The sequence below is a fragment of the Lygodium microphyllum genome, chromosome 4 (assembly GCF_053477565.2).
Source record: "Lygodium microphyllum isolate KBCC chromosome 4, Lygodium_microphyllum_v1.1.10, whole genome shotgun sequence".
NCBI lineage: Eukaryota > Viridiplantae > Streptophyta > Polypodiopsida > Schizaeales > Lygodiaceae > Lygodium > Lygodium microphyllum.
The window spans coordinates 106,142,398-106,430,755 of record NC_141138.1 but is presented as its reverse complement, the minus strand read 5'-3'; the positions used below and the strand labels follow the sequence as shown (position 1 = coordinate 106,430,755).

At 43.2% G+C, this 288,358-nt stretch overlaps 2 protein-coding genes across 4 annotated transcripts; both read left to right on the top strand.

Annotated features, from left to right (window-relative positions):
- The first annotated feature begins 54,461 nt into the window (after positions 1–54,461).
- LOC148037440 (urea-proton symporter DUR3-like) lies at positions 54,462–259,346 on the top strand. 3 transcript variants are annotated; one of them, XM_087676377.1, is made up of 15 exons: positions 54,462–54,719; positions 98,514–98,692; positions 144,970–145,032; positions 145,141–145,270; positions 145,634–145,721; positions 146,256–146,398; positions 146,492–146,579; positions 146,672–146,784; positions 210,247–210,439; positions 252,094–252,197; positions 252,279–252,386; positions 258,025–258,195; positions 258,277–258,422; positions 258,573–258,735; positions 258,839–259,346. In XM_087676377.1, the coding sequence occupies exons 1-15, from the start codon at positions 54,714–54,716 to the stop codon at positions 259,016–259,018; spliced, it is 1,875 nt and encodes a 624-aa protein (XP_087532503.1). In that variant the 5' UTR covers positions 54,462–54,713; the 3' UTR covers positions 259,019–259,346. The 3 variants fall into 3 exon arrangements, with proteins under 3 accessions (XP_087532503.1, XP_087532502.1, XP_087532504.1); XM_087676376.1 differs by having other exon boundaries at positions 54,462–54,800; XM_087676378.1 differs by lacking the exon at positions 98,514–98,692 and having other exon boundaries at positions 54,462–54,800.
- Positions 259,347–260,105: 759 nt separating this feature from the next.
- Positions 260,106–264,359, top strand: LOC148037439 (uncharacterized). The gene is made up of 2 exons (XM_087677300.1): positions 260,106–261,543; positions 261,619–264,359. The coding sequence occupies exons 1-2, from the start codon at positions 261,290–261,292 to the stop codon at positions 261,722–261,724; spliced, it is 360 nt and encodes a 119-aa protein (XP_087533426.1). The 5' UTR covers positions 260,106–261,289; the 3' UTR covers positions 261,725–264,359.
- Positions 264,360–288,358: the final 23,999 nt, after the last annotated feature.

The window sequence follows — 288,358 nt, the reverse complement described above, 5'->3', positions numbered from 1 at the left end:
AGCCCATACCCGAACTGCGAGAAACAGAGACCCTAGAACCTCAACGGGCCAATCTAGCCATCCAGAGCAAAAAGGCCACACCACAAGAACACATGTACATTGTGTTCAAACTGCGTCTAGTCGAAGTAGAATGCAACATCATCAAGCTATCAATGCGAGGATGACTAGACATGACACTCTTAATGAGAGATGTGCCTTAAGCAACACTGCACAGATGACCCAAGACATTGGTGGAGAATCCACGTCTGGTCATGCATGTGGAGACTCAAGGGCATCTGTCAGAAGGCTTAAATTTACAAGTCAAGACCCGGAAGATGAAGACATAGTACCACCTGCTTATCTTAGGGTCAAACTCACCGTGAAAAGAGAGCATACTATCGATGCTCTAATTGATGAAGGAGCAGATTTTAATATCTTGACCTATGAATCATGGACCCTACTAGGCCAACCACACCGACTAGTGCAACTCTTAGCCCTTATGGGGGACACCCACAAACACTCATAGGGAAGTGCAAGATCCTTGCGACAATTGAAATGGAAAGCTTGCCTATCCTATTTCACGTTCCTCCAATTAGTGCTAGCTGCGGGAAAGAAACCCTCCTAGGAAGACCCTTCAAAAGGGCGACCAAGTGTGAGCCAACTATGTAGCACAGAGGATACACCTGACACTATCGGGTGTGAGGATAGTCACAACCTTTAGCAAGGGTGACCTCATCGAACCTCTAGGGAAAGGCAAGGAAGGCGCTGACATAATAGCCCTGCCTAGTAATAAGAGCAAGGAATTGTGGGAGGAGTTGATGCAAGCGCAGGTTGAATGAAGAGAACCAGTGAGTGAGGCCATACTTGAAACAAAAAGGTCAGGAGACTATTCCAAGGACGGGCTTTGGACTTACAAATATCGTAGAAGACCCCAAAAGAAGACCAAGCCTTATAGACGCAGACATCGATGGAGAGCTAGCACAACGCCACGATGGATATCCAAGGCATTGCTTCGTGCTCAAGGGTATTATGCAGGCAACCAATGGATTTGGGTACCAAAACCCCCTGCTAAACCACCTCTGTCAAACGCCCAAATTATGTCAAAAGCAAAGAGGCGTAGGAGGAAACCTAAATGAAAATCCAAGTCTCGAATCAAAAATATGGGAGTGATTGAGCCCCACATGATTGAAGTCAAGAAACCAAACATGACCTATCAAAAAGTAGATCCTCAGTCTAGCGTGCTTAGCAAGCAGATATCAGAGGTAACTATCAAGCGTACACTAGGTCCACTAGTGCCCAAGGAGCCTTTAACTTTCCAAGAGGATAATAAGCACCACATGCACAACATTGCGCATGATAAGGCGGATTGCTCAACAAAGCTAATGATAGAATCGTCTAACAATCACGAGCAAATTCTCCAGTTAGTGCCAAGCCCACGTGGGAGTCCCAAATCTCCCACATCCTCTTCACTTAAATGGATAGGGGAAGCACGGCAGTAGCAGCCTCGTGCTGCTGCTCAATCTGCACAAGTGAATGCGCAAAGGGCAACAAAAGACATGACCACTTCCGATCGCCCTAGGGACTTGACACCGCAGTCTATCAATGGTAGCCCGTCCACTGTGCTGGCCACCACTACTTCCAATCAAGGACCCCAACACTCACAGCCTTTGGCTGTAACAATGCCCCTTGTGGAATGTGTCCTTAGTAGCTTACCAGTGAAGAAGGTGTCGCGACCTACCTCTGTAACAACTCCAGCACTTCCAAAGTGCCTACAACCTGGGCTGGAGGAGTTGAGCACAGGGGAACGGGCGGAAGAGCTAGACTCCCCCAAAAGGGAGACAGTTGTACCCATGCAACTTGGCAAGGCTACTCCGCAGGCCACGACTAGGTCCCATGAGGACCCTCTAGAGAAGGGAAATACTAAGGCCCAACCAAGCACATCAGCGGCGGTCGACCTAGCCCAAGGTCCTGAGCCATTAGATGCACCTGCACTGACCAAGAAAAAGAGGAGAAAACAGCGAAAACAACAACAGTTGCAGGTGATTGTGGACCCCAAGAACATTGGGATGAAGAGTACTGGAAAGCTGATGAATAAAGCATCAAGCCCATCCACCAATGAGCCCACTGATGCCTCTCCTAATAGCAGTGAAACCTCAGACACATCCGTGTGCTCTGAAAAATCAAAGCAGTCGTTATCATCAATGGTTGCTTGCAACACTCTATCCACTGACAATAAACTCACATTGACAAATCAAGAGTGGATACAACACTGTCACGACAAGTGACGAATTCACACCAATCACACCCAAGGAGAACCATGACGCAATAATGAAGCCTCAAGAGAAACATGGAAACCCCAAGAGCATGAGCAATCCTAGCATTAACCAATCTTGCTCATATAGGCCTGAACCCCTAGTTATGCTAAAGCCTAGACAAACTCCTAGAACCTTGCACGAGATGGCAATCGAGCAAGCCCTCGTTGAACATAGAAGTATCGTAGAATGCTTAGCTGAGTTGGATGCTAAGCTCAAGGTGCTCGCACGAGTTTACGTCATTGCAGACGTGGGCACAATCCCCAAGGAGCAGCTTGGAGATTACTTGCCCTTTCCTCTATCCTGGGAAGAGCAAGAACATCTTAACGAGCACTATAACAGGCTCGTGTATCTCTGACGAGGAAGCCGACGAAATGCGCTTAACTGTCATGTTCAATGATGTGCTCTACCAACCAAATCTCTTAGAGATAGAGCAACTAAAGCGACTGACAGAGGGCCGAAGTCAATTTGAACAGCGTTGGTGTGAGAACCGCATTGCAATGGCCGAACTAGGAGCTCAGATCATGACAATATCTGAGGAGCGATTAGCTAAATGGCTATCTCAAAGAGACCCAACCTATGTGGCACCAACTTCCCTACGAGTGTTGACTGCCATTCAGGGTACGGACTTGGCTGAACCTAGCCAAGAAAACTCTCTGTTTGATAAGGTTCTCACTGAAGAGGAGTTACATGTTGCCAGTAGACTCAGACAAGGTTCCATGCTACTCGATGTGGCAAAATTTCTATTGGTACTGAGTAAGCTACCACGAGTGTTGAATGTGTGTGCCACACTCCAGTACAATCCTGAGTTCTACAATTGGTTTTTATCCTCGTAAAGTGACATGGACTCATGGATATGTATATAAATAAACAATGACTTTTGTGACCTTGTATAAACATCATCAACACACGTAAGCAATAAAAACCCAAGCACAGACAGAAGAATCAGGGCCAACAGGCTACGCTAAGTTGGTCCCCCTTTCACCAGATCATGTCCACCTCCGAACAAAGGGCATGCACCCGCATTACCACCATGGAAAGCCCTAGCCAATGTCCCTCATGATGTAAGCAGGGCGCAGTCCCTCTCTACACACTTTCCCTTCCCGGCCTATCCTTCCGAGGATGAGCCCTCCAAATGTAGGACCACCAACCGATGTGACTTGGTGTGAGTCAAGATCTGCTTGTAGTTAGAGGCCATAGGGACACCATTACAACGAGTACAACATGTTTCGCGCCTTCTCTTCTAGTCATATGCATTTGACAACCCACACAGAAATCCCTCCTATGCGAATAATCTTATTCCATATCAAGGCCTAACCCTTGGATTGCATCTTGCAGGCTTCCAGACGGAACACATGGAGAACCACAGACATCTGGTATGCAAAGATGCTCTTCACAGACGACGGGAGCATGCGGCATGTGCCCCTCCACCGGAACGCTATGTACCCACTCTCAAGAAATATGCAAAGAAGTGAGGGCCTAAGCGACACCGACCCGGACGAGGGCCGAAGAATCCCCAGGCCAAGAGAGTCGAGACTCAAAGAAACGTGCAACAGGTGGCAACGCCAGTTGCACAGACCCCCAACATACGCTCAGGCACCAGTGCCCACGAAGAAAAAAGGCAGCCTAGGATAGGAAAGAATTTAATGAACTGTTTAAAGACATTTTGGAAACGATCGTGACCCGGGACTATACCATTTATGTCCCAGCCGACATGTTTCTTACCCAACCTCACAGGAGCCCCACACCAGCATCGGCCAGTCGCCTAGCCAACCGGACTCATCCCGCCTAGTACCTATCGACTAAGCCCCTATGATGTACAAGTAGCTTGACAAGTCATCATGCCACAACTTTTTGTTTTTGATAAGTAAAGGGGCAAGATCCCCACTTGTACACACTTCCTTCACCTACCGTTAATGTATGCGACCTTAACAAGTAAGGGGATGGACATCATAGCATTCTAAAAAATTATGTTTTAACATGATTGCATTGGTTCGGTGTACTTAACGCAAGCGAGCATATACTCTCACGAAGTGACAAATGGATGCAGAACGACACAGGTCAATGTCTAGAAGCGTTTAATATCCAAGTCACCACAAAACCACCAACCCCACAAAGAACCATTATGGAGGAAGTGACAGGAATACCAAGAAACAAAAGCCATGACGGAAACGCAACTGGATGAGAACCCAAGGACACCTCTGCAGAAAAAGCACATATTGCAACTGAGCATGGCCAAAGTGTAATCATCGATTACCTCCTCCTTCTTGGCCAAACTCTATGTTTGGGCAGGAGCCACACTCTCAACAAGGGCGAACGTATCTTCATCATCCAGAATTCCATTCGCAAGATGCTCTGCCCTTGTCCATGCACATCTCACTCCAAGTGCTACCTCAATTGTTCGATGTCTCACATGTTACAAAGAGGTTTGCAAAATCTCAGGTGTATCTCTTCATCTCAACAACAGTTCCTCTAGCATCAAGGCTGGTGACACAATCATCTCTGTAATATCAATTCTTCATAGCCTTTGAATCCCAACATTTTCTCAATCCAAATGAAAGGCTAACAGCCTCAATGTATGGCATTGATTGTATTCACTTTTTCCACCCAAAAAAAAAGAAATAAATAAATAAATAAAAGAAATAAAGAAAGAAAGAAAAAGAAAAAGAACCAGAAAAAAAAACGCACACGATCATAGCACCACACCTAGGGGTCCTCAAATTAGGTACGTCCAGTGACCTTGGTCGGCTAGCTCTGTCCCTAATTTCCTAGCCCTTTGTACATCCCCCACAATTGTTCAGGGCACATCAAGGGCAGGACATACCTAGGGAGCTCACCTCGCCTATGGTTAAACCTGTCACCCTAAACCACTTGCCATTTCTTTTGCACTCCATCTCAATGCCATTACAATCACCAGTGGTAAGCAAGGCATGAAAGACACTGGAAAAGTACACTATACTTTTCAAGCACTACAAGTAGTCACTAGCTACCAAGAGCTAGACATCAAGGAGCTCAATTATGCTACATGGCCTTGACAAGACCATAATGATGTCTCAAGCAATCTTCAAGTGTACTCCCCGTCTTCATCGACAAAATTTTCCATCAACTTAGCCCCTTGCTTCACTGACCCATTGCTATACAAGGAACCATGCCGACAGTCTTCTAACTAAGTAATATCTAAGTATGCACAAGCACTCACATAATACCTGCACCGAAGTATATACACAGTTTGGGTCCTCAAGTGCAAGACAATACTCTCAGCTTGCTTAGAGGACCTGTCTCCCAAACTAATTGCACTATGTCTTGTACACAATAGAGAAGACTGGCACTACCCTTAGGGAGAGACCACATGAGAGGTTTTCAATTGCAGGTGTTGAAGACTCCAACGAAAGTGTTATTTGCTCTTCATCAACACCCAACTCTGAATGCTTATCCCTTACCATCCGACAAGCCCGCAAAGAATTGTCATTTGCAGAATCCCCAACAAACCAACACTTGTGCTGGCCATCAATGCAATCCCCAACACAGAATAGCCCTACCGCCAACTCCAACAACCTTCCACCAGCCACCTTGGCCACCAACAGGTCCCCCAGGACCTTCTTCCACACCACCACCAACACTCCTCCACGGAAACCACAGGCGTCCTTGTCACCCACGTCTTCGGTGCATGCTACAGCCTGCTACCTACTACGGTGAGTGCTATGGGACTGGCACTCATCTAGGAGGGGAGTAATGTTAACCCTCAAACGAACGAAGGTGGAAAATCTGGAAAAGCTAAAGCAGAAGACAAAGACAAAGGCCAAGGCAAAGAGAAACGGAAGACAAAGACGCACAAGGAGAAGAGTCCTAAATAAGGGAGAAAGGCGCACAAGGAAAAGCACAAGTCAAAACTTTTGTAAAAGAGCGCAAGCGCATCATGGTTTAATTCAAGGAGCGCCGGGCTCTCATCCGTGCAATTTGTAAATGTAGACGGGCGGTGGAAAGGAAGCTAGGAAGATAGAAGGACAATGGGAAAAAGGGCCTAGGCTACGGCCGGCCATGTAAAAAAGGGGAAAAGGGGATGACCGCCCAAAAGGGATTTAGGGTTTTGTATATAAAGTTGAAAAGTGAATTAGAAGCTCATTCTTGTGTGTGGCCAAAAGTAGCTCTCCTCTTCTTCTTCTTCTTTTTCTTCTTCTTCTTCTTGCTTGAAGCTTGTGCTTGAGAGAGGAAGTGTGAGAGTGTGAGGGAGTGAGTGTGTGAGGGTGAGGGACCGAGGAGGAGAAGCTCTCTATCTTCTCCTCTCTTCTTCTCTTCTCTTCTCTTCTCTTGTCTTGCTCGTGGCAATGGAACTTGGAGCATGGAGCTTGAGGATGGAGCTTGCTTGAAGCTTGCACTTGGATCGTGGAGCTACCGGAGTGCGCGGGAGAGGAGGTAACTCAAACGGCACGGAGGTAAGCTCACTACACCCGTAGATATGGATGACGTGTCGGTTATGTGTGAGGTAGCCATTAGTGCTCTGCTTGGAACGCTTGAAACAATAAGCGGTCTGTGGGTCTTGGTGGTTGAGTGAAAGCTCCCACAAAGAGATTCAATGAGAGATTGTATTACCTACACTGTTCAAAGATTGTTTATAGCTTTTATAAGTGCTCTTCCCAATTGGTGTGGATGCACAAGTCGTTGACTAATACCTCCAACCATTTTTTGAGCATGTCCTCCTTGAAAATGGCACATATGAGGTGTTAGAAGGTAGTAGGTATATTGGTTAGCCCAAATGGCATGGTTATATAGACAAACACCCCCATTCAATGATGAATGTCATCTTGTGCCTGTCATCCGGATGGAGTTGGACTTGGTTATAGCCTAAGAAGCCATCCAAGAAATTGTAGGCTTCCTTTCCTACCACTCTCTCTAGTATGTGCTCAATGTATGGTAATTGGTAGTTATCTCTCTTTGGAGTTGTGTTGATCTTTTATAGTTCATGTGCACTTGAATCTTTTCATTCTTTTTCATGGCTATTACGATGGAGGATACCCAGTCTGTGTTCTCTATCTTGCAAATGAATCTTGCATTAAGTAGCTTATCAATATTTTCCTTCCCTCCTTGTGCATACTAAGGATTCATTGCATATGCTCATTGCTTAACTAGTATTGCATCGCGGGTCATGGGAATATTATGATTCACAATACTCAAATCTATTCCTTTCAACTCATCTAAAGACCTTGCAAACACATCAGATAATTTCCTTAAGAGATTTATGAGATTAGTATCTTCCTCCTTAGCTAGGTCATCCGCTATGTACATGGGTCAAGGCTTGTTCCCTTCCCTTTCCAAGTTGACTTCCTTAACTTTGGTTGGTCCTTCAATGGGTTCACTCACCTGCACTTTTCGCTTGGCTACTACTAACACCGCTATTCAATTACCTTCTTAAACTTCATGAAGCACTTGGGAAAATCTTAGGGTTTTTTCTATTGGTTAGCTTCTGAAAACTTCAAATGTTTTCTTCTCTCTTCCTTTAACCTCTTGCATCATAGGTGGACTGAGAGGTCCCCCTTGTTGCATTTGGTCTTAGTTGATTGAGGAATTTCAAGGTCGTTATGAGATCTTACCTCTAACTCGAAGTTGTATTCACAATCCTCACTGGAATAGGCTATCTCCCATAGTGGTCATAGCTCTAAAGCTAACTCCACTCTAAATAATGATCTTACCTCTAACTCAAAGTTGTATTCACAATCCTCACTGGAATAGGCTATCTCCCATAGTGGTCACAGCTCTGAAGCTAACTCCACTCTAAATAATGATGTGGTGTCATGTTGGACTAATCTTGTTGGCCCATAATCTACTACCTCTAAGTATTCTAGCCAAGTTTGGTCATGGCAATCTATCTTGACAATTGCTTCGTTCACTCTAAAAGCATTGATCTCTCAAGGTTTATGATTTTCTCAATCACTCTTCCATCCGTGTCATATTCTATAGTCTCCACTTTCTCTTCACTTTCCTCACTAATGGAACAACAATCTTCGTACTCATTATCGAAATCCTCATACTTAGTCTATGCATTATTTTCAGGGTTCCTATCTTCAAGTTTTTCTCACTTATAATGAGAGCCTGGTTGTATAATAGTTTTAAGTCATGCACCTTAGTCCATCACCACTCCTTACTCTCCATGAGATCCTTGATGGCCTTCAGGTTTGCAATTGGGTTGCCAACTAGCTCACTTGATAGGTACTCAATGATTCTATGTAGTTTCAATTTCTTAGTTGGGACATGATAGGTAATTGGTACCAGTTAGCTGATGGAGCTCTTGCCCATTATGCATAGGGCATTGTGGGTAGGTTAGAAGTTGTGGCTTTGTTGGGTTTGCTAGCTGAGTCTACAACTGCCTATATTCATCCTCATCATCCGAGGATGGTAGATCAATGGTTTCCAACACATGCATCCAGATGTACTCATCCTCAAAACAAGGAATGTACTTAGTTGGAGGTCCATAATTGCTTCTGGTCTTTAAGTCACCCTTTCAGCATGGCAAAGATGGCATCTACGTCCGCTATTGAGATTTTTTAAGTGTCCATCTCTACTAGGACTGCTTCTTATCTATTTTCTAAGAATATCAACCCATTACTTCAATCCTCTATCATTCGAGCATTCCTCCTACCTAGCAAGATATCATAATCCACTCCATTCATGACTATGATCACAAAGAATTGAATTCCCACTATCTTTAAAGGCCAATCCTTCAGGACTCTGAAGGGTCTAACCTTCATCCTATTCACTAGAGTGATATTGAACCATGCAATTTCTACCCATGGTTTCCCCAATCTTGTAGGATTGCATGGCTAAGTACATTAACTTCTACTCATGTGTCTACTATCCCCTTACTCATTGTATCTCCTAGGGCAATGACAAGTAAGACTGTGTGCATCTCATTGCCTTCCTAAAAGACGTTCACTTCTGAGGACTTGAACATTGGGTGCAAGGTTTTTAGCTACTCTAATCAGTGACTACACTATTTTTGGAGGCAAGGTAGCCCGTTGCATCTTTCTTTCTGAAGACACCTTAAAATCAAATACTGCTCTCTAGCCTACTTGTGGTTCCTGGTATACTAGCTCCTCCAAGTCTTCTTACTACTCCTCATATCCTATGTAGTTAAGAGGATGGTTAATGAATTTTTAATTAGGGGGCCTTCAATGCATTGTAAGATGCAAGTCAACACTCCTACACTTCCATCGGCAGCTTCATTACTAGCGATGGTCTTTATGGTACATCCTCTCAACCTTTCCTTGGCTAATCAAGTTCTTGAGGACCTATGAAATCTATTAGGGTGGACATAATCTATGGTGGATGCAATGGAAATGATAATTTTGATCCTAAGGTGTTTGAATTGCCTAGCCCTATAGCTTTCAATTCCCAATATTCATATACAACACCTTTTAGATGATGTCAAAGTGCTTCTTTAGTTGGGGTTGGAGTTGAAGGATCTTGTACTTGGACAAAGTCCATATTGCCTTAAAGTCACATTGGCCAATGGAACCAAGGTTCGATATTTTGGGATACTAAAGGATTACCCAACCCAAATTGCAAGTATCCAATCCTCAATGAAATTTATTTTCATGAAGGGAGTGGATTATGATATCCTATGAGGCAAACTGTGGATGAGGGGCGCACATGCAAGTGAAGACTGGGGTAATGGTCTAATGTTCTTTGGGAATCACACAAAAAATAGTTAAAATCAAGATGGATGCATGGAAAACCTCACATGTTGTCATAGATGCCATCTTGGTGATGCTAAAAGATGAGTCTAAGACCTTGCCAACCTACGAGCCACTCACAAAGTACATACCCTATCAGATGATAAAAGTGAGATTGGATGCACATACTTGCAACTATCCCCTTGATGTTCTTGGATGATGAACACAACTACAAACAAGCATTTTATAGGGTAAGAAATTTAAGAAAGCAAGAAAGGGTGACAAATTTCTCCAATAAAGCTCTACCAATAGTCTCAATCTATACGATGGCATGGAGTGTAGACATAACACAAGCTTCTTCTACAACCTATTAGCTACTAGGCAACAAGCTAGAGCTAATGAAAATCCTAGATCTTTTGAAAAGAGAATTGCAAGATGATCCTAGTGCAACTTGAAACATCTCAAAGAGTCCTTGGATGCTCAAAATGGAACTAAGGTGCATGACCCAATTTTGATTTACAATTGGGCCCTTCTAAAGAAGAGTGATGCTTTGGATGATAATGTACTATCCAATGATAGATCTTCGATAAAGCATAAACAAAAAGTGACTCCACCAATTGTGAATCTAAGGGAGAATCCTCTTGTAATAACTAACTCTGAAACAAATGCTTATGACACTTATGAGCATATGATAGAGCATATAATTATTAACTCTAAATCTAAAGAAATAACTATATTACTCATTGAGGGAGTAGTCAAGATGGACTATGACCAAACTTGGCTCGATTACCTTGAAGTGCTAGAGTAGGACTCAACCAGTAGAACTATTTACATTGTATCAAGTTGTGGGGTTGAATCAAAGCTTCAACCACCACTAGGTGAAGCACATTCATCTAGTGAAGAATCCAACTACAACTCTAAGTCAAAAAATAGCTCTAATAGTGATTTGGAAATCCCATCTAATAGTGATTTGGAAAAGCCTGAAGATCTTTCCAAGAATCTTGCAAAATTCAAGAAAGGTGATCAAATCATGGTGTTGCTATGAGTGAAGCATCAAGGAAAGGCCAGCAAACCAAAAGAAAGACCATCCAAAGTAAAGGAAGTCAATTTGACCAACAAGATGGAAAAACCTCGGCTTGTATTCATAGTCGTCAATCTAATTGAGAATGAGAAGACCAATCTGATAAACATATTAAAAGAGTTCAAGGATGTACTCACCTAGTCTATGGAAGAACTTAAAGGGATCAACCCTAGCATTGTCACTCATAACATCCCCATGGTGTCAAATGTAGTAGCACTAAAACAATAATCATATACGAAAAATTAGAAACATGTACATACTATCAAAGAAGAGGTAGATAAGCTCCTAAATGTGAGATTCATCTATGAGCTTAAGAACATGAACTAGGCCTCACTGATTGTCATTATATTGAAGAACAATGGAAAGATCAAAATGTGCATTAACTACAAAAAGGTCAATGTAGCAACAAAGAGAGATAAGTACCCATTACCATTCATAGAGCACATGCTAGAAAGAGTCACAAGAAAGGAGGCTTATAGCTTCCTCAATAGATTATTAGGCTATAATCAAGTATGCAAGTTCATCCGAATGATAAATTGATTCCGTTCATATGATAGGTTATATAATTCATTCTTCTCTTTGGTTCATAAATAATCAAGATTATGTGGTGTTCTATTAAAGATAAATCCATGGGGATCATATATATGATACTATGTGTAGATATTGTTGTTGTTCCTATTGTTTTTTTTATATGATGCAAACAAGAGATAAATATTATGCTTGTTGATGCTACAAGATAGATTTTCCTACATTTATTTCCCCATATTCTTAGTGCTCTCTAGAGAGCTCCATGTTTTGGTACATATTGGGAAAAACTACCATCAACAACAAACACCCAAAAGAGGCTAAAAATGAAAGGAACTACTGTTAAACCAAAACAAAAAAAGTAATGGAAGATTGTAATATTCCAAGAGCTCCAAAGGAATTGCAAGAATTCATAGCTCAAGCCACTTTCTTTAAAATATTATTCCCCAATAGCGGAAGCATAATGCTATTTTCATATAGGTATTATGTGATGAATTGTTTCCTCTATCTACGGAAGTAACAGAGATTTGCATCTTGGTGTTAAACCATTTGGGAGAAAAATGAAGAATCAGAAGTGTAGAGAATGGTAAAAGATAGTAAATTTAGCTTTTATTGAGGAGTTTCTCACAATATTAAGTGGAAAATATTAAAGAAGCTTTGGGAGTCTTGGTCAGTGGAAGTCCAACATAATAAGAAGAAGAAAAGCTTGAATATGTTCATAAACACTCATCAACAAATATGTAGAATACTTGGTGCATTGATATTCTTCTGTGTGTTCAATTAGCAGCCCACTAGAAGTTGTTGGATCATGTCCTCTTTACCATATACACTATCGAAACCCTCCAAATCTAGTACTATCAAAATGATGGCACTATGGATATCCTCAAAAGGATGAATTCAAAGACTATTAGAAAGAAAAAGTGAAAGAAAGGCTAGCAAGAGAGTCTTCTAGATACTAAAGCAAGCAAGAGACCCTTTATTCCCTTCTATGAAGCACCAGAAACTTGGGTGGAGCCAATTATTTGATTAATGGGTTAATAAAGAGACAAGCATTGGAGCATCTCCAAAGGTGCATAAGAAGGAAAAAAGCAAAGACTAGAGTGGAGAATGATAAAGAAGAAACTTTTAATACCGTTGTGACACTCTTTTTAGACATCTCAATGACACAACTGATTCAAGGTCACCTTCCTAGTCATATATGTCTTAGAAATATTGATGTGATAAATGAGCAAATAAAATCCCATTGCCTATCTTTAAAGGAGAATACAATGAAGACCCTGATCTTCATGTAGCACAGTTATGGTAGCATGTGTAGCCAACAATGTTAGGATCCCATAGCATTGGCTAGCTATATTCCTTGACCACTATTGGTGCACTTACGAGCACACTACCAAGACCCACATACTTCTTATTGCTTTAAGCGTTTCATTCTAAGAGCTATGGCTACCTCTCCCATAGCCATATGCACTCTCTCATACACAAGTGTAGTGAGCTTACTTTTGAATCCGATCGAGTTACCTCCTCCCACGAATCTGCTGATAGCTCCATGATCCAAGATGTGCTTTCAAGCAAGCTCCATCTCCAAGCTCAAAGCTTCAAGCTCCATAGCCATGCATGTGAGAAAAGAGAAGAGAAGAAGGAGAAGATAAAGAGGGGAGAAGAATAGCTTCTCCATGGTCCATCACTCTCCCCTACACTCTCTCTCCTTCTCTCACACTCCCTCTCTCATACACAAGAATGAAGCAAGAAGTAAGAAACAAGGAGGGAGCAAGTTTCGCCACACACCAAGAATGCACTTCTTCATTCACTTTTTTAACTTTTATACATACCCTACCTCCTCCTTGGGCAACCATCCCCTTTTTTACTTTTATACATACCCTACCTCCTCCTTAGGCAACCATCCCCTTTTTGGTTTTGGCCTTTGTCCATTCCTCTACTCCTTTTCCTCCTCATCTCCTATTAGTGTAGCCTTAACCTATGCATCTTATTCTTTATAACTTTCACGGGAGAGAGTATGGCACTCATTTTCAAAATAGATCACAATGCACCTGGCTCTCTTTTTGCAAAAATATTAAGGTTCCCTTATTCTTATGCACCTCTCTCTTACATTTAGAATTTTTTCATGTGCTTTGTGTTTTCAATTTTTCCTTACTTTGTCCTCCATCTTCCTCTTGCCTTGGGACTGCCTTCCACTTCTGATTTTCTATCTTGGTCTCCAAGGGGGCTAACATTACTCCCCTTCTAGCTAAGTGTCAGTCCCATGGCACTTGATGGTACAGACTGAAGATGTTGAGGGCTGGTATGGAATGGTTCTCAGAGCCTTTGGAAAGGTTGGTTATGTTGAAGATTCTCTATGAAGCAAGTTTTAAGGTTGTTGACATCGAAGATAGATTGGTGGTTGAAGAAGGCCTCTACAGTTGTTGGCTTGTCACAGTGCTACACAATGTACCTAAAAAGATGAACGAGTGCATTTCCTAAGGGAGTGTATCTATCTTACCGTGCAATACACTGTGCAAGTGATGGTGGAATTGGGAGATGGGTCAAACCACAGGTATAAGCCTAAGATGTTTTCCCACACTTAAGGACCCAATTTGTGTAAAGGGAGGTGATGTGTGTGACTTAGGGAGACAAGTCTATCAAAATGTCTTACCCTTGATGTGACCTAAGTTATGAAGTGGAGGAGGGGCTAGGGTGGTCACTAAGTGCAATGGTTGTGACATTCATAGAGTATAAATGGAGGGATTTCGTTTTCTTTTCTTTTCTTTTTCACTTCTTTTCCCTTTTATTATTTTCTTTTCTCTTTTCTCTTTTTTCAAAAACTTACAAGAGATCACGTTAAGTGGCATCCTGTTCATGGGCAAGGGCCAACAAGCTATGAGGAGACTTGAGGGATTTTCTTAGGAAATTTTAGCTTTGCATATAGCCCTTCAAGTTAGCTCTTACATTGAAGGTGTGGTGGACAAAAACTCGGCGGTTGCACCCAATAAACCTACTATCTCTCATATCTTCTCATAAGTTCATACAAAACGTTGGCAAGAGGGTATCTCTAATCATGAGACGAGCCATTGTGCAGCTATCTATCCCTACATTAATATCGAAGAAGAGGGATAGTAACCACTCTTCCATTACAGTAGTCTTTTGTTTTAGTAAGATTCTCAAGAGGCGAAGATAATTACAAGTGGTGATGAATCTTTCTTTTCCTTGCCGGCTCTTCTTTCCTATATAGAGCTACATCTAGTTTGCTAGGCCCATGTAATGAAATACCGGCTTGCTTCATTTGGGCTCATATCATGATATTTATAGGGAGGGATGTGGCATTATTGTCAGGTGACTCGACACAAAAGAGTTTGAGCAACACACATGGCACGATTATCAAACTAGTGGAGGTTTTTGCCTAGGCAATTGGCAAATAGGTGTGTGACTCCACATTCAAGACACCTCAAGTCAGCCTTCTCTCTATTTACTTGCTCCTTTTCAAGGCAACAGGATGAGATATGCCCTGGATGGCCACACATCCAACATGTTATGGGCTCATGGTTCTGACCTCCTCCTAGGCCTCTACCTCTTCCTCTCCCTAAAGCCATGATGAGCACATGCCTAAAGTCCATTATTATGGGATTACCTCCTCATCATAAGAGACATAAGTGTTCACATACGAGTCTTCTCCAGTGGTTCCTCTACAAAGTGCACTAGAGCATCGCTTGTAGTAGACGGGTCACTATAGGTCCTAGTGGTCTAGGGATTCCTATTGGGTTAATATTACATTGTTAAGTGTTGAAATGACTTGTTTTTTGGCTGATTTTTGTTGTTTTTGAGAGCTGAATGGTTGATTTTATGGGATGATTGGTTGATTTGGAAGTGGTTTGAGAGTGTTTTGGATTATATTGATTGTGTTTTGGAAGTTCATGATGATTGTTGGTGGTTTTGTGATGTTCTGATAGGTTCTGATTGGTTCTGTATACCTTCTGTTTTGTTCTGTTTTGGTCTGTTTTGTTCTGATTGTCTTCTGTAAGGAGGGATAGAGTATTGATTGATGAAGATTGAGATCTTGAGAAAGCTTATTGAATGGTTTGTGAGAATTTGGAATGGTTTGAGAGTGAGTTATGAGGTTTTGATAACCTTCTGTAGGTCTTCTGTAGACTGTTCTGCTTCTGTTCTGTTCTGTACTGTAGCTGTTCTGGTACTGTTCTGTAGACTATTCTGTATGCTTTTGTAAGTGTTCTGTGGAATGTATGTGTGACTTTGGGGAAAGTTTTCTAGCCTTGGAAAGAGGTGAATACAAGTGCAAAAGAGCTTAAGGAAGTGGAAGAAGTAGCTGCTAAAGACTCAAGAGAAGACTAGAGTGAAGTGACAGTAGTGAGCTGTGAAGAGACACTGTAGTGCCTCTGGTGACCCTTCATATCAGACATACCTCTTGGGAGGGGTATCCACGACCTAAGAGAGATTATTGAGAGTGATTTTGAGAGGTTGTAGTGAGGATATGATGTATTATTGATGGAGTGTGTGAGAGAGAGTCAGAGATAGCCAATTCTACTGAAACAGAGTGATTGTATATGAGAGATTGAGAGAGAAGACTATGAAGATATTGAAGATGAATACTATGTGATGTATTTCCATTCAAAGATGGTGTATTTCTTTGCTTTCTTTGTTCTATTGATGGATTTTATGAAGATATTGAAGAATATGGTTGATTCTATTAAAAACCGTGGGAGATCTACATGATGCTGTATGAAGATTTGTTGTGCCTGGTGTTCTTTTCTTCATTGTGATAATATGAAACATGATAAACAAGCTTGTTGATGTTACAAGATAGATTTTCTTGCAAGAGAATTCCCTTTTCCTTGGTGTTCCTCTCGGGGCTCCATGTTTTTGGTGCGCAGCCGGGGAAACTTGCCATCAACAAGCACCAAAAGAGGCTGAAAATGAAGGAATTGGCATTGCCAAGAAGAGAAGAATTCAATGGATGATTGTAAAGTTCCTTCTTCCACTGAAGAGTTGGAATTCCTCATAATCAAAGCCACTTTCCACAAGAAGTTCATTCCACAATGGCGGAAACACATCACCATCATGATGCATGCTCTATGTGGTGGACAGTTTCCTCTTCCTATTGAAGCAGCAGAAACTTGCATCTTGGTGGCAAACTGTTTGGGAACAAACTGAAGAGCAGAAACATAGAGAATGAACATCCATGGAAGATTTGGCATTCATTGAGAAGTTTCCAGACAACATCAAGTGGGAGATTGTGAAGAAGCTTCAGGAGTCTTGGTCTGTAGAGGTTCACAGGGACAAGAAGGAAAAGAGTTGGAATTTGTTCGTGGATGCTCAACAGCAAGATACATGGGATGCTTGGTGTACTGATAATCTTCTGTTTGTTCAATTAGCAACCCACTGGAAGTTGGTAGACAGAGTGTTTTTCACAACATACACTGTTGAAACCATCAGAAGCTGGCATTACTATGATGATGGCACTACCACAATGCTCAGACGTATGCATTTTGACACCTTCAGAACCGAATACCTTCCTCTGTGCAATGGCATGAAAGCAGAATTTAGGGACGTTGAGAGGAAAGAAGTAGAAGAAATGTTGGCAAGAGAGTCCTCCAGAGACTGAAGCCTTCTGTTAATCCTCTGTGGAGCACTAACAACATAGTGGAGTCAACCCCCTGATGAATGACGCAATAAAAAGGCAAGCGTTGGAACGAGTCCAGAGGTACGTGAGAAGAGAGAAAGCAAGAATCAGAGCCGAGAGCGAGCTCGCAGCAGAAGCCGCCTTTGACGCCCTTGCGGAACTCTTTACAGAAGTCCCAATGGCACATCAAGCCCTTCCTCCTCCTGCTGGAGGTCCACTTCCAAGCCAGATCCGTCCTGGAAATATTGATGACAGACCAGCGAATGTAGTCCCATTGCCAGTTTTTAAGGGAGAGTACAATGAAGACCCCGATCTTCATGTAGCAGAGTTTATGGTAGCGTGTGTGGCTAACAATGCCAGAACCCCTGAGCATTGGTTAGCAATATTCCCCGCCACTTTCAAGGGCGCGGCGTTTCAGTGGTATGAGAGACAAGCAGCAGGAACTTTTGGCACATGGGACGACCTGAAGTTGGCCTTCCTCACTAAATTCAGGCGTGAAGGTTTTGAAGAGCGGATGAGAGAGGAATTTATGAACCTAAGTCTGTCCTCTGGAGAAAGAGTAGAAGCCTATGTCTCACGAATGGAATCCATCCTGAAGAGATGGACTAACCATAATCTAGATGATGGCATTCAGAAGGGAGTGTTTCTCAGAGGATTTCAACCAGAAGTCCGTAAGTTTGTGGAGCTACAAAGACCAGCCACACTGCAAGCTGCAACAGAAGGTGCAAGACTGTATGATGAAGTGGAAGCTCGATTAGCGATGAATTCAGGAAGAGGAGTCCTACCTCCTTTGATGCCAGGAATGATGTATCCACCAAATGCAGTCCCAGGGACTGTTCCCTATCCCTACCAACAGATGCCCCCGGTATCACAGTACAGTGCACCAAATCCACAGTGGCCACAATCCATGCCTCAAATGATGGTTCAACCACAACAACCATGGTCTCAACCAATTTCCTCAATGACAAGTCAGCAGCAACAGTGGAATCCTACCAACTGGAGCCAACAGCCAACAGTTCAAACAGGAGCTCTGAATCAGAACCAGAACAGAGACCCCTCTGTACCAGCCCAACCCGTTTATGCAGTAATTACAGAGACTCCTCAAAACCCTCCTGCTAGTACGTCAAGAGGAGAAAGCTTGAAGGATTATTTATCCAATTCAGTTGCAAACATAAAAAAGGAGTTGATGGATGTGATTACAGAACAACTACAGACGTTGAAAATGAATACCGCTAGCATATCCAACGTTGCAGGAGCAGGAAGAGATGTGATGCGGTCAAATACTTGGTGTGGTAAGTGTCATCAAGCAGGCCATTTAGCCACTGAATGTACACGAAAACCAACCATCCCTGAAGCCTTCTATTCCTACTGTTTGCGGAAGAACCATACAGAGGACATTTGCTCTCTGAAGGAGATGCATGATAGGAGAAGAAAGGAAGAAGACGCAAGATTTAACTTGCTGGAATCCAAAATGACAACACAAGATATTGGACCCAAGCCTAGAGAGTTTGGTCCTAATTTTGGACCCAGAAGATTTCCCTCTCAAAGTTACAGAGGAAGACAGTCTGGCGGTGGTCAGAGATCAAAAGTGGAGTGTTACAGATGCGGAGAAAAGGGACACATCTCACCAAATTGTCCAAATCCTCGAAGGTCAGTGGATTACAAGCCCTTATGCAGTCGATGCAAAGGAGAAGGCCACACTGCAAAAGACTGTCCAAGCCCAGCCCCAGTGAAAAACAGTGCTACTGATAGTCCGTCCAAGGCCCAAGAGCCTACCTCCAATTTGGTAGAATTGGAAGTTGCTGCCATCACGCGTGCAAAGCAGAAGGAACCACCTACCCAGAAAGAAAATAACCCTCCTGCCAGAACAGTGAAGTTCAATCTTCCACCAGAAGAACAGAACAGAACAGAGCCTAACAGTGCCGTACAGAGCCCTACAGTGCCACAGAGAGTTACAGAGACAGTTACAGAGACAAGACCAAAGGTCCAGGAGACAGAAGAGGAGGAAGTGCCACAAGTAGCAGAAGACGTTCCCATGATGCCTCTGTTGGAAGAAAGAGGGAAAATGAAAATGGGTGTTGCCCCATTCCCTAACCGATTAGAGAAGCCAGTGGATCCTATTAAGGAATACGATCTGGTCAGAGATCTAGATACCTTTAAACCAAACCTCACATTCCGACAATTATTGATGTTGTCTCCCAGTTGCCGGAAAAGGTTCAAAAGTATACTGACAAAAAGACGTGGTTTAAGGATTGCTCCCCCAATAGTAACAAAGTCCAACAAGGCTCCAGAGCCTGTAAAAGAAGTGGATGTGGCTAATGCTTTCCTAGACCCGGGTACTCCAGAGACTGGCGTGTGGATAGAAGGCTGCTTCATTGCAAATGCACTGATTGATGGTGGTTCATCAGTGAACATTATGACGGATGTGACGATGAAGGATCTAGGCCTACAAGGTGTGCAACCCACCCAATGGCTCATCAGACTGGCGGATCAGAGTAGAATCAAGCCTTTGGGCATTCTTCCATATGTGAAGACTACTGTGGCTGGAAAAGATTATTGGCTAACCTATTTGGTGGTGAAGCCAAACTCTTATGGTACATCCTATCCCCTGTTACTAGGCAGACCATGGCTTTTTGAAGCCAGAGCAAGGACGGATTGGTTTAAAGGAACTTTGACCTTGGGCAGAGGACCCAATAAAGTGGTGCTGAAACTGTATGGTTCTCAAAAAGGACATGGATCCACCTCCTTGGAATTATCTTCTGATTCCCCTAACGAGGCTACAGATGGAACATCAGCAGACGAAGATGCTGTCAAACAGATCCTTCCCAAGAAAACAGTGGCACATTCTTTAACAGTGGATACTGTAAGCCGACTTCCAAAAGATGCAAAGCCATTATCAATGGGTGAATACTTCCTGCCTGAATCAGAAATGACTTCAGAAATCACTTCTGACAGTGAGATAGAAGCATGGATGTACTGCTCTCCCTATTACATGGTCACAGCTGAAGCAGACGCAGAAGCAGACGCAGAGACAAAGACAGAGGCAGGAGAGGAAACAGAGAATCTGTTCTTCTGTTACAGAGCTCCTACAGAAGTAGAAGCAGACGCAGAAGCAGAGACAGAGACAGAGACAGAAGAGGATGGATATGATATGGACGAAGAAGATTATGAAAGTGAGCGAGAAGAATCTATCCCACCTGAAGAGGATACATTTGAGGAAGAAGTTCCAGAAGCATCAGAAGCCGACGAGCTCATGCTATGGGACAGAATGGCGATGGTACCATTTGGTCTGGTAAATGGATCTTCTCATATGCAAAACCTTTATAAGACATGGATTAAGAAGAACAAGCCATCTTTCAAGTGTGGCTCCTGCCGTCTTAACCTATCCTTGCCAAAGAAAGATGATGATGATGCACCGTGCCAACAAGTACCAGTCCCACAAACCCAACAAGCATCAGAGGGTCCCTGTTATGTGACGTTTCTGGATGTATCATCAGAAGATGAGTCTTCAAGCCAGGACGTAATTAATCTTGAAGCCAAACCCGAAACGGCGCTTATCCCATTCCAACGTCTTAAGGAGCAACCTAAGTCTCCACCAAAAGAAGAAGTTGGTTCTAGTGGGATATCAGAAGAGGACATCACTCCCTTGAAGGAGTCGTATCTGTATCCAGAAGCAGTCCGTGGAACCTTCATCCGTGAAGTAGAAGGTGAAAGGCAGTTAACCTTTGTGGATACAGAAGGCACTGAACGCCACTTGAAGGTGGGTAGCAGTCTCCCAGAAGAGGAGTTGTCAACCTTGTACAACTTGTTGAAAGAAAATTTGGACATGTTTGCGTGGTCTTACAAAGACCTAAAGGGGATTGATCCCACAATATGTCAACATCATATTGACTTGGAGCCTGATGCCATGCCAGTACGGCAACGACAGAGGCGAATGAATCCGAATTATTCCACATTGGTGAAAGCGGAGCTGCTGAAGCTTGTGGAAGCCGAGTTCATTTATCCAGTGGCAAATAGTGAATGGGTTTCACCCATCGTGGTTGTACCCAAGAAGAATGGCAAATTGCGAATATGTGTGGATTTTCGAAAGCTTAATTCCAAAACAAAGAAGGATCACTTTCCTATCCCTTTCACAGACCAACTGTTGGACACAGTGGCAGGACATGAACTTTATTCTCTTCTGGATGGATTCAGCGGATACAACCAAGTGCAGATCGCAAAAGAAGACCAGTCCAAAACAACCTTCACCACAGAATGGGGGACCTACGCTTACCGAGTGATGCCATTTGGGCTCTGCAATGCCCCTGCTACTTTCCAACGAGTCATGATGGCTGCATTTCAAAATCATCTGCACGACTTCATTGAGGTATATTTGGATGACTTCTGTGTCTATAATTTGATCCGTGAACATTGGGAGCACCTGGAGCAATGCTTTGACCGATGCCGGGAGTATGGGATTTCCCTCAACCCCGACAAATGCATCTTTGGGGTTTCTTCTGGAGTTCTATTGGGCCACATTGTCTCAGCACAAGGGATATCAACAGACCCTGCAAAGATCGAAAAGATCGCAGCTCTGACAGCACCCACCAACCTCAAACAGTTGAGGGGATTCCTAGGCCATGTGGGTTATTACAGAAGGTTCATAGCCCATTTTGCGACAAAGGCAACTTCCTTGCACAGGCTTCTGAGGAAAGATGCAGAGTTTACTTGGATGGAAGAATGTGACAAAGCCTTCCACACTCTGAAGCAGTGTCTGATAGAGGCACCCATTCTGCAACCTCCTGATTGGACGAAAGAGTTCCATCTACACACCGATGCATCAATTGAAGGCTTAGGTGCTGTCCTCTGCCAAAAGGGTTCCTCGAAGTTGGATCAACCGATCTATTATGCAAGCCGAAAAGTCACTGATAGGGAACGAAACTATACAGTGACAGAGCTGGAGTGCTTGGCAATGGTGTTTGCCCTGGAGAAGTTTCGCCATTACCTCCTATCTACCCACTTTAAATTTTATGTGGATCATGAGGCCCTATCCTTCCTAATGAACAAAGCAGATGTGAAAGGACGATTGATGAGATGGCTCCTTTTATTCCAGGAGTTCGACTTTGAGGTGATTACTAAGCCTGGTCGTTCCCATGTTCTGGCTGATCATCTGTCGCGTATCCCACAAACTGCAGACGAGGAGCAAGATGATCCAGACCTCCCTGATGCTTCCTTATTCTTGGTAGAAACTGTCACTCCCTGGTATGCGGACATTGCCAATCTGCTGGCAACCCAACAGTACCCTCCTGGTATTTCTAGTCGGGAAAGGAAGAAGCTTATGCTAGAATCAGCCCCCTACACCCTGCTAGGCGGTGCACTGTACAAGAAAGGCAAAGATGAAGTGCTCCGAAGATGTGTTGCCGGGGATGAGATTGGGATTGTTCTGAAGGCTTGCCACGACGAGCCATGTGGAGGTCACTTTGCAGGAGAAGCTACAGCCAGGAAGGCTCTGCTAGCAGGATATTGGTGGCCTACCATTCACAAAGATTCCTATGATTACTGTAAAAGATGTGATGCTTGTCAAAGAATGGGGAAACCCACCAAGGCAAGTGCCATGCCATTGCAACCTATCCTTCCGTTGAAGTCGTTTGAGAAGTGGGGCATTGACTTCGTAGGTCCAATCGATCCTCCTACCAGAAGGAAACAGAACCGATACATCCTTGTATGTACGGATTATGTCACAAAGTGGTGTGAAGCTAAAGCCCTAAAGCGGGATGATGGTAACAGCGTGGCCCTATTCATGTACGAGAATATCATCACCCGTTTTGGCAGTCCCTTAGAGCTGGTAAGTAACAGAGGCACTCATTTCCTCAACAAAGTCATGGAAGAGTTGACAGAGTTGTATAAGATCCGCCATCGCAAGTCCACTCCTTATTACCCCAGAGCCAACGGCCAAGTCGAAGTCACCAATCGCATCCTCTGCTCGATTCTGACAAGAACAATTGCCGCACATCGTCGTGATTGGGACGATCGACTTACAGAGGCCCTCTGGGCGTACAGAACCTCCCATAAAGCAGCAACAGGACAAACACCCTTCCAGTTGGTGTATGGTACAGAAGCAGTTTTTCCTGTTGAACTGGAACTACCCTCTTTGAGAGTGGCGATCAAAGAGCGTTTGGGGGATGACGATTCACTGCAACGCCGTCTCCTGCACTTGGAATGTTTGGATGAAATTCGTAGGATGGCTCTACAGTGCATGGAAGCCACGCAAGCTCGACGCAAGGCTTACCATGACAGCTTCATCAAGCACAAGGAGTTTAAAGAAGGTGATTTGGTCCTAGCCTATGATTCACGCTTTGGCAAGTTTCCTGGCAAGCTCCAACAGCGGTGGATGGGCCCCTATAAGGTACTTGCCGTCAACCCTAATGGTTCTGTCCAAGTGCAGACCGTTGATGCCTCTGATGATCCCTTTCTGATCAATGGATATCGCCTGAAGAAGTACTTCCCTCCTTGGGGATCTTGACAATTACGGTCACTTGATCTTTTCCCTCATTGGCGCGGCACTGTACTTGTTATGATGCTACTTCTGATAGCCGTTCTTCAATCACTCCTGATGAAGTGGACGCAACCCTCTGTCCCCTCAAAACCCCCTTCTAGCCTTGTTCTCTTATCCTCTATTTTCCACCAACGACAGTGGCGAGGTGGGTTCTGACACATGGTCTTTCTACCATTCCCTTGTTCAATTTGAAGAAAAGAGAAAAAGAGAAAAAAAGAAAAAAAGAAAAAAAACAAAACATATCGGTCATGGGAGAAAAGGACTTAGGTCCATGTCATGCCGACCTATTCTTCGAGAAAAGGTGGAAACACCCTCGGGAATAGGGAAAAAAAGAAAAGAAGAAAAAGAAAAAAAAACCAAAGAAAAAAAAACAAATAAACAAATCTGTTATGAGAGAAAAGGAAGCAATTCCCTGTCATAGCGGGCCTCGTTCCAAGAAAAGGTGGTAAACACCCTTGGGCGAGAAGCTGGCTGTGGAAAAGGTGGTAACACCCAGCAGTCCAGAAAGTGGATTCATTAATTGATATCCCTAGGATCCAATTCCGACGCTGCCTCCCTTGGTACGCTGTGTCCTGGGTCCCTCTACAAAGTGACCACTTGTCCTTTTACAGACGACATGTTCCTGTCCAATACAACGTTCGATTTGATGGCTACCTCCCTGGGTACGCCTCTTCAACAACTGATGACGCGATCTTCATCGACAACCCCTTGAGTGATGTGAGCTTTCATCCTAACCGGATGGGGAAGTGAGTATGGCTGCCCTTCTGTATTTATCAACAGAGCGTGAGACAGAGGGTGGGTTGAGTTTGACTGGAGTTTCTTCAATCAATTACCGAGAGGTGAGATTGAGGGACGTTACGACACTTGGAGTCAGGTATGTTCCCGTTTCCCTATGCACCCACGGGATGGGTCTTTGCTATCATCACAAGACACATCACCCTGTTCTGTACATTGCACCATAAGGCTCCCTTGCCTTCCTCCTTGCACCTATGCCAGACGGGTTGGACGCACTACTGCACCATCAACTGTGCACCCTGGCATACTCCTTCTGCACCATTCCCCCCTTGTCAATTCCTCAACCGGGTATGAGATATGGGTTTTAATCATGCTTCCTCGAGTGATATTAGTCATGGGGCGAGTGACTATTCTTTCATTTCAATTGAGTGACTGTGAGTTGAGTGTAATATCCCTCATCATCGACAACGAATCTCCTGCGATTCCTTCTATCAGTTACCTCCCTGGGTGCTGCGGCATGGTCCTTGCCATGACGAACGTGTGCCGAGAAGATGCCTTGGTCCCTCCAGCGCCGACAACCACACTGGACGTGCGGTCGGCACTCAACCTTGATTCTTGACGAAACGGGCCAAGTTTTTCTAACCCTACACTTTGGTTTCTTCGTGCCGGTCATGCTTTAAGTGTGGGGAAGTTAGTGGATGGTCTATGGCGTGGTCCTAAGTCCCTGTTGTTCGGTTAACCCTATCCGTTAAGGTCTTAAGTGTGGGGACGCGTCCCTGCGCGTCTACATTGCATACCCATCTGCATATGCCTTATCTTGCTCATGCATGAATGCCTTGCCTTGCTTTTACCCTAATGGGATCCTTCCCACCCACCCGGTTATGTTCCACCCACCCTTGGGGCTGTTCCCTTGCAGTTTTCCTTCATTTCCTGATTTTGAGGTCCTGCCATGTGAATGCACCCTACGTTCACCACAGTCCCCATCCAACCTTATAGCCCTGTTCCCCCCATTGAACTGATCAATTTTCCTTTTTACCTACCCCTGTTCCGGTGCACGGTTTTTGAGTTATTAATTTTTGAAGCATTTTATGCAATTTAGCCGGTTTTCCATGTGAACGCACTTTTCTTGTTTCGGAACCGTGATCTGACGTCATAGCCCTGACAACCGCTTTTCCCTTAACATTTTTCCTTTTTATTTCGCATCATTTCGATACATGGTTTGTTCGTTATTAATTTTCCGGTTTTTTAAGACTTTTTCGTGTGTATTTTTGATATCTTTCCATGTGAACCTGCCCTATTTGCATCGGAATTCCAATTTGATTTGACAACCGTGTCCCCTGTGCCTTCCCCTACCTTTTTCCTTTTTCCTCCACCCTTTTTTGACTTCTGGATTTTTACTTATTAATTTTTAAATGACTTTTCGGGAGTATTTTTGGAGTTTTTTTTGCATGTGAACCCCTCCTACTTCCGCCAGAACTGCGGTTTAACGATAACCCTGTGCCACTCCTTTCTGCGGACATTTTTCCTTCTTACTGCACATCATTCCGGTGAACGGTTTGTCAGATATTAATTTCCGATCCCATTTTCGGGTTTGTTTTTTGGGTTTTTCCCATGTGAACGTGTCTTATCTCAGTCGGAATTATATTTTGACGTGATAGGATTGTCGGGCACATCTTTTTGCACAGTTTTCCTTTTTTCTACATTTCATTCCGATGCACGGATCTTTCGATATTAATTTTTAACTTGCGTTTTTTATTCGTTTTTTGTGTTTTTTGCACGTGACCGCCCTTTATCCCTCCCGGAACCCTCGTCCCATATTTTTCTTGTTTCCCCCCTGTCGTCCTGCCCACTTTTCGTTTTTACGATATTTCGTTTTGACATCCAGATTGGGAGTTATTAATTTTTCTTTATTTTTTTATTTTTTCTCGCGCCCGTTTTGCGCGTGAACACGCCCTTTTTCGATTTTACGAATCTCCACGCGCCTCGGTCGTGTCCGCGAAACCCGTACCGTCTTCTAGGTGCCATTTCAATCCCGTCACGGCAAATTTTTTTACCCCGCCCCGCGCATGTGCGCGGGACGGGGGTACCTACCCTTGCCCCCACCCTGCCCACCCCCTGTCCCTACCCTTCCCCCCACCTGCCCACCCCATGGCCCCCCCATGGGCCCCCCACCCCTCCCCCCCCAACTGCCCACCCTTCCCCCCCAACTGCCCATCCCTTCCCCCCAACTACCCATCCCCCACTCGTTCTCTCTCCCTTTCTTTCCCTCCTTCTACCTCCACTCCGTCTCCTTCCCCTCCTCCCAGCGCCCTCCTCCCCACGCCTTCTTCTCCTCCTCCCACTCCTCCTACCTCCACCGTCTCCTTCTCCTCTTTCCCTCCACTCCTTCTCCTCCCCCTCTACTCCCTCCTCCGCGGCCTCTACCTCCTCCGCCACCCGCGGCCTCTACCTCCTCCACCGCCTCCTCTCCCTCTGCCACCTCCTCCCACCCTTTCACCTGCCCCAGGTTAGACTCTAACCTTAGGTTAGTTAAACACTAACCTAAGTTAGATTAAACACTAACCTAAGTTAGATTAAACATTAACCTAAGTCAACCTTTAACCTACCTTAGGTTAATCAATCACTTAACTAGACTTAGGTTAAAAACTAACTTAACTAGGGTTAGGTTAACTCTAACCTAACTATAGTTAGTCCACTAACCTACCTCAGGTTAGTCTTTCTCCCCACTAACTAACCCTAGGTTAGTTAGTCTCACCTAGGTTAGTTAGAACTTACCTAGACTAACTTAACTAACCTAGACTGATCCCAGACTAACCTAATTGACTTAGTCCACCCTAGACTTAGGTAGACTAACCTAATCAACATTGACTACCTTACCTAGACTTAGGTAGACTAACCTGACTTATCCTACTAACCAGACTTAATTGACTTATATTTAATTGACTTATGTGATTAATGTGATTTAGGTGACTTAATTAATCACTACATTAATTTTTCCATAAAAATTTTCAGAAAAATTTCTAAAAATTCATTTTGCCTTTTGTCAAATTTTGGAAATTTTTTTGCTGGAAATTGCCTACCCTATAATTTCTGAAAATTCCATATTTCCTAAATTTACCCTTAAATTGCCAAAAAATGTAGAAAATTCATTTAAAACATTGCAACAAATTCTAAAAAATTCTAAAAACATTCTAAAAAATTTTCCTCACCTCCCTTGCTCATTTTCCATTTATTCAAACATAAATAATCACAACTAAAAATAAAAAAAATAAAAAAAAATAAAAAACAACACAAACCAACTTAACACATCTGCTAAGGTGTTGTCATTGTTGTTTCCTCAGTGCTCTTTACTTTTCCTTTACTGGAACTCTTCCGTGCGCATTCCTACATTACATACACACCCCTTCCAGGTATTTATTTTATGTGCTTTATTTATTTTTATTTTCCCCCTTAATCACAATTAATTGTTAAAATGAATCCTTTAATTCACCCACAGTTTCCACGCGCATTCGCGCTAAACACACATTTTTTTTAAATTAAATTAAAATAAACCAGCCGTTCACTTAGCACGCGCTACGTGCGCTACAGAGGCACTTTAAATTTTTAAATTAAAATCAACCCGCCGTCACATGAGCACGCGTTGGCAAAAAAGCGCTCCACATCACCTTAAATTATAATCAATGAATTGCATTTAGAGACCCAGTCGGGAATCGAAGTCCGGGAATCGAATAACTGCACCGTTTAACCTAATAATTGGTAATTAAATTTATAATAAGGAACCGTTGTTTTCTTGTTAAGGTTTATCACCTAATAAAAATTCACCCATTTTTAAAAAAAATTATTAAAATCAACCCTTCATTAAATTAATTCCCCCTCACTGCACTTAATTCCCTTTTTAATGAACCGTTTCGTGGGATGGGTATACGCAGTCATTAGTGTTCTTTTCCATGGTCCAGTCTTGGTTTATCATAGATGTCGTATTGATATGTGTCGGATATGGTATGGTTTTGGTTTCCTGTCTTAGTTACGGTTACGGGTACGGTATGCAGTTTTTTTCTTTTATTGCCTGATACGGGGTTCAGGGTGTTTGTCTGATGCATCGCATGAAGCTTTCGGTCGCATTTGTCTCAAGGTCATGTCAAATTTTTTCTAGGATGTGGTTTGCTTGGGGTTAGTAGGTCGAGTAACGTTTTGATTGGTAATTCTCTTATCCTTGGTTTTTGTCTGTTGCTTTGCAGGCATTCTCCTTGATTGTCTGTGTTTGTGGTGTGTGTGTAACCATCTAAATGGCGCCTTCTCATGCTCCTCCCCCTATCCAGTTCGTCCCATTAGTTAGTAGGGATTACTCGTCCCTACTTACTTTTGAGCCCCTCACGAAGGCAGGACTTGCTGCTTTTGTGGCCACTCCTTTTCCATTACTTCCAGAGGATCCGTCCTTATGTAATGAGTTCCTGGCCTCTTACAGCAAGAAGACAGGCGTCGTCCAAGGAATGTCTATGACATTGACGTCTCGAGGCTTAGGGAAGGCTCTGTCTTTACCCTTCAAAGGAGAACCTTTTGTGACCACTCGTCATCTCTTCTCTAATGAAGAGATTCTCAAGCTGTTGCAGAAGCAGACAAGGGAAGTCCTTGATGTTAAGAAAGTGATAAACTCTTCAGGAGTTTCGTTTTCTATGATTACTGATCCCGTATGGAAGACGATGTGTCAGTTCCTTCAGGACAGGTTCATGCCTGCCAAAACGCCATCCCACTATTTGTCCAAAGAGCTTTTCACAGCTTCCAGGATGGTGCTGAAAGGAGTTGCTATTGATTGGAGCACATACCTCCTTACTAAAATGGATCAGCATTTTGTTAAAGTCACGAGGGGTAATGTTACCAATGTTACCTATGGATCATATTTGTCTGCCTTCTTGACCTATTCAGGTTTACAGAAGACGGTGCCTCCACCTCCTCCATCAGATCCAGTACCTCCTCCTCCACCTTCAGAAGAGTCAGCACCTATTGACATTGAGGATGATGATTCTCCGCCTCCCCTGGTCATACAGCGTAAACGCTTGAAGAGGGTAGCGGATAAAGCTCCTACTGTACTTCCCTCAGTGCCTATCCCTGCTACTTCTGGCAGTGAACTCCCTGGGTATCTCACTTGCAATAACCTATTCCGAGCACATAGAGAAGGATCCTTGGAGATCTCAGTTCCCTCCCTGAACAGTCTCGTTTCAGGAGATGCCATTCCTTTCCTCTGCAAGGATATTCAAAGTTCCATTGAGTTGTCAGTGACAGCCTGTGTTCAACAGCTGTACGCATCTTTCTATGAGGAGCTCATGCAGTCCAAAGACCAGTTGCGTAAGGCAACATCTGAGTTAGCTTCTGCTAAGGATACCCTAGCAGATCTATTTAAGCAAATGGAACAGCAAACCCAACTGGTTGCCACCCAAAGCGATGAGATTTCTTCATTACAGACCCAGTTATTCGAGGCTCAGTCACAGGTTACTAGCCTTTCAGCAGAGAAGGAGAGGATGTCCAGCGAAGCGAAAGAATTCCAAGCTCTCTTAGATGACAAGCTTTCAGCTTTACAGATGGCTAATGACACAGTGGCCAACCAAGCCTCCCAAATCCAGCAGTTGCAAGATCAGCTTGCAAAGTCCCGCTCTGTTCCTCCAAGCCCTCCTATTCCATTAATTCCTTCTCTTTCACAGCAGGATTTGGCTGCCCTACAGAGACAGGCTACTTTGTGCCCTCTATTCCAAGACAAAGTGGAAAGATTGCAGTCCAGAATGGACTTGTTATGGTCTACCTTTGAACAATTTCAGGACTTTGTCCTACCAGACCATTCTTTCTTTGTCCACTACCACTTGCAGAAGTTGGTCTTCTATATGAAGCTTTCCACGATGGATTTACCTTTTCCAGAGGATGGCTGGAGTGGGGCTTGGTCTACTGAGTTGTTGACAGAGGTAGTCAGAATGCTCTTTGAAGATTCTGTCACGCCAGACACCATGTTGATGTCATACATGTATCTCCGAGGAGATTTGTTAATTCCAGATGAGGTAGATATGGCATGGTATGTGGGGGATGTGGTCTTACAGGCTGTTCTATATGTCAATCATTTGGAGTTGCGCCTAGCTGATATGTTTCAAAGTTATTCCTCCAAAGTGGCTGATTGTCAGGATAATTCGTGGCATCCCATGATTGATTCGGTGATTCTCAATCAAAGACAAAACACAGCTCCTACCTTTAACCAGAGTACTAACCAACTGAGGATGGATCTCTTAACCTATCTTTCAAAACATAATCCATTTGATGCTATCTTCTTTGATGCCTATCATAGACGATCTCTCTTAGGACCTTCTGTTCCTACCCTCCTCTATTACCAACAATTGGCTCACCGCTATGCTATATATATTTCCCTTTGTCAAACTAATTCCACAGTAATTTTACCACTTCTTTTCCAACCTTCATCTTTCCCTCAAATTCCCATTTTCACTTACTGTTCCTTTATTGAGGATAGGGTATTTTCCCCTTCTCCACCCTGTCTTTCACCCCTCATTAATGTACCCTCTACATTTCCTATTTATCAGTTAACACTGTTCCTTAGTGATTCCTTACAAATTTCTGCCACTCCTTCTTTAACCTTTTCTTCCTTTTATGATTTTTCCTATCCTTCTCTACATCCACTTTCCATTATCCATTACCCTCTCCTAACACTTTCATATCTCAACCACCTCAGTTGGTTAGTGACTGTGACGGTTTTGATACTCAGATTTCCAGAAGAAGGGGATGGAGTTCGGATGATTGCCTTACAGGACCGCAGATTAATTGGCCAGTAATTCCAGGGGAATGGACAGCTTCCAGTCAAGCTTATCAAAACTATGTTCATTTTGCCCAACAATATTCACGGTCTGCAGATCCCTCAGTGAGATTAACTGCTCACTTTGCTTGGTACCTGGCGTATATGCATAGGCACTCTCATACTGATTCAAAGCCTATTCCAAAACTATGCATGAATGTCAATGTTAGCATTGATTCCCAACAGTTGGAGATACTGTATTTTCATGCCCTCTGTTTGCCTAGCAGATACTTGGTCCTGTCGGAAAGGATGTGCTGTCTCCAATTTTTCCAAAATCCTCCTAAAAACTTTGTAGATGAATCCTTATCTATGGATCGATTCCGACAACATCAATCTTTTAAGAGGGCTCATCTTCATTGATGCCTTTCCCATGTATACTGAAAGCTTTTTATGAACACCTCTCTTTTTGAGGAAGTCATTCAGATGGTTGTGTTGTGTATTAGTGTTTGTGTTGTGAGTTCATTTATGTCAAACGAACGTGGTGGTTTCCTATTGGATTTCGTGTACGAGCTATGTTTTGGAGATTTGTCGAGATGGGGTCGTGGTTGGAGAGTTGAAGCTGATGCAGATGACGAAGAAGCAAACTCTTATATCCTTTACAAATTTGTGCTGATTTTTAGTTTGATAAGAGGTGTTAATTTCAAAAGAGTTTTCCTTTCTTTGTATTTTTATATCAGAAACAGGTTATAAGTCGGGGTCGTAGTGGATGGATTCTTTTTGAAAAGATATTGCAGATCAAAGTTGAGCTTTTCTATGAACTTGTATTCCCTTTTTCCTGGGTCGCGAGGACGCTTCCTTATTAAGTGTGGGGATATGTTGAGTGTTGAAATGACTTGTTTTTTGGCTGATTTTTGTTGTTTTTGAGAGCTGAATGGTTGATTTTATGGGATGATTGGTTGATTTGGAAGTGGTTTGAGAGTGTTTTGGATGATATTGATTGTGTTTTGGAAGTTCATGATGATTGTTGGTGGTTTTGTGATGTTCTGATAGGTTCTGATTGGTTCTGTATACCTTCTGTTTTGTTCTGTTTTGGTCTGTTTTGTTCTGATTGTCTTCTGTAAGGAGGGATAGAGTATTGATTGATGAAGATTGAGATCTTGAGAAAGCTTATTGAATGGTTTGTGAGAATTTGGAATGGTTTGAGAGTGAGTTATGAGGTTTTGATAACCTTCTGTAACCTTCTGTAGATCTTCTGTAGACTGTTCTGCTTCTGTTCTGTTCTGTACTGTAGCTGTTCTGGTACTGTTCTGTAGACTATTCTGTATGCTTCTGTAAGTGTTCTGTGAAATGTATGTGTGACTTTGGGGAAAGTTTTCTAGCCTTGGAAAGAGGTGAATACAAGTGCAAAAGAGCTTAAGGAAGTGGAAGAAGTAGCTGCTAAAGACTCAAGAGAAGACTAGAGTGAAGTGACAGTAGTGAGCTGTGAAGAGACACTGTAGTGCCTCTGGTGACCCTTCATATCAGACATACCTCTTGGGAGGGGTATCCACGACCTAAGAGAGATTATTGAGAGTGATTTTGAGAGGTTGTAGTGAGGATATGATGTATTATTGATGGAGTGTGTGTGAGAGAGTCAGAGATAGCCAATTCTACTGAAACAGAGTGATTGTATATGAGAGATTGAGAGAGAAGACTATGAAGATATCGAAGATGAATACTATGTGATGTATTTCCATTCAAAGATGGTGTATTTCTTTGCTTTCTTTGTTCTATTGATGGATTTTATGAAGATATTGAAGAATATGGTTGATTCTATTAAAAACCGTGGGAGATCTACATGATGCTGTATGAAGATTTGTTGTGCCTGGTGTTCTTTTCTTCATTGTGATAATATAAAACATGATAAACAAGCTTGTTGATGTTACAAGATAGATTTTCTTGCAAGAGAATTCCCTTTTCCTTGGTGTTCCTCTCGGGGCTCCATACATGTGGCTTTGAATCATTAGATGCAGACCACCTCTTCCAAAGTTAGGCTACCTAACTCTTGGATAGTATGGCTAAGCATTGGATTATTAGTATGGCAACTGTCTTGGCAATCGACGGTGCATAGTGTCATGCTTGAATCTTTCACAGTTAGCACAAGGCTAGAACCTAAGATTAGGACACTCAGATGGCACGTGGTTTCCTTCACAATGCATGCACTGCACGTGAGATCGCATTAGCCTTCACAATGACTCTTGTAGTCTGGTCAACTCTGACTTTAGATCAACTATCACTTGGGTCTAGTTTACATTTTTTCCTTCATCTCATTTGCTAGGGACTAATCGTTCACTATGTGCTACAATTCTTTTTCAGTATTTTTAAATGTGTTGTTCTCTTGTTGTGTAGCTCTACAGCCTTTCTCTATGAGCAAATCATCCACTCGTATAGCCTCCTCAAAGACTCTTACGAGCACATCCCTTTGTAGGTTTGAGTTTCTCGCTAAGGCCTTACAGAGTTCTTCATTGTGATCTTGTTGATGAATACGGTGGAGACCGCTCTCTCATTGGGTCACTCAACTATGGGTATCCTCTTATAGAGACTCCTCATGTGAGTGATGTAGTCTCATATTCTTTGTCATTTTGACTGGCATTCATCAACTTAACGATGAGGTTGTTGGAGTATCTTGCCTCCGAAAATCTCTTGAAAAAGAGATCCTTTAGATCATTGAAATTATTGCATTCGGCATTATGTAGACTAGTAAACCAAGTCCATCCCTTGTCTCCTAAGCAAAGATCGAATGCTTGTATCTATTGAGCAAGGTCCATGAGGCTGTTAGCCTCACATACCTACTCAAACTACTTGAGGAAGCTATAGGGATCATTGTGTGCTTGATATTTTTCAAGTTGCTTGGCAACTATGGGTATCTTTCTTTAGCTCTTGGTATTTGGGGTGACTCCTAGATAGCGATAATGCTACCCAAGCTACTCCACTTTGCTCAGTGCTAGTGTCATCTAGCAATTGCTTCATGAGCAGCTCACTCACTGTAAGATCTGCTTCTAAGGCTCTCTCCCTATCGGCGTTTCCTCTTGCTCTGTTTCTACCTGAGATGACTTTAATGGACTGTGAAGCATGCAAAATATACATTAAAAATAGATTAGGCAAATAAAGATTTCCTTCATCAATGGCTCTTTTCATCCTAATTTACCGTTCTTGAGGAATGATGATGATGATGCACTGTGCCAAAAAGCACCAATTATGCACCCCAAAAAAAAAGAAACTCAAATGGTCCATGTTATGTGACATTTCTAGATATATTCTCAAAAGATGAATCCTCAAGTCAAGAAGTAATTCTCCCTAAAACTCAATTAAAAGCAAAACTTCTACCATTTCAACATCCGACAATATCATAGCCATCACATCCGAACATAGAAGAAGCTAGTTCCAATGGAGTATCAACAGAAGAGACAACTTCCTTGAAGGAGTTTGACATGTACCAAGAATGTGTTGGACCCTCATTAGATTAGTGAGAGGTGAAAGGAAATTGGATTTTCTTGATGCAGATGGCATTGAACATCATCTCAAAGTGGACAATAGTCTTTCTAAGGAGCAATTGTTGGTCCTCCATGACTTATTGAAAAAGAACTTGGATGTGTTTACTTGGTCCTAAACCTATATGAAAGGAACTGATCCCACCTTATGCCAGCATCAGATCAATCTAGAGCCTGATGGCAAGCCTGTATGGCAATGTCGAAGGTGTATGAATCCTAACTATTCTGCCTTGGTCAAAAGAGAGTTGCAAAAACTATTAAAAGCTGAGTTTATTTAGCCAACTACCAATAGTGAATGGGTTTCACTTATTATGATTGTACCCAAAAATAATGAAAAAACTTCTCATTTGTGTGGACTTCCACAATAAACTTCAAGACAAATAAAAATCATTTCTCTATTCCCTTTGAAAAATCAACTACTCGATATAGTCACATGACACGAGCTGTATTCCAAGCTAGGATATTTTTTCTAGGATTTCTTTAACCAAATCTTGAACCATGAGGTGTTTCAAGTAAAGTACAATGAGACTTGTGGATTTAGTAGTTTCCAATTTTGATATAATGTTGCTTTGGTTACTTTTAGGCTATCATAGGATCAAAATGATCAAAAATCCAAGCTGACAGTTGGAAATTGTGAGATGAAAATTACTTGATTGATGCTGAAAAAGCTAAGCATATCAAGAATGATATAATGAGAACTCAGATCCTTGAAGAACTTAGTTTGCTCAAAGTCTTTTGATTCTTCAAAAATAAAAGACTCACAAGCTCTTGTTTGTCCAAATAATTAGTTGATCAACAAAAATCAATATGCTTATTCATAACTCACAAAAGTTATGAATCCTAAATGCATTGGAATGTGGCCCCACAACTCTTTTGTACCAAATATAAAGATATCAAGTCACCTTCACTATCCCCTATTGTCATTGGTGTAAAGCCAATTCCCCATTGTAGTAGATATATTATTGACCCTAGCAAAACCATTGCCAATACATAGCCAAAATAAAAATTTAGGCCAATCAATACTTTGTAAGCAAAGAAGATTCCATGTTTAAATTAAAAAATATGAAGCTCAATGTATTGACCAATGACCTTATAAAAATATTAAGGTGATAATCATTGGAAAAAAAGTCGTAAATCTTCTAAGAACTTTTTTATTGTCTACAATAACTAAAAATAACTTAATATTTAATATAATATGTAAACTTGTAGTGATTGGTGAGAACATTCTCTTACACCTTTTGATATCTTGTGTAGGAAGAATTTCATGATGTTCCCCGTGGTTTACTAGGGAGAATTACAAAGCAACCTACCCTTGTGGGAGTACCTTTCTTGGTTAATGGATGGATCTTTGTTCTACCTTGTTATTGTTTCTTCAATGCCCACCAATGGATGCAATACATGGGTTGGTATAGGATTTTTGCTAACTATTGTATGTACATGGACCATATCAATAGCTTGGAGTATCAACTGTGGAGGATCTGTTGGGTTGAGAAGCTAACATTGTTTAGCCCTTTACCTTTTACCCTGGTTCCCTTGGTCCTATTGAGTAACATGAGGGTGAGGCCATGACTTGAGTCCAATGGATTTATAGGAGGATGGCCTTAGTCTCCTTATAGGAAGTTGGTTGGGAGCATATGTGTGATAGTCCTTACAGAGGTGGTGTTGGCAAGTGCAATTCTACAGTTGAGGAGGGGTGTTAAGGAAGTAAGACCTTACATTGAGATGCATTAGTATGAAGACATGGTAGAATAGCATCATGGAAAGTCTCCTTAGATATTTACCTAGCTAATTTATCTCATTTAGTCATGTGAGTCATTCATATCTCAATTCATGGAGTGAAGAATCAACTTTTTTATATTCATGGAAAAAGGTTACAAATCAAAAATCTTTTCTACAACCAGATTTGGATAGTTGTTTTCCCCCAATTTATCATGAATTTGGGTAGGTGTAAAAATCAAAATTGTAGTTTATTATATGATCTATTGGGCTACCAAATCCCATCACATGCAGCTAATCTCAACTCCAAAAGTTATGCTCACTAAACATGCCGTGCAGTGTTGGAATATAGTGGTTCTACATAACCATCACCTACATTTAAAAGCCGACATAAAGAGATATCCAAGACTTGTTCATCAAAGCCTATTATAGAGTTGTAAAGTTCATTTTGATGCCTTAGTGTGATACTTTAGGCTCAAGGATAAATCTCATTCTCCTACGTAGCCTCCTATCTTAGTGTACTTCATTGTTACCATTAGATATTAATCATATTTATGTTCTTTGCTCATTATGTATGTGATTATATATTAAGCCCTCAATTAGTACCTTTTTATTATTTTGATTCATTTTACTATCATTTTTATTGTTAATATAGGACCAATTTTGAGCACTCTATGTCGTGCTTTAAACCATTCTATGGAGCAATTTAAACCACTCCATGCAATACTAAAGAGTACTCTACAATGCTGAAAAAGTATACTACAGTGTTGAAAAAGTATTGTGCTCTGTATAAGCACCAATTTCAACCATCCTTCCCATTCATGGAGAGGTACAATCTTTTGTGAAGCAGCCAAGTACACCCAGTATTCTCCTTGCTACTACATTGAATTGAGACAATAGGGTAAGTTTTTTCTTCTTTAATCATGTTGAGTTGGACCCAAACCAGCATGTGTCTTCCTTCAACCCTACTAGTTGTGGCCCATCTTTCTCTCAACCCCAATGTCCCCTACTACCCATTATGGCCTTGGCTAGGCTATATGGCCTCTTGCATGTTGGGAAATCTATGGTCCCTTGGCATATTTGTGGTTTTCGTGGGCCAAGTCAACTTGACCACTATGATGCAAGGAAACTTGACCTAGAAATAGACCTACTTGACTTGGTTATGCATGGTCCGTGCAACTGTGAGAGGGGTCAATTCAACTCAACATTAATAGAGAACATGGTCAACATAGCCATCAACTACTAATGCTTTGATTATGTCATATCATTCTTGCCATGTCACCTAGATTTTTTGGCCACCCCTAGGACCGGCACTTGGACATGCCCATTCCATCACTTGGACATGATTGTTGCTCGAGATTAACCTCATTAGGCCCAACATCGCATGCTCAATGTAGTGCCAACTCAATCCCTTGGCCCTTACTCTTGGCCACCACCATCCTACTAGCTTGTCTACCACCTCACACCTCTTCTCAACTGACAAGCACTCAAATAAGCATGAGCCACTACATCCGTTGTCACCCCCTCTACTAGCCCTCGACCCTCTTGCCATTAGCTTTTGGCCACAACCACTAACTACTAGCCATTGCCCAAATAATTCCACCCATTCATATTGAACCCTTGGCTACCCCACATGATTGGCTCGACCTTGCCATGATTGGCTACCAATTAACTCCTTCTATATAACACACCACCTTAGTCCAATTATAATAATGACAAAATAAATAAGGCAAAATAAAACTAATAGTAATAATAATTAATTTTTAAAAATCACATTGAAGCCACCATGTAGGGCCCTTGGCTAGGCGTGCTCTTGTGATACATTTGCCACCTCAAACTTGTAAATTTTCTTATCAATTCTCTTAGGCCTCTCAACCACCCCCATAAATTCTTGACCTAAACTTGTCTCAAAAGCCTCCCTATGATTATTATGATCTTGAATTGACAAGTAGTCAAGAAGGAGTAGGACTCTTAGCTAATAAATCTTTTGCTTGAGACTTATGCTTCCAAGTTTGTAATGGTCATACTACCCAACTCACACGAGTTTACTATGGCCCAAATGCTCCAAAGGATGTCAACAAACATTGTTTGATTATGACATAATGCTCTTACTTGTGTGGTCTCATTATCCCCAATTTCAATCCCCCAACAACTCAAACCCTAAATCACAAAGGCTAGGGTGAATATTTCATGCCTTTTTCTTTTAGCTCAAGTACACATTTCTTAGATTTGTCTTTGAAACCTTTTCATGACTTCTAATGTCCCTCTTATTTAGGTCAATCCCCGTGAGCATCCTTTAGTCTTTAATGCTATGTCACTTAATGACAATCGTACACCTCCTTAAGTTGGATGACAAGTAGTTACCCCAAGCCTTGCCTACTCTACTTGAGCTAGTGATATCTTACCATCTAAGGGGAGATCCAACTAGTGACCCATAGAACCATCCTCTCCCCGGCTTGCACATCCATCTTGAGGTGAGTACGCAAGTTTCTAGTTGAAAATACTACCTTAAGTTAACATCTTGGGAGCATTATCAAGCTATCATGGACCCTTCAAACCACATGCCTAAGACTAGCCCACTTGAGTGCATCACTAAGCATACACACAATTGGATGCACACCATAGCCCACACACCACTAAAGAGTGATAGCTTATATCCCAACTAGTAATGGCACTTCATACCTTGAGTCACACTAAGAAAGTATATCAAAATCATCTCATGGGTTGAGAAGGCACACAAATGGAGCTAGTAAGGGTTAGGGAAACTTCATTTAAAGAACCACTTCTTCAAAGAATGCTTTGTGTTAAATCACCCAAATCCTTGCAAACCCATCATGGCTTGAGAAAAAAATATAGCCTTCTACTTAAAAGCTCTTGAAAGATGAAGGCCGTGCAAGGAAATAACATAATCTCCCCTTGACTAGAGAGAGAAATGATCATCTTAGTAGACTGGGCAAGAGATCTCTCCTAGGCATAGAGGACCTTAAACAAAAGGCATAGGACTTGGACTCAATCTAGACCCTTAGGCACATGAACTATATTGGGTAGTGAATCTAGACCACTTGATCAACCCATCCATAAGATCCAGCACTCTCACTACATAGGGATCCTAGCAAATTTTTCTTTTGTTATGAGCTAATGTTTGAAGCACATTGTCATCTTGTGCTATAATGAAGATATATCAAACCTCGACACCAACCTCCATTATCACTTCTTTAACTATCCCAATGCTACCATCACTTGCACAATGCTACCAACCATGATGCAGAGTGCCATGAGACTCACACACCAAGAGAGGGGCTATGTTAATCGATGTCCAAGTTTGAAGCTTCAAGAATCCCAAAAGGTGGAAAAGGTGGTTACAAGTGCAACAATAAATTTTTGGAGTGTAATAGAACACAAATTTGAGCACTTACAAAATTTTATAATTATTTCAATATATATGCAAAATATGAGCTCACTCTCATACAATTTGTAAAATTATTTTTGGGTCAAAGTGGCAAGCCACAACATACATGAGGTTTTGGGCATGGTGGATCTATTTGCTCAAAGTCTAGAATAGTCCAATTAATCTAATTTGGATACATAAATTGAAAAGGGCTAGTTTTGGACCGAAAAGAGATGGGGTGCTCAATTTTTGGAGGGATTCCTAACTTGAAAACCCTATATATAAAACCCAAAATTAAACAAAGGAGCTCATTCTTGTGTATGCAAACTTGGAAAGAGCCTCTTGCTTCTTGCTATCTTGCTTGTATGGTGGGAGAGAGAAAAGGAGAAAGAGGAGCAATGTGTGTGAGGGAGAGTGAAGGACCTTAGGGAGAAGCTCTTCTCCCTCCTCTTCCCATTCTTCTTCTTCTTCTTCTTCTTCTTCTTCTTCTTTTCTCTATCATGGAGCTTGCCAAATCACCATAGAGGCGATGGAGTGAAGGTGCATTTAAAGGAGCCACATTTGGATCATGGAGCTATCGGCAAGCTTTTGAATCGTGACTATAATGTGGAGGTAATTTGGTAAGCTCATGACACCCATTTCATCTATTGAACTTTCTTACTTTTGGTTTGGGAGAGAAGAGAATCAATCGATGAGGAAAAGAGTATGAGGGTTATGTGAGAGGTAGCCATATTTGATTTGGTTGAAGCACTTGAACAAAATAAGAGTCATATTCGACATCTCTCCATTGTGATCGAAAGATGCAATACTTGGAAATAAGGAAAATAGACCTAGGTAGAGTACCTTGGGAATTATTGACAAATACTTGTTAAAGAACTAGTATCTCTTAAAATAAAGTGTAGGAGTTGCCCCCCATCCTCAATAGGAAGGATAATAAGAACATCAACAATAGATAAACTAAAATGTTTTTTTTCGTATATAGCATTGAGAGTGGATGGATGCATTTTAGATCGTGCATTTTAGAATAGCAACATAGATAAATTGAAATGGTTGTTTTGTGAATAGCATTGAGATTGGGATGGATGCATTTGAGACCATATAGTAGTATCATTAGGATAGGAGGATATAATGATTTCTCAAAATTGTATATTGTTCTTGATTAAGCATATTCATATCTCATATAGGGATCATGTGATAAATAGCAACAAGAATAGTAGAGACAAGTAGAGATACAAAGATGTTTTGTGTCTTAAATTATACATTGTATTGTAAATAAGTGTCGATTTTAAAAATAGGGACCATGGAATGGTTATGTGCACGTGGGTGGTGGGTTTTCATAAAGATAAGGATCATACAACAATATCAAGAGGATAATTGAAAGATGTGATGTTTTTCCTTGAAATATTCAATGTATGAAGTGTTGTTGAAAATAGGGATTCTACAATGGTGCCATTAGAGAAGTCATCATGATAGAAAGATGTGATACTAAATTGAATTGCATCTTGTACATGTAGAAGCATTGCTAGTAAAGATAAAGAGCATGCAAATGGCATCGTCTAGTAGATGAGGCAAAAAGTATAAAATGAGTTCTTATTAGTCACTTTTCAAGAATACAGACAAAAGGTGAGCAAGAATTACACAATTCCAGAAGTCAAGAAAAGTAAAAGGGAAAGCATAAGGAAGCAATGACATATTAATTTTTTAGTCGTGCCAACATTTTTTTTCAATCAAGATTTTTATTTTTGGGCACTTGTAACTTTTTGAGTGACTTTATATTGTAATTGTATTTTTAAAGAGAGCTGAAATCATGCAACATTTCTTATAATATCTACCAATGAGTTTGCTTGTATCCTTTCATATTTTACATCTTCCTATTAGTGTGCCATTTGTAGGTAGGTACTATGGTTAAGGAATTTGTTGACAAAAGAGACACATTACACATGACCATGTTAGAAGTATTCGTGGACTTTATTCTTTTATTTTCTTGGCTTCTCAAAATATCTCAACAACTTGCGAGTTTGAGCACCTTCCTTCCACAAGATTTCTATCTCAAAGCTCTCAATTCACATCTTCTTCCACCAAGACCTTAAAAATGGCCATGGTGATCTCAATCACTTCCTCTCAAGAGTGGACTTATCCCTTTAAGGACAAAGTCATGTAGGAGGGATAAGTAAGGGTGGCTTCACGTTTATCCAAAAAAGAGTCATTCATGATGCGAATCATCCACTCAATTTCTTTCACATTCATGCAGCCAAGATTTACGCTAGGAGCCATTGTCTCAAACAACTATTTGCTACTTCTTTGAAAAATGAAGAAATTGGGTAAAAGAAAGCAACATAGGTGAAGGGTTGTGGCAAGCCAAGGTTTTCCTCTTGTGGACAAGTTTACATTTTGTTTACTCCAACCAAATGGAGACAATTAAGTGCTATATCCCTATATGTTTAAAGCAATTGGATTGTATGAGACCTCTCTAAGCAGTCCACACCCAAGAATTTTCATAGAACATGGCTCTTGGTGGCAAGGGAGTGTGTGCAACACACTTGGTTCATTTTGGAATTCATAGTTGATGATGCCCGTACATCCTTGAGGTTATCCTCCTCAGAAATAGTGGAAAGAGACATAGCTAAGAAAATGCTAACATGGAGTGGCTAAAAACATGATATTGGATTGGCATTTGAAATCCTTTGTCCAATTCAAAATCTTCTATTAAATTCAAGACATTACATTGAATTAGACGTCTTTACTTCAAACCTCTCAATTCACATCTTCCTCCACAACTTCCCCAACTTCTTTGAGTACTTTGTCATTTATAGAAGGATGCACATGAAATCACACTAACAAAGCTCTACCAAGCCTCTATGCTTATATTTAGTTTGAGAACATAAGAAGAAGCCAAGATTTTGAGATGTCTTTATCTCTACACATCCCTTTGGACACTTTGTGTAAGCCATGAACTTCTAAAAATTGGTGGGTATAGCTTTGCAATGTGGTTCAATTAGCTTGACCCACATATGTGGACATTCATTGTTTGGAAGATGTGTAAAGAGTTTATAAATCACCCTTAATGGAATAATGATGGAGGCCCAAGACATTACTCACCTAACTAGCACTATAAGTTGCACTTGCACACAACCAAATATCATCTACACAATCCATCAATCTAAAGTCCAATTTTTGGAGTTCATTATGCACACAAGAGACATTACATGCATGTATGTGAAACAATTCATAATTTCAATGCGGCCTTTGAAAAAATATTATGAATTTAAAGATTTGTATATTTTGACTATAGAAGGAAGATTGCATATTTCTCACATAGAAGAAACGTGGAAGCATGCAATGTGCACGTTGAGGAAAGAAAACAAATCATTATAAACCTTCACAACAATTTAATAAAGATGTTAGATATGTAAAACAAATGACACTATGTGGCTTCATTACTGTATATTTTAATATAAGAAGATAGACACTCGCTACATTTTCTCAAAAGAGAGTCATAATCATATCTTTTATCCAATAGTAGTTTATGTCACAAATCAAGGCCACAATAGTTTGTAGAAACCATACTTATTCAAGTGTGGCATCGAGGTTTCTAGGATACCAATATCATGTAAGCCTCAAACAAATTTATGGAGCTAAAAGACTCTCTCTCTCTCTCTCTCTCTCTCTCTCTCTCTCTCTCTCTCTCTCTCTCTCTCTCTCTCTCTCTCTCTCTCTCTCTCTCTCTCTCTCTCTCTCTCTCTCTCTCTCTCTCTCTCTCTCTCTCTCTCTCTCTCTCTCTCTCTCTCTCTCCATTTATGACATGTTAACTAGAATGTTAAAGTTGTAGGTGCAAAAAATACCAATTTGATAAATATCAAATCAAAATAATCCATGAGCCCAAAATTAAAGCCCATGCATGAAATATGAGGTGTTAAGATTCTATTGCAATGTAGACATTAAGGACATACATATAGAACCCTTGTGTAGTCATACAAGTGCCGTTTAAAAAAAAGGCTTTAAAAATGTGTTATTATTTCCATTAATAGACTTGCATTTCAAATATTTTCAACATCTCAATAAATTAACTCATTAAAAAATTCATAAGGTTTTTATCTGTATTTCAATATAGACAATTCCCAAGCTCTCTAAGGAGAAATTCCAAGCTCTCTTTCTTCATAGCACAAAGAACTCTCTTAAATGTGTACCACCTTATCAATTGTTTTTCCAATAATTGTACCATCTTAGCTGTTGTCTTTCCATAAATGACTCTCTTAATTATGTACCACTTTGTCAATTGTCTTTCCAATAATTGATCTTTAAACTTACACTATAAATACGTTTAGTATGTCAAGGGACTACTTGACTTACAAAATACTCTTAAGGTCTCTATCTAAACATTAAAGCTCTCTATAAAGACAAATCCCAAGCTCTCTTTCTTAATGCCATGAAACCTCTTCTAAATGCATACCACCTTATCCTCCATTATCTTTCTAATAATTGCTATTTGAAAACCATTTCTATTAAAAATATGTTTGTGTGCCTTTGTGCATGTGTACTTAAATATGTTTTCATTGGGAAATTTCATATTTTATCATACATTGGATGCTCTTTGGGCCAAAAATATGCAAACCACAAAAATAATTTTTTTAGCAACACTTATGATACAAGGTAATTTGCAGACATAGGCCAACCTGGGTGTGAGAGGAGAGTGGTCGAGAGAAGGTTCAAGAGAAGACAGACATGGCAAAGGAAGACTCAGGGTGTCTGGCATGGCCTAACATGTATTCATTCGCATTAAATGCAACACATGACAAGCTTGAGCACATGCAACTAAGCCAAGGGAAAAGGCATCGCACAAAAGAGATTCATGAAGATGATGGTGATCAACCTCGCGAGTAGAAGGTGGCACTACAATAGCATGCACAAGATATGGCAAAGGTGGTCGAAAAAGCCTTGAGGAAAGATCAAGAAAAGCACAACAATGCATGTAGAGCCTAAGGCGGAAAAAGGAGCCAAAGTCCACAAGGCAGTTGTTGCACTCTCGCATGATAGAGTGCAAGACATGTATACTATCCTGCTTACCACTAGCATTGTCTACCTCTACTTCATGGGCAAGCTACTGATGGAGGATGAGTTTGTCAAATGGTTTGACCTCACATATCAAGGCAAAGCTCATCTTAGCCAATACAAGTTTATTGGTAGGGGCTTTTATCTAGCCATGTTGGGCTCGAGAGCTAAGAGAGATTGGCTCCTTACATCAGTAATGGGTTTACTAGGGCAAGCTAGTCTATGCCCTCCCTTGGTCCTCGTCCTAAATGCCTGGTATGGACTGAGTTTTCTAATATCCCTCCTTGGATGGTGGATGAAACACCCACCATTGTAGCAACACTAGGAAAAGTCTTCTTAGCACTAGCATCAACTACCCCATGGGATCTTATTAAATCTGCAAGTCATGCGTGCATCCTATGGGATAGGCAAAATGAGCCGCCTGATTTTTTGTAGTTGCAGAATCCATCAAGTATGGAAGTTTTACTATCACCTAAATTCTCTACCTTTCTTGACGCGTGTTACCATTGCACATGTAATGGTCATTTTGCCAGGAATTGCCTAGTCAATAATTCCAAGGCTACAACCAAGTAGGCACAAGATATTGGAAAAGAAAAGGAGAAGGAACCTCTAGTAGTATAATAGGGAAGAAAGTCACTGGTGGATGTATCCAATAACGCCATGCCTACCTTGATACAAGCACAAACCATAGGAATTAAAAACAAGAAAAGCAAGGAAGGTATGGCATGCAAACCTTCTTCATCGGCAACATAGGCCAAAGAGCGGTAGACTAATGGAGCAAATAATGGGAACCTTCCTCCTAAAGTGCAAGAAATGAAGCATAGCGCTAAGAAAAATGGAGGCAAGCCTTCACCTAAGCACTGCCTAAGAGATCGGCCCTCTACGGGAAGATTAAAATTTTCTCTTGGAATATCTAGGGATATTCTCGAACATCCGAAAGAAAATTTTCTTTGGGATTGTGAGAAGACTTAAGCCAAGCTTCATAGCCTTGCAAGAAATCAAGCTCGATGAGGAGGCTTGCATGTCATCCAATATCCTTGGGTTTCTAACCTTTTTTGATACATAATGCCAAAATCTGTAATAAGCAATGAAGAATTTCTTATGTGCTTGGTTTATGCTCACAACTACTCTAATGTAAGAGCAAAGCAATGGGCCTTCCTTAAGCAACAACTCTAAGGCAAGAATGTACTCCTAGGGAGTGACTAGAATATGATTGAACATTAAACTGTTAGGACTCATGGTGGAGGGCTGATGATTGTTGATGTAAAAGACTCATGGCAAGCCTTTGCAATCACGTGTGAGCTTGAGGATTTGGTTTTATTTGCTAATGGGGAGGAAATGCATAAGATAACTTGGCACAATAGACATTCTGGACCGACTTGGAGGGGGTGTAGACTTTACAGGTTCTAGGCATCAAAGGGAGCATGGTGGATAAATGGCAGAATTAGATACATGGTGATGGATGACTATGTAGCATTAGATCGTATGCCAATTCTAGTAACGCTTAGACTCATTCTCTTGAGAAACAGCAATGAACGACCACCACCCTTTTAGCTTAACACTTCCTTCTCTCAGAAGAGAAATCATTTGTGGCTAAAATACAAAAGGGAATGGGTAAGGGCTAGAGATCCCAATGTCATGCTCAATTGCAAATGGAAAAAATGCTAGCACAAGCAGTCATAAACATAACAAAACTGGATGGCATGAGGAAAGAAACTCTTAGAAGGGAGAACCTAGAAAGGGCCGCGTACTCAAGGGGAGTTCTCCTAATGGCAATGAGGACCACCCTTGAAGATGTAGTTATACAAAGGCTTGTCAGGGATGTGGAAGACTACTTAAAATTAATGAAAGATGAGACAGTTTAGGCTGCCAAGGTGCAAATGAAAGGGCAGTGGGAGCTTCTTGGGGATAGTCCCAATGCATTCTACTTGGCTAATTCAAGGCCAAGAAACAAAAATAGACCATCACTGGAGTAATCAATCAGCAAGGAGTTCTAGTTCAAGGTTAAGAATAAATAGCCAGAGCTTTCAAGAACATCTAGCATCCATAGTGGGTACACCTCCAATGAGAATCCCTAACTATGAGTAGCAAGTGGATATATTTTTGAGAGACTGTGAATTTAGTACGTGTGGAACAAGCACTTTTTCTTGACAAACCTTGTACCTTGGAGGGAGTCAAACATGTGGTCTTCTCAATGAAAACAGGTAAAGCCCTAGGTGTAGATGGGTTGCCAGCAATGGCAGAAGTCAAAAAATCTAACCAATGTGTGGTGCAAATTTAGTGGATTTGATTAACTTCATCAGAGCATCTAGAATCATGCCATCATATGTTGGTCAAGGCGTGATCAAACTTGTCCCCAAATCATAGGACATGACACAACTCTAGGCTAATACATTCTAAGCAATATGAATTTGTAAGTGGATGAAGATCCACGATGTGGTGTTGAGCTTGATAATGTCAATCGATCCTGTTACAAGTCTACATAAAGACTTTGTCCTAATCAATATGGATTGGGACAAAGTGTATGACAGGGTGAGATGCGAGTTTTAACTTGGTAGTGCTAGTTGCCATGAGGTTTGGTCAAGTGTTTATTAATATGGTAACCACTTTGTCCAGGGAAGCAACTATAGCTATCTGCATAAATGGTATGGTTGCATCATCCTTTGATCTTCATAGGTCCATAAAATAGGGGTGCCCTCTAGTCCCCCCCTCTTGTTTGCTCTCATAATAGATCCTCTGCTTAGGAGGGTGATTAAGGCATTCCAGGAAGGCTCCATTAGAGGACTACCACTCCCTTATGGATCACAAATAACAGTTCAATTCTTTGTAGATGACAATGCCTCTATGGTTGAAGCAAATAGGCAATCTGTGACTAGGCTTATGGAAATCTACAATGAGTTCTCAAAGTTCATAGAATCTAAAGTTAATGGGAAGAAAATGGAGCTCTTTCTCCTTTCGTGGAAGGAACCAAAGCCTTGGATCTTGCAACTAGGGTTCAATATTATGAAGCCTCGCCAACTTGTTAAATACTTGGGAGTGTCAATAGGCATAGATGCTACCCTAAACCAAATGTTCAAGTGGTTCACTAACAAATTCCAAGTGGAAGTACAAAGTAGATTGGAAGCCCCTTTCTCATTTGCAGGTAAATTTAGCATCATCAAGAGCATCCTTTTGTCGGCCAGGAGTAGGCTTGGACCCATTGGGCTGCTTCAAGGCTCAAAGTCTTACATCGGCACTACTTAGAAGGCTAGATGGATCTTAGCCTTGGATGGCGTTAATTAGGCATTGGATTGCAAATGCTAAGATCATTGGGAAGAGGTGGGAGGATATACATTGGCAAGATGTCTTGGCTTGCTCGTATCTGCCTATTAAAATACTTGCTTCTAAGATAGCTCAACGTTTGGCTAGGCAGTGGTGGCAAAAGATAATGGTCAATACTGACTAGAAGACGAGGGGTGCTACAAAGGGAGACTCTTCAATGAATAGGAATATCTGGTTGTTTCCATTGGCCTATGAGCCGCCATTTGCGCCAATCACAAGAACTCCAAACTGTCTAGAGCATTGCACTACAAAGGTCTAAGGACTTGGGAGGATGCATGGGATTCACAAAGAAACGGTCTATTATTACAGCCTCATGAACTTTCTAGGAAATTTAGCCTAAATGGGAAAGGGATTGACTAGCTACAAAATGCTCTACAACCATGCAGAGATGACTAGCCAATCTCTATTATTAAGAGGATTGATTCGATGCTATATGATCTAGGAAGCCCATCTAGAAAAGACTTTGCACACTATACACAAATGAGGGATATTAAGACTCCTTTGTGTGCCATTTAGTTGACCCTGCAACATAGATGGAGGAAGGAATGTCCCTTGGAAAAGATATCAACTTGGAAGAGGAGAGTCTACAATGTTTGGAAAGCAACTCCCTCTTTTAGAGTCAACATGATGAGATGGAGAATTCTGATAAAGAAGCTACCTCTATACACTAGACTCACAAAGAGGATTAGGGTCTCTCCATTGTGCCCATTCTATGGCTGAGTAGAGGAGACAAAAAAGTACGTATTCTGGGATTGTATGCATGTGAGACCGGTATGGCGATTCTCAAGAAACGATTAAAAGGGCCAATTTGAGAAGTGAATTTGGGATGTCAAATGTCTTCTTTGTAGACCATTTAGACTTTGATGACAAGATTTGGAGCCTAATTAGCCTCATCTCAAGAGTGGCCTTGAAGTTTCTATGGCTCAAGAGAAACAACATGGTGTTTAGAAGGAATGAGAAAGAACTGCTTGATAGGAATTTGGAAGAGCTCAAAGCAGAAGTTTTATCCATCCTTGGAGTATGTAAGAAGTCTTGGATATTTAAACTCTTTTGGAAGAAATTGAGTATTATGGCATAATGCCAATTGCATCACCAATGATGATGTAGTTACTTTATCTTTTTTGAAATATAAAAAAGAGAGAAATTAAAAAAACACTTATGATATAAGAAAATCCAAACTTTAAAATGGCATGATGAGCACAACTCATGGGAATCGAGTTTATCTCAAACCCAAAGTGTCATCTTGTCATTCATTATGCATTACCGTTTACTGCTAATTGTGCCTTAAATATACAACTATTAAGGTCGCGAAAGGAAAACATGCATATTTGATGTTTGAACATATTTAAATACAATTGTTATTAAGGTTTCTGGCATGGATTAAAACAAGTCATATCTATTTCCATTTTGGAGCTCCAAGTAAAGAGATTGAATAGATTCATTGATGGCATTACACCTATCTTAAGCTTCTCGAGGAATGTATTGCATCCACTATGATTCTATTTCAAATAGCTATTGTGAGTAGTTGTGTCATGACCATTGGAGGAAACTCAAAATGCAAATTGTATTGTCTAAGTATCATCCCATAATATGAGTAGTTAAGGGACTATATAGAGTTTTACAAAGGCAAGTGTTATTTGAGTTCTCTTCAAAACCATCAATGATCAAACTTAGGTTTGTAGAAAACTAACTACTTTTGATATAGATTGCATCCTCTTTTATACCTACAAGAAATACCAAGATAGGGAAGAGTTTTCCATTATTACATGTGAGAGTTAAGAGGTAGCATTTCAAGAATGACAGGAAAGTGGTTCAATGCAATAGTAAATACAAACTATCTCACTCAAAGACAATATCACTATCGTTATCTTCAACAAAGATAGAGTATTACATGTTGTTCTTCTCTTTTTTGGCAAGAGGACCATGGCATGATGAAAATGTAATATCACTATTGTTATCTTCAACAAAGTTGGAGTATTACATGTTGTTCTTCTCTTCGGCAGGAGGACCATGGCATAATGAAAATAGCTTGCACTTATCAGGAAAAAGAGACACGATGATTAAAAAAAGGAAATTAAATCTACATGAAAAAAGCTAGAACACTAGTTGCTAGTGACTCTTCCATTTTTCCTTCCTCCCATATAATGCAAGCACCCCTTATAAAGTTACTAGCACTAGAAAGAGATGAACTGGAAATAGATAAGCAAAAATAAATGAACTATAAATAGACAAGACCTCTTGCTTATATAGTAAAAGGGCCATATAAGTAACAAATAAGAACTTGTGCATCACATTACAGACCAAAGGATTCAAAATTTATTTCAAGTGATGAGAGGGCGTGTAATATGGAAGTGATGTTCCAAGACAAACTTTGGAAGGTATGACATAGACTTGATGAAGATTGAGCATAATGTAAACATGTTAAAAAGCAAGACACCAAAAAAATCACAATCATCCACTTACTAAGTTTGAATATCATACAAGGTTCAAACCCTGGAAAATCTAATTATGAAGCCCCACATCATGTCTCCCATTCTGCTTCAATGAGCTAAGTTTGAGTATTGGCACCAATTCATTTACAATGGTGAAACCCTAGTAAATCCATTTCACTGCTTAGCTTGTGACATTATTCATTCTTTCATACTATGTTATGAGGGCTTGCTCAATTTCCAAAATTGTGACCATTTTAAGGGTTGATAGTGTTTAGGAAGATTTGAGGTTTGATGTGTAAATTGAATTGCCAAAATTCCAAAAAAAGACTTTAAGTTTTAAGAAGAAGGTTTAGAACCTTTGACTTTACAAATATTCAACCATAAAAATGAGAGACATGTAAATTGATTCAAAATTTCCTCCAAAATTTTAAGTCAAATGTCTTTGTATCCACTATCCAAAAAAATAAATAAATCGCAAGCATTGATCAATGTGCAATCAACCTCTTGATCCTTAAGACATAGTTTAAAAAATCATGTCTTAGATAACATGCTTTAGCTACGTAGAAGCTAATCTTTAATGGACAAATGAAGGCTTTCAAGAGAGTTATATTTGAGATTGTGTACTCATGTTGTGTTTGCATGAGCTACAATTTGTTACAAAAGTTTCCATATATTGTTGTACATGCCTTTGACACATCCTCCTACCTACATGCAGGGCGAAAGAACAAGTGAATTTTAGACTCAAAACAATGGCGATGATCCTAAGTTGTAGAGATCATCTATTAGAGACATGGATTTAGGTTCCATCTAGCATTACAAAAGTTTCCATCTGTTGTTGTACATCTTTGACACATCATCCTCCTACCTACACACAAAGCGAAAGAATGGGTGAATTTTAGACTCAAAACAATACTAATGATCCTAAGTTGTAGAGATTATCTATTAGAGACGTGGATTTGGATTCCTATGCCAAACATGCAAAGAAGGGTATCTTAAACTCACATGCAATTTTCTAAGATGATCACAAACCTTCAAAGGCTATTATTTTCCTTTTTTTATAAGATAGTTTCCTTCTAATGAAGAGTTTTCTAGATGGTTTTTCTGTGCATATCAAACATATTGCAACCTATGATACTGCGAGTCCATTGACAAGGGTTTTGATGAAGCTTTAGTTGGGTCTTCAATAGAAAAAGAGTGGATTCTTTATTACTCTATTGGCTATAAAGGAAATTTAGTTTGTGTCCTTTTCTAGATTAGAGGCTTCCTTCGAAAGGAGGTGCCATAATGTGAGTGCCCTATGCAGGTCATCTTTTCCGATCTACATCCTATACTCAAAGTAGTTGAAGCTCTTGGCAATGTATTTTCTGTTGTCCATTTGACCTCTAACCTTAGAGGTGACAAAAGGTCTCGTGTATTGTAGATAGAAGGATCAAGCCCTATAGGTTTTGAAATTTCGAACAAGGGTGGTTGAAAATTTATTTGTGAGGTTAAATTCTCTCCTTTACTAAACACATGTTATGTCTCTTTGGAGACATGCTATTTATCTAGGCAATGCTCTAAGAAAAAGAGTAGTGTCAATTGAAAAACAAGAGGAAGTTGAGAAGAACTATTGTGCTAATGAGATGGTCAAAGATCTAGACAACTATAAGGAGCAGCCAAAAACAATAGCGAAAAACAAAAGGACAACAAGAGTGACTTTTGGTGCCCAAAGACATTAACACCTTAATTTGTGGCAAAATATTGAAAGTTACATTAAAGATTGGGAAAATCATAGAGCTTCAATTGATCGTGTTTTGTTGAGAACAAAGTAAGATCTCTATGGTGAAATGCCAAATAAATAGCTATTCATCATGTTGAAGGCTAAGCAAAAGAAGTCATCTTTGGTTATAATTGAAGACTCTCACAGGAGGCTCATCATCATGCTAAAGGTATTGCAAATCTTTTTCACTTACACTTATCTTCTATTGTTTGCAGAGATTTTACAATGAATCCAAATTACCAACTATGTATATTGCATTCCCTTAATGGTTATGTAACCATATTTGACATTGCTTATGCTCACAAATTTAGAGGAATTGCTTGCATGTCTAGATATGTTAACTAAGGACACATCAAACTCATTCATAAAAGCCAAGACATGATTAGGCATGACAATGGAAACCCCTTACTACGTTGAATGCACTTGACAATTTCATGGCCAAAATGCACAATTTCCAAATTAAGTTAGTTTAGTAATGGATTGTTCTTAAGTAGTAGTATGGATTCCTCATGGATTTGTCCCTCATAGGAGAAGTCAAGATGCTATTCAAAATATTCTCCTAGGTGTTGATTCTTATTTGGCGAGTAGAAAAGAGTATATTCTTGTGAACATAGACCTAGATAAGGCCTATGGAAGAATAGACTAGTGGTTTATAACCAAGGTGCTCCAATTCTCTAGTTTTGGACATCTATGTTGTAGATATCAATGCCTTGTTCTCAGATACTTTTGCTAATATTTCTATTAATGGTTATTCCACAAAGTCCTTTGACCTAAGGAAATCTTTAATGCAAGTGTGTCTTCTAGCTTCTTTGCTATTTTCCTTTATCACACAACCTTTTTTGGGATAAATCCAATACAAGGTTCAAAAAGGTCTCATTAAAGTCCTTCTTCTTCCTATGGGAAGTCCTTTTGTGCCTAGATTTTTGTAGATGATAACTCCAATATCATCTCAATTGATTGTGATTTTCTCAAACATCTACTTACTATTTATGAAGAGTTTGCTTATTGGTTGAGTTCCTTAGTTAGTTCCCATAAGATTGAAGTTGTTTATCTTAGTTGGGAAGACCCCCATCAAAGTTTCAAATTTAGGCTATAAGGTGATTGCTAAGAACATGTTGTTCAAGTATCTTGACTGCCCTACTAGAACCAGACTGTTCATGGGGCAATAATTTCAATGGTAGTATGATAAACTAGATGATAACATAAACATTAGAGAACAAAGCATCGAATAACATAGATATCCAAAACCAAAGAATTGGAGCACCTTGGTTATAAAGTGCTAGCCTATTCTGTCATAGGCCTTATCTAGATCCATGTTCACAGGAATATACTATTTTCTACTTTGCAAATGAAAAATCAATGCCTAGGAGAATATTCTGTATAGCATCTTGAATTCTTTGATCATGGAAGATCCATGAGGAATCCATACTACTTCTTATGAACAATCCACTACAGAATGAACTTAGATTGGAGAGTGACACATTGTCAAGTGCATTCAACATAGTAAGGGGTTTACATTGCCATGCTTAATCATCTCTTTGGCTTTTACGAATGACCTTGATGATCCCTTGCTTAACATATCTAGACATGTAGGTAGTTTCTCAAAACTTATGAGCATAAGACATAGGTCTTTACTATAGAAGCTCCATAATTTTATATGGAATTTAGGTGGAAAACCATCAGTGTTAGAAATCCTTTTTTCATGCTTCTTTATGTAGATTCAAATCCTCCAAATTAAATGGCCTCTCTAGAAGAAATGTTGAGAGAGAGAGAGAGAGAGAGAGAGAGAGAGAGAATGTTGCCCACGTGCAGATGCTTCTGTCCCCAATGCCTTGATGGCTGTTGCTTAAGAACTCCCCACCATTGCCACATCCATGCCTTATCACAGCATTGCAAAAACCACAAAAGTAGAAGAGGTGTTGTCCACACAAGTGCGGGATTCTCTCTTTACAATTTGTTAATAGATATTGAACTTTATAGAAAGGAAGAGAAATTAGGTGGGACTCAGGAGATGTTTTTCCACGCACGTTCTGGATTCATGCTCGAGAGTCTAAGTTCTAACAAAGGTCTTGTTGCCTCGCGAGTCAAAACGGGCGAATAGGTTTCCAACGTTCTTGGATCCGAAAAAGACTGCTCGCCACTTCTTCTTTTTTGACTTCTCCTTGAAGAGCGCGCCTGTGAAAACGATGCAATTGCAGCATTCCATCACCAAATTTAGGCTCAGGGAAACACACAGCATTGGACGGCCTCTCTTCCCTCTCCAGCAGCACCATGCCGGTAGGTCAGCCGAACCTATTCGGCCTCCATCAGTATGACAACCGGACAAGCTTCTTCAATGGCGATACCATCCTTTCCCAGGTCGTGTCGCTGAGAGAGAGAGAGAGAGAGAGAGAGAGAGAGCGCGCAGCTATCTTCACTGTTTTCAGAGGCCATCCTGAGAGCTTCTCTTCCTTTTCAACCTTGCAAGCAGTGGTTCTATACGACGGAATCATTCCGTAAAATAGAAATTCTTCCAATCAGTTTTACCTTTGCTTGAATTTTTCTTGGAAAAAGTGTGGCAAAATATACTTCTCAGAAGAAATTTTACAACAAGAAGTACATGTGCTCAATTGTCTAGCTGGAGCTGTCTGTAAATCAGAAATGACTCATATATACAAGCCTCTGAAGGTGGTCTGGGGGTGGGGATTACCTTTGCTCGATTGCATGGTTGAGCTAGACTTTAAGAAGTTTATGTCACATGTCTTGAAGGTATTTTTAGCTTACTGAATGCCATAGCAAAATTAGCTTCTTTGGAGAGAGAGAAGGTAAGCAGAAGAGGCATAGCAGGCTGAATATTCTTAATATTTGTTTTACATGTAAGAGCACTCTGCTGTTGATCCATTTTGATTGGCTTTTAAGTAAATTTTGCAGTTTACTTTTGATAATGGCATTTTTAAACCATAAAATGCAGCAGTGTCCCATTGTAACAAGAGTAATTCGTAATCTGCTAGAGGTGCTCTTTTATTGAGTTGAAGGGCCGTGATGGTGGTGATACCTGCTTTGAGCATACTGTATGCTAGCATAATGTGTTATCTCACATTTGGTTCTTGTCCAATGAAGAAAGGCTTGTTTCGTCTCTTTGGAGGGTGTTAGAGTTGTGAGGACAAGGTGAATACCAAGAAGTGATGAAATTGAGTCTATGTCCCTCTCCGCCAGGCATTGGATGTTTAGAATGTTTTTGGGCATGCTTATGGCCTCCATATTAATGCCTCAAAATTGTCTCTAATCAGCTGCAGTGAATTGAACTTGCAAGCATTGGGATGGTAGGGCATAGTAATACCCGTAGTGATGTCATCATGCATCTAGGGTATCCTTTGGGTGTTGATATTCAGCTGAAGCACTTGCTGGAATGGCTTTTGCACAAATTGAAGGCTAAGTTTGTTTATTAGAAATCTCAGGCCTGGCCATTCCATGTTCGTCTCAAAGTTGCGTAGACTATCATGTTACCTATGCTCACTTATCTTTTGTCACTTCCGCCTCGGACTGCCACCACTTTGAATGATCTTACTAGGCACATTCGTTTTATGCTATGGAAAAAGGACCTGTTGCATGCAGGTATATTTCTTGGATCTTTTGGAGCCATGTTTGTACTCCAAAAAGTATGGGAGGAGGAGCTATTCTACGTGGGGAGACTCATGTGGGTGGCTCTTTGTTAGTCACTTTTATGAGCTATGTGCACTGATCATCACCCTTGGGTCTTCATTATCTGTTTCGTTTTGGAAGATTGAGGACTTGTGCATGGTAATACCACCATTTGGGGCTTGTGGTGGCACATCCTTAACAATGTTGCTCAGCTCTCCACATCTTTGTCTTTCATGGTGAATCATTTGGCATGTTTATGGAAGCTAGTTCTACAAAAGGTGCAATGGCACACATTAGAGGATTGTTTGGCTACTACCTCCTTCCATATGGAATTGTTGGTCGTGTCAAGGTTGCTTTCTTGGGATGGGAAACATGAGGAATGATCCAAATTTAATTGCATGGCATGTTTGGGTTTAAGTTCTATTTCTGACACTACCTTGGCAAGCCACAGTGTGCTGATGTCTTTCTGCACAGCTGGGAGGCTTTTTTGGATCCCTCGGGGATATTATGGCTTATGGGGCAAGATTTTGATAGTATTTCAGCACAGGCAACTCTTTCCCTCCCTTGATTTGGATCGTCCTTGGGAGGACTAGGATCTTGAGGGATGGCTGAATCTTGAAAAGGCTTTGGCTAATCAGGTGCATCATTTCATTATAAAAGATCACCATTGGCTAGTGACCAAAGCCAATGCTATTTGGGGCCTACACACATCCAAGGCTTGGTTGAAAATGATTGTTATGGAAGGTTGGCTAAACAAGACTTCATTCAAATGTAAATTCTTTCTTTGGATAGTGATGATTGGTGGACTTTCCCTTGCCTTGGCTCTTTCCAAGTGCTGAATCTCGATCCGCAATTGTTCCTTTTGCACTGCTAGTGTGGAATCCTCTTGTCATAGATTTGTTTCTTGCATGGTGGTGAGAAAAATCTGCTCCTTTTTGTTTGATACTTGGAGAGTAATAGTTGGGCTATCTCTATACCCCTCCAACTAGGTCTTTGCTAAACGATGCGATTTCCCACTCCTACATAGCCACATATGAAGATATTGTTTCATTTTCTTAGATTTTGGGGCTGTTGGCATAACTTGGTCACCTAGAATGCATTCGTTTTTGATTCACCATTTGATGTCCAGGGACATATATCTCGGCTCAAGGGTCTTGTAGATTGGGAGTTAGATCTCATTCAACATGCTGACATTCTCCCTAGGGAGGACTTGGTTCCTTGCTATATGATTATTTCTTCTATTTCTTTGCCATGAATTTTGTATTCCCCATGTGATTTGACATAATATAACTACCCATTATAGAAAAAAAAATCAGTCTATGTTGTGGCAAATATCCACTTTATCCCCATGAAAACTACTTTTTAGTATCCCATGTGTATAGAGCAATTCATGGGCGGGGTTTTCCATCTAATGGACCTCCACCCAGATAGTGATAGGAACACTAAGTTTAAGGGCACCTTTTGGAGGACTCTCTTTTAGGCAATAGGCATATAAGTTGCTTTGAGTACATACACAATTCTCAGACAAATGGACACATAAAGAGGGTTAACAAGTGGTCAGTGTGAGGATGACACTCTAGGGTTTATAGAGAGAACACAAAATGTTTACGAACATAACTAACAAATGAACTCAAAGAGAAACCCGAAAAACACAAGGGCTAGTGCAATGAATTGGACGATACAATGTATGTCTAAAGAGTGGAGAAAAGCTCAAACCATTGTTTCTCAAGGAGCAGGTCAAATGGAGGGAGTCAATGAAGATGGCCTTTAGAAGATCTCCAAGCAACACACTACTAAAGCTCAGATGTTGGAGAATGCGATGTAGCTGAAGATGAAGAAAGCACAACTGTAGCAGTCCTGGCGGAGTAATCGGCAGAGCTAACACAGCCTCTAGAGAAGAAACATAGCTGTAGAAGAACTCCACGAAGTGGGGCAGCATAGCAGATCTCATGGAACATACAACCGCAGACTGTCCAGGATGATGATGTCAGCTAGGGCAGCCTGCTCAACAGCAAACATAGCCATGTCATGTGCTGGAAATGTTGGACAAACAGTTGGAAACTAGTCACAAGCTGATAGATGATGACATGGCAGCTGAGTGGCAGTAGGGTGGCCATGGTGTACTTTTGATAATGGCATTTTATAACCATAAAATGCAGCAATGTTGCATTGTGACAAGATTAATTCATGATCTGCTAGAGGTGCTCCTCTATGGGTAAGCTTGTATTGTTTTGTCATGTGTTGGGTGTACCATCCCTACTCCCGTATTTTGGGTCACTTTTACTTAATTAGCCGCCACCCCGCCACCCATAAAATGAACTTTCAAAAAAAAAAAAAAAAAAAAAACGCCAATTCAATGTGGTTTCATCTGCTTTTGTAGGGCTTGGTAGGCCATTGGGCAATTGACGAGCATCCTTGTTCGATGCCTTGTCCTCTCTAGGGTGACTACTTGGACTCCCTTGGTAAGATAACCGTTGCTTTTGTAGTCTTGGTGGGCCATTGGGTAACCGATGTGCACCCGATGCCTTGGCTGCTTTGGGATGGGATGCCTTGGGGTAAACATTGTAGACCTTCTCTTTAAGGCTTAGTTTTAGGCTTGAGAGGGGTGTTGAGCAAAAACATGTTTGATGGCTGATTAGCATATTTAAACAGTACCAAAACACACTTAATTAATGAAAAATGCAAAAGTGGTATGTAGCTCGAGAAAGTTTCATTGGTCCCCCAAAACCCTTATTTTTTAGGGCACCCTTCAACATCTATAAATAGACAGGTTGCCCACTATTCAATCTCATCCATTCGGTGCATGTTTTTACTTCTTTGCTGCGTTTGGTCCATTTGCCATCGCCAACCCATAGCTTGCCTCCTCTTGCTTGCGTTTGACACTCCATCAGCCAGGTGACAAGTGCCAGACCACCCTCTGTATTAGGCGTCAGTCTTGTAGCCTGTGTTTGGCCTTCCTAGGTGGTAGTAGTTGGCAACCATCTCTACCTTGTTGGTGGCCCTCCTATAGTTGCATTTGTAGCTTTTTGTTGCCGACTAGTGATCACAGCACTTGGGATCCATCTTCAGTGGACTTCACTCTCTGACACTCCATTGCTTTGCCCTTGGGCATTCTATACACTTGAATTAGCAGAGAGGTTAAAGGATCTCGGTTGTACTTTATCAATTTTCAATAAAAATTAAAGAAATACTGCAAAGGGCGCCAGTTTTGGGGCCAATAAGTTATCCAATGTTTAACATTTATGGTAAAGTTTGTATTTTCAGCTTATGTGAATTTTATGCGTGCTATAATTACTATGAAATCAGGTTAGTACCACACTTTTTGAGGAGGAAGGCTGGTTTCAACATTTCTGCTATTCCAAGAGCGAACTATCTCATATGAGAATCAACAGGGGTGAGGCTGGGTTTCGTGCCTTTGAACAAGTTTCCACAAGCCTTGGAAATCCAAGTCATACCATATCAAATTTGACCAAGTGGTAAAGTTAGACTTGTTAAAACGAGTCTTATTTGTAAACGTATGCTTGGTTGATGCAGATAGATGGAGGGATTAAGGAGGATAGATGGGTGGCATATGATAAAAAATGACGGTAACTAGGTACTATGTGAGGCATTGAAGCTCTTGGCATGGTGACTCTAGATGGGTGTCCCAAAGGAGGTGATTGACTTGTGGATAGTTGACATACTGAAAAGGTATAGCATGGTTCATTGGATATTGTCATATTGGCAAACTAAGTGGTTATCTAAGAGATAGGAGAACAAGGTAGGGTTGGAGACACATGGGTGGTATACCCAATGTATAGGTCCCTATGGATGGTTGGGTTGGGGGATAAACCCTACCATCGTTGTACCTCCACTACCTTTGGCTGTACAAAGCAAAGGACCTAAAGGGATAGGATATGCATATGTTTGGGGACCCCCCTAGTGTGATGTGTGGTTGGACTGGTGGAATGGTGAATGGTGATGTGGAAAATGGTGTAAATGTAGATGTGAGTGTAGTGGAAGAGAAGGGTGGGGTTGAAAATTGTAGTGAAGATTTGAAGGGAGGGAATGCATTCATTTAATTTTAGAATTGAATGATGATGATGATGCATTTACTTCATCCCGACTTTGAGAAACAAAACTGACGGAAATGCGGGAGAATGAAAACTTATTGGAGGGTTCACTGATTTTGCCTTATATGTATCTCTTCTAGTGTTTATGTATAGAAATCGGTCCTTTTTGGAACTTATTCCATACTCAAGAAACTAAAATCTATCTTCCTCATAACCTGTTTTAGGATTTTGCATAGATATAGAAGCAAAAGAAGAAGGGTTAGAAGTAGAAACTTGAGTACCTTGCACTGGAGTAGATGTATTAGATTGGAAGAATGGAATATATTATAAACATGCGAAAGAATGTGAGAATGACAATTCTTTGAACTAATCAACTTGATCAATTTTTACTATGAAAATTAGAGAGAGAGAGAGAGAGAGAGAGAGAGAGAGAGAGAGAGAGAGAGAGAGAGAGAGAGTTGATGGCACGTTGAGAGGGAAACTAGCCCCTCCCCCTTTACAAGAATTTATTGAAACAAACCATGGGTATTGAGTCCGTGAACCATATACAAAAGGGCTAATCTGCTGTAATTCTGAAATTAAAGTTTTTAAAACCCTAATTTTTGCAAATTCTAGGTAGCAAGCTGATTTTCTTCTTTATTATATGAGGTTGTCGGCTCATGGAAGGCTAGGAATGCCTTGGCTAATGTCGAGCTGATGTAGGGCTTATTGCCTGAGTTTTATTCTCAGCTTCAGCATTTTGACTTAGTGTCAGATCGATGGGCACACTTGATTAACCATTATGCGGCTCAAGATAGGGCCCGTTGAATAAATCTTGACCATGAGCTTTAGAATTTCAAAATCTTTGACCGGGATGACTTTAAAGTCAAGTTGGCTGAGTGTTGCGTCTCCTTCCCGAATTCTCCACTACAGGGACTCCTAGGTCCTTTGATGGTCAGGTCACATTATTTTTTAATAAGTTGTCGCGTAAATACTTCAATTTTGTGCAGTAAGTGGTTTCTTTGTCTAATTTACCTACATTCTATGAATTTAAGTGTCAGCTATTGTGTTATGTACAGTTGTTCGATTAGTTTCATATGAATAATCCCTCATAGGAGGCTTTTGTTGCTCATTCTTAGAAGGGGTAGCAAGGGAAGGGTAAACAAAATCAAACTTCAAATCAAAATCAAAATCAAAATCAAAATCAAGTAGGGGAATCACAAGGAAACTCCTAGTCTCAACCCAAACCCGGGTGGCAAAATGTACCTAAGAAGAATAGGTATTGTTAACATTGTCAAAAGGTTGGTGATTTTGACGACGAGCCTCAATCAAAGGCAAGAGGCACATCACCCAAACCCAAGTCATAGACCCCTGCCCCTCAATTGGGCAACCCCCATCAAGGGAGGTAGGGTGATGGCAAGGGGCAGTGGAAAAGTCAAACCCACAACTGCTACTGATCAACCATCTCAGTCGACAACGTTCTCAACTCTAGAGGGCTTGTCTGACTGGTTCGTAGAGGTCCACATTGTTTTCGTAGAGACTTCCAATGTGAGTCTCGTCCACATCTATGACTTGCCTCCTGATGAGGTTACGACAGAGGCCCACTTGTCACAGCCGAGCATATCTATATCTGTTTGGATTGTGGATAGTGTAGCTACACATCACATGACTCCTATAGAGGACATCTTCCATACTCAAGCTTCTACAGAGCCGGGTGGGTCCGCGTAGGAAATAACTTCTCGATCAAGATCTAGGCTTAAGGTTGCGCGAGTTTTCCCATTGACAAGGGTTCGGATATGGCTTCGTTGGACAATGTATACCATGTCCTCTGCTTGGGGTGAACTTGTTATCTATTCAACAGCTTTGCTAGTTGGGGGAAGCAATTTTCTTTACAGCGACCATGGTCGAGGTCCTTGACTCTTTGACTGGTTTAGTAATTGCTCACGGTGAGGCACAGCCTAATGGCCTATACCACATGACCCATTTTCTTTCTAAGCTGACAACCGAGGGCTTCGTGTTCCACAACTTCCAGACATTAGCCACATCTTGAGAGCCTATGAACAATGAGCGTCTTTTGGCTCTCTTTAAGAGTTGCTCATCGTGAGATGGTTGAGGGCCTTCTTCGCTTGAAGCTAGCTCAAGATGTCTGTAAAGCATATTAGCTCGAGAAGCAGCATCGTATCCCAATTGTTTTGGCCTTCTAACACACCATAACAGTCACGAAACATCATTCTGCCTGAATACACAACAGTACTGAAAAGAAACTCCAAGAATAGATTTGTAGCCTTCATCTCCACATAATATTCAGGAAATACATTCAAATGCAGAGCAAACATCATGCTCAGCAACATAAAATTACTGATCGTTGAACACAACACTGTTTTCGTTCACCATCATCATCATTGATTGAATAACATGAAAGAGAATAACATTAACATTCAAGACACGATAAGAAAATGATAGGATCAAACATCAGCAGCCATTCCTGAGCGCTGCCCACAGCCATATTCCATTCATGATCAGAAACTAACTACTCGAATACAACTGCCTGACGTTTTGGACCTGCGCCCTGACTTTCAAGGGACACATCATATGGAGTACAAAGACTGCTTTACATATGCTGACCCAAAAGACTACATGCATACTACTACTAATGTATGAAATAGTACTAAATAAATGGTAGAATCCGGGCCCTAACACCTGGCACAGCCCGGTGGATGACTGGGCATCGAACCCACAAGCATGTAGATAGCTAACTGAACATATGAAGACTAGATATGATGAAGAACTTACTCAAAGAAGACAATTATGCCTTGCCAGAGGCCTTGCACCCCTTGACGAGCGGCACTGAGCTATCATGAGTAGATCCCCTCTAAGATACTAATAATCCTCTTATGCAGTTGCATAATTGATTCTAAGAGTCAGTGAGATGATCAAAATGTATCATGAACAAAATAAAACTACATCCAAAGTAACAATTAGTAAGATCTAGGAGTATAGGGAATGATGTCCGTGCATGAAAACTTCTGACATGACACAGCACCAACATCATGATGCTGAATTGGCTCATGATCTATAGCAGAAAAATCCTGATGAAGTGTATGAACCACCTCCTGAATCAGAGAATCATGATCATCAGACCGAAAGTCTCTATGCTGCAACAAAGTAGCTACATGCTCTTCACTTGCTCTTTTTGCATCCACAGCCTTCTCCAATTTTGCAGTGACATCCATGCACTTTGCCTCCAATTCCTGCACTTTCAATTTCAAAGTGTCTTTGTCATGCATAACATCCTCATAATCTGCAGACACAAAGGCATTTTGAAGCATACGATAAGGTCGAGAAATCATGCCTTCAAACCTATCGGCAACCATTTGCCATGCAAGTTTAACATCATTCACCAATGCATTTCGAATATCCTCAAAATCAGATTTCAATATCACTGAAGCATGCACTTCAACCTCAACATTACTCAAGATCTGCTTCTCAACTTCTTTCAATGGCTGATATCTTTCCAACAACATTTGATAATCAACCTGGAGTTGAACATGTTTCCCCATAAAAGACTGCATTTCCTCCAAGCATTGATCCTTAAGTTCACTAGTCCATTTTTCAAAAAGTGTAGTAGACATTTTATTTTTATCTAACAGCTGCTGCAGATGCATAATTTTACCATTAAGATCCAATTCCAATGCATCATACTCGGATTCCTTGTGCTGTACCTGCTGAGTCAAGTCCTCAATTGCCTTCTGCCTGGCAGCCAACTGAACCTGCATATCAGTAATCCGAACAGCAGTCTGGGCATTGCGCTTATCAAAATCTTGGAAATATACCATGAGTTTCTGCATAACTCCAGTAGCATCAGAAAGACTACCAAAGTGATCATCATGCATCCCAGAACCAGTTGAAACCGAAGGTATGTCGGCTGAACCTTGAGCCACTTGCTGAATACCAAAGTCATCACAAAGAGGATTCCGAGCATCAAAATTAGCATCTTGCTTCTTCTCCATTGATGTAGACCGACTCCTCAACCATATCTTCCCAATTTTCCGCTTTTTCTTTGCATAAAGACTGCCATCTACTTTAAAAGCATCATTCCCATCATTTTGTTTACCAACATGAAGTACATCTTTAACACCTGCATCCTTATGATCCCCCTTAACAAATTCAGAAGCAATGTGCTTAGTATATGCCTCATCATATCCAACCTGCTACAAGTCACTATAAATAGCCTGTTTTGTAGCATCACCATCAAACATATCATGAGCATCACTGACATTTTTAATCTCCTGAGAAACATCAACTTTATAATCAACTTCCACTGCATCTTCAGCCAAAGAAGCAACATCCATTTTCAGCAAATACTCAGCTGTAAGCTCGGGATACAAGACCCGTGCATGCTCATACAAACCTGCAAGAAAACAACCCATCCGAGATTTCTGAAAAATCTTCTTAGTTTTGGAGATCTTGATTTCAGCCTTGAGCCTATCAAACATAAGGCCTGCCCAATTCGGCATCCCCAAATGCTCTGCATAATAAAGAATGCCATGAGTATCACGAGCAATACTATCGGTCTTGATAAACATCATAAAACGCTCCATAAACCACCGCAACTGCAATTTCTTGACACCACCAATGCGCTTCAGGACATAAACATTCCGAGGTCCAGCTGGTTCACCAAAAACATATTGCATCTGATCTTCGGTACACTGATATGCAATCAGATTATCATTCATAGGAAGAGCAAACACTTCACTGACAATGGCAGGAGTTAACTCAAGACGACGTGCAATTTTACAATTCGAGTGCCGCAAAATATCCATCTGGATTGAAGCATGCACATTCGATGCCCAGCGATCCCAAGGCAAACGGGCATAATCATACAACCCGATTTTTTTTAACCATAATCGGTGAACCTTAGCCTCAACATTCAAATACAAGTTGGAGTCCACGAAGGGAGTACCAACAGCACTAGGGTTGGAAAGAGCTGAAGGATTCGATGGCATTACCTCTTCATCTCCCTGCTGCACCGGTTTGTCATCATCGCTGGCCACATAAAGCTCATCATCGTCATCCTCCTGGCGGCCGCGCTTGGTCAGAGACAGCTTCCGGGCTGGAGCGACGGGTATGCGTCATGGCGGTGAGAGTTGCAAGCCGAAAATGAGTCGGGAGTGGAGAAGGGAAGAAACCCTCAAAAGAAAACATGCCCTTTTCCATTTGCATGCCAAGTCCAAGTCCTCTCTCACTCCACCCTGTTTTGTGCTAAGTGTCACTTCAACATCATGAGATTTAAACCATTCACACATGTAACTACCAATAACTGATTCTTTTGTCCCATTTTGAATGATAACATGAACATTTGAATAATAAGGTTGTACCAATCTCTTAAGCCTAAATCCATTCACTGCAGGTTGTAAAACCTTCCCTTGCAAGTCCTGCAACAAAAAGGTACCCTGACCCATGTCTCTGAAAATGACAAAGGGACCTGCATACCTGAGCCTGACCCATGTCTCTGAAAATGACAAAGGGACCTGCATACTTGAGCTTTAACTTACCAGGAATCTTGCCAAGGCGAGAGTTATACACTACAACCCAATCTCCCTCTTGAAAATTTTTCTTCTTGACATGTCTATTAACCCATGCCTGTCTCCTCTGTTGTGTAACTCCAGTAATATAAGCTGCTAATATCCGATCCTCTTCCAGTTTCAGAAGTTGCTCTAATCGATGCTGCACTGATTCTTCAGGATCCATCTTGCTCAAAACAGCAACTCTCAGACTTGGAACTACAAATTCCATAGAAACAACTGCTTTCAGGCCATAAACCAGCCTGAAAGGTGTAAGTCCGGTTGCAACTTTATATGCTGTCCTGAAAGCCCACAATGCTGAATCAAGCTTAATATCCCAATCTTCGCGATTGTCTTCAACAATTTTCTTCAAAATACAAAGCAAAATCTTGTTGGAACTTTCAGCTTGACCATTAGCCTGAGGATGATAAAGAGTAGACTTTTTGTGGAGAATGATATGCCTGATAGTCAGTTCTCTGATCACTTGATTCAGGAAATGCTGCCCCCGATCACTGATCAACTCAATAGGACAGCCAAATCTGGTCATAACATTAGAGTACAAAAACTTTGCCACACTTGCTGCCTTATTATCCTTTAATGCCTGAGCTTCAACCCACTTAGTAGCATAATCAGTACGAACTAAAATGTATCTGTTACCTGTCCTTTTTGCAGCTTGTTTAATGGGACAAACAAAGTCAATCCCCCACTTCCAGACATTAGCCACATCTTGAGAGCCTATGAACAATGAGTGTCTTTTGGCTCTCTTTATGAGTTGGTCGTCGTGAGATGGTTGAGGGCCTTCGTCGTTTGAAGCTAGCTCAAGATGTCTGTAAAGCATATCAGCTCGAGAAGCAGCATCGTATCCCAATTGTTTTGGCCTTCTAACACACCATAACAGTCACGAAACATCATTCTGCCTGAATACACAACAGTACTGAAAAGAAACTCCAAGAATAGATTTGTAGCCTTCATCTCCACATAATATTCAGGACATACATTCAAATGCAGAGCAAACATCATGCTCAGCAACATAAAATTACTGATCGTTGAACACAACACTGTTTTCGTTCACCATAATCATCATTGATTGAATAACATGAAAGAGAATAACATTAACATTCAAGACACAATAAGAAAATGATAGGATCAAACATCAGCAGCCATTCCTGAGCGCTGCCCACGACCATATTCCATTCATGATCAGAATACAACTGCCTGACGTTTTGGACCTGCGCCCTGACTTTCAAGGGATACATCATATGAAGTATAAAGACTGCTTTACATATGCTGACCCAAAAGACTACATGCATACTACTACTAATGTATGAAATAGTACTAAATAAATGGTAGAATCCGGGCCCTAACACCTGGCACAGCCCGGTGGATGACTGGGCATCGAACCCACAAGCATGTAGATAGCTAACTGAACATATGAAGACTAGATATGATGAAGAACTTACTCAAAGAAGACAATTATGCCTTGCCAGAGGCCTTGCACCCCTTGACGAGCGGCACTGAGCTATCATGAGTAGATCCCCTCTAAGATACTCATAATCCTCTTATGCAGTTGCATAATTGATTCTAAGAGTCAGTGAGATGATCAAAATGTATCATGAACAAAATAAAACTACATCCAAAGTAACAATTAGTAAGATCTAGGAGTATAGGGAATGATATCCGTGCATGAAAACTTCTGACATGACACAGCACCAACATCATGATGCTGAATTGGCTCATGGTCAGTGAGATGATCAAAATGTATCATGAACAAAATAAAACTACATCCAAAGTAACAATTAGTAAGATCTAGGAGTATAGGGAATGATATCCGTGCATGAAAACTTCTGACATGACACAGCACCAACATCATGATGCTGAATTGGCTCATGATCTATAGCAGAAAAATCCTGATGAAGTGTATGAACCACCTCCTGAATCAGAGAATCATGATCATCAGACCGAAAGTCTCTATGCTGCAACAAAGTAGCTACATGCTCTTCACTTGCTCTTTTTGCATCCACAACCTTCTCCAATTTTGCAGTGACATCCATGCACTTTGCCTCCAATTCCTGCACTTTCAATTTCAAAGTGTCTCTGTCATGCATAACATCCTCATAATCTGCAGACACAAAGGCATTTTGAAGCATATGATAAGGTCGAGAAATCATGCCTTCAAACCTATCGGCAACCATTTGCCATGCAAGTTTAACATCATTCACCAATGCATTTCGAATATCCTCAAAATCAGATTTCAATATCACTGAAGCATGCACTTCAACCTCAACATTACTCAAGATCTGCTTCTCAACTTCTTTCAATGGCTGATATCTTTCCAACAACATTTGATAATCAACCTGGAGTTGAACATGTTTCCCCATAAAAGACTGCATTTCCTCCAAGCATTGATCCTTAAGTTCACTAGTCCATTTTTCAAAAAGTGTAGTAGACATTTTATTTTTATCTAACAGTTGCTGCAGATGCATAATTTTACCATTAAGATCCAATTCCAATGCATCATACTCGGATTCCTTGTGCTGCACCTGCTGAGTCAAGTCCTCAATTGTCTTCTGCCTGGCAGCCAACTGAACCTGCATATCAGTAATCCGAACAGCAGTCTGGGCATTGCGCTTATCAAAATCTTGGAAATATACCATGAGTTTCTGCATAACTCCAGCAGTATCAGAAAGACTACCAAAGTGATCATCATGCATCCCAGAACCAGTTGAAACCGAAGGTATGTCGGCTGAACCTTCAGCCACTTGCTGAATACCAAAGTCATCACAAAGAGGATTCCGAGCATCAAAATTAGCATCTTGCTTCTTCTCCATTGATGTAGACCGACTCCTCAACCATATCTTCCCAATTTTCCGCTTTTTCTTTGCATAAAGACTGCCATCTACTTTAAAAGCATCATTCCCATCATTTTGTTTACCAACATGAAGTACATCTTTAACACCTGCATCCTTATGATCCCCCTTAACAAATTCAGAAGCAATGTGCTTAGTATATGCCTCATCATATCCAACCTGCTACAAGTCACTATAAATAGCCTGTTTTGTAGCATCACCATCAAACATATCATGAGCATCACTGACATTTTTAATCTCCTGAGAAACATCAACTTTATAATCAACTTCCACTGCATCTTCAGCCAAAGAAGCAACATCCATTTTCAGCAAATACTCAGCTGTAAGCTCGGGATACAAGACCCGTGCATGCTCATACAAACCTGCAAGAAAACAACCCATCCGAGATTTCTGAAAAATCTTCTTAGTTTTGGAGATCTTGATTTCAGCCTTGAGCCTATCAAACATAAGGCTTGCCCAATTCAGCATCCCCAAATGCTCTGCATAATAAAGAATGCCATGAGTATCACGAGCAATACTATCGGTCTTGATAAACATCATAAAACGCTCCATAAACCACCGCAACTGCAATTTCTTGACACCACCAATGCGCTTCAGGACATAAACATTCCAAGGTCCAGCTGGTTCACCAAAAACATATTGCATCTGATCTTCGGTACACTGATATGCAATCAGATTATCATTCATAGGTGTAAGTCCGGTTGCAACTTTATATGCTGTCCTGAAAGCCCACAATGCTGAATCAAGCTTAATATCCCAATCTTTGCGATTGTCTTCAACAATTTTCTTTAAAATACGAAGCAAAATCTTGTTGGAACTTTTAGCTTGACCATTACCCTGAGGATAATAAGGAGTAGACTTTTTGTGGAGAATCATATGCCTGATAGTGAGTTCTCTGATCACTTGATTCAGGAAATGCTTTCCCCGATCACTGATCAACTCAATAGGACAGCCAAATCTGGTCATAACATTAGAGTACAAAAACTTTGCCACACTTGCTGCCTTATTATCCTATAATGCTTGAGCTTCAACCCACTTAGTAGCATAATTAGTACAAACTAAAATGTATCTGTTACCTGTCCTTTTTGTAGCTGGTTTAATGGGACCAACAAAGTCAATCAAATTGGCGCAACCTTAAGCCTAGATCTTGATCGGGGAGTTATTTCCTACGCAGACCCACCCGGCTCTGTAGAAGCTCGAGTATGGAAGATGTCCTCTATAGGAGTCATGTGATGTGTAGCTACACTGTCCACAATCCAAACAGATATAGATATGCTCGGCTGTGACAAGTGGGCCTCTGTCGTAACCTCATCAGGAGGCAAGTCATAGATGTGGACGAGACTCACATAGGAAGTCTCTACGATAACAATGTGTGCCTCTACAAACCAGCCAGACAAGCCCTCTAGAGATGAAGGCTTCTGGTAAGAATAGGATTGAATAGAATAATATTATGTGGAGATGAAGGCTAGAAATCTAATCAAGGAGTTTCTTTTCAGTACTGTTGTGTATTCAGGCAAAATGATGTTTCGTGACTGTTATGGTGTGTTAGAAGGCCAAAACACTTTGGCGATCCTTGCCAGGTTCAGGAACGCCACTTCTCTAGTGTCATTTCAAACTTCTCTAGTGTCACCAACTGACACTTATGGCCAAATGAATGACCTAGGTCAACAACTGGCACCATATACCACCAAGTATCTGTGCGGCATAACTTATAGCAACTTTTGCCTTTGACACCCCGTGATTTCCTGGAGTCCTGGGCTCGTAAATTTACTCTAACCCTTGTTGCACCTCACATGTGCAACATTTACTTAATCATGTGATTAAAAATTAATCCACATGTTAAGTGAGGTTTCAAAAATACACGTCCTCATGATAGCTGAGGCGCCTCTTAGATTGATTCACGTTGATCTTTGTGGGCCAATATCCACTGCTACCTTGAATGGCACAATGTACATATTTTTGATAGTGGATGATCATTCGAGATACATGTGGGTGTACTTCCTCTAGCATAAGTCCGATGCTTTCACATATTTCTCTGCTTGGGTGCTGCTGGTTCATAACCAGATGGGCGTAGTGTTGGTTGCATGAGGAATGATAGCAGAGGTGAGTTAATCTCCCATGAGTTTTTCGAGTTTCTATAGCAATATGGCATCTCTTGCTAGCTCACCCCTACCAATTCCCCCTCTTAGAATGGAGTTGCAGAGCGTAGGAACGAGACAATCTTGGAAATGGCATGTGGGAAACTTTTTTGGTTAATTCATACTAGGCCATTCTCAGTCAGTATTTCACAGCACCTAGGATGTTGCATTGGATTGCATGTCTTTGTGTGTTGCATTATTTACGGTGTACTTGTTCTTATGGCCTCACCTATCATCTTTGTTTATGTTTGCAAGGATACACTTATTCTAATTGGGCAAGAGATCCTAACACTCGTGTTCCCATGACAGCTACTGTGAAGAAAACTGCTAGGGTTTTCATTGAGGACACATAGTGTATGACCACGACAGAAACACAAAGAGACAGACACAGACACAGACACAGAGGGCAAAACTCAAACCCTATACGCAAAACTAAAAAACTCAAACCCTAAATGCAAAACTCAAAACTCAAACACAAACACAAACAGAAGAAGGGCGAGAGAGAACACAACTCTGAAGTGAATGAATGCTCTAAATGAATGCAAGAGTGTACAGTGTGCTCAAGGGCAGAACAATGTTGGAGTGTGACGTCCACTGGAGACGGATCCCAAGTTTGTGACCACCAGTCGGAGTGTAGGAGTGCTGAATAGTGAATGGCAACAGGCCGGTCACCAAAACGCAGCAGTTTGGAGGCTGGAAACTAGTAAATGTAGCAGTGTACCGCCGATCGAAGGCTGGAAACTGTGCACAATTTGTTGTAAAAAGCAGGCTGAAACAGTGGCTGATGTGGCTGGCGATGATTGGATGACCAGATCTCGATGTCGCCAGCAGCAGGAGCAAACATGGATGGAGTGGCAGCAGTCTCGAGTGCTGGACAGCCACGTGGGAGCAGGCTGATGGTTGAAATCTGCACGTGGAGTGAGAAACCTGCACAGACGGAATGAGGCTGAATGGGGGCAGCCTGTCTATTTATAGATGTGGAAGGGTGCCCCAAAAATTAGGGTTTCCACTCAACTCTCTCGAGCCGCTCCCCGTTTAAGGGTTTCCACTGAACTCTCTTGAACCGCTCCCCGTTTTAGGGTTTTTACTCTGAAAGAGAATTTTTAAGTGTGTTTTGGGGCTGTTTAAGAGGCTAATCAACAACCAATGTAGCTCAACACCCCCTCTTAGGCCCAAAAGTGAGCCGAAAGGTCAGGCCAACCACTGTGATGTTTATTTACCCCAAGGCGTCCCACCCCAAAGTAGCTAGGGTATCAGACAAATGGTGCACGTTGGTTGCCCAGGGGCCTACCAAGTCTATAGAGGCGATGGGTATCTTACCAAGGGAATCTAAGTAGTCACCCCAGAGAGGACAGGGCATCAGGGCATCGGACAAAGGGTGCACGGTGGTTGCCCAGTGGCCTACCAGGCCCTATAAAGGCGGATGGAACCACATGGAACTTTTTATTTGTTTGTAAGTGAGGGAAATATTATGGGATGCGGCCGATTGAGTAATAGTGACCTAGAAGACCGGAGTAGTGAGAGTACACCCAACACATTACAAAACAGAATAAGCTAACCCATCCACTCAGGGTGTTGATGACGAGGAAAAATAGGTGATGAGGTATCCATGTGATGGAGAAGGATGGTGGTGTGGTGACATTTGCCGCCGGTGGAAACAGCTTAGGATTTGCTCAAGTGGTGCTTTGCACAATGAAATGCAAAGTATGCAACATGCTGAAGAATGCTCATGTAGCAGGTACCACTTGGACAATGTCCCTCATGGGAAAATTATTTACTTGCCCAAGCGCCCTAGTACAAAGATGATGAAATCATGCAATGCAAAGGGTAAGGTACAACAAGGGGGAAAATCGGATGTTGAAGACAAAGTGCTGAAGCCTGTAGAATACCAAGAAGGGTAGGAACCCTCTCTCAACCTGGATGTAGATGCCGAAGAAGAAAGAGGAGCTTGATGTCGGTCTTTGGATGCGGTCTTTGGATGGTGTCGAGAACGAGAAGGAATGAAAGAAGAGGAAGTGGATGAAGCATCCCGCTAGAAGAGCAAGGTAGAAGTCACCGCCATGATAGCATCGAGAGAGATGCTACAGGACCTGTCTCGGGAAGGGAAACCGCCATGCTGGAAGAAGAGTAAGCACTCCGAGGATGATGAAACCATGAAAGGATCGGTGCGCATCCCCACATCTCTAGCTCAGGTAGAACCAAAGCAATCTGCAATTTAGCTCTACTCTGAAAGACAAAACCCTGCAAAAGAGATGAGAATCTGCAAACACAGAGGTTAGTGGTGAGATGCTCCAAAGGAAAATATAATAGAACAAAAATCTAACTCAAAATAAATGCAATGAATGTGTATATGTGTGAGTAAATGCAGTGGAAACAATGAATCCTATGGGCTCGACTCTAAGAGTGCGAAAAATGAATGCTAGTCTGACCTAGGGTATCCGAAAGGACCTAGAGACATACTCCTTTAAGAAGGTGGCTGCCATCGCGTATGTCCAATAGCAGGGCTCTGCCAAGGGAACACTTAACGAGGTGGGGAGGAAGGTGAGATAGATATATGAAGTGTAAAGGGATCAGAACGTGCAAACCAATCAGCGAGTCCCATAGGGATAGTGAAAGAGATGGGCTGCTAAGGTTGTACTTGAGCCACATGTCCAGTAGCAACGACGGATGCTAAAGGAGCAGATAAAGCAAGAGCAGAAGGCATAGCCCCACTGGACTGTGCAGTCGCAGTGGCCTGCAGAGGCTTTTTAGGTGGAAGACCTTGGGCCTTGGAGCGACACTCCTCGTCCACATGGCCTGCTCTTTGGCAGTGTGTGCAAAACCGTTTTTCTTAAGGAGTTGCTACCAAATAGGTCTAGGTTCTTTGGTTCCATTTGAGGAAGAGGAGTCACCCTTTGATTGGCTTGCCTTCGCATCTAGCGAGTTCTTGCCACTGGTGGTTTTCCATCCTGAAGAAGGGGCAACCAACCCCCTCTGCTCTGAATAAGACTGTAATGAGGATTTCTTGTGGACTTGATCATGCAACCTCACGTAACACAAGAATTGACACTCAAACTCGTAGAAGGCTGGCAATCTAGGTTGGGAGATGATATATTGAATGAAATTGAAGTATTGTTTGGGCAACTTATTCAAGAAGAATGTAACCTGATTGTCATCTGACTTTGGAGAGCCAGTAGTGGCGAACTCGGCAAGTAACCGCCTATATTCAGCCAGCTTGACTTTCAGATCATCCCCTTCCTTAATAGAGAACTCTCAAAGCTCAAAGTTGAGATTGGTGCGCTGAGTACAATCACGAGCCGCATAGCATTCGAGAAGGTGACTCCAATGCTTTGACGCGAGCGGGAAGTGCTGCAACTAAGAGTGAAACTTAGGAAGAAACCCCTGTATCAGCTCAACATTGGCTGTGGCATTGCGAGCTCTCCATTGACGGATGTAATCAGGGTGAGCTAGTCGAGGGTCTGGCATAGGCTCTAGACCAATGACGAGGTCCCTAAGACCCTAAGACTCAAGAACTTGTTGCATGAAATTAGACCAAGTAGTGAAATTCGATCCGTTAAAACGTGTCTTATTCGTGAAGGCATTCTTGGCCGTTGCAACAGGAGTGGTAGTGCTCAGAGATGGATAGTTTGAAAAAGTGTAGTGTGGTAGGATGGGAGAGTGGAGTACACTTGGAAAGGGGCCCTAGAGTGCCCACCAAGCATGTAGGTAGTGTGCAAGGTGGATCCATAGGTAGGGATGGGCTGACTAGGCATGGGCATGGTAGCCACATGAGGAACCCAAGGAGGTGGGATGGGGACACGGGAAGCAGAAGATGGGAATCCTTGCGGAGGTGTAACCCAAGGAGAGTGTGAAGGCGCACCATAAGCTGAGGATGGAAACCCCTGTGTTTGAGTGGTCATGTGGGATGTGAAGCTGGGGATAGTGAGGGGGATACCCATCACAATCGACCCAGGAGTTATGGGTGTGCTCATTTGTTGAAAGGTAGAGAGGCACTAATGTTAAAGGGTGGTATTCCCCCTAACAAAGTACCATGGTGTAAAGCGGTAGAGAATGGGGTGGACAAGGAAAAGGTGCTAGGAGCGGAGATGGTAGATCCAACCCCTAGGGTGTGTGATGCAGATGTGGAGTGTAATCCAAGGTTTTGGAAAGATCATGAGAGGTGATCAAGGTGTGATATCGAAGAGGGTGGGATGGGAGGGAAGTGAGAAGTGTGTGTGATATGCTCAAATGAAAGAGAAGCTGTAGATGTACCTGAATTCCGTTTGCTTCGTGAGCCCCCTCTATTGTAGTTCACATACGTAAAGCCATTCGGATTGTGTACCTCAAAAGAAGAAATAGGCGAGGGTTTTGATTCATGCAACACAAAAGAATTGTACAAACCTGACATTGGACCTGGCTGAGATGATGAAGATGGATCGCCAGATGTTCTGAATGCCGCATGTCCTCCATGATCGGAGAGGTGGCCAGCCTCAGCAACCGGTCCGAATGTGGTAGAAAAACTGGTAGGAGAGGTGTAAACATCACCGTACTTGTTGCGATAGTACTCCTTAAAGTCCTCCATTGTCATGTTAGTGAAATCTAGTGAAGGTGGAGTGTCGTCCTCCTTACCGAGTCCATAATGCTGTCTCAGGGGCTCCAATGATGGAGAAGCCTGATAAGACATCATAGGAACTGGGGAAGAAGGTGTTTGGGACATTGTGATTCGGTTACGAGTCATATTGTGTGCCTCACACAAAGACTAGCTCTCCACAATATCCGTAGGATACTCTTTACAAGAGCACCGGCTTTGATACCTTGTGAAGAAAATTGATAGGGTTTGCATTGAGGACACACAGAGTGTACAACCATGACAGAAACACGAAGAGACAGACACAGACATAGACACAGAGGGCAAAACTCAAACCCAAAACGCAAAACTCAAAAATCACACCCTAAACGCAAAACTCAAAACTCAAACACAGAAACTCAAACACAAATAGAAGAAGGGAGAGAGAGAACACAACTTTGAAGTGAATGAATGCTGTAAATGGATGTAAGAGTGTACATTGTGCTCAAGGGCAGAGCAATGTTGGAGTGTGACGTCCATCGGAGACGGATCCCAAGTCTGTGACCACCGTCGAAGTGTAGGAGTGCTGAATAGTGAATGGCAGCAGGCTGGTCACCAAAACGCAGCAGTCTGGAGGCTGGAAATTGGTAAATGCAGCAGTGTACCTCCGATCGGAGGCCGGAAATTGTGCACAGTCTGCTATAAACAGCAGGAGTGTAGGAGTGCTGAATAGTGAATGGCAGCAGGCTGGTCACCAAAACGCAGCAGTCTGGAGGCTGGAAATTGGTAAATGTAGTAGTGTACCTCCGATCGGAGGCAGGAAATTGTGCACAGTCCGCTGTAAACAGTAGGCTGAAACAGTGGCTGATGTGGCTAGCGATGACTGGATGATCAAATCGCAGCCGAGGTCACCAACAGCAAGAGCAAACATGGATGGAGTGGCAGCAGCTCGAGTGCTGGACAGCCACGTGGGAGCAGACTGATGGCTAAAATTGCATGTGGAGTGAGAAACCTGCACAGACGGAATGAGGTTGAATGAGGACAGCCTATCTATATCTTGAGTACACCCTCCCCTCCTTCAGATTGACGAGGAGAGGGTGCTTCCCTCTTGCTTTCCCTTCTAGTTTGAGAGGGAGTGGCCATTTCTCTTGATAGTGACAGTGATAATGCTTACAATTTTTAGATATTCATTCATTTATTTATTCTTTTGTATTGTATTTGTGGACATTTGTAACTTCATCCGCACTGTTAGGATGATATGATTGTAAAAGGGCACTTGGACCAGTGAAGAATTTTCTTGTGAGGACACTATGTCCAAGTGGCACCATTGCATTGCATTTTTTGTGAGCTTGACAACTTGTATCTTCCTTTGCATTACCCCATGCATTAGCATTCTGTTTATGTAAACATGCATCTGTGCGCATTTATCCCTTTTTGATCTTTTGGAGTAGTCGACACTGGACCTACCATATTCATGGCATTGCATATGGTAGTCTCCAAGGCAATTTCCTCTAGCTTGCTTGCTAGCGTTGCTTATCTTGCTTCACATCTTTGCTATATTTGTGTCACCCACACCTTAGCCGTTTTCCTTCTTCACTGATACCCAGTAATGGTAGGGATAGTATGCTTGTTTTGTGAAGGTCTTGGGTCTGACCATTCCTTATCACTCTCCTGTTTGAAGCACGGATACTCAATAGGACGAAAACCGATTTGAAACCCTCACTTAATGTTAAATCTAATCTACTAAACTACAAAGCCCTTAAAAAAATAGAGTCCATAGCTAATTCCATCCACCTTTGCAGGACTTGGCAGGCCACTGGGTAGTTGCTGTGTACCCTTTGTCTGATGCCCTGGCCTCTCGGGGGGATCACTTGGGCTTTCTCGGTAAATAACCATTGCCTCTGCAGTCTTAGCAAGCCATTGGGTAGTCGATACTCACCCTTTGTTCGGTGCTCTGGCTGGTTTGGGGTGGGATGCCTTAGGGTTAAAAAAAAAGGAGGGGGGTGGGGCTTGGCTGACCTCCTTCTCGTGGCACTGTCGTTGGGCTTGAGAGGGGGTGTTCAGCTAAAAATGCATTAGCTTCACTTAAACAATTCCAAAAAATGCTTAATTAAGGAAGAAACCTTGTTTATTTAAAAAGAAATGCGTTCCTAAAGAGTGTCTGTATCCCATAAGTACAAACCCACTTGGGAGGTCCCAAACCTTCTATAAATAGGTATGCTGCTCTCCATTTAGCCCTAATCTCATTTTTGTAGGTTTCAAGTGTTTTTAATTTGTTGCCCACACCCCATTCGTGGAGGATATCATAGTCCAAGCTGTCCATTGCAGTCTTCACTTATTTGGCGCTTGTTTTCAGCTCTCCGTCATCAAATTGTTTCTATTTTCAGCCAGGTGACCACTATTGTCAGCTATCCAATTGTCGAATAGCCTTCAACATCAGCATATTGCTGTGTTTGCAGGCCCCAGCTGCCTTGGAGATTTTCTCTCCTCCAACTGTTGCCATCATCTCCTTAGCTTGTCGTTGCTGTTTTCTGTCTCTTGCAGCTTGTTTTTGCTGTTTTCTCTCTCCTCCCACCTTGCATTTGTTGTTTTCTCTCTCCTCCCAGTTGCATTCACTGTTTTCTCTCTCCTCACTTGCGTTTTTAGTATTTCTCTCTCCTCACCTTCGTTTTTAGTCTTTCTCTCTCTTGCATTGCTGTCTACATTAAATCTAGTCTTCCTTGGTTACGTTTGTTGGTGTTTGATGTCTGGAAGTTGCCTTGTTGCGATTCCGGAACTGTTTGGAGTACAACACACTCTCTAGCTTATTATCCTGGTCCTAATCCTTGAGATACAGGAGTTTGAGATACAATATTTATTCACTGCATAGTGTGTTTGCTACATGAGCATTGTGTATTCAATAGTCATATCATTTCATTCATTCTTTCTGTTCATTATCTTTGAGTTACCCTAACCCTAATTGTGTTCTTCTATCAATTTGTGCTTTGTGGTATGGTGTTATTTGTGTTTCTATATTAGGGTATATTCTTCATAGTAGGATAGTAGATAAGGCTGATATCACCTGCATGTAGCCTCTCTCTGACAAAGTGATAGTGGATATCTATGTTTTGTGCGTGCATGAAACACTGGGTTTTGTGCCATTGCAATGGCACTTTGACTATCAGTATACAAAGGCTTCGTGATAGATACATCAAGATCATCCAACAAATGTCTTAGCCATACACATTCAATTGTAGTAGTGAAAGTTGCTTTGTATTCAGCTTTACAAGATAATGTGGCAACAATGGATTGTTTCTTGCCAAGCCAAGAAATGGAAGATGAGCCAAGAAAGAAATAGTTTCCACTTGTAGAGACGTGAATCAAAATCACTAGCCATACACAGTTAACTGTAGTAGTGAAAGCTCCCTTGTATTCAGCTTTACAAGATGATGTGGCAACAATGGATTGTTTTTGCTAAGCCAAGAAATGCAAGATGAGCCAAGAAAGAAACAATTTTCACTTGTAGAGTGATGTGAATAAAAATCACTAGCCCAATCGGAATCATGGTAAGCATGTAATTGCAATGGCCCCCCCTTGGCATAAAGCAATCAAAGAGTTTTGGTACCCTGTAAGTAATGAAAAATACACTTCACAGCTTGCCAATGTGACATGCGTGGGCTGTGCATATATTTGCTCAGGGCAGAAACTACTAACTGAATATCTGGCCTTGTGTTGCATAAATAAATAAGATATCCCACTGCTAGAGCATATGTATGAATGTCAAACAGATCACTGTCATCATGCAAAGATAGCTTGAGTCCAGTCTCCATCGGTGTGCTAATTGGCTTGCAATCCTAGAAGCCAAATCTCTCAAGGAGTTTACCAATATATCTGGATTGTGACAATCCAATGCCTCTAGCATTGTGAATAAATTGAATGCCCAAATAGTAATGCAAAGGTCCCAAATCCAACATTTCAAAAGTTTGCTGTAAATTTTTCTTGAATGCTGAAATTTGATCAGCATGTCTTCCTATGACTAGAAGATCATCCATATAAAGACAAATGACTAGTAAGGATCTCCCCTCTTTGCATACGCAAATAGTAAACTTTGATGGGCTGTTAATAAACCCTTGGCTGAGTAAAAAGGCATCAATTTTTGCATACCAAGCTCGTGGAGCTTGCTTCAAACCATACAAAGCCTTTTTCAGTTTGCATACCAAGCGTTCGGATCCTTCAACTGTAAAATCCATGGGCTGCTGAAACATACACTTTTTCTTGAAGTTCCCCATGTAAAAATGCAGTTTCAATATCAAGATGGTGCACAATCCAACCATAGTGGGCAGCCAAAGCAATCATACACCTAATGGTGGTCATATGGGATGTAGGAGTGAATGCCTCCTCATAATCAATGCCCTTCTTTTGCGCATAGCCTTTTGCCACAAGCCTGGTTTTGTACTTATCAATGGATCCATCCGATTTTCTTTTCAGCTTATAGACCCATTTAGTACCAATGGCTTTTTTTCCAATGGGCAATGTACCGAAATCCCATGTTTGATTCTCCATGATAAAATCAAATTTAGGTTGTATTGTTGCCATCAATGTGTCAAAAGATGACATACCAGCGAGATAGTAGGGTTTGCGGGGAGGAACACAGAGTGAACTCGGCAAACATGGAGAAGAGAAGAGAAGAGAGAAGAAACTCTGATGAATGGAATGATGAAATTCTGAATCATGGAGTGAATGTGATATAAGGGAGCAAGGGTGCCGTAGCATAAGGAAGATAATGAAGACAGCCATGAACCACGAACCGCAATGTCCTCCTGAAGGGGCGTGAGGGTAGTGGAGAGGCTGGAGAGAAGAGGTGACGGATTGAATGAATCAGCCGTGTAGAATGAGTGAGAGAGTGGTCTATAAATAGGCACAGTTAGTCTAGGATGATGCCCCTTTTTGGGGCTGCAAACCCTAAACGCAAAACGCAAAAACACAAAAGCGCAAACTACGGGTGAAGGGTTTCTCAACACCCCCTCTCAGGCCCAAAAAGGGAAACAAGAGAAGAGTGAGGTGGAGATGCAATGCTACATGTTAAAGAATGCAGCAGGTGCCACTTGGACAGTGTCCCTTGTGGGAAAATTGTTCACTCCAAGCGCCCTAGTACAAAGATGATGAAAACATGCAATGCATAGGAGGGATGTTGGACTTTGTGTGGTGGCGAGAACCATAAGGATATGCCCGTACTCGATCTCGGGAGGTGACTCCATGCTAACCAAGTAGTCAAGGCAAGAAGATGTAGAGGACCCCTAAGATCCAAGATTCCCACCAGAGAGGGAACCTGTAGTAAAGACCAGTAGATAGAGTGAACAAGAAAACCCGAAACACAACCTCGGGAGAGAAGCCACTAGCTCCGTGCATCCATGGTGGAAGGAATACGAAGGCCTCGTCACCAAGTCGCGGTTGAACCTCTGAGGTTACGATCTAGGTGGTACCTGAAGATCCTGGGTATTAGTAGAAGAGATGACTGGTCGAAGATAGCCACCCCAAGAAATAGAGAATGGGTGAAGAGCTTCATGTGGAGTAGGTTCCCCCTTTGAGATGGGAGGTGGAGGGGCCCCCGTTGAAGTCAAAGAAGAAGTAGATGCCCCCTCTTGAGGGTAAAGAAATAACATTCCCCTTTGAAACCCCCTCTAAAGTAGATAGGGAATCCAAAAACTCATGGATCACGGACTTTGAAATGTCTGATGACGAAGGAAGTACCGCTGGTCGTGCCGAAGAAGGTATCTGGGGTGCCGAAGAGCTCCCAGATGTAGCCTCTCGAACCTGAGTAGTCAAGGGTGGGGAAGGGTGGGACTCAGAATGAGCAAGAGGTAGGCAATAGTTGCTGTCTCTCAGTGGAGCGAACTGGGTAGCCGAAGAAGAGGAAGGAGGCGAGCAACCATTGTCTCTTGAAGGAGCGGACTGACGAGGAGATGGTATCAAACAATCATTGTCTCTTGATGGAGCGCAATAGTCGTTGTCTCTTAGTGGAGCGGATTGGGTAGCCGAAGAAGAGGAAGGAGGCGAGCAACCACTGTCTCTTGAAGGAGCGGACTGACGAGGAGACGATATCAAACAATCATTGTCTCTTGATGGAGCGGATTGCAAAACTGCAGGCCGTAGTAGCCACTGTACCCGAAAATAGGTGGGAGAAGACTGCCGCTGGCATTGTGACGATCTCCAAGAGGTCGTAGCACCAATCGATCCTCCATGTGCTCGAAAGGACTTTGTGCGCATCGGATACGTCTTATTGCCTTGAGCATAGTACTCTGATAGCCGATGCAAATCGATCTCTATGGCCCAGAAAGGAGAGGTGTCACAAGGAGTGCCTGGTGGAAGACGCATATACTCTGGGGGGGTGGGGAGTAAAGGTCGAAGTCGGCAATATTCGGTGGGATGACTGTTTGTGCCACAGTAGGAACACCCAGTAGAAGGGCAATCTATCGGGGGAGACGCCATGGTACCGGTGTGGCAAATTGGAGAAGGAAGGGGTCAGCCACAAACCACAAGCCACAATGTCCGCTGCTCAAGGGGTGGGAGGGTAGGAGAAGGGTTGGAAATGAGCTGCTAGTGGGAGGAGGATGCGACCGCTAGTAAGAGGTTGCAACTAGTAGAAAAACACAGGTGAGGAGAGAGGCTAAAAACGCAGGCAACACAGCTTGCAGGAGAGAGAAAGACTAAAAACGCAGGCAGTAGGACTGTGATGACATGACAGACTGTACGGCAGCAGATCTGCATAGGAACAGTAGTCGCTTGGCTGAAATCAGCTCCAAACTGCGCGAAGAGGGCTGAAAATCAGGCGCCAACTGATGGAGACAGCAATGGACAGCTTCGGCTGAGATCTCCGCGAACGGGGTGTGGGCAGCAAGCTGAAACACCTGAAATCTGCAAAAACTAGATTTTGATGTAGCAAAAGAAGAAGATAAGTGGATGCCGAACCCGCCATTGGTCTTTGCCTTCACTGGAGTGGAGGATCTTTGTCACTGTTTGAGCAGATCCAACTCTAATACCATGTCAAAAGATGACATACTAGCAAGACAATAGGGTTTGCGGGGAGGAACACGGAGTGAACTCGGCAAACATGGAGAAGAAAAGAGAAGAGAGAAGAAACTTTGATGAATGGAATGATGAAGTTCCGAATCATGGAGTGAATGTGATACAAGGGACCAAGGGTGCCGTAGCACAAGGAAGATGATGAAGACAGCCACGAACCACGGACCGCAATGTCCTCCTGAAGGGGTGTGAGGGTAGTGGAGAGGCTGGAGAGAAGAGGTGACGGACTGAATGAATCAGCCGTGTAGAATGAGTGAGAGAGTGGCCTATAAATAGGCACAGTTAGTCTAGGATGGCGCCCCTTTTTGGGGCTGCAAACCCTAAACGCAAAACGCAGAAATGCAAAAACGTAAACTGCAGGTGAAGGGTTTCTCAACACAATGCACACTTTGTTGGGCATCCTCAAAAGAATCAAGCTCCTCATCATCAAGTATGTTTGTTGCCATAGCAAACTTGTCAGCATGGTCATGTAGACATGCTTGTCTTCTAGTACAACTAGCAAGAGGTATATATTTCATAGCTTGATATGTGTCAAAACTAGCAAGAGATAATTCCGATTTTTCATAAAAAATCACATCCCTATTGACAAAGTCTTTCTTGGAAATAGGATCATACAATCTGTACCCTTTCCTCTCACTAGTGTACCCCACAAATATGCATTTGACAGCCTTATTGTCCAACTTTTTTCTCAATACTTTGGAAATATGAGCATATGCAAGACATCCAAAAGTACGAAAGTGACCAATTGAAGGTTTACGGCTATTCCAAGCCTCAAAAGGTGCGACATTTTTCAATGCCTTGGTAGGGCACTTGTTCAAATGTGACAAGCACACATAATTGTTTCCATCCAAAAACCATGTGGCAAATTTTTAGCTTTCAGTATACATCTAGCCATCTCCATGAGTGATTGATTCTTTCTTTTTGCAACCCCATTCTGCTATGGAGTGTATGCAGCAATATACTGATGTGCAATGCCTTTATGCTTCAAAAAATTATTCAGCAAAGAAGACATGTATTCCGCCCCTTCGTCCAAACAGAGAGTCTTAATCCAATTATTAGATTGATTTTCCACAAGTGCAATAAAATCCAAAAATGCATTCATATACCTTAGACTTTCTTACCAATGAATAGACCCAACAAAAGCGAGTAAAGTCATCTATGAAGGTGACAAAATGATAACATCCACCCAATGACTTTGTCTGCATGGGACCATATATATCTGAATGCACAATTTGCAATCTAGCCGTTGCCTTAAAAGCAACACCATGAGAAAAAGAGAACCAATGCATTTTTCCCAAAATGTATACCTCACAAATATGCTCAGGAGGTCTCTCTAAGAGAGGTAAACCATTTAACATCTGAGTATGCTGCATAAGCATCAAACTACCATAGTTAACATTACCTATGCAAGCATGCCATAACTCTGCCTGTGACATAGTAGAAGTAATAGTAGATACCGAATAGATTGATTGATCAATTGAATGAGCATCTAATTCATAGACTCTATGACATAATGTGCCAGTAAGTACCAAAGTCAAGAATTCTTTATCTCTGACCATGCATTTGTCATCATCAAATGTGGTGTGCATTCCACATTTTGCTAAAGAAGAAATGGACAACAAATTCTTCTTTATCCCTCGCACATATAATACATGCTGCAAACAAAGAGTAGAGCCATCAATGGCTTTTACAATCTCTCCAACACCTCTAACAGGATAAGATTCATTGTTGGCACATCGTACAAATTTGCTAACAAGAGCTGCAACAACAGAGACTAACAAATCCCTGTTGGATGTAATGTGCTTAGAAGCACCACTGTGAAAGAACCAAGTGCTAGCATCCTTTGTAGAGCTGAATGCTCTATTTGCTCAAGAAGAATCATAATTGCAAGTGTAAAAATAGTAGTTGTGGTCAACAACAAACGACGCGTACTCTATAGCAGTAGCAATAGAAGGTGCTTCAGAAACAGACATCCCAGACTCCTCCTCCTTCTCCTCCGCCTTGGCAATGTGTTTCTTGCATTCTATGATGTAGTGACCTAGCTTTTTACAATAATGACACTTGCCCTTCTTGGCTTGCATGCCCCCCTTGCTCCTTGTTGTTCTGTGAAGTACTTGAACTTTCAGAACTCTGCGGAGCATTTCTAGTCTGACTGCCCTTGCTTTTTTGTCTTCCTATAAAAGCTCGTTCAAAGGCTACAACATCCACCCCACTGTTCTTCCTTGTTTGCTCTTCTTCCAGTAGCAAACTAACTAACTAAAGAAAGGTAAGTGGATGCAGAGAAATTCTCATTGTGAGATTTAATGGTGTGTGAAAGGCCAAAAAAGAGGGTGGCAAGGAATTCAAAGTAGTAGAGATCATCTGTGCATTAGAATAATGCTCATCTACATTCATCAACTGCTCACACAAGTCTTGAATTTTGTTAAGATGGTCCTGCATAGCATCACCTTCGTCTATCTTCACATTTTCAAGCTCCTATTTCAAGAAAGAAATGTGTGTCTCATTTTATCTAGCAAATATTTGCTCAAGTGTAAGCCATGCTACTTGTGAAGAAGTAGCAGACCGTATATATAGGATTATGGACTGCTGAACTGCCAATGCAATAAGTGACAATGCTTGGGCATCCGGAGTATCCCAAGCCTTTTGTGCAGCTGTTATTTGGGAAAGTGGTTGAGCTGGAGTTGGCCACTGAGTATGTCCTTGAGGAGGAGTTGGAGGAGCCACAACTCCAAGATGGACTTATTCACCACTAACATACTCTCAAGGATTTTTAGCAACGAGCACATTCTTCATCATGAAGGACCATAGAGAATAGTTATTACCGTCCAATCTATCCTCTTTAGATACATAAGTGAATACATCACTCTGTCTTTGATTGGCCATGATAAATATCTCTCTTCCAAAAGGCACAAGAGCAATAACCAAAGCTGGATTAACCTGGAAATCTGCAAATTTCCAGAAATTACAGCAAACACCAGGTTGTAATTAACAAAACTATGTCACACTTGATCACTACTGTCCAATGTGCTGAAATTACCACAGTTTTCAACAAGTAGCACGCTGTCCAATGCATAAACAATGCTCAACAGCACGAAAAATGCAAAGGCCCCAAAATTTAGTCGTCCAGAGTGCAAAATTTCAGTCAATTTCAGACTGAATCTTTAGTATATGTGCAATGTCTGCCAAACATGCAAAAGCCCAAATTTTTTGACCCGAATTCCAAGAAATTTCTGCAATGTGTGTCCAAAAGCACTTTTTGCAGTAGAAATGCACCTTTCCTACAAAAGGCTCCTTACTGTAGCTCTGATTTTTGAAATTAAAATGATAAAATATATCTGTCACCTTTGAGATGAGCCAAATGATTGCTAGAAGTACAGATAGGACTGCCTAGGCTGGCAGGTGGTGGCCTGGTTGAGTTGGAGGACCTAGTGGAGTTGGTGGCAATTGGAGGAGGAACTGGTGGAGCTCGAGGAGACGTTGCACAGGCAGAGCTGTAGGTGACTGCCGCACAAGGTGGCAGTGGGACTGGATGGGTGCAGGATGGCCTGGGGTCATTGGCAGTGCAGCCTATTGCTCTGCATAGCAGCGGCACAGGCGGAGTTGGGGGTAGCGACTGGGAGGCAGCGGCAGCCGCTGCTGGGTTATTGCCGCCTGTAGCACGTGAGCTGTCTGGTGGGGGTAACAACAGCGTGGCGAGCCTGTTGGCTGACTGGGAGGAGCTGGAACTCACGAGGCTGAGTTGATGAAGAGCTTGGTCCACTTGGGTGCTCTGATACTAAATGTTGAAGATGGAGATAGTAGCTATCAGCTCAACACAAAGTGAACGATAGAGAGAGAGTGAGTGTAGACACAACTCGACACACAATTCAAAAGTACAACCCTTAGACCTTGGGGTTGTGTTAAGTTTCTTAAGGTGCATTCACACCCAAAAGTGTGTAAAGTGTGGTAAGTGACCGAACTATGTAACATAAACACACAAATAGAGAATAATGTGATTGGGGGAAAAAACCTCTCTTACGGAGAGTAAAAAGTGCCCCAGTGTGCGGATCACCGACACTTTTTGTGAGAGAGGCAAACCCAACAAATATCAATTCAAACAATCACTTGGATATTCCATAAGAGTGAACCAAACGACTTAACCTTGGCTAGGAAAACCCATCTTTTTTTTTTCAAAACAATAAACCTTATGATAAAGCCAATTCACTATCCTTTGAATACTTTGTAGAGAGGATACAATCACATAAAGTTCATTGTTCCTCATCAATTAAACCATATTATTTAAGCAATTTGTGCTACTGATTGTGCTAGTCACATCTCAAGCTTCTTTATAACATCACAAACTTTCTTTTGATTGATGCAATATTTGTTCTATTAATTCATTGCTAAATGGATTTTTATGCGAATCTCCTAATAGTTTTTCCCAAAATTTAATGTTTGACTTAATCGACGCACTTTGATCAAATGCAACTATCTTTGAATTTCCCCTAAATTGCGCATAATTTTTGTCTCTAATTTTATTTGGTTGGAAAAGAAAACCTAGTGTTAAATTTTCCTATGTTTCGCTTTTCCTAATTTAATAACTTAAATCAAGATTTCCTATCTCATTCAAACATCCTTATTTGTCGAAATTTATAATTTATTCCCTAACTATGAAATTTCCGTCTATAATTTGAAGAGACTTTTGTTATATTCCCATCCTTTATATTGAATGAAACTTAAAATCTACGGAGAACTTGGGATTGGATTGCAAGTGATGGTGCATTGTCCATGCTTGCGACTCTATTTTTAGCTTCTGTGCTTCTTGCTCTAGAGTTTCGTCTCTTTGGGACCATCGTGGATATGAAACCCTTGCATGGTAGTCTCTCAAACTTTATCGGTCTTGAATAATACAATTGAGAGCCTTAAGCGGCTAGGCAAGTCCTTTGCAGGATTGTGACATTGTAGAGAGAAAAGGAGTCATCCCGGGCACCAGAGGCTAGGGGGGTGTATGTGTGCGGATAGAGTTTCTGCAATATGAGAGGTGTGTTCCTTCATACGTACTAATAATGACCGATGATAATCCTGTTCTTGCGGCTCCTCTCTTTCCCTCTTCTCTCTTTCCTTTTCTTGGCCTTGTTATCTCCTTCCTCCTTTTTCTTCTCCTTTCTTCTTATATTCCTCTCTCTTCTTCCCACATGCTCTTCTTCCACTCCTCTCTCTTCTTCTCTTCATTCCTCCTTACTCTTCTCTTCCCTATTCTCTTCTCCTCTTATTCGTGTCCCCTTCTCTCTCTTTTTCTTCTCTTCCCTTCCTCTACCTCTACTCTTTTTCCTCCTCTCTCTCTCTCTCTCTCTCTCTCTTTTTCGTAATGGATGTTATATTTATAAAGTACTAAACGACAAAAGAGTTAGAAAAGCCATGGCAAAGACGCAGAGGAAATCGCCATATGCCAGGGAAGTAAGTCCTCCCGAGGGAGTAAGTCAGAGTGCCGAATGAGATCTATTTGCCAATGCAAGAGACCTTTAAGCCTAGCAATATGTCCCTGAACATTAGAGGCTGAATCAAAAAGAAAAGCATTCCGAATGGTCCAATTGTGCCAATAGCCCCAGTATCTAAGAAAGTGAAACAAGATCTTCATATGCGATTGTGCCAATGTGGGATATTTGGGCCGCACAAAAACCCAGTCAAAAGGGCTTAGGGAGAAACCAACCACTACTCGCCAAACCACTGACAAGAGTGACTAGATTTTCTTAGCGAGAGGGCAAGAAATAAATCGATGACGGGCCGATTCCACACTGGTGGTGCAAAATAAACAATTGCCGTTGGAGATTCGATGCTTGGAAAGGGCTGAAGCAAGAGGAAGACACCAATCATCACCCTCCAAAGAAAGACCTGGCATTTGAAAGGTGTCTTGTTCAACCAGCCCTCCATCACAGTTACCTTCCACCATGACTGAGATTTACGCAATCCCCATACAGTATTAGCTTTAGTAACCATCCATTGATGATCTTTAATCAGAAGATGATATACTTGGTTAGCTGAGGCCTTTTCCAAATTCAGCCGGCTTGCAAGGTCCGAGAGTCCTGCCAGGGATGATCCGAAGCAAGGGCTGGAAAGGGTTGTCTGCTCTGGAGCACCATCAAAAGTTGTCCCTATAAATCACGGTATCCACAAGGGATCCTGAAAAGCCTCCTGGCTGTATGAAATGATATCGACACATTGCGACTGGCAAGGGTGGTATCTGCAAAACTGAAGTCAAGCCCAAACGTGCCATGCGGTTTAATTTTGGTTTGAGCTCATGTTTGCCTTCCCAAGAAAGTAATCGCGAGGTTGCCAATAATTCCAATTGAAAAGAGTTAGTAGCTAATCGGTCCTCCGCTGGATGCCACTGAGCCTTCTGGAGAACCAATTTCTAGGAACATACCAAATGAGCAAGCAGGGAGGATGAAGGACTAGAAAACCGAGAGTTTGCATTAAGAACATGCCACTAGGAGCTCCGAATTTGGGTATTACCATGCATAAGCCTGTGATCCTCAAGAAAATAACGGGCTATAAAGACCCACGGGTGATGATCCAAGCACATGGCATGAAAAAGAGACCAACGGAGTGCCAACATATGAGTTTCAGTATCCAAAATAGCCCCACCACCCATGCGTTTGGGGAGACATGCATGCGACCAAGAAATCCATGAAATGCTTGCATGCAAGGAGTCTTTCTTCCATAACATGAAACGAATGTACTGAGTAAGAGCATTCAATGTAGTAGTAGTCCAAGGCAGCAATGGTAAGAAATATGTGAGCATTGGCAACATAATTGTCTGAGCCACTTTGAGGCGAACATGGAATGGCCAAGCCTGTGACTTTCAATATAGAAACTTAGCTGCCAATTTCTATGAAATCCACTCTAGTAGTTGCTTTGGCCGAACATCAACACCCAAAGGGTACCCAAGATGCCTGACAATGGAACCACGGGGAACAACCATTTCCTGCCAGTCCAATGACTGCAAATCTGACTCCGTGCAACTGAGAATGACTGATTTCAAAGCATTGATATGAAGGCCAGAAGCATGACCAAAGAGAGTCCAAACATCTAATGCTTTGCGAAGATTATCCTTGTCCGCACGCAAAATCATAAAGCTGTCATCAGCCAAGGATTGACTAATGAAGTGCTGTCCAAAAGGAAGAGACAATTTAGCCAACTGAGTAGAAGCTGCCATATGAGATTATATCGAAAGAACCGGATGAGTCGCAAGGGCAAAAAAGAGAGGACTCAAAGGGCAACCCTGTCTCACAGAGCGTGCAAGGACAAATGGCTCGGTAACACCACCATTCAGCGTAACTCGCGAAGAAGCCGCAACGCTAATGGTGTAGATCAAACGAGACATCCGAGTACCAAAGCCCATAGTAGATATAAGTTCTGCAATGAAAGACCAGTCTAAATAATCAAAAGCCTTTTCCAGGTCCAATTGAATCAATACCACCTTCTGATTAGAGTGCCTTGCATAGTCAATAGCCATTTGCACATTTAAGACATTATGCAGAATGTTTTGGCCCTTAATGAAACCATATTGAAGAGGATGCACAATGGCAGGAGGATGCTTATGGAGCCGATTCGCTATCACTTTGGAAAAGATTTTATACATAGAACCCATCAAAGAAATTGGTCGCTAATGTTTCAACATAGACGGCAAAGGAACTTTTGGAAGCAGTTTGATAAGTCCTTCTTTCCATGAGGAAGGCATGAACCCCATTTCCCAAACCTGCTGAAACATAGCCTTCAATGGTTTCACCAGTCGGGTAGCAAAAACCTCAAAGAATTCATTGGTGAGACCATCCCAACTGGGACTTTTATCCTTGGGCAAGTGTAACAAAACATCCATAATCTCCGCCTCACAAATATCTGTCTCCAAAGTAGTTTGCATGTCATGTGGAACCTTTATTGCGAACCAAATCATAGAAAACTGAGCGGGCATGAGTAATTTGGTCAGAAGGTGAAGGAGTAGAACTAAGAAGGTCTAGAAAATAATTCCTACACATATTCACAATAGTATGAGGATCAATGACCATTTGACCTTCTGCATCCTAGAGTCTAGTCATATTTTCTCGAGCAAGAGATGCATGGAGAGCTCGAAAGAACTTATGAGTCTGACAAGCACTATCTTGCAAATTCTCAGTCAAATTTTGCAATTTGGCCTGCTGATAAGATTTCAATTGAAACTCTTTAATAAGATCAGCCAAACGCATAGCCAATGGCAGCAGAAATACATCATCTGGAGTCTCCACCAGTAGAGAACGAACCAAAGCCAGTAATTCCTCCGCTGCTTGTTGACGCCGCCGACAAAGAAAGGCATGATGGATCCCATATTGCCGAACAACTGGCTGCACATTAGAGAGCAATCGTTCAAAAGAAGCATTGCCCTTAGAGAGGAAGTCCAATAAAAATCTATCAATCAATTGCTGCATATAACCTTGAAAGATTGAATGCTTCACATAAGACGAGTTGAAACACAAAGGGAGTCTATCTAGAAATTGCTTAAAAGGTGCAATGGGTTGTACAAGCATCTCAAGCTGTAGAGGAAAATGGTCCGACAAGGCATATTGCTGCAACACTTTCATTTTCAGCATCTCAGGAAGAAAAGCATCATCTTGCATGATGTACATGCGGTCCAACCGCGACCATGTAGTTGTATACTGCGCAAAATGAAAAGTAAACCCTGTAGAAGAAGGGTGTAGCCATGACCAGAGATCTTGCTTAAGTACGGCAAGAGCAAACGCATTCCACGCACGGCTGTCCGGAGCGTCCATCACCGAATGCTCTGATGTGGAGTGTGAAGGATCAACACACATATTAAAATCCCCCATCAAAAAACCCCGTTTGCCAAGTGACAAGGAGGTCTGCAAAGTATTCTAAAGATCCCGGCGGGATAAAGGGTCATTTGGAGCATAGAGCCCAAGTAACCATAAGATCTATTCTTCAAATAAAACTTTAATAATCACAAAACGACCATGTACATCATTTTTAATAAGAACAGGCTGATATTTCTCATGTACAATCATAAGCACACCAGAATAATGCATGGCATGTGTCCCTGCATAAAACAAGCGAAACCCATGGCAATCCACAACTTTTCCTGCTTCACTGTGACTCTTGTGCTCAACAGCACACAAGACATTCCACTGATTCTCATGCAATAAACTCCACATGGCATGTTGCTTATTGCGAGAACAAATGCCTCGCACATTCCACGTCGCTATCTTCATATGTATTCAAAAAAGAAAATCAGGAACGAGGCAAAGCTTGCCTCGATTTAACCTTTTCTGCTAGAATGTCAAGGACTTCCTCATCCAAAAAATCAGCTAATACGGCAAAAGAGTTTCGACGACCAGATTTAGAGGTAGACGGTGTATCCACTGTCTTGGGGATGAAACGGGGATAACGACGATCCCATGGGGTAATCACCTTACCTCTAGCATCAAAAGCCAGCTTAGCGGGTGGGCCCTTGGGACCGTCTGTATATGCTTTCCTAGTAGACTGATTACGGGGAGCAGAAGGAACCATAGTACGCACAGCGTGCTCTGAAGACAACATTTCTTTCCTGCGCATATAAGTACACAAGGAATCTTGTGAAGCATTAGGCACAGTATCTGCCATGCCAGCATCAAACCTTTTACCTTTTTTTGCACGTACATCTACCCAGTCATTGCCACGGGAATCCAAATCTGAAACATGTTGTTTGCCTTTATCCAAAACTTTAGGTGGTTGGGTCGCATCCTGCGACGGAGCATCAAGCACCACATCTTCCATGGGAGGCAAAACATGCTTAGCATCTGAAGTCGGTTGCTTCGCTGGACATTCGGCCATAAAATGTCCCAATTTTTCACACGAAAAACAATGCCTTGCAAAGTTACCCCATTTCAAACGAAAGTGCAAAGGATGCATGCTAGAGCAATTAAGACGTAACCAAGCAGGCCTTTTTCGAGTAATGTCCCATAACATACACAAACGGTTACGATTCGTGGCCCTTAGGCTCGGGGGAACCAAAATAGTACCCACAACGGCCATGGCATCCTTTAATAGTGGCCAATAGACAGTCGGACAGTTTTCCACTTCAACCCATACCGGGCATTCGCGTTGAAGCAAGTGCTGAAAATCTGCCATTGGGCGCCATGGCACAACATGGACCAAACGGCGATCAAAGAACAACGGCAGTTTAGTTAACAGATCGGCACGATGCTTCTTGGATTTCAATAGCACCTCATAAAAGCCTCGGGGCCCAACAAAAATCTCTTCAACACACTCCCCTTGTAGTAGACTTTTGCAGCCACTGGCGAATATAGGAAAGCACTGGGATCCTACCAGTGAAGAAGAGTATAACTGCACGTTCATAAAACACTGCGAATGAGCGCAAAACATTTTTAGGATCCGCAGTGGCTTCTAGAACATCTTCAGTTTCGGAGTCAGAAAATGCTTCATGATTATGTTGAACATAATCACCAAGCAGAGTGTTGGCAAACTCCAATAAATGCTCCCAGTCACAACATCCTGAGAATCCACAGAATCAGAAGCAACTTGAGCATAAGAACGTTCGTGATGATCCATTGTATCTTCCGAAGTATGCTTGGTGCGTTTGCCCGCAGGCTGGAAATCAGGACCAGGTGGCATCTCCTCTGTGCAAGGAACCATATCCTCTGGTTCCTCTGTTTCAAAATCCGGACCAAGGGCTGCCACCGTTTGGTCAATAAAGGCCATGTCCTGACCAGCCATGTTGTATCACCACTTTAACTAGAGATTTGAAGCTATTTGCAGGGCGCTCACTCTCTCTCTGTGCGTATTTACAAATAGGTACAGATCAATAGTCTGCTGTCATTCTGTGCCATAGGTGTCTTCAATCTGTAGTCACGTTCACAATGACAGACCCGAGATTAGAGCAGGTCATCAGACCCTCGCTGTCAGCATTAGATGCAGGGCAAGGCGCCAGAAGAATGTCAGATTAGGTCGACGATGATAGACAGTCGTGTTGGGATAGAGCGCGAGCAATGCAGAAGACAGACGTAGCTCGAGCAGGGCAGAAGACATGCCTCTAGAAGGCAAGGGCAGGAGACGAAGTGTTGGTAGGGCAAAACGGGACCCTGTGCTAGTCAGAGGCAAGGAAACAGGTGGTGCAGGGGGCAGGAACACAGTGTCACAAGACAGAGGTGTCACGTCCATCCGTAGACCAGAAGAAAATCTTCTCTCTCTCTCTTTGTGTTAACAACAACTGGTGTGCAAGAAAATTACAAGGCTATTGAGCCTTAGCTAAGGTTTTTATAAGCCTTAGCCAAAGGTTATGCAAGGTATTGGTCGTTGCCTACTTGGAGTTTGTTCTCCTCATGTGGTGGCATGTTGGCTTGGGAGATATTGCAGAGAGAGGGAAAAGTCTATGTTTCTTCACATCCATGAGATGGAGGAGCTTCTTTATTGGCTGTCTTGTCGTTAGAGAGGACTTGGCTCATTGATAGTGATGCTTTGTGTCATATGACTTCTCAACGAGATTTGTTACGGAATCTTCGTCCATTTGAGGGTGTAGACATTGTTGGTGACATTTGTTCAGTGCCTATTAGTGGTGTTTTCACTTTGCCAGTTTTGCCTGACTGTCCATTGAGCTCTGTTTTGGAAGTCCTTCATGTTTTGGACTTGGGGTTCTTGCTCCTCTTTGTTCATGGTCTTATTAGACTCGGTACCTAGGTTTTCTTCATCAAGCAAGCCATCTTTATCGAGGATTCTTCTTCGGGAGCTATTTTAGTGACAAGGTTGCAAGAGAGAGAGCTATACAAGCTCCATTGCCCTTCCATTGTATGGAGTGCTATGAGGTAGACTTCCATTGCCACACACATTTCCACTTGTGCACCATCCTTTCCCATAGGTTCCATCCTATCCTCCACCATCTTCTTTGGTGGCTTCCTCATACCTCCTATCCCTTGCAAAGGGGGGCAGTATCGGTGGTTGTGGACGTTGAAAGATATGACAAATGATGTATGCTTTGAGATGCTCTATATATATCCCATAAGCATAGTGAGGAGAGTGGAACAACCCAAAGGCTATATAAATATGTACTTCGTTCTTATTTCAAGGCATTACTATTGTACCTTGTCCTTTCAATCATTGTCATGTCCTACTCAAGATTGTGTTTATGAGTCGAAGCATTTAATCTTAGAACCTAATTCACTTGAGTAAGAGTCATTGTCTCTTATCTATGTTATCATGGTTCATGTCTATGTATTCTATCCTCCATAGCTAAACTATGCTCAAGGTCTGTGTTGTTTAACATGGTATTAGAGCCATGGTGAGCATGGCTTCAACTCAGTTCTTTGCTTCTTCAACTCTCATCAACCTTAGTCCAGCTCAATTTTAGCTCATGACCTCATATCTCACTTCATTTTCACACTCTCTCTTTTGTTTGCCATAGCCAACACCTACCTACTTGCATTGGAGGAGTTGGATCTCTTAAACTAGGGCATATCTCACTAAGATATGTTCTAAAGACTTCTTTCTTTGCCTTGGAGCTTCTCCTTGTTACATCACAGTGGAAGATTGACCTCCCTCTTGCCCAACATTCATGGTTGCTTGTTAGATTGCACTAGTTTGTGGTTGTATAGTCATCGCTGTGCATACATGCTGCCATTTAGGGTTTTGAAGCTCAATATCCAAGCTCTCTCCCCATAAAATATTTCCTTGAATGATCACTTCTACACGCTGCTGTAAGGAAAAGACCATACGCCTACAAAACCCTAATGCAGAAAGCCATAGCCAGTTTCACTCAAGCTCTTAAAACTCTTCATTTCTCTCATCTGCTTGGTACATTGAAGTCCTTGCCACTCTAATCTATTGTACCACTGAGGATTGCCACATCAAATCAGCAAGGAGGGGAAGATTCAAGCTCAACAAGAAGATTCAACATCAACATGAAGCTTCAAGCATAGTATCTCTTGATACTCGAATAGTGTTGATTGACACTAATGCTCTTGTTTCCTTTGACACAATCAGTTTTAGCTCTCTTATTGGCCATTGTTAAAGGATAGACACTACCTGAGTATCTCATTAACTCGTGGTAAGACCTTCTTCTCCCAAAATGTCTGAACTTGAACAAATAGAAAAATTTAATGGTGAAAGCTTTCATGCCTAGAAGGAAAAAACCATGTACCACCTCATGAGGAAAGACCTCTGGGATCTCATTGAAGATGATGCAGGTGATGCAGATGGCGGGAAAGAAGATTCAGATAGTGGGATCCTTGTAGTAGCTCCACCAAAAGCCAAAGAATGGAAGAGGATGAATAACAAGGCTCTAGGCATCATTGCCTGGGAACCAAGTGATGATGTGTTGCATCATATCTCTGGTATGAGAGATGCTAAAACGGCTTGGAAGGAACTTGATAAAATTTTTGGGACTCAAGCTAAAAACTCCAAGGTAAAATTACTCATGCAATTCTACAAGCTGGATGTAAAGGATAGTTCTTTTATGACCATGCACATTAATAAGTTTAAGAGCCGAAAAACTCAACTTGCAACTCTTAAGAAGAACATTGATAAAGATAAAGCCATAGCAGTTTTGCTAGCAAGTGTAAACCAAGAGCCTTATGAGAACCTTGTATCTACCTTAAGTAATGTTCCAAAACTCTCACTTCAAGACATTGAGTATTCTCTACTTGATGAAGAAACTAAACATAAAAACAAAGATGCAAAGGGAGCTGTCTCAACATAGAGAGACAGTCTGTTGTATACCAAAGGAATTATGGAGTAAAGGGCTAAGGTTGAGGATTCAACTCCAACAATAAAGATTGAGTCACATGTCATTATTGTGGTAAGATTGGCCACATGGCTAGTGAATGTTTCCATAGGAAAAGAGCACAATAGGTGTAGAATGGTAACCATCAAAATTAGTTCATGGATGAAGAAGATGCTTCCGCTACCAACAATAAATTTGACAGATTGTTTTGAAGAAATTTTCATTGTATCTTTCCCATAGTGGATCTTATGTTTTCCCAGAGTGGATTTTGTTTCCCTTAATGGATGTTGTTTTGTAAAAACCCTTGCCAAAGATGTACAGTTTCAAGCTTTAACTTGACTAGACTATCTATGAGCTAGTCTCCCGGGCCATGTCATCATGTAGGGGGGGCAAAAGCCAACAAGTGTAGGAACTCATTATTTGAGGGGGGGTGTTGAAAGATATGACAAATGATGTATGCTCTGTATCCCATAAGCACATTGAGGAGAGTGGAACAACTAAAAGGCTACACAAGTATGTAGTTGGTTCTTATTTCAAGGCAATGCTATTGTACTTTGTCCTTCAATCATTGTTATGTCCTACTCAAGATTGTGTTTATGAGTCGGAGCACTTAATCTTGGAACCTAATTCACTTGAGTAACAGTCATTGTCTCTTATCTATGTCATCATGGCTCATGTCTATGTATTCTATCATCCTCCATAGCTAAACCATGCTCAAGGTCCGTGTTGTTTAACAATGGATTTCTCGGCTCCTTGTGTTTCAGAGGGGGATTCCTAGGATTCCTAGGATTGTTAGGAGCTTATTCATCAACTGATTCCTTCAACATTGGCATTTCTTCTACCACCCTTGCCATCTTTTTTGGCCTTCAGCCACATTCAAGATTTGAGAGGGGGTATTAACAATTGTGTGTCACGTGCAATTAGCTCTTGCTAGTGAGCCTTAGTCTAAGTGACACGAGGACGTTAGGAGCTTTGACATTCAATCCATCTCTGTTTAAAGCATACAATTTTTTTAAAGTCAGTTTTAGGAGCGTTCACACTGGCTGGTTATTTTCTTGCTGAGTGCATCTCTTTTTCAGCGGGTGTGGACTGCCTTCACATTGGCCAGGATGGGGCGACCAATATTTATGATGGTGATCAGCATTTTCTTGATTATTTTATTGATGATGTGCAAGTGTCCAGCAATTATGGCTCCTCCTAGATCAGTTTGGCCAGTTTTTGGCATTTCTGGCTATTTATAGCCAGTTGGCTTGTCATTCAACTTTGCATGTTTAAGGAAACTCTGACATTCAAGTGTTTGTAGAGAGAAAACATAGATTGATACGACAATGACTAACAGTGACGAAAACTCACAAGCTCAAAGAATGAATGAATAGTGATGAATGAGGTACAATTGGGGAGCTCAAGGAGCGGAGGCTATCCAACAGCCAGTGACTTGTGTGGGAGTGTGCTGAGGGAGAGTGGTGGAGTGTCATCCTCAATGACAGATTCTGAGTGCAGCAAACCAGTGGTCTTGATGTCAATGCAAATGATTGGAGCCAAGGGTGATGCATGCAACAATTGATGTGCTAGACAAAGTAGAGGATGGTGGGGATTAGCTGGACATCAGGCGAGAGTCAAAAGCACTGCACTGGAATGGTTGTGGATGTGGGGGCAGCACCATCAATGGCCACCACAGCCAAAATGTAGCCTGTCACAGCTGGGGAGAGGCTGTCCAGCAGCTCACTTGGCTAAAATGCAGCAGGAAGGACAGGTGGCAGCACTGGAGGGGAAGATGGCACTAAAGTGGTATTTTCTCAACAGATAATTGACGTGAAGATCAATAATGGTATTTGCTCAATGGGGCTCATTGCTAGCATTATTACTTCGTATATTTGGATAGTGAGATGCAGTCCACACTGAGGCACAGGACATATACATACTAGATACCCTTTCTAGGATTTGATCAAAGATCATTCACGCCCTTCATGGGAGAGATTGCAGGGTGACTCTTGAGTGCAATGAGGAGGAGGAGAGATGCTTTTATTTATACATGAGATTCTAGCTCCTCCTTTCACCCTGAGTCACATATGCTTTAACACAACAGACCATTAGATTGATTATTCACAGTCCGTGTATTGGGCTTGTCCTTGTGAGTTAGCTAGGAGACTATTTGGTTATGTTGTTTTATCATTGATGTTCTATTGCATTTTGCTTTGGTTTAGTTTGACTAAGGAGTTTATTGATAAAATCCCCTCCCCTTTTGGGGGGGGGGGGGTGGGAAACTAAAGTTATGCATTAGAAAATCAGGCATGCTAGATTTTTCCATGAGTTTGGATGATTAGGTAGGGCTGGTGAAAGCTATCATTGGCATAGTTATACTGACAAGGTATCTATAGTGGGAAGTTCTGAAGATAGCGAAGGCTGCCCAAGTGAAATGTTTATTGCTGATTGTAGAATGTAGTATCTCTGATGTCGACTGTTGAGGAATACTTATCATATCCTACTTTACTGTTTACCAGGGTGTAGGTTATGGATTAGTCTTCGCGTATGGGACCTTTTTTGCTGTGCTAACAATAGTGATTACCATACTTGATGAAAAATATGCTGGGAAGAAGTATGATTCAGAAGAGTTCAATACTGCTGGTCGATCAATCAAGACAGGTCTTGTCGCCGTGGATGTTGTGAGCCATTGGGCTTGGTATATTTCAAACTGCTTAAATGGTTTTGCAACCAACTCTGCTTAAGTGGACTGTAGCATATTGCAGGCTTCTCTGAAATTTTCACCTTTAAAAAAAGGTGGAAGGGTTAAAAAAAGGACATGATACTGTGTTTATTCCTTAGAATCTCTGTTTATCATGAAGTTTGAAGAGTAATGGTGGTAATTAAAGTATTTGTGATATGTTGTGTCATCCTAGTATGGGATGTGCAGGACAGGAGAGCTAGAAACCTTGACCATTGTCTGTGCCTTCACCCCTAAGACTATCACTGCAGTTCCTCATGGAAATTATGGAAAAGCCATGAAATAGTGTCTCTACCTTACTTCTTTGGCAGGCCCTGATGACTATCACTGCTGTTGCACATCAGTCATTCAGCAGTTGTACTTCTTACTAGCTTCTCACCTGCTCTGTCATTCTGCCTATGATATATTTAGCCTGGCCAGCACTTCATGTTCTTTGATGCCTTTTCTGACATGCTTGCTTTTTTGGCATAATTGTGATGACACCTTTGTGTCGTTTTTCATCATATTTAAAGTGCTCGGATTGCCACACTTCCACTGATACCCTGGTTGGACCTTCTTGTGCATAACTTTCTTTAATTGTGCATCTCAAGGGTTCCCATGAATTTTCAACCTGTTCACTGCACCTGTGGAAGTCATGACACTACAGTTGAGTAGGCAATCAAAGGATCCAATTTTAAGTATGAGAAAATCTGTGAAAATCTGTGAAAACATACGACTCTCAAGAACAATGTCCAATTTTTACAACAACAGTCTAGACTTGTGCGCTTGCCAGATCTGACTATTTCCATACTCTTCACAGTTTTTGGGGATGAGACTGCTGTAGAAGTTTTAATCATACATGGATACAAGGTATATTGTCAATGTCATGGCTGGAAGGCATAGTTTGAGTGGTGTGAACACTGAATTATGGAGTTGAGAGACTAATGCTGCAGCATATGCTATGGTAGTGATGTGTGAACACCAGACATACTTAGGACCATCCGGGCTGTTTCTCCTTCAGAGTTTTTCCCCCTCAGGCTTGTGTGCACAGTACTCTTGTTCATTTTAGGGTTAACTTATCTCTTGTTCTTTTTCCCTTACCTTTAAGAGCAGAGGTGTGAGCTTTGTCTCTCTCCTTTATTGCTTCTCCATTGTTGCTTGTGTTCTTGGTCTGCCCTGTTGCCATTGTTCTAAGAATTGGTACCAAAGCTGCTGTTTCATCCCCTTCCACAGGCTGTTTTTCTAGGTGCAAATAACATCAGATCGTTGGGAACTTGACCCAAATTTCTCTTTACTCTCATGCATCCTGAAAAAGAAAGATGTGAAACTGAAATTTGTAGGAAAACTGGTAAAAAGGTTCTATGATAGGGGATCATAGGCAGACCACTTTCTCATCCATGTAGTCATCACTTTCTTGACCAGAGCTTTGCCATTGCCATGAGCTGGCCCTATGTTTGGACCATGTCAATGCCTTGTTGCCAGCCATCACTGTCATCACTCCTATGTGCCGGATACAGGGATCACTGCTGTTGTTGCTGCCAAATGGCATCATCTGCTGTTGGTTATCGTCATTAAGGCTGCCTTGCTGCTGGTTGTCATCCTCCATACCTGTGTTCTGCAGTCCAGTCTTGGCATTTTGCATCCACAGCCCCAGTTCTTGGCTGGTTGGTTGGTCTTGGGATCTGTCAGAGTCCCTGAGGGCTGAAAGCATTCATTGTATTTCAGTATTTAATGACCATTAGCAGTCAATTCCCATTGTCAAGCATATTTCTTTTTAATAGAGCCATCATTAACAGCCAATGTATTCAAGTTCACGATGGCAGCATGTTGACTTTTGTAGAGATGAGAGCTCATTTGGCGGGTAGGCTTACTTTTTGTGCAGATCTTTGTTGGCACAAGGTGTTGAGAAACCCTTCACCCTTCACCCTTCACCCTTCACTTGCAGTTTGCATTTTTGCGTTTTTGGGTTGTGCGTTTAGGGTTTGCAGCCCCAAAAAGGGGCGCCATCCTAGACTGACTATGCCTATTTATAGGCCATTCTCTCATTCATTCTTCACGGCTGATTCATTTAGTCCGTCACGTCTTCTCTCCAGCCTCTCCACTACCCTCACACCCCTTGAGGAGGACATTGCGGTTCGTGGTTCGTGGCTGTCTTCATCATCTTCCTTGTGCTACGGCACCCTTGGTCCCTTGTATCGCATTCACTCCATGATTCAGAACTTCATCATTCCATTCATCAGAGTTTCTTCTCTCTTCTCTTCTCTTCTCCATGTTTGCCGAGTTCGCTCCGTCTTCCTCCCTGTAAATCCTACTGTCTCGCTGGTATATCATCTTTTGAGATGGTATCAGAGCTAGATTTGCTCACCTAGCGGCAAAGATTCTCCACTCCAATGAAGGCAAAGACCGGTGGTGGTTTCACTGTCCATTGCGGTCTCCATTAGTTGGCGCCTGATTTCCAGCCCTCTTCACGCAGTTTGGAGCTGATTCTAACCAGGCTATTGCTGTTCCTGCGCAGACCTGCTGCCGTATAGCCTGCCACGTCATCACAGCCCTGAGTTTGCTTCCTGCAGGCTGTCCTGCCTGCGTTTTTAGTCTTTCTCTCTCTTGCAGGTTGTCCTGCTTGCGTTTGTAGTCTTTCTCTCACCTGTTGCCTACGTTTTTAGTCTTTCTCTCTCCTGCAGGTTGTCTTGCCTGCGTTTTTAGTCTTTCTCTCTCCTCACCTGCGTTTTTCTATTGGTTGTAACCTCTTACTGCTGGTCACATCCTCCTCCCACTAGCAGCTCACTTCCAGCCCTTCCACTACCCTCCCACCCCTTGAGGCGGACATTGCGGTTCGTGCTTCACACTGCTCTCACACCCCTTGAGACGAACATTGCGGTTCGTGGTTCATGGTGGCTGACCTCTTCCTTCTTTAGCAAGGCACATTGGTATCCATGGCTTCTTTACCAACAGATGTCCAGACTATTGGGTGCTCCTACTGTGGCATCACCGGACACACCACCGATGCTTGTGGACTTCGACCTTTGCTCCCCACCCCCCTGGAGTACATGCGTCTTCCACGAGGCACTCCTTGTGCCACCTCTCCTTTCTAGGCCACAGAGATCATTCTGCATCGACTATCAGAGTACTATGCTCAAGGCAATAAGATGCATCCAATGCGCACTAAGTCCTTTCAAGCACATGGAGGATCGATTGGTGCTACAACCTTCTGGAGATCGTCGCAATGCCTATGGCAGTCTTCTTTCACTTATTTTCGGGTACAGTGGCTACCACGGCTTGGGGTTTTGCAGTCCACTCCATCGAGAGACAGTGATTGTTTGATACCGTCTTCTCGTCAGTCTGCTCCTTCGAGAGACAGTGGCTGCTCGACTCCTTCCTCTTCTTCAGCTACCCAGTCCGCTCCACTGAGAGACAGTGCTTGTTTGCCCACCTCTTGCTCATTCTGAGCCCCACGCTTTCCCACCCTCGACTACTTAGGTTCGAGAGGCTACCTTTGGGAGCTCTTCGGCACCCCCGATACCTTCTTTGGCACGACTGACTGTACTTCCTTGGTCATCAGACATTTCGGAGTCCGTGATCGATGAGTTTTTGGATTTCCTATCTACTTCAGAGAGGGATTCAGAGGGGGATGTTACTTCTTTGCCCTCAAAGGGGGCATCTACTTCTTCTTCGACTTTAGCGGTGGTCCCTTCACCTCTCACTTCAGAGGGGGAACCTACTCCACATGAAATTCTTCACCCATCCTCTACTTTCTTAGGGTGGCTGTCTTGGACCAGCCATCTCTTCTACTAATACCCAGGATCTTCAGGTACCACCTAGATCGGGACGTCGGAGGTTCAGCCGTGACTTGGTGACGAGGCCTTCGTATTCCTCCAGTATGAATGCACGGAGCTAGTGGCTTCTCTCCGGAGGTTGAGTTTCGGGTTCTCCAGTTCACTCACTCTACTGTTCCGTAAAGCGAGGTTAGGCACAGAGATTGAAGTAGACAGTCGTTGCACATTGTGAGAGAGTCAGAGAGAGTGCAAGAGAGCAGAGTAGAGAGTGAACACGTTTTTCGGTACAATGACGAGTATACCACTTTAGGTTTTTAGATATATATATGTATGAAAGTACAATGTGCTAAGGGTGTGTTCACACCCGTGCACATATAAAAGGCACGATGGCTCTTTATTCCCAACAACCTCCCACCTAAAGGCAATGTGCCTTAAGAGGAGAAAAGAATAAGCTAAGTCTAGGTATGTACAAAGTTGAAATAAATATATCTATCCAACTCCCATCATCTGTCGGCAATGAGCAAACCGCTCTGCTGGAAGACCTTTCGTGAGAAGCTCTGCAGGGTTATCATCTGTATGCACTTTGACAAGCTCAATGCTCTTACTGTCAAGTACATCTCTAATGAGGTGGTACTTCACTTGTATGTGCTTTGTCTTTGCATGAAAGATAGGATTCCGTGCTAGTATGATATCACTCTGACTATCACAATGGAGAACAGGTACCTTTGTGATGCCAAGCTCTGCCACCAGACGTGAAAGCCATAAAGCCTCCTTGCATGCCTCATTGGCAGCTACATACTCTGCCTCTGTAGTAGATAATGCAACACACTTTTGTAGCCTGGAGATCCAAGAGATCGCTTCTCCTGTGAAAGTAAACACATACCAAGAAATGGACTTCCTGCAGTCCATATGACCAGTATAGTCTGTATCCGTAAAGCCAACAACAAATGCCTTTTGCTTTCCAAAGCAGATGCACAACTCCTTTATGCCTTTGAGGTATCTCATAATACCTTTCACTGCATCCCAATGCTTCTTGCCAGGGGTTGCTAGGTATCTGCTAACCACTCCCACTACAAAAGTAATGTTAGGACGTGTAGCAACCATGGTATACATCAAACTGCCAACAGCTGAAGCATATGGTATCTTGGCCATTTCAGCCTTCTCATCATCAGATGTAGGGCTGTCCTCTGCACTGAGTTTCATATATGGAGGCAATGGAACCCCAATTGTTCCCCCCCCCCTCCATATTGAAACGCTGCAAAACTTTGGAGATATACTCCTACTGAGATAGATAGAGTAAGCCTTTAGATCTATCTCTGAGTATTCGCATGCCAAGAATGTGATTTGCATCACCCACATCCTTCATGTCAAAGCTGTCATGAAGACTTTGCTTCAATGAATCCAAGGCATGAGTATCCTTGCCAGCAATCAATATGTCAGCAACATACAAGGCCAAGATAATCAGGCTGCCATCTGGGCTGCCTTCTTGATGTACAAGCAGTGATCCATTTGACTTCTATGAAAGCCTTGGGACTGCATGAATGTATCAAACTTATGATACCATTCTCTTGGTGCTTGTTTCAGCCCATACAAACTCCTTTTGAGTTTACGTACCATTTTTTCCTTCCCTTGTTCAACAAACCCTTCAGGCTGCTGCATATAAATGTCTTCATGCAGATCGCCATGTAAAAACGTAATCTTTACATCTATCTGTATGAGCTCCATATCCTCAACTGCAACCAAGCCCAAAATGGTTCTCAATGTAGTCATCTTGACTACAGGAGAGAAAATCTCATCAAAGTCAATTCCATGCTCTTGCTTGTACCCTTTGCAACCAATCTTGCTTTATACTTGGGTGAGGAACTACAAGTGACCTTCATTTTGTAAACCCATTTGCATGGAAGGGTTTTCTGCCCTTTAGGCAACTGCACCAAGTCCCAAGTGCCATTTTTTTCAAGAGATTCCATCTCTGACAGCATGGCTTTATACCATTTCTTGCTGTCTTGTCTGTCCATTGCTTCCTTGAAGCAAGATGGTTCACCACAGTCTGTCAACATGACATACTCAGCCACATTAATTGCACTAGGAACAAATCTGTCAGGTTGTCTAGTAGCCCTAGACGATCTCCTAACCCAATGGTCATTGCTTGCTGGCTGTTCTTGCAAATTTCCATTTTTAGCATGCTGTCCTGGCATTTCAGCCTGCAAATCAGCATTAACAGCTTGCTGTCCTGGCTGTTCTTGTACATGTAGTGGCTCATTTTCATGGGCAATAGCTGGCTGATCATTTCCAACACCATTTCCTACATTTAATGGTTCATTTACAACAGGTATTTGCTGCTGTACATCGGACACATTTTGTTGTCCAAAAGGTATTTCTTCCCAGAATACAACCCTACGGACCTCCTCAGTCTTTTCGGGCTGTTTGTGCATGCGATTTTTCCGAAAGATAACGTCATTGCTGCGTACTATTTTCCTTTTCTCGGGATCCCATAATTTATATCCCATTTCACCCTTGTCACCATATCCTAGGAAAATGCATTCAGATGAGGATATGAAGGTGGCTTGTCCGACTACGCTTCTTGGGGGACTCCCCCCCCCCCCCCAAAAGATCTGTTTGGTGACCGATTAATCAAGTGAACGGCTGTCGTAGCAGCCTCTGCCCAAAAACCATGGGGTAATGCAGCATGAGACAGCATCGTACGGACCTTATCCTGTATGGTTTGATTCATACGCTTTGCAACTCCATTTTGGGGTGGATTATGAGGGGTAGTGAGCTCCCTCTTTATCCCTTTGCTGTCACAAAATGCCTGAAAGGTTTTGGACACATATTCCCCACCATTGTCAGAGCGAAGACACTTAAGTGTCTTATCTGTTTGATTTTCAGCCAATGCCAAGAAAATTTTAAACTTGTCAAGCACTTCATCCTTGCTATGAATAGGGTAAACCCATACTTTCCGTGTAGCATCATCGACAAAGGTGACAAAATATTTCTTTCCCCCTAAAGATAATCCTGGCATTTGACATACATCCGAATGTACTAACTCTAGAGGAGAAGATTTCAAAGAAAGAGACTTTTTGTGAGAAGTCTATGCATGCTTGCCATAAATACAATGATCACAGTGCTCAAAATCAACATAACGAAGACAAGGTAAGTAATCCAAACGAGAAAGCACTTTCATTCCTGTTTGACTCGTGTTCCAACTGGCCATACCACAAAGAAATACTTGGCTGCTCGGTCACGGCAACAACATGGTCATGCACACTAGATATATGAAGTGGATAGAACGTATCACTCTTGCAATCTCTGGCAATGACCCTAGATCCCTTACAGATCTTCCATTTTCCATCACCAAAGGTGGCATGAAAACCATCATCATCTAGCTGCCCTGTGCTAATCAAGTTCTTCTTGAGTTGAGGTACATGTCGTACATGCTGAAGTGTAAAGACAGAGCCATGCTGAAACCGTAATTGCACACTGCCAATATCTGCAATCTCACATGTATAGTTGTCTCCAAGATGGACAACACCATGTCGACCCCTTGTATAGGTGGAAAACCACTCACGATGAGGGGTGACATGAAAGGAAGCACCTGAATCAAGAATCCAGGTATGCATGTCAGCATCGGTATCTGCAAGTAGAGCATGTGTACCAAAATGTGAAGAGAAAAAGAGTACATCACTCCCACTGTCACTGTCATGAGTGACTACATTCACTTCTTCAATTTTTACACTGCTCTTCTTAGGCTGACTGTCTTTTTTCTCTTCCTTGCAATCATTTGTCTTCTTGCCTTTTCCTTTCTCTTTCTTCCATTTGTAGCAGTCACGTTTAAAGTGACCCTTCTTGCCACAATGATGGTATTCAACATCTTTGCCACGTGATTTACTGCGTCCCTTGCCATCATATTTGCCCTTTTGCTGTGATCTGCCCCTAGTATACAAAGCACTGGAAGACTTACTGGATGCATTGTTCTGCTGATTCATCTCTTCCATAAGTAGAGCACTCTCTACATCAGGATACAAAAGGATCACATTAGAATTGCTCATAGCAGTCCTGAGTGTATCCCAACTCTCTAGTAGAGTGCAAAGCAAGAAAGTAGCCTTAAATTCCTCATCAATCATGAACTTCAAGGCAACCAGTTGGCTGAAAATGAAGTTAAACTCACTCAAGTGAGTAGAATTGCTATATCTTCTTTCATACGTAAATCCATAAACTTTTTCAGCCAATACACTTTACTTGCAGCACTGTTCTGTGCATATGTTTCTTCCAGTCTAGTCCATATAGCATATGCAGAATCCAAACCTTCAATGTTGAAGAGCAGGGCATTAGAAATCGATAGCTCTATGGTTTAGCGTGCAAGCTCATTCAACTCATCCCAATCATCTTGATCCATGTCCGTGGGCTTTGCCCCTTTAGTTTTGATCGGCTTTGCCTGCTTCTTTTGTAACAGGATATTATAGCATTGTTTTTGCCACACTGCAAAATTATGTGCGCCTTCAAGCTTCTTTATATGCATCAAATTACTGCTGTCATTGCTGCCAGCCATGGTTTTCATCCCAAATGTGACAAAAAAACTAGTAAATGCAGGCCCAAACTGTTACCCAAGTGACCAAGGTACAAACAAGTACCAATCAGCAATAAATGACCACGTAGAAGTACAGATTTCAGATCAGTAATTAAGTTTTCAGAAGCACCAAACCAAGTGCTACAGCATTATCCCACTGAATACAGCTGTTCCAAAGGGCATGTGCATCACATTATATGAGAAATCCCAAAATTTCAGCTGTAATTTCTGTTGTATATGTACCCACGAGCATAAAATTTGACACGAACGGTCAAAAGTCCCAAAGTTTTGTGCTCAAGGCGTCAAACACACATCTGCATTTCCTCTATCATGCATAGGACTGTCCAATTTTGCCAAAATAATGCAATTTCAGCAAAAACCCCAAATTTTACCAAGTGTTTGTTTGTGCGAAGTATAAAGAAGAATTTGTTATCTATTTCTTCTTTGGCATGGTGTGGTTTGCAAGTCACCTTTGATGATGATAGATGCATAGTGCGAGATAAGGAACACATGACATTGGTTTTGACTGGCACTCTATGTCATGGGTTATATGAGTTGGATGCTCTTTCAGTTGATCAGTCGGCCTATTTAGCGTTCACTCTTACTCTTGCTATGTTACAGGTGGAGTTATGGCTTGCATGGAGCATGTAAACTATGGTAGCTTAATACTTTTACAGTGTACATAGATGCTTGATGTATTACCTCTCTTGGAGAGATCTCCTGAGCACTTATGCGAGGGATGTATTTTTGGAAAAATGCATTGGTTTTCGTTTCCCCGTGATGTTGCTTTTAGAGCCACAACCAGGTTACAGTTAGTGCACTCAGATGTATGTGGCCCTATGTAGACGAAGTCATTGGGTGGTTGCTACTATTTTGCGACTTTTATTGTTGACTTTACTGGCTTCTATTGGGTCTATTCTTTGGTGAAAAAGTTAGAAGTATATGATGCGTTTTTTGGCTTTTGTAGCACTTGTTGAGAACCAATCTGGCTGCTGGGTAAAGATTCTCCATTCCGACCGAGGGGGGGAATGTATGTTCTCTATGCTGAATTCTTTTTTGAAGCAAAAGGGCATTGTAGATTTGTACATTACTGCTTATACTCCACAGCATAATGGGGTTGTAGAGAGAAAGAATCGGTCACTCGTGGAGATGGCTAGATGTATGCTGAAAGCAAAAAGCTTGCCACACAGTTTTTGGATGGAAGCTGTTATGTGTGCTTGCCATGTTTTGAATAGATGCCCCACCAAAGCATTAAAGAATATCACGCCTTTTGAGCCTTGGAACAGCTGAAAACCTTATGTTGGCACTTTTGTACTTTTGGGTGTCTTGCATATGCACACATTCCCAAGGTACTTAGAAAAAAGTTAGATAACAAGGTTGTCAAATGCATTTTTGTGGGGTACAACAGTGAGAGCAAAGGATATAGATTGATCCTATCTCTAAAAAGGTATTTGTTAGTAGGGATGTACTTTTCGATGAAAAATCAGAATCATCCCTTTCTGGTTTTGACACATATCAAGCTGCTAGTGATGTATTTGAAGGGCTGCTTCCCATTTCATTTGGTGATTCAGTTGGAGTTTTAGCAAGTGAACTTAATGTTCAGCCAACTGCTCCATTGGATAATGTAGAAAATCAGCCCATGGCTGATTTGAATATTCAGCAAAGTGCTGAATCTGAAATTCAGCAAGAGCTTGTGTACAGTTAGGAGGCTAGACAAATCCCTAGATGGTATTTACAGACTATGAAAGATAGTCATTTGGATGCGCCCATGGCTGGTCGTACTAGAAGGCAAGCTCGTATGCATGATAATACACATACCATGGAGTTTGTTATGGTAGCAAATATAGTTGATGATGAGGAGCCTGAATGTTTTGAGGATGCAAAACATAGTGTGCATTGGATGGCAGCAATGCAAGTTGAGTTTGATTTCATCATTAAGAATCAAATATGGGATTTAGTGTCTTTGCCTATTGGAAAGAAAGCCATTGGAACAAAATGGGTCTACAAGCTGAAAAGGAATGTAGATGGATCCATTGACAAATATAAAGCTAGACTTGTAGCCAAGGGCTATACACAGAAGAAAGGCATTAACTATGAGGAGACATTTGCTCCTACCTCCCGCATAACCACCATTAGGTCGATGGTTGCTTTGGTTGCCCATTATGGATGGATTGTGCATCAGCTAGATATAAATACTGCATTTTTACATGGGGAACATCATGAAGAAGTATCTGGTAGCCCATTGGCTTTGCAGTTGAGGGATTTGAATACTTGGTTTGTAAGTTGAAAAAGGCTTTATATGGCTTGAAACAAGCTCCTGGAGCTAGGTACACAAAGATTGATGCTTTTTTACTCAGCCAAGGGTTCATAAACAACTCATCAGAGTCTACTCTTTACGTATGTAAAGAAGGGGGATCCATACCAATCATTTGTCTATATGTTGATGACCTTTTGCTTACAGGGACGCATGTTGATCAGATTTCAGCATTTAAACAAAATTTGCAGCAAACTTTTGAGATGTCAGACTTGGAGTCTTTGCACTATTACTTGGGCATTCAGTTCATTCATGATGCTAGAGGTATCGGTTTATCACAGTCAAGATACACTGGTAAACTTCTTGAGAGGTTTGGCTTACAGGTTTGCAAGCGAGTTTGTACACCAATGGAACTTGGACTGAAGTTGTCATTGCATGATGATAATGACTTGTTTGATATATGACCGTACATACAATTTGCAGTTTCAGCCCTAAGTAGATATATGCATCTACCATGCATATCACATTGGCAAGCTGTCGAGCGTGTTTTCTGTTACTTGCAGGGTACTAGGACTCTTGGATTGCTTTATGCCAAGGGGGGATCATTGCACTTACATGCTTACAATGATTTTCATTGGACTAGTGATTACGATTCTCGTCACTCCACTAGTAACAATTGTTTCTTTCTTGGCTCATCTTGCATATCTTGGCCTAGCAAGAAACAGTCCACTGTTGCCACATTGTCATGTGAAATTGAATACAAGGCAGCTTTCACTACCACAGTTGAATGTGTATTGTATGGCTTAGACGCTTACTAACTGATCTAGATGTATCTATCACGGAGCCTACTCCTTTGTTCACTGACAATCAGAGTGCCATTGCAGTGGCACGGAACCCAATGTTTCATGCACACATGAAACACATTGAGATCTATTATCAATTTGTCAGAGAGAGGCTACATGCTAGAGATATTAGCCTTGTCTATTGTCCTACCACCACTAATGTGTCAAACATCTTCACCAAAGTTTTTCCTCGTGAGAAATTTGAAGCATTTCTCAATGCTTTAAATTTGATCTCCTTTGGTGGCGGATGACCCTTGTATTTTGATCACTCTTCACTCTAGGGGGGTTTGTTGGGTTTTACTCACGTCTACGCTCATAGAGAAGTGTTGGTGATCTTCAGTAGGACGCTGGGGCACTTTTTACTCTCTGTACGAGAGGTTTTCCCCCCTAGATTTATGCTCTTTATTTTATGTGCCTATGTTACACAATTTCGGGCGCTTATCGTGTTTCACACACTTCGGGTGTGAACACCCTCTTATAACCCTAAGGTTTAAAGGGTTGTACTTTGTACATTCATCTTACACTTTCAGTCTATTGCATTGGGTGTCGTGCTTCCACTCTCCACATTGTCTACTTCACTCTCAGGTGAGCTTCGATCCACTCCAACTCTCACATTGCTTTTGGAGGTAACTATGTTGTAATTAGTTTAAAATGTTGGATACTGTACAGACCTAGTGGACACTATCTTTGTGTATGACCCTGCTTTTGACTCCACTGAATTTCCATGGCAGGCCACTACAAGTTATTTTCCCCTTCATTGGTTTACTCCCCATCTTGTGGTTCCTAGTGGAGGGAAATTCTTTGCTCAAATTGGGGACAAAATGCAAGCACATACCATTTTTTTGGAGATCCTTGATTGATAATGGTTTGCTCATATCTTTTGCTTATGTGCTCCACATAGACTCAGTGAGGGACTCATTTTTTGAGGTTTCTGGGGCTTTGGACTCATTGTGGGAAGCCACATTGGGCCTAATTTTTTTGTTTGTGTCTCATACATGTTTTTGTTTATATATAGGCATCCCTAGGACCTGCATTTATTTTGTATTTTTTGGAATCCCTAGCACCAACACTTGCAGGCCTATTCCCTTATATCTGGCACCCTTACTGACACTGCTTCATGCACTGTGCTCAGGGGCTATTCATGACTCATTTATATCTATTTTTGCTGTCTATAAGTTTTGCTTGATCCTTTTGCATTATATTCACTGCATGCTTGCATGGGCCCTCTTATACGGTAACAGAGCAGGAGGAGGGCACTCCCTTAAAGGATGCAGCAGCTGTATTTAGTGGCCAATCAGGACTTCGTCTCTAGTAGCTCTAGGAGGGCGGGCATTTTTGCAGGAGATAGCTGCATCCTAGCAAGGTGTTAGGCAGCATTAGACCACTGAATTTTGCATTGCAGTCTCAGCAGATCACCTAGAGTTGACAAAAAGGCTATGTTTTTACATGATCTCTCCTATCTGCATTCCTAGCCAGCTGTCATATCATGTTTTGTCCAAGCAACTGTTTTACAGCTGCATAATAGTCACCTGACCTTATAGGAGGGTAGGTAGACATCCACCACGAGATCTATACTAGATAGTAGAAAGCAACCTTTGATTGAAACTAGCCTTCCTTCTCGGATAGGGTGGTACAAACTTGATTTAACAGTAATTACAGCAACCATAAAATTCACATAAACTGAAAATGCAAATTTTACCACTTTAATCTTGGACAATGGACAGCTTGTTGCCCCAAAGATTGGTGCTCCTTGTGGTATTTCTTTATCTTAAATTGCAAATGGAAGGAGTACAATTGAGATCCTTTGATCTCCTTCGCTAATCCAAATGTCTCTTGCTATCAAAATAGACCAGCAAGCCTCCAAACCAATTTTCCCCTCGGTTTGCTGGAGGATTGGCCTTGCATTGTCTTCTACCAAAGTAGAGATCTATTTTGCTACATGTGAAGTAGTATGGTTAAGGAGGATCTTATGGCATATGGGAGTGCAGGATGAAGACTCGATTGTGCTAAGGTGTGATAATCAGAGTTGAATCGCTATTGCGAAGAATCCAGTGTTTCATACATGCACAAAACATAGAGAGATCTAGTATCATTATGTGCGTGATTTGATCGAGGGTGGGATAGTGGAGTTAGTCTACTGTCCAATAGAGAAGAATTGACATCTCCAAACCTGATATTGGCTAGCTAGCCTCTTGAATCCCCTTGAAATTCCTCAATATCAGCTATTCAAATTCAAGTCTTAGGCCCTCAATTTTGAGCACGTATTTCGAGGTGGTTGTTAAACCCTAATTTCTACTGTAAATTAGAGTTTACAGTAGAGATTGACTGAAATATCTTCCTTTGATGGCTCACACTATTGGAAAATACTGAGATAACTTGAGAGATGGCTGAGGGATGAGAGAGAATACTGCGGAGAGAAATTTTAGAGTTCCATTGTGAGAAACACTGAAAACCTATTGTTGCCCTGCTCAAACAGGTATGGAAGCTGTCAGTTATAGCTTCGGACCACCAAAAAGACTGCCGCCCTCTCCTATATGTCGTCAATTGCACCAAAAGGACCTTGGATTGCTGTCACTTGCTCCTGGAGGGCTTCAAATTGTTGTCACATGCTGTAGGACTAATCCTTGGTGGTTGCAAACCACATGAAGTGCTCTGTCTTGCTCTCTAATAGCCTCCTTCTCTCTCACAATGGTTGGAATATACTCTCATCAATCCCTAAAAACGTTTTTTTCCACTTGCATAGGCAAGTTTTGCCAAGTGGCAGCCTTCTAATCCAATTTTTCAGCGTTATCCAACTTATTAAATTAATTTTTAGAATATTAATTTTAAAAATTAATTTAATAATTATTCTAGTATTCAAAAAAGTAATTTCACTAGCCAATAATTAAATTTTCTAGGCCAATTTTTCTTCCAAGTATTCCTGAGCAATTATTAGAGTACGAATAATGCGTGTTCTTCAACTAAGGCAAGGGTGTATAATAGGGGATCAATAACAGTGCAATGCTGATACTCTAACTTCCCTTGGAGGAATAAGTCCATCTTCTTGTTCCAAGCACATGGAGCTTTTTTGAGGCTGTAAAGGGCCTTCTTCAACTTGTAAACTTTGCCATTTGATAAGGCGAGCTTCATGTAAAAATTAATCAAGGAGAGTGTGAGTAGCATGCTTGCTTAGATAACTAGTATATGCCATGTTAATAATGGAAGAAAGTGAATGGTGTTCTCGACAAAATCATCTTACAGTTTGGTGGACCCGTTTAGTTGAGTGGTTTTTCCTTAAAAATTAGAAAAGGGCCAAAACATTATCACCAACTTAGGGTCTTATCTTAGATCTAGCTAAGCATTATTTTAGGGGGCTAATGTGAGACTATGCCTTATAGGCAGATGGGTTGATGCTAAGCTCCCCCTCGTTTCTTACTCCCATTAAACCAAGTGTGGTACTTGCCCAACTTGAGACTCTAACCACTCGCATTCAATTTTTTGCATCACGGAGTGTATCACGTGCCCAATGAGGAGGTTGGTACTTCCCTTGTCGCTATCTTTGAAAAAGTTTCTAGAAGATCTACTAGTGTTGGCTTAATAGGTGAATCCCATGGTGAAGCAATCTCCTGCTCCATTGATGGTGGAGCCTCAAGACGGATATGCTCCAAAGGCACCGGCTCAAGTGTCCAATTGTCATCGGGATCCCCAAGTACAGGATGATCAATATCTCCTTTTGTAGCTTGAAACTGTTGAGCTAAAAATGCATTAGCTTCACTTAAACAACCCCAAAACATGCTTACTTAAGGAAGAAACCTTGCTTATTTAAAAAGAAACGTGTTTTTAGAGAGTATTTGTATCTCATAAGCACAAATCCACTTGGGAGAGCCCAAACTTTCTATAAATAGGTATACTGCTCTCCATTCAGCCTTAATCTCGTTTTTGTAGATTTTAGGTATTTCAGCTTGTTGCCATATTCCGGATGTAGAGGACATCATGGTCCAAGTTGGCCATTGCTGTCTACAACAGTCTGACACTTGTTTCCAACCTACCACACACTATTCGGAGCTGATTTTAGCATGTTGATTGCCGTTGCTGGTTTTTCCTACGTTTTGAGTCTTTCTCTCTCCTGTAGCCTACGTTTTTAGTATTTCTCTCTCTTCACTTGCATTTTTAGTCTTTCTCTCTTTTGCATTGTCGTCTGCATAAAATCCAACCTTCCTTGACTGTGTTTGCTAGTGTTTGACATTCGGAGGCTGCCTTGCTATGTTTCGAGATCCGTTGGGAGTATGACACACTCTCTAGCTCATTATCCCTGCTCTGATCCATGAGATATAGGAGTTCGAGGTACAATATTCATTCACTACATAGTGTGTATGCTGCATGAGCATTGTATATTCAATAGTCATATCATTTCATTCATTCTCTGTGTTCATTGTCTTTCAGTTACCCTAATCTTAATTGTATTTTTCTATCAGCCTGTGCTTTGTTGTATGGTGTTATTTGTATTTCTGTGTTAGGGTATTTCTTCACATGGTATGAGAGCTGAGTTCTCTGAGAGAAACCTAGGTCTTGATTTGAAAGCTCTACACAAAAAGTAGGAACAATAGAAGGGCAGATGACTTCAAACACTACTTATGCACCACTTCTCACATCCAAGCTAAATCCATCGAGGAACGAGTCGGAGTGGACCTCATAGCTTGCTTCATAAGTTACTGACATGACTGGACAGACATTGGACTACCATGGAGTTCCATGATCTTACGAGATCACTGTAGCAGAGTACGATGCATAGAGCCCACCAGCAAATAGAAGGTAAGTTTGAATTTCACCCTTTAGATGCAGTGCACCGATCTACTGACCATGCAAGAAGGGCTGAATCTTCACTTAGGATTGGCCATCCGCAAGTTGACTCTAATATAGAGTATACTTCTTTGCCTTTATACTTAGTTTCTCCGGTGTGAGGTATATCTACCATTTCAGATTCTGTTAATGATGATTTTCCTTCTCGTATTGGTATGGATGATTTTCATGATCAAGGACGTATACAAATCAATTTCTGGTTTATGAGTAACGAGGAAGACAAATATTTCTTTATGAACTCAAGACTAGGTAAGCAACTGAAACAAGAAATTGTCAGTATTTCTTCCCCTTCTTTTCCTTCAAACAATTTTGTTTTCAAAGGTCAAAATAAAGTAGGTGTATCTTCATCATCATCATTTCAATTTAATGCATTTAATGGACAAAAGGAATCTACATTATTTTCCATGTCTACACTTGTCACAAATCCATTTAATCTCCCTCCCATCCCACGCTCTTATTCCGCTGCCACATTCTTTCAGCCTCTATTAAGTGCACCGCATGTTCCATCTCTTGTAGGATCACATGTGTTTTCATTCACTACATCGGGGGGTTCTTTAAACTTAGGCATAGCCATTAGGACCTTATCTTTTTCTTAGCCGGATGGCGTTTCACATTTTCTTCACACACTTTTGATATCATTGCAGCCTAGGTATTTCCCCTAGTCTCTTCGGAGTGTGGATTAGTTGGTACCAAAGTTTGCCTCCATGGCATTACCTAGTGGACCCTTTGGTCATTACGGTGTATTCCAACCAACATTTGGAAAGGGCTTACGTGTCCTAATGCCTCCATCTCCACCGGCACCTTATAGAAACATTCATGTTCTAGTGCCTCCGCATCAATCGGCACTCATTGGACACTCATAGCCTATTTCTATGCACCCATCTCTTCCCTCTCCTCCTTATCAGACACCTCCACTACCACCACCACCACCATCTTATCCTCCACATCAATCTTACCCCACATTCCTAACCCCTCATGGTTCTACCTTGTCTTTCGCCAAGCATGCATTCAATGACAAGACTCCTTTTAACGGGTTAAACTTTACAACTTGGTTGAACTTGATGAGACATGTCCTTGACTCACAGAACCTATGGGATCTTGTGTAGGGGTTGGAACCTGAAACCAGCCTTCCTTCCGTGGATGGGTGGTAAATCCCTGATTACAACTTAATTACATTAGCAAACAGCTAATGCAAATCTGAAAAATACAAAATTTCCTACTGATCTTGGACAGTGCACACCCGATTGGTCCCAAAATTAGTGCTCCTTTTGGTATTTCTTTAGCTTTATTGAAGAAAAAGTTGATTTACAATGGGATTCTCCCAATCCCTTTCGGTATTTCAACTCCCCTTGCTGTCCAAATCGACCAGTAAGTCTTCAATCTATTTTGACCCTTGATTCGGGCACTCAATTAGCGTTCACCCGCTTTGATGGAGATAGAAAATGCCCCAAATTTAATTATTTACTGGTCCCTCCACTTGAATAGGCTTAAAATAGCTTCAGCCCTGTTGAATCCAAGTCTTGGAGCTTTCAATTTCTGGCATGCTTCGTGAGACAGTTGCTATTTTTGCCGCAGATTAGGTTTTACAGCAGAGAAATTTGAAATTTCTTAGTCTCCAAAGGTCCAATTTCAGAGTTTTGTTGCGAAGAATGATTGAAAATTAGTTAAGTGCAGCTACTGCCCTGCCACAACAGTATGTAGATGCAAAGAGCTGAAGAAAATCAGTCATTTACTGCTGTTGCCCTGCCTTAACAGCCTGTAGATGCTGTCTCCTGCTATTGATTGGTCTTCTTTTGCCCCTGGCTGCCTCAGAAGGTTCTCCAGTGGTTGCAAATCAGACCAGCAGTCTCCCCTCCCTTGCTTTTGCACGCTAAATTTATAGAAATGCCTCTCTCTAGCCTCTAAAGACGTTTTTCAGTCTTGCATGGGCATTTTTCACAAGTGACAGCCTTCCCAAATGGTTTTTCTAGCATTTTTCATAATTAAATATTAATTTTCAGCCTTAAAATACTGAAAATTAATCTAATAATTATTTCGGTGCCCTGAAAAATAATCTGACTGGCCAATAATTAAATTGGCTAAGCAACTTCCATTCCCGAGTGTCTCTACGCCATCTTTGACCATGAAATTGGCGTTAGGTACCATTAAACACCACTTCTCTAGTGTCACCAACTGATACTTATGGCCAAATGGATGACCTAGGCCAACAACTGGCACCATATACCACTAAGTACCTGTGCGGCATGACTTATAGCAACTTTTGCCTTTGACATCCCATGATTTTTTCGGGTCCCGGGCTCGTAAATTTACTTTAATTCCAGTTGCATCTCACATGTGCATCATTTACTTAATCATGTGATTAAAAATGAATCCACATGTTCAGTGAGGTTTCAAAAATACATGTCCTCATAACAGTGCTCCCCCTTCCTTGCAATCGTCCTCGATTGCACTGCCAAATGTATCAAAAGCAAAGTACTGCATTGGAATTTTCATAGGGCATCATAGTCAACACAACATTGCGCATTGCTGTTCAACCATTCCATATGCCCAACATATGCTGAAAATTACCAGCCAACATAACATAACATAAGACTCACAAAGAATCTCAAAAACATTGCCAGATTATCATGTGACATGTCTATTTCTCATGAGCTCAACTCATCTGGCAAAACCAAACCATAGCATAGCATAACCAAGCACAAACCATGGCTAAAACATCAATGGCATCATAAGATATGCTGTTGTCCATGGAACTAGATGTAAACCATTGAAATCTGAGCATAATCTGATCATAAACTGATCACTTGCTGATTTGAGAATTGATCACAGACTCATTGCAAAAACTGACCAGCAATTAGTGCAAAAACTGATGCACAATTGATCCAAAAAGTGACCATAAATGGTTCTCAAGCTGATCAAAAACTGAGCTGAAACTGATCAGAATTTTTGTCTCAAAATTGAGGCAAAGTTCATGCTAAATCGCTCATCAACTGATGCAAAAGTATAGTTTCAGTGCTCGGGTGAAACTCATACTGATCTGCACACATCTCTCAGTGACTAGTACACTAAGTAGTGATCTCATGGCAAACCTACTGTTAGCGCAATACCTTGGATGCATGCTGAATACATCCGAGATCCACTACATACAAGAGCTGTCCATAATTGGAGTAGGGGAAGTGCTACCTCCCCCTTGAGCATCAGGCAATACTCCAGACCCTTGCTTTGTTGAACGTGACGGAGCCCGAACTAAAGTCGGCTCTAACTAAAAGGCATCTAGGTAAAGCTGAAAGGCATCTAGGTAAAGTCGGCTCTAACTGAAAGGCATCTAGGTAAAGCTGCAACAACTGAGGATGGTCTGCCAATTCAAATTCTTCCATCCATTTGGTATCCATTGGTGAATAATTCTGAAATTTCACCAAGTATCTCTTGGAAACTTTACCTTTGACCTTTCTTTCCTTATGTGTCAAAATCTTCTCAGGTACCAAAATCTCATCTAGCTCCTCAACCTCAAGCTGAATTTCAACAGACATATCCTCTGGCATATCACCATGAAAATGCCTTAATAAACTAACATGAAAGGCATTATGTATCTGCTAATGTGGAGGTAATTTCAGCCGATATGCCACGTCACTGATCTTCTCCAACACTTGGAAGGGCCCATAGTATCTCATGCTCAACTTCGGATACAATCTTTCTCTTCCTTTTATCTTTTTCAGCCCTGCCTTTTCAAAACGCAGCAATACATAATCACCCTCTGCAAATTGCAAAGCACGTTTGTGTTGATCAACTGTCCTCTTTTGCTTTTCTTGCGATCTCTGAAGTGCATATTTTATCTTTGCATAGGCTACATCTAGTTTTCCACATAACGATCAGCCTCAAGGATCTTATCCTTAGTTTGCCGAATAGGTGGTACCTTCTTGCCACCCTCAATCACCTCAAATGGAGCTTTGTTCGTAGAACTATGCATTGTGTTGTTGTAAGCAAACTCAACCAAGGGTAAATACTTCTCCCACTGTGTCTTCTTGTGGTCTGAAACATAGCACCTCAAAAGATCTAGCACTGTGGAATTTGCTTCCTTAGATTGATCATCTATTTGCGGATGGAAGGATGATAAGAATTTCAGCATGGTACCCATATTCTCAAACAAGCCCTTCCAAAATAAACTGGTCATCCGATGGTCTCGATCACTAATGATTGACTTTGGCATACCATGATATTTAAAGATGTGCTTAAAAACAATCGTGCCATATGATCAGCCTTTATTTTCTTCCTCATCAGAATGAAATGGGCTTGTTTGCTAAACCTGCAAATGATAGTCCATATCCCATCATTCCCTGTAGGTGTCTTAGGAAGCTCAAAAATAAAGTCCATTGCAATGCTTTGCCAAGGCCGATTTGGAATAGGCAAGGGCTGCAATAAACCCGGCATCTTTTGCCTATCATGGTTTACCTTCTGACATATGATGCATGTCTTAACAAACTGTTCTACATCATGCCTTAAAGCTGGCCAATAAAAGAAATGCTCCACTGCCTTGACCGCGGCATCAATACCTTTGTGCCCTGCATACGGAGGAACATGACTTTTAGTGATAACTCTAGGCCTTAACTGCTTTGTGACACATAGTCGTCCAATGATCATCAGAAATCCATCTCTTAGCAATAAGTGTTCATGCCTTTGGCCATTGCAAAGCTGATCATAAGCATTAGCAAAGTCTGAATTAGCAACATATTACTCTTTCATGGCATCGAACTCAGTGTGATAAACCATGTTGACGGTTGAAATTTGTGGCTTACATGAGAGTGCATCAGCCACAACATTCTTTTTACCATCAATATGTACAATCTGAAAATCAAACATAGAGAGAAAATTTGCCCATCTCATATGCTTCTCTGACAACTTTGTTTGCCTCAAAAAGTACCTCAAAGTTTGATGGTCTGTCTGCAATGTAAAATCATCCCCCAACAAATAATGTTTCCATGTAGATAGTGCATGAATTATAGTCAAGAGCTCTTTCTCATAGACCTACAAATTCTTTTCTGCACCGTGGATAATTCGGCTCTCATAAGCCACAACTCGGTCGTCCTGCATAAGAACAGTCCCAATGCTGTTACCACATGCATCACATTGAACTATGAATGACTTTCTTAGATCGGGCAACACAAACACAGGATCTAAAGTCATCTTTTCCTTCAACTTTTTAGATGCTGTAATTTCCACTACTGTCCATCTAAATGGCACATCCTTGTTCTGCAAGGCATGCAATGGAGATGCAATTTCAGCAAACCCGCGTACATACTTCCTATAGTAAGAACATAAACCCAAGAAGCTGCGGATCTCATGCACATTCCTCAAAGGTGGCCATGATCGTATTGCTTCAAATGCTGTAATTTCCACTGCTGTCCATCTAAATGGCACATCCTTCTTCTGCAAGGCATGCAATGGAGATGCAATTTCAGCAAACCCGCGTACATACTTCCTATAGTAAGAACATAAACCCAAGAAGCCGCGGATCTCATGCACATTCCTCAAAGGTGGCCATGATCGTATTGCTTCAATCTTTACAGGGTCCATGTGAATACCATCAGCCAATACAGTATGCCCCAAAAAGTGGATTTCATGCAAGAAGAATTCACTTTTCTTGTCATTGATAACCAGCCTATGGTCACGGAGTTCATTGAACACGATATCCAAGTGTTTTCTATGCTCCGCCTCGTTCGTGAAGATACGATCCATCATCCGATTAAAAGTGGCAGGAGCATTCGTAAGTCCAAAAAGGCATAACAAGAAACTTATACAACCCAAAAGATGTCCTTAAAGCTGTCTTAGGCACATCTTCTGGTCTAATGTGTATCTGATGATACCCACTTTTCAAATCTATACGGCTAAATATGGTTGCCCCTTGCAATCTATCCATAACATCATCGATCCGAGGAATCGGAAAGCAATTCTTTATTGTGATCTTGTTCAAAGCACGATAATCAATGCACATATGCCATGAACCATCATTTTTCTACACCAAAAGCATTGGAGAACAAAAAGGAGATGAGCTAGGCTGAATCAACCCTTTTTCTAATAGCTCATTTATTTGAGTTATAATCTCCTATTGGGTTGCACTGACTCTGTAGGGTGGCTTATTAGGTGGGCTACTTCCAGGGATAGGATCTATGCCATGATCTTTTGGTCTTTTAGGTGGTAGCTGCCCTGGAAGTGACTGAGAGAAGCAATCAGCATACATTTTCAAAAATGACATGCGATCCTTCTGTAACTTAGACATGTTTCCAACATTCTCACTATCATCTTTATCCTCAGTAAAAACCAAGTACGTTGAAAGATGATTTTTCATTACTTTAGAAATGGCAGCTGTGCAGATACAACAGGGATAGATTCACCTTTCAACTTTACATCAAGTGCGAGTACCTTTTCCTTATGCTGAATAGTGATCTTTTTTGCACGAAAATCAATCACTGCATGCATATGGTGACACCACGGCATACCAAGCAATACTTCACAACCCTCAAGTGGAGCAATGAAGAACTCTTCACTGTCCACATATCCTTGTATGTGCAACCGAAGCTTTCCAATGAGCGGTGTGACAGGCTTTGCATGGCCTTTACATGCCATTCCAACTTTCCCCATGGGTCCCATCTCATCCTCTTTGATGCCTAGACGGGCAGGCCATATCAACAGTGAAGTTGGCTCGTGCACCATTATCAAAGAAAATCAATGCATGTTGATCCCTAATTTTGCCCCATGCTTTGCACAACTCAGTAGCATCATCATTGGGCTGATCACTAACAACATCGGGCACCAATCCCACTGATGTTTTAGGCTTCTTTCCTTTAGAATCTCCCTAATTTTCTGATTTTCCAACTTGCTGCCTATTGGGACAGTCCCTTGCAATGTGACCCTCCTGTTCACAAATAAAACATTTATTTGCGGCCATCAATTTCCTACGTTGTGCCAATGTTTTCGAGCCCTTTCTTTGTTGTTTTGGCCTCTTTTTAGGCTGATTTTCAGATCTACCCCTTTTCTCAGCCTTAAACAACTTTTTATTCGGCTTCTCCCCACTCTCTAGGAAGCCTGAATCCTTCCCATATAGCAAAGTATCGGCTGTAGCAGTAGTCTCTATAAGCTGAGACATGCTAGATACGGTGGATTTAAAACAAAAATCCCTGATTCCTTTGGGCAGCCCACAAATATATTTTTCCACTTGCTCATGAAGGGGTACGCAGCGATAAGAAGTAATAGGCAGCAATGCATCCCAAGACTTCTTATTATATTGCTCCAAATTCTTACATTCCTTAGCATCCAGCTTATTCCAAGCTGTCATGATGTCCACCTCAAAGGTACTTGTCAACCAATTTGATTTAAACATTTGCTCGAATTGTATCCACGTTGACGGTGCTCTACCTTGCATCAAAAGAGTGGACCACCACTGTAATGCATTCCTTTTCAAGAAAGTGGTTGCCTTTTGAATCTTTGAGGACTTCGTGAAGTTCCCCCCTGAATAGATTACATCAAATTGCTGAATGAAAGTCAAAGCTTTCAGCCTATCTTGTACACCGTTGAAGAACTCGAACTTCACTCCTTTTCCACCCTCATCATAGTCTTTTGCTGCCTCTTTGGGTGTCAAGTTGTCATATACTGGTTGCTGCAAAAAGAGTGCATTTGTTGAATTCACATCAAAACCAACGTGAAACGAAGGATTTGCATGACCAACATTCATTCCTTGAGCCCCATAAGCATTGGGGGGTGTAGATGCAATACCAAACATGCTACTTTGTGCCCCAGGCATCAAGCCAATGCTGCCATACATAGGGTTTTGCATATTTTCAGCCATACCTACATTAGGCCTTGCACTCCATGCATTGGTTGCTGCATACCATAGGGATTTGTGCCATACATTCCCATATGCGGTCCTTCTCCAACCATAGCATGAAAAATCGTGCTTCCACCAAAATATCCTGGCTGCCCCATCATAGCCTACACGCTTGGTTGTCCAAGATCCATTGGATTGGCACTTCCATGATGGCCTTGCATTTGCATTCCTTGCCCCGTAGGTACCAACTGTTTTATTTCATTAGCATCTTTGGGAGCTTCAAATGAAGGGTTTGGCATTCTCTTCGGTGCATCTTGCTGTTCTGAAGGTGTAGAGGACGTCTTCTTCTTCTTGCCTTTGCTATCCTTCTTTGGAGCATTCAAAAATTGGGTAAATTGAGGATCCTTTCCTAATTCAGCAAAGAGATTTGCTGCTCTCCTCATCCAATTCTTGAACTGGTCATCAAATTCCTCTTCACTTTGCTGGTCATCAGCCTTCTTATGCTCTGAAGGCTGTGCATCTTGCCCAACAGTAACATTTTCAGCTTGTTGTCCATGGTCTCAGCCTTGTCCAAGGTCGGACATTGCATTTCCTTCATTCCCATGTGAATGTTCATATTGAGAGGCATCATCACTGCTTGAGCCCATCTCACTATATGAAGACATATTACTGTAATTTCTCACCTGAGAGTAAAAATCAGCACTAGCACAAAGCTTTGGCTTGCAATTGTTAGAAGACAGGCATAGAAACCCGCTGTAAGCAAGGGAGTATAAGGGCAGATGAGTGTGAATAGCCCTAGGGGCAAGGGAAACCCTAACCCTAGCTTGGCAAAGGCTATATAAACAGCCTATGGGTCACTATCAAGTGTGAGAGAGTGTACCCAACTTGTACTCTAAGCAACTTAGTAAGCAAGATTTTATTCTTGTACTTGAGCTCTCTTCTCCCTCTTGTGCACACATTTCAATGCTGCAACTTTGGTTTCCAACATGGTATCAGAGCCATCTCTGATCTCCTCAGCTTCCCTCAGCCTCAGCTATCACTAAGTGCACATGAGCCTCTATCTCCTTCATCTTATCCTTCTTTCCTCCATAGTTGCCTGCAACCTACCTCCATTGGAGGACTTGGGGAGGACAAAGGAGGCCATATCTCCCTCTAATTTCTTCTAGGGATTTCTTGCCTATCTCAGGGCGAATCAGCCTGGCACGATAGACCTCAAGATTAGTCGATGACGTGGGCAGCATTGCATGAATCTCAGAAACAGGCGCAGTTTCTGACAGTGCAGAATTCGGGCTGCTGTACACGTAGCAGGCGGCGCAATCCGTGCAACTATCTTGGGGCTTTGATAGCCCCCCAAGTGGGCTATCCTTAGCTAAAAGGGTTCCTGGAAATTCCTCTCACACAGAGAGATCTCTGCCAAACCCTAACTGTGTTTTTTTGGGCAACCATAGCCAACAAGCTCCAAGCTTGACATTTTGTCATGTTTTCACTCTGAGCTTCATTAACAGTGATTCTAATCACTGAAGCAGAGTCTCTGAAGCCTATTCCTGATTCTAAAGCTCTTGGGCATGCTCAATGGACATCACTAAGCATCGGGAAGCTGACTTCCAATCGGGTTCCATTCAAGCACTTCACTAAGCTTGACAATAGTGTTTTCTAAACACTAATCATGAATCATCAGGTTAATTGCTTGTTGGACATTCACTAAAATCCAGTTAGTTTTTTATTCCTCTTCATATATTACTGTAAGGTTATGTGTACAATTAACACATAGACCATCATACACTAGAAGTGTATTGCATACCGTAAGTAACTTTGCCTCAAGTACATTGGTCAATGAAATCAAAAGCATGAGTGTCATTGTACTCTCCTCGGAATCATTAGCAACAAGCATTGAGATCATAGACCAACCGTGTCCAACACAAGCTTCATCCACTAAGCCATACCACAAGGAGGAGCTTGAAGTCCAGTCTAGGTTTACTTCATTAAAACCTAAAAAGACTATTAAACCTCGGAAGAAGTTTGCACATAAGAAAGGACCACCAAAGTCATACTTTGAAATATTACACTTATATGATTTTCAGCCTTCTCTTCATTGCAACTTTGATTTCACATTGTCTAGTTTGCTTCCGCATTTAGTGGGAAGTTTGTAAGGGACTAGACACTGCTCTTGTTCTAACAAGTGGTAAGACCTTCCCAATGACCACAACATATGCTGATGTCTGTCCTCAAATTCGAAAGTTTGATGGCAAGGATTTCCACCCATGGCAGGTACTTATAAAATACAAAATGATGGAGAGAGGGTATTGGCCTCTCATTCAAGGAAATAGAGCTGTAAACTCTGCAAATCTGGTTGATATAGAGGATGACCAACGTGCTTAAGCAATCATAATGTTACACTTAGATGAATCCTTGATTCATCATGTTGATCAACTAAACACTGCTAAAGAAAAATGGGATGAGCTTGAAAAGCTCTATGGAGCCACTGGCAAAAATACTAAAATCTTTCTTAAAATTGAATTCTTTAGCTTGGAATATCGTTCAGGAGAAGATTTGGGAAAATTTATTTCTCATATGAAGGGACTTATGGCACAGCTTGCTTCTGTACAAGCTCCAATACATGAAGAAGATGCTATTGCTATTCTCCTAAAAGCTGTAAAACATGTGTTTTCTACTCTTGTAACCACTCTCACCAACATTCCAGATCCTACTTTGGCAAGTACCATTCAATCCTGTTTGGATGAAGAAAAGAGGAACCACAAAGAAAGCAGCAACAGTCAGGCAACTTCAAATTCCCGTGATCAAGCATTGGTTCATACAGTTCTCACTAGATGTTCTTTCTGTAAGAAAAAAGGACATCTTGTAAACAATTGCTGGAAGAAGTATCCCGAGAAGATGAAATGTAACAAGTGCAAGAAGACAGGGCATATCACTAGTAAATGCCCCAACACTCTTGAAATACCCAAAGAATTGGTGGCCAACTATGCCTCCAATCCATCTGAAGATCGACTATTTTGACTATTTAAATCATCTACCTAAAACAACCTTGTAAGCTTGATTTATAAAGGCATCCCAAAAAGGGGGGGAATCTTTTACATGCTTCGTAATCCAATGCCACCCTGGCATTGAGGGGGGGTGTTAGAAGACAGGCATAGAAACCCACTGTAAGCAAGGGAGTATAAGGGCAGATGAGTGTGAATAGCCTTAGGGGCAAGGGAAACCCTAATTCTAGCTTGGCAAAGGCTATATAAACAACCTATGGGTCACTATCAAGTGTGAGAGAGTGTACCCAAGTTGTACTCTAAGCAACTTAGTAAGCAAGATTTCATTCTTGTACTTGAGCTATTTTCTCCCTCTTGTGCACACATTCCAATGCTGCAACTCTGGTTTCCAACAACAATCAGGTGCCTCGGGCCCACCAAATCAAGGGATTGAGTGGTATCCCGGCAATGGAACCATGAAACCAGCCTTCCTTCCGTGGATGGGTGGTAAATCCCTGATTACAACTTAATTAGAGCAACAAACAGTTAATGCAAATCTGAAAAATACAAATTTTCCTACTGATCTTAGACAGTGCACACTGGATTGGCCCCAAAATTGGCGCCCCTTTCGGTATTTCTTTAGCTTTATTGAAGAAAAAGTTGATTTACAATGGGATTCTCTCAATCCCTTTCGGTATTTCAACTCCCCTTGCTGTCCAAATTGACTAGCAAGTCTTCAATCTATTTTGACCCTTGATTTGGGCAATCAATTGGCCTTCACCTGCTTTGATGGAGATGGAAAAATGCTCCAAATTCAATTATTTGCTGGTCCCTTCACTTGAATAGGCTAAAAACAGTTTCAACCCTGTTGAATCCAAGTCTTGGACCTTCCAATTTTTGGCATGATTCTCGAGGCTACTGCTAAACCCTAAATTTTGCTGCATATTAGGGTTTACAATAGAGAAATCTGAAATTTCTTAGTCTCCAAGAGCAAGGCTGTGAAATGGTTGAGAGATGAGAGGGAAAGCTGTAGAGAGAGAAAATTCTGTTGGGTATTTGACTCACGCCTCACTTACGTCTACGCTCATATGGGAGTGTCGGTGATCAGTAGGAAACTGGGGCACTTTTTACTCTCGATAGGAGAGGTTTTTTCCCCCAGACTTATAGTCTTATTTTCGTATTTGCTTATGTGCTTATATTACACACTTATGGGCACTTACCGTGTTCGGGTGTGAACACCCCCTACAACCCTAAGGTTTAAGGTTGTACTTTGTACTTTCATTACACACTCTTTCAGTCTATTGGATTGGGTGTCGTGCTTCACTCTGTCTCTCTTACTCTCACACTGTCTACTGCACTCTCAGCTGCACCTCGATCCTCTCACCCCCTCACATTTGGTATCAGAGCTCAGCTCGGAGCTCACCACCTGTCTGCAGTTTGCAGCCTACGCCAGTTCTGCAGCAGTGTCCGGTGCAGACCCAGGTCGCCAGCTCCAGTCGTCAAGTCTGCAGCGCGCAGCTCCAGTCCCCAGCGCCACTTGTTAGCTGAAGGCGCCGCCTGTACTTGCCCAGTCCTGCCTGCGCTGGAGGCGCCGCCTGTACCCGCCAGCGCGCAGCTGCCGCCTCCTCTGCCCAGCGGACCATCTCCACACGTCACCTTCTCTGCCCTGCGCGCCACCTGCAGACCCTGTGTGGACCAGTGCTCGCCTCCTGTGCTGCGCCACCTGCCTGCGACGCCTCTGTTCAGGCATCATCAGCGACTCCGGCTCCTGCCATGTATACTGCTGCGCCGCATGTCACCCGTCAGCACCATCCTGAGTGGTCAACAACAGCCTGTCAGTACGTCAGGTAGTTTTATAAATTTTTTTTCATTATCCTTTCATTCCAGATAAATTTATGGAAGAGAGGATTCCTACACAGCAGGCACAGCATTCAGAAACGTGTCTGGGACACATTGAATGCAAATTTCTGGCCAAATTTACCGGACATTTTGGGGCTTTTATGTTTTGAGAGGACATTTGCATATGAACTGCAGTTACAGTCACAGAAAGACTGTTTTGAACACATTTGAGGCAAGAAATTTTGGGGATTTTGACATTACAGTGTTGTTGAGCACTCTTTGCACCTTGGGAAGCATGCATTAAAGACAGTTCTTGACAGAGTACACCTTTGCACATTAATTGCAGAAGTGTGCTTGCTGCAATTTCTGGAAATTTGCAGATTTCAGTCCTTACTGCTTGGACATTGCTCATTTGTCTTTGGAAATTTGTCATCATGGCAAATCAGGGAGGTGATGTATTTACATATGTATCCAAAGAAGACAGATTGGATGGAAACAATTATTCGCTATGGTCATTCATGATGAAGAATGTATTAGTGGCTAAGAATTTATGGGATTATGTCAGTGGAGAGGAAACTCGACCGGGAGTTGTAGCTCCTGTTACTCCTCCTCCTCAAGGGGCATGTGGACAATGGGGACCTCAGCCCGCTCCACCTCAGTCACTTCCTCCAAGAACTGCAGCTCAAAAAGCTTGGGATACACGAGATGCATAGGCTTTGTCGCTGATTGCTTTGGCAGTTCAACGATCCATCATCCCTCACATTCGTTCAGTATCTTCTTCACGAGATGCATGGCTGACTTTGGAGCATATGTTTGTAGGAAAGAATGAGACTCGAATCTCTTTCTTGAAGAAAGAGTTAGAGACTTTGAAGATGAATGAGGGTGATTCTATGCAGGATCACTTAAATAAGATTCAGGACTTGCGGGAGCAGCTCATGAATGTTGATGAGTACTCTTCGGATGCACAATTGATATCCACCACCTTGAATTCCTTACCTCCTTCGTACTTGTCTTTTCATACTGCATTGAACCTCACCATGAGGATTGCTGAGCACCCACTCACTTTTATTCAGCTGGTTAGTTTGCTTCTAGAGGAGGAGCAAACAAGGAAAAATAGTGGTGTGGATACTATAGTCTCTGAGCAGGCTTTTTTGGCAAGACAGAAAGGTAAAAACAACAAGGTGAAAAATGCTCCACAAAGTTCTGGTACTTCTAGCACATCACAGAATCAGACACAAGGGGGGACGCAAGCTAAAAAGGGAAAATGTCATTATTGTAAGAAGCCAGGCCACTATATCACTGAGTGTAGGAAGTGCATCAAAGAGAAGAAGGAGTTAGGAATGCCTGTTTCTACTACTCCTTCCACTGCTAGTGAGTCCGCGTCCTTTGTTGTAGACAGGGACTATTGTTTTTACACTTGTAGTTATGATATCTCTCGGGCTGATAGAGCACTTAGCTCTACAGAGGATGCTGACACTTGGTTCTTTGACAGTGGTGCTTCTAGGCATATTACATCTCGTAGAGATTTGTTTGCTTCAGTTAGTGCACCTCCCGTTGGGAAATCTGTACAGTGTGCCAATAATGCATCATACCCTGTTCGTGGTATTGGGGAGATTCAGCTCACAGCCATTGATGGCTCTATTCTCCGCCTGCAAGATGCTTTGTTTGTGCCTGGGATCAAGAAGAATTTGCTATCTATCTCTTCTTTGGCACGTTGTGGTTTACAGGGCACATTTGATGATGACCGTTGCATGGTTAAAGATAAAGTTCGCATGACTTTGGTCTTGACAGGATCTTTGTGTCATGGTTTATATGAGTTGGATGCTCTTTCAGTAGATCAGTCGGCATACTTGACATCCACTCTTACTCCTGCTATGATACAGGCGGAGTTATGGCATGCTCGTTTGGGGCATGTAAACTTTGGCAGCTTGATGCTTTTGCAGCATACTCAGATGCTGGATGGCTTATCTCTCTTGGAGAGACCTCCTGAGCACTTATGCGAGGGATGCATTTTGGGAAAAATGTATCGTTTCTCATTTCCCCGTGATGTTGCTTTCAGAGCAACAACCAGATTGCAGTTGGTGCATTCAGATGTTTGTGGGCCTATGCAAACAATGTCATTGGGCGGTTGTTACTATCTTGTGACATTCATTGATGACTTTACACGTTTTTGCTGGGTCTACTGTTTGAAAAAGAAGTCAGAAGTGTATGATGCATTTTTGGCTTTTAGTGCACTTGTTGAAAATCAATCTGGATGCAAAATTAAGACTCTTCGTTCGGACCGAGGGGGGGAATACATGTCCTCTATGCTGAATTCTTTTTTGAAGCAGAAAGGCATAGTCCATCAGTACACTATTGCCTATACTCCTCAGCAGAATGGGGTAGCAGAGAGGAAGAATCGGTCACTCATGGAGATGGCCAGATGTATGCTGAAGGCAAAGAGCTTGCTTCATAGTTTTTGGATGGAAGCAGTCATGTGTGCTTGCCATATTTTGAACAGATGCCCTACCAAAGCCTTGAAGACCATCACACCTTTTGAGGCTTGGAACAGCCATAAACCTTCTGTTGGCCACTTCCGTACCTTTGGGTGTCTTGCCTATGCCCATATTCCACAGGTACTTAGAAAAAAGTTGGACAACAAGGCTGTTAAGTGCATTTTTATGGGATATAGCAGTGAGAGCAAAGGCTACAAACTCTATGATCCTGTTACAAAGAAGGTTTTTGTCAGTAGGGATGTTGTTTTTGATGAAAAATCAGAATTATCCTTGGCTGGTTTGGACACATATCAGGCTGCTCGTGATGTTTTTGAAGGGCTGCGGCCCATTACTTTTGGTGATTCAGCTGGAGCTTCAGAAAATGAACCTAATGTTCAGCCAGCTGCTCCTATGAAAAGTGCAGAAATTCAGCCATTGGCTGATCGGAATATTCAGCATAATGCTGAAACTGAAATTCAGCAAGAGCTTGCACACAGTCAGGAAGCTAGACAGTTACCTAGATGGTATTTGCAGACTATGCAAGATAGTCCTTTGGATGCTTTGGATGCACCCATGGCTGGTCGTACTAGAAGGCAAACTCGTTTGCATGATTCAGCACATACCATGGAGTTTCACCTCATCCCCTCACAAATTCAGAGTTTTGTCGCGAAGAATGATTGAAAATTAGTCAAGTGCAGCTATTGCATTGCCACAATAGCATGTAGATGCAAAGAATTGAATAAAATCAGTCATTTACTACTACTGCCCTGCCTCAACAGCCTGTAGATGTTGTCTCCTGTTGTTGATTGGTCTTCTTTTGCCCTTGGCTACCTCAGAAGGTCCTCCAATGGCTGCAAATCAGACCAGTAGCCTCCCCTCCCTCTCTCTTGCAGGCTGAATTTATAGAAATGCCTCTCTCTAGCCTCTAAAGGCATTTTTCAGTCTTGCATGAGCATTTTTCACAAGTGGGAGTCTTTCCAAATGGCTTTTCCAGTATTTTTCATAATTAAATATTAATTTTCAGCCTTAAAATACTGAAAATTAATCTAATAATTATTTTGGTGCGCTGAAAAATAATCTGACTGGCCAATAATTAAATTGGCCAGGCAACTTCCATTGCCGAGTGTCTCTACGCCATCTTTGACCATCACATTGGCATTAGGTACCATTAAACGTCACTTCTCTTGTGTCACCAACTGACACTTATGGCCAAATGGATGACCTAGGCTAATAACTGGCACCATATACCACCAAATACCTGTGCGGCATAACTTATAGCAACTTTTGCCTTTGACATCCCGTGATTTTCTTGGGTCTTGGGCTCGTAAATTTACTTTAATCGCAGTTGCACCTCACATGTGCATCGTTTACTTAATCATGTGATTAAAAATTAATCCACATGTTAAGTGAGGTTTCAAAAATACATGTCCTCATGACAGAACCCTAATCCGATCTCGCACTTGTTCCATACGAGGTCGTCCAGTCATGGAAGGCTAGGAATACCTCTGCTATTGTTGAGCTGATGTAAGACGTATTGCTTGAGTTTTATTCTCAACTTAAACATTTTGACTTAGTGTTAGAGTGATGGGTACACTTAACTGACCGCTATGCTGCTCAGGATAGGATCTGTCAAATAAATCTTACCCATGAGCTTCAGAACTTCAAAATCTCTGACCAGGATGACTTGAAAGTCATATTGGCTGAGTATCGCAGTGTCTCCTTGCTGAATTCTCCACTACAGGGACCCCTAAGTCCTCTGACGATCATGTTACATTGTTTCTTAACAAGTTGCCACGTAAATACTTTAATTTTGTGCAGCGAGTGGTTTCTGTGTCCAATTTACTCACATTCTATGAATTTGGATGTTAGCTATTGCATTATGCATGGCTATTTGATCAATTTCATATGAATAATTAATCAGAGGGGGCTCCTGTTACTCATTCTTCGAATCGGCAGCAGGGGAAGGATACACAAAATCAAACTTTAAATCAAAATCAAAATCAGAATGAAAATAAAAAACAAGCAGGGGAATCACAATGAAACTTTCAGTCTCAATTCAGACCCGGGTGGCAGAATGTACCTAAGAAGAATATATATTGTTAACATTGTCAAAAGGTTGGCCGTTTTGACAATGAGTGTTGATCAAAGGCATGAGGCATAACACCAAAATCCAAGTCACAGATCCCCACTCCTCAATCGGGCAACCTCTCTTAGGGGAGGTAGGCTGATGGCAAGGGGTAGTGGAAAGGTCAGACTCACACTGGTACTGGTCAGCCATCTCAGTCAACAATGTTCTCAATTCCAGAGAGCTTGTCTGATTGGTCTATAAAGGCCCTCATTTTCTTCGTAGAGACATTGAATGCGAGTCTCATTCACATTTGTGAGTTGTCTCTCGATGAGGTTACTGCAGAGGCCAACTTATCACAGCTGAGCACATCTACACCTGTTTGGATTGTGGACAGTGGAGCTACACATCACATGACTTCTATAGAGGACATCTTCTGTACTCAAGCCCCTGCAACCGGACGAGTCCGCATAGGAAACAACTCCTCAGTTAAGATCCAGGCTTAAGGTTGTTTTAGTTTAACCACTGATAAGGGTGCAGATCGGGCTTCGTTGGACAATTTATACCATGTTCCTCTGCTTGCGGTAAACTTGTTATGTGTTGAGTAGCTTTGCCGGTTTGGGCAAGGAGTTTCCTTTACAGCAACCACAGTCAAGGTCCTTGACTCTCAGATTGTTTTAGTGATTGCTCGTAGTGAGGCACAACCTAATGGCCTATACCAGATGACCCATTTTCTTATCGAGCCAATAGCCAAGGGCTTCGTGTTTCATAGCTTCCAGGTATTAGCCATATCTCGAGAGCCTACAAACAATGAGCGTCTTAAGTATTTCTGTCTAGGGGATCTTGGCTATGACTCTTTACGTGAGATGGCTGAGGGCCTTGCTCGCCTGAAGCTAGCTCGAGATGTCTGTAGAGTATGTTAGCTCGAGAAGTAGCATCGTAGCCCATTTCCTTGGTAGTCTACATATAGAGCTAAGGCACCTCTTAGATTGATTTACGTTGATCTTTGTGGGTCCATATCCACTGCCGCCTTAAACGACGTGCTGTACTTCTTTTCCATAGTGGATGATCATTCGAGATACATGTGGATGTACTTTCCCAAGCATAAGTCCAATACTTTCCCATATTTCTCTGCTTGGGTGCGTTTGGTTTATAACCAAACGGGTCATTGTGTTGGTTGTATGATGAGTGATAGAGGTGGTGAATTCATCTCCCACGAGTTTTCCGAGTTTCTACAGCAGCATGGCATCTCTCACCAGCTCACCTCTACCAACTCCTGCTCTCAGAATGGAGTCGTAGAGCATTGAAACCAGATAGTCATGAAAATGACATGCTCTATGCTATTCGCAGCAAAGCTTCTTGAGCGCCTTTAGGTTGAAGCTGCTAACAGTGCAGTATACATCCTCAACCGGTGCCCGACTGCAGCTCTTTCTGAGAAGACCCCGTACGAGGCATTCTTTGGTTCTTGCCTTGTCATATCGCACTTCAGAGTATTTGGGTGTTGTGCATACACATACACACGTGCACGACTGATGATAAAATAGGAAAGCCTTAGCTTACTCAGTCAACATTCTCAGTCAGTATTTCACAGCACTTAGGATGTCACATCGGATTGCATGTCTTCGTGTGTTGTGTTATTTACGGTATACTTATTCTTACGGCCTCACTTATGGTTCTGGTTTATGCTTGCAGGGGTACATTGATTCTGATTGGGCAAAAGATCTTAACACCCGGTGTGCCCATGGCGGCTATCTCTTCATCTTGGGCATGGCTCCCATTTCTTGGTCCAGCGGTAAGCAAGAGACAGTGGCCGCTTTCATGATCGAGGCTGAGTATAGAGCTCTCTTCAATGGCACCATTGAGGCCATCTACTTGAGGAGCTTATTGGTGGTGGTTTACTTTCCTTGTGACTTTCCTACTGTTGTCTATTGCGACAATAAGAGTGCCATTGCTCTTAGTGGGCAATCCGATCATCACACCACACACGCGGCATGTGGGTATTCACTTTCACTTTTTTAGAGAGTAGGTTGAGCTAGGCACTATTCGCTTAGAGTTTGTACCTTCATAAGACAATTTTGCAGGCATTTTGACCAAAGCAGTCAACTAGCTGGTTCTTCAGTATGTTCTACTTAGGATTGGCTTGGGTACACCCTCCTTTACTTCTTCAGATTGACAGGGAGAGGATGCTTCCCTCTTGCTTTCCCTTCCAGTTTGAGAGGGGGCGGCTACTTCTCTTGATAATGATAGTGATGATGCTTACAATTTTTAGACATTCATTCATTCTTTTGTATTGTACTTATGAACATTTGTAACTTTATCCGCAATGTCAGGATGACATGATTGTAAAAGGGCACTTGGACAAGTGAACAATTCCCTTGCGAGGAAACTATCCAAGTGACACTGTTTCATTGCATTTTGTGTGAGCATGACATTTTGCATCTCCCTTTGCATTGTCCCATGCATTGGCATTCTATTCATGTAAACATGTGTCTATGTGCATTTATCCCTTTTTGGCCTTTTGGAGCGGTCAACTTTCGATCCATCATATTTGTGGCATTGCACATGGCTGTTTCCAATGTAGTTTTTCCTAGGTTGCTTGCTTTGCTTGCTTTATATCTTTGCTATATTTGTGTCACCCATGCCTTAGCCATTTTCCTTTTCACGAACACCCAATAATGGTAGGGATAGTATGCTTGTTTTTTGAAGGTCTTAGATTTGACCATCCCTTATTACTCTTCGTTTGGGGGACGGATGCTTAATAGGACGAAAACTGATTTGAAACACTCACTTAATGTTAAATCTATCAAAATTACAAAGCCCTCCAAGAAAAAAGAAAAAAGCAAAAAAGTCCATAGCTAGTCTTAGTAGGCTGGTTAGTTGACGCGTACCCTTTGTTTGATGCTCTGGTTGCTTTGAGGTGGGATGCCTTGGGGGAAAAAAAAAGAGGGGGGGCTTGGTTGGCTTTCTTCTTGTGGCATTGTTGTTGGGCTTGAGAGAGGGTGTTGAGCTAAAAATGCATTAGCTTTACTTAAGTAGCCCCAAATCATGCTTAATTAAGGAAGAAGCCTTGTTTATTTAAATAGAAATGCATTCCTAGAGAGTGTATGTACCCATAAGTACAACTCCACTTGGGAGGGCCCAAACCTTCTGTAAATAGGTATGCTGCCCCTCATTCAGCCTTAATCTCGTTTTTGCAGATTTTACGTACTTCAGCTTGTTGCCCACACCCCGAACACGGAGGACAACATAGTGCAAGCTCGCCATTGCTGTCTACAATAATTTGGCGCCTGTTTTCAGCTACCACACATTGTTTAGAGTTGATTCTAGCATGTTGACTGTTGCTACTGGTTTTTCTTGCGTTTTTAGTCTCTCTCTTTTGCAACTTGTGTTTTTAGTCTTCCTCTCTCCTACACTGCCATCTGCATCAATCTCCTGCACTGCCATCTGCATCAAGTCCAGTCTTCCTTGGTTGCGTTTGCTGGTGTTCGACATTCGGAGGCTGTCTTGCTACGATTCGAGATTTGTTCGGAGTACGACACACTCTGTATCTCATTACCCTTGCCTTGATCCTTGAGATACTGGGGTTTGAGTTATAGTATTCATTCATTGCATAGTGTGTTTGTTGCATGAGCATTGTATGTTCAATAGTTATATCATTTCATTCATTCTTTGTGTTCATTGTCTGTGAGTTACCCTAACCCTAATTGTGTTTTTCTATCAGTCTGTGCTTTGTCATACGATGTTATTTGTGTTTTTGTATTAGGGTATTTTTTCACACAAAAACTACACAAACCGAACATCTCGACTCGTGTAGACTTGCCGTGAAAAGAGATCATAGAGTATATATCCATGTGAATGCAAGCTATAACCCACGAATACCTATCTCTTGGAAGTCGGCTTGAACTTACCTCTCTACTTATTTGGGGTGTGAATGTAGACATCACACCCAAACACCTTGGAATAAGACACATCCCGTTTGAGACAAGAGTAAGTCTCAAAAGGTGTCGTATCAACCACGGCTGATGTACATGATCAATTAACAATGTGGATAGTGGTGGCCACTGCTTCAATCCATAGACATTGTAGTGTCTACTAAGGCTGTATCATAGTCCACATCATCTTGATCACATTGTGTTTCTCCTGTTCCAATGTGCCATTCTTTTAAGGTGTGCTTATGTTGGCAAACTTTTGGTGAATGCTACAATTTGCACAAAACTTGGCTAGCTCGTTGGCGAAAAACTCCCCTCCTTAATCAGATTGTAGGGTCTTGAGTTACCTACTAGGTTTGTTCTCATTAAAAATCAACCAATCCTCAAAAGTTTGAGAATGCTTTAGACTTCAACTCCAAGAAATACGCCTGTCATCCTATTGAAATCATTGACAGATAGCATAAAGTGTAAACTCCCCTTATGGGGCTCCAATTGCATTGGTCCTTATAAGTCCGTTGAAACAAGCTCCAAAGGCTCCACCCTTCGTGAACGCTTGTTGGGAATCACATCTTGATGTTGCTTGCCACAAATGCAAGATACACATGGTGGGTGGCTCACCCCAATCTCCAGCAATCCATGAACAAGCTGACCATGAGCTTCCTTCCTAAGGTACTCGTAATTGAGATGGTCGAACCAAACATGCCAAAGCTCGGTTTTTGTCTAAGAAGAAAAAAGGAGAGGGGTAAAGGTTGAGGAAGTCCGCATTTTGTAGACTCCATTCTCCTCGTGCATGCACAAAGAACTTGTCTTGCATCGGTGCTGGGGAAATATGAGTCTAACCATGATTGTGGGATAGTTGTCAGAGGTAGAATAGTCATTCCTAGGCAATTTTGGCATGCAAGGATAGGATATTCGTGACCTGTCATCACCAAGACGCATAGAACCAGAGATGGTACGCTAGGTATGAAACCAATCTCTACAGGGTGTCACATGAAATGACACACCTGAATCCAAAAGCCAATACTACGCATACATAGAATGTATCTCAGAAGCCTGTAAGGCATCACAGGAAGAAGCTGCAAGTATGTAATCTTCATCTGAATCAGTGGCTTGCATGACATTAATCTCTTCTATCTTCACACTAGACTTTGTAGGAGGTTGGTTGTCATAGGCAAGCAAGTTACGTATCAGAACATAGGTCTTGTCAAATAGGTTGTGTCAAAGATTGATAATGTGCAGGTTGGGGCTAGAGTTGTTAGAGCTGTAGAGTCAGGCGGAGTCAATTTTTCGGGCTAGACTTTGACAGAAGTAGGGGCTCCTTCCTAGCTCTCTTAGGACATATCCCCGCACCTGAAAATTGCCATGGACATGTCATTAGCTTCCTCATCCACCCTCATAGACTTTGTACGATTCCTTGCATAAGCAACCTCCAACTCCCCTTCCCCAGCACAACCCCAACAAATAAGACAACAACAAAATCTAGTGCCAATAGACTAAGAGGCACCTGCATCACACACACATAGAGCTAGTATATCACCTGAGATCACAGTTGATCCTTCATCATGCCTAGGGGGTTCTAGTGCAGCCTATCACATATGTCGGCTGATGCCTTCTCATGAATCCGCTTTGCTTTGAACACAGAGCTAGCACTCAGGGATAGAGTGACGGTCCTAGAAGCGTCATCTTCGACCTGTAGAATGGTTGTAGATCGCCCACCTATTCTTAGTCTTAAGGACTCCATCCAGTCAGCTCTTACCGGCACCTCAACCAAGATTATGCGAGTTGTGCCCCTGGGAAATGGGTGCTTCAGAGTCCACTTTAATTCAAATGAGTAGATGGAGATAGTGCTTGCTTCCAGCCTGCTTGATGTTAGGACCTCATTCCTATCCTTCGAGACTACTCATCGCTTGGAGATGGCACGTCATCGAGCTGGAATGGTGCCTGGTTGGAGACGGATAGGTGGCGAGCATGACGTAGGTGGCTTAGTGGACGCCCACGCGTAGGAAGCATAGATGAAAGAGGCATGGGGCATTGTAGGCGAATGTGCCGCTTGCTTAGGCAATGCTAGGAGTTGGCGGTCGTAGTAAACTGGGCACTTCAAGGGTGGACACACTACCTATGGGGCGGTGCTGCAGGTGTTGAGGAGTCCAGGTGGTGTTGGCTAGAAGGGTATAGGAGACCCTTGGATGAGCTAGAAGAAGTTGGAGCTCTGAGCTAGTGGCTCAGTTGTTGGCAGTGGCTAGAAGTTGAGTTGAGCTGAGTGCAGCTTTGATACCAAATGTGAGAGGTGAGAGAATGCAAAAGGATCAAGACTCGAGCTCAGTTGCAAGTTCAGTTGGACAATGAAGAGAATATAAGAGTGTGATAGCACGACACCCAAAAATAATAATCTAAAGTGTAAGGTGCAAGTACAAAGTACAACCCCTAAACCTTAGGGTTGTAAGAGGGTGTTCACACCCGAAGAGTATAGAATACGATGAGTGCCCAAACTGTGTAAGATAGGTACATAAAATACAATAAATAAATTTGGGGGAAAAAGCCTATCGTACAGGGAGTAAAAAGTGTCCCAGTGTCCTAGTGAAGATCACTGACACTCCTTTGTGAGCGTAGGCATAAGTCAAACCCAACAATAGTTGACATGTGCCATGTGAGCATGCTATAACTCTACCTGTGACATAGTAGGAGTAAGAGTAGATGCTAAGTAGATTGACTGATCAACTGAATAAGCATCTAACTCATAGAGTCCATTACATAATGTGCCACTCAAAACCAAAGTCATGAGTTCTTTATCCTTAACCATACATTTGTCATCATCAAACATGACTTGCATGCTACACTTTGCCAAAGAAAAAATGAAGAACTAATTCTTCTTTATGCCTGGCACAAATAATGCATCCTATAAACAGAGAGTAGAGCCATCAATGGCTGTCAACACAATCTTCCTAATATCTCTAAGCGGGTAAGATGCATTGTTGGCACACTACATAGACTTGCCAACAAGAGCTGCAATAATAGAGGAAAATGAATCCATGTGGGATGTAATGTGCCTAGAAGCACCACTGTCAAAGAACCAAGTGCTAGCATCCTTAGTAGAGCTAAATGCTCTATCAGCCCAAGAAAAGTCATAACTGCAAGTGTGGAAACAGTAGTCACGGTCTATAATAAACAACACGGACTCGGTAGCAGTAGAAGGTGCATCAGAAACAGACATCCCTGACTCCTTTTCCTTGGCTATGCGTTTCTTATATTCTGTGATGTTATGACCTGGTTTCTTGCAATAGTGGCATTTGTCCTTCTTGGCTTGCGTGCCCTCCCTATTTCTTACTGCTTTGAGAAGTACTTGAACTTCCAAAACTATGCGAAGCATTTTTAGATTGGTTGCCCTTGCTCTTCTGCCTTGCCATAAAAGCTTGCTCAGAGGCTATTACATTCACTCCACTGTTCTTTCTTGTTTGCTCTTCTTCTAAGAGGAAACTAACCAACTGAAGGAAAGTAACTGGCTGTGGGGAAATTTTAATGGTGAGATTTAGGGCCGTATGAAAGACCAAATAAGAGGGCGGCAATGAATTCAGAGTAGTAGAGGTCAACTGTGCATCCAAATAATACTCATCTACATTCATTAGCTGCTCACATATCGTAAATTTTGTTAAGATGATCCTGCATGGAATCACCTTCATCCATCTTCACATTCTCAAGCTCTTTCTTCAAGAAAGAGATGCGCGTCTCGTTTTTTCTAGCAAGCATGTGCTCATGTGTTAGCTATGCTTCTCGTGAAGAAGCTACACACCGTATGTGTGGGATGATAGACCGTTGAACTGCCAATACAATTAGTGAAAATGCTTGAGCATCTCGTGTATCCCAAGCCTTTTGTGCTGCTGATCTAGAGTGGGTTGAGTGGGCCTTTGACCACGTCCTCCTAGAGGAGGTGTTATAGGAGCGACAACTCTAGGACGAACTTCTTCACCATTGACATAATCCCAAAGATTCTTTGCAATCAGCACGCTTTTAATCATGAAAGACCATTGAGAATAGTTGTTGCCATCCAATCTATCCTCCTTGGATACATATGTGAACACATCACCTTGTCCCTGATTGGCCATAGTAAGTGTCACTGTTCAAAGAGCACAAGAGCAACACTTAAGGATGGACCAACTTGGAAATTTGAGAATTTCTAGAAATTACAGCGAGCACCACGCTGTTATTAACAAATCTGATTACACTGTCAAAACTGTCCATTGTACACGCTGTCCAATGCACAAACAGTGCTCAATAGCACAAAAAATGCAAAAGCCCTGAAATTTTGTTGTCCAAAATGCACAATTTCAGTCTATTTTGGACTAACCTTGATGTACATTTGCCAATGTCTGCACTAAATCCAAAAGCCCCAAAAATTTTGGCTCGAATTCCAAGAAATCAGTGCTTTAAGCGTGTCACAAATTCACAAATTTGAATTAAAAAAATGTATCAGTTACCTTCTGTGTGAGCTAAGGTTGAGATAGGAGGATGTTGGTGGCCTGGTGGAGCTGTGTAGGGACAACCTTGTGGAGGTGATGGCGGGCTGGCCACTGCTGGTGCAGCCATCAGGTGGAGGCGTTGGAGACCAGACAGAGCTGGTTGTGTAGACTGTCGAGCCTGGCAGCCAGGGGGCGGGTGTGCAGACCAGGGAGCAGTGGCATAGGCGGACTGCTGCAGGTACTGGCCGCTTCTGCAGTGGAGCTGGAGCAGGGGGTGACAACGCTGGTGGATAGGGCAGATGAGAGGCAGAAGTATGTCACAAGACTGTGACAACTATTACCTTTTTGTTGATTTCTTTATTACATATTTTATTTGGTTTTTCTTTCTGGAAGGATCCCTCTTGAAATCTTAACGCCCGAGTTGCATGGCCAGTATGTGAAATGGACAGGAAAGTCTGGTGAGTCAAGACTGGACAATTAAGGTCCAATACAAGTCTGGAAGAGACTAATGGCACTGTAGATTGACAAGCCTGGAAGAGACTTGTGAAAGTGTATATGGACAAGTGTGTTGAAGAACTAGCCTGGAAGAGACTAGTTCAAAGTGAAGATGGACAAATCTGCAAGAGATTAGTCCATGTGGGGTCATCACTCGAAATTCACTTTCAGTTGAGCTACATTGCAAATCTGGATGTAGTCATAGTCTGCAAAGATGGTCAGAAGACTAGTGGGATGCAATGGAAGCAACTCCTAAAATTTAGGGAGTTACTATTTTTAGACCCTAGAATCTGTTCGCATCATTATCTTCGTTTTTGCACGAGGATTAATTCTCTGGTCTGTGCCGAGGTCAAATTTTGCACCGATCATGGAGAATTTTAGACCAAAAGGTTTAAACAAGAAAATTGTTACATGTATGCCATGTGTCACAATTTGGGCATAAATTCCTAAAAGAGAGAGAGAGAGGGCAGCACAAAAAAAACGAGTTTCAATGCATGAGGGGCTGAAAGGGGCTCATTTGAGAGGGATTGCTGCAGATGGAGAGCTCTTGAGAGCTGGTCTTCCTTGTCAATGATGCACAGAGGGCTGAGCTTGCTTCCTACTCTCTCTTTCTCTCCTGGACAGTTTGGTTATGCTTCAGAATCAAGGGCCTTTCTTCCGATTCAGGTACAGCTCTGTGGAATATGCTGTTTTTGCATGAGGCAAGAGCCTCTTTTCTCCAGGAACAGGAGCAGTTGTTTGCTGCCCACAAGCAGGAACAGGTGGGGGTGGTAACCTCACCAAGCAAGTGTCTGAAACAGCATTAAATTAGTTCTGATTCTGGATTGTTCAGAGGTCATTTCAGAGCCCAATTGATGTCAGAATCAAGGGGCACTTGGCCCAGATGATGCAGGACAGTGCAGGGAACAATATGAGCTGAGAACAGGTGTCAGAACAGGTCTGAACCAGTAATTACAGTGGGTTGAATAGTACAGGGAACAGTATGAGTTGTAAACAGGTTTCAGAACAGGTCTGAACCAGTAATTACAGCAGGCTGAAATGGTCAATTCTGCACTCCAACCAGAAGATTCAGATTTGGGCAGAGTTTCCCCTCCTGGTCGGCTTGTTTTGGGTCAGTAATTGTACTGTTATGCTGCCAAATTTCACCCAGAATAGGTGAAAGACAGCCCATTGTACTCCCTCTCTTTTTAAAAATAAAGAAATACCGCAAGGGGCGCCTAACTTAGGGGCCAACAAGGTGTCTGTGTGGCAACAGGAGCATTTTAGCTTCCTGTATTTCTTCTTGTTTCTGTGTCTTTAAGTTCAGGTAAAGTGGATGATTGTAAATTGGGTGAAAGCATTTATATATTTGGTTGTACACTACCGCCCTTTCCAGTGAACAGGCCGGTTTCAGCAGCACTGGTGGTGCTGGCTGTTGGGTGGACCTGGTGGTGGCACTGGTGGCGGTACAGACAGCTGCTGTAGATGGAGGCAGCAGCTCAGCAAGCTGTAGCTGGAGCTGGGCAATGGAGTGCTGCTGGTACAAGGACTGCACAATGCGAGAACTGAGCTGAGCTGAACTTGGCTTTGATACCAAATGTGAGAGAGAGAGGGCAGATTGAAGCTCAGCTGAGAGTACACAATTGACAGTGAAGAGAGTGTAGACATGACTCCTAATGCAATAATCAAAGAGTGTAATGTGCAAGTATAAAGTACAACCCTTAAACCTTAGGGTTGTTAATGTGCGTTCACATCCAGAAGGTGTAAAACATGATAAGTGCCCGAACTGTGTAACATAAGCACATAAAATAAAGGAGAATAAAATTGGGGGAAAAAACCTTTCATAAGGAGAGTAAAAAGTGCCCTAGTGTCCTACCGAGCATCACTGACACTCCTCTATGAGTGTAGGCGTGATTCAAACCCAACAGATGGTGGATGTCTTGTAGGTGCCGTTGTTAAGGAGGATCCACAATGTCCTGGAAGTCCTTCACCATTTGGAGTTGTTGTAGTAGCTACAAACTCTTGTATTTATGCGACTAAAGTGGGAATGGCAAAGATGTGCTACCTCTAAGCCTCTTGTAGAGAGAGCGAAGGCTTTTGCCTCCTTGAAGCGATCTAGCTGGTACAAGAAGTGACCCTGATATTTCCATTCTTGGGGTCTTGTACAGTGAACTTATTTTGCTCAAACACTACAAGAAAACCGGGTAGGGCAATACAAGATACAAACAATAGATTTTTCTTAATATTGGTGACATAGGGCACATGAACATCCACCATTAGCTGTAGTGATTACACTGCTTCTAATGCATTTAACTGGGTAAGAAAAGTTGTTAGCACATTGTACCTTTTTTCCAGGTGGAGCTGATGCCAGGGTATCAAACAAATCTTTATGTGAAGTCATGTGCTTAGTAGTATCACTATCAAAATACCATACATGAGGGATGGATGAAGTGTGAAGGGCCTTTTCTGGATTATAACTATATACAAGGAAGGACCAAGCTGAAATCACAAGAGTTGCATCTTTCACTTGATGTGTAGGACATTTGGTTGAGGAGATTGCCATACCTAAGTCCTTAGGATTTTTTTCTTTTGCAAGCCATTTTTGGCACTCTTTGATATAGTGACTTGGCTTCTTACAGTAGTGACATCTGCCCTTCTTTGGCATTTTCCTGTTTTGCAAACTAGAAGTCCAAGATGATTCTCCTTTTTGATCGATTGATTCGCTGGAGTTCTCCTTTGAGGTTGGAGTAAAACTTTTGCGATTGCTGCTGCAAGACTTCCCTTTGTATCTGCCGAATAATGCTTATGAGTCACCTTGATGGAGATTTTTTCAGGTTTTCTCCTCATGTAGTAACAAACCAACTAACTCTTGAAACTGAAGTAGGTTAGCATTTTCTCAGAAAGAAAAGCTCACAAAAATGTGGAAGGTATGGTAGGATTTTAGAAGAGAATTTAAGGTGTAAGAGATTATTTGGTTGTCGAGGAGTGTTTCTTTGACATCTTCAAGCTCTTCTCGACTATATTGTGGGTAAGTTAGGTGGTCCATCATGAAATCATCCTAACACATTTGACACAACTCTATTTGCCTATGAAGATATGCAATCCGTGGTTGATTTTTTACTTGAAACATGGATAGTAATTTTCTCAAGCATGTTTGGCAGTGTGATAAGATCTAATGTGGGGGATGATACTCCTTATTGCTAAAGGAATTACTGCAGGGGCTTGAGCATCTCGTGGCAGTACCTTTGATGATTGCACAGAGGCCTTTAGTGAGAATGACATTTTTGACCATGAACTTCCAGAAGGACAATCAATAGGTGGAGAGGGTAGACAGGTGCACAGAATCCAGATGCGGCAGCGGTCGAGTAGGACCAGAGAACAGCAGATTGAGGTAGATTTGTTATCAACACGTGAAGGCCTAGAAGGCTCTGATACCAAATGCAGACGTGTTTGGACATAGTGAATGCAGATAGAGAATGTAGAGATAGAGAGGGCAAAAGTTTCAAGGCACAATGATAGAATATCACTTCAATTGATTAGAGGGAATTATTGGATACATGCCACGTGAAAGGTCCTTCTATAGATGTTAGACCTTTAGCAAGGTACAAATATCTACTACTTTCTATAGAATTCTTGATATGTATGAATGTGTCACTTTTCTAGAGACTTTACCTTTCTCAAGGATAAGATTTGGCTAAATCTGTGTTCACGTGCAGTGTGCTAACATGACACGTGTCAATTAAAGTGTGTTCATGTGTGTATGCAAAATAATTAATTAATGCATATGCAAATGCATTAAATATGAGTTCACATGGAACATTTCAGCTAGCATTTCCAACAGTGTTCTTGTTAAAGTTATGTCATAGTGCTAGGATTATAAGTTCATAGTAATGGTGGGAAAACAGAGATGCTAATACAAACACTGATTGTCTATGATTCTTACCGCATACAGGGTTTCAGATCTTTTACAATCATCAAATGAGGCTTTTCAATATGGTATCAGTGGTTCCTTCTGGTAAGTTGAGCAAGGATTCCATCGATGCTACATAAATGCAACTTGCAACATTTGAGTTGTTCAGTTTGGACGCTACTTTTATTTGAAGAATGAAATCCTGGCTGGCAGGTATACCACTGGTTCAGCAGTTCAAATTTTGTTGTTTGGCATAGTAGCCATGGAAGTCAAGCGTAGAGCCCCTAAAGCACACACTGTAGTTGAGCTTGTACGCCGTCGATGGGGAGATGTAGCTAATTATGTAAGACATCTACCTTTGAGAGAAATTTTGGAATGTAAGCAGGCCTAGTGCCACCTACTGTCGGCTTTTCAAAAGACCAAGCACAAATAGTCCCAATAACCATTTAATATGACTTGTGTGAAAGGGCTTGATGCACATTTCTGTGATTTTTAAGTAAAGCTTTTTTGATTCTTTGTGCTTGTTCTATGTGGTTTTTGTTTATGATTTGCAATGATTAGCAATTTGGTACCATGTCTTTTACCTCACAGCCTTGCTTTTGTAAATGCATGTTCTTAGATCACAGATTTCAAGTTTGAAATGGATGTGTAAACTCTTAATGGTGTCATGCCTAGTCCTTAGTGCTGTGTTTTTTTGGTAAAACAGGTTTTCCTATACCTTTGCTATTTGAACAACATATTCACTTGTGCCACACTGTTTCTTGGAGCTGGAAATGTCCTTGCTGCAGCTACAGGTGAGATTAGACCTGTTGATGGGTGTTGATCTGTGTGTCAGACATACTTAGCTGAATATACATTGTATGAAGTGCTTGTGTTTTTTGTTTTAGAATGCTGATGCAGTGTGGTCCATAGCTATATCCAAATGCTTGAAACTCCAGGTTGAAAGAGAGTGAGGAGTGCTAATACTGAGATTGCAAACTGCAATTACTGTCTTGAACAGCTTTCTACTTTTGCTGTGCTGTAATCTCTCTTTAGGAAAGATCTTGGCTGTGGCATTTGCAGATGACACTAAGCTCTTATAGTGTGTACACAAAATTTGGGGAGCTTTGTTTTAGTCACGGAGGTGTTTACTTTAGCATCAGAGTGTAGCTAAACAAAAACTTTCTTGTGGGTGGTGAAAGCATCGAGTAATGAATACAAATTTTTGCTGTTTGGGCCATTCTGATTTCGGAAGTTGTGGGGAAAGTATAACAACTGCATCTGAATCACAAGTTTAGAGTTCCATTAAATTTGGTGTGTTGCATGTGATTCCGTTCCTGAATTTTCAGGAATGAACATTTATGCGGCACTTATGCTGGTACCCTTAAGTGTGGTTACTTATACTGTCATGGGTGGTTTGAAAGCTACATTTACATCCTCATATTTGCACACAGTTATTATCTTCGTCACCCTCAATCTCTTCATTTTTAAGGTAAGTAGTGTGGTCTCTGAGTTTTTGGCAGTGGGATGTTCGGTCTTCTATATATAGGTGGACTATTAATAGTCCTTTTCTAGGCTCTTTCAGGTGTATGCTTCTAATGCCTATCCTGTGGGAAGCATTCAAAGAGTTTGGCAGAATCTTACAACGTATGCCAATGCAAAGCCTGTTCCTGGTAATGTAGAACTTCATGAACCAGTGCTCTTTGCAAATACTGAACATTAATGTACTTGTCTAAGGTGTAAGACTTATGCGTTTGACATGCAGGGAATTTGCGTGGGAGCTATATGACGATGTTCAGCAGAAGCGGTCTACAGTTTGGAGTATTGAACTTAATTTCTTCCTTTGGAAATGTCTGGGCTGATCAGTCTTATTGGCAGGTAATCTCTTTTTAGATGTAGCTTTTAAGTATGGTGGTCAATTTCAAACTGTTCAGGCTCTATAAGAACTCTGCAGCATTAATAGTAAATGCTTGTCTCTGTTTGATTATTCAAATAATGCATGCCTTTGAAATTGTTGGGGATAGTTGTTGCTTATTTTTATGCCCTCATTCAAGTTGCTTTCTATTGTATGCATGTGTTGAGAGAATCGCATCTAATCCTCGGTACTGTATGTGAGAGACTGCTCGCAAGGCTTATGCATACTCAGCCTGTCTGGATCAAGAAGTTTTACACACATCAGATATACATAGATGCATGTACATATTTTTTCTTAAAAAAATTTCTTAAGGGCTTTAGTTCTTTGGCCTTTTCAGGCCTCATTCACGGAGAAGAAAGGATTTTCCTTTATCTTTACAGTACCATACACCAGAGAAACAAATCCGTTTGATGCTGATCAATGTCACTTACTCTTGAGAATTGTAGAATGATTGGTGAAAGTAATGAGTAGTTGTCAAGCTGTGCAGAATGGAATACCACATCGAATGACATTCATAGGGGTGCTGTCATTATGTCCCAGGGCCCCTGCATTGCTATCAGAGGTTTCAAAACCAGCCATATACAAGCCTTTCATAAGCACATCTCCTCATGCAAGCTTGATTTCTGCTTAGGGACATTTTCAATAGCAGCCCTTTTATTTGTGGCTCGATCACTTTTGGATGCTTCATTACTTGTAAGGCTCTCATCTAGAATCCAGTGTACTCAAAAGAAGATATCCATCATCTTTGCCATCATGGTAGGCCCTTGGGCAGCCCATCAAGGTTCCCTTGGTCTGATGCCTTGGTTCTTTGGGGCCTTCTTGGGCTTGAGAATGGGTGTTTAGCCACTAAAATTAAGCAAAAACTCATCGTGCATTAGTGCCTATTTCATTCTCCTTAAGATGGCCTCAAAAAGCAATTAAATGCTGAATACCACAATAAAAGGCTTTATTTTTGAACGGCAGGACAAATGCCCAAAAATCCTCTGTAAATAGAGTATGTTGTGCCTACAGCAGCCAGCTTCTTCCATGTGCTGTCCATAACTGTGGAGGTCATTGCCGACCCGTCCGGAGGTCCCTTCGCCCAGGCTGCTACACCCCTCATGCAGGTGTTGCAGTCTTCATCCAGGCTAGATCTGCTGTTGCCAGCCTTTTGGGAGGTTTTAACTGCTGCTGCCATCAACATTCAGCCTTCACCCTACTTCCTACTGCAGTTGCAAGCCCACAGCTGCCTGCATTTTCATCATCGGGAGGTTGTGCTGCTGCTTCCTTCTCTTGGCAACATACTACTCATGGGTTTTTCACCTCAGCATACCTGCATTATGAGCAGCTGGTCTCAGACAGCCTGCAATCATCATCATTCTCATCGTCCTTGCTATTTGTGAGCTGCTTACATAGCCAGCATGCCTGCCTTTTGCTGCTTGAACTTTGAAGTCATTAGAGACAACTTGCCGCCCTGAGGACTGTGTTGTGCTCCCTCCAGTAATGCCACAACATCATGTACACCTGATGGACTAGTGCTGCTATGTTATTGGGATTTGTCTCAAATACAACACACTCTAGGAGCTGTTCTCAATGTATCTGACACCACACTCAGCTCACCTCATCCTTGATCCTCAAGACGAGGAGGTTTGAGGTCCCTTTTGCATCATACACATTCATATTCATTCATTCTTCATCTGAGTGTTCTAGAGACTTTGTTCCATTGCCATCGTATAGTTTATGTTTTTTATTTTTATTAGCATTTCTTTACATGGTATCAAAACTAGGTGGTCACATGGTCACCTAAGCCTTAATAAATAAGCTTGGCATTCAAGTGAATGTGAGAAGGCAAGAAAGAGATGTCTCAACCATCACCATCAAAGTAGCCCTCGTTAGAGCTGATCTCCTTAATGTCAATATCCCTCTCATTGGATGCTCTTAATGAATGGCACCCAGCCTCCTCTCAATTGTAAGATTCTCCTTGAATTGAAGGGATGCCCCCAAGACCCATGTATATTCTCACATCAAATGAATATGATGAGATTTTGATGCAGAGATGAGAGAGAGTCAAACAAGTCTTATGCCCTTATTCTTGAGATCCATCTCATTATACTCCTACCCCTTTGGCGTATCATTCCAATGACTATGTTTACATCTCTAAGGGAGGTGCACACATGGTAACCATGAAACATATTTCACCAAGTGTGAAACAGACATTATCTACACTTTATGGACTAGTGCTACTACATTTCGGGATCTTCCTGGAGTACAACACTAGGAGTTGTTCTTCGACACCACACTCAGCTCACCTCATCGCCAATCCTCAAGGTGTGGATGTCTGAGGCATAGTATATCATATTCATTCATATTATTGTGTTCTGTTTTTGTTGCATAGTTTATGTTTATTGTCTCCCCTAGCATTTCTTTACATGATATCAAAGCTAGGTGGTCGCATTGGTACCTAAGCCTTGATAAGAAAGCTTGGCATTCAAGAGTATGTGAGAACACAAGAAGAGATGTCAAGAGCATCATCGCCAAAGCAGTCTGCCATGGAGCTTTTCTCCTTAGTGCCAATATCCCCTTATTGGAGGCTGCCTCACCCAGCCACAAGATTCCCTTAGTGCCAATATGCCCTTATGAGAGCTTTTCTCCTTAGTGTTGATATCTCCTTATTGGAGGCTATTCCTCCCAACCGCAAGATTCTCCTCAAATTAAAGGGATTCCCCCAAGATCCATGTACCTTCTCACTCAAGATGAATATGTAGAGATCTTGAGGTAGAGAAATAAGAGAGTCAGATAAGGACTAAACCCTTCTTCTTGAGATCCATTATTCACCTTGTTATACTCCTACCCCTTTGGCATATCATCCCAGCGACTGTGCTTACATCCAGAGGATGCTGCAAGGTGCACAACAGTTTGAGTATTAAGTTGATAAAGGTATAAAACATCCTGCCCAAAGAGAACACACGGAGCTGGGAATAGTACTACATGGAGTCTATCCAGGAATTGAAGGGATTCCCCAAGATCCATGTACCTTCTCACTTAAGATGAATATGTAGAGATTTTGAGATGGAGATGTGAGAAAATCAATAGCATTAAGCCCTTCTTTCTGAGATCCATTATTCACCCTGTCATACTCCTACCCCTTTGGCATATCATCCCAGTGACTGTGTTTACAACCTGAGGAAGGTCCACTGTGCATAACAGTTTGAGTATGAAGCTGACAAAGATACCCCCAAAAAGCTGTTCCTTCCATTGTCTGATGGTCCTTCTTCTGTCGGTGCTTATTGTATTTTGGTCACATTTTATTATGATTCATATGTACTTTTATCAGTATTTGTTTGCATCTGAATGATCATACTCGTTTTTCATTTTGATTTGCATGACAGTTTGTGTTACCCCTTGCATCTCCCATGCATTGGCATTATGTGAAATACGGCTCTTGGAATGGATGAAAACTCACAAATCTAAGCATCTCTCCAAGGTGAAAACCCTTGCATGTGTAAGCTTACTCCCTTCTACCTTGTGAAAGAGAGCTTGACTTGGATTCACCATATTCACAGCAACTACCATTGGCATCTTTGCTATGGCACTTCCTTGGCAGCTTACCATCATCTACCTCATCATCTCCTTTGCCTTGCAATGATTCTTTTTATGGGGGATGATTTATAAGTCTTGCTGTGCATTTATTGCCTTCAAAAGAAAAGACGACAAATCTAAGAGCCATTAAATTGGGCTACTCTAAAGAAGATATTCAGTGCCTCTGCGATCATAGTAGGCCCTTGGCCAAGCTATCAGGGCACCCTTGGTCTGATGCTTTGGTTTCTTTGAGGTGAAACCTTTTGGGTAAAATGAGGGTGGAGAACTGACTTTCTCTCTGTCTTGGGACCCTTTTGGGCGTGTGGGGTGGTTGATCCATCAAATTAAGGCAGGCATCCAACAAAAATTATTGTGTGTTAATCCCTTTTCTATTCTTCTTTAAACAGCCCCAAAAAGTGATTAAATGCTCAATACTTGACAAATGTCAAAAAATCCTCTATGTATAAAGCATCTTGTGCGGCATCCTATCCATCCATGATCATCCTACACCAGATAGCTTCTCCCACGTCCTGTCCACACCCTTGGAGTTCATTGCTAGTCTGTTTGGAGGGCCAACCTGCCTTCGCACAGCCTAGCTGTTGCAGCTTTCGCTAGCCTGGATTTGCTGTAGCCCACCCTTTTGGAAGTCTTAGCTGCTGTCCCATCATCATTCAATCTTTGCCCTCCTTCCTACTGCAATTGCTAGCCCACAGCTGCCTGCATTTTCATTATCAGGAGGTTGTGCTGCTGCTGTCATCTCCTGGGAAGCTGCTGCATTTCGGGCAGCTGGTCTTGGACAACTTGCTGTTGTCATCATTCTTCTTCTCCTTGCTGTTCATGGAGCTGCCTACAAGCCTAGGATACCTGCAGCTCACCTCATCCAGGGTCCTTGGGACAGAGAGGTTTGAGGCCCCTATTGTACCATATTCATGTATGTTCAGTCATCATTCTTTTGAGCCTGCTTAGTGTTGCTTTGTTTCACAGCCAAGGGAGACTATTAGTGGAAATAGCAGAACTTAATTCTACAGACTATGTTCAACTGCTGTCAGACACTGCATTTCTCTTTGTTTTCCCTAGCATTTCTTCATAATTGTCACTCTCACAATTAACTTACGATCAGGCATGCTGATACTTGAACAATTTTTAGGACTGCATATTGTGAACAACCTCTAGATCTTCAGAACTTCTATTTCCTCTCATGCATCTCTTTTATAGAAACTATTAGACTCAAAAGAAGTCTAGGGTGTTTTACAACAATCTAGAATGTCATACAAAATGGCTAAAATGCCTTTTGGGGTTGTTTGAATGAGTTGAAAAACGCTAGAAAATATCGTCATTTAGAGGTAAGTTGGTAGCTCAATGTCAATCATGGGAATAATACTTGAGTGCTGATCAAGAATTAGAAAGGACAAACTCCCTTGAAAATCCTTAATTCCAACCACTATCATAACCAATGCTAATGTCCCCCAAGTCACTATCATAGTCTCAAGTGTACTTGGGAAGACCATCGGTAGGGTGTGAAGATATGCTAGGGTTTGCGCTGAAAAAATACATAATGTATGAATATGACTAAAACATAATAACTCAGACAGTAACTTAATAAACAAAAACCCTAAATGCAAATCTCAAAACTCAAAATAGAAAAACACAAACACAAATACAAGAGAACTGAAGTGAATGAATCAATGCAGTAAATGAATGTAAGAGTGTATAGAATACTCAAAGGTAACACAGTGAGTGATGACGTCCACCATAGATGGATCCTGAGTGCTATAACCACCAGTCACAACTGTAGGAGTGTTGAGTAGTGAATGGCAGCAGGCTGGTCACCAAAGCGCAGTAGTTTGGAGGCTGTGGACGGGTAAACACAATAGTGTACCACCGAGGAAGGGTTGGACTGATCACCCAACGCTGAAGTCAGTCAGGTAACAACAGGTTGAGAGTGTACCGACATAGGGTGGCTTGCATAGCTGCAAAATGTAAGCTAAAAACAGGTGATAGCAGTGAAACAGGCCTGCATTGTCAAAATGCCTATTGTCTGGTACAAGCACTGATCAGCAAGGTGGAAGCTGGAAAGTGTCAACGCAAGTTGTCTAGGCCTGAAAAAGGTGTCGCCAGCAGTTCAGATGGATGCAATTGCTATGCAACAACAGGCTGATGATGATGTGGCAATAGTCGCGTGGGCTAGACAGCCAACCACTGATGAAGGTTGATGACTGAAAATATGCAACACAGAATGGAGACGTGGCTGAATGGTGGGCAGCCTTTCTATTTATAGATGTAGAAGGATCCTTGCAAATCAGGGTTTTACATATGGGACATAGAAACTCTCTAGAATCATTCCCCATTTAATGAAACTTTTGGTAATTTACATGTTTTGGGTCTTTTTAAAGAGCTCATCAGTATATAATTCAGTTTTAGCTCAACATCCCCTCTCAAGCCCAAAACTGGAACCAAATAGGGATTGTAAGAGAAGCTCAAGCCTATTTTTACCCCAAGGCATCCCACCCCAAAGTAGTTAGGGCATTGGACAAAGGGTGCACGGTGGTTGCCCAATGGTCTACCTAGACTACACAAGTGATGGTTAGCAAGATCTCTGCTGGTCGTTGTGTATTTTGTACTACATGCAATGAAACAATGCTTCATCTCTTTGTCTCTTGCCCTGTTGCTAGACAAATTTGGAGTTTTGTTTCCCGTGTGATCTGCGACAACTCAGCACTGGATATCAGTTCGTTTGTGGATTATGGGAAAGATGAATTCCTCGTTTTCTTTGCATTCAAATTACTCTTGCCTTTTCCATTTCCTTAGATAGACTAATCAGTCTTTTCAATTTATGCTGGCCACTGCCAATCATCTTATGTTAGAATATGCTCAAGCTAGTGAGGGTAAAGGGAGTTCTTTACCAGAAGGGGAACATGTGGTCGCTGTTATGGGTGCTGATCTGGTTCTTCAGCAGATTACTGCCTTTCATGAGAGGGCAGCCATCTTTTACTTTATGAAAAGGACTCCTTTGATCACTGAATTCGTGCTTGGTTGCAATCTATGCTTGTCAATGTGGAGGTATGTCAGGATGATGCTTTAGGGGAAGGACAGGACTCCCTTGTGGAAGAGATTTATGATGGTCCGAGGGGCTTCTTTGAGGTTCTTTTCTGCTCCTAGGATGTGCGTACTCATATTATGCAATGTATCCCGCTGTTCATGGATGGTCAGTTAGTTCACATGGTTCCATGGAGGCCTATGACAGAGTTTTAGGAGATACTTAGACAGGCTTGTCCAATTTGGGTTGAGGTGGTTGATTTTCCTACACATCTTTGGCGACTTCTTCCCTTGGTTTTGAGATTTCTTAGTGAGGTGTTGATGGAGTCTCCCTTGGCCTCTTGCAATAGGAATAGGGCTTGTATGCTTTGGGATATAGGGAAACCTCGCTCGACCAAAGTTTGTTTTGAGGTTCTAGGGTTACAAATATGAATTGAAATGGGCCACATTTGTTGGACATTGTTTCAGATGTGGACAATTGAAACATTTTATTTCAGAATGTGATAGAAGCTAGGATGTATTGCAGCGGTGTATGGATCTTGATTTGGATATGCATGACCATCATTCCTAATAGATGGTTTAGCAGCCTGAAGGTGTTCTTGAGCCAATTGTCCACTAGGGACAAGTAGATGGAAAAAACGTTGCTTCTCAAGTTGGTATTGAGCGTGCATCGCTTTCGGTGGGTCAGAATTTGTCTCCTCAGGATAATTCTTGGGTTATGATGGTTCGTCCTAATGCTAGAGAAGAGCCCCGGTCAACTCTTGTTCACCCAGCTCTGTAGACTATCACTCAGACTTTTCAACGCAGAGGTAAGGGGTTCTATATGAAACCTCAACATGCAGTTGGTGCAAATGAAAAAAGGGTTTCTGATACTGCTCTGCGCCTTGACTCGAGAGGGAGGTTGGTTCCTTCTCGGGATGTTTTCCATTCCCAACAACAATAGTTTCCTTCTTATTGTAACCAGCCTTTTTTCCATGGATGGGTGGTAAGTCCCTGATTACAACTTAATTACAGCAGCAAACAATTAATGCAAATCTAAAAATACAAATTTACCTACTGATCTTGGACAATGCACACTTGATTGGCCTCAAAATTGGCATCCCTTTCGATATTTCTTTAGCTTTATTGAAGAAGAAGTTGATTTACAATGAGATTTTTCCAATCTCTTTCAGTATTCCAACTCCCCTTGCTGTGATGAATCGCCAGCAAGTCTTCAATCTGATTTGCCCCTTGATTCGGGTGATCAATTGGCCTTCACCCACTTTGATGGAGATGGAAAATACCCCAAATTCAATTATTTATTGGTCCCTCCACTTGAATAGGCTAAAAATAGCTTTAGCCCTATTGAATCCAAGTCTTGGAGCTTCCAATTTTTGGCATGCTTCCCGAGGCTGCTGCTTAACCCTAATTTCTGTTGCAGATTAGGGTACAGCAGAGAAATCTGAAATTTCTTAGTCTCTAGGGGTCCAAATGCTGAGATTTTCGGAGCAAGACTGTGAAATGGCTAGGAGATGAGAGGGAAAGTTGTAGAGAGAGAAAATTCAGAGTTTTGCTGAAGAATGATTGAGAATCGGTCAAAAGCAGCTGCTGCCTTGCCACAATAGCTTGTAGATGCAAAGAACTGAAGAGAATCAGTCAATTACTGCTGTTGCCTTGTCTCAACAGCCTGTAGATGCTGTCACCTGTTGTTGATTGGTCTTCTCCTTCCCTTGGCAGCCTCAGAAGGTTCTCCAATGGCTGCAAATCAGACCAGTGACCTCTCCTCCCTCTCTCTTGTAGGCTGAATTTATAAAAATGCCTCTCTCCAGCCTCTAAAGACGTTTTGTAGTCTTGCATGGGCTTTTTTGACAAGTGACAGCCTTTCCAAATGGTTTTTCCATCATTTTTCATCATTAAATATTAATTTTCAGTCTTTAAATACTGAAAATTAATCTAATAATTATTTCGATGCCTTGAAAATTAATCTGATTGGCCAATAATTAAATTGGCTAGGCAACTTCCATACTCGAGTGTGTCTACGCCATCTTTGACCATCAGTTTGGTGTTAGGTACCATTAAACGTTACTTCTATAGTGTCACCAACTGATACTTATGGCCAAATGAATGACCTAGGCCAACAACTGGCACCAAATACCACCAAGTACGTGTGCGGAATAACTTATAGCAACTTTTGCCTTTGACATCCCATGATTTCTTCAGGTCCCAGCATAGCAGCCAGAAACATTAGAAATGTTTAGAAACGAAACGTTAGAAACATGTTTTGTAAAGCTATACTATGGTTTAGAACTCAAACATTATGATTCATACATATCACACAAAGAAAATTGAAATTAACATGTAAATAGCCTATCTATAATATGGACTGAGTTAAGTTGCAACATCATGATTCTCATTTCAAAACAAACTGACAAAATGTCAAAATCAAGAATGAATCGTAATATATCATAAATAACTCATAAATGAGACTAAAGTCGTATAATATTCATATCTCAAGACAAGAAGAGATACTAGATTGACAAAGTTCAATAACTAAACAAAATCACAAAAAAATCAGGCTCTTTTCCAAAATCTTGAGCCCTCATGAGTCATTACACATTATCATCATCATGTTTAATATTGCCTAATAGTTTTTGTCAAAAAAACCATGTTTTGAGTTCCAACTGACCAAAAAAATTTATTAAAAAAGAACACCCACTTTTTTTACTCTCAGAAACGTTTCGTACTTAAGAAACATTTCATAAGTTTCAAACTCAAAGAAACGCGTTTCTTAGCTGCTATGGGTCCCAGGCTCGTAATTTTACTTTAACCCCAGTTGCACCTCACATGTGCCACATTTACTTAATCATGTGATTAATAATTAATCCACATGTTAAGTGAGGTTTCAAAAATACATGTCCTCATGACACTTGTACTTCGATTGCTAGTTTGGAAAAGGTAGATGTGGTAGATGTGATTTGAAGCGAGATAAAAGGATTTCAGGCAGCCAAAACAATTGATGCCAAAGAGAAAGGGAAAGTGGGGGTTCAATAGTTTCAATTTTCTGTGATCCATTATGAGAATTGCATTATGGAATGTTAAAGGTATTTCTTCGGGCAGTAAACAATATCGGTTGTGCAAAGTTGTGTTAGCCGGCAATTGGGATGTTTTTTGTGCTATGGAGCACAAACAACATGCTTTGGTAGGATCATCTTATGTATATAAGGATTATTTAGTCTTTTTTAGTGGTCGTGCTTCACATAAATGTAGAGTTATGTTAGCTGTCAAATCTTCTTTGCAACCAACTTTGATTTCTCAGGACTATCTCGGCAGATTTATGATTTTGGAAATCCTATATGAGGGGAAGGTTTTATGGCTAGTGGGTGTGTATGCCCCTTCTACTGCTTGTGAATGTTGTCAGCTTTGGGATGACTTGCATTGCCTTTGCCATGGCTCGTCAGGGCTTTGTAATGGGAGACTTTAATACCGGTACATTGCTGGATTAGACGACCTCACAACACTCTAGTTATGGATGGTCATGAGCGACAGGCTTGGGATGCTTTAGCAGCTGTGTCTTTGAAACAGGACATGTGGTCGTGGATGCATTTCTCTCAATCAGGATATACTTTTCGTTCTCTTTAGCATCCAAACACATGGGCCAGACTAGATAGGATCTATATTTGTCAGAGTGATTCTTTTCTCCCTGTAGTCATTGATATATGGGTGGAGCGACAACATGTCTTGTCTGATCATTATCCTTTGATTTTGGAAATGATACACCAACTGGTTCATGCTTATAAGGCTCTCCTAGCTTGTTTGCCTATTTGTTTCAATCAATCCTTTGTGTTGCAAAGTTAGTTTCTGGAATGTATTAAGCAATGAACTGTTTCCTTTCGTTTAAGGGTCCTATCAAAAGGGATAGAAGCATGGGCTGTTTTTAGGAATAATGCGCATTCGTTATCCTGAAAGTGTGGTACTCAACATGGTTCCTTGTTAGAGCTGAATTAAAGCATGCACAATCTTTGTTGGCCCATTTGTTGTCTCTGTGTTAGTTGGGAGATACCACTGATGACTTACATGCATTGAATGGTTGAAAGCCCAAGTTCAATCTCTACAGGAAGAGGAATATGCTAAATACAAATTGTTGTCTAGAGCGGAAGCTTTGTATGACAATAAGTGTCAATCTCATCAATTCTTTGCTCGATTACATCGGAAATACGCTCGAGAAAATATTGTGCGCTTGAAGAATGAGCAAGGTGCTATGGTGACAGATCTTGTATCCATAATTTTAGATGTGTGTAGATTTTTATAAATCATTGTTGGGCCCTCAAGAGATTCTTTCTGATGCTATACACTCAGCTCTTAGATACATTTGTGATCTGGTTAGTAAACAAGTTCGGCCAGAATGGGTAGCCCTAATGAAGGCTGATATTTCGGAGGATGAAGTGGAAGAGGTGGTCTCATTTGCTTAGAAGGAAAAGCCCTGGTTGGGATGGGCTTCCTAATGAGTTGTTTTCAACTAGTGTTGAGCAGCTTAAGGATCCGTTGACTTGCTTGTGTCAGTAGGTTTGGAATTCTGGTGTCATGCCGTCAGACTGGAAGATTGTAGTCATTCGGTTATTGCCTAAGGTTCCCTCTCCTACCTCTTTGAAACAATGGAGACCCATTTCTGTTATGGGCTCTTTATATAAAATCTTCTAAAAAATCATTGCCAACAGCTTGTAGAAAGCATTTCCACATTTGGTTCATCCACGTCAATACGGTTTCATTAAGGGTCAGAATATAATACACAACATTTTGAATGTTCAACTGGGGATTGACTTTGCAAAAGCTTCAGGCCGATAGATGGTTATGCTTCAGCTTGATATTGAAAAGGTATTTGATCATGTGAGCTGGTTGTTTTTGAAGCAGCTAATGTTCACCATGGGTTTTGGGCCATGTATGGTTTCTCTTGTGGATACTATTACCTAGGGGGGAGTGGCCTGTATTGCACTTAATGGAGGGATCACTGATCAAATTGCCTTATCTTGGTCCCTTCGGCAAGGTTGCCCTCTTAGCCCTTTGTTGTTTGCATTGGTCACTCACCCGATACTTTCTTTGTTGGATAAGTTGGCCAATCAAAGATTGTTGGTTTGTCTCTTCCCAGTGGGGCCCAACTTGTGGGTCAATCTTTGGCAGATGATTCCTTTATGTTTCTTAAGGCAGATCGTTCGAATGTTGATCGGGCAATGGTAGCGTGGAAACTTTTGCTATGGCATCGAGACTCCATATTAATGCTCAAAAATCCACTCTACTCTCTTGTACGGAAAATGATTTGTAGGCTTTGGGCTGGAATGGTATGTGATCCTTAAGGGAAATATAACTACATGTTTGGGTTATCCTATTGGGGTGGAGGTAGCTCCTCGTGCCTTGTTGGATTGGATGGCATCCCGTATTCATGATCGGTTTATGTATTGGAAGTGTCAAGCCTAGCCTCTCCATGTGAGACTTAAAATTGCTCAATGCATTATGATCAGCATGATTTCATTTTTCTTGCGATTGCTTCCTTGGACTAAGAAGTCCCTATTGGAATTAGTTCAGCCTATCTGATTCATGTTATGGAAAAAGAAAGGAAATCGCCTGGGCTAGGTGTGGATTTCATGGCAGCATGCGACTACTCCTAAAAGGATGGAGGGAGCAGCTCTTTTGGATGTTAATTTTCATATGGTTGCTTTGAGGGTAGCTCTTCTGTAGGCAGTCTGTGTTGAGAGTCATCCTTGGACAAATATAGCAAAATTTATCATAGAAAGGACTGGCATTTCTCATGGTAGCACGGTTATTCAGGCTTCTTGGTGGCATGTGCTTAACTCTATAAGATCTATTAAGGTCTCCCAGTCTTTTCTCCTTTCCCATATGATCACATCTTGGCAGGCGATATTACGTTTTGTAGTTTGGCACCTTCCTGATTTTCATAAGGAGGATAATTCCCTGTTAGGAGAAGTACTGGATACCTCTAGATTGTTGGATTGGCTTGATAAAGATTTGCAGCGAGACAAGCTCAATTGAATGGGGCGTTTGGGTTTGCAAATAGTCCTGGATGGGGTCATTCTTGGGCAGGCGCCTCTTTATTCTTTTTGGTGTATTCGTCAACATTTTCGGGTGCCTAGTGGATATCGTGATATTTGGTCGGCCATATAGGACAGACTTTTGAGGTACTATCCTTTGCCAGCGTCACAGCTATTGTCTTTGTGGCGTGATTGGATGTTTGTGATTTGTGATGATTTCGAGAAAAGGTCAGCTTACCAGATATATCATCAGATGGTGGAGGCCAAGAGATGGGTCAGAGATAAGGCTAATAAAGTATGGCATACTCGGGATAGCAAAAAGAAGTGGTAGGATAGATTCATGCAACTCTAGAAATCTAAGGTTCCGTGTCAAGGAAAAGTGTTTATATGGAGGCTACTTATTGGGGCTCTTCCTACTGGGAATGTGCTGCGTGCTTGCAAGATCTCTGCTGGATGATGTGTATTTTGTACTACATGTGATGAGACAGTGCTTCATCTGTCTCTTGCCCTGCTGCGAGATAGATTTGGAGTTTTGTTTTTCATGTATGATTCTCTTTGACTCAGCACCGGATATCAGCTCGTTTGTGGATTATGGGAAAGATGACCTCCGTGACTTCTTTGCGTTTAAACTATTCTTGCCTGTTCCATTTTCTTAGATGGACTGCCTTGTGGCATATTTGGCGTACTCGGAATGCCTTTATTTTCGATTCAGTATCTGGCATTCATGGTCATGTGGCCCAAATTTGTGGTTTAGTGTTGTGGAAAATCTCCTCTATGCTGTCTGCTGATCTGATACTTCTTGACATTGCTGCTCCTTGGCTGGATACTATTTGCTCCACACCAGCTGTTCTTTTGGTGTGACATTTCTATGTTAGAGTCCGTGTAGACTTTTCTCTATGCCTGTTATTTTTAATGTTGACCTGATGGTCTGATGTAAATATTTACTACTCAATTCAATTATCTTCACAAAAGAGAGAGAGAAATGAAATGATATATTAACGTCTACAAAAAGCCAAAATGACCTATGAGACCATGAGTTACAATCATGTGTATGATGGTACAACTGTCTGGGAAAAATATGTAGCACAAAGCAAAATAAGAAAGGAAACTAACTATGGCTATGTGTAAAACATAGAGCTCTATCTAGTAACAATGAGCTCCAAATGGTACAATCTCATGTGGGTATGGAGGGCCTAGCTCTAGCCCGAGCAATAATCCCCTGTATCCGCCTATGAAGGTGTCGTCGGTGTTTGTGTCAAGTCCTAGGACGTCTGGATCGGCTAAGTTGAACGGCTCGATCAATCGGTACTCCTTGTCTGTGTGTGGACTGTGGCGGTGAGAGAGGCTCTCGTGTGGATTGTGGCTATAATTGTATTGCCTTGCATGCTTCTTCGGCTCGCGAAAATATGACTCGACTTCAGGATTCAGAAGGTCACATGGTCACTGATCCGCCGACCATTATCAATATGTGCAGAAATTATTTTATGGATCTTTTTGGTTCTTCTTCCTTGCAGTCTAGCCAGGTTACGCATGCCCGCTCGGTCTTCTATCAGCTGGTCCACCAGCAGGTTCCGTTTGATATGCAAGCCTCTTTGTAGGCGGATATTTGCGAAGAGGAGGTTATGGATGTCTTGTTGCACCTGCCTAAGGATAAAAGTCCTAGTTGGGATGGTCTCACTAATGAATTTTTTGAGCACTCGGCCACGCAGTTGGTAAAGCCATTGGTGGTCATGTTCCAGCAGGTTTGGGAAACAGGGGTCATGCCTTCTTCATGGAAAGAAGGCCTTATCAAACTGATCCCCAAGGTCCCTTCGCCGTCAAAGCTGCAACACTGGAGACCAATTTCGTTGATGGGCGTGATGTATAAAATCTTTTCCAAAGTGCTGGCAAATCGGCTTCACAAGCACCTTCCAGCTCTTGTGCACCCTCTCCAATATGGTTTTATTAAGGGACGCAACATTTTGCATAATATCTTAAATGTGCAAATGGCTATTGATTATGCGCGGCACTCCAATCAGCAAGTGGTCTTGATTCAATTGGACCTGGAAAAGGCGTTTGACTGTGTGGACTGGTCTTTCCTTGCAGATCTTATGTTTGCTATGGGCTTTGGTATCCGCATGTCCCGATTGATCTACACCATTAGTACTGAGGCTTCTTCAAGAGTTATGCTTAATGGTGGGGTCACAGAGCCATTTCTCCTTGCACGCTCGCTCAGACAGGGCTGCCCTTTGAGTCCTCTCTTCTTTGCCTTGGCGACTCACCCGGTCCTTTCAATGTTATCCTCCATGGCGGCTTCTGCCCAGCTGGCAGGGTTATCTCTTCCTTTGGGGCAGCACTTCATTAGCCAATCTTTGGCTGATGACTCCTTTATGATTTTGCAGGCGGACAGGGATAACACTCGCAAGGCATTAGATGTTTGGACGCTCTTTGGTCAAGCTTCTGGTCTTCGCATCAATGCCTTCAAGTTAGCCATTCTCAGTTGCACGGAGCCTGATTTAGAGTCATTAGGCTGGCAGGGCCAGGTGGTTTCCCGTGGCTCAATTGTCAGGCATCTTGGATACCCATTGGGGGTGGATGTACGGCCAAAGGACCTGCTGGAGTGGATTTCACACAAACTGGCCGCGAAGTTTATGTATTGGAAGTCGCAAGCCTGGCCGTTCCATGTCCGCCTCAAAGTGGCTCAGACAATTATGCTACCAATGCTGACTTATTTCCTGCCATTACTGCCATGGACGCCCACTACTTTGAAGGCTCTCACTCATCCCATTCGTTTCATGCTATGGAAGAAAGATTCACTGCAGGCAGGCATTTTCTGGATTTCATGGTCACATGCATGTACCCCTAAGCGCATGGGTAGTGGAGCTATTTTGGATGCAGAAACTCATATGCTGGCTCTTCGTTGGTCTCTGTTTCGTGCCATGTGTGTGGATCATCACCCGTGGACCATCATAGTCCGTTATTTTCTTGAGGACAGCGGGCTCCGCCAGGGTAACACACGGCTTCGGGCCTCATGGTGGCATGTCCTTAATGCTGACTCTCGATTTTCCAGTCCCTCTTCCTCTTTGTTACTACACTTGGTCGGCTCTTGGAAAGTGGTGCTCCAAAAGGCCCGTTGGCATCCTGTAGGGGACCGCGTGCAGACTAATTCTTTTCAGCTGGAATTGTTGGCAGTGTCCAGATTACTTTCATGGGAAGATAAACATCAGCTTAGACCAAGATTTAACCGCATGGCCCGTTTGGGTGTGACTTCGATTGCGGATGCTACCCTTGCTTCTCGCAATGTCTTTGCATCGTTTCGGACTGCTAGGATACTTTTCCGGATCCCGTGCGGATACCGTGATTTATGGGGGAAGCTTGCCTCGGAACTTCAGGGTAGGCAACCCTTTCTTGCCTTGGCTATGGATCGCCCCTGGCAGGACTGGGACTTTGCAGGCCGGTTGAGTCTGGAAAAGGCCTCTACTAATCAGGTGTATCATATTCTCATTAAAGATCACCAATGGCTGGGTGTGAAAGTTAATAATGTTTGGGGCCTGCGGAAATCATTGTCATGGTGGCAAGCAACGCTGATGGAGGGATGGCAGAATAAGACACCTTTCAAATGCAAGGTCTTTCTGTGGCGGGTAATGATTGATGGTCTTCCTCTTGCCTCGACCCTTTCCAAGGGTCGAATCTCGAATGGCAATTGCTTCTTCTGCACCACTTCGGCGGAATCGGCCCGACATCGTTTTCTTTCTTGCCCGCTCGCCAAGAATATCTGGTCACTCTTGTCGCAAATCTGGCACGCGGTGGTGGGGTCCTCATTGATTCCTTTCGATTGGGTTTTTGTGCGCCCGAAGTATCCCACACCGCCACCGTTACACATGAAGATCTTATTCCATTTTTTCAGATACTGGGGATGCTGGCACATTTGGACCACCCGAAATGCTTTTCTCTTTGATTCGGCTTCTAATGTACCGCGACATATTTCAAGGCTTAAAGGGCGCTTGCATTGGCAGGTAGATCTCATCAGGCACTCTGACTTGCTCCCTCGGGAGGATTTGCATTCCTGGCATTTGGCAATTGCCTCTGGGTCCTTGCCATGATTGGTGTAACCTTTTAGTACCCTAGTCCGGGGATTTCCCACACGTTGGCCTACGGCCCTCGTGTCTCTTGTACTCGTGTAATCATGTAATCTTGTACTTATTTCGTAATTAATACAATTACCTTTTACGAAAAAAAGAGAGAGAGAGAGAGAGAGAGAGAGACGACGCGATGGCGGATCTGCTTCCCCCGTGACCTGACGACGAACCCCCTCTGCGTTGCGGGCGATCTTCCCGCGGACCTGCGTGGAGGTTGTCGGCCCTGACGTCCGCGTCCTGCCGTCGCCTGGACCTTCCGCCTACTTTGCCTACTGACGGCCGCGAACCCCGTCAGCACGTGCCGTTGCTGCGCCCGTCAGTCTCGCGTGCCCACGCCTGTCGCAGCTGCCACCGCCGTCTGCGCCTCGTGCCTGCTCGCTGGACGCCTGCTGTGACTTCGCCTGCCTCGACGTCTGGCGTTTGCCCCTCCTGTCGAACGTTGCCCCGCCTGACGTCTGCCCTGGCTGACGCCCGCCCTGCCTGACGCCTGCCCCGCCTGACGTCCGCCCTGACTGACGCCTGCCCCACTTGTCGTCCGCCCTGCCTGACATCTGCTCCGCCTGTGGTAGACTTCTCTGTGTCAGCGTGCGGGGCTGCCACAGCCACATTTACGCCTCCCCCGTGTTTCTCCTGTTACCCGGCACCCCGGGTCATCTGCGCGTGTCTGCCCGGTTCTCCGTTGTAGTCCTGTTGCTGCAGCCGGATGGTGCGCCCCCTGATCTGTACACAGAGGGGGAGAGAGAGAGAGAGAGAGAGAGAGAGAGAGAGAGAGAGAGAGAGAGAGAGAGAGAGAGAGAGAGAGAGAGAGAGAGAGAGAGAGAGAGAGAGACGCCTGAACGAGTGCACGCCTGTTCGGCTGTGGCCCCCTGCTTTTCGTCCGCGGGCAGAGCTAAGGAAGCAGTATGGCTGGCCTGGATATGGATTTTCTAGACCGGACGGTGGCAGCCCTTGGCCCTATATTCATCGAGCTCGTGCCTCAGTTCTTTGATTACCCTGTTTCTCTCCTGGAGGGACGTTTCAATGTCCACCTTCCAGGAGGTGAAGTGTGATGTGATCTCAGCGTAGATTTCGTTCTTCCATTCTTGCACTTTCGTGCTTATTTCCTCCCTGATTTGGTGTGCAGTTTCCGTGCACATTGCTGCCATGATTTCCTTGATGTTGCTGATGTCTTGGTCATGCGCCTTGCATACATCTCGGAGGGCCTCCATGCCTTTCCTTGTGTGGTAGTCTGTCACCTTGTCAATGCTGCTCCAAATCGCTGAGTATTTCTCATTCTTCTCCCCCCTTGTCCGGCTGCTTGGTGACGGGGATGTCTTGTTCGAGCCCATCCCTTCCTTACGGTTCCGGGGCTTGCTCAGGGGGTGTGGGCATCCGGCCTCATTGTGGTTGTGGATGCGTGATGGGCGGTGGTGGGAGGTGGCGGAAAAGTCGGGTATGGGCAGGGCTAGTGGCGGTGGCAGTGTTCGAGCCGGACGAGAGGGCGTTCGATTTTCAGTGGACTCGGACGGGATTGTGTGGGGGGGAAGGGGGGGGGGGGGAGGGAACTCGGACGAGGGCGGGACTCGGACGAGAGACGTCCAAATGTGGGGGGGAGCTTCGGACGAGATTGTTTGGGGGGGGGGGGGGGGCGGGAACTCGGATGAGGACGGACGGTGGGAGAGACTCGGACGGCGGGTGAGAGAGAGACGGCGAGAGACTCGGACGGCAAGAGAGACTCGAACGGCGAGAGAGAAAGAAAGGTTTCTTGTATTGGCAGATGGATCTTCTCTGCCACTCTGACATCCTCTCTCGGGAGGACTTACGCCCGAGGGCTGCATAGCCTCGGGTTAGTCTATCTTCCGCGGCCTTTCTCAGGGTAAATCTCGGTCCAGAGAATGTAATCCCCAGATAGACGTATCTTTGGACCACGTGCACGGTTTCTCCACCGTATGTGAAGGGAGGTACCGACCGACGGAGCCATTGGGTTGATGTGTTGAACACCATGACCTTGGTTTTCCCCAGGTTCACAGTTAGGTCTTTGTCTTGGCAGAAGGCCTGTAGTGCGTCCAGTTGTCGCTGCAGCCCTTCGGGTGTGCTGGAGATGAGGACTATGTCGTCCACATATAGTAAGATAGGTATCAGTGTCCCTCCCAGGCTCGATCCCACCTCGCCCAATTTATCTATGTACTCTGAGATCTCATCAATGTAGAGGCCAAATAGGGTGGGCGAGAGTGGGCATCCTTGCTTGACTCCTATGGTGCTGGTGATCTCCTTTGACAGCCCTCCCGGTGCCCAAACTCGGCCCGTTACCGATTCATATAGTGCCAATATCCCCCATCGTATTTCGGTTGGTACCTCAAGTTCCTGTAGTCTCTGCGTGAGCCTCGCTCGTGGGACTGTGTCAAAGGCCTTGCGGAAGTCCACGAAGCAGCAGTACACTCGTCTTCCATGCGCTCTGCCCTCCTCTATGATGGCTCTCAGTGTGAGGATATGGTCAAGGGTGCAGAACCCCCTCCTAAACCCTACTTGTCCTGCTGCTCGGTGTTGGTGTTGCTCTGCCCACTTGCTCAGCTCGTGTTCCAGTATGGATCCATAGAGCTTGGCTAGTACATGGCCAACCATGACTGTTCGGTAGTTCGTGGGAACCATGGGGTCTCCGGCCTTCAGGATAGGTATTATGGTGTTGGCTGACCAACTGGCTAGGAAGCCTTCGCATAGGGCTCTGTTGAACATGTATGCTAGGAGAGGTGCCAGCCTGTCTCTAGCATGGGTCAAATGCTCTGCTACCAAGCCTTCGTGGTCTTGGGCACGGCCATTTTGGAGTCTGTCAATGGCGTCCCGAACCCGCCCCGTGCTGAAGAATGTGGATGATCCGGGTCTGCTCCCTGGGGGCTGGGTTAGCTGCACAGAGAGAGAGAGAGAGAGAGATTTCTGTCATGGCGAATCTGTAGGTGTCAATTGGTATTAATATGTCCTTTCTCGACTAGCATATAGGGCATGGGGATGACAAAGATTTGGCGGAATCGGATGGTGACTCATTGCCTGAGGATTTTGGGCAATTGATGGATGGGGATGAGACGTGTAAACGTTGTAAGATGTCGTTTGATGAACCGGTTTTATGTGCCCGAATTTACCTCAGCAAGATGTTTATGTTTCATGCTCACAGACTAATGGGTCTCTTCAGTTTATGCTTGCCACTGCCAACAATCTTATGTCGGATTATGTTCATGCCAATGAGGGTAAAGCGAGTTCTTTATTGGAAGGGGATCATGTGGTTGTTGTCATGGGAACTGACCTGGTCTTACAACAGATTGCTGCTTTGCATGAGACGGCAGCTATCTTTTGCTTTACGGGAAGGACTCCTTGGATTACTAGGATTCGTGCTTGGCTGCAGTCCATGCTTGTCAGTGTTTAAGCTTGTCAAGTTGATGCTTCAGGGCAAGTGTAGACCCCTCTCGTTGAAGAGATCCATGATGGACTGAGTGTGTTTTTTGACATCCTTTTTCGTTTTTTGAAAGTGCGTGCTCACATTATGCAACATATCCCTTTGTTCATGGATGGTCAGCTAGTACATATGGTCCCATGGAGGCCTATGGTTGAGTTTCAGGAGGTACTCAAGCAAGCATGCCCAATTTGGGTGGAGGTGGTTGATTTTCTTGCACATCTTTGGCTATTTCTTCCTTTGGTTTTGAGAACCCTTGGTGAGGTGTTGGTGGAGTCTCGGTTGGCCTCTTGCAATAGGAATAGGGCTTGTATGCTTTGGGATATAGGGAAACATCGCCTAACCAAAATTCGTTTTTCGTTCCTTGAAAGTGCGTGCTCACATTATGCAACATATTCCTTTGTTCATGGATGTTCAGCTAGTACATATGGTCCCATGGAGGCCTATGTTTGAGTTTCAGGAGGTACTTAGGCAAGCATGCCCAATTTGGGTGGAGGTGGTTGATTTTCCTGCACATCTTTGGCGACTTCTTCCTTTGATTTTGAGAACCCTTGGTGAGGTGTTGGTGGAGCCTCGGTTGGCCTCCTGTAATAGGAATAGGGATTGTATGCTTTGGGATATAGGGAAACCTTGCCTAACCATAATTCGTTTTGAGGTTCTTGGGTTGCAAACATTGGTTTATGAGCTTAAATGGGGCACATTTGCTGGAGACTATTTTAGATGTGGCCAATTGGGCCATTTTATTTCAGAATGTGATAATAGCCTTGAGGTATCGTAGCGTTCTTTGGATCCTGACATGGATATGCAAGATCATCATCCCCAGCAGATGGTTTAGCAGTCAGAAGTTGATCCTGTGCCTCTATGTCTAGTATGGACATGATGATGGAAAGAAGGATGCTTCCCAAGCTGGTGTTGAGCATGCATGGCTTTCGGTTGGTCGGAATTTGCCTCCTCAAGACGATTCTTGGGTCATTGTGGTTAGACGTAATGCTAGATAGGATTCTCGTTCGACTCCTGCCCACTCACCTCCACACCCTATCACTCAGACTTGTCAACGCAGAGGTAAGGGGCTTTATATGAAACCTCAATCTTCACGTGTTTCTCTAGTTGGTGCGGATGATAAAAGTGCTTTTGATTCTGCTTTGCGCATTGACGCGCGTAGGAGGCTTGTGCCTCCTCGGGATGTTTTCCGTTCTCAGCAACGGTTTTCTTCTCGTGCTTCAATTGCTAGTTTGCAGAGGGCAGATCTTGTAGATGTGATCTGAAGTAAGATGGAGAGATTTGAGGCAGCTAAAGCTATTGATGTTAAAGGGAAAGGGAAAGTGGTGATTTAGTAGTTTTCTTTTCTATGATTTATCATGAGACTTGCTTTATGAAATGTTAAAGGCACTTCTTCGAGCAGTGAGCAGTATTGAATGTGGAAAATTGTGTTAGCTGGAAATTGGGATGTTTTTTGTACTATGGAGCACAATATACAGTTTTTTTTAGTGGTTGGGTTCCACATAAATTTGGAGTTATGCTGGCAGTTAGATCTTCCCTGCAACCATCCTTGGTTTCTCAGGACCCTCGCGGCAGATTTCTGGTATTGGAAATCCTATATGAGGGAGAGGTTTTATGGTTGGTGGACATGTATGCACCTTCTACTGCTCGGGAATGTTGTCAGCTTTGGGATGACTTGCATTGCCTTGCCATGGCTCGTCAAGGCTTTGTTATGGGCGACTTTAATGCATGTGTATTTGTGCATCAGGCAACTTCACCGCACTCGATCATGGATGGTCATGAATGATAGGCTTGGAATGCTTTGGCAGCTGTGTCCTTGAAACAGGACATGTGGTCTTGGATGCATCCTTTACTGTCTGGATATACATATCGTTCTCTTCAGTATCCAAACACTTGGGCTAGACTTGATTAGGATCTACATTTGTCAGAGTGATTCTTTTCTTCCTGCAGTCATTGATATGTGGGTGGAGCGACAACACGCTTTGTCAGACCACTATCCTTTGGTTTTGGAATTGACCCATGGACTTGATGCCTTTAAGGCTCTGCTTGCTCATTTGCCTCTTAATTTCAACCAATCTTTTTTGCTGCAAAATCAGTTTTGGAATGTATTCAGTGATTGATTGCTTCTTTTTGCTCGAGGGTCCTATTAGGAGCGATGGAAGCATGGGCTGTCTTTAGGGATAATGCATGAGCATTGTCTCGATAGTATGGTATTCAGCATGCTTCCTCTTTGCGAGCTAAATTGCAGCATGTGCAATCTTTGTTGGCCCACTTGTTGTCTCTGTATCAGTTAGGGGATACCACTAATGACTTGCTCATATGGATTGAATGGTTGAAATGCAGAGTTCAATCTCTTCAAGAAGAGGAATATGCTAAATACAAATTGTTGGCTAGAGCGGAAGCTTTACATGATAATAACTGTCAATCTCATCAGTTCTTTGCTCATTTATGCCAGAAATATTCTTGGGAAAATATTGGGCGTTTGAAGGATGAGCAAGGTGTTATCGTGATTGATCCTGCTTCCATCATTCAAATGTGCGTTAACTTTTATAAGTATTTGTTGGGTTCACAGGAGATTCTTTCTGATGTTGTCCACTTTGCTCGCCGATACATTTGCAATTTGGTTAGTAACTAGGCTAAGCTAGAATGGGTTGATTTGATGGAGGCTGATATTTCAGAGGATGAAGTGGAAGATGTGCTGTCCCACGAGGAAAAGCCCTGGCTGGGATGGGCTTCCGAATGAGCTTTTTTTAGCCCATGTTGAGTAGCTTAAGGACCCAATAACTTGCCTTTGTCAACAAGTGTGGAGTTGTGGTATGATGCCTTTAGATTGGAAGATTGCTGTCATTCGGTTATTGCCTAAGGTTCCCTCTCCGACCTCTTTGAAACAATGGAGACCCATTTCTATTATGGGTTCTTTATATAAAATCTTCTCTAAAATCATTGCCAACAGATTGCAAAAAGTGTTTCCGCACTTGGTTCATCCACGCCAATATGGTTTCATTAAGGGTCGGAATATAATGCATAACATTTTGAATGTTCAACTGAGAATTGATCATGCCAAAGCTTCTAGCCTGCAGGTTGTTATGCTTCAGCTTGATCTTGGAAAGGCATTTGATCATGTTAGCTGGTCCTTTTTGCGGTAGCTAATGTCTACCATGGCATTTGGTCCTCGCATGATTTCTCTTGTTGATACCATTAGTCACAGTGCTATTGCTCGTATTGCACTTAATGGAGGGATCACAAATGGAATTGCCTTGTCTCAGTCTCTTTGGCAAGTCTGCCCTCTTAGCCCTTTGCTATTTGCTTTAGTCACTCACCCGATGCTTTCATTGTTGGATAAGTTGGCTGATCAAGGTGAGATTGTTGGTTTGTCTCTTCCGAGTGGTGCCCAACTTTTGGGTCAATCTTTGGTTGATGATTCCTTTATGTTCCTTAAGACTGATCGCACTCATGTTAATCGGGCAATGGTTGTATGGAATCTTTTTGCTTTGGCATCGGGACTTCATGATAATGCTTAGAAATATACACTGCTTTCTTGTATGGAGAATGATTTGCAGGCCTTGGGTTGGTATGGAGTTGTGATTTTTGAGAGAGATATAACTAGACACTTGGGTTATCCTATTGGTGTGGATGTAGATCCCTGTGCCTTGCTTGATTGGATGTCATCCCGTATTCATGATCCGTTCATGTATTGAAAATCTTAAGGGTGGTCTCTTCATGTGAGACTTAAAGTTGCTCAATGCATCATGATTAGTTCGTTTTTTCTGCCATTGCTTCCTTGGACTAAGAAGTCCCTTTTGGAAATTGTTTAGCCTATCTACTTCATGTTGTGGAAAAAGAAAGAGAATCGTTTGGGCCAGGTGTGGATTTCGTGGCAGTATGTGACTACTCCTAAAAGGACGGGGGGATCAGATTTATTGGATGTTAATTTGCATGTGGCTGCTTTGAGACTAGCTCTTTTGCAAGCACTATGTGAAGAGAGTCATCCTTGGTTAGATATTGCAAAATTTTTCATAGAAAGGATTGGCATCTCTCATGGTAGCACAGTTATTCACGCTTGTTGGCGGCATGTGCTTAATTCCATGAGGCCTATTAAGGTCTCCTAGTCTCTTGTCCTTTCTCATTTGATTGCATCTTGGTAGGAGATGTTACGTTTTGCAGCTTGGCACCCCCTTGATTTTCGTAAGTACTAGCTCTCTCTAGGTTGTTGGATTGTCTTCATAAAGATTTGCAGCGAGACAAGTTTAATCAGATGGCTCATTTGGGGTTGTGGACAGTCCTTGATGGTGTCATTCTTGGGTAGCTTGTCTTTATTGTTTCCGGTGTATCGGTTAGCACTTTCGGGCGCCTCGAGGATATAATGACATTTGGTTGTCCATGCAGAACAGAGTTTTGAGGTTCTCTGCTTTGCCTGTGTTACAACCATTGTCTCCCTAGCGAGATTGAATGTTTGTGCTTCTTGATGATTTCGAGAAAAGATCAACTAATTAGATATATCATCAGATGGTGGAGGCCAAGAGATGGGTCACTAGAAAGGTTAATAAATTATGGCCTATTCAGGATAGCAAAAAGAAGTGGCAGGAAAGATTCATCCAACTTTGGAAGTCTAAGGTTCCTTATCAGGGTAAAGTGTTTAGGTGGAGGTTGCTTATCGAGGGTTTTTCAACTGGGAATGCGTTGTGTGCTCGCAAGATCTGTGTTGGTTGTTGTATATTTTGCACTACATGTGATGAGACATTGTTTCATCTCTTTGTCTCTTGCCTTGTTGCTCAACAAATTTGGAGTTTTGTTTCCTGTGTGTGGTCCTCGGTGACATAGCATCAGATATCAGCTCGTTCGTGGATTATGGGAAAGATGACCTCTATGTCTACTTTGCATTCATATTATTCTTGTCTCTTCCATTTCCTTAGATGGACAGCCATGTGGCATATTTGGCATACTCGGAATGCCTTTATTTTTGATTCAGTATCGGGCATCTGTGGTCACGTGGCCTGTGTTCGTGGTTTAGTATTATGGCAGATCTCCTCTATGGTGTCAACTGATCTGGTTCTTCTTGACATTGCTGCTCCCTGCTTGGATATTGTTCGCTCCACACTAGTTGCCCTTTTTGTGTGATATTCCTATGTTAAGTCTTGGTAGAATTTCTTTTGTGTTTGTTTTTTCTTTGTTGACGTGATGGTCTGATGTAAATATTTACTTCTTAATTCAATTATCTTCACACACACACACACACACACACACACACACACACACACACACAGAGGAGAGAGAGAGAGAGAGAGAGGCGATGGCGCCGCCTGCTCCTGCCGCCCTGTCGACGGTCATCTGACCTGTCGGCCCTGCCCGTCATGCTTCGCCGTTTCATCACGCTTCGCTGATTCGCCCTACACTTCCTCCTGCGTCCGTCTGGCCCGTCGGGCGCTTGCTCCTCAGTAGTCGGACCTGTTCCGCTGTCGTCCGCTTACCCTGCGGGCTCCGCGCCTGGTTTGCGCCCGTCCGCCTTGCGCGTCAGGGTTTCTGCCCGCGTCCGATCCCTGCCCTGCGCCACTGCTGCCTCGCCCGTCCTGCAGTCGGACCTGGGCCCTATTGAACGTCGCCTCCCCTGCCTTGGTTTGTTGCCTGTCCAGCCCTGCCGTCCTCTGCCCCCCCTGTGGTTCGCCCTCTTGCACGTGCACTGTCAGGGTTGTGCCCTGTCACTCGCGATATTGGGACAGGCTACGACTGAAGCCGCTTCTCCAGTGCATGTCCTGTTTTGCCTGAGAAGGCGAGAGAGAGAGAGCGAGAGAGAGAGAGACGCTGCCCTCGCCCGTCAGCCACCGTGGTGGTCGCCCTTGACTTCTAACGCCTGCAACCTGTCCGTGTGACGCCCTGAGGGTCGTCCTCCGCCGTGTGCGCAACCAGCTTATAGGGGTGCAGATTTCTAACTCAGCCGACCCTGATCTGCAGTGTGCGTCAGTCCTTCTTCGAGATCAGCTCGTCATACATGATGGCTGGTTTGGATCTGGATTTCATAGACCAAACGGTGGCAACACTTGGCCCGGATTCTGATGCTGAGGAACCGGAGGATATGGTTCCGTGCACTGAAGAATTGCCCCCGGGTCCTGACATCCAGCCTGCGGGTAAACGTACCAAGCATACCCCGGAAGAGATAGGTGTTACCCAAGATCGTTCCTATGCGCAGGTTGCTTCGGATTCTGTGGACTCTCAGGAGGTGGACTGGGAGCATCTGTTGGAATTTGCCAACACTCTGCTTGGCGAATATGTTCAACATAATCAGGAAGCCTTCTCTGACTCTGCTCCAGACGATGTTCTGGAAGCTACCGTCGACCCAAAAACTGTCCTACGCTCCTTTTCGGTATTTTATGATCGCGCGGTGATACTCTTCTTCACTGGTCGCATCCCGCTGCTTTCCCGTATTCGCCAATGGCTGCAGAGTCTGCTACAAGGGGAATGTGTTGAAGAGATTTTTGTTGGATCCCGAGGTTTTTTTGAGGTCCTCTTGAAAACAGAGACGCACCGTGCTGCTCTCCTGTCTAAACTGCCTTTGTTTTTTGATCGTCGGTTGGTTCATGTGGTTCCATGGCGCCCGATGGCAGATTTTCAGCGCCTTCTGCAACGTGAATGCCCTGTGTGGGTAGAAGTGGAAAATTGTCCGGCTGTTTATTGGCCGCTATTGAAGGATGCTATGGCCACTGTGGGCACGGTTCTGGTCCCTCCCAGTCTCAGGGCTGTGAATCGCAACCGATTGTGCATGTTATGGGATATTGCAAGGAAACGGCCTGCTTGGTTACGCCTCAATTGCTCTGGCATGCATCCGTTACACTTTCGTTTGAAATGGGGCAATTTTGCAGGCCATTGCTTTTCCTGTGAACAGTTTGGGCACTTTATGGCTGAATGCCCAGAGCAACAACACGTTTCAGATGCGGGTCATGTTGCTCCGCCCATGGAAGATATGGTGTGTGATGCTCCGTCGCTGGATACTATCCACCCGCCCCAAGTTCTGGCCAAAGGTAAACAATAGGTTTCGGGTCTGGATTCCCGTGCCACTGATTGGGTTGAAGTACGTGCCAAAAAAGGCAACAGGATTGGTGCTGGCTTGGAGAGTACTGTGCCTACTACCTCACAAGATTCCATGCGTACATATATGCGCAGGAAGGAAATGATGTCTTCCGAGCGCTCTGCTCCTGCTATGGTTTCCTCCGTGCCCCGTCATCAGCCTGCCAGGAAAATGTATTCGGATCGTCTAAAGGGTCCACCTGCACAGCTGGCTTTTGATACCAGAGGCAACGTCATTACTCCGTGGGACCGTCGTTACCCACGTTCCAACCCCAAGCAAGCAGATATGCCGTCTACTTCCAAATCTGGTCCTCAGAACTCTTTTGCGGTGTTGGCGGATTTCTTGGATGAGGGAGTCCTGGACATTCTCGCCGACAAAGTCAAATCGAGGCAAGCTGTGCCTCGTACCTGATTGTGTTTTGTATACACATGAAAATAGCCACATGGAATGTGCGAGGAATTTGTTCTCGCCACAAGCAACATGCCATGTGGACTGCATTGTATGAGAATCAGTGGAATGTCCTGTGCGCTGTTGAGCACAAGAGTCACGGTGACGCCGGAAAAATTGTGGATTGCCATGGCTTTCGTTTGTTCTATGTAGGAACACAGGCCATGCATTATTCGGGTGTGCTCATGATTGTACATGCCAAATATCAGCTTGTTCTTATTAAAAATTATGTTCATGGCCGCTTCTTGGTGGTTGAAATCTTATTCGAAGGGGAAATCCTATGGTTACTTGGCCTCTATGCTCCGAATGATTCGTTATCTCGCCGGGAGCTTTGGCAGACTTTGCAGACTTCTTTGTCACTTGGCAGACGGGACTTCTTCATGGGGGATTTCAATATGTGTGTTGATTCTTCCCAGTCTACATCGGAGCACTCGGTCATGGATGCGCCGGAAAGTCGTATGTGGCAAGAGTTGGCTCTTGTTGTTCTTAAGCAAGATCTTTGGTCCTGGCTACACCCGTCGTCTCCAGGCTTTACTTTCCATTCAGCCCAGTATGCCACAACATCGTCGCGGTTGGACCGTATATATATCATGCAGAATGATGATTTTCTGCCTGAGATGCTCGAAATAAAAGTGTTGCAGCAATATGCCTTGTCGGACCATTTCCCTCTGCAGTTCGAGTTGCTTGCACAACCCATTGCCCCTTTCAAGAAATCTTGGAGAGACTCCCTTTGCGTTTCAACTCGTCCTACTTAAAGCATACAATTTTTCAGGGCTATATGCAGCAATTGCTTGACAGATTCTTCTTGGACTTTTCCTCTCAGGGACTGCGTCATTTGAAAGATTGCTCTCTAATGTGCAGCGGGTTGCTCGGCAATATGGGATCTATCATGCCTCTCTTTGTCGGCGCCGTCGACAGGCAGCGGAGGACCTGCTGGTTTTGGTTCGCTCCCTGCTGGTGGACACTCCGGATGATGCATTTCTGCTTGCACTGGCCATGCGGGTGGCCGATCTTATTAAAGAATTCCAGTTAAAATCGTATCAGCAGGCCAAATTGCAACATCTGACAGAGACTTTGCAAGATAGTGCATGTCAGACCCATAAGTTCTTTCGAGCTCTCCATGCCTCTCCTGCTCGAGAGAATATGACCAGACTCGAGGATGCACAAGGCCACCTTATCCTGGATCCACAGACTATTGTGCATATGTGCAGGAATTATTTCCGTGACCTTCTCGGTTCCTCTTCTCCACCTTCAGCCCAAATTACTCAGGCTCGTTCGGTTTTTTATGACTTGGTCCGCAATCAGCTTCCGCAGGACATGCAAGCTACTCTGGAGTCAGATATTGGTGAAGCAGAGGTTATGGACGTCTTGTTACACTTGCCCAAAGATAAAAGTCCGGGTTGGGATGGTCTCACCAATGAGTTCTTTGAAGCTTTCGCTACCCAACTGGCGAAACCATTGCAGGCTTTGTTTCAGCAGGTGTGGGAAACGGGGATCATGCCTCCCTCATGGAAACAAGGACTTATTAAACTACTTCCAAAAGTTCCTTCGCCATCTAAGTTGACACAGTGGCGTCCAATTTCTTTGATGGGTTCAATGTACAAAATCTTTACCAAAGTAATGGCGAATCGGCTCCATAAGCATCTCCCTGCCCTTGTGCACCCTCTCCAGTATGGTTTCATTAAGGACCGAAATATTCTACACAATGTTTTGAATGCCCAATTGGCCATTGATTATGCCCGGCATTCTAATCAGGAGGTAGTACTGATTCAACTGGAGCTGGAAAAGGCTTTTGACTATCTGGACTGGTCTTTCGTTGCTGACCTTATGTCTGCTATGGGCTTTGGTGCTCGGATGTCTCGTCTGATCTACACCATTAGTGCTGCGGCATCTTCGCGAGTCATGCTGAACGGAGGTGTTACTGAGCCCTGTCAGACAGGGGTGCCCTTTGAGCCCTTTATTCTTTGCCCTTGCGACACATCCAGTTCTTTCCATGTTATCACATATGGCCGCCTCTTCCCAGTTGGCCGGACTGTCGCTTCCTACAGGACAACACTTCATTAGCCAATCCCTGGCGGATGATACCTTTATGATTTTGCGTGCGGACAAGGATAACCTTCGAAAAGCATTGGATATTTGGGGCCTCTTTGGTCAGGCGTCAGGCCTTCGTATGCTCAAATCAGCCATTCTAAGCTGTACGGAGTCGGATTTGCAGTCCTTGGACTGGCAGGGTCTGGTTGTTCCTTGAGATTCCATTGTCAGGCATCTTGGATACCCTTTGGGTGTTGATGTTCCCCCAAAGCAGCTTCTGCAGTGGATTTCTCAGAAAATGGTGGCCAAGTTTATGTATTGGAAGTCTCAGGCCTGGCCCTTTCATGTTCGCCTCAAAGTAGCGCAGATAATTATGTTGCCAATGCTCACATATTTCTTGCCACTATTGCCCTGGACTCCTACGACTCTGAATGCTATTACTCAGTCTATTCGCTTCATGCTATGGAAGAAGGACTCATTGCATGCAGGTATTTCCTGGATCTCGTGGTCGCATGCGTGCACCCCCAAACGCATGGGTGGCGGAGCTATTTTAGATGCCCAAACTCACATGCAGGCACTTCGTTGGGCCCTTTTCCGCGCCATGTGCTCGGATGATGATCATCCGTGGGTCGCTATCGCCCGTTATTTCCTTGAGGGCCATGGGGTTCGGCATGGCAATACCCAACTCCGGAGTTCTTGGTGGCACGTTCTTAATGCTGATTCGCGGTTTTCCAGTTCTTCTTCATCGCTGCTTACTGATTTGGTGTGTTCCTGGAAACACGTCCTTCAAAAGGCTCAGTGGCACGCAACGGAGAATTGCTTGGCTACTAACTCTTTTCAATTGGAATTACTGGCAGTCTCGCGTTTACTTTCGTGGGAAGGTAAACATGAGCTTAGACGACAATTCAACCGGATGGCACGTTTGGGCTTGTCTTCAGTTGCGGATGCCACCCTTGCTAGTCGCAATGTGCTTATATCGTTTCGTACTGCTAGGAGGCTTTTCAGGATCCCTCGTGGATATAGGCCTTTATGGGAACCGCTTTTGACGGTGCTCCAGAGCAGACAACCCTTTCCTGCTCTTGCTTCGGATCATCCCTGGCAGGATTGGGACCTACAAGGCCGGCTGCATTTGAGCAAAGCTTTTGCTAACCAAGTGTATCATCTTCTGATTAAAGATAATCAATGGCTAGTTACTAAAGCGAATGCTTTATGGGGATTGCGTAAATCCCGGTCATGGTGGAGGGCAACTATGATGGAGGGCTGGGTCAACAAGACACCCTTTAAATACAAAGTCTTTCTTTGGAGAGTGATGATTGGGGGTCTTCCGCTTGCTTTGGCTCTTTCCAAGCGACGAATCTCCAATGGCACCTGTTTCTTTTGCACCACTACTATGGAATCCGCCCGCCACCGATTCATTTCTTGCCCCGTCGCTAAGAAAGTCTGGTTATTTTTGTCGGCCGTTTGGCGAGGGGTGGTTGGTATCACACTGCGCCCCTTTGATTGGGTTTTTGGCCAGCCCAAATACCCTACTCCCGCACAGCCACATAGGAAGCTCATGTATCACTTTCTTCGATACTGGGGCTGTTGGCATAACTGGACCATTCGGAATGCTTTTCTGTTTGACTCCGCCCATAATGTTCAGCGGCATAGTGTGAGGCTTAAGGGCCTCTTGTATTGGCAGTTAGCTCTTCTCCATCGTTCTGATTTGCTCTCTATGGAGGACTTCCGTCCTTGGCATATGGCAATTTCCTCCGTATCCTTGCCATGACATTGTAACTTGTAGTACTTAGCACCTCTTCACATGATGGCTTGGATTGTCGTCATGTATCTTGTAATCAAGTAATCTTGTATTTTTGTCGTAATTAATACAATTACCTTTTACGAAAAAAAAAAAGGGAGAGAGAGAGAGAGGAGTGATGGCGAATGTGCTTGTGACGTGGGGTTCCTGTTGCGGCGATTTTCCCTGCAGCTCCTGCTCGTCTAGGGCAGCGCGTCGACCTGGATTCTGATCCTGCCCCTCCACGCTGTGTATTCTGTGTGATTCTACAGGCGGTTGTGTTGTGGCAGTCCTGCGACAGCCTGGATCTGCAGTCGTGCAGAACGTGCAGAGAGAGAGAGAGAGAGAGAGAGAGAGAGAGAGAGAGAGAGAGAGAGAGAGAGAGAGAGAGAGAGAGAGAAGGTACACGGAGAAAGCGATGGCGCGCAACAGGAAGGCGATGGCGATGGCGACCCCGTCCATGACCTGACTGCGGCAGCGAGTTCTCTGCCTCGCCTGCTCGTCTAGGGCAGCCCGTCGTCTCCTGCAGGTGCGCGAGAGAGAGAGAGAGAGAGACAGAGAGAGAGAGAGAGAGAGAGAGAGAGAGTGAGAGAGCGTGAGCGCGCACACGGGCGCCTGTTTCAGACGCCTTTGCGCTGCCTTGCGCGCCGCCCTGCCCTGTCGCCCGTCGCTACCCCCTGCGCGCCCTTCGTCGCTCCTGCCCCGTCGCCCTTCGTCGCCCCTTGCGTGACGTTCTCGACCTGTCTACGTGCGGCACTGCCCTACCCTGTGATTTCCTCGCCGCCCTGCCCTGCCTGCCGCCTGGTCCCTTCCCCCAGGGCCGCGCAGGCTCGACTGGACCTTGCGTAAAGTTGGGGACCTGCACTCAGACCCTGCGCAGGATAGACCTCACCTAACCTACCTCGCCCTCTGTCAGGACGTTCCGTCGCCCCCTGCCTGCTTCCCGCCTTGAGCCACCAAGGGCCAGCAGCCAGTCAGCCCCCGGTTGCCACACAGAGCGCGCGCCAGCATGAGCCAGCCACGGGAACGAGCCCGTCTCTGCCTGCGAAGCGGTAGAACGGCCGGTGCGGTCCTGCTTCCCGTGAGATTTTCGTTCAGCCTCTGACCGGTATACGCAGCAATACACCATGGCCGGCTTGGACTTGGATTTTATAGACCAAACGGTGGCAGCGCTTGGTCTGGACTCTGACACCGAGGAACCCGATGATATGGTTCCGTGCAATGAAGAGACGCCCACTGCTCCTGACTTTCAGCCTGCAGGCAAACGCACCAAGCACACTCCGGAGGCGTCAATGGATCATCAGGATCGTTCTTATGCGCAGGTTGCTTCGGACTCTGCAGACTCTCAGGATGTTGACTGGGAGCATTTGCTAGAGTTTGCAAACACTTTACTTGGTGATTATGTGCAACATAATCAGGAAGCCTTTTCTGAATCTGCACCGGAAGATGTTTTGGAAGCTATTGTTGACCCCAAATCTGTCTTGCGTTCCTTTTCAGTATTCTATGATCGCGCGGTGATACTCTTCTTCACTGGTAGAATCCCCCAGATTTCCCGTATTCGCCAGTGGCTGCACAGCCTGCTACAAGGGGAATGTGTGGAAGAGATTTTTGTGGGGCCCCGGGGGTTTTTTGAGGTGTTGTTAAAATCTGAGACGCACCGTGTTGCTCTTCTGTCTAAACTACCTCTGTTTCTTGATCGCCGTTTGGTCCATGTTGTACCATGGCGTCCAATGGCAGATTTTCAGCGCCTGCTACAACGGGAGTGCCCTGTATGGGTTGAAGTGGAAAATTGCCCGGCTGTTTATTGGCCGCTGTTGAAGGAAGCCATGGCTGCAGTGGGCACGGTTCTGGTCCCGCCAAGTTTAAGGGCAGTGAATCGTAATCGCTTATGTATGTTATGGGACACTACCAGGAAAAGGCCCGCGTGGTTACGTCTCAATTGCTCTGGCATGCATTCCTTACACTTTCGTTTGAAATGGGGCACTTTTGCAGGACACTGCTTTTCCTGTGGCAAATTAGGGCACTTCATGGCCGAATGTCCAGAACAGCACCACCCTTCAGATGCGGGGCATGTAGCGCTCCCCATGGAAGATATGGTCTGTGATGTCCCATCGCAGGATGCTAGTCATCCATCCAAAGCTCTGGATAAAGGTAAACACCAGGTTTCGGCTTCGGCCTCCCATGGCTCCGACTGGGTTGAAGTACGTGCAAAAAAAGGTAACAGGGTGATTGCTGGTATGGAGAATTCTGTGCCTTCTGCGCCACAAGATTCCATGCGTACTTATATGCGCAGGAAAGAAATGTTGCCGTCAGAGCACTCTCCTCCTGTGATGGCTTCCTCTGCCCCCCGTCCGCAGCCCCCTCGGAGAGGGTATTCGGATCGTCCAAAGGGTCCACCAGCTAAGCTGACTTTTGATACCCGAGGCAATGTCATTACCCCGTGGGATCGTCGTTATCCCCGCTCCATTCCCAAGCCAGCAGATCTGCCGTCTACCTCCAAATCTGGTCCGCAGAACTCTTTTGCCGTGTTGGCTGATTTCTTGGATGAGGGAGTCCTGGATATTCTCGCGGACAAGGTCAAAGCACGGCAAGCCGTGCCTCGTACCTGATTTTCTTTTACAACAACCATGAAAGTAGCCACTTGGAATGTGCGAGGAATCTGTTCTCGCCATAAGCAACATGCCATGTGGACTGTATTGCATGAGAATCAGTGGGATGTCTTGTGTGCTGTGGAACACAAGAGTCACGGTGAAGCTGGAAAAGTTGTAGACTGTCATGGCTTTCGTCTGTTCTATGCAGGGACACAGGCCATGCGTTATTCTGGTGTGCTCATGATTGTACACGAAAAATATCAACCTCTTCTTATTAAAAATGATGTGCATGGGCGCTTTGTGGTGATTGAAATTTTACTAGATGGAGAAATCTTATGGTTACTTGGTCTCTATGCACCGAATGATCCGTTATTGCGCCGGGAGCTTTGGCATACTTTGCAGACTTCTTTGTCACTTGGCAGACAGGGCCTCTTCATGGGCGATTTCAATATGTGTGTTGATTCTTCGCAGTCCACCTCGGAGCATTCGGTGATGGACGCGCCGGAAAGCCGTAGGTGGCATGAGTTGGCTCTTGCTGTTCTTAAGCAAGATCTCTGGTCCTGGCTGAACCCCTCTTCTACAGGGTTTACTTTCCATTCCGCTCAGTATGCAACAACTTGGTTGCGGCTGGACCGCATATACATCATGCAGAATGATGATTTCCTCCCTGAGATGCTTGAAATGAAAGTCTTGCAGCAATATGCATTGTCGGACCATTTTCCTCTGCAGCTTGAGATGCTCGCACACCCCATTGCACCTTTCAAGCGATTTCTGGACCGGCTCCCTTTGCGTTTTAACTCCTCTTATTTGAAGCATGCAATCTTTCAGGGTTATATGCAGCAATTGATTGATAGATTCTTACTGGACTTCCCTTCTCAGGGCACTGCCTCCTTTGAAAGATTGCTCGCTAATGTGCAACGGGTTGCTCGCCAGTATGGAATCCATCATGCCTCTTTTTGTCGACAGCGTCGGCAAGCCGCCCAGGACTTGCTGGCTTTGGTCCGTTCTCTGCTGATGGATACTCCAGATGATGCGTTCTTACTAGCACTGGCAATGCGTGTGGCTCATCTTATTCAAGCATTTCAGTTGAAATCGTATCAGCAGGCCAAACTGCAGCATCTGACGGAGACTCTGCAAGACAATGCGTGTCAGACTCATAAATTCTTTCGAGCCCTCCATGCCTCTCCTGCTCGAGAGAATATGACTAGACTTCTGGATGCAGACGGGCAACTGGTCATTGATCCGCAGACTATTGTGCATATGTGCAGGGATTATTTCATTGATCTTCTTGGTTCCACTTCGCCACCTTCAGCCCAAACTACTCAAGCCCATTTAGTCTTTTATGACCTGGTTCGTAATCAGGTTCCGCAAGACATGCAAGCCACTATGGAGTCAGATCTTTGTGAGGCGGAGGTTGTAGATGTTTTGTTACACTTACCCAAGGATAAAAGTCCTGGTTGGGATGGTCTCACCAATGAGTTCTTTGAGGTTTTTGCTACCCAATTGGCGAAACCATTAACGGCTTTGTTTCAGCAGGTGTGGGAAACGGGGATTATGCCTTCCTCATGGAAAAAAGAACTTATTAAATTGCTTCCGAAGGTCCCTTCGCCGTCTATGTTGAAACATTGGCGCCCAATTTCTTTAATGGGGTCTATGTACAAAATCTTTTCCAAAGTAATGGCGAATCGGCTCCACAAGCATCTCCCTGCCATTGTGCATCCACTTCAATATGGGTTTATTAAGGGCCGAAACATTCTGCACAATGTGTTAAATGTGCAACTGGCGATTGATTATGCATGGCATTCTAATCAGGAGGTAGTACTGATTCAATTGGACTGGGAAAAGGCTTTCGACTATCTGGACTGGTCTTTTGTTGCAGAGCTTATGTCTACTATGGGCTTTGGTGATCGGATGTCGCGACTGATCTACATCATTAGTGCAGCGGCGTCTTTGCGAGTCATGTTGAATGGAGGCGTTATCGCGCCATTTGCCCTTGCCCGGTCTGTCAGACAAGGGTGTCCATTGAGCCCCCTCTTCTTTGCCCTTGCGACCCATCCGGTTCTTTCGCTGTTATCTCATATGGCCGCTTCCACTCAGTTGGCTGGATTGTCGCTTCCTTCTGGACAACATTTCATTAGTCAATCCTTGGCTGATGACAGTTTTATGATTCTGCGGGCGGATAAGGATAACATTCGCAAAGCATTGGATGTTTGGGATCTCTTTGGTCAGGCTTCCGGCCTTCGCATCAATGCACTGAAATCAGCCATTCTCAGCTGCACGGAGTCGGATTTGCAGTCATTGAATTGGCAGGGTATTATTGTGCCTCGTGGTTCCATTGTCAGACATCTTGGCTACCCCTTGGGTGTTGATGTTCCACCAAAGCAGCTTCTTCAGTGGACTTCTCAGAAACTGGCAGCTAAGTTCCTGTACTGGAAGTCTCAGGCTTGGCCATTCCATGTTCGCCTCAAAGTAGCCCAGACAATTATGTTGCCGATGCTCACATATTTCTTGCCCTTGCTGCCCTGGACTACTACTACTCTGAATGCTCTGACTCAGTTTATTCGTTTCATGTTATGGAAGAAAGATTCCTTGCATGTAGGCATTTCCTGGATTTCTTGGTCGCATGCGTGCACCCCCAAACGCATGGGTGGAGGAGCTATTTTGGATGCCCAAACTCACATGCTGGCCCTCCGTTGGTCTCTTTTCCGTGCTATGTGCTCAGATCATCATCCCTGGGTCGTTATAGCCCATTATTTCCTTGAGGAGCAGGGGCTTCGGCATGGCAATACCCAAATCCAGAGTTCGTGGTGGCATGTCCTTAATGCCGATTCCCGATTCGCCTGTTCCTCTTCATCCTTGCTTACCCATTTGGCATGTTCGTGGAAACTGGTCCTCCGGAAGGCTCAGTGGCATCCAGCGGAGGATCGCATGGTTGCTAATTCGTTTCAACTAGAATTGCTGGCAGTCTCGCGGATACTTTCATGGGAAGGAAAACAAGAGCTTCGACCACAATTCAACCGTATGGCACGTTTGGGCTTAACTTCAGTCGCGGATGCCACCCTTGCCGGTCGCAATGTGTTAATATCATTTCGTACAGCCAGGAGAATCTCCAGGATTCCTCGTGGATACAGGCATTTATGGGACCAGCTTCTGATGGTGCTCCAGAGCAGACAACCCTTTCCGGCCCTTGCTTCGGATCGTCCTTGGCAGGATTGGGACTTTGAAGGCCGGCTGAGTTTTGATAAAGCTTCCGCAAACCAGGTCTATCATCTCCTGATTAAAGATCATCGCTGGCTGGTCACTAAAGCTAATGCGCTATGGGGATTGCGTAAGTCCCGGTCATGGTGGAGGGCAACTGTGATGGAAGGGTGGCTGAACAAGACACCCTTCAAATATAAGGTTTTTCTTTGGAGGGTGATGATTGGGGGTCTTCCGCTTGCTTCTGCTCTTTCCAAGCGACGAATATCCAATGGCAATTGTTTCTTTTGCACCACCAGTGTCGAATCTGCCCGTCACCGCTTTATTTCTTGCCCTATCGCTAAGAAAATATGGTCGTTCTTGTCAGCTGTTTGGAGAGCAGTGGTTGGTTTCTCGTTAAGGCCCTTTGATTGGGTCTTTGTGCAGCCCAAATACCCAACACCCGCACAGCCACATATGAAACTAGTGTTTCACTTTCTTCGCTATTGGGGCTGCTGGCACAACTGGACCATTTGAAATGCTTTTCTTTTTGATTCCGCCTCTAATGTTCAGCGGCATATTGTTCGGCTTAAGGGGCTCTTGTATTGGCAGATCGATCTTCTTCAGCATTCTGACTTACTTTCCCCGGAGGACTTGCATCCCTGGCATATGGCAATTTCCTCTATATCTTTGCCATCACCTTGTAACTCGTAGAACTAGAACTGTTTCACATAATGGCTTAGTGCCATCATGTATCTTGTAATCAAGTACACTTGTACTTTTTTTCGTAATTAATACAATTACCCTTTACGAGAAAAAAAAAAAGAGAGAGAGAGAGAGCACTTGACGACGACCTTCCCTGCGTCTGCACCGCCCTGATCTGCCCCCTCTGATCCGTCGCGTGACCCTTCTGCTGCAGCCGACTGACTTCGCCTGCTTCTGCACATCGACCTGCCCTGCGTCTGCACCGCCCGTCTGCCCCCTCTGACCCGTCGTGTGACCTGCCATCCGTCCTGCCCGCCATCAGGGACGACTTTGCTGAGGAGAGACAAATCGATTGCAGCAGACGACCTTACGCCAGTGCAGTTCTGCCCTGCCCCTGTATGGACAGCCTTCTTACTGCCAGTCAGGTACAGACCTGTTGTGCGAGCAGCCCAGACTTCAGCACAGTCCCTGTGCGCCCTTCTGCAGACAGTTACAGGCCCCCAGACTTACAGGCTTAGACTTGCGGTCAAAAGGCTTGCATACAGGCATCTGCAAGGACAGAGAAATCTGATTGCAAGGACAGGTCACGTCAGAGAGAGAAGACAGCAGTATGGCTGGCCTGGATATGGATTTTCTAGGCAGGATGGTGGCAGCCCTTGGCCCTGATTCTGATACAGAGGAGCCGGAGGACATGGTGCCGTGCACGGAGGAGACGCCTCCGGGTTCTGAACTGCCACCTGCGGGCAAACCCTCCAAGCATACTTCTGACGAGCCAATGGGTCCTCAGGAACGTTCCTATGCGCAGGTTGCCTCTGATCCTGTGGATTCGCAGGAGATTGATTGGGAGCATTTGTTGGACTTTGCCAATACTCTGCTTGGCCATTATGTCCAGCATAATAATGAAACTTTTTCTGACGCGGGAATTGATGACGTGTTGGAAGCCACGGTGGACCTGAAATCAGTCTTGCGGTCTTTTTCGGTGTTTTATGACCGTGCCGTTATACTTTTCTTCACTGGCAAGATCCCAGTGCTTTCACATATTCGCCAGTGGATGCACCATTTATTGCAAGGGGAGTGTGTTGAGGAGATCTTCCTTGGACCTCGCGGCTTTTATGAGGTGCTGTTGAAATCGGAAACACATCGAGCTGAGCTCCTCTCCAAGTTGCCATTATTCTTTGATCGCCGCTTGGTCCATGTTGTACCATGGCGCCCTATGGGAGACTTCTAGCGTCTGCTTCAACGAGAATGCCCGGTGTGGGTGGAAGTGGAAAATTGTCTGGCGGTCTATTGGCCATTGTTGAAGGATGCGATGGTAGTTGTGGGAACAGTGTTGGTTTCCCCAAGCCTCAGGGCTATGAATCGAAACCGTTTATGCATGTTATGGGACACGGCCAGGAAAAGGCCTGCGTGGCTTCACCTCAATTGTTCTGGCATGCATCCTTTGCATTTTCGCTTGAAATGGGGCAACTTTGCAGGACATTGCTTTTCATGTGGTAAATTGGGGCATTTTATGGCCGAATGCCCCGAAAGACAACCGTCGTCCGAGGATGCGCATGTTGTGCTGCCTAAGGATGACATGGTGCTTGATGCCCCGGCACAGGAGGCCTTTCAGCCACCTAATGTTGTGGATAAAGGCAAACAATAGGTCCTGGGTTTGGATTCCCGTAGCACTGATTGGATTGAGGTACGTAAAAAAAAAGGTAAAAAGTTGGATGCAGGCCTGGCAGATCTTGGGCCTAATGCTTCACAGGATTTTGTGCGCACGTATATGCGCAGGAAAGAAATGTTCACTTCATAGCAGGCTGCACGTACTACGGCCCCCTCTGCCCCCCGTAATCAGTCTCCAAGGAAAGTCTATACCGACGGCCCCAAGGGCCCACCTGCTAAGCTGGCGTTTGATACAAAAGGTAATGTGATTACACCCTGGGATCGGCCTTATCCCCGCCCCACTCCCAAGGCAGTGGATTTTCCTTCTACCTCTAAAGCAGGTCGCCAAAATTCGTTTGCAGTATTGGCTGATTTTCTGGATGAGGGTGTTCTGGATGCTCTCGCGGAAAAGGTGAAATCGAGGCAACAGGCGCCTCGTTCCTGACTTCCTTTTTTGAAGATATATGAAGATAGCCACGTGGAATGTGCGAGGCATTTGCTCTCGCCATAAGCAACACGCCATGTGGACTGTCTTGCATGAGAACCAGTGGGATGTATTGTGTGCAGTTGAGCACAAAAGTCACGGTGAAGCAGGAAAAGTTGTGGATTGTCATGGATTCCGTCTGTTTTATGCAGGGACCCATGCTATGCACTATTCGGGCGTGCTGATGATTGTCCATGAGAAATACCAGCCTGTCCTTGTTAAAAATGATGTGCAGGGCCGCTTTTTGGTAATCGAAGTCTTATTTGAAGGAGAGATTTTATGGTTGTTGGGCCTCTATGCTCCGAATGATCCCGCATCCCGACGGGATCTTTGGTCCACTTTGTAGGGCTCCATGTCACTTGGCCGAAGGGGGTTTTTGATGGGAGATTTCAATATGTGTGTTGACTCTTCTCAGTCCACTTCAGGGCATTCGGTAATGGATGCGCCGGAAAGCCGGGTGTGGAATTCCTTTGCTTTGCGCGTACTTAAGCAAGATCTTTGGTCGTGGCTTCACCCTTCTTTTTCAGGGTTTACTTTTCATTCCGCACATTATGCAACCACTTGGTCGCGGTTGGAACAAATGTATATCATGCAGGGGGGTGATTTTCTTCTCAAGATGTTGGAAATGAAGGTCTTGCAGCAATATGCATTGTTGGACCATTTCCCCCTCCAGCTTGAGATGCGGGCACAACCTATTGCACCTTTTATGCAGTTGCTGGATAGGCTCCCTTTACGTTTCAACTCCTCTTACTTGAAGCATCCAATTTATCAGAGCTATATGCAGCAATTGATTGAGAGGTTCTTATTGGACTTCACCTCTGAGGGCTTGGCTTCATTTGCACGGCTGCTCTCTAATGTGCAGCGGGTTGCTCGGCAGTATGGGATCCATCATGCCTCTCTTTGTCGGCGACGTCGACATGCAGCAGAGGACTTACTGGCTTTGGTCCGTTCGTTGCTCGTGGATACCCCAGATGACGATTTTCTGCTATCACTGGAGATGCGTTTGGCCCATCTTATTCAAGTGTTTCAGTTGAAATCTTATCAGCAGGCCAAGCTGCATAACTTGACTGACACATTGCAAGATAGTGCCTGCCAGTCTCATAAGTTCTTTCGCGCCTTGCATGCTTCTCCTGCTCGCGAAAATATGACTAGACTCCAGGATTCGGAAGGTCGCATGGTCACTGATCCACAAACCATTGTCAATATGTGCAGAAATTATTTTATGGAACTTCTTCGTTCTTCTCCCTCGCCTTCTAGCCAGGTTACGCATGCCCGCTCGGTCTTCTATCATCTGGTCCGCCAGCAGGTTCCACTTGATATGCAAGCCACTTTGGAGGTGGATATTTGCGAGGAGGAGGTTATGGATGTTTAGTTACACCTGCCTAAGGATAAAAGTCCTGGTTGGGATGGTCTCACTAATGAATTCTTTGAGAACTCGGCCACGCAGCTGGTGAAGCCATTGGCGGTTATGTTTCAGCAGGTTTGGGAAACAGGGGTCATGCCTTCCTCATGGAAAGGCCTTATCAAACTGATTCCAAAGGTCCCCTCGCCGTCAATGCTGCAACACTGGAGACCAATTTCTTTGATGGGCTCGATGTATAAAATCTTCTCCAAAGTGCTGGCGAATCGGCTTCACAAGCACCTTCCAGCTATTATGCATCCTCTTCAATATGGTTTCATTAAGGGCCGCAACATTCTGCATAATATCTTAAATGTGCAAATGGCTATTGACTTTGCGCGGCACTCCAGTCAGGAAGTGGTATTGATTCAATTGGACTTAGAAAAGGCTTTTGACTATGTGGACTGGTCTTTCATTGCAGATCTCATGTCTACTATGGGTTTTGGTACTCGGATGTCCCGATTGATCTACACCATTAGTGCTGCGGCTTCTTCAAGAGTTATGCTCAATGGTGGGGTTACAGAGCCATTTGTCCTTGCACGCTCGGTCAGACAGGGTTGCCCTTTGAGTCCTCTCTTCTTTGCCCTGGCGACTCACCCGGTCCTTTCAATGTTATCCTAATGGCGGCTTCTGCTCAGCTGGCAGGATTGTCTCTTCCTTTGGGGCAGCACTTCATTAGCCAATCCTTGGCTAATGACACCTTTATGATTTTGCGGGCGGACAGGGACAACATTCGAAAGGCATTAGATGTTTGGACGCTCTTTGGTCAGGCCTCTGGTCTTCGCATCAATGCCTTTAAATCAGCCATACTCAGTTGCAGGGAGCCTGATTTACAGTCATTAGGCTGGCAGGGCCAGGTGGTTTCCCGTGGCTCCATTGTCAGGCATCTTGGATACCCATTGGGGGTGGATGTATGGCCAAAGGAACTACTGGAGTGGATTTCACAAAAACTGGCGGCGAAGTTTATGTATTGGAAGTCGCAAGCATGGCCATTCCATGTCCGCCTCAAAGTGGCTCAGACAATGATGCTACCAATGCTAACGTATTTCCTGCCATTGCTGCCGTGGACGCCCACTACTTTGGAGGCTCTCACTCATCCCATTCGTTTCATGCTATGGAAGAAGGATTCACTGTATGCAGGTATTTTGTGGATTTCATGGTCACATACATGTACCCCTAAACGCATGGGTGGTGGAGCTATTTTGGATGCAGAAACTCATATGCTGGCTCTTCGTTGGTCTCTTTTTCGTGCCATGTGTGTGGATCATCACATGTAGACCATTATAGCCCGTTATTTTCTTGAGGACAGCGGGCTACGCCATGGTAATACACGACTTCGGGCCTCCTGGTGGCATGTCCTTAATGCTGACTCTCGATTTTCCATTCCCTCTTCCTCTCTGTTACTGCACTTGGTCGGCTCTTGGAAAGTGGTGCTCCAAAAGGCCCGTTGGCATCCAGTGGGGGACCGCTTGCAGACTAACTCCTTTCAGCTGGAATTGTTGGCAGTATCGCGATTACTTTCATGGGAAGACAAACATCAGCTCAGACCGAGATTTAACCGCATGGCCCGTTTAGGTGTGACTTCGATTGCGGATGCTACCCTTGCCACTCGCAATGTCCTCGCATCGTTTCGGACTGCTAGGAGACTTTTCAGGAACCCGCGCGGATACCGTGGTTCATGGGAGCAGCTTTTGTCGGAGCTTCAGGGTAGGCAACCCTTTCCTGCCCTGGCTGTGGATCGTCCTTGGCAGGACTGGGACCTTGCAGGCCGGTTGAGTCTGGAAAAGGCCTCTACTAATCAGGTGTATTATCTTCTCATTCAAGATCACCAATGGCTGGGTGTGAAAGCTAATACTATTTGGGGACTGCGGAAATCGCAGTCATGGTGGCAGGCAACGCTGATGGAGGGCTGGCTGAATAGGGCACCTTTCAAATGCAAGGTCTTTCTTTGGCGGGTAATGATTGGTGGTCTTCCTCTTGCCTCGCCCCTTTCCAAGTGTAGAATCTCGAATGGGAATTGTTTCTTCTGTACCACTACTGCGGAATCGGCGCGACATCGATTTCTTTCTTGCCCGCTCGCCAAGAATATCTGGTCACTCTTGTCGCAAATCTGGCGCGCAATGGTGGGGTCCTCACTAACTCCTTTCGATTGGGTTTTTGTGCGCCCAAAGTACCCCACACCGCCACAGTTACATATGAAGATCTTATTTCACTTTTTCAGATACTGGGGATGCTGGCACATTTGGACCACGCGCAATGCTTTTCTCTTTGATTTGGCCTCTAATGTACCGAGACATATTGCCAGGCTTAAAGGGCTCTTGCTTTGGCAGATAGATCTCATTCGGCACTCCGACTTGCTCCCTCGAGAGGATTTGCTTCCCTGGCATATGGCAATTGCCTCTGGGTCGTTGCCATGATTGGTGTAACCTTTTTCGTGCATTAGTACAGGGATTTCCCACACGTTGGCCTAGGGCCCTCGTGTCTCTTGTAATCATGTAATCATGTAATCTTGTACCTTTTTTTCGTAATTAATACAATTACCTTTTACGAAAAAGAGAGAGAGAGAGAGAGAGAGAGAGAGAGAGAGAGCCCCCACACCGACACAGCCACATATGAAGATCGTGTTTCACTTTCTTCGATATTGGGGCTGTTGGCATAACTGGACCATTCGGAATGCTTTTCTTTTTGATTCCGCCTAGAATGTTCAGCGGCATATTGCTAGGCTTAAGGGTCTCTTGTATTGGCAAATAGATCTTCTCCGGCACTCTGACATGCTCTCTCGGGAGGACTTACGTCCCTGGCATATGGCAATTTCCTTTGCGTCTTTGCCATGACTTTGTAACTCTTTGGTCTTCTGGTTCTTGTAGAGAGACAGTGTGTGCTTTACACATGATGGGGTAGAGCCATCGTGTATCTTGTAATCATGTAAACTTGTACCTTTTTTCGTAATTAATACAATTACCTTTTACGTGTGAGAGAGAGAGAGAGAGAGAGAGAGAGAGAGAGAGAGAGAGAGAGAGAGAGATTGCAGATTGCAGAAAATATTTCCGCACCTCGTTCATGCACGTCAATACGGTTTCATTAAAGGTCGGAATATAATGCACAACATTTTGAATGTTCAAGTGGGAATTGACTATGCCAAAGCTTCTAGCCAGCAGGTTGTTATGCTTCAGCTGGATAGTGGATATTGAGAAGGCATTTGATTGTATTAGGTGGTTATTTTTGCGGCAATTAATGTCTACAATGGGTTTCCGTCCCCGTATGATTTCTCTAGTTGATACCACTAGTTAGGGTGCTGTGGCTTGTATTGATCTTAATGGAGGGATCACAGAGGAAATTGCCTTATCTCGGTCTCTTCAGCAAGGCTGTCCTCTCAGCCCTTTGCTGTTTGCTTTGGTAACTCACTTGATGCTCTCATTATTGGATAAGTTGGTAGCTGAAGGTGAGATAATTGGCTTATCTCTTCCTTGTGGTGACGAGCTTGTGGGTCAATCTTTGGCAGATGATTCTTTTATGTTCCTCAAGGCTGATCGCACTTATGTTTATCGGGCAATGGTGGCGTGGAATCTTTTTGCTTTGGCATCGGGTCTTCATATTAACACTTAGAAATCTACCCTTCTCTTCTTTATGGAGAATGATCTGCAGGCCTTGGGCTAGAATGGAATTGTGATCCCAAGGGGCAATATAACCAGACACTTGGGATATCCGATTGGTGTGGAGGTAGCTCCTCGTGCCTTGCTGGATTGGATGGCCTCTCGGATTCATGACAGGTTCATGTACTGGAAATCTCAGAGCTGTCCTCTACATGTCAGACCAGAAGTGGCTCAATGCATTATGATTAGTATGATTTCGTTCTTTCTGCCATTGCTTCCTTGGACTAAGAAGTCCCTTTTGGATTTGGTTTAACCTATTAGACTCATGCTGTGGAAAAAGAAAGGCAATTGTTTGGGTTAGGTATGGATTTTGTGGTAGCATGTGACTACTCCGAAAAGGATGGGGGGTGTAGCTTTTTGGATGTTAATTTGCATATGGCCGCTTTGAGGCTATCCCTTTTGCAGAGTCTATGTATTCAGAGTCATCCTTGGTTAGATATTGCTAAATTCTTCGTAGAAAAGAGAGGCATCTCTCATGGTAGCATGGTTATTCATGCTTCCTGGTGGCATGTGCTTAATTCCATGAGGCCTATTTAGGTCTCCTAGTCTTTTCTCCTTTCTCATTTGATTGCTTTTTGGCAGGAGATGCTATGTTTTGCAGTTTGGCACGCTACTGATATTCGTAAGGAGGAAAATTCGATGCAAGGAGAAATAGTACCTTCCTCAAGGTTGTTTCTGGGGCAGCCCCGTCTTTATTCTTTCAGGTGTATTGGCTAGTACTTTAGGGTGCCTTGTGGATATAGTGACATTTGGTCGTCCATACAGGACAATCTTCAGAGGTTCTCTCCTTTACCTGCTATACAACCATTGTATCCATGGTGTAATTGGATGTTTGTGCTGCTTGATAATTTTGAGAAAAGGTAAGCTAATTAGATATATCATCTAATAGTGGAAGCCAAGAGATGGGTCATTGGGAAAGTTAATAAATTATGGCATCTTGGGGATAGCAAAAAGAAGTGGTGGGAAAGATTTATCTAGCTTTAGAAGCCAAAGGTTTCGTATCAAGGTAAAGTGTTCATGTGGAGGTTGCTCATTGGGGGACTTCCAATGGCAGATGTGCTCCGTGCCCGAAAGATCTATGCAGGTCGTTATGTTTTTTGCACTACATGTGATGAGACATTGCTTCACCTCTTTGTCTCTTGCCCTGTTGCGCGACAGATTTGGAGTTTCATTTCCTGAGTGTGGTCCTCGGTGACTCAGCAAGCGCATACCAACTCATTTGTAGATTATGGGAAATATGTCCTCTATGTCTTCTTTGCATTCAAATTGTTCCTGCCTTTTCCATTTCCTTAGATGGACAGCCTTGTGGCATATATGGCGTACTCAGAATGCCTTTATTTTTGATTCAGCATCGGGCATCCATGGGCATGTGGCTCGTGTGCGTGGATTAGTGCTATGGCAAATCTCTTCTATGATGTCAGCTGACTTGGTTCTTCCGGATATTGCTGCTCCCTGGCTGGCTATTGTTCACTCTACTCCAGTTGTTCTTTCTATGTGATTCATTAGTGCTACTCATGTAGTAGGTTGTTCTGATAGCTTGCAGGCCTCATGTAAATATCTCCAGAGAGAGAGAGTTTATGTATGTTAGTTCTATGCTGACTTGATGGCCTGATGTAAATGTTTACTACTTAATTCAATTATCTTCACGAAAAGAGAGAGAGAGAAAGTGAGCTCATTACCGGAAGGGGATCATGTGATTGCTATCATGGGAACTGACCTAGTTTTACAATAGATTGTTGCCTTTTAGGAGAGGGTAGCTATCCTTTATTTTATGGGTAGGACTTCTTTGATTGCTTGGATTCGTGCTTGGTTGTAGTCCATGCTTGTGAGTGATGATGCGCATCATGATGATGTTCCTCGGCAAATGCAGGCTCCTCTCGTGGAAGAGATTTATGATGGACCGATGGGGTTTTTTGAGGTCCTTTTTCATACTCTGGATGTTCGTGCTTGCATTATGCAATGTATTTCTTTGTTTTTGGATGGTTAGTTGGTCCATATGGTCCCATGGAGGCCTATGGTGGAGTTTCAGGAGATTCTTAGGCAGGTATGCCCAATCTAGGTGGAGGTAGTTAATTTTCTTACATATTTTTGAAGACTTCTTCCTTTAGTTTTGAGATCCCTTGGCGAGGTGTTTGTGGAGCCCCGTTTGGCCTCTAGTAATAGAAACATGGCTTGTATGCTTTGGGACATTGGGAAACCTTGGTCTACTAAAATTCGTTTTGAGGTCTGTTGATTGCAAATGTTGGTCTTTGAGCTCAAATGGGGGACATTTGCTAGACACTAATTTCGATGTAGCTAATTGGGCTATTTTATTTCTGAATGTGATAGTAGCCTTGAGGTTTTGTAGCATTCTTTGGACCTTGACATGGATATGCAAGAGCGTGATCCCTAGCCTTTGATTTAGCAGCAAGATGTTACTCCTCCTGTGCCTCTTGCCTTGCATGGACATGATAATGGAAAAAAGGATGTTTTCTAGGTTGGTATTGAGCGTGAGTTGCATTCAGCTGGTAGGGATTTGCCTCCTCAGGATGATTCTTGGGTCACTGTGGTTAGACATAATGCTCGATAGGAATCTCGTTCCACTCTTGCTCACCCATCTCCTCATCCTATTACTCAGACTTTTCAACGTAGAGGTAGGGGTTTTTACATGAAACCTCAATCTTGGCGTGTATTCATAGTTGGTGTGGTTGATAAAAATGTGGTTGATTCTACTTTGTGCTTTGATGCTCATGGGAGGCTTTTGGCCCCTTCGGATGTTTTTTGTTCTTAGCAACAGCAGTTCCCTTATCATGCTTCGATTGCTAGTTTGCAGAAGGCGGATCTTGCAGATGTGATCCATAGTGAGATGGAGAGATTTCAAGCTGCTAAAGCTACGGATGTTAAGGGAAAAGTTGTGATTCAGTAGTTCTCTCTCTTTTTGTTTATCAGGAGACTTACTATGTGGAATGTTAAAGGCATTTCTTTTGGCAGTAAGTAGTATCAGTTGTGGAGAATTGTTTTTGGTGGTAATTGGGATGTTTTTGTGCGGTGGAGCACAAACAACATGCTTTGGCAGGTTCTTCCTATGTCTATAAGGATTATACAATGTTTTTTAGTGGATAGGTTCCACATAAATCTGGAGTTATGTTGGCTGTTTGATCTTCCTTGCAACCATCCTTGGTTTCTCAAGATACTCGTGAAAGATTTTCGATGCTAGAAATCATATATGAGGGTGAGGCTTTGTGGCTGGTGGGCATGTATGCTCTTTCTACTGCTTGGAACGCCGTCAGCTTTGGGATGACTTGCATTGCCTTTCTATGGCTTGTCGAGGTTTTGTTATGGGTGATTTTAATGCATGCATATCTACAAATCAGGTAGCTTCACCTCACTCGGTCATGGATGGTCCTAAGGGTTAGGCTTGGGATGCATTGGCAGTTGTGTCTTTGAAACAAGACATGTGGTCTTGGATGCATCCTGCACAGTTTGGATATACTTATCACTCTCTTCAACATCCAGATACTTGGACCAGACTTGATAGGATATACATTTGTCAGAGCGATTCTTTTCTTCCAGCAGTGATTGGTATGTAGGTGGAGCCACAACATGACTTATTAGATCACTATCCCTTGGTTTTGGAATTGACTCATAGGCCAATTCATGCCTTTAAGGCTCCGCTTGCACGTTTGCCTTTGTGTTTCAATCAATCTTTTTTGTTGCAAAATCAGTTTTTGGAGTGTATCCAACAATTGATTGCTTCTTTTAGCTCAAGGGTTCTGTTTGGGGGTATGGAAGCATGGGTTGTTTTTAGGGATAATGCACGTGCATTATCCCGATAGTATGGTATTCAGCATGCTTATTTGAGCTGAATTACAGCATTCAAAAACTTTGTTGGCTTACTCCTTGTCTCTGTATCAGTCACAGGATGCTATTGATGACTTGGTTACATGCATTGAATGGTTGAAATGTAGAGTTTAATCTCTTCAAGAGGAGGAATATGCTAAATACAAATTGCTGGCTTGAGTGGAAGCTTTGCATGATAATAATTGTCAATCTCATCAATTCTTTGCTCGTTTACGCCTAAAATATGCTTAGGTAAATATTATGTGCATGTCTTGTCAGATCACTATCCCTTGGTTTTGGAATTGACTGATAGGCCAGTTCATACCTTTAAGGCTTTGCTTGCTCATTTGCCTTTGCGTTTCAATCAATCTTTTTTGCTGCAAAATCAGTTTTTGGAGTGTATCCAGCAATTGATTGCTTCTTTTAGCTTGAGGGTTCTATCTGGGGGTATGGAAGCATGGGCTGTTTTTAGGGATAATGCATGTACGTTGTCCCAACAGTATGGTATTTAACATGGTTCTTCTTTTCGAGCTGAATTACAGCATTCACAAACTTTGTTGGCTCACTCGTTGTCTCTGTATCAGTTAGGGGATACTATTGATGACTTAATTACATGCATAGAATGGTTGAAATGTAGAGTTTAATCTCTTCAAGAGGAGGAATACGCTAAATACAAATTGCTAGCATGAGCGGAAACTTTGCATGATAATAATTGTTAATCTCATAAGTTTTTTGCTCGTTTATGCCATAAATATGCTTGGGAAAATATTCTGCGTTTGTTGGATGAGCAAGGTGATATGGTATTGAACTTGTCTCCATCATTCAAATGTGCATTGACTATTATAAATCTTTTTTGGGTCCATAGGAGATTCTATCTGATGTTGTTCTCTCTGCTCATCGATACATTTGTGACTTGGTTAGTAATCAGGTTAAGCTTGAATGGGCTCATTTGATGGAGGTTACTCAGAGGCTGAAGTGAAGGATGTGTTGTCCCATTTACCATGTAGGAAAAGCCCTGGTTGGGATGGGCTTCCTAATGAGTTGTTTTTAGCCCATGTTGAGCAGCTTAAGGACCCATTAACTTACCCATCTTAGCAAGTCTAGAATTTTGGTTTGATGCCTTCAAATTGGAAGATTGCAGTGATTCGGTTGTTGCCCAAGGTTTCTTCTCCGACTTACTTGAAACAATGTAGACCCATTTCTGTTATGGGTTCTTCGTATAAAATCTTTTCTAAAATCATTGCCAATAGATTGCAGAAAGTATTCCCGCACTTGGTTCATCCACGTTAATATGGTTTCATTAAGGGACGGAATTTCATGCATAACATTTTGAATGTTCAATTGGGGATTGATTATGCCAAAGCCTTTGGCCAACAGGTTGTTATACCTCAGCTTGATCTTGAAAAGGCATTTGATCATGTCAGCTGGTTTTTCTTGCGGTAGCTCAAGTCTAACATGGGCTTTGGTCCTCGCATGACTTCTCTTGTTGATACCATTAGTTAGGGTGCTGTGGCACGTATTGTGCTTCATGGGGGGATAACTGATGAAATTGCCTTGTCTCGTTCTCTTTGGCAAGGCTGCCCCGTCAGTCCTTTGCTATTTGCCTTAGTCACTCACCCAATGCTCTCTTTGTTGGATAAGTTGGTTGATCAAGGTGAGATTATTGGTTTGTCTCTTTCCAATGGTGCCCAACTTTTGGGTCAATCTTTGGCTGATGATTCCTTTATGTTTCTCAAGGCTGATTGGACTAATGTGAATTGGGCAATGGGTACGTGGAATCTCTTTGCTTTAGCTTCGGGGCTTCATATTAATGCTCAGAAGTCTACACTAATTTCTTGTTCGGAGAGTGATTTGCGAGCTTTGGGTTGACAAGGAGTTGTGATTTCTAAAGGAGATATTAGTCGACACTTGGGTTATCCTATTTGTGTGGATGTAGCTTCTCGCGCCTTGCTTGATTGGATGTTATCCCTTATACATGATCAGTTTATATATTGGAAATCTCAAGGCTAGCCTCTTCATGTGAGACTTAAAGAAGCTCCATGATGGTGTCATTGTTGGAAAGCTCCGCCTTTATTTTTCAAGGCTCTTTATCTCAAGGCTAGCCTCTTCATGCCTCGCTTGGGGTTTCAGACAATCCATGATGGTGTCATTGTTGGAAAGCTCCGCCTTTATTTTTCTGGTGCATTCGTGAGTACTTTCAGGTCCCTTGTGGGTGTGTGGATGTTTTATCTTGATGAAACAACCTGTGACCCAGCTCCTCAGCATGACGACTTGCAGTCTAACAAATCTTGCAGGGCAGTGACCCCCACATGCAGGCAACCAAGTCCAAGATTTTGATGATTAGGACTGTGCCTTTGTCGAGAAAAGTGTAGTGTCTAATGCTGGACGCTTTCACAAATGCACTCAGTTGGCTGGCTGTGACATGCAGGTGCAGAGAGTTTGTGTCATGCAGCCCAGGTGACACATTTGGTTCTCCTCAGCCCAGTCACACACATAGAGCTGGGCGTCATTGCAAATAGTTGTGCGTGCGGGCTGAAACTGGGTGCGCAAGGACTTGTCCACAGTCAGGTATTCTGAGGTCAGGCAGCGATCTGCAGACAGGAGTATAGAGAGTGAAAGAGAGAAAAAGTGTGAACCCTGTTCCTGGCAAGCGTCGAGCAGACTTGTGACACTTAAGACCTGCAGTCCTGGACTCTAACACAACAAATGGATCGTGACTACACTTGATCTGTATTCGTGTATTCAGATAGAGACCTTCCAGCCAAGAGTGAATCCTAGACTGAAAGCGAACACACACACACACACACACACACACACACACACTTGATCTGTATTCGTGTATTCAGATAGAGACCTTCCAGCCAAGAGTGAATCTTAGATTGAAAGCGAACACACACACACAGCTTTTGAGGTACTCTCCAATGCTTGCTTTACAGCTCTCGTCTCCTTGGCAGGATTGGATGTTTGTGCTACCTGATAATTTCGAGAATAGGTCAGCTAATTACATCTATCATTAGATGGTCGAGGTCAAGAGATGGGTCACTGGAAAGGCCAATAAAATATGTCATATTTGGGACAGAAAAAAGGAGTGGCAGGAAAGATTTCTACAAATTTGGAAGTCTAAGATTCCTTATCAGGGTAAAGTTTTCATATGGAGGTTGCTCATTGGGGGGCTTCAAACTGGGGATGTGTTGCGTGATTGCAAGATCTCTTGTGCTTGCTGTGTATTTTGCACTACGTGCGATGAGACATTGCTTCATCTCTTTCGTCTCTTGCCCTGTTCATAGCTAGAAAAGGGAGTGGGCTGGCTTTTCCACTTCCCAAAATGCCATGCAGGAGATCACCGTTGGACAAATGTGCTATCAGAATGTGCTTTAACCGTTGGGGAGTGCACCAGACAGGGTGGTCAAAAGTGGCCCATTTTTTGGTAGGAATCCGTATGGTTCATACGGGACGGATCATGTGGAACGAATTGGTCTATACTACGTATGACGGAAATTATGTGTATAGTGTGTTGATCAACAAGGCGGCAGCTGGAAACTATTAATGCAAGTTGTTTGGGTAGGAGAAAGGGTCACTAGCAAATGGATGTAGTTACTAGGAAGTAGTGGATAGGCTGATGGTGATGATGTGGTAGGAGTTGCATGGGCTTGACAGCCACTGATGAAGGCTGATGGTGCGAATCTACAAAATAGGATGGGGATGAGGCTGAATGGTGGGCAGCCTTTCTGTTTATAGATGCAAAAGGATCCTTCCAAATTAGAGTTTTGCACGTGGGACACAAACTCTCTAGAACTGCTCCCCGTTTAATGAAACTTTTGGTAATTTACATGTTTTGGGGATGTTTTAAAGAGCTAATCAATATGTAATGCACTTTCAGCTCAATAGAGGGCTCTCTTCCAAACCTCCTTAGTCCTAGGGTAGTCCCATAAGTCATATCTCTTACCTTTCTTTGGCTCTTTGCATCTCACACAAGCTCTTTGCATCTCACATAAGCTCTTTGCATCAATAGGTCATGACTGCCCATGTGAGCAAAAAATGATGTTGAAGCTCCAAATGAGCTAGGAATTGCCTTGCACCTGATCATAGTGGCTGTGGAGGGAGTGGATGGTGGTAGTCTAGAGCTTTGTCAAGGTCACGTATATAGAGTGGCATTTGCTGGTAAAAATCAACTTAGAGTGTGTCTACCGAATTTTCCACCTTGTGAGGCTTCTGATAATCTCCCACAACTTAGTGTGACGTTGTAGGCTCTAGTATCTAGCAAATGGGTAATGCATCCAAGCTGACTACAACACAAGAACCTGCCTTGATGATAAAGATTGTCATGCATCTTAGCCTCGTATAGTAGGTGGCAACCCTAAGTAATTGCCTGCAAGCAGAAGATCCCCCAAGATATGCACCCCGGGTGAGGTGCCACATGATGGATAATATGGAAAACTCCTTTTCACACCAACCAAGTTGTCTCACAAGTCCAAAGGTAGTGCTTTGGAGTTTCCAAGCATTGTTGTGGGCAATGCTTGTAGATTCCATCCTGTTGCATTTGGGCCAACCATCTCCCAATTGCCAAGTCTCCATGTGTGAGAAGGCAGATAAAGTAGGACACCCTCCGAGGCTTCCAAATATCCCACAGACATTGCTAGAAAGTTCCGCTTGTGGAAAGCATCCATGATGTTGTGTTTTGCCCAGTGCTTACACGAGGATGCCCAATCCATCTCCTCCTGCATCAGAACATGTTTGACACTCCTAATTGTATGGGCCAAGAAGCTCTATGGCTTCTTGGTGACTATCGTGGCCGGCCGTAGCCACTCTCTAGGATCTGCTCTAGCTCATCAGGAGGCCGACTCTCCCACATCAAGTGGTGTCACTTTTCAAGTTCCAAAACTCAACCCAAGATGCGTACAGGTCTAGCATTGAGGTCTTCCCTTGGAGCCTAATAATAGGGATCTTCCTCCAAGGGATGACTAACAAATCCTCATCTTGTTGACCCGTGTCAATGACTAGCTGACCACTAGCTTGAATTGCAAAGAAGATATCATGGGGATGCTCCACCTACTCTCCGTGCCACTTGCAAGGGGATGCCCATTGGCAAGAACCTAGCAGTCCACACCTCACCAAGCTGCACAGGCTCTTGGAAAGGAGGATCTAGCCACTTGGGGAATCATTGCCTCGATCTCCCTCCTCTTGATCTCAACCCCCCTTTGACATCTTGTCACTTGCTATAGAATCTCCCAATTTGCCACGTTGTAAATGTTTAGTTACACCCTAACAATGTGAGTAGGGCCATCCTCTCAAGCTGCCCACTAAATGTGAGGGCACTCTCCAATTTGTATCCTATCATGGTCTTGAACCCGAGGGTTCCAAACCACAAGGTGGTGGTTAGTCTCCTCTTGATATATGGGGGCCCTCTATACAAGAGCCTTACATAAGCCTTGGCAAATTCGAATTTGGCTATGAAGAAAAGAAGATCTGGCTTGCGTGATCTGTTTGTAGTGAAGACCCACCTTAGTGATAGTCTCCAATCCTTACCTAGCTGAGCCCTACACTCCTAAAGCCCTCTTGGAGAGAGACTTTCCACATTTGACCACATGGTGTGAGCCCTTGGACCAATAGCTTGCCCAATAGGGTTAGACACTGATAAGGTAGATCAATAATCCCTAGCCCCCCCTTTGGAGCGATGCTGGATGATAGTTTCCTAAGCCACCTTGGCATGGGAATCCTTGGACCCATCTGAAGTGGCCCAAAGGAAGTTCCACAGGAGGCAGCAAACCACACGAGGAGGAGAAACACCAACATGAGGCAATGTACCAAGCTGTCACCAAGAGAACTTGGTTGACCACTAGGGCCTTGCCTGCCAAGGAGAGGTGGACCATACTCCAGTAAGTTAGCTTTTGTTTGATGGAGTCAAGTACCAAGATGACTTGTTGGGCTAGAGTAATGTGAAGTCTTGCCTAGTATCCAATGTATCAGATGCCCACCTATTTGAAATTCAAGTAGATGCTCAGCTCGATCCTAGAATTTGGGTCCACAAGGAAACCAATCGACTTTGCCAGTTAATTTTCGCACTTGCAGTTGTGGAAAACACCTCCAATGCCAATCTCACTGTCTCTAGCATCACCTAATCATCCTCAACATAGAGGGCCATGTCATCGGCCTTACTTTGAGTCCACCAACTTTATCTTTGCCTTCATAGCGAGCTTGAGGCCTTGGAGATTGCTCACTCTTGAGCGAAGAAAGAAGAACATCACCTTTGCAAAGACTAGGAAGCGATAAGGGGCTAGAGAGCAGCCTTGATGGATGGACCTCTTTAGTCAAAACTCAACCCCCTTTTGCCCTCCGATGAGCACTGTGTTGGTTGCTGAACTGTATAATGTAGACATGTCTTTGATCCTTTCCCGAGGAAAACCAAGTCGCTCGATGGTGCTCTCCAAGGAATTCCAATCTATCGTATCATAAGTCTTCTCAAAGTCCAGGAGGATCGCGACTATGTGTTGGCTGCTATGTTGTGTCCAATTTGTGGCCTCGATTCTGTTGCCAATCATCTTGTTTAGTGCCTTGTTGGCCATTGACGACAATGTGATTGTCCTCGACTAGGACAACTCCAAGTGGTTTCCCCCTTTGGGGAGGAGACTGACTAAACCTCCTAACATGTTAGTCATATCCATCCGGATTTGAAGATCTCTAGACATTCTTGTAACAAGGGGTTCTTCACCACTTCCTAGTGTGCAAGGAAGAAGATCCTAGTAGATTCAAAAGGCAGTCATGACTTCCTTTGGGCAAGAATGGACCCTCGTACTAGTCACATACATTGCGGATTTGGCCTCCAAAGGTGTGCGGTTGGTGGAGATTAAAAAACTCTCTACTCATCGTTTCCCCCTTTTGCACCCAAAAAGTAGCTGAGGTGTGGAAGGAGAATTTTGACCTCTTGTATTCTAAGCATGTGAGAGCTGACTATACATGCAGCTGTTGGATATGGAGAGTAGGATCCCAAAGTGACTTCTCAAGCAACCTTTGAATTGCTTCTAGGTCCCTTTGAAGAGTGTTCTCCTCCTCCCAACATTGCTGATGAGCCTAGAGGGCTGCCGCTTGACAAATCTTGCTCGACTCCCCATGAGCCTCTATAACCTCCTCTGCAATCTGTCCATCCTATGTCCACTTTGAGGTCCAAGGCTGCTTAATCTGCCTCCTTATCTCTCCAAGGCTCATATTCATTGGTTGAATTTGGACTATAGCAAAGAGCAAGGATCCAAGGCTGCAATAGGGGCATCAATCATGAGGAGCACCGAGAAATGAATTGATAAGGTGATCCTTGCCAGTTGTTTACTTGCCCTCTTCAAGTGCACCCGCAATCCCCTACATAGAACCTATCTAGCTGGTCCAGAAGAGCACCACCCAGTTGCTTCTATCCCCAAGGGAAGTTTGGGGAGCTGTTGTGATAGTGAAAGGCTAGGTCCTTCCATGGATCGTGAGCTCCAATTGCAAGGATAAGGGCCTCCTAGATCTCTTGCTCTTGATTTGCCATGCCTTGGAATTCCTACCTCTACCCTACGGATCCTCTAATATCTTCAGGTTATTGAAGTTGCCTCCAACAATCCAAGAGTCCACCTTGGGAAAATGTGCTATGATCTCTAACCAAAATCCATACATGCACGAACCTTTTTGGGTGCATAGATATTGAGGATCCCAAGTCACAAGTCCCCAATGTCAAGCTAACCCATAGTCCTCTCTTGGCCATAGTTGTCCATAGTCCCACACATAAGCCGTTAGGCTCAGGCCAATTGAAGTGCACTCTTCACCACCCTTGCCGTCAGTGCCAATAGAATACTCCTAGTAATTGTATAATTGTCTATTTTGGCAGGTCTAGACCACACTTTAAGGCAATAATTCTTTTTGTGTGTGAGTTTGACCTCGATATGCTTGAGTTCTAGTCACAAGCACTGTAACCGGCGTGTTTACTGGAAAGGACGGTAGTGTACAACCAAAATATATAAATGCTTTTACCCAATTCACAGTCGCCCACTTTACCTGAACTTAAATACATAGAATCAAGAAGAAATACAAGAAGCTAAAATGCTCCTGTTGCGACACCGACACCTTGTTGGCCCCTAAGTCAGGCGCCCCTTGCGGTATTTCTTTATTTTAAATAAAAGAGAAAAAGTACAATGAGCTGTCTTTCACCTATTCTGGGTGAAATTTGGCAGCATAACAGTACAATTACTGACCCAAACCAAGTTGTCCAAGAGGGGAAACTCTGCCCAAGTCTACAACTTTTGATTGGAGTGCAGAATTGACCATTTCAGCCCGCTGTAATTACTGGTTCAGACCTGTTTTGAAAACTGTTTTCAGCTTATATTGTTCCCTGTACTGTTCTCCATCATCTGTGCCAAGTGCCCCTTGATTCTGACATCCATTGGGCTCTGAAATAACCTCTGAACAGTCCAAAAACAGTACTGATTTAGTGCTGTTTCTGACACTTGCTTGGTGAGGTTACCACCCCATCTGTTCCTGCTTGGGGGCAGCAAACAACTGCTCCTGGTCCTGAAGAGAGAAGGCTCTTGCCTCATGCAAAAACAGCATATTCCCACACAATTGTACATGAATCAAAAGAAAGGCCCTCGATTGGGGCATAACCATAAATGTCAGGGGGAGAGAAAGAGAAAGTAGAGAGCAAGCTCAACCCTCTGTGTATCATAGACAAGGTAGGCCAGCTCTCAATACTCTCCATCTTCCCTTTCACAAATGAGCCCCCAATAATAAAAAAACTGCACGCCAGCCCCTCTTTAAAGAGGAAATTGCACAAAGTTGTGCCAAATGGTAGCACTGGAAGGTGTTTCCCGTTCTAGCCTTCCGGTCTAAAATTCTCCTTGATCGGTGCAAAATTTAACCTCGGCACAGACTATAGATTAATCCTCGTGCAAAAACAAAGATAATGACGCGAATAGATTCTGGGGTCCAAAAATAGTAACTCCCTAAATTTTAGGAGCTGCTTCCATTGCATCCCCACTAGTCTTCTGACCATCTTTGCAGATTATGGCTACATCCAAATTTGCAATGTAGCTCAACTGAAAGTGAATTTCCACTGATGACTCCACATGGACTAATCTCTTGCAGATTTGTCCATCTTCACTTTTGAACTAGTCTCTTCCAGGCTAGTTCTTCAACACACTTGTCCATATACACTTTCACAAGTCTCTTCCAGGCTTGTCAATCTACAGTGCCATCAGTCTCTTCCAGACTTGTACTGGACCTTAACTATCCAGTCTTGACTCACTAGACATTCCTGTCCGTTTCACATATTGGCCATGCAACTCAGGCATTTAGATTTCAAGAGGGATCCTTCCAAAAAGAAAAACCAAATAAAGTAGTAATAAAGAAATCAGCAAAAAGGTAATAGTTGTCATAGTCTTGTGACAAGCACCCAACCCAGTCATATAGGTAGAAGTATATACTGTCTAAGTAAGATGTTGATCTGTTCACCAGCAAGGGGCGGTTGCAACTCTTGTTAGACAATCACATTCCTAGGACCTCTTGCTCCACTATAGTGAAGGTGGTTCATGTTCCAGGATGCTAGGTGTAAACACATGGGGAAAATCTAGGGTTTGCCGAATAGGCACCTGCTCGGTGTGGATGAAGATAATGAAGAAGGAGAGTTGTATGACATCTACTGGTGCCTAGCAGCGGGTGTAGAGGGTGAACTCAATGCTCCCATGGTGGTTCTCGCACGGACGAGGGGGGTGATGGTCGCATCCCGATGCACCATAAAAGTCTCTAGAAGCAAGGTTGAGAATCAAGCCTTTGTAGTCTGGTGGAATGGGTAGCTTGTGTGAACGACCACTCAATTGCATTGCAAGACCTCCACATGAGTCTTCATGCAGCTGGCAAAGTGGGAAGTCTGAAGGAAGGTGTAGTTTTCCCCATCCAAGGGAGCGAGCAAATGTTCTGTGCTGCCCCTTGACTTGTAGGTAATGAAGATTCCCATCTCTAGCAGAACTGAGAACTCTGCTTGATCTGCAACTTTCATGTAGGACCAAGGGCGGCTACTAAAGAACTCCTGTGGGAGAAGCTATGCATGTCTGAAAAAAGTGTGGCATGCTGTTGGTGCTAAGGAGTTGGATACTATGTGTGAGGGGCTGCTCAGATGCTGACGAGGGGAAGATATGAGTCAGGGAGTAGAGATGGGGGAGAGGGGGATTGTGTAGGTGGGGGTAGGGTGGTGTTTGGGTATGTTGGGGGTGGAGGTGGGTGGTATGTTGACTCCGGGGGCAGTGGTGGGGGAGGAGGGTGGGTTATGGAGTCGAGGGGTGAAGATGGGGGAGATGAGGATTGTGTAGGTGGGGTGGGGTGGGCTGTGTCAGGTGTTTTGGGATGGGGGGTTGTTGCAGGGGGATGTTTGTGCTCCTACAGTGGGGGTTGCTGCTACTAGGGAGAGAGGGGTTTGTATGGAAGGGCATTGGTACTGCCATTTGCCCTTGGTTGAGGGTGTTGTGGCTCTGTAGCATGCTGAGGCCTAGCATGCCTCTTGCCCAGCATTGCTGGACCCTTGTAAAACCATCATCCTCTGCCTATGTAGCTGGCCCCAAAGCGTGTGCACTCCGGGGCTTGATGCCCAAAGCCATGGAAGTGAAGGCACAGACTGGCTACCTTGTCACAATAATCTGTTGCGTAAATGTATGCATGCCTACCTCAATCTCTAGAATCTGCCTCAAACTCGACTATCAGTTTGGGGAAGAGAAGGGTGACTGGATATCGAGAGAATTTGTTATGGAGCATGAAGCTCTCAACTGTGAAGCCACTATACCATGGGGCTCGGTAGATGACACCCTTTTGAGAGGTGATCGGGGAGCTGTCAACCAACTCCTGTGCCGCATCTACGGGGGTGAGCTGAACCATGAAGATGCGTTGTCCCATCAGTGTCGCCTCCGCCATCGATGAGGTGGCAATGTGCAAGGTGGAGTGAAGCCAGTCACGAAGCTGTGCCCTGGATGTAGTGTCATATGACCTGTCCAAAGATTGCGGTCTCCTGGGCACTGCCACAGAGAAAGGGAGCAGCTGTTGATGAGTTGTACATCCGAAGAGAGCAGAGGGAGAGGCGGTGCGGAATGGTGGAAGAGGCTCAAAATGCACAGACAGTTTTGAAACATTCAACCAGTGGCAATTCGATTTTAGCAGATGAAACGGGAGGAGGGCAGTCAATAAATGCGACAGGTGGAAATGGGAAGTGGAATGGCAGGAGGAGGTGGAACAAGCGACAAATTTGGAGTGGGGGGGACCATGAAAAACAGAAGTGGAAGGAATGGCAGGGCAGGCAGACTATTGAAGGGAGGTGAAGGAGGATGGTGCGAGGCAGGGGCAGGTACTGGGTCAGGCAGAGGGTGGCATGCAGCAGCTCATCAGTTCCTTCCTGAACAACTTGGCTGTGCAAACACACTAAGACAGATGCAGCATTTAACTTGAGAATTTAATAAACAGGCAACACAGATAATCCTGCCAATCAGCTATTTCCCATTTCATGCTTGCCTTTTGTTTTTCCTTTTTTTTGCTTGATAAAATACCCGCGGGGGGGGGGGGGGGGGGAGGGGATGAAAAATGGAAGGTCCAAAAAACGAAGTCCAAGGAACGGCAGGGCAGGCAGACTATTGAAGGGAGGTGAAGGAGGATGGTGCGAGGCAGGGGCAGGTACTGGGTCAGGCAGAGGGTGGTGTGCAGCAGCTCATCAGCTCCGTCCTGCACAACTTGGCTGTGTAATCACACTAAGAAAGATGCAGCATTTAACTTGAGAGTTTAGTAAACAGGCAATGCAGATAATCCTGCCAATCAGCTATTTCCCATTTCATGCTTGCCTTTTGTTTTGTCTTTTAAGTTTTTTGTGCTTGATCAAAAACGTGACTGTGATTCCTCACCTCAGACCCATCTCCGCAGGGCAACACTAGGGTCACAAATTTCACTCCTAGGTGTGATGCTGAATGCAAGGCAGCATTTGCAGCTACTTTACAGTGTATGACTCAGGTGCCTATTGGCTGATTTACATGTGGAGCAGTTGTCATCAACATACATATACACAGTCCAAACAGTTAAAGCACTTTGATGGCTGTGAGAAATCTTCTTATTCATGCTCACACCGAGCACATTGAGGTGAATTATCATTATGTTAGGGAAAGACTTTGTGCTAGAGATATCAACTTGTTCTATGTGTTTCTTCAGTACAAGATGGCATATTTTTACGAAATCTCTTCCTTGAAATGAGTTTGAAGTCTGTCCCAAGGATTTAGATTTTTTGCCTTTTGGGGACTTATTTGTTGATGGTTTATCTATTTGCATCCCTCACTGAAGGGACAGTTGCCACACCTACATGTCCCTCTTTTTGTCATTCTAGTGTGAATGGACACATTTTACTTCTTATTGGGCAAGGGTTATTTCCCCATTTGACTGCCTTCTAAAGTGGTGATAATTTGTACATATAGTTTCTTTTCATTCACTCTTAAGTATCTAATACAAGCTAATGTTCCATATATCTCTTAGGATCACTGTCATTGTCACTTTCTTTGTGTTCTTGCTTCATTGTATGAGAGTGGATGTCCTTGCAGCCTACTCAAGCTTCAGTAACTTACATATAGGAATTCATTAGGTGATCTTGTTTCTGAAGGATTTGTTGATTATGATTGTTAATTAATGTGCAGACAAGAAGATTAAGAAAGATGTTTCTTTCTTGGTTCCAGCTTGATTTGTGGTCTAGTGAAATCAGTCCACAATCCTAGATTCTTGTATAGAGGTGGAATATTGGGTATTCTATGAGGCTACACTTGAGTTTTTGTGCTTGAGACATCTTCGGGCTGCTATCCTTAGAAGCAACCCTCAATGGGAGAGATTGCAGGGTGATTCTGAACAGACGAGGAGGACAGATGCTTTTATGCAGACACCTTCTTTCACTTGGTGCCACACAAGGTCTGGCATTATAGCCCATTGTTGGTTGTTTGCTCAACCACTGTATCTATGATGTGTTTAGCATCCTTATATGGCTTTTGGTAGTTGTTTTTTACATCAGGCATTTCTTCCAGGATGTCATTAATAGAATCTTATTATCTTGAAAAAAAAGATGTACACTAGAATTCAAAGTCCCATGGTGTTGGCATGAAATCAGTTTTCTTTTGGAGGATCAAGTACACTGGCATTTCCTACCTTTGGAGCAGATGAGTAGGCAGTGATCATCCTCAAGTATTCACTAAGGCTTTTATCTCTGAGCAGCCTTGGATCAGCTACTTTCAAGAGTCAGGCTTTGATCCCTACAAGTTTAATGTTTCAGAGGGAGTTCTTCTGGTTCCACCCTTATTCCACCCTTTCCTGTGCCATTTGTGTTTTGATGTTCCCAAAACATCACTGAAAGTAGGTGTGGAGATATTATGTTGGACTCCATTTTTGTCTCTCCCAATTTTGCCAGGGTGCCCCACTTTTTGGTACTCTGATCTCCTAGATTCAGTCATGTATACACTCTCAGTTATCTTAGCATTGTAGTGACAGTTCTCCTCTAGTGCTTAGCATTTTAAAGACAATTCTCCTCTCATGGCTTGTGAGTTTCTTGCCTATTGCATTGAGTGATGAAATTCTTCCAGCTCAGATCTGCCAGCACATTCATCAGTTGAAAGATGCCCGGCTATCAACCATCGCATGGGTCATCATTTACTTTCCTTATCTCCATGCAAGCTTTTCCAATTGCCATGTAAGACCTTCCCTGTCTAGCCTTATGGGGACTTATATTTGATCTAGTCTTTTCCAGTAAGAAAAATTCCTACACCCGATCCAGCCATCCCTGTGGAGCTTAGAAGGGCCTCTGCATGCTAGGAAGATGAGTGCTTGAATTTCAGAGACCACTGAAGAAAAAGGGCTTCACAATTAGTTCATGATAAATGCTTAAACTGCATAGCAATTATGCTTACCCATTTAATGTCAATATCTTTATACTTGAGAGCTTTGGTTGCTGGATATAACTAGAAACCTGGTAAGAGACTGAGATACATGGTTATTTGCACCTGAAACTGGAACTAAGATGACGAGCAGTATGCGGCAAGAGATCAAGTCCATCTCTACTGACATAGTGATTGTAATAAAAGACTGTAACAGTCACTAAAAGGAAAGTGGCTCAATTTATACCAGTTTCTGTCACTATATTTTAGAGGTAAGGCAGCTGAGCAGTAGGTTCAGGAGGTTACAAATAAACTTGACAAATTTCAATGAACACATGTGCTAGACATTTTCACAAAAATGCGTCTGCGGAATGTGGTTGCTTTCTGAAGTAACTTGAACAAGAAGGCTTTTTTCTAAATAAAAAGGTCTCCTTTGTGCCATTACTGTTGATAGAGAGCTAGACTTGCATGTGGATTGAGTTTGCAGTAAATAATTTTGAAATAGAAGCATCTTAATAAATTTGTATTAAATTTTCTCTTTCTTTAGATCACCAGCCTAGTGATCTTGTGGTTGGTCAAATGTGCAGAGTGCCATTGCAGCAAGGCCAAAAGCTGCATTTAAATCATATATCCTGGGTGGGCTTATGTGGATTCCAATCCCACTTGCATTAGCAACGTCACTTGGTTTGTCAACATTGGCACTTGATCTCCCTGTAAATACAGAAGAAGCAAATCAAGGATTAATTTCTGTAGCTGCGGCTCAATATGTTTTAGGAAAAGGTGCACCCTTTACTATACACATTTCTTTCCAGATATCGGGTCTTGATCAGCTTGTATTTGTGTTTGAAGACTAAGGCAGGAAAAACACTGAGGTAAACTCCCCGTCTCACTGAACAGTTTTTAAACTACCAAAAGCACTGTAGTCAAGCAAGGTTTGCACGAACAACAAAACCGTATATCTCAGTTTGTCATGAAGAAGTCATCTCTAGTAGCAAAAGCTATCCAATATGTTTGTATTCTTCACAGTTAAGCTGGAAAAATTCCATTAGCTTTTATTTTTGTTTTTGAGAGAAGAAAATTCTATTCGTATATCCCCTCATTACAAATATCCTAAGGCAAAGTACAAGATTAGCCCTGTAAAGAACTTCCAAGCTGTGAAAATACAAAACAAAAGGGAAGTCTAATACAAGGCCCAAGTGAATAACCAATTAGGAAGTCTATAATGCCATGCAATGTGTGAGTTAATGAACGAAAGTGCCAGAATCTTGCGTTTAGGGTTTCACAATTGACAGCCCCAAAAAGAGGCTGGGCGTCCACAGTGGGGCACCACCCTAGACAGCTGACGCCCTCCCTCCGGGCACCACCCTAGATAGTCTCTTGCCTATTTATAGGCTGGCTCTGTCACTCATTCAACACAGATGATTCATTCAGTCCGTCACCTCTTCTCTCCAGCCTCTCCACTACCCTCACACTCCTTCAGGAGGACATTGTGGTTCATGGTTCGTGGCTGTCTTCATCATCTTCCTTGTGCTACGGCACCCGCATTCCCTTGTATCACATTCACTCCATGATTCAGATCTTCATCATTTCATTCATTAGAGTTTCTTCTCTCTTACCTTTTCTTCTCAATGTTTGGCGAGATCACTTTGTGTTCCTCCTCGCAAACCCTACTGTCTCGCTGGTACATCATCTTTTGACATGGTATCAGAGCTGGATCAGCTCAAACAATGGGAAAGATCCTCCAGTCCACTGAAGGCAAAGACCGGTGGCGGGTTCGGCATCCACTTCTCTTCTTCTTCCGCTGCATTAACATCCTAACTAGTGGCTGCTCCCTCCTGTGTTTGTTGTTTGCTAGCCTGTGTTAAGGGCTGTTGTTACTGCCTCCACCTCCCAGTTTGTTGTTGGCGGCTCCTCCCTGTTGCTGGCAGCTCAGCTAGATTGCTGACAGCTGTTTTTGGCTGCTAGTGGCTCAACTAGACTGCTTGCGGCTGTTCTGTGGTGCTGGCCCAGACTGCTAGCTGCTTCTCCCTGCTATTGGTGGCTGTTGTCTGCAATCCGGCGGCTCAGCTAGACTGGTGGCGGCTCAGCCAGACTGTTGGCGGCTCCTACTTGCTGTTGGCAGCTCAACGAAAGTGCTGGTGGCTGTTCTCTGCTGCTGGCGGCTCAACCAGACTGTTGATGGTGATATTCTGCAGCCGACGACTCCTCCCTCACTGTTGGAGGTTGCATTTGCAGCTGGTAGCCCCTCCCTGCACAGTTGGTAGCTCACTTCTAGCCCTTCCACTTCTCTCCTAGCTCTTGAGGTGGACATTGCAGTTCATGGTTTGTGGTTGACCTCTTTCTTCTTTAGCAAGGCAGACTGGTACCCATGGCTTCTTTACCAATAGATGACCAGATTACTGGGCGCTCCTATTGTGGCATCACCGGGCACACCACTAATGCTTGTTGATTTCGACCTTTGCTTCCCTCCCCCCCGGAGTGTATGCATCTTCCACCAGGCACTCCTTGTGCCACCTCTCCTTTTTGGGCCACAAAGATCGTTCTGCATCGGCTATTAGAGTACTATGCTCAAGGTAATAAGACGCATCAGATGCCCACTAAGTCCTTTCGAGCACATGGAGGATCGATTTGCACTATGACCTCCTAGATATCATTGCAATGCCAGCGATAGTCTTTTTCCACCTATTTTCGGGTACAGTTGCTACCACGGCCCGCGGTTTTCCAATCTGCTCCATCAAGAGATAGTGATTGTTTGATACTGTCTCCTCGTCAGTACGCCCCTTCGAGAGACAATGGTTACTCGACTCCTTCCTCTTCTTCGGCTTCCCGGTCCACTCCAGTGATGAGCAGTAGTGACTATTGCCTACTCATTGATCAGTCCTAGCCCCACCCTTCACCCTCGCCTACTCATGCTTGAGAGGTCACCTTTGGGAGTTCTTCACCGCCCCAGATCATAGAAACAGGGAACGGCCATTTCGGCCTGTAGGAACAGCCTAACGCGTTCCAAACCCTCCAAGGAGGTGAAACGGCCAGGGAACGTTCCCTGCAGTTCCCAAGGCCGTTCCCTACCGTTCCTTATTTGGAACAGCCGTTCCAGGCCCGTTGATTGAAAATTGACGTTTTTTCCGATTTTTTCTTTTTGATTGGGTCACAGTCCTTCTACCATATATTCACCCATCTCCATTGCTTAATGTGCACACACTTATCTCTATGTGTGTGTGTGTGTGTGTGGTTGAAGATTCAAAGTGTCAAGACAACCCACAAGCTAATTAGGAGTCCATGCAAAGTTCAAATTTGATGCATTATCAACTCTTGCAAATCAGAATCAAATTTCAGCCTATCCTCAATTCCAAGGTATTCATCCATTTATATTGTCTAATTTCAAGCGAAATTGAGATAATTGGGGCAATTCAAGGCTATTTGGAGCTATGGGGGTAATCGAGCCAATTTTGGGACATTTGGGTCAATTTCAAGCATTGAGAGGTATTGGGGCAACTAGAGGGACATTCTTTGGGGCAATTTGGGTCATACAGGGCATATTTGGGGCACTTAAGACATGTGTCGTTCCCCCTGTTTCTGTTCCCCGAGTTCCAAGGGGTCCCATTCCCATTCCCGTTCTCCGTTCCAGGTAACTATGCCCCAGATACCTTCTTCAGCACGATTGGTGGCACTTCCTCCATCCTCAAACATTTTGGAGTCCGTGATCCATGAGTTTTTGAATTCCCTATCTACCTCAGAGGGCGATTCAGAGGGGGATGATTTTTCTTTGCCCTTCGAGGGGGCATCTACATCTACTGCGACTTCAGAGGGGGCTCCTATTCCTCCAGTTTCAAAGGGGGTCCCCACCTACCGCTTAATCCTTCGCACACCCTAGCGGAGGCCTTTTACCTTCTTCTCCTACCCTTGGATGAGGTGGCTTCCTTCCCGGAGTCATCTCACCTATTGATACCCAAGATCTCGAGGATCTACCTAGATCGGGGCCTTACGAGGTTCAGCCACGACTTGGTGACGAGATCTTCGTATTTCTTTCCGCATGGATGCACGAAGCTAGTGGCTTTTCTCCTGAGGTTGAGTTTCGGGTTCTCTAGTTCACTCTGTCTACTGCTCTTTATTGCAGGTTACCTTTCAAGTGAAAATCTTGGATCGTAGGGATCCTCTACATCTTCTTTCTCCTTTTCTTCTTGCCTTGGTCACTTGATCAGCATGGAGCCAACTCCTAAGATCGAGTACAGGCATATCCAGATGATTCTTGGCACCACACAAAGTCCAATATTCCTCCTATGCATTGCATGATTTCATCATCTTTGTACTAGGGCACTTGGGCAAGTGAATAATTTCCCCATGATGGACACTGCCCAAGTGGCACCTGCTGCATGAGCATTCTTTAGCTTGTAGCATTCCATCTCCACCTCAGTCTTCTCTTCTTCCCCTTTTTGGGCTTGAGAGGGGGTGTTGAGAAACCCTTCACATGCAGTTCGCGTTATGCGTTTTGCGTTTAGGGTTTCCCAATGGACAGCCCCAAAAAGGGGCTGGGTGCCCATAGTGGGGCACCACCCTAGATAGCTGGTGCTCTCCCTCCGAGCGCCACCCTAGACAGTCTCTTGCCCTATTTATAGACTGGCTTTATCACTCGTTCAACGTGGCTGATTCATTTAGTCCGTCACCTCTTCTCTCCAGCCTCTCTACTACCCTCACACCCCTTCAGGAGGACATTGCAGTTTGTGGTTCATGGCTGTCTTCATCATCTTCCTTGTGCTACGGCACCCTTGTTCCCTTGCATCACATTCACTCCATGATTTAGATCTTCATCATTCCATTCATCAAAGTTTCTTCTCTCTTCTCTTTTCTTCTTAGTGTCTGCCGAGTTCACTCTGTGTTCCTCCCCGCAAACCCTACTGTCTCATTGGTACGTCGTCTTTTGACAGCTATCTCCTGCAAGTTCAATGAAAGGAAAAGCCTCTAGTTTTCAAGGAGTGGCAACATAAGCCCAAGGTTAAGTGCTGCTGTTGCCAAACGCTGGGGTATGAAATAAAGAAAGGGGTATCCTTTACACTCCTGGGTCCTTGGCAGTCCCACAAACTGATATAAGAGAAAAAGCCTCAAAAGACTGTGAAGGTACTTCTTGGGTGGCACAATTCCATGTTCCCAAGAAGCAAGCAAGGTGCTGGTCCCCAAAGGATTATTATTCATGCACAACAGAAAATATTCCAACTTGCACCAAAATGCTCAAAAGAACTCAAATGTGTGGCTATCTAATTTGTGATATTTTCCTTTTCATAGTGCTTTGAGTGCAGAGCTTGGTCCCAGCTGTAAAAGCTATTACAAATCTATAGCTTCAACTTGATACAGAATTGGTAGTCACCTCAAAATGCTGTGGATTTATAACCTGTAAATTGGCAGCAGTAGATGAAATGAGTGCACAGTCATCCAGTAACTGACGCGAGTTTGAGGTTTAACACATTTCACTGACTGGTTTAACCTGAAGCATGAGTGCACACTCATCCAGTAACTGATGCGAGTTTGAGGTTTAACACAGATCACTGACTGGTTTAACCTGAAGCATGAAACTTTTGAAGATTTCCATGAGCAATCCTTATCTAATGTAGGCTTAGCTAGTGCTTAACTGCCGTTTATACAGCTTCTTTATGTTGAGAGTCAACAGAACCTAGCCTCACCTAAATGTTTAATTTGTAATGTTTATTGCAACAAGACTTAGCTCATTGAACCTCTTGCCTTTACTAGGTCATGTACCATTGCCATAATTGTGCATAATATTCACAAAGTGATGTGAAGCAACATGGAAATCATCAAATCCCCTGCTTGCACTCAGAAGGAAGCTCATGCATGATAGCTGTACTCTGATCTGACTTCCTTTATCACATCTAGTTTGGCTTTAGCAACAAGCATCCTCTCAGTCATCCATCCCTGCCTGTGACCAGAAAGAAGCTCATGCATATACTGTACTCTGATCTGGCTTCCGTTATCCCATCTATCTCTGCTTTGGCAGGATGCATCCTCTCACCCACCCATTTGCATCTTGGACATCTTGCCTCCTCTCTTTGAACTGCTGCCAATGAAGCTCAAGGTGTGCTCTCTCTATCTCTCTCGAAGAGGCCCTCTATCCTCCTCTAGATCTAATTGAAGAAAGAGCCGATCTCATGAAGGCACTCTTGTAGGATCTCTAGCTGCCCTGCCATCCGAAAAGGGACTTGCTCCCAAATTCGACCAATGGGCTCTCTGAGATTCTTGTCATAGAAGAGGTAGTTGGGAGTCCTGAGACTACTGTTGGGTCTGTTGAGACTCTCTAGGAGGACCAATTGTACAAGTGAACGATCATTAAAGTGGTGCTAGGGATACTGCCAAGTAAGTCCCCCTTCTTGTAAAGCCCAGTCATCTACATAAAATCTAATCATCTTGGAGAAAATCCTAGCCCTTATTGCCTTGTCTCTCCTAGAAACTGTTGGGTATTTCACTCATGCCTCACTTACGCCTATGCTCACATAGGAGTGTCGGTGATCAGTAGGACATTGGGGCACTTTTTGCTCTCGGTAGGAGAGGTTTTTTCCCCCAGACTTATGGTATTATTTCGTATGTGCTTATGACACACTTACGGGCACTTACCTTGTTCGGGTGTGAACACCCCCTACAACCCTAAGGTTTAAGGGTTGTACCTTGTACTTTCACCTCACACTCTTTTAGTCTATTGCATTTGGGTGTCGTGCTTCACTCTCACACTGTCTATTGTTTTCTGTGCTGAGCTTCGATCTTGCTCTCCCTCACATTTGGTCATAGAGCAGCATTGGCTTTGCTCAGCTTAGCTCCGCTCAGCCTGTAGGAGCTCCCCGTTCAGTCCAATTCTGCCCCATCAGCTGCCTCACCAACAACGCCTCAGTGGAAGACCACTAAAGCCCCTAAAGCCCCCTGCAACAGCTCGACTTGCTTCTTGGAGCTGCCAAGCTAGACGCCAGCTGTCACGTCACTCACGTTGCCTCTGGCTGCACCGCTTGTACCTTGCTCGTCATGCCTAGCGCCAATGCCCCGCTAGTCTTCAGATGCCACGTTAGCCTATAGCCACTTGCTTAATGTCCGTCCCGCTACTAGCGACAGCCCATTTGCAGCGTTGACTGTACCCGCCTGACACGTGCCTGACGAATTTGCGCCAATCAACCCGTGATTTCTGTGGTAAACGTTTTTTTAAAAAAAATTTAATTCCAACATAATTTTCTGGAAGCAAGGGTTCCTACGCAGCAGGCACATCATTCAGAACGTGTCTAGGACACATTGGATGCAAATTTTTTTGGCACATTCATAAATTTTTTTGGGGCTTTTATGTTTTCTAAGGACATTGGCATAGGCATTGCAGTTACAATCACAGAAAGAGTGTTTTGAACAAATTTGAGGCAAGAAATATTGGGGATTTTGCTGGTACAGTATTGTTGAACACTGATTGCACCTTCGATTGCGTGCATTACAAACAGTTTTGACAGAGTGTACCTCCGTACAGTAATTGCAGAAAGTTATTTCCTGCAATTTATGGGAATTTTCAGATTTTCAGTTTGGTCCCGCTTCAATATTGCTCTTTTGCCTTTTTTGGTAATTGATAATCATGGCAAATCAGGGAGGAGATGTGCCTTCACCTATGTATCCAAGAAGGACAGATTGGATGGAAATAACAATTCACTTTGGTCCTTCATGATGAAATGCCTGCTCCACTTCAGCAACTTCCCCAAAGAACAGTAGCTCAAAAAGCATGGGATACATGGGATGCACAGGCTTTGTCACTGATTGCATTAGCAGTTCAGCGGTCAATCATCCCCCACATTCGTTCAGCAGCTTCTTCACGAGAAGCTTGGCTAACTTTGGAGCAGATGTTTGCAGGCAAGAATGAGACTCGCATCTCTTTCTTAAAGAAAGAGCTAGAGACATTGAAAATGGATGAAGGTAATTCTATTCAGGATCACTTGAACAAAATTCAGGACTTGCGAGAGCAACTCATGAATGCTGATGAGTACTATTCGGATGCAAAGATGATATCTACTACTTTGAACTCATTATCTCCTTTGTACTTGGCTTTTCATACAGCCTTAAACCTCACCTTTAGGATTGCCGCACAGCCAATCACTTTTCTTGAGCTAGTGAGTTTGCTTCTATAGGAGGAGCAAACAAGAAGAAATAGTGGTGTGGATGCTATCGCGTCTGAGCAGGCTTTTATGGCTAGACAGAAGAGCAAAGGCAGCCAAGTGAAGAATGCTCCGCAAAGTTCTGGGACTTCTAGCACATCACAGGCAAATAAAAAACAAGGGGACATGCAAGCCAAAAAGGGAAAATGCCATTATTGTAAGAAGCTAGGTCACTACATCATTGAGTGCAGGAAGTGGATCGCCAAGGAGGAGTCAGGAATGTCTGTTTCTGATGCTCTTTCCACTACTACTGAGTCTGCGTCCTTTGTTGCAAACAGGGACTATTATTTTTACACATGCAGTTATGACACCTCTCGGGCAAATCGAGCATTTAGCTCTATTGAGGATGCAGGCACTTGGTTTTTGATAGTGGTGTTTCTAGGCATATTACATCTCGTAGAGATTTATTTGCATCTGTTCATGTAGCTCTAGTTGCTAAGTCTGTATAGTATGCCAACAGTGCATCATACCTTGTTAGAGGTATTGGGGAGATTGTGCTCACAACTATTGATGGCTCTATTCTCCACCTACAGGATGCTTTGTTCGTGCCAGGCATAAAAAAGAATTTGCTCTCTATTTCTTCTTTGGCACGTTGTGGATTGCAGGTTACATTTGATGATGACAGATGCATGGTGAGAGATAAAAAACACATGACTTTGGTCTTGACAGGCACTTTATATCATAGTTATACGAGTTGGATGCTCTAAGTAGTATTTCCTCATCATCATATTTGGCTCTAGACAGCATATCTACCACTGGATTATCCTTCCCTGCTATCTGTTTAAATTCTGGATTAATGACTTGATGTATGCAATCCATCTCAGCATAGCTATATCCGGAGTAGAGCAACTCGTAATCATACCTATCAATGGCAAGCAATCTGTTTCTACCACAACTGAAGCTCCAATAAAGTACTCCTTGTTACATTTGAGAGCCATAACAATCCCCAGTAACTCCCTCTTGAGGATGCTACTATTTTGTGACTTTTATTGATGACTTTACTTGATTTTGTTGGGTGTACTCTTTGGTCAAAAAGTCAGAAGTGTATGATGTATTTTTGGCTTTTATTGCAGTTGTTGAAAACCAATTTGGTTGTAAAGTTAAAACTCTCCATTCGGACCGAGGGGGAGAATACATATCCTCTATGCTGATTTATTTTTTGAAGCAGAAGGGCATTGTCCATCAGTACACTACTGCTTATACTCCATAGTAGAAAGGGGTTGCAAAGAGGAAGAATCGGTCACTCATGGAGATGGCCAGATGTATGCTGAAGGCAAAGAGCTTGCCTCGTAGTTTTTGGATGGAAGCCGTCATGTGTGCTTGCCATGTTTTGAACAGATGCCCCACCAAAGCTTTGAAGAAAATTACACCTTTTGAGGCTTGGAACAGCCGGAAACCTTCTATTGGATACTTTCGTACCTTTGGGTACCTTGCATATGCACACATTCCAAAGGTACTCAGAAAAAAGTTGGATAACAAGGTTGTTAAATGCATTTTTGTGGGTTATGGGTTATAGCAATGAAAGCAAAGGCTACAGACTCTATGATCCTGTTTCTAAAAAGGTGTTTGTTAGTAGGGATGTACTATTTGATGAAAATTCAGAATTGTCCTTGGCTGGTTTAGACACATATCAAGCTGCCCGTGATGTATTTGAAGGGTTGCTGCCCATTACATTTGGTGATTCAGCTGGGGTTTCAGCAAGCGAACTCAATGTTCAGCCAACTGCTCCTTTGGAAAATGCAGAAAATGAACCAGGGATCCTATCTGGTCCAAACGAATGGAGCAATAATGCTAGCAATTGGCTTCTAGTTGTGGTAGTGCCTCTCAGTCCTTTCTTCTCATGAGAAGTCAGGTGTTGGAATCATGTCAAGTGCTGGCCAACAATGAGAAACAAGCAAGTCTCATTGTGTTGGTAGTTAGTTTGGGGCATTGTACCATCTCTCGTCACATAGTGAGCCACTACTCTAGTCCTCTGATTGGAACAGTTAGAACTTTGTCTGACCCAAGTCCTCTCTCATGAGCCGGCTGTCCTCCACAATAAATGGAAAAGTTCACTCTCTTTGCTGGTTGCTATCACACTAGTAGGATGCCTCCTTTGAAGAAGAGGCCTCCATCCATTACTATCTTTGCTATAGCTCTGATATGCCTTAGGCTTGTTGTCTCTATGTCTAAGTCTCCTATAGTAGATCTAGAAAAGCAAACTACTTTCCAACTGTAAAGGCAACGTCTGTGGGGAACCTCCCCCAAGAAAGATGAGTCCTTTGTCCGAGGGTAGGCTAGATTTAGATATCAAACAATGTTTGAAGAGAAGTGGCTGCCTCATCTTCTCTTCAATTTTGTGGTTGGTACCACAGCTTGTCAAGGTCAGATGCATTGTAACATGGATGGGCATCTTCTAGCTTCTCATCCCAGTCCCATCCTATCCCCATACTGTCCAAGTATCATAGCAGCCAGAAATGTCAGAAATTTGTTTTGTAAGTTTCTTTGAAGAGGGGGTAAAATAAGAAATGCAGGTTTTTTAATATAGGGGTTTTTAATGGTTTTAACTAGGGAAAGAGGTTTTAGACCTCTATGGAACTCTATCTTAAACAAAGAAAGTCCAATTGAGCTTAAGTGATAATACATGAGTCAATTGAGAATAATACATTACATATCCTTGATCCATTCTTGACTTGTGTCAAAGTTGTTAGTCTTTAGATAAGCTATACTATGGTTTAGACCTCAAACATTATGATTCATATATATTACACAAAGAAAATTGAAATAAACATGTAAGTAGCTCATGCACAATATGGACTGAGTCAAGTTGCAACATCATGATTCTCATTCCAAAACAAATTGTCAAAATGTCAAAATGCGAAATGAATCATAATATATCATAAATAACTCATAAATGGGACTAAAGTCGTATAATAATCAACTCTCATGACAAGAATAGATACTAGATTGATAGAGTCTAATAACTAAACAAAATCCGAAAAAAGTAAGTTTGTCATCCAAAATATTAAGTCCCCAGGTTTCATTACTCATCATCACGATCATGTTTAACATTGGGTAGCAGTTTTTATCAAAAAACCCATGTTTTTGGGTCCCCCCTCAACAAAATCCCCCCCCCCCTTCTCGTTTTTTACTGTTAGAAACATTTCTTACTATAAGAAACGTTTCATAAGTTTCAAACTCAAAGAAACACATTTCTTTGATGCTATGCTAAGTGTTGTCCCCATATTAGAGAGACCCCTCTCATGGTGACAAAGGATTGCAATTCATGTCCTCATCCCCACTCCCATTCATATCCATGTGCTCAAAACCTGTCCAATGCCATTGTGGCTAGATGAAGCAAATCTCCAAGATTTAAAATCTAACCTCAAAACACGTCCGAAGATCTTTAGCCCTGATCTCTTAGCAAGTCCAATGAATACTAAATTTCGTGGTCTTTCAAAATAGGTGTAATGGATTCTAATCTTCATAGCAGTAGCTTCTTACATCTCCTAGCTTGGAAAAAGACTCCTAGGAATGAGTTTCACCAGTAAAGCTCTTCTTTGGCAAATTGGGACAGTCATCCTTGAACCACCTCTGAGTCTAGGCTAAACGATAACATTCAAAGCTTCCTTCACCTAGGTTGGGCTCCCATGTCCTCTCGGTTGAATGTCATTCTTGATAGGTTACTACACTTGGCCAATGCATGACTTGATTCAACAAGAGGTGTTTGCCACATGGCTGCAAGGAGAACTTGATATGCAACTTCCACTCTCCTTGCTAGGAAATTCTTATAGTGGCCCAATCAAGGAGCTTCTACTTGATGCTCAAAAAAAGAGATGCTGACTATTGCTTTGAGGTAATGCCGATCCCCACATGACATCCAAGATAACTTATTGAGATGCTATGAGGAACCCAAATTAAGTTTTGGTGGGTCTCTAGTCTAGCTCTCTAGTCAATTGTATGAGAATCTACAGATGATTGGAGGCATGAAAGAGAAAGCAAAAAAAAAAAAAGAACACATAACACAAGAAACTCAAAATGAATGGGCAATGGGATCCATAAGATAAAGCACCAGATGTGTAGTACAATAACAATAGGGCGACTCGGGTCCCCCAAGACTTCGGGACCATCCTTGCAACGCCATCTTCACAATTGGTTCACCCAGCCTACTAAGCCTGGGTAGCTCCGTCGAATGGCATGCCGCCATCCTATGGCCAACATGTCGAGTGGTTATGCATTGATGCCATGCACAAACGACGCCGCATTGACACCTGCTTGATGCTGGTTGCTCACTATCGAACTTATTAAAGCCGTCTCTGATCTCTGTGCGCCCCTGCCTTTGATCAACCTCTCAGTCTCTCATCTTCATCTCATAGGGTACACTTTGAAGCTCCTCATCCACAGAAAGAAAGACTTTAATGTCTGCATTCGACATTCACATCCCTAGTGCCTTCGGAAACTAAAGTATTTCAAGGAGTTTTGCTACAACAGGATTGTGGTAAAGGATCTCAAGCTTGGCTAGGTCATCGAGCTTCAAGGCAACCAATGCAATAATGTCTCTAACTTCCTTGTACAGGATGGCCTCATGAAGAAAGACCATATCAAAATTCATGGTTTTTGATATCTTTGATCGTAAAGGCAATTTATGGTGGATGGGGTATCTGTGAATCTATGACCTTGTAATGCATTGGCAGTCCTGATTGGGCTTGTGGAAGGGACCATTCTAAGTAGCTATTGACCTGCTATGGCGGTTTGGGGCCCTCTGCCTCACGCATGAAAGACCTCCCTAGTCGACTTGCTCTGATGCCTCCATTCTATGTTGCACGCTCATACCACTAGCATTCGTTGCTCCCTCCGTTTGTAGCAACATTTCTCTTGTTATCACAGCAACTAGATTGGTTGCCCCCAGCAGTGACGCGCAATGGAAACCTTTGGTTAGACGTCGGAGCATTCTGCGAGTGCCCCCCAGTCAAACACCTTGCGCGTCGTCCTCTCTGAGGAATGGCTCTTTTTCGTTTGTGCCACAGAGCTGGAATTGAAAGAAACAACAATCTATGGATAGGTCGTAGGACACTCTCCATCCAGGGCCCAGCTTCGGGATTGGCTTCAGTCCAAGCTACGCATTGGCATAACGCAGATTGCAGAGGCAATTCTCATGGGTCAAGGGATCTTTGATGGTTCGACTCATCTTCGTGGATGTAGCCTGCGAGGTAGTGGATAACTCACCTTATGCCTCCATGAAGGGGGTCATTTACATGGTTCCTTGGTATAGTGGCTTCACAGTGGAGGCGTTCGGGCTCCACATCAGGTTTCCTAGACACTCGGTCACCCTTCTATTCCTTGAACTGGCAGTAGAGTACCGTCAGTTAGTGGAGGAATTTGGATGGCTTTTCGACATAGTTCTTCCTCCCTCCTTGGTGGATGCAGTTACAGCCGCAGGAGTCCTGAAGGTATGGGTGGCTTTAAAAGATACAAAGAACATACCCAAGTTTCCTCAGATTGAGGCAGATAAACACTCTTTTAAGCAGCAGGTTAATTGTGACAGGATAGCTTGGCCAATGCTTGCGATGCCATGACTTTGGGCATTAGGCGGCAGACTGTATGCGTTTCGGAGCCAAGGTGGCTCGGCCGGCAGAACCATAGGTGGATGTTGATGGTTTCACATGGGTCCAATGACGATAGAGAGGGAGACAGTTGGGGGGGGGGGGCTCAGCCAGCCCCTCAGACACGGCCACGGCAACAGAGAGCAAGAGGGCAGGCGACGGGCCCCCATTAGAACACCCCGCAGCACCCCTCCACTTGTCCCACCCTGTAGGATCACAGGCCTCCACCCCCACCGTTCATTGAGGCGTCTCAATCTCCCCTCCTCCCCACATAGCCACCAGCTCATTTGGTCCAGCCGCCTGTCACACCTTTCCTCGACAGGGACAATTGCTCCCCCAGGAGTTTTTCCATAGTGGTCCGTGGTCTTATTTGAGAGTTGCGGAGCGCGAAGAGTTTCCACTACCTCTAGAGGTGGGGATCTTCATGGTTCGCAAGTCAAGGAGAGGCAAGGTCCATTTACTTGCACCACTCGATGGACCAAACTATGGTTTCTTCTTTCAGACCTCTCATTCAGGAGATTGGACGATGACACAGATAGAGGAGGAGGTGAGGGGCTAGGTTGCAAACCACATCTCCCAGTGGTTGGGAGAAGGAGGACTAGCACTCTTTTCCTAGCTGTGGCTAGGGTGCATGATGGATATTAACTGGTGGGCAGGAGCCGAGGTCCCACATCTGAGCATTATTTTTTGAGCCCCTCCATAGTGGAGTTCAGTGATGGATGTGATCGAGTGGCCCCTCACATAGGCTGCCTGCTTCTACTAGTGTACAGAGTCATGCCTCGCAGCCTGGCTGATAGACGCCCTGGTGGTACCGCTTGGAGCATCTATCACCCCCATGGTCCGTCCGAGAGCCGCCATGGGGGAATGGAGTTCACCCTCCAAGCTTGTAGCTAAGCACATTCGCATGCCTCATAGCTCCTCCTCTTCATCAACAGCTTTTACATCGAGCAGATGCTTGTTCGGCGAGTCATAGGTTTCCCCATGAGTATACACCTAGCATCCTGGAACGTGAACAACCTCCACTACAGTGGGGCACGTGGTTCTAGAAAATCGATTGTTTGGTACGAGTTGTAGCTTGCTCTTGCTGGATGGATCGACATCTTACTTATTCAAGAGTACAAGCTCACCCCTTCCCAGGCCCATCGTGTAGGGAAGGTACTTCCAAGCAGCTCACACACCTACTGGGAGTACTCCATTGGTGCCCATGGCAAGAGTGGAGGTGTATGCACCTCTATTGGCTTGAGCCTCACCACTTGTGTATGAGACCACGGGACGATTGTGGCAGGGAGAGTCCTGTGGATCAGACTGGAGATAGGGGACTTGTGCCTTGGAGTCCTCAATGTTTATGCTCCTACTGAGGTTAGGGCGGCATGTAGCAGGTTCTAGGTGGAGATCGTAGCAGGATTCCTCGAGGTGGACTCTTGGATTGTTGGAGGAGACTTCAACAACCTGGAGGCCTTAGAGGACCAGTACGGTAGAGGTAGAGATTACCAGGGTATGGCAAGGGAGGACCAGGAGGTATGGGAGGTCTTCCTCCTCGTAGTACGAGCACGTGATGCTTGGTGGGACCTAGCTTTCCACAAGAGGGAGAGGTTGTTGGACTTCTCTTGGGGGATATAGGCAATTGGTGGACGGAGCTCTTCTAGAGTGGCTGGACAGGTTCTATGTGGGATAGTGGGGGTGCTCTCACGGAGGCCAGGTAGGGCGGTTGGTTGGTACCACTTTGTCTGATCACAGCCCGGTTTTCCTCACTCTTGATGCTTCTGCTTTAGCCCATGGCATACGATCCTATTAGATCCTGGACTCGATCTACAGGAGGGAGGAGGTGAGGAGGCAGATTGAGCAGCTGTGGACTAGGGAGTGGGCCAGGGGGGGCCAGATCGTAGAGGAGGTTGTAGAGGCCTTAGCCGAGTTGAGCGGGATTTGTTAGGAGGCAGCCCTATAGGCCAGGCAACAGAGTTGGGAGGAGGAGAGAGCACTCTGGTGAGACCTAGCAGCCACGTAGAGACTACTCCAGGAGGCACCAGGGGATCCCACTCTCCACACATAGGAGGTGTGCGCACAGGCAGCCATCGTCGGCCTTGAGGATAGGCGCTCTGAGTTCTCCTTCAGCACCTCAGCAACTTTTTGGGCACGGAACGGGGACATGATGTGCAGGGAATTTTTTCAGGTGCATCAGCCTCACACCTCAAGAGACCAGATTTGCAGCCTCCGTGATCAGCACGGGAGGATTCAGTCTAGCCTAGATGAGTGTTGGAGATTGCCACTGACTTCTATAGACAACTTTTTCAGCAAGAGGCAGCCTCAGCCAAAGTACAATGATGTAGATAGCAGGTTTGGGATTGCATTCGGCCCCTAGTCACAGAGGAGATGGGATGCTCCCTCCTAGACCCCCTCACAGAGAAGGAGCTAGCTGATGCCTTTAATGCATAGGATGGGCAGAAATGCCCAGGCGAGGATGGTCTTTCTAAGGCCTTCTTCACTACCTATTGGGAGGTAGTTGATGCCTTTAATGCATAGGATGGGCAGAAATGCCCAGGCGAGGATGGTCTTTCTAAGGCCTTCTTCACAGAGGAGATGGGATGCTCCCTCCTAGACCCCTTCACAGAGAAGGAGCTAGCTGATGCCTTTAATGCATAGGATGGGCAGAAATGCCCAGGCGAGGATGGTCTTTCTAAGGCCTTCTTCACAAAGGAGATGGGATGCTCCCTCCTAGACCCCTTCACAGAGAAGGAGCTAGCTGATGCCTTTAATCCATAGGATGGGCAGAAATGCCCAGGCGAGAAGGCCTTCTTCACTACCTATTGGGAGGTGGTGAAGGACCTCTTACTACTGGCCTTTTAGTAGATTTTTGGCTTAGAACGGATGCCAGGGAGTTTATCGACAGGTCTTGTTAGTCTCCTCTCCAAAGGGGGAGATCGGTTGGAGCTATCCCAGTTGAGACCGATCACCTTGTTGTCAGTGGCCTATAAGGCCTTGTGGCCAAGATGATCGGGAGTTGACTCCGTCCTGTGCTTCGAGACATCATTCATGACACCGAGACAGGTTTTGTCCAGGATAGGAGCATCCTAGACAATGACTTCACTTTTTTCCAAGCGAGCGAGTGGGCTCAGCACAGTAGTCAAGGATTGGTAGTACTCCTGGACTTCGAGAAGGCCTATGACAGGGTTGACTGGGACTTCTTAGAGCGCACAATGGCGAGACTGGGTTTCCCTTTGGCATGGATCTGCGGGGTTTCGGCACTTTACAGATCAGCCACTAGTAGGGTTCTCATTGGTGGCAGGAGGGGAGATATCTAGGGTTCTAGGTGGGGCTTGACATCACTTCTACCCAGTAGTTTCTTCGAGTTCTCGACTCTATTTGATCTACTGGAGCATTGTCTGCCTTTCTTTAGCAGGCCAAGCCCTGGTGGTCAACCAGGTCTTCCTAGCGATGGCTTGGTATATCGCCTCTTGTTGGTGTTTCTCCTTGTCTTTTGTGGTTCAGCTTCGCTACCTAGTGTAGATTTTTCTCTAGGTTGGCTCAGACAATTCTAGGGACTCCCAAGCCAAGGTGGCGTGGGCGACCATCATTCGACATCGGTCTAAGGGAGGGCTTGGGATCATTAACCCAAAGTTTCGAAGCTTGCCCCTTTTGGGCAAGCTAGTGGTCCGTGGTCTCACACTAGGTGGGCAGACCTGGAAGGTCCTTTTGTAGGAGGGTCTCCAGGAGTGTAGACCGAGGCTTGGCGGGGGTTGGAGGCCATCCTTGAGATGGATCTTCACAACTGCCCAGATCATGGCACTCAGATCTTCTTTTCTCCGCAGTTTACTTCGAGTGTGGCAAGGCCTTTGCAAGACCCTACTTGAGAGGCCCCCAGGATGCCAAGAGGAGATAGACCGCAAGCCGGTGGTCTAGAACCACTAGGTCAGAGATCGAGACGGGATATAGATAGGCGAGCGATCCCATATCCAGTGGACTGCTGGCTGGAAGGCTGGCCTTGCTCGTACTATCAGGATGTGGAGGGAGGTGTACAAGATGGTAGATCAGGAGATGTTGCAGCGGGCATCAGGATGTCAGCGAAGTGTTGAGCTGAGGAGGAGAGAGATTGACTCAGTGATCCCTCAGGAGTGGCTAGATTCCCCAATCCGAGAGCCGGTGGAGCCTGGGGAGGTGTGATCTGCTAGATTCTCAATGGCAAGTATCCCCTTACAGGTGGCAGGTAGAGTGGGTGGTGCCCCCTGTTGGACTTTCTTTATCGTGTAGGAAGGGGGGTGTCTAGCTCTTGACAGAGGACAGTAGGATGAGGAGATTGCTGTCCTTTCCTAGAGGGCAATCCGTGTGGTTGAACTCCAGGGGAAAACCTTGCGAGTGGACCCTTATGTGCCCTGGGAGGAGTTTTGGGAGTGGCGCCTTTGGATATGGGAGAGCATGCCACTTGATGAGTTGGAGTGGGATCTTGGAGAGTGGCTATGGCCGGCCACTGCTGTCGCCAAGAAGCCTTTGAGGTTCTTGGAGTACCCAACCAGGATTGGTAGATATGTATTGATGCATGAAGACATGGATTGGGCACCCTCACACAGCAGATACTGGGCAGACCATAGCATCACGGATGCCTTCCGTCGGACCTTTTGGTGTCGCCTGTGGGACAACTCGAGGCCAAGGAGAGTGTCGTATTTCATTTGGCTTTTGGCACATAGGGGTTTGGCTGTTGGGAGTTGGTTGGCCCAGATGCAATAGGATGGAGGTTGTAAGCGCTGCCCACAACAGCACTTGGAAACTCCAAAGCACTGCTTGTGGTCTTGCGAGGTAGCACAACTTGTGTGGAGAGGAGCTTGCCGTATTTTCTGCCGTGCAGCACCCAGCCTTGGATGTATCTCTTCGGAGGCTTTTTGTTGGCAAGCAGTCAACTAGGGCCGTCACCTCTTGTATGAGGCCAGGATGCAAGACACAATTTTTCTCATCGAGGCTGGGTCTTGTGCAGTGGTCGGCTTGGAGGCTTTACCCATCCACCAAGTATTGGAGCCCACAACAGAGCGCTCAAAGATATGGGAGATCGTAGGAAATCTTACAGAATGGCACTTTTGGAAGGCGTGCTGTTAGGTGATTTTTGGCGGGAAGTGCCTTTCAGTATATGTGACTTTGGCAGAGCTTTGGACCTCCATCATTCACTCCCTCCGCGGCCAGTGCGACCAGATGCAGGGTGAGTCTCGAGCTCATCAGGATCTCCGTTTTCACTTTCTGCGCACTTGGGGCGGCCATGACTTGTGTGCATATCATCATTAGGATCCGCAATCAATGACTATGCCCTAAAGGATGAAGCAAAGAGTACATCACTGCCATTGTCACTCTCGTGATTGACTACATTGACTTTCTCTATCTTCACTCTAGTATTCTTTGCATGTAGGCTGTCCTTTTTCTCATCTTTGCTATCGTTAGTGCTTGGGGTTGCTCTTTCCCTTCTCTTTCTTCCACTTACAACAATCCTACTTGAAGTTCCCTTTCTTGCTACAATGATGGCACTCTACATTTTTTCCATGAGACTTATTGTGTGCTTTGTTTTCAGAATTGCCCTTCTACTAAGATCTGCCTCTAGTATGTAGTGCATTGGAAGTTTTGCTTATTGAATTATTTTGCCTATTTAGCTCTTCCATGAGTAAAGAGCTCTCCACATCTGAATATAACAACATGGCATTGGAGTTGCTCATTGCTGTCCTAAAAGTATCCCAACTTCCAGGCAAAGTGCATAGCAAAAATGTTGCCTTGAACTCCTCATCAATGTGGAACTCCAAAGCAATCAACTAGCTGAAAATAGAGTTAAACTCATTCATATGTACAGACATGGCTGTACCTTCCTTCATACAAAGGCCCATCAAAATTTTAAACCAATAAACCTTGCTTGCTGCACTTTTCTGAGCATATAACTCGTCAAGTCTTTGCTACATATCATAAGTAGATTTCAATTTCTCTATGTTAAATAGCAAAGCATCTGACACGGAAAGCTCTATGGTAGAGCATGCAACCCCATCTAATTCATCCCACTCATCTTGATCCATGGTTGTTAGTTTTACTCCTTTTGTCTCTTTCTTTTGCACGAGGATATTATAGCACTGCTTTTCCCATATAGGAAAGTTGTGTGTACCCTTAAGCTTCTTAATGTGCAAAACATTGATGCTATCATTGCCGCTAGCCATGATTTTCAGCCTAGAAATTACTCAAAGGTTAACAAATGAAAGCCCAACTATCACACAAATGACAAAGGTACAAAATAAGTATCCCAGCAATGAAAAACCAAGTAATTGCAGAAATTTCAGATCTGCAAATCAAATTTCAGAGTCACAAAATGCGTTCTATAGCACACCACAAGTAATTGCAGCTATGCCACGAGATTATACATCAATTGCATGAGAAAGCCCCAAATTTTAGCTGTAATTTTTGCTCCAAATGCATCCATTGACATAAATTTGACTTAGACGATCAAAAGCCCCAAAATTTGTGAGATGGGAGATGGAAGCTCTCAACTAGAAGTACACAATAGATAGTAGAGAGAGTGAGAGTGAAGACACATCACGATTCCCAATACAATTTGAAGCATAAGTGAAAGTACAAAGTACAATCCTTAGACCTTAGGGTTGTCAAAGTGCGTTCACACTCGAAAAGTATAAAGTATGGTAAGTGACCGAACTATGTAACATAAACACACAAAATAGAATAATGTAACTGGGGGGCGGGGACCTCTAGTAAGGAGAGTAAAAAGTGCCCTAGTGTCCTATTGCGGATCACCGACACTCCTGTGTGAGCGTAGATGTGAGTCAAACCTAACAAATCCCCTTGGAGTCAAAAGTGATTAGTATATAAGGATTAGTGACCAAAGGAGATCAAATTTAAAGCATTATGAAATGCTTCAAATTTGTTTTGAGGAAGAGCTTTGGTGAAGATGTTTATCACATGGTTGGTGATAGGACAGTAGACAAGGCCGATATCTCTTGCATGTAGCCTCTCTATAACAAAGTGATAGTGGATCTCTATGTGTTTCGTGCTTGCATGAAACACTGGGATCTGTGCCTTTGCAATGGCACTTTGACTGTCCGTAAACAAAGGAGTAGGCTCCGTGATAGATACATCAAGATGAACCAACAAACATCTCAACCATACACATTTAAGTGTAGTAGTGAAAGCTGCCTTGTATTCAACTTCACATGACAATGTGGCACCGGTGGATTGTTTCTTGCTAATCCAAGAGATACAAGATGAGCCAAGGAAGAAATAGATTCCACTTGTAGAGTGACGTGAATCAAAATCACCAGGCCAATTTGAATCACTGTAAGCATGTAGTTGTAGTGGTCCCTCCTTGGGATAAAGCAATCCGAGAGTCCTAGTCCCCTGCAAGTAACGAAAAACACGCTTCAAAGCTTGCCAATGTGACATGCGCAGGGTTGAAACTGCAAACTGAATTTCTAGCCTTGTGGTGCATAAATAAATGAGACATCCAACTGTTGGAGCATATGTATAGATGTCAAACAAATCACTGTCATCATGCAAGGACAACTTGAGTCCTATCTCCATTGGTGTGCTAATTGGCTTGCAATCCTGGAAGCCAAATCTCTCAAGGAGTTTACCAATATATATGGACTATGACAATCCAATGCCTCTAGCATCATGAATGAATTGAATGCCCAAATAGTAGTGCAAAGGCCCTAGGTTTGGCATCTCAAAAGTTTGCTTCAAACTTTGTTTGAATGCTGAAATCCGATCAGCATGTGTCCCAGTAAGCAGAAGATCATCTACATAAAGACATATGACTAGCAAGGATCCCCTCTCTTTATATACATAAAGAGTAGACTCTGATGAGTTGTTAATGAACCCTTGATTGACTAAAAAGACATCAATTTTTTGTATACCAAGCTCAGGGAACTTGCTTCAAACCATACAAAACCTTTTTCCATTTACATACCAACTTTTCGAATCCCTCAACTACAAAACCAATGGGCTATTATACATATACTTCTTTTTGAAGTTCCCCATGTAAAAATGCAGTCTTAATATGAAGCTGGTGCACAGTTCAACCATAATGGGCAGCCAAAGCAACGATAGACTGAATGGTAGTCATACGGGATGTAGGAGAAAATGTCTCCTCATAGTTAATACCTTTCTTTTGTGCATAGCCTTTGGCCACAAGCCTGGCTTTATACTTGTTAATGGATCCATCTACATTCCTTTTTAGCTTATAGACCAAGCTCAGGGAACTTGCTTCAAACCATACACATCCTTTTTCCATTTACATACCAACTTTTCGAATCCCTCAACTACAAAACCAATGGGCTGCTGTACATAAACTTCTTTTTGAAGTTTCCCATGTAAAAATGTAGTCTTAATATGAAGCTCGTGCACAGTTCAACCATGATGGGCAGCCAAAGCAATGATAGACCGAATGGTAGTCATACGAGATGTAGGAGAAAATGTCTCCTCATAGTTAATACCTTTCTTTTGTGCATGGCCTTTGGCCACAAGCTTGGCTTTATACTTGTTAATGGATCCATCTGCATTCCTTTTCAGCTTATAGACCCACTTTGTACCAATGGGTTTCTTCCCAACAGGCAATGTCACTAAATCCCATGTTTGATTCTTTATGATAGAATCAAATTCAGCTTGCATTGCTGCCATCCAATGCATGCTTTGTTGTGCATCCTCAAAACATTTAGGCTCCTCATCATCAAGTGTATGTGTTGCCACAACAAACTCCATTGTATTAGCATGATCATGCAGACGTGCTTGTCTTCTAGTACAACCAATAATAGGATCATCCAACTAAATATCTTTCATAGTTTGCAAGTACCATCCAGGCATTTGCCTAGCTTCTTGATTATGTACAAGCTCCTGCTGAACCTCAAATTCAGCATCTTGTTGAATATTCAGATCAGCCATAGGTTGAATTTCTGCGTTGCATAACTTAGCAGAGTGAACATTTTGTTCATTTGCTAAAACTCTAGCTATATCACCAAAAGAAATGACAGTGTCTCTTCAAACACATCATTTGCAGCCTGATACGTGTCAAAACCAACAAGAGATAATTTTGATTTTTTATAAAAAAGCATATCTTTACTAACAAAGACTTTCTTGGAAACAGGGTCATACACTCTGTATCTTTTGCTCTCATTGTTGTACCCTACAAAAATGCATTTGATGGCCTTGTTGTCCAACTTTTTTCTTATTACTTTGGGATGAGCATATGCAAGACACCCAAAAGTACGAAAGTGGCCAATTGAAGGTTTCTGGCTGTTCCAAGCCTCAAAAGGTGTGACATTTTTCAATGCCTTGGTAGGGCGCCTGTTCAAAACATGACAAGCACACATAACTGCTTCCCTACAAAAACCGTGTGGTAGATTCTTAGCTTTCAATATACTTCTGGCCATCTCCATGACTGACTGATTCTTCTTTTTTGCAACCTCATTCTGCTATGGAATATATGCAGTAGTATATTGATGGGAAATGCCTTTTGCCTTTGAAAAATTATTTAGCAAGGAAGACATATATTCCCCCCCTCGGTCCCAACAAAGAGTCGTTATCTTGTAGCCAAATTGATTTTCAACAAGTGTAACAAAAGCCAAAAATGCATCATACATCTTTGACTTTTTTACTAATGAGTAGACCCAACAAAAACGAGTAAAGTTATCAATGAAGGTGATGAAATAATAACATCCACCCAATGACTTTGTCTGCATGGGTCCACATACATGTGAATGCACAATCTACAACCCGACCATTGCCTTAAAAAAAGCAACATCACGAGGAAAAAAGAACTGATACATTTTTCCCAAAATGCATATCTACCATTTGAGTACGCTGCATAAGCATCAAACTACCATAGTTAACATGCCCCATGCGAGCATACCATAACTTTGCCCATGATATAGGAGAAGTAATAGCAGATGCCAAACAGACTGATTGATCAATTGAAGGAGCATCTAATTCATAGAGTTGATGACATAATGTGCTAGTAAGTACCAAAGTCAAGAATTCTTTATCTCTGACCATATATTTGTCATCATCAAATGTGACGTGCATTCCAAATTTTACTAAAGAAGAAATGGACAACAAATTCTTATTTATCCCTCGCACATATAATGCATCCTGCAAACAGAGAGTAGAGCCATCAATGGCTTTCAAGTCAATCTCTTCAACACCTCTAATAGGATAAGATGCATTGTTGACACATTGCATAAATTTGCCAACAGGAGCTGCAACAACAGAGGTAAACAAATCCCTGTAGGATGTAATGTGCTTAGAAGCACCACTGTCAAAGCACCAAGTGCTAGCATCCTTTGTAGAGCTGAACGCTCTATCTGTCCAAGAAGAATCATTGCTGTAGTGTAAAAATAGTAGTCATGGTCAACAACAAACGACGCATACTCTATAGCAATAGCAATAGAAGGTGCATTAGAAATAGACATCCCAGACTCCTTAGTAATGCGTTTCTTGCATTTTGTGATGCAATGACCCGACTTCTTACAATAATGGCACTTGCCCTTCTTGGCTTGTGTGCCCCTTGCTTCTTGTTGATTTGTAAAGTACCGAAACTTTCAGAATTCTATGGATCATTTCTAGATTGGCTGCCCTTGCCCTTATGTCTGCCATAAAAGCATGTTTAGAGGCTACAACATCCACCCCACTGTTCTTTCTTGTTTGCTCTTCTTCTAGGAGCAAACTAACTAATTGGAAAAAGTAAATGGCTATGGAGAAATTCTCATGGTGAGATTTAAGGCAATGTGACAATGGAGGTTTCTACTTGGCCAATGAGCCTATAGAAGTCCTAGCTTAGGTCAATGTTGATAAACTAAGGGTTTGTGACAAGACCTTGTTTTCTGAGGTAGGGTCGGTCCTAGAATCTAGCTTGGTCAAATCTCTTTTCCACTATTCAAGTCCTAAATGATGGAATTCATTGGTTTTTGCTTCATGTTGCTTCAAGGTTAATTATAGTTGCTTTCAATTTCTTGCCTTGGCGTTTCCTATAAGGTATTTAAGATTTGGTCTCCAACCATGCTAATTTTGGTGCTACAACATGAACTAACTCACTACAATTTCATAGTATTACACAATTTTGCATTACATGATGGATTTTAGGATTTCTTTGGGAGCTATCTTGGTGTAATTGGTTTATGTGAATACACTTAGAACCATGGAGGTAGTTCTTTCCCTCTCTAGGAGGTGTTTTTCCCTAGGCCTTATATATATGCCTATTTACTTTAGGGCATACTTAGTCTTGTAAATCTTCTATATTTATACTTCTCAATATACTTTGTATTATGCTCTCATAGCTGCTTCTTTTCCAAGTTGTATGTTTGCATTCTTGCAATCATAAATTTAACAATTGGTATTTGAGCGGGCTGCAATATCTTGGATAGAGTTGTCAACAGCCTTTGCTTGATTTCGTGAAATTGATATGGGATTCGAAGAGGTTCGCAAGTTCACATAGTGCAGGTTAGTTTTATGCATATTTCCTCTACATAGACAAAAGTCTCCTATAAGGGCTAGAAGGTGGCTATAAGGGCTTGATGCTATTAGTTTTTTAATTTGGGTTTGTTTTGACCTCCTTTTGCACTACTACCAGTACTACATAGGCTATTTCATCCTTCTATGCAAATTTTTCAGTAGCAACCAATTCCATAGGTAAGAGTCTTTACAATCTACTTTGTACCATGCTACATTGTATAGACTGGTTTGTGTATGTTTTCTTCTATAAGTTGGATGGAACTAACTATCCACGGACTCATATGATGTGTCATGTGTTGGTTGTAGAGAGACTTTGTAACATTGTGCACATAATTAAAAAATATCTTGGTGGTGTTTTGAAAGCTGCAAGTGTAGTAGAAACAATAGAAATAGGTGTTGTTGAGAATGTTGTAGATCCTAGTTTTGCTCTAGTTAATGCTAGAATACCACTACTCCCTACCTCTTAAACAGATTTGTTGGGATAGTAGAGATGCAAAGGCTCATGCTTTGATTGCATTTTCTATTAAAAGATCTTAAGGAGTAGATGAGATTTTGTGAGATAGTTTACTTATATAGACTGTTCTTAATGGACTTCCTGATTCTATTCAAAGTTTTACACCTACTTTCCATTCAATAATGAAAGGAAATTCGAATGCTTCATCATTTGATGAGTTGATTTGTGTCTTATTGCAAAAAGAAAAATCTTATCAAAATAGGTCCGTCAAGCATTCAAAATTTTCCTAAAATGGTTGTGAAAGAGGTGGAGAAGAAAGATGCTAGTATAGCTATTGTAGATACCTCTCCTTTTAAATCATTATTTGTAAATGTTATCCTCTCTCAAGCTCCTTATTCTCCAAGACTTTGTGTGTGCATTCATGTAACCCTAAATCCAATTGGACATTTAGTACACATTGCAATCATGACCCTTCTGCACATGATTCTTGCATGTATGTTGTGGATTCAGATGTATAGTACTTTGATAATGGTGCTACTAAGCATATTACTTCTCAACACAGTTTGTTTACTTCTCTTGAGCTTTGCCCTTAAGGGAAGTACTGTCATACATACCAATAACTACTCTTATCTTGTTAAAGGAATTCCAAAATTATATTGATTATTGCTAATGGAAGTAGTTTACTATGTTGTGGGCTGTAGAAGCTTCATAATTATGGTAAATGTATGGAAGACATGGCATGTGTAGTTTCAAATTTGTAGGCTATTTCAAATGCAAAACTTTGGCATGCACAGTTTGGTCATTTGAATTTTTCTAGTTTGCTATGCTTGTAGAAATATAATATAGTGTCTTTATCATGTACTCTTAAGGCACGTACAAAACACATTTATGAGGGCTGCATATTGGGTAAATGCAATATGCTTCCTTCTCAAAAGATGATTTAGAAAGAGTTATTCCAAAAATGTAGCATATACACTGATGTTTGTGGTCCAATGCAAACTCTGTCTTTTAGCAAATACCTATACTTCATGTTCATGGCTTTCATTGATGATTACTCCAAGCATGCATGGGTATAGACTTTGAAAGCTAAGTTCGAAGTATTTGTGGGCTTCAAGTAGTTTGTTAGCATGGTTTTAAAAAAAATTAGGATGTAAAACGGGCACTCTGCCCTATTTGAAAGGGAGAGTATATGTCTAAGGAATTTAATGCATATATACCTAAACCTGGGATAAAACATCAATGTACAGTTCTATATACACCACAACAAAATGGTGTAGTTGAGAGAAAGAATAGATCTCTCATAAATATGGATCATGGTGCAATGCATGATTAAAAGTCAAGCTTTGCCACATTGTTTTTGGCTTGAGGTTATTTTGTGTGTAGCTGATGTACTTAACAGGTATCCCACTAAGGCATTGCATTCAATTACTTTGTATGAGGCTTGGCATGACAAGAAACCGTCTATTACTCACTTGTACATTTTTGGTTTCTTGGCTTATGCTTTGGTATGAGTTTGATGCAAGAAATTGGATAGTAAGGCTATGAAATGCTTTTTTTTTGTTACAATATTGAAAGCAAAGGTCATAAGTTATACCATATACAAACGAATTATATTTTGGTCAGTTGTGATATTGTCTTTGTAAAAGATGCTATTCATCCTTTACTTTCATGTGCCAAAGAGGTAGGTATACGATCACCAGATACCTATGACACTTTGTTGCCTCTTAATAGTACCCAATCACATGTAGTGTCAAAGAAGGCAGTTTTTCAGCTTATGAAGGTATCTCATGAACCTACATATTAGCCTATTGCACTTCTAGGTGAGAGAGTAGAGATTGAGCAATCAAGGACTACTCTAGAATGGTTGGTGCAAATGTTGCATGATAGTAAATTGGATTCACCATTGTCTAATCATACTCGTTCTCACTCTCATAGTGCCTCTTATGCATCCAATTGTTATGGATTGATTGTTTCTAGTCTATATGATGAGATTGAGTCTGTTTCTTTTGATTGCTATGTAATTTGAATATGATGCTATTGTCAAAAATGGTACTTAGTTTCTATATAACTTTTCTCTTGGCAAAAAGGCTTTTGGTATTAAGTGGTTTTAAAGTTGAAGCATAAGCTAGATGGTAATGTTGTCATTATAAGGCTCCACTTGTGGCAAAGGGTTATGCTCAGCAAAAGGGCATTGACTTTGATGAGACCTTTACCTCTACTTGCCATATGAGAACAATTCGTAGCATTTGTGCATTAGCAACTTATAATACTTGGAATATACATAGTTGAATATCAAAACTGCATTTCTAAATGGTGATCTACGTAAGGAAGTGTATGTTTTTCAACCCCATTGTTTTGTCTAGAAAGGGAAAGAAAACAAAGAGTGCATATTGAAAAAGGCATTGAATGGTCTAAAGCAAGCACCTCGGGTTTGGTATGAGAAGATATCTACATAATTGATTATATAAATAGAGAGCAAAGTGTGCAAATTGAAAAAGAAATTCTATGGTCTAAAGTGAGTACCTCGAGCTTGGTATGAGAAGATATCTATATACTTGATTGCACATGGTTTTCCAAATAGTCCAATTTGGGAGCATTTTATATGTTAAACAAACATGAAGGTGATATGCCTCTAATCATTGTGATTTATGTTGATGACGTGTTGCTCACTGGTCCTAATGAGACACATATTACTGATTCAAGGTTAAGTAGAATTCAGCTTTTGATATGCCAAGTTGGGTTGTTGCATCATTATTCACGTATTTGTTCAAGCAATTTGATGGAGGTATTGCTTCGTATCAAACAAGGTATGTCGAGATATTATTGCAGAGATTTAGTCTTGAAGATTGCAAGCTGATTGCTACTCATATGGAGATGGGTTTGAAGTTGACCCTTCATGATGGTGAAGACTACTTTATATCTTTCCCTATTAGTAGGCTATTGGATGTTTGATTTATATATGCATCACAAGGCCCAACATTCAGTTTGGATCTCATAGATGAGCAGGTTCATGAATAGCCGAGGCACCACGCATTGACAAGCAATGAAGCATATATTTGGCTACGTGGAGTGGTGCTTGGCACCTTAGGTTGTGTTTTCCCAAGAAGGGATCTTTACTATCAAATTTACATGCCTTTTGGATTCTAGCTGGGCTGGTTGCTACAATAGTTATGTATCCACAAGTGGTTTTTCCTTCATGCTTAGTAGTCGATGCATATTGTGGTTGAGTTCATTGTGGCTACTTCTTGTTGTAAAGTTGAGTATATAGCAACTTTGACAACTACCGTTGAGCGTGCTTGGCTTTGATGTCTTTTGACTGATTTGGGTATTGGATAGTCATTTGCCTCCACCATCTCCATTGACAGTTGTATGGAATCTAGTGTTCCATGCATGTACTAAATACATTGAGATTCATTGTCATTATATTAAGGAGATACTCTCGATAGGAGAGATCAGCTTGACCTATGTGTGAGCATAGGACAACCTTGCAAATCTTTTCACAAAGGCTTTGCCTTGTGAGAAGTTTAAAGCTTTCTACAAAGCTTTGGGCTTACTCTCTTTTTGGGATTGATTATAGTCTATCGGGCTTTGCACTTACCTATACGTGAGTATTAGCTCTTGTTCATCATATCATTTTGGTAGTGACATATTTGAATACCCTTTGGACTGTTGGGGCAGTTTATTTCCTCTCTAGGTTTTTTGGTCCCTAGCCTTGTATATATGCCTATTCACTTTGGGGCATACTTAGTCTTGTAACTCATATCTATTGATACTTCTCAATATGCTTTCTCTTGTGCTCTCTCAAGCTTCTTCTTATTCATGTTGTGTGTATGTATTTTTGTAACCTTGAGTGCAATATGTATGCACCCCTTTTTGGCTATCCAAAGTAAAAGCCTCTTGACAATGATTCTTGTAATTTTGCAAATGGTTTATTTTGATGTTGTAGTGATTTGATTCATTAGTTGTCTAATCACAAGGATGTCATAGTGGTCACAGATGTATCCAAGCTTAAAATGATGAGGACTAAGGCACACCTATGCCTATCCACCTTGCTTTAATCAAAGGCACACCCTGCTAGCAATCAGCACCTTGGGATGAACCCAAACTAATTGCAATGATGTTTTCAAGCCACCTAAATTGGACAAGTGAACAACACCTAAGCCATGGTTGTCAAGTACAATATGGTATGGTGCGATAAAATACGGTACTAAATGGTATCTTATGATTTTATAAGGTATGGTACGATATTAGTACGAAAATAAAATTAACTTAAGTTTTAAAAAAACTATAAATGATAAGTCACATGTTTAAAGTGAAAATAGACTATAGCAATGCCATTACAAAATAAAATCAATGATCATACATCATACAAGTATCATAGGAGTTAGGAGTCGGACGATCATCATCATCATCCCTGGACATCGGATGATGAGATACTCTCATACTCATCCTCATTGATGAGGTTATCATCATCATTAAATGGTGGCTCCCTAGGCAATGGTTGTGTAACTGTAGGCAATGGGGGGATGATATGATCATGCACGTGATGAGAGCTACTAGTGTCTCTCTTCACATGTCTGCAAACCACTCAAACCACCCCTTATCAATCTCAGAGGGTGCCGAATGACCATGCCCCTACTAGCAATTGTTGCAACTCAAACCCCTTGAACTGGTCGAACTCCTTGCCCAAGAGCACATCGACTGTGAGTGTCACAAGTGTCTACTACTATGAGCTCTTCATAGAGCTCTGCAAAGATCTGCTCCTCATCAACCTCCTAGTATACACTCGCAAGAGTGTCACCCATCAACTTGAATGTATCAACGTTCACCTACAGAATGCACATAAGATCATAAATACTAAATTGTTAAGTATAAATTTGAAAACAACAAATTTGAACTTGACTTAACCAAAACGAAGTGTTTACCTGTTTTGGACTACTCATGGTTATCATGGCCTTCATTATGTGCAAGTTAGTGCAGCAATAGACTAGCCACTCTAACTATCCTGTGCTGTGAATCTTCATGTGAATGAGACAATAGGCACTCCAATTTCTCTCACATGCACCCGAAGAGCAATCTTGAGCAAGGACTCTCATGGCCAAGGGTTGAAGAGTGTGCAGCGCATATCTGATATTTTGCAACCAAAAGAGAGGCTTCACAAGCGACTCTCTTCTCCAAAGTGGGAGAAGCAAAAGCCACATGCTCTCTTTGATGCTCATAGCATCCAAGCTCATCTAGAACTATTTTATGGTCATCCATGGATACCATGTGAGTGAGATATGCAAACTGGTTAGAACACAGTTCTCTATCATCCATGACTGCTGGAAACTTATAGGTTGGATGTAATAGTGTTGCAAATCCATGGATGGGGTTACGCATCCATGCCCATCTCTACATGTTGTGACTCTGTGATCAGTATACAAGCCTGTGCCTCCACCAATGCTCCCCTAAAGAGGTGAATGAGAAGGCCCATGGTGGACCCCTCGCAATCACTCGTATGTAACACCCTATAAAAGGGAGTCACGGCAATCACGATCCCACGGACTATTTGCCACAAATGCTCATCAAGGCACAAGCGTTGCACGGCTTTTGCCTCCTCTATCTCATGCTCATCCGACTCATTTCATAGAGTAGACACCACCATATGGTGTAGGGTGAACTGCACCTCATAAAGGTGCTCCAACAACAACCACATACGAGCAAAGCAAGTGGAAGAAGGCTTCTTCAACTCAAGCGTGCTATGCTAGCGATACATCGCAAGCACCTTCACCTTCACTATGAAGAAGGTGACAATTGATGTAGCCTTATGCACCACCCTCTTCACCCATTTGAGCATCCCAATGTCTTCCATGAGCAAGTCCAAACAATGACGTGCACATGGAGTCCACACTATCAAAGGAAACTTGGCCTCAAGCAAATGGCCTATGTACTGACAATTTGATGCATTGTCAATAACAACTTGGATCACAGTTGTTGATGGGCCCACGTACAACCACATCATACATGGCACAAACTCAAAATTATGATAAGGAAATGTTCGAGGGGACATGAATTCAAAATTATAATAATGAAATCAACAATTTTAAAAAGACAATGTATAGCTCAATGATAGCTTTCCAAATGTGGCGATAGATGAATGTACCGCTCATTTTTCTTCTCCTTTTGCTGGTGTTTACGGCCCGCAAAAAATATGTGCCGAGTGAACATGAAACAAGTATGTTGATGATGCTCCATGTCCTATGGTCTCCCCGTCCATTGGTGAGAATGGAGCAACTGTATTTTGTCCATGCGGCCCAAATAGGATCAAGGGCTCAATCAATCCTCTCCTCTTAATCAATCTTCTTGGTTCTCATGCCATTGTATGTAATACCGCTCCATCCTTCACATGGGCCCACATTGGCGATGGTACTCACCATCTTTCTCCATTGCTCATGCTTTAGGACATTGGATGCAAGATTGCACTCGATCACCATGCGTGCAATCTAAATGTTCGCTTGTCGTTGTCTTTCTCTAGGAAAGGCAATTGATCCAAGCATATGACTAGGAGCTTGAGAGAGAGAGGATTGTTTATCCAGTGCTGCATGAGCCTCCAATCTTTGCCTTTTGCCAATGCTAGAGCTAGAAGCGTATGTGGAGTTGGCACCACCAATGTTGGAGGCCTCACCTACATCGGTTCAAGATACGCCTACTTTTAAGGCTTCCTCATGAGTAGATATAGGTGTGGGTGTCGTTGCCGATGCACCACTTCCTTCTCTTGTAGTGGATCCCCCTCTTGGCGAGAATCCCATCTACAATGTGTTGAGGAATCACCTTGCATGCAGCAACTTGCGCACCCCCCCCCCCCCCCCGGCGGCCGCGTCTTGGAAAGATGTCGAAGAAGCTGGGTTGTACCACTTGTGTAGTGCTTTCCGCTACTTGCATATCCAATGGTGGGAGTTGGAATTGTTTGTGTCCTCCACACGGATGGCATGGAAGTTGAAGGCCTCATGCTTCTTGCGTGTCATGATATGGAGGTGTTGAGGTAAGGCCCAACGAAGAGGAGAGATTGAGAGTCCTCACTCTAATCACGATGATGCTTGAAGAGGAAGGGGATGGGAGGAAGAGGAGAGAGTGAGAGCTTTAGAGACTTGAAGAGGGGAATGGGGTGGGGAGATGATGCTTACAAAGGGAGGGGATGGGGGGAACTTGGAAGAACAATGAAGAGGGAGGGGATGGGAGATTCATGCTTGGAGACAAGAGGGAGGGGATGAGCCTTGTGGAGAGAGTAAGACTTGAGAAAGTGTGCAAATGAGCCCCGAGTGCAACACCCATGCCTTTTTGCCAAATGCTACCTTGAGAAAATGCGCCGAGATTGTTTTGTATAACCCGTTGTCCGCAGGATAGGTGGCCTAAACGTGCCTACAATCACATATGGATTCGTATGAGTACATACAGTACGATCCGTATGGTACAGATCCATCCAAATGACATATAGAGGCAACCATGACCCAAGCCAAGGAAAACAAAATGACTACTAAAATTTGGCATCGTAGTATTATGACCATTGTGACATCGTAGTGGTTTATCATTGTAACTTGGGTAATATCGTGATGCCAAAGCTGAGAGCCATTCTTGGAGAGGTTTGAAGCTATTGCCATCTATTCTTATGGTTAATGTAACTATGCACAATGAACACCTAATCATTCAATGTTTTCAAGATTCTCAATCATTTTAATCATTCAAATCCAATCAATTTCAATGTGCATATTCCATTTCTACTACATCCACAATGGATTTTGGAGTGCTATAAGAACCATATTAGAGATAAACCCAATCCAAGGTTAGCATTGACTGCACACCCTATTCAGCTAATGGGATAGCTTGTAGGATTTGGGGGAAACCCATTTGTTTGTATATTTCATTTGTTTTCTTGGCAACGGAACCAAAATGTTGAGGCAAAATCAAGACTCAATAAAAATGGGACATGGATGGAACTCTTATCCCTTAAAGAGCTTCTCCACACTCACATTGTCTCGTATCTCTCACCTAGGATACTCTCATCCATTCTCTCATAAGTGGGCAAGCTAAGCTCTTCTCCCCAAGCAAGCAACTCGACAAGCTGAATCTGAAGAGAGAGAGGTAGATGCTCACCAAGTCCCTTGCTCCCTCCATTGTAGTTTGGATGGTGCGATGAGTGATATGGTGCTTCTCAATCCTTGCGTAGGCTTCCAATGGCTTCTTGCTCCAAGATCCAATGCTTTAATGCTCCAAGCTTCAACTACAGAGACCAAGAAAAGAGAAGGTGAGGAGACATAGTTGCATTAGTATCACATACAAAAGAATTCATAATATGTATTAGTACCGTAAGGTACCAACTTAATGGATACATCTTTTTCGGTCTGATCTACACATTGGGAAGAGTTAAATGCGAATTATACACTTATGATTCTCTCATGGGATTATGTTAATTGAGATTTAAACTTCTTTACCTTTGTTGTCAAGAAATTTAGGTTTTAAGTAGCTTGTAGAAGAGAAAATGTATTTTTACTATACTGTATCTTAAAAATCTTAAGTTACCATTTTCCATATTTTATTGTATCGTACCATATCATACTTTTTGTACCTAGCAACCATGTGAAGAGAGAAGCTTCCCTTCTCTCATACTCACTCAAGCAGCCTCACACTCTCACTCTCTCACAAGCTATGGAGGATGGAGAAGAAAAGAAGATAGAGGATAGAGTCCACTAGTTCTTACACAAGAATTGCAAACATTTGCATAGGGCATATTTTGCTTCTTTTTGTTGTTGGTGCAACAATTTGGATGTTATGAAGATACGTTTGCTATGTTCAATGTGAATAGGACAAAAATCCAAAGCATTTTAAGAAGAGAGTATTGGCCTTGGTCAATTCCTAGAGTCTATAGGAGTCATAGAGGCTGTTGTAAAGATGTCCCAAGGGCTAAAGAACATAAAAGAACAAATAGCATCAACAAAGACCACATGGTTTTGCAACTTCCAATGGTCCAAAGTGTCTTTTTTTTTTTGCAAATAAAGTGTAGCTAATAATATCACTTCAAAAAAAGGCCTGAATACAATGAAGTGCTCATGCTCAACAGACTAGTTGAAGCTGATGTAGAGTCACAAATATATCAAGTATACAAGCCTCTCAAGGGGGTCTGGCGAGGATGGGGGCAAGAAGCCATGGAGGGGGGATGTATCGCCATCTGAGGTTGCCTGCTTGCATCATGAAGAACAGGTCTGGCCGCCCCAGGTGTGCAAGAAGTGAGAATGGAACTCCTGACGAGCTCGAGACTCGCCCTGCACCTGGTCCCACTAGCCGCGGAGGGAGTGGATGATGGAGGTCCAGAGCTCAATCAAAGTCGCCTACATTGAAAGGCTCTCCCCTCCAAAAACCACCTGACAGCGTACCTTCTAGATGTGCCATCCATTAAGACTCCCTACGATCTCCCATACCTTAGAGCGGTCTGTTGTGGGCTCCAGTACCAAGCGGTTGGGTAAAGCTTCCAAGCCGACCATTGCGTAAGATCCAGCCTCAATGATGAAGATTGTGTATTGCATCCCGGCCTCATACAGAAGGTGACAGCCCTGGCTGACTGCCTGATAGCAGAAAGCTCCCCACGAGATACATCCAAGGCTGGGTGCTAGACGGCGGAAAATGCAACATGCTGCTCTCCACACAAGCTGTGCCGCCTCACATGACCAAAGGTAGTGCTTTGGAATTTCCAAAAGCTGCTGTGGGCAGGGTTTACACCCTCCATCCTGCTGCATCTGGGCTTAGCCAACTCCCCACTACCAATCTTCCGTGTGCCAAAAGCCATAGGAAATACGATACCCTCCTCGGCCTCCAGGTGTCCCATAGGTGGCGCTAGAAAGTCCGACGGAAGGCATCTGTGATACTGTGCTCCACCCAATGTGTGCTACGCAAAGGCACCCAATCCATGCCCTCCTGCATCAATACATGTCTGCCAATCCTAGTTGTGTACTCCAAGAACCTCAGTGGCTTCTTGTCAACTGCAGTGGCTGGCCATAGCCACTCTCAAGGTCCCACTCCAGCTCATCAAGTAGCCTGCTCTCCTATATCCAGAGGCGTCACTCCCGAAACTCTTCCTAGAACACATAAGGGTCCAGACGCCATGTCTTCCCCTGAAGACTGACTACACGAATCCTCCTCCAAGGAAGGACAATGATCTCCTCAACCTGCTGCCCTCTGTCAAGGACCAAACCCCCCCCCCCCCCCCCCCTACATGGTGAAGAAAATCCAGTAGGGGGCACCACCTACTCTGTCTGTCACCTATAGGGGGCTACTTGTCGGTGAAAATCTAGCGGCCCATACCTCACCATGCTCTATCGGCTCTAGGATCAGGAGGTTAAGCCACTCCTAAGGTATCGTTGCATCAATCTCCCTTCTCCTCAGCTCCGCTTATCTCTGACACCCTGATGCCTATTGCAACACCTCTTGGTCCACCATCCTGAACACCTCTCGCCATGTCCTGATAGTGCGAGCGGGGCCGGCCTCCCAACCAGCCCACTAAATGTGGGGGCGCTCACCAATTTGGCAGTCTATCCCCTCTTGGCATCCGGGGGGGCTCTAAATTAGGGCCTTACGGAGGCCCTACCACACACGAAGTAGGCTGCGGAGGAAGGAGGATTTGGGGGCATGATCTGGGCCGCCGTGAAGATCCATCTCAAGGATGGCCTCCAATCACCATGAAGCCTCGGTCTGCACTCCTGGAGACCCTCCTGCAATAGAACCTTTCAGGTTTGCCCTTCTGGCGTGAGCCTGTGGACTACTAGCTTGCCCAAAAGGGCTAGGCTCTGGAACTTTGGGTCTATGATCCCAAGCCCTCCCTTAGACCAATGCAAGATGATGGTCGCCCATGCCACCTTGGCCCGAGAGTCCTTGGAAACATCTGAATGCGGCCCAGAGCAAATTCCGCACTAGGCGGCGAAGCTGAGCTACACAAGACGAGAAAAAACTCCAACACGAGGCAATGTACCATGCCATCGCTAGGAGGACATGGTTGACCACTAGGGCTCGGCTTGCTAAGGAAAGGCGGGTAGTACTCCAGTAGGTCAGCTTCTACCTGATAGAGTTGAGCATAGGAAGAAACTATTGGGCAGGAGTGATGTGGAGTCCCACCTGAGACCCCAAGTATTGGACGGTTCCTCTGCACACCCATCTGAATCCCAAGTGGATGCCCCACTTCGTGCTAGAGTTCGGGACTGTAAGAAAACCAACCAACTTTCGCCAGTTGATTTTCGCTCCCGCTATTGTGCAAAAAATACTCTCAGAGCTAGTCTCACTCTCCAGCATCAGCTCATTGTTCTCTATATATAGTGTGGTATCATCTGCATACTTTGAATCTAACAACTCCCTCTCCTCCCTTATCGGAAGTCGAAGGCCACAAGCCCGCTCACACGTGATTAGAGGAAGTAGGACATCGCCTCTACAAAGAGTAGAAACAGGTACAGGGCCAGAGGACAGCCCTTGCCGGACTGATCTCTCCAGCCGAAACTCCCCCCCTCCTGCCACCTATGAGAACCCTGCTGGTAGCCAATCTTTAAAGTGCAGAGACCCCGCGGATCCATGCCTGGGGGAGGCCCAACCTCACCATGGTGCCCTCTAAGAAGTCCCAATCAACCCTGTCGTAGGCTTTCTCGAAGTCTGGGAGAAGTACAACCAATCCTTGACCACTGTGTTGGGCCCTCTCAGTTGCCTCGAAGAAGGTGAAGACATTGTCTAGGATGCTCCTATCCTGGACAAAACCTGTCTGTGTGTCATGAATGATGTCTAGATGCATAGGGCAGAGTTGCCTATCATCTTAGCCAGTGCCTTATAGGCTACTAATAATAGGGTGATCAGTCTTCACTGGGATAGCTCCAACTGGTCTCCCCCTTTCGGGAGGAAACTGATAAGACTTGCCGATAGACTCCCTGGTATCCGTCCTAAGTTGAAAATCTCCTAAAAGTCCAGCAATAGGGGGTCCTTCACCACCTTCCAGTAGGTAGCGAAGAAGGCCTTAGAAAGACCCCACCATCCTCTCCTGGGCATTTCTGCCGTGATGTGCATGGAAAGCCTCCTCTAATTCGTTCTTTGTGAAGGGGTCTAGGAGGGAGCGAGCCATCTCCTGTGTGATGAGGGATGGGATGTGGTCCCAAACATGTTGTCTACAGCCCTGTCCTTTGGCTGAGACTGCCTCTTGCTGGAAAAGGTGTCTGTAGTAGTCAGTGCCAATCTCCATCACCTCATCTGGGCTAGAGCGAATCCTCCCATACTGATCCTAGAGGCTATGAATCAGATCTCCTGAAGTATGAGGTTGATGCACCTGGGAAAACACCCTACACATTGTGTCCCCCTTCCGTGCCCAAAAAGTTGCTGAGATACAGAAGGAAAACTCTGAGCGCTTATCCTCGAGGCCCCGGCGAGGGCTGCCCGTGCGCACACCTCCTGTGCATGGAGAGTGGGGTCCCCTGGTGCCTCCTGGAGAAGTCTGTTCATGGCTGCTAGGTCTCGTCAGAGTGCTCTCTCCTTCTCCCAACTCTGTTGCCTGGCACGTGGGACTGCCTCTTGGCAGATCCTACTCGACTCGGCTACCTGTGCAACCTCCTCTGCGATCCGGTCCCTGTTGTCCCACTCCCTAGTCCAGAGCTGCTTAATCTGCCTCCTCACCTCCTTGCTTTGTAGATCGATTTAGGGATCTGACAGGATGGTGTGTCCAGGGCTGAAACTGGGGGATCAAGTGTCAGGAGGAACGGGCAGTGATTAGACAAAGTGGTGCTAGCCAAATGCCCTACCTAGCCTCTGCGAGAGCACTCCCACTCTCCCACATAGAACCTATCTAGCCGTTCCAGCAAAACTCCGCCCAGCCGCCTGCATCCCCAAGAGAAGTTCAACAACCTCTCCCTCCTATGGAAAGCTTGGTCCCTCCAGGCATCACGTGCTCCTACTGCAAGGAGGAAGACCTCCCATGCCTCCTGCTCCTCCCTTGCCATACCCTGGTAGTTTTTGCCTTTGCCCTACTGGTCCTCTAGGGCCTCTAGGTTGTTGAAGTCTCCTCCAACAATCTAGGAGTCCACCTCTTTGAGTCCTGCTGTGATCTCCACCCAGAACCTGCTGCGTGCCCTAACCTCCATAGGGGCATAGACATTGAGGACTCTAAGATACGATTCCCAATTATTCAATTTGATCCATAGAACCCTCCTTGCCACAATTGCCTCGTGATCACGTACAGAGGTGGTAAGGCTCGGGCCAATAGAGGTGCATACGCCTCCACTCCTACCGCGGGCATTGATGGCGTACTCCCAGTAAGTGTTTGAACTGCCTGCTAGGAGTACCTTCCCTACTCAATGGGCCTGGGCGGGGGTGAGCTTGTGCTCTTGCAGAAGTAGGATGTCGATCCGTCCCGCAAGGGCCGACTACTGCAACTCCTGCCGAACAATCAACTTCCTAGAACCATGTGTCCCACTGTAGTGGAGACTATTCACATTCTAGGATGCAAGATGTAAGCTCATAGGGAAACCTGTGACTGACTGAACAGGCATCTGTTCAGTGTGGAAGTTGCTAATGAAGAGGAAGAGCTATAGGACATGCGAATATGCTTTGCCATAGGTCTGGACGGCGAACTCCATTTCCCCATGGTGGCCCTCGAATGGACCATGGGGGTGATAGATGCTCCTTGTGGTACCACCAGGGCATGGCATGTATCAGCAAAACTGAGAATCGTGACTCTGTACACTAGTAGAAACACGCATCCTATGCTGAGGGCCACTCGATCACATCCATTGGTGCTCTTCATTGTGGAGGGGCTCGAAAGATAATGCTCAAGTGTGGGACGTCGGCACCAGCCCACCAGTTAATGTCCATCATGCAACCTGGCCACTACTGTGAAAATAGTGCTAGTCCTTCTCCTCCCATCCAGTGGGAGATGTGGTTTCCCAATTGACTCTTCACCTCCTCCTCTATCTGTGTCATCATCCGGTCCCCTGAGTGAGAGGTCTGAAGGAAGAAGACATAGTTTGGTCCATCCAATAGTGCTAGTAGATGGACCTTGCCACTCCTTGACTTGCGTACCACGAAGATCCCCACCTCGATAGGTAGTGGAAACTCTCAGTGCTCCGCAACTCTCAAGTAGGACTACTGATCACTGCAAAAAAATTCCTGCGGTAACATTTGCGCCTGTCTCGGGAAAGTGTGACGGGCAACGGGGACAGACGAGGTGGTGGCTGTGGGGGAGGGGAGGTAGGCAAAGCTGTTGGTGAGTGGAGGATGTAGGTGTATGTGGCTCATCACCTCGTGTGGGAAGAGGGGGGTGGGTAGGCGGGGATCACCTGTACTAAGTGCGGATCAAGGGGGGGTGATCGGTGGGGGGGGGGGAGGAAGATCGAGGGATGTTGAGGCGGTTGGAGGTATTTGGGGGGGGGGGGGGGGTTTGTTGGCTAGGATCAGTGGGGTATTCATAGGAAGGGAGGGGGTGTGGGGGCTAGGGTGAGGTAGCGTGTGGCGCGGGTGGTGGATGTGGGAGACTATGGTCCTGCCGGGTGGGACGGGGGGCTCCACGGGGGGTTGTTACTCGCCCTCCTGCTCCCTATTGTCGTGGCTGTGTTTGAGGGGTTGACTTTGGCCCCCCCTGCCATCTCTCTCTCTGTCGTCTCTGAACCCGTGTAAAACCGTCAGCGTCCACCTGCAGGCCTGTTGACAGAACTGCCTTGGCTCCAAAGCGCATGCAATCTGCTGCCTGATGCCCAAAGTCGTGGCAGTGCAGGCACTACCTTGGTTGCCTAGTCACAATGACCTACTGCCTAAAGGAGTGCCCTCTTGCCTCATTCTCCAGGAACTTTGGTATACTCTTTGTATCTTTCACGGCCACCCATACCTTTGGGACTCTTGGAGTTGTCACTCCATCTGCGGAGGCAGGAAGAATTGTGCCGAAGAGCCATCCAAAGTCCTCCACTAGGTAGTGGTACTCTACTGCCAATCCAGGGAAAAGTAAAGTGACCGAATGCCTAAGAAACCTGTTATGGAGCGCAAATGTCTCCACTGTGAAGCCACTGTACCAGGGAACCATGTAAATGACCCCCTTCGTGGAGGCATAGGGTGAGCTATCCACTAGCTCACGAGCTGCCTCCACAGAGGTGAGTTGAACCATGAAGATCCCTTGACCCATAAGGACTGCCTCCCGATCTATGCTATGCCAATATGCAGCGTGGAGTGAAGCATTTGGGGGGGTTGCAGGCGATGGCGATGGGCAGGGACAAGCGGGGTGGGTGCGAAGGATCAGTTGGGGGCGGGGTAGCAGGCGCGATGCGACAAAAGTAGAAAAGGTCCAAGGTGTTTAACACATGATCCAAGGAAAGAGTTGAGAGTATCCTCTCAATGGAGTAGGAATAATGTGAAACATAAAGAAATGTTTAACAAACCAGTAAGAAGGGAAGCACACATTGAAATAAACCGATACCTTCTAAGAAGATAAGGAGAACAATGGCAAAACCATAAAATAGAAAGAACTATCTCTATTAGGGCAGCACAAGTCCACAAGCAAAACTCTTATTCCTTCTCTTGGTGAGGATAACACTAGATGGCATGATACCAACAAAGCATCTTCATAAAGAAGTTAAAACCCTGATTGAGGAATCCACATTTCCATGTATCCCCCTTAAAATCATTCACCAGCACTTAAGTGGCTTTACCAAATACCATAGTGGCATTTGCATAATCCTCTATCAAAGGAGACAGAATATTATGCTGATGAACAGATTTAGTAGACGACATTTGCAAGGATAAAGGTCTGTTGAGACTGGAAAATTGTGCTGCAAACTCTAATCAGCAATCTTAAAATGTGGATTGAGCAGAAGACTTGGTTCAGAAGATCTTAGAACTGCTTTAATGTTGCTCTGCCGTGGCCTAAAATGCATGCTCAAGCCATCGCAAATCGACATAGCAATAAAAGAATTTACATATCCCTATAGTTGATTTACTTTTCTGCAATGAAGTTTTTTGCTGCTCTTGAAAAGTAGAGTCTTAAACAATCCATTTCATCAGGACATAATATCGTTGTATCTCCTTCTATAAAAGCACACAAAGTTGCAGTATGTTTTTGCTATAAGAATTTACTCCATTTGAACTCATGCGGTAGTTAGTTACTTTTATGTGCACTTCTAGGCTAGCTTGTAAGCAAACATAAGAATATTGAGAGGGAAGCTTCAGGTAGTGACGCCAACAAGCTGAGAATGCAAAACGAGAATGCCTTCAATGAGATGTTCTTTAAGAATAATAATATCTACCGAGTGCAAGCCTGGATATTATCTACCAAAGCCAATAACAGCCAAAATAATGGAAAAACTGAAAGCTCCCAATTTTTTCTTTCTTCAAATGCAATTTTTCCTTTTTCCGTCTTTGTGGCACATTCCACATTTGGTGAAGATGAAAACCATCTGTGCATATCATGCTGAACAAGCATCTATTTCAACGCTAGAAGAAACCCTTTTTTCTCCTGAATCTCTACACTACATCCAGTCATAATATGCCTACTTTTTAAAAGTATACATTTGAACTAAGGGAATCTACAGAATTTGATAAGATGTGTGTGGCTTTACCTGTTTGATAATAGCTTAACTAATGCTTTGTACTGAAGAAACAACTTGACCTTCACAAAAAGCTACAAGGAACAAATGCTGGTAGTTGATTTTTTCTTTTGTGGATATTAACTTTATTCTCTCTTCTAAAGTCAGATATGTTTTTTTCTTTGTGCAGGAGGTGTTGTTTTAATATTGTCAATTGTATTTATGGCTGCAACATCATCTGGATCTGCCGAATTCATAGCCATGAGTTCACTTTTTACATATGATGTTTACAAGGTGGGATATTCAGTAAATTTTTTTGTTGTATATTTCCACAGAAGATAATCATGGCAGACCAGTGTTTCATTTTCTGTGCAGGCTTATATTCATCCTGAAGCAACTGGTAAGGAGCTGCTATACATATCACGCTATGCAGTCCTTGTAATAGGAACTGCAATGGGAGCATTCTCCTGCTTTATATTCAAGGTACATTTTCTGTGCGCATGCAAATCCATACCCACTGGGCATGCTTATTCACGTTTTTCCAAAGAAAAGAAAAATTAATGACCTCAGAAAAGCTTCCGAAGGTAAAAATAAAAATTAGGCCCAATGTGTGCATTCATGCCTTTGTGTGTGAGGGACTAAACTGAAACAGATTTCTTCATCTCAGTCCCTATGGAGATCTTCTGGTCAGATAAGGCTCCCAATCTCCCTCTCTCCAATAAAGAATGCAGGCGTGCTGAGTGTGATACACTGGAGGAGGAGATGGAGCAATAAATACACTGAAAGTGAGTGAGACCAAAGGCAGGTCAACCAGCTGCCAAGATGGCACAAACATAGGTTGAGTAGTAAAGAATTGGTCCACCCAGTATGCCAAATGCTGCACACAAAGTTGGCCACTAAATTCTCCTACTTGTTGACTCAAATGCCCATACAACCCATGTAATGTCCATTGCTAACACCCTCTCTCAGATCATGGGCAAGCACAATGAAATATAAATTGATGAAGATCCACCACGGTCCACAGTACATACAACAATGACAATCTGAGAGGGCCATGGACACCCAAGCAGTGGGTGATCAAGGCACCACCAATGTGTCTTGCAAAGACACTGATGTTGATGTCAATCTTACCAATCCCTGACCACAAAGAGTAAAAACAGCTGAATCTCAATGCCTGCCATGAACTAGCTCCATGAAAGCATATTGTCACCATTGATTCCTCACCTATGACCAAATTGCCAAAGTATCCCCTCATGTGGGATAGACTAGGAGCAAAGATGCCAGATGGCTATCTGTCTCACCTCCCATCATGAACCTGAAAGTCAACTTTCTCGAGGATTTGAATGTGCCAGCCTTCATTCATGCACATAGAAAGCCACACCCAGGATCCACCACAACTGCATATGGATGAAGCTAGCATGCACCACCTTCAGCACCCAGCTACACTTCCTCTGTGGCATTGAGAGTCATGAGGACAACTGCACCCCCAAGAAAGAAGACTGAGTCTGTGGTCACAATGGCTGTCACTGTTCTGTGGCTGGAATCTGAATCAAAATCTAAGGATGATGAAGAGTTAGTGGAATCCTTGCTTTTCTTGTCCTTCTACTTGCTCATGATGGCGTCTAGTGTTAGATGGTAGCCTCCTTTATAATCTCAATGCAGATTTATTTTCTAGTAACATAGAGGACATGTGTTAAAACCTTATGGGATTGGTACATGTCAAAGCTCGTAAGATATTCCCCACATTATCAAACAGCAGATACAGTTTCTAGAGAATAGTCCCCCCCAAGTGAGTTTTGGATAGGGCTGGCTACATGTGAAACTGATTCTGGATTTGCATCATCGAAAAAAGAATGGCTGAATCATATCAGTAAACTTGAACTGGATAGTCTATAACTGTGCATACACAGCAACAACCGGAATAGTTGATGGAGCCTCATTTTTTTTTGCAAGTAAAATGTGGCTGATTATATTATATCGCCAAATGGGGCTGCCTGCCTGCATCACAAAGAACAGGCCCTGGCCACCCCAGGTACGCATGAAGTGACCACGGAGCTCCTGACGAGCCCTGGACTTGCCCTGCACCTAATCCCATCAGCCACGGAGGGAATGGATGACGGAGGTCCATAGCTCTGCTAAGGTCGCAAGTGCTGAAAGTCCCTCTCCACTGAAAGCCACCTGGCATCGCGCCTTCCAAATATGCCATCGAGTAAGACTCCCTATGATCTCCCGTATGTCCGAGCGGTCTGCTGTGGGCTCCAGTACCTGGTGGATGGGTAAAGCCTCCAGACCGACCACTGCACATCACCCTGCCTCAATCATGAATATCATGTCCTGCATCCGGGCCTCATACAAAAGGTGACAACCCTGGCTGACTGCCTGCCAACAGAAAGCTCCCCATGAAATACAGCCAAGGCTGGGGGCTATACGTCGAAGGATATGGCATGCTCCTCTCCACACAAGCTGTGCCTTCTCACAAGACCAAAGGCAGTGCTTTGGCGTTTCTAGAGGCTGCTGTGTGCAGCGCTTACAACCTCCCTCCTGCATCTGTGCAAGCCAGCTTCCCACCGCCAAGCCTCCATGTGCCACCAGCCATAAAAAATACGACACCCTCCTCGGCCTCCAGCTATCCCATAGGCGGCGCCAGAAGGTCCGTCGGAAGGGCTCCATGATGCTGTGCTCCGCCTAGTGCCTGCTGCGTGACGGCACCCAGTCAATATCCTCCTGCATTAGTATATGTCTGCCAATCCTGGCAGTATACTCTAGGAACCTGGGTGGCTTTTTGGCAGCTGCAGAGGCCGGCCATAGCCACTCTCTTGGATCCCACTCCAGCTCATCAAATGGTATACCATCCCAGATCCAAAGGCGCCACTCCTTGAGCTCCTTCCAGAAAACATAGGGGTCTAGTCACCAAGTCTTCCCCTGAAGACCCACCACCCGAATCCTCCTCCATGAAAGGGTGGCAATTCCCTCATCCTATTGCCCTCTGTCAAGGGCCAGACGTCCCCCCTCCTGAACGGCGAAGAAGGTCCCCTGGGGGGCGCCACCCACTCTACCTGCCACCTGAAGAGGAATGCCTGCTGGAGAGAACCTGGCTGCCCATACCTCTCCGGTCGGCTCTCGTATCGGGGGGGCAAGCCACTTCGGAGGTATTGCTGCGTCTCGCTGCAACACCTCCTCGTCCACCATCTTGTACACCTCCCACCATGTCCTGATGGAACGAGCCGGGCCGGCCTCCCACCCAGCCCACTGGATGTGGGGGCACTCACCTATCTGTGCCCCTTCCCTATCTTTGACCTGGAGGTTCCAGATCACCAGCTGACGGTCTATTTCCTCCTAGCAACCTGGGGGGCTCTGGATTAGGGTCTTACGGAGGCCCTGCCACACGCGGAGTAGGCTCCGCAGGAAAGGTGATCTGGGGGGGGGGGGGGGGGGCGGGGGTGATCTGGGCTGAAGTGAAGATCCATCTCAGGGACGGTCTCCACTCACCGCCAAGCCTCGGTTTACAGTCGTGAAGGCCCTCGTGCAGTAAGACCTTCTAGGTCTGCCCGCCTAGTGTGAGACCGCGGACAACTAGCTTACCGAAGAGAGCCATACTCTGATATTCCGGGTCTATGATCCCAAGCCCTCTCTCTGATCGATGTCTTATGATGGTCGTCCACGCCACCTTTGCCGTGGAGTCCCTGGAGCCATTAGACCCAGACCAAATGAAATTCCACACTAGGTGGCAAAGCTGCCCTACGCACGATGAGAAGAAGCACCAACACGAGGCAATGTACTAGGCCGTCGCTAGGAGGACCTAGTTAACCATCAAGGCTCGACCGGCTAGTGAGAGGCGAACCGTGCTTCAGTAGGTCAGTTTCCTCTGAATAGAATCTAGGACAGGAAGAAACTGCTAGGCAGGAGTGATCTATAAAGAATGTCGCAACTGGCAAGAAACTTGATCTATCACGCTTAAAAATGTTTGGTCGTATTACCATTGTATTGTCTATGTTCATGTGCCTAATGAGTTGAGGAAGAAATTTGACCTAAAGGTTGAAAAATGTATTTTCATTGGATACTTTGCTGAGTAGAAAAAGTATCGTTACCATAACCTTATAAGTAGTGAGTTTTGAGTGAGCAAGGATGTTATTTTGTACAAGAGGAGTAGTTGGTATGCATCAAGTGGAGATGCATTGAATAATGTTGATGATCATGATAGTCATGTGCAAACAGAAAAGTAGAAATTACAAATCCCTAGTGAACCAAAGACATCATTTAATAGTAAATGTTTAGTCAAGAAGACTAAGGAGCAGCCCCATATCTTCAAGTGCATCTACTAGTATTGCAAGTATTGACAAAGGAAAGAAGAAAGTATTAGATGATAATGATACATCTACTAGTTGTTCAATTCTTAATGGAGACTCTAGTTACTCAAAGAGTTCGAATAGTGAGCTCGGTATTTCTTCAGTTAGAACGCCAGGTGTACAGAGATCACATGGTAAAGTCTCCATTGAGTGATCCAATGGTACACATGTCTAGCAGGATGAGACACCTTATAAGAATTAGTTTTGAGGGTTATACAACTCACCATCCTGCTTATATGGTAAAGGTAGTTGAGGATGTTAATCCCACTTGTTTTGAGGAAGGCTATGCACAGACATAGAGCATAGACTAAGGAGAAACATTGAGTCTAGTTTTTGTTAGGATGGCAATTGTTAAATGTGTGATTACTTTGGCAGTAGCAAAAGGTTGAAGTTTACAGCAGATGGATGTGAAAAATGCCTTCTTACTTGGTGATTTGTAAGAATAGGTGTATATGGAGAAGCTAGCAGGTTATGAGGATTTAGAGCATCCCACATATGTGTACAAGTTAAAGAATGCACTCTATCGCCTGAAGCATCAGAGCATAGTGCTTGTCAGCATTGGCTTTTATATTTCAAATGTAAATCATTCACTTATGTAAGAAAGATTAATATAAATCATTCACTTATGTAAGAAAGATTAATGTAGGTTTGGTTATCATGGTTATCTATGTGGATGATTTGATATTATATGTGATAATAACAGTGTGAATGCAGTTACTTTCTTGGTATTGAGGTGATCAGATGTGCTAACAGTATATGGTTGTCCCAAGGGAAATATGGGTTAGATATGTTATCCAAGTATGGTATGACAGCATGTAAGCCTCTTTCAGTGTTATTGGAGCAAAATGTAAAGTTTAGTGCTAAGCTTGCCAGGGAGATAGAAGACCTTGCTATGTTCAAGAGGATAGTAGGGAGTTTAATCTATATAACCATCATAAGACCAGACTTAAGTTATGCAATTTGAGTTGTGAGTTAGTTTATGCAAGTACCTAGAAGGCCTCATTTATATAGAGTTGCATATTAAGGTATGTGAAGTCCACCTTGCATTATGGACTTTTTTGTGAGGCAAGAAAGGATGTACAGGTGTTTGGGTACATAGATGTAGATTGCGTTGGTAGCATATCGGATAAAAGATCTACCAGTGGATTCATGTTTTCTCTTGGTAGTGCAGTGGTTACTTGGAGCAACAAAAGGCAACCAATAGTGTCTTTCACTGTGATAACACGAGCAGTATACAATTAGTTGGAAACCCAGTATTCCATGCTAGGACAAAACACATTGAGGTGCATTACCATTTTGTAAGAGAGAAAGTACTTGCAAGAGAGATCGACTCGATATATGTCAACACAGGATCAAGTAGCTGACATTTTCACTAAGGCATTGGGTACAAAGCAGCTTCAAGGATTTCAAAGCTTACTTAGAGTTGCAAAGATAAAATCGAGCTTGAGGGGAATTGTTGAGATGGCAAGGTGAACATGTGCAGATACTGATGATGGACCACCTAGTTATATGGGTCCACACATGTACACTTAGCACATTGATGGTCATTATGGTTCTCACATAGCCACTAACTTACACCCACAACATTGGCCCACATTGACCATTTGGTCATTGGTCAATGGCCAATGCTGTGGGCACCCATCCATGGTAGTCAAACCCCATTTACCGTTTTAATATGCTCCAGAAAACTTTTTTTTCAGTTTTTGAAAAACAATGTCTTATTCCATTTGGATTTGTTGTAATTAAATTATCAATGTATTTCACTATGCATTCAGGTAAATGTTGATGTGAATTTCCTTTTCTTGGTGATGGGCCTTATGGTATCTTCCGCGGTTCCTCCACTTTCCTTCATGCTTATTTGGCCATCTGTACCAAAAGGTGCTGCTATAGCAGGTGCTATCGGAGGTCAAATTTGTGCCATCATTGCATGGATTGCGCATGCCAAGGTAAATATGCTTTCATCCTGGTCATCATTCTGGTTGATTCAAAAAATGGAAATGGGTACTGAAATTCAATTACAAGGACAGGTCATCTATCATGAGCTCTCCATTTCAAACTCTTTACAACAGCTTGGACCAACAGTGGATGGAGCTGTGGTGGCAGTGTTAGTTTCTGGGCTTATTTGTACAGTTTGGACAATCATCTTACCAGACAAAACGGACAGCTATAACAGGTTAGGAAATAAAGAGTTCTTGTAAAATATGTATTGATGTGGGGGTGTGTGTCATTCAGGTTCAAAGACATCCATCCAATCTGATGGCTGTTTTATACAGACAGTAGGGCATTCTAGCTGATGTTGTTCAATGGCTTGTACTTCATTCAGGTTCAAAGACATCCAGGTGATGGATGGTGTGGAGGTGGACTATAATGAGAGTCTTGAACTAGATGCATCCTTTCACCGCACATGCCTGGTGGCAATCTTTTTAAGTGTGATCTTGGTCATTGTGTGGCCTCTCCTTACTTTACCAGCGGGTGTGTTCTCGGAGGTATTGCACTGAAGGAAACCCACCCAACTGCAGCAAGCACAACTGTGTTAACTATTTTTATGCTTGGTTACTGGACTTACATTTTCTCTGTGTTATGAATCAGAGCTACTTTGCATTGTGGGTAATCATCTCCATTGCCTGGGCAATGATTGCTACCCTTGTCTGCACATTCCTTCCCTTAATTGAGTCCAGAGATTTTCTTCTTCGTGTAGCTAAGTCATTGCTCTTCTGTAGAAAATCCTCTGCAACTTCAAGCAGCACTCTGACATCAGCCCCTCTTTAAGAAGAATGTTGAGTGAATAGTCACCATCTGCTGTTATTCATTTGTAATAAAAAACACTAATTATTTTTCTTGTACCTCATCAGTGGTGATTTAGTTACTTTCTGCTCCATTACTTTTGCTCCAGCCATGCTGTTGAGCCCTTGTATTTCTAAGTTGGAACTTGAGCAATATTATGAGACACTATTTTGCCAAAAAAAAATTAAAACACAGGTATATGCACCCAGGTAGGGTTGAACAATCATAATGCTGTAACCTAAAGCTGGTCATCTTTACAGAGAAGTTAATGGTATTCTTTCATAATGGGGAAATTATATTATGATGGATTGTACATGTATGAATTACCAAGTCTGTAGCTACATTTTCTATGGGCCAGCATGTTTTGACTCTTACACAGGCGATGTATGGTTCCCTCACTTGTCTTGTCCAAACCAATTTTAAAAAGTCTTGAAGAATCAAACCTGAAATTTTTGAAATCTTCACTATTGGATTCATCAACACCCATTTTGGCTGTATCTTGCTGGAAAAAGCATCAAAGCCTTCAACTTGCAAGCATACAAGTTGAGAGTTTTTGTATTGACTCGGGCATTCATGCAAGTTGCGTGAAAAATTAATAGGAGACTGGTCTCTTTCTTAAGTCCAAAACTTTTCAAAGAAATTTTCCAAGTTTCCTAGTTGCATGGCCTCTTTTGGTTTGGTTCCCCCAAGGTCTGTTCAAAGATGTTTCATTGGAAGTTTATTTTTAAGGCTGTAACTCAGAAGGGTCCAAATTTCAACATGAAGCTCCTTGATTACAATTACCACCACAAAACCGTAAGTCTAGTGGCAATCCATCTTGGCCGAGGGGCTATAGTGGAGGGCAATTAAGTAAGGCCCAGGAAGTGCACAACATACTGATTGTTGATTTGCATATAGCACAACATGGTTTTATTGATTTAAAACATCCATACTTTCAAATTTCAAAGTTTTACAAAGTTCTCAAAGACATCTTCATTTTTGCACATATGTATTGTTTTGAAAAACCAATGTGTCAGTTCAGTGTTTGATAGACGCTTTGGGGTGATGTCATGCGCACTACTTTATTTACTTTTTGGATGTGCCGCAAGTTGCATGTGGCATCTTGTTTAAAGCCTCATCTTTTCAATGAAAGGGGCTAACTTTAATGTAGCCAGGTGGCCACCGAGGAAGAATGGCAGCAAGAAGCAAAGCAAGGTGGCATGATGGAGGATCCAAATAGGAGACCCCTATTGATTTTGAAATTGCTACAACATAGAGTGCATTCTAGCACTAGAGCAGTCATAGAGCGTATGACTGAGTCTTAGTCCGAGTGTCGTTTGGAATTATTTAGCCATCTCTATGGTTTGCACAAGCCTGACTATGAATCTAATGGCTTGACATCCCATTGGACTTTCTTTTGTACTGTCATATATTGCATTACTAATACAAGCTGAGTCTGGGGTTCACCTTCTGCCTTCCTAGTAGTCTGTGTCATTTTATGCTACCATCAGCCCTCATCTTCTGATATTTCACAATCATGTGTAAATATCACGTCAAGATTCTCATGTCGCACCACTTGCCATTGCTTGACAGCCAACATGTCTGTACAAGCTTAGCATGACAAGAATCACCTGACAGTTATGGCCAACACACCTACATAACAATCTATAACAGACCCCATCAGCATTAAGCACTCTTGCCACAGGTTTGACAATAGTGTGAGCATATTGCTTCTGAGGGTGGTTGAAGGAGATGGTCTAAGAGACCAATGGTAGGTTGGGGGGAGCATTCCGAAGAAGAGAAAAGCCAGTGAAGGAGTTGGTAAGGTCATGGAGCATGACTTGCAGCGCAACAGCTGACAAAATGTGCACAAAGCAATGAAAAAGGCAGACCCACAATTACATGTCCAAGCATTCGAGAGATAGGCTAAATTGAAGGAAATATCTCAGGAGCAGACCCTAGGAATCGAATACAGAACTATTATTTCGACTACTCAACCATGTATGTATCAATCCATCGTGAAATCCATCATCTGGAGGTTCAAGAAAGAGAGAACATGTGAAGATATCCTGGGAAAGTTGGGAAAGATAGAGTATAAGTTGAAGGCACAAAAGTTTATAAGAGCTAGAGCACTTAACTAGGCAATAACGCGTACTGCCCAGTAAAAACTCGACACTGATTAGAAGTTCGTGATGATGGTTGACAAAGGGAGACATCAGTGGATTGGCATTAGCTAGAATCCGAGGATTAAAAAGGGTCCAAGATAGGAAGGAATTCATGAAACCAAAACTAAAGAAACTCAAGAAGCAGCTCATAGCTTTGATGAGAACATGGGACGCCATGTCCACAAAGGGGATGGATGGTGAGTACATTATCACACATCAGAATGCGTCAAATGAGAATATGGTGAAAGGGGGGGATGATGCTTGGGAAGAACATCCCATTATTGGGACTGCAAGGATCGGGCTCGAATGCGGAAAGGCTGTTCTCGGTGGTGAGCTTAGATGCGTGGGTGCAACTGAAGCTCTCAGGTACAAGCTCTACTCAAGAGGTTGCGAGACTCGCTAGATCAGATCAGATCATATCTGACATCCCGCCAACCGCAGGTCTGATGGCTGGCCTCCAACCGAAGCTTGCCCTGCTGAAGCAACTCCAAGATGGCATCAGCGTGACATTGATGACATCTACAGCTTCCATAGCGACATTGATTGACATCTGCAGATTAAATGGCAGCTACGTTGAGGATTGGGGTTGTGGCGATACTGATTTCCATCATATCTAGCCGACTCGCGCCGACTCAGTGGACCTAATCTTTGGAAAAGCTTCTCGCCACCGCGAACAGGCCTTAGGGTTTACAAGCTCAAACCTCTGGCCTCAACTTTTGAGGGTTAAGGCAGCTTTTCATTTCAAAGGTCAGATTTGCAATGCCATATAAACATTTTTCTAAATTTTATTATACCTTTCATCTTTACTATTAGTTAAGGGGAGGTTGGGGGCGGGTGCCACGTGGCAGCCCCAACCTCCCCACAAAGAAACGCGGGGGCGGGTGCCACGCGTCCAGCACCTGCCCTCGCTGCGAAAATCACACCCGCCCCGGTGCCTCTAGTCGCAGAGCGCCTAGTTTGCATTTCATTTGAAGGGTAGTACATTTGCGAACCTTCTTAGAGGAGGTACATTTGCGACCCTTCTTAGAGGGAGAAGGTTCAAACCCGTTTTCAAAGATATTGTAACCTTCAAGTTTTAGGTTTGATTGATCCATTTCTTCTAGCTCTCCTAGTAGAATGTGTACACAAAATGGCACAACCCCCCTACAGTTCAGCCACTCTAAGATTGAATCCCCATACACCCTAAAGAAATTGATGAGCTTGCACTTTTTTGTGGTGCCTTGACATCGAGCTTGAGGGACCAATCCTTGCAATCCCAACAAGAAGGGAATTCAAGGAGGCCCCATGATTGGGAAGAACACGAGTGCACAAAGATCATGGGAAGAGAAAGGGCACAAGTCTAGAAAAGCAATAAGTTTCAAGAACAATAGTTGCATCGAGGAAGGTCCAAAGTACATTGCTAGGACGAACCAAATGATTTAGTATGGTTAAGGGTCAAATGAGTTTGAAATGGAGTTAATGTTAACTAAAATTGAGTACACGAAATGAGATGATTGATGAAGAGTGATGAGCAAAAAGTTTTAATACTCCAATATTTGAGCTAAGGACTCCTCTTACTATTTCCAAAACAAAAAAAAGTAAATTGTTGTTTGAGTTCTCCAGGCTAGTGGAAGATTTACTAGCAATAGAGTTGCATGTTGTGACAAGGAGACAAAACCTCAATATATGAAGAAAATAAAACTAACATTAGAGATGAGTAGGTGCATATTCGAGTGATAGAATACAAAGTTGGAAGGCAATGGATATGGATAGACAATGAGTGCTGTAGTGGATGGTGGTTGGGGGATAAACCTACCATAGGATTCATTGATGATATACTAATCAAAATGGAATGTGTTGATATCATTAAACAAATTGGCACTAAGGGACTACGAGAAGGCAACATTCATTACCAAGGTGGGAGCATTCAAGTACATTGTCGTGCCATTTGGTCTATGGAATGTACCACCATCTTTCATAGGTGATGGCAATCTTTGTGAACTTACTATACAAGTTGTTGGTTGTTCTTACAAATGATCTCACATTGTTTTTTAACACTACCAAGTATAAAGAGAGCCCAAGGATGTATTAAGCTAAAACATGTTTTATAGTTAATTAGCATTTTTTAACAATCCCCAAACACAATTAATGAAAAATACAAATTTGGTGTGTGGTTCAAGAGAGTTTTAGTAGTTCCCCAAAACCTTAATTTTTTGGAGCACACTTCAACATTTATAAATAGACAAGCTACCTACCATTTAGCCTCATCCTTTTGTGTAGATTTGTCACTCTACTATGTAACTTTCAGCCATCAACTACTTACCATTTGTTGTCTAGCCATCATTGATTACAGCCCATTACTATCCAGCCCTAGGCGGCCCGCTTTGAACCATCACCTTGCTATTTGGAGATCTCCATCGGTTGCACCATCATAGCATCTAGTAAGCTTGCATTTTCAATATATGGTACTAGGTGACAGACTGTTGTCATCTCTCCCACTAGACGATTAATGCAATACCTATGTTTTTACTCTCCAACAAGCCGTCTAAATCAACAAACACTTCTCTTGGGTTCCAACAGGCTGTCTACATCAGCAAACACCTCTCTTATTTTTGCCTAATAGTTCTTTGCCTCAACACTTGGGATCCATCTTTGATGAACATCACTCTCCGACATTGCATTCCTTTGCCCTTAGGCATTTTGTACACTCTTACATTCATTTATAGCATTCATTTACTTCAGAGTTTCTTCTCTTTATGTTTGAGTTTTGAGTTTTTGTGTTTTGTGTTTTGTATTTTGTATTTTGTATTTAAGGTTGGAGTTTTACTTGACTCTATTTGAATCTTTGTGTTTCAGTCTTGGTCGTACATGTTGTGTATTCTAAGTGCAAACCTTGGCATATATTCACAAGATGTTCCTCCCCCCTCACCGCTACCAGCCGTTTAGGCCCACTAACCACACATTGCACGGTTTGTGTACTTGCAAAGCTTATGAGGCTTCATCTCATTCACTTTGCGCTTTTGTCAAAAAAGGCTCATGAATTACAAATAGCACGCTTCATGTGCTAAGAATGGTATGCTCTGTGCTTAGTGTGTAAAATCCCACTAATGTGAAAAGGCTATTTGTTGACATTACTAACATAAGCATGTATACTTGCACTCTATAATAGACAACATACATTTGTTTACATTGCATTCTCTCTCTCTCTCGCTCTCTCTCTCTCTCTCTCTCTCTCTCTCTCTCTCTCTCTCTCTCTCTCTCTCATTAAACAACCTAGCTTGAAAAGATAAGGGAAAGGAACGTTGCAAATGTGTAGCACATGAAAAAAATTTGAGAAAATCTTTTTTTTTTTACATGCATTTTCTTAAACTAATGGTGCCTCTTTAGCATAATGCATTGGAGAAGCAATCCAATGCTCATAGGAATAATTAGACTATTAAACAAAGGTGCCACTAGTCTTAAAAGTCTTTATACAACATAAAAATACATGTGTAATACTTCTTAGAAAGAGAAAAGGCTAGAGAGAGCAATGGAACCATTTTGTTGAAATTTGAAGATGATGTACAAGTCTCTAAGCCACATGAGAACGTGATTGGACATAGATGCAATTGATGCACCATAACTAGACACGAGAAATCAAAGAACTAATGCTTAAAGGACCATGGTATCCTCAAAGAATGTGTTTTTTGGATCAAGAGTGCATCCAAAGGGGCCAAATCATGAAAATACTACACATATGTTTCACATTGTACCTCAGCAAAAGAATGTGTTAAAGGATCCAAATATGGCAAAGTGGAAAGGTGCTCAAAAATGCAACCAAGAGTTCTCCATGTAATGGCATCTTACAATAGAGATGTTAACCCTCAGACGAATAAGGTGGAAAATCAAGAAAATCTAAAGTAAAAGACAAGGCTAAGGCAAAAGTGAAACAAAAGACGAAGACGCGCCAAGAAATATCTAAAAACAAGAAGTGCAAAAAAGTCCTAAATCAAGGAGAGACGCACAAGAAAAAGTACAAGTCAATACTTAATTTATTTTAAGAGCGTTGCAAATTGTAAAGGTAGATGGGCAGTAGGAAGGAAGCTAGGAAGATAGAAGGACAATGGAAAAAAGGGCCTAGGTTGGCCATGTAAAAAAGGAGATAAGGGGATGACCGCCCAAAAGGAATTTAGGGTTTTGTATATAAAGTTGAAAAGTAAATCAGAAGCTATTCTTGTGTATAGCCAAAAGTAGCTCTCCTCTTCTTCTTGCTTACTTGAGCTTGTACTTGAGAGAGGGAGTGTGAGAGTGTGAGAGAGGGAGTGTGTGAGGGTGAGGGATTGTGGTGGAGAAACTCTCCATCTTCTCCTCTCTTCTTCTATTCTCTTCTCTTGCTCGTGGCAATGAAGCTTGGAGCATGGAGCTTGAGGATCAAGCTTACTTGAAGCTTACACTTGGATCGTGGAGCTACCAGAGTGCTTGAGAGAGGAGGCAACCCGATCGGGCATGGAGATAAGCTCACTATACTCGTAGAGAGAGAGTGCATCAGCTATATGAGTGGTAGCCATTAGTGCTCAGCTTGAACCACTTGAAAGAATAAGCGGTCTATGGGTCTTGGTAGTTGAGCTTGAGCTCCACCTCTACATTTTGGTTCTCTTTTCCGGGACCAACAAATTCAATCCGCGAGTGCTTGTGTGCTCCAAATCGAGCATTGAAGTAGGGTTTTCCCGAAATCGGTGCTTGGGATAGATAGGTAGGAAGCAAGGGAATTTGAAGAGATATTCGATCTCCATAGCAAGTAAGTTTTTGGTTTTTTTTTTTAAACTTGGAAAATTAGGTTGGAGTAGTGTAGGTGTTTGCTTTGTAATTTGGATGCATTAGGGTAGAAAAAAACAAATAAATAAAGGAAAACAGACATTAGGATTCTTATTGTCATAACAGGGCAAGAGAGTTTAATTTGTTGCTTATTTGTATTTTGGAGTTTATTTGCTATTCTAAGTATATACAATCTTTCATTATCGTCTATTCTTACATTCTAGAAGTTTATGTAACCCCTCATAACCAAAATCATTAGAATCAAGTTGATTTTCGTCATCCCTGGAAACTCATCCATAGGAATCGAACACTATTACCAAAGTCTTCCCAGAATCGAAATCGGACCAACCCATCCTATCCAATTGGACATACCCTGTCCGATTTCGAAAATCAGACATCCCATAATCGAACATAAAAATCGAAACATCCGGAATCGGCCACTCCAAAATCGGACACCTATCAAATCGGACCACCTGAATCGGACCAACCAAAATCAACCAAAATCGGACCACTTGGACTCGGACAGTCTGATCGATTGATCGGACCAACCCAAAATCAGACGCCTGATTCTAATAATCGAACTCCCGAGAATCGAGCCTCCAAGAATCAAACAGAAAACTGTCAAAATCGGGCAGATAAAGAGAATACAAAGTTGACACATCTAACCCCTAAAATCAACCCAAAGACCGTATAGATGTAAAAGCACATCATAGATCTATTAATGGGCAGAGATTTAGAGCAAGTAGTTCGAAACTTGGCTACGAATGGTCATTCCAATTGCGCATGATATTTAGCATAACGACCATGCGGGCCGGGGGGACTGCCCCACTGGGACCCCCACAGAGAGGGCTCTGCCCCCTCTGCACCTCCCCCAAGTAGGCTAGAAAAAAAAATGCACGCCTTGACAAATCCTGCAAATTAGATCCTAATGTAGTAATGGCTCTACACAAGCATAGATTCTCACTTGCAAAACAACAACCAAAAGCCCATACCCAAACAGAGGCCCTAGAACCTCAATGGGCCAATCTAGCCAACAAGGGTAAAAATTCCACACTGCAAAAACAGGTATATGTTGCATTCGGACTACATCTAGTCAAAGTGGAATGCAACAACATCAAGCTACAACTGCGAGGTTGACTAGATGCGACAATTCTGATGATAGATGCACCTTGAATGGCACTACATAGACGATCCAAGATATCAATGAAGAGTCCACATCTAGTTGTGCAGTTGAGGACCCAAACATATATATTAGAAGGCAATAATTTATAAGCCAAGACCCATAAGATGAAGACAACGTATTGATTGCTTATCTTAGGGTCAAAATCGTTGCAAAAAGAGAGCATAGTGTCGATGCTCTCATTAATGAAGGAGTAGATTTTAATATCTTGACCTATGAAACATAGACCCTACTAGGCCAACCAGAGCTCACACAAACTAATGCAATTCTTAGTCCTTATGGGGGACACCCACAAGCACTCATAAAGAAGTGCAAAATCCGTATAACTATTGAAACTAAAAGCTTGCCTATCCTATTCCATGTTCCTCCAAATAGTGCTAATTGTGGAAGGGAAGCCCTCCTAGGAAGACACTTCAAAAGAGCGACGAAGTGTGAGGCCGATTACATAGCACAAAGGATACACTTGACACTACCCAATGTGAGTATAATCACAACCTTTGGTAAGAGTGACCTCATCAAACCTCGAGAGAAGGACAAGGAACATTCTGAAGTACTAGGCAAGCCTAGTAATGAGAGCGAGGACTTATTGAAAGAGTTGATGCAATTGCATGTTGAACAGAGAGAACCAATGAGCAAGGCCATGCTTGAAACAAGAAGGTTAGGAGACAATGCCAAGGATAAGCATTGGACATACAAATATCGTAGAAGACCACAAAAGAAGCCCAAGCCTTATAGACAAAGGTATTGATCGAGAGCCAGCACAACGCTGCAATAGATATCCAAAGTGTTGCGACATGCTCAAGGGTATTAGTAGGTAACCAATGGATTTGGGTACCAAATCCCCTTGCTAAACCACCTCTATTAGCTGAAGGCTAGGTCCTATCAAAAGCGAAGAAGCGTAGGAGGAAATCTAAACGAAAATCCAACTCTCTAGTCAACAACATTGGAGTGATTGAGCCCCTCACAAATCAAGAAACCCAACATGACTATTCGCGAAAAGGTAGATCCTTAGTCTAGTGTGCTTAACAAGTGGATGTCAAATGTAACCGTCAAGTATGCACAAAGACCACTAGTGCTGCCCAAGGAGCCTTTGACTTCTCAAGAAGATAACAAGCACCACATGCGCAACATTACTCATGATAAGACTGATTGTTCAACAAAGCAAATGGAGAAATCGTCTAATAGCCACCACGAGCAAATCTTCTAGCCAGTGCCAAGTCCACCTAGGAGTCCAAAATCTCATATACCCTCTTTTTCTAAACGAACACAGGAAGCACAACAACAGTCATTAAGTGCAGTTGCTCAATCCCAATCTCTATCTCCATATGAGCTTCCAAACGTCCAAGATGCAAGATATGACATCACCCTTAGCTCTCAGCCTAAGGATAAGCCTATGCAATCCACCTTCACTAGCTCAACTGATGCTCGATTTGCACAAGTGAATGTGCAAAAGGCAACAAAAGACATGACCACTTATTATCTACTTAAGGACTTGACACCGCAGACTACCAATAGTAGCCAATCCACTGAACTAGCTGCTACTACTTCCAATCAAGAATCACAGCAGTCATAGTCTTTGGCCATGACAACGCCCCTTGCGGAACGTGTCCTTAGCAATTCACATGTGGAAAAGGTGTCGCAACCAATATCCTTGACACCTCCAACACTTCCAAAGCACCTAAAGCCTACGTTTGAGAATAAATCTCTCAAAGATTTGGCCAAGGAGATGGCGCATCTAACCAATGAACCAGAGATGAAGTGCATGATAAAGCTTGATCACAATCTGACATCTATCACACGTGTGTACATCCATGTGGACATTGGGAGGCCAACACCAGAGCACACAAAACTCATAGTCAAACCCCTAACTTGGGATGAGCAACAACAAGTTTGCTCCCGCTATGTAGCTGCGCTAAAGAAGTCATAGCGGACATCCCAAAAGCCACAGCTGGAGAATTGTGCTTGATACCCTTACTCTATACTGCTCAATGTGAGACAAACAAGGAAAAGCTTGAAGCAATCAAACGAAAGGGAAAATGACAATGAAACTTTGTGTAGAAATGGTACTCCACCAACCAAAGTTTGGCAGCCAAAATTGACCAATGACTAATGACACTCACTAAGCAAAGGAAAGCCCTTTGGGCATCAATGCATGATCCCACACACATTGCCCCGACCTCATTAAGAGTGTTGGCAATGGTCCATGAGGCCCAGCTTTCTGCCATCACTGTCCAAAAGCATCCCTTGTATGATAAATTGCTTCTAGAAGAAGATCTACACATGGCTAGTAGGCTAAGAGTAGGGAGCATGGTACTTGATGTTAGCACATATATCTTCTGCCTCACTTAAAACCCTGCAATCCTAGATCTCTATGCTTCCCGTCAATACAACCCTGACTTCTTCAGCTGGTTTCATCCAAGCCTACATCAGAAGAACCATAAACTATCTCTTGGTTCTACACTAGAGTCACATGAATCTCCTGAGCAAGAGAAAAACATGCTCTGATAAGAAACAATGGAGGCATGTTCCAATGGGTAAGGACAAGAGTCTAGAGAAAACGACCGACTAGGAGCAATTGCTAATGCAATCGGATGAGAGGCTAAATGGAGGGGAATTAGCTGAAGAGCTAGACTCTCCAAAAAGAGAGGCAATTGTACCCTCACAACCTAGCGAGGCTGTTCACTAGGCTATGGCTATGCTCCATTAGGACACACCAGAAAAAGAGAATGCTGAGGCCCAATCAAGCATATCAATAGCTGACTTGTTAACAAACATGGATCTTGAACACATTTTAGCTATGGAGGCTTGAACTCGTAAGCAAGAGACATGAAGAAGACTTATGACTAGACACAGACTTTTACTCAAGTGAATTAGGTTCCAAGATAGATCAGCTTGGACTCATAAACACAATCTTAAGTGGATAGAGTTACATACTCTAAGTACAAATTACAATAGCATTCATTCAAAAAAATGAACCAAGTACATGCTTTTATAGCTTTCCAACTTCTCCATTATCCTCAATGTGCATATGGGATTCATGATAGCTCTTCCTCAAGCATACATCATTTGTCTATTTCTCAATACCCCCCTCAAATGATGAGTCCCTACACTTGTTGGCTTTTGCCCCCTCTACATGATAACATTGCCCAGAAGACTAGCTCATAGGCAGCCTAGTCAAGTTAAAGCTTGAGACTTTACATCTTTGGCAAGGGTTTTACAAATCAAATCCACTAAGGGAAACATAAATATCCACTATGGGAACAAATTCCTTAAAACAACATGCCAAAGTTGTTGATGGTAGCGGAAGTATCTTTTTCTTCTTCTTCATTCATGAATTGACTTTGGTGGTAGTCATTCTGCATCATCTATGCTTTTTTCTTGTGGAAGCATTTACTAACAATATGACCAATTTTACCACAATAATGACATGTCATCTGACTCCTATTGTCGGTGTTGAATCCTCAACCTCTTCCCTTGGGTCCAGTAGCTCCTCTACTGTATAAGAGGTTTTCCCTTGAGCTGGCCTCTTTTATAACTTTGCTTTTAAATTTTATTTCTCCATCAAGCAGTGAGTGCTCAATATCTTTGAGTAAGAGACTCAGAACGTTACTTAGAGTGGACACAAGGTCTCATATGGATCCTTGTTTACACTTTCAAGTAGTACAACTATTGCTTCATCTTCATCAATATTCTCCTTAAGAGTTGCAAGCTGGGTTTTTAGGCTCTTGAACTTGTTAATGTGTGTGGTCATAGAAGCATTGTCTTTGATATCTAGTTTATAAAACTGCATGAGTAATTTTACCTTTGAGTTTTTTGCTTGGGTACCAAACATTCTGTCCAGTTCCTCCCGAGCGGTTCTAGCATTTCTAATGCCAGATATATGATGTAGCACATCATCACTTAGTCCCTAGGCAATGATGCCTAGTACCTTGTTATTCATCTTCTTCCATTCTTTGGTTTTGAAATGGTCTTCTTCAACGAAACCATCTTCATCATCTTCCTCCTTGTTATCTACATCATCTTCAAACAAGTCCCACAAGTCTTTCTGCATAAGATGGTACATGGTCTTCTCCTTCCCGGCATGAAAGCCTTCACCATTAAACTTTGCTGTCTGTTCCACTTCAGTCATCTTAGTAGGAGTGCTTACCATGAGAACTCTCGGGCAGTGTCTATCCTTTTACAAGACGATTGAGATTTACAAGGGATTTGATAATTGTGACTTTAAATCATTACACAACCTGAGAATATTCTTCGAAACTGGAATCAGAAGGTGAGTTACTTTTGAAAGCTGAAAAACTCAAGTGCCAAGAAGCACTATTTGAGTATCAATAGATTCTATGTCTTGAAGATCTTGATATTTGGGTCGATGTTACTAGGTAATCTTTAAACTTCATTGGATCTTTCCAAATCTACAGTAGGCTTCAAAGATAATTTCACAGTGATCAAGGTCACTATTGATGATGCCAATGAGAAAAGACAAGGTTGCTAAGCTTTTTAAGTTCCTGGCTATGGCTTCCATTGTTTAGGGTTTCAGAAAGCCCTGATTTTTTTGTCGCAGCAAGACCTAGGCACAGCCATTCAGGCCAAGGATTGGATGGGGGGTAGCCTATAGTATAGGCTTTAAATGCCCTATATGGGCAAGACGAATCGCAAACTCCACATGTCATCCAGACTGTACGACTATCATAGGGCGCAACAGAGACATCGATGTTCGATTTTTGTAATGCTGGTCTCCACGATGGATAATGTCACACTCTAATGTGATAGGGAGCTGTGCTAGGAGTAGATGAAGAGCTTCTCAAAAGACACCTTAAGGTGAAATTGCTGTATGATGAGATCTAAGAGCTCCACTGAAGGTAGGTGCAGTTTGGCTATGGTGGCCAAGCCGAGGTGTGTGAAAATAAAGTAGGAGATGAACTCAACCACTTGTCCTGAGCTGGAGTTGATCTATGATTATCTAGAGAAGTATGAGGAAGAGCTAAACTGAGCTCACCATGGCTCTGATACCAAGTTAATAAACATGGATCTTGAACACAATTAGCTATGGAGGCTTGAACTCGTAAGCAAGAGACATGAAGAAGACTGATGACTAGACACGGACTTTTACTCAAGTGAATTAGATTCCAAGATAGATTAGCTTGGACTCATAAACACAATCTTGAGTGGATAGAGTTGCATACTCTAAGTACAAAGTACAATAGCATTCATTCAAAAAAATAAACCAAGTACATGCTTGTATAGCTTTCCAGCTTCTCCACTATCCTCAATGTGCATATGGGATTCAGGACAACTCTTCTTGGAGCATACATCATTTGTCTATTTCTCAACATGACTTGGTTCAAGGTCTTGAGTCTTTAAAGGATACACCTCAATTGCCCAAGAAAAAGAGGAGAAAACAACTAAAGCAACGCCAGTTGCAAGTGGTTGTAGACGCCAAGAAGATTGGGTCCAAGAGTGCTAAAGAGTTGAGGAATAAAGCATCGAGTCCAATGAATGAACCCATTGCCATCTCTCCTAATGGCGGTGAAACCTCAAACATCCGTGTGTCATGATAAATCAAACCAACCATTACCATTAATGGTTGCTTGCAATGCTCAATCCATCGACAACATAACTTACATTGACCAATCAAGAGTGGATAGAACACTCTCACAACATGTTGACAAAACTACACCAATCACATCCAAGGAGAACCATGACACAATAGTAGTAAAGCCTTAGGAGAAATATGAAAACCCCAAGGATATGAGCAATCCTAGCATTGACCAATCTTTCTCATCTAGATCTGAGCCCCCACCTATGCTAAAGCCTAGGGAAACTCCCAGAACCTTGCATGAGATAGCAACCGAGCAAGCCTTCATAGAACATAGAAGTGCCACATAGTGCTTGACCGAGTTGGAAGCTAAACTCAAATTATTTGAACGTGCTTACGTCCTTGCAGACACGGGCACATTTCCTAGGGAGCAGCTTAAGGAATATTTATCATATCCACTATCCTGGGAAGAGCAAGAATATCTTAACGAGCACTATGACAAGCTTCTATATGAACACATGCAACTCATCTTTGACAAGGAAGCTAACGAACTATGCTTAACTGTGACATTCAACGAAGCGCTTTGCCAACCAAATCTCTTAGAGATAGAGCAACTAAAGCAACAATCAAAGGATCAAAGTCAATTTGAAAAATGTTGGTTTGAAATCTATGCTACAATGGCTGAACTTGGAGCCCAGATTATAGCAATCTCAAAGGAGCGACTGGCCAAATGGCGGTCTTAAAGAGACCCAACCTATTTGGCGGCTCCAACAATTGGTTTTTATCCTCACGAAGTGACATGTATTTATAAAGGTGTATATAAATAAACAATGTGTTTTGTGATTGTGTATAGATAATACTAAAAGAAGCAAAGTCAGCACACACACAAGCAATGATATGCATCAAAGTCAATACTATGGAATTCAAATAAGTGATGTCTTTTTGAGCTGCACCTGTTCATTATGGTTGAAGCATATGACTTGCATGTACTTTCACGAGTTTCCAAGTGAATACAGGATGGCACATGTCTCTATATGAAAGCGTCCAATGTCCATGTCACCACAAGACCACCAACCACACAAAGAACCATGATGGAGAAAGTGACATAAATACGAAGAAACAAAGAACCATGACAAAAGCCCCACTGGAAGAGAAAATCACCCCTACAAAAAGCACACATTGCATTTGAGTGTGGCCCAAAACATAGCCATTGGCTACTCTCTCCTTCTTGGTCAAACTCTACATCCGACTCACTGCAGTTGCCACCTTGATTTGTTCGATGTCTCATAAGTTACAAAGAGGTTTGCAAAATCTCAAGTGTATTTATTCATCTCAACAACTATTCCTCTGGCATCGAGGCTAGTAACACAATCATCCTTGTAATATCCATTTTTCACAACCTTTAGATCTCGTCATTTCTCAGTCCAAATGAAAGTCTGATAGCCTCAATGTATTGCAATGGTTGTATTCATTTTATCCAAAGAAAGAAATCAACAAATGAGAAAACAAAAAGAAAATTAAAAAAAATAAAAAAAGCACCCATGATCACAGCACAACACCTAGGGGTCTTTAAATTAGGTATGTCTAGTGACCTTGGTCAACTGGCTCCGTCCCTAGTCCCCTAGCCCTTTACACATCCCCCACAATTAGGTACGTCTAGTGACCTTGGTTGGCTGGCTCCATCCCTAGTCCCCTAGCCCTTTGCACATCCCCCACAATTGTTCAAGTCACATCAAGGGTAGAACATACCTAGGGAGCTTGTCTCGCCTATGGTTAGATATGTCATGCCTATGGTTAGACCCCCACAATTGTTCAAGGCACATCAAGGGTAGAACATACCTAGGGAGCTTTCCTCGCCTATGGTTAGACCTATCATACTGACCCATTTGCACGATTCTTTTTCTCACTCCATCTCAATACCATTGCAATCAATAGTGGTGAGCAAGGCACGAAAGACCACGGAAAGTACATTGTACTCTTCAAACAATACACGTAGCCACTAGCTACCAAAAGCTAAGGCATCAATGAGCTAAATTATACTATATCATGTTGTCAAAATCACAAATGGTGTCTCAAGAAGCCTTCGAGTGTAATTCTCCTCAACATCGATAATTTTTTCGACCCCATTGAACCCTTGCTTCATCCACACATTGCTACGAGGAACTAGACCAGCACACTTCTAACTATATAATATCTAAGTATATACGTGCACTCACATAATATCTACAGCACAATCTATATATAGTTTGGGTCCTCAATTGCAAGACATTACTCTTGGCTTGCCTTGCCTAGAGTTCGAGTTCGATCTGTCTCCCAAACTAATCAAACTACGTCTTGTGCACAATAAGAAAACTAGCACTAACCCCTAGAGAGAGACCATATGAGAGGTTTTCAATTGTAGGTATTGAAGACTCCAACGAAAGTATCATGAGCTCTTCATCAATACTCAACTCTAAATTCTTATCCTTTATCATCATGCAAGCCCACCAAAGAATCATCACACATAGAAACCCCAGAACATCAATACTTGTGCCAGTTATGAGTACAGCTCCCAACAAAAAATAGCCCTATCACCAACTCCAACAACCCTATCATCATCCAATTAGGCCAGCAACGTGCCCCTAACGACCTTCATCCATACCACTACCAAAAATCCTCCACAATAAACCATAGCAGTCCCTTCCACCCACGTCTTCGGTGTATGCCAAAGCCTGCTGCCTATTATGGTGAGTGCCATGGGACTATCTAGGAGGGGGGTAATGTTAACCCTCAGATCAATATGGTGGAAAATCCAAAAAAAATATAAAGAAAAAGACAAGGCCAAGACAAAAGTAAAATGGAAGACGAATGCGCACCAAGAAAAATCTAGAAACACAAGAAGTGCAAAAAAGTCCTAAATTAAGGAGAGCGACACACAAGAAAAAGTGCAACTCAATACTTTTGTAAAATAGTACAAGGCACACCATGATTTATTTTAAGACATCGGGGCTCTCACGCGGGATCTCACCCGTGCAAATTGTAAAGATAGATGGGCGGTAGGAAGAAAGCTAGGAAGATAAGAGAACAATGGGGAAAAGGGCCTAGGCCACGGTTAGCCACATAAAAAAGGGGATAAGGGGATGACCGCCCAAAAGGGATTTAGGGTTTTGTATAAAAAGTTGAGGAGTGAATGAGAAGCTCATTCTTGTGTATGGCCAAAAGTAGCTCTCCTCTTCTTCTTATTCTTGTTCTTACTTGCTTGAGCTTGTGCTTGAGAAAGGGAGTGTGAGAGTGTGAGGATGAGGGACCATGGTGGAGAAGTTCTCCATCTTCTCTTCTCTTCTCTTCTCTTACTCGTAGCAATGGAGCTTGGAGCATGGAGCTTGAGGATCGAGCTTACTTGAAGCTTGTACTTGGATCGTGGAGCTACCAAAGTGCTCGAGAGAGGAGGCAACTTGATCAGGCATGGAGGTAAGCTCACTATACTCATAGAGAGAGATAATGCGTCGGTTATGTGAGAGATAGCCATTAGTACTCGGCCTGAAATGCTTGAAAGATTAAACAGTCCATGGGTCTTGAAGGTTAAGCTTGAGCTCGCCTCTACAAGGGATATTAGTTGTTCTTCTTAGAGCAATCACACTATTGATGCACGATAATATCCATAGGTGAGGTGGGACATCTGAAACATAACAAATAACAAAGTCTTGGAATGTATTAAACAACCATCAAAGAGGAAGCATTGTGAAAATTGAAATATTTTTTATTCTATCTGTCATTAGTAATGCGTTAAAATAACTTGATTATTCACAAGACTGTAACATAGAAATCACTTCATAAGTAAGAGCTACGTATCAACTATTTTATTTATTTCAACCTAACATCCTATTACAATCATGGTATACATTGTTCACAAAAAAATAAAGTTGTATATTCACATAAATTTGGACCATTGATTGTACAAGAGTAGTGGAAGCACACACTCATTTATCTCATCAAAATGTGCAAAGAGGCTAGGAGCAAACACTGAACCTGCATCCAAAAAGTGGCCATGTTGACCCAACGCACCCTACCGTCAAGTTTCGTTGCATAAAAATATATAGTAGTTAAAAATCTCACCTTCTTGAGATCATCTTGTATCTTCGTTTCCTCATGTTTCAGTGAGGGACCTCTTTGGGCAGAGGGATCTACAAACTCCTTGGCATGAAGCTGGGGCCTTGGTCCAAACAGATCATGGTGTAGTGCTTCAAATTCAGCATCTGGCACAAGGTAATCTTCTTCAACTGAGGTAATATGCTTGTGTGTTGCTATGATGGCACTCACTGTATCTAAGCTTGTGCCATCATATCTTCCAATCTCTAAAATCATTGCATGCACATCCATGTAATCATAATCGATCAGATCTTCCATCAAATGCCCAACTAGGATGGAAAAAAACTATTCTTCCTTCATTTCCAAGTATTACAACACATCTGATAGAAGCAAGTATTGTACACCATCTACTTCAATGGGCGTCAAGGAGGTAAGGTTGGGTTTGTCAACTTGTGGCTGTTCTAGCTGGTATATTTGTAATCCTTCCACATCTAATTTCTCATTATGTAATTTATATTCGTAGATTCTTTAGCATGCCTCAAATTTTATATTCAAACATCCTCCAACATTCCTTAGAGAAACATAGATGTACTAAACATCTAGGTACATCTTGATCTCATCAACATAAGGAGTACTTGCAATTCATCTACTACATTGGAAGTGTTGCCAACTGTAGACTAAAACTTGATAATAGCTCGATCATGTCCTTTGTAAACATACTCATAAAGATACTTTACTACAAAAATGGTAGAGCAAACCTCCATATTGATATGTGCATTGTATTGATGAGAGAGGTAAGGATTGTAAGGCACAACTGATCAATTATCAAGGTATACACCACTAACCATGACTTGACTACCATCATTCCTTCTTATGTAAGTAGGATAACCATGCTCATAACCCATTGCGGTATCTGGAAAGCTACATGGATAATGTACAACTGGACCCAAGTAGACTCATACCGCACTTGGTACCCTACACATGTTCTACATGACTCGAGATGGGATCTCGAGGCCTTGATACTAGTTACAAGGCGAAATCTTGGTAGGATAAACCTTCGAGTTTTATTATCGGGAGACAGAAGGATTTTTCTACAGAGGCAGAAAGGAATACTTAATTCTCCTCTATGGGCGGGAGACAAATATTAATCTGAAGATAAGTTAAGGAAGTGTTTGATCTTGTTTTATCTTGTCTTTGTGTCAGTAACCTACATTACGTAAAGGAACCTGTGATTAACGGGTTAATTAAGAAAGCTAATTTTATGTGTCAAACATAATGTGGTAGGTAATTAGATAACTAAAACAACCCCCGAGGGAAGCGTGGTGGATGTGACCAATGGGTCTATCCTAAGGGTGGTCTCGGTTAGCCGAGAGCTTTTCTCAAAGGAAATGTTAACGAGGAATATTAGGAAAAGCTGAGCGATGACCTTGGAGAATGTTGGTTAGAACCCTGGTTCATACCGTTTTAGGGGACCGGAATGGGACTATGCCCAACGGGCAGAGAGGTCGAGCGATGCCTCCCTCTCATTAGCATTTCCTTTGAGGAAAGCTCTCAGCTAACCAAGACCACCCTTCCTTGGGATAGACCCATTGGTCACATCCACTGCTTCAAGGCATCACAATCCCATTACATGCACAACCAAAATTTAACTTGGATGTATCAAAACACTTTTACAACCTTTTCAAACAACCAAACATAACTTGGGTCAACAATCCATCTTTAACAAGATCAACCTTCATTAAAACCATTTCAATAGTTCCAAGCAACATGCTTAGCATGCATCAACTACCCTAAAGTTCGCTCTCTCCCTTGGGTTAGGGCTTCGCAAGGTTGATTTAACAAGTTCCTTCTAGATCCTTTAAATGAACTAAGTGATTTCATCTTGTCCTTTATTAATCCTGGGTACCTATTTAGGGTAGAAGATCAACCCAATTCCTAGAGTAGCTATCTAATATCACAGGTCACCAAGTGCTGACCCATATTGCTAGTACATCACCAAGAGTACATTAACGAGATTCCAACCTGATTAGCCATAGGTTATCCAATCTTCGGACAAGGATCTCTAAACGGAATTTCTTTTAGAACTACTATTCTAACAATGTTTATCGTGCAATCCCATTGAGTGTGCAAGCTAACATATATCAACATGTGCATGATCTAATTGTTACTTTAATGTACTCTATCATCCTTGCGCATGAAAAACTGGTTTGCAATCTTAGGATCCTATTGCATTTTTTTGATAAGGGAGTATTTTTACCTCTTTCGATGCGAGGCTCCAATCCTTTTCATGAAAATAATGCAAGATTCTAGCTCTTTCTAAATGCAAACTAGGGAAATCCATTCAGTGTATAATACAAAAATATCTTCTATTATTAACCAGTAGAATGTTCTCCATGCAAGTGTTTGTGTCAGGCATTTCGGCATCTTATAATGTGTTTTCCTTAATCAATTTTACCTATCATTTCATCGACCATAAACATGAAATATCTTATGATTATTTCAACTATCATAACTAGATTCATGCCTAGGTTCTTTACCTATCAAACCATGCAATATGAATTTTATTATGATCCCCTATCCTCATGAGACAAGCAAGACATCAAAGCAGTATCTAATTGTGGGGAGAAACTTTAGTGTTTACCCTTGGCAGTGTGTTTGCATGGGTGGTGGCATCTTAACCCGAATCTCCGTCCATGGTTGTGGGATTCCCATTCACTTGGGAAGATCTCCGCTTCGAGGTCATCCTCAATTATGAGACTCTCTGAGTCGTGGAGAGAAAGTCCATAAGAACCTTGGCCAAGAGACAATGCACGAATAGGGAGTGCCTATTGGGAGCCGTGTATCTCATACACGAACTTCGATAGAAAGCTTTAATGGGATGCATCTTCTTGTGCAGGGATTGCAGAACTCTAGCACTCCAATGCCATCTGAGCATATCCTGATGATGAAGATATACTCCCAAAGGCACAAAAAGGGAGTCCGTGCGTGAATTGGGCTTAGGGGGGGGAAGGTTGGAAAAGTTCTAGAACTCTCTCTCTCTCTCTCTCTCTCTCTCTCTCTCTCTCTCTCTCTCTCTCTCTCTCTCTCTCTCTCTCTCTCTCTCTCTCTCTCTCTCTCTCTCTCTCTCTCTCTCTCTCTCCTTCTCCTCCTCCTTCTCTCTCTCCCTTCCTCTTCTTCTTCTTCTTCTACCCTTCTTCTCCTTCTCTTTCTCTCCTCTTCCTCTTCCTCTTCTTCTTCTTCTTCTTTTCTTCTCTCCTTCTCCTACTCTCTCTCTCCCTCTTCTTCTTCTTCTTGTCTTCTTCTTCTCCTTATCTCTCTCCCTTCTCCTTCTCTTCTTCTCTCTCTCTCCTCTTCCTCTTCTTCTCTTTTCTCTTCCTCTTCTTCTCCTTCTCTCTCTCCCTCTTCTCCTTCTTCTTCTCCTCTCTCTCCCTCTTCCTCTTCTTCTTCACCTCCTTCTTCTCTTCTTCTCTCTCTAACTTCTTCTCTTCTTCTCTTTCTTCTTCTCCTCTCTCTCCCTCTTCTTCTCCTTCTTTTCCTTCTCCTTCTCCTTCTCCTCTCTCTCCCTCTTCTTCTCCTTGTTCTTCTCCTTCTCTCTCTCCCTTCTTCTCCTTCTTCTTCTCCTTCCCTCTCTCCCTCTTCTTCTCCTTCTCTATGTTCTCTCTTCTTCTCCTTCACAATGATCCATGGGGGCTGTCGATGAGGATGCCAGAGGGGGGGCTTACTGCCGCGCCGTGCTGGAGGGGGCAGCTGCCTGTCGAAGGGGGAGGACCCGAGTTTTCCGAGGGAGGGGGGTCTTATATGGTGGAGGGGGGGAGGATGGCGCCCCCCGCCACCTGGGGGGCTGCATGCCCCCCCCCCCCCCCCTTATCATTAACTTCACTCCCTCTCTCTCTCTCTCTCTCCCCGCCATGCACACGGCAGGGGGAGAGAGAGGGAGAGATTTTTTTAAAAAAATAAAATTAAAGGGGGGGAGTCCCTATGGAGGGGATAGTACGGGGTCACGAGGGGGAGGAGACATTACATCAAAGCTGGAATTAACCCTGGAAGCTTACTACTCAAAGTTTGTAACCCTACTAAAATATGTGTCATCTATGGATATTGCACAGCAAGTATCCAAGTTTTGGCATGTCCTGAACACTCCTCTGAACCACTGTCATAAAGCAATGCGTCCAACAGACTTGCAAGATGCATTACTCCGAGCAAATCCAATCATCCAAGAACTCAAATCGGGAAATTGTAGCAAAGATGACTCCCAAGATTAGAGTAAGAGACGCGTGCGGAGAGATAGGGCACATTCGTAGGAGATGTCCCTACCGTCAATGCTTCCATTGTAATGAGCTAGGACAGATCCAAGTAGACTGCCCTGATCTATGTCCAGAAGACATTGAGCCTCCAAGAAAACGAAGCGACATAGGTGCAATCTATGGATATATAGAGAAATCAGATGAAGACGAAGACCTAGAACCTACTACACCTTATCAAGATGACTAAAAATCCTAGAGCTTAGTCAACATGTAACACAATTGAGAAATAAATCCTACTCTTGTACCTATGGTTCATTGGAATAATATGAGTGCACTACTTGAAACATTAAGAGTAGCACAGCAGAAGCATGGTGGATCCTAACCCACAGGCCCTAAGCCTCATTAATGCTTGTCTTCCGGTTTCTCTCGAGATGAGAACATCTCAATTTCTCTAAGGAGAGGAGGATGTAATATTTCCATGCAATAAAAGTTGGTTGGTTAGTTCAAAATTTAGTTAGTTAATTAATAAGTTAGTCAGATTGCTAACTAAAGACTAACTAAGGTAAAAACTAACTAATATTAATATCTAATAAATTTTTTAATTAAAATATATATATTAAAAGAAAAATCGAGAGTCGTAATCCGACATTTTTCTTGGATTGACAAGGACCGTAGCCACCTTTCACAGAAGTTACAACGTGAACGAGAGTTATGAGCCATATTAATCATTAATGTTAATGTGTATAATATGGATGGTCCAAAGATATTAGATTTTTTGAAAAAAAACCCTAGTATATTTTAGATATTATCCTAAAAAGATAGAACTAGATGTCATTTAAAAGAAATGACAAGTGATGTTTTAGTTAGTTTTGGAGATTTTAAAAAATAAAAAAATATAAAGAGAGAGATTGGCGAAATCGTGTGCGCCACGATTGCAGTCTACACGCAATAGATAGCACTTCGAACAGAGAAAAGGAGTGAACTAAGAGCTTTCTAAGTAAGTGTCTTGAGGTTTTACCCCCCTTTTGGAGCCAATGCAACCATCACATTTATGATATGAGCATCAGATCATTGATTCTTCCAAGAGCCCCTCCACTCTTGTTCTCAGTCTCATCCCCTCCTCTCTAATTCATTATAAACATGAGGCATGGGAAGGCACAAGGGAGCATAAGGAGACCCCAAGAGGTTGTAAGAGAGAAGGATACCCCTCCAAGAGATTGTGAGAGAGAGCTTGAGAGAGAGAATGAGAGAGAGAGAGAGAGAGAGAGAGAGAGGGGGAGAGAGAGAGAGAGAGAGAGAGAGAGAGAGAGAGAGAAGAGTTACCTCAAGAGACTGCACAATTCTCTCTATCTCGATCCTCGACTTATCCATCTTCTCTTACGCTCTCCCATCTCGAATCTATTCCACCTTCTAAATCTCTTGAGTCTACTTGCGGACGATGGCCTCCAAGCGAAGAATGTCATGTGTGGATGGCAATCCTACAGCCAGCAATGAAGCTTCGGGCAAAGGCATCACTATCAATCCAATTGCGATTCCGGTCGTAAGTAATGTATTTCTAAATTGATAGGTGCTTGCTTTGATCCTTGCATGATTTACATTAGGCCCATACTATGATGTATGAGAATAGGTCATGGGAAGGGATATGGCTCTTCTCACATCTTCGAAAGATGGAGTTTGCAAAGTGCATGTATTAAGGAAAGTTAATTGCACTTACTTGCGTATGGCTTATTCGTTGATAAAGAAATCGGTCAGGGATTATGAATAGCATAATCGTAAAAAGAATGACATTAAGAATTGTGCATACAAGTATTAAGTAAAATTTTACATAGAATTGCTCTTTGATCCCAAGGGGGAGAGTGAAAATGAGATGGAATTATTATCGCTTCTATTCTTATATTGTTTGGGAAAATACAATTAGTTTTGTCGGTTGATTGAACAACACCCTAACTATTTTTCCTTCAATCAATTGATTGTTGCATTGTGATTTGGATAAATATTCCAGGTACTTGTGTTTAATGGCATATACATGGCAAGGGTCAGAAATGACAAGTAGCCATGGAAAATAAAGGAATGTGTTTCGTGAAAGATCATATTAAGCTGATTACCTTGATTGTGCTTGATTCTTAATTGGATTAATTAAGGAAGGATATTTTACACAGGTGGATCATCTTCAAGATCGCACCGCGGATTACCCGGAGAGGGCACTGCTTGATTCACGGGCTGAAGGCTGAGTGGTGAAAAGGCCAACCACGGAAGTTGTGTCTCGCTCCTAGGTTGCTTGGGGTCAGTGGAGCTCTGGACACCCCTTGACGAGTCTAAAATGGAGCTCTAGACTGCCGTGAGCCCAACGTTTAGGGCGTTGAAAGATCCTATTCTAGATAAAAAATAAAAATTATGGTGCCATGTGAATTGGACCGGGTACTTCTATTGGACAAAAGGGATACATAATTCTCATGTATGGGCAGGAGACAAAGATTAACTTGAAGATAAGTTAAGGAACTTGTTTGTCAAAAGGACTGCTTGTTTTATTTTTGTGTCTTTGCCGTAAATTACATGAACAAACCCTATTCCCCAAAAGGCTTAATTAATGAAGCGGATTTTAAATGTCGCACATAAATGTGGTAGGATGTAATTATAAAACTAAAGTTATTAAGGGAAGCAAGTGGGCGGAATCCCCGATGGGTCCATCCTATGGCATGGTGGTCCCAAAGAACTAGAAGGCTTCTCACAAGGATTTATCGCCGGTTGACTTTAGGTATTCTTAAGTTAGAACCCGATTCATACCGTTTTAGGGGATCGGAATGGGACTATGCCCTACGGGCAGAGAGGTTGAGCGGCACATCCCTCTCATTTCCCATTCTCTTTAAACCAAGTGTGGCATGGGTTTGCTTCAGATTGGGTATCTCTACGTAAAGTAGGATGTCCAAAACTCGACATTAGAATGCTGTCAGGAGACCTTGACAACTAGGAATCCAGATTTTAGGTCGATCCTAGTGGATTCGGCCGCGAACATTCCGTTGTGAGGCGGACTCAGGAAACCCTAGGCAACAAACCCCATAACATTCCATGGGAGTGCCTGGTGGATGTGCTTAGATTTGTTTCTCGATGGACCGCTAAAACGTGCTTGGACAGTCAATAGGTGGGCACGTTACAAAACCAGAGAAATAATTGACATCTTGTTGTGGTGTCATAAGTTAAATGTATCGATGAGCATTCGTTACACATGGTGATGAATAGATCATCCAATTGTATAAAGCTAAATGATGAGAATACCTCCAAATTTAGAGTTTCCATTATTGAATCCAAAGGTTTATATATGGAAGAATGGTGTCTATGGCATCAAATATGCTCTTTAAAACTCTAAATTTAAGACAATTTTTTACAATAGTTTGCAAAAAACATGACTTGAGCTTTCAAGGTAGAGAGAAAGTTACACACATATTTATCTTATTTGTGTCCCAATGACAAAGTTCAAGGAGGTGTTGCTTTGGTTAAGGTCCATGGAAAAACTCCAATGGTGACTTGTAATAGCACACTAGAACCCCCGCAATACCCCTATTCCCACACACTCCCGTACAAACCTCTCCCTGCTAGTCCCCATTTATCCTAGCATTCTTACGTTGGTCCTTCTATTCCTAAACCCCCTTGCTTAAGGAGCATCCTCCTTTTTGCTAAGGACATGAGCCTTTAACTTAAGGGCACAAGGTTCTTGGCACATAAGCATAAGACATAAGGGTTATATCTTAGGCTCTTCCATCTCAAGGTATCCATCACCTAGAACCACAACAGTAATCCCAAACCCTTGCACTAAGTGTAGGTTGGATCCCTTGCACCTTCATTCCTTCAAATTTGCCTTGGAATTAGTTGGCCCCTAGTTCCAACTATGAGTGTCTAGAACTCTTTTCACAAAAAATTAGCACCCATACATTTTTTATATAATTTCACCCTTCAAGCATTCAATCCACAAGAAAATTCACTTTAAGTCCTAGGTTAGCCTATGCATCCCCTCTCACTCACCACCTTTGGCACACAAGTGTATAAGTGCACTTTGTCATTAGACACCACAACTAACGCACCATCTTAAGGCTCATCCATGTGTAGACTTAGATATGGTGTCACACCTTAGATCAATTCTAGTAGATGTTTCTCACTTAGGGTCATCAACTCCTTGATCCTAGCACACTTTGCTCACACTTAGAGGCACAATGTTCCTAGGGTGTGCATCATTTGGAAGAACTATTTTACCTAGGAACCTTAGGCCAAGATCATATATGACCATTTACACTCATTAGAATCATAGTGCACAAATTCAATAGTCACGTAGGTACTAAGCATAGGACACACTACACTTTTAAGGGGGAACATAATTCTAAGTGGCCAATGAGAGTGTAGTTGTTGATTGAATGACTGTGAGGATTAAGCCAAATTCAAATCATCTTGCCAAGAAATCTTCCAAAGTGCACCAAGACCAAGTGATTGAGAGGAGAATCCAACTACCAAGCTAACAATTTCAACATCAACAAAGCTTAAGACCAAAGTGTTGCATTGTAAATTGCAAGATAGACCCAATTGATATTACCTTATTTTCGTAAGCCAAACTCAAGTAAATTGCACTCACTTCATTGACAAAGAGTTGTGAAGTAGCTTTCCATAGGCATTGCTACTTGACCCTAAGAGGACAAGAAAGAAACACCTTAGGCTGCTCGTTGACCCACCATTCTAACTAGAGCTAGTTGCTTGCTGCCAGGTCTAAAAAGAAACATGCCTGAGATATCGAGATCCATTGGATTGCAACTCCAAGGGATCCATAATTGTCAAGAGAGCAAGGTCCCATGAAGTGTGTTCATCTAAAGATAAAGACACATCATAGGAAGGCCAAGGACCATTGTACTAACTACAAGATCAAGATGAAAATTGACCAAAGAGAAGGCCATTGAAAATTCAAAGAGATATTGAGAGATAAGATCTTTAAGAGCTACAATTTAGAGACCAAAGAAGAATTTGCAAGGCTTATATATTCAAAGAGAAGCTCATGCAAGAGACCATGCAGAAACTTGTCATAGCTAGAAGAGTCATGAGTTTCATTTGGCTATTGAGAGCATGATACTTAGTGACATGCTTAATAGTGGACTACATTCAAAAGTCTAGAAGTCCTAAAACCTAATGAGTCAACTAAGAGTATATACTCACATCCAATTGTCCGTAGCTAAAACAATAGAGCTAGTAGCACAAAGGCCACGACCATAGCTAGCAAACTCGATGGAGATAAATACATCCACAAAGGCTAACCTAAGATGCATTGAGTGTGGCATCACTCACATGTATTATGATTGTCCAACATGCAAGGCTTCTAGTGGCATCCTAGCTTGATCTACCCAACCTAATATTTGAATGGTCAAAGCCACAAACCTTGACCCCGAAGATGAAGAGCTAATACCTCCTGTATATCTCGGGTTCAAGCTAACTGCTAAACAAGAGCTCATCATTGATCCTCTAATAGACAAAGATTCAAATTACAACATCCTAACTTATGTTATATGGAGTAAGATTCATCAACTTGATATCGTCCGAACAAATGTAGCTTTAGACCGTATGGAGGATCATCACATCCTCTCCTAGGAAGATGCAAAATTCTCATGATTGTAGAGATTGAGAGCATGCCCATCATGTTCTATTTTCTTCCAAATCATGAGGATATGGGAAAGGAAGTCTTTCTTAGATGACCTTCAAGCATGCAACCAAATACGATGTGGACTATGAAGCACACAAGATACACTTGAGCTTAGCAGACCTTGAGATAATCATTGCTTTCAATAAAGGAAACCAAGTCTCTTCTCAAGCAAAGGAATCATGCTTGTCTTAGAGTCAAACCAAAACCCTAGTGAGGATGGCCAAATATTTCTAAAGGAACTACTCAAGGCACATGAGGACAAGAGGGAACCATTCAATGTGGATCCCCTTAGAACCAAAGGAAAGACCAAAGCTACTAGGAATACTACAACTTCTCAAGCTATCAAAAAGAGAAATTCATCCAAAAGGAAGGGAAAATCTAGGTCATATAATCAAAAGTGTCAATGAAAAGTTAGCACTAAGCCACGATGTGTTCCCAAATCACTTTTGCATGCTCAAGGGTTTTATGTGGGTAATCAATGGATTCGGTTGCCTAAACCCCCCCCCCCCCCCCCTAGACACACATTCACAACCACCTCCACTAACCGCATTCCCAATCTCATTGAAATCCAAGAGATTAACAAAGAGCCAAACACAAATCTAGGTCAAGAAGCAAGACCAATAAGGTAAAAAACCTAGCCCAATTAGAGATCAAGAAGCTTCAAACCCTATCGAGAAAAGACGCTTTTGCCTAAAATGCAATAGAATGTTACTAGTCCACATGAGGAACTTGTCCACAATAGAATGTTACTAGTCCACACGAGGAACTTGTCGTGTTTAAGAAGTTATCATGTCAAAAGAAAGAAACAAAGCAGCCACTTCCTTCTAATGCTGCCCATATTGAAATAGAAAGTCCAAAAACAAGAAACACCCCCATCAAGTTTTTGGTCCATCCCACTCCGTGAAGTCTCCCAAACCAAAATAATCTTTGCCAACCAAGACAATACACAAAATCTAGTAGAAATAGCGTCATGCAGCTACTCAATCAACGAATAAGGATCCACAAGGAACAATCTAGAAAGCATCAAAGGATCGACAATACTCCCTTTGAGAGTATTGTCAAAAAATAAATCTAAAACTTCCAAGACTAAGATTGCTTCCAATCAATCTAAGAATCTCGATGTACAATCACATTTGACTATCACAATTGACCAATCCACTACATTGGAAATTTTGACTTCCAATTCCAAGGTGGAACTCTTACTAAATTGATTGCTTATTATGAATTCTCTATTTTGTAAATTTATTTCAATAAATTAATGACCCACTTCTCTTTAAGTGTTGATGATGATCTAGCATGGCCATGAGACCATTTAGAGACCAATATTCCTAGTGCCTCACTTAATGGGGTGATCAGAGCACTATGACAGGGATATCTGGTACAGCAAGTACAAGTTATGAAGGGGGAAGGAAGTGTCTCCCAAGTGTAAGAGCGTACACAAGAACAAAGGAGTTACACGCAAATGAAGATGGATTTAGTTCTAAGAAAAGGAAGTGCATTAGCATTGTGTATATGTATTTATGTGTGCATCCAAGGACGCTTGGGAACGTTTACTTCTGTGTAACGAGCATTGGATTTATTTGGGTTCATCCTCTCCCTTACAAGTCAAGGTTTAAGGTCTTTTCTCTCTCAATCAATTAAGGAGAGAAGTAATTCTTTCAGTAAGAAAGACGAGAGAGGTAATTCTCTCACTAAAAAAGATGAGAGGCGTG

What these genes read in the sequence shown, in the direction of transcription:
- LOC148037440 (XM_087676376.1), top strand. Translation starts at nt 54,714, where the DNA reads ATGCCGGTAGGTCAGCCGAACCTATTCGGCCTCCATCAGTATGACAAC. An exon ending in GGTATCAGTGGTTCCTTCTG is followed by an intron (nt 145,033 to 145,140) that starts GTAAGTTGAGCA and finishes CCTGGCTGGCAG; the next exon opens with GTATACCACTGGTTCAGCAG. An exon ending in TTACATATGATGTTTACAAG is followed by an intron (nt 252,198 to 252,278) that starts GTGGGATATTCA and finishes TTTTCTGTGCAG; the next exon opens with GCTTATATTCATCCTGAAGC.
- LOC148037439 (XM_087677300.1), top strand. Translation starts at nt 261,290, where the DNA reads ATGAAACCAAAACTAAAGAAACTCAAGAAGCAGCTCATAGCTTTGATG. An exon ending in GGTGCAACTGAAGCTCTCAG is followed by an intron (nt 261,544 to 261,618) that starts GTACAAGCTCTA and finishes CGCCAACCGCAG; the next exon opens with GTCTGATGGCTGGCCTCCAA.